At 50.3% G+C, this 269,320-nt stretch overlaps 10 protein-coding genes, 1 long non-coding RNA gene, 1 other non-coding gene and 2 pseudogenes across 21 annotated transcripts; 5 read left to right on the forward strand and 9 right to left on the reverse strand.

The window, feature by feature from the left end:
- The first annotated feature begins 4,390 nt into the window (after positions 1-4,390).
- Positions 4,391-6,492, forward strand: LOC119001381 (uncharacterized). The gene is made up of 2 exons (XR_005069555.1): positions 4,391-4,805; positions 6,383-6,492. It is a non-coding gene; the product is annotated as an uncharacterized LOC119001381 (long non-coding RNA).
- On the forward strand, positions 6,169-6,264 carry LOC119003380 (Z30 small nucleolar RNA). Its single transcript, XR_005069943.1, has one exon. It is a non-coding gene; the product is annotated as a Z30 small nucleolar RNA (small nucleolar RNA).
- A 758-nt stretch (positions 6,493-7,250) lies between the features above and the next one.
- Positions 7,251-11,650, reverse strand: PEX12 (peroxisomal biogenesis factor 12). The gene is made up of 3 exons (XM_037066804.1): positions 10,148-11,650; positions 9,308-9,861; positions 7,251-8,483 (listed from the first exon to the last, which is right to left on the reverse strand). Exons 1-3 carry the CDS (start codon positions 10,271-10,273, stop codon positions 8,084-8,086), a joined length of 1,080 nt encoding a protein of 359 aa, XP_036922699.1. The 5' UTR covers positions 10,274-11,650; the 3' UTR covers positions 7,251-8,083.
- Positions 11,651-15,837: 4,187 nt separating this feature from the next.
- On the forward strand, positions 15,838-116,772 carry AP2B1 (adaptor related protein complex 2 subunit beta 1). Of its 2 annotated transcripts, XM_037066817.1 has the most exons (22): positions 15,838-15,948; positions 21,222-21,284; positions 27,193-27,298; positions 34,132-34,267; positions 36,158-36,403; positions 47,418-47,608; positions 49,588-49,809; positions 50,343-50,463; positions 50,590-50,685; positions 58,417-58,532; positions 61,207-61,372; positions 63,422-63,520; positions 67,463-67,722; positions 73,561-73,753; positions 85,346-85,387; positions 86,203-86,349; positions 87,226-87,371; positions 91,091-91,220; positions 105,582-105,666; positions 106,497-106,583; positions 110,929-111,083; positions 116,319-116,772. In XM_037066817.1, exons 2-22 carry the CDS (start codon positions 21,248-21,250, stop codon positions 116,391-116,393), a joined length of 2,856 nt encoding a protein of 951 aa, XP_036922712.1. In that variant the 5' UTR covers positions 15,838-15,948; positions 21,222-21,247; the 3' UTR covers positions 116,394-116,772. The 2 variants fall into 2 exon arrangements, with proteins under 2 accessions (XP_036922712.1, XP_036922722.1); XM_037066827.1 differs by lacking the exon at positions 85,346-85,387.
- A 6,906-nt stretch (positions 116,773-123,678) lies between these two features.
- On the forward strand, positions 123,679-133,174 carry RASL10B (RAS like family 10 member B). The gene is made up of 4 exons (XM_037066847.1): positions 123,679-123,857; positions 126,706-127,067; positions 131,507-131,631; positions 132,100-133,174. Exons 2-4 carry the CDS (start codon positions 126,852-126,854, stop codon positions 132,368-132,370), a joined length of 612 nt encoding a protein of 203 aa, XP_036922742.1. The 5' UTR covers positions 123,679-123,857; positions 126,706-126,851; the 3' UTR covers positions 132,371-133,174.
- Positions 133,175-135,079: 1,905 nt separating this feature from the next.
- Positions 135,080-143,081, reverse strand: GAS2L2 (growth arrest specific 2 like 2). Its single transcript, XM_037066838.1, has 6 exons — positions 142,309-143,081; positions 140,616-140,857; positions 139,521-139,628; positions 138,376-138,472; positions 137,531-137,780; positions 135,080-136,968 (listed from the first exon to the last, which is right to left on the reverse strand). The coding sequence occupies exons 1-6, from the start codon at positions 142,724-142,726 to the stop codon at positions 135,429-135,431; spliced, it is 2,655 nt and encodes an 884-aa protein (XP_036922733.1). The 5' UTR covers positions 142,727-143,081; the 3' UTR covers positions 135,080-135,428.
- A 5,977-nt stretch (positions 143,082-149,058) lies between these two features.
- Positions 149,059-171,210, reverse strand: MMP28 (matrix metallopeptidase 28). The gene is made up of 8 exons (XM_037066858.1): positions 170,764-171,210; positions 161,016-161,092; positions 160,594-160,778; positions 155,537-155,761; positions 153,056-153,301; positions 151,101-151,250; positions 150,608-150,775; positions 149,059-149,748 (listed from the first exon to the last, which is right to left on the reverse strand). The coding sequence occupies exons 1-8, from the start codon at positions 170,872-170,874 to the stop codon at positions 149,354-149,356; spliced, it is 1,557 nt and encodes a 518-aa protein (XP_036922753.1). The 5' UTR covers positions 170,875-171,210; the 3' UTR covers positions 149,059-149,353.
- A 10,274-nt stretch (positions 171,211-181,484) lies between these two features.
- On the forward strand, positions 181,485-211,744 carry TAF15 (TATA-box binding protein associated factor 15). Of its 8 annotated transcripts, none has more exons than XM_037066875.1 (17): positions 181,485-181,595; positions 188,009-188,048; positions 189,539-189,590; positions 189,674-189,758; positions 189,842-189,947; positions 193,010-193,200; positions 194,661-194,781; positions 202,277-202,311; positions 202,921-202,953; positions 204,533-204,642; positions 206,135-206,264; positions 208,411-208,503; positions 209,024-209,105; positions 209,225-209,313; positions 209,436-209,780; positions 209,826-209,997; positions 211,411-211,744. In XM_037066875.1, exons 1-17 carry the CDS (start codon positions 181,589-181,591, stop codon positions 211,448-211,450), a joined length of 1,731 nt encoding a protein of 576 aa, XP_036922770.1. In that variant the 5' UTR covers positions 181,485-181,588; the 3' UTR covers positions 211,451-211,744. The 8 variants fall into 8 exon arrangements, with proteins under 8 accessions (XP_036922770.1, XP_036922782.1, XP_036922791.1 ...); XM_037066887.1 differs by having other exon boundaries at positions 209,436-209,759; XM_037066896.1 differs by having other exon boundaries at positions 209,436-209,759; positions 209,847-209,997.
- On the reverse strand, positions 188,715-188,805 carry LOC119003407 (uncharacterized; annotated as a pseudogene).
- LOC119002364 (calmodulin-like) lies at positions 207,211-208,105 on the reverse strand (annotated as a pseudogene).
- A 7,283-nt stretch (positions 211,745-219,027) lies between the features above and the next one.
- Positions 219,028-229,048, reverse strand: HEATR9 (HEAT repeat containing 9). The gene is made up of 15 exons (XM_037066913.1): positions 228,961-229,048; positions 227,550-227,599; positions 226,889-227,070; positions 226,497-226,623; positions 226,231-226,287; positions 225,975-226,031; positions 225,259-225,316; positions 224,791-224,921; positions 222,642-222,824; positions 222,213-222,305; positions 221,986-222,105; positions 220,962-221,035; positions 220,454-220,505; positions 219,932-220,018; positions 219,028-219,711 (listed from the first exon to the last, which is right to left on the reverse strand). The coding sequence occupies exons 1-15, from the start codon at positions 229,046-229,048 to the stop codon at positions 219,295-219,297; spliced, it is 1,776 nt and encodes a 591-aa protein (XP_036922808.1). The 3' UTR covers positions 219,028-219,294.
- Positions 229,049-230,394: 1,346 nt separating this feature from the next.
- On the reverse strand, positions 230,395-235,714 carry CCL5 (C-C motif chemokine ligand 5). Its single transcript, XM_037066916.1, has 3 exons — positions 235,486-235,714; positions 233,988-234,099; positions 230,395-230,882 (listed from the first exon to the last, which is right to left on the reverse strand). The coding sequence occupies exons 1-3, from the start codon at positions 235,559-235,561 to the stop codon at positions 230,795-230,797; spliced, it is 276 nt and encodes a 91-aa protein (XP_036922811.1). The 5' UTR covers positions 235,562-235,714; the 3' UTR covers positions 230,395-230,794.
- A 20,432-nt stretch (positions 235,715-256,146) lies between these two features.
- Positions 256,147-258,381, reverse strand: CCL16 (C-C motif chemokine ligand 16). 2 transcript variants are annotated; one of them, XM_037066921.1, is made up of 3 exons: positions 258,177-258,381; positions 256,879-256,999; positions 256,147-256,454 (listed from the first exon to the last, which is right to left on the reverse strand). In XM_037066921.1, the coding sequence occupies exons 1-3, from the start codon at positions 258,250-258,252 to the stop codon at positions 256,340-256,342; spliced, it is 312 nt and encodes a 103-aa protein (XP_036922816.1). In that variant the 5' UTR covers positions 258,253-258,381; the 3' UTR covers positions 256,147-256,339. The 2 variants fall into 2 exon arrangements, with proteins under 2 accessions (XP_036922816.1, XP_036922812.1); XM_037066917.1 differs by having other exon boundaries at positions 256,879-257,003; positions 258,181-258,380.
- Positions 258,382-261,162: 2,781 nt separating this feature from the next.
- LOC119001525 (C-C motif chemokine 15-like) lies at positions 261,163-265,099 on the reverse strand. The gene is made up of 4 exons (XM_037066931.1): positions 264,922-265,099; positions 262,353-262,403; positions 261,798-261,909; positions 261,163-261,408 (listed from the first exon to the last, which is right to left on the reverse strand). Exons 1-4 carry the CDS (start codon positions 265,001-265,003, stop codon positions 261,288-261,290), a joined length of 366 nt encoding a protein of 121 aa, XP_036922826.1. The 5' UTR covers positions 265,004-265,099; the 3' UTR covers positions 261,163-261,287.
- Between the last annotated feature and the right edge of the window lie 4,221 nt (positions 265,100-269,320).

Below are 269,320 nucleotides of genomic sequence, written 5' to 3' on the forward strand. Positions count from 1 at the left end.
CCACTTCTAAGGGACTGGTGTAATTTCTATATATCATACAGCACTTCCTGCCCTGGTTAATTTTCTTTCAAAGCCCTACATTTATCTTGAATTAGGCTGCTCAGTATATATCCATTATGAGCAATATCTATTCCATTACCTTCCACATTTCTTTTTCTATTCTATTTACTTTTATTCTCTTTTTTCTATTCTTCCTTTTTTTTTCTTTTTAGGTACAAGACCCAGCCTTGTACCTAGAAAAATGCTCATTGACGAAGCTGGCTGTCTCTGGATGAGAGGATTACCGACTGTTTTCATTTAATTTCCTCTCCTTAAAAAAAGCTTTTCTGTATGTTCTAAATGGTCTACAATGAACATAAATGGTTTTATAATTGAAAAATAAATAAATAAACAGATAAGTTGTCTTATCTGGAAAGTCTGGTTAAATTGGATAAAGCTTCTTGAAGTAGACCGAGTAATAATTAGTAGTTTAATTATATTAATCATTAAAATTATGGTTACTATTATTAATTAGTATTAGTAGTAATGGTAACCTATAAATATTACCTTATAAGGAAAGGGGGTCTTTGCAATGTGATTAAGTAAGAATCTTGGCTCCTTGGTGCGCACTAGACTCAAACCTCTAATCTCCATCTCACCCTCACTTCATTCAGAGAGAATATGGCCACCAAGGGCAAGGGAGCTGGCCCTGCCTCCCCGCACTGCCGGACGCTGGGCCAGTCTGCTAACTTTCATTCATCCTGTCACTGGAGCACCGAGTAGGGTGTGGAAGGCCTGGCTCTGGCACTTCCTAGGGTTGAGGCTTTGGGTAAACTAATCTAGCCTCAGATTCCTTCTGTGTCAGATGCTAATAGTGCTAATAGTGCCACACAGTCCTTGGAGAATAAAGTGAGGTGATGCACCTGGAGAGCTCAGTATGGTGCCTGGCGTATAACGTCAGCTTTTCACTCACTTGTCAGTTACCGGGCACTTACTGTTCCAAATACAGTGCTACACTCTGGGACCACACACACGGCAAAATGAAAACTTTATTTAGAATGGCAAAAAAAAAAGAGGGAATGAAGAAACAGCTCATGTGTTCATCAACATAAGAATGAGTAAGCAAGGGAGGTGGGGAGCACTGGGTGGGGGGCGGGCAGGGCTGGGAATATAAGACAGAAAACTGTACTTGAACAAAAATTTAAAAAAAAACCTGAATAAAATGTTGTGTATGGGGAAAAAAAAAGAATGAGTAAGCAAATAGTGGTGTTCCGTAAGGTTAAAAAAAAAAGCAGCAGCCATGGTGATAATCAGCAAAATGTTACTAGGGGCTCCCTTAGCTATTCGTAAACTTCACCCCAGATTTGCGGTTGGGAAGAGAAGCAACTCTCACAAACCTAATTTTACGTCATTTCTGGATGTCCACACGGAGGCCTGCAGCTTGCCTAATTCATGGCACCTGCCTTTTTTTAATTCAACTTTTTCAGTTTTCATTCAATATTATTTTGTATTAGTTTCGGGTGTACAGCATCGTGGTTAGACAATCCTATACTTTAAAAAGTGATCCCCACGGTATTTCAAGTACCCATGTGGCACCACCAGGTTATCACACTATTATTGGCTATACTTTCTATGCTGTTCTTTGTATGCCCATGACTAATCTGTAACCACCAATCTATACTTCTCAGTCCCAACCCCGTCTCCACCCAGTGGTACCTCTTCCCGATCCCCCTTCCCTCTGCCAGTCACTGTTCCCTGTATCTACAAGTCTGTTACGGTTTTGTTTGCTCGTTTATATTGTTCCTTAGATTCCACATGTAAGTGAAACCATGTGGTATTTTTCTTTCTCTGACCAACTCACTTCACTTAGCGTAATACCCCCCCGAGTCCTAGTGTGATACCCTCTAGGTCCACCCACACTGTCACAAAAGGTAAGATTTCATTCTTTTTATGGCCATTTATCATTCATATTTTTAAATCTTTTTTTCTTTAAAATACTTTATTTATTTTTAGGGAGACACCGATGTGTGGGAGAAACACCTCCCCGGTTGGTTGCCTCTTGCACACCCCCAACTGGGACCCAGACCTGGCCCGCAAACACCTGGCCCGCAACCCAGGCGATGTGCTCTGACCAGGAGGGAATCAAGCCAGCGACATCTTTGGTTTGCAGGCCAGCACTCAATCCACTGAGCCACGCCATCCAGGACTTCTTGTTCTTCTTAAAGACCCTTGAACATTTCTTGCAATGCTGTTTTGGTGATGATGAACTCCTTTAGCTTTTCTTGTCTGGGAAGCTCTTCATCTCTCCTTTCATTCCACATGACGGCTTTGCTGGGTAGATTACTCTTGGCTGTACTGGATATGCGGCTTTGATGATCTCAAACTGTCCTCATAACAAGTTGTAAACCATGTATTAGTTTTACTGTCTTATAAATAAACTGAGTTCAAGGGAGTAAAGATCAAGGTTACACACCTAATAAGTAGCAGAGCTTGGATTTGAACCCCTGTCTATCTGATTCCAAAAGCCGTTTACTATCATTCTGTCATGCATCCTTTGTGTTAGCCAGGAGAATGATACATGTCCTACTCACAATCTAGAGAGGGAAGACACATATTAACAACTCACTGTAATATAATGCATACATTCTATGTACTGGGCATTGTTCTCATTCAGTGCATCTAGCAGCTCTGTGAGGAAGGTGCTGTCACTATCCACTTTTTACATTTGCAGGGCTTGCACATATGTGTGACCACTGCACTCGAGTGCCACTCTGGAGAGTTAGAAATGTATGAACAGTGCACCCGGGTGTTTTGAGGAGTGACAATAACTATGCTTGCGAGAATAAGATTTTGTAAATGAGATAGTATCTGAACTGGAATCTGCAAGTAAGACCACACTGGGCAGAGAAAGGGACACGGAAATGCACAGGCAACAGCACAGGCAGAGGCCCAGTCTCTTCACTGTCTGACCTCCTGTCCTCAGAGACAGCGGATGTCCTCGTGGGTCTGGAACCTGAGACCCTCCATTCTCCTCCATTCTTCCTTTTTATTTTTTCATGTCCTTCTATCCATCTGCCACAGTCCTAATTTAGCCTCTTATTAGCTCTCACCTGGACCATTGTAATCCCTTGGGATAGCTTCCCTCTGCCTTCCTTCAAGCTATTTAGAAACACAGCTGCAAGTGGAAATTTTCTAAAGCGCATCTCTCATCTCCTATCATCCTGGGCACTGACCTCTTTAAATCTCTCACTTTCCCCAGAGTAGTCTGAACCACGCTGCCGGCAAGCACCATTCTTAACAGAGTGTTGACCTGCCTTTCAAATCTCCTACCATCCCCTTTAACACCATCACTGGCCCTCACACTTCGGTGTGACTCAGGATCACCCACAGGGCTAATATTAAAAACATGCGTGCCTGGGCTCCGGCCCCAGAACATCTGATTCAGTAAGTCTGTTTTTCTCCCCCCAGATATTTTGTGTGTGTGTGTGGTTTGTTTTTGATGCTGGTGTTGGTATCTCACCAGTTTTTGAGAAACACTGCACGTCTCAACTTTCCCTACGTCTGGTCAGCTCCCTGATGCTTTCTCATTTAAACCGGGAACGAAATCATCCCTTCTTCCTGGATCTCCACATTCTGAAACCCCACCCATCTTTCAAGGTCCAGATCAAGTGCCACCTCTTCCAGGAAGTCTTTCCTGCTCTCCCGCGCACTTCTTTGATATTTAGCTGCACTTTTCTTGCGGCACCTCTTGCTTATTTAGGAAGCGTCTGAGAGCCCGACCAGCCAGTAAGTTCCCCTTGAACCAAGACCACTCCAGCCCCTGGCCGTCACGCGGAAACCCGCACAACTGGCAATAAACAACGTTGGATCACTCAATCAAGAGTTCTTCCCGGAAACCCAGGGCACAAGGGCCTCAGACACCTTTTCCCAGCTGTGAAACAAGGCACGGGCAAAACCACTCGGGATTACGGTCATCCTGAGGTCCGAGTGCTCTCAGGCTGCAAGGCGACTACCCTAAACCCGAAGACCGAGCTAGCTACGCAAGCAGCTGCGGAAAAGGCCTTTCAGTCCACCCGCCAGCTCCACCCCTGACGTTCGTCCCGGCCTCCGATTGGCTGTTTCTTGCACCACCCCCGTCCCCACNTTCCCAGCTGTGAAACAAGGCACGGGCAAAACCACTCGGGATTACGGTCATCCTGAGGTCCGAGTGCTCTCAGGCTGCAAGGCGACTACCCTAAACCCGAAGACCGAGCTAGCTACGCAAGCAGCTGCGGAAAAGGCCTTTCAGTCCACCCGCCAGCTCCACCCCTGACATTCATCCCGGCCTCCGATTGGCTGTTTCTTGCACCACCCCCGTCCCCACGTGACTCACTGGCCGCCGCGGGATTGGTTGTCCGGCGAAGGCCGCACTGGGTGGTGGGAAGCCGACGGACCCCGAGGCCGATGGGGAGGCCCGGACAGCGGAGGGTCAGAAACCTGGGCGTCCGCTGCATCGTTCTTCGCAGGCCCGGACCAGTCTTTTAAAATTCTGGGTGGCAGGAGTTTTAGGAGTTCTGAAGGTTTAGGACTCCTGCCTGCGTCTCTGCTGTGAGCCCTGGTTCCGGCCTTACTCGTGTTTCCCCGCGAGGACGGCTTTTCTCGGTCATTTTTGAAGTTGATGGGGTTTGGACGATATTATTTTATTTTTAATGGTCCACTGTGTGTAAGCATTGGTCGTCCTGCGCAGGGCGCTGTGCAGAGCGCCATTAGTAAAAAGCTGTGGGGAGGAAGGAGGGTTTAGAGATGCTCGAGGTATGGGCCTTATCTACATGAATCTTTGGAGGTAAGTGGGCTTTATAAATTGTGCTGGTGCTTTTCTTTTGTAATTTAGGATTTCGTAGGGAGGGTCGTGCGCTGACTCAGTTAAACGCTCACTTGGCCTCCTTCCTATACGCCGTTCTGAGTATAATGGATGCAAAGGCCAGTAAGACGACACAGCCCCGGTTCTTCAGGGTCTCTGATGGGGCAGACGGGGAGGTGGGGGACCTGAGTAATGGGCGTGTGATGCGTGCTGTGGTGGGAAAAATGCTGTGGGGGTCAGAGGAGGGAATGACTGATAGAATTTGGAACCACTTAACAGAGAAGGTGACGTTTGAGTAAGGTTTCAAAACTGTAATTAGACGTTCTCTAATTTGAAAGGGATGGGGCAAGCATTCCAGATGGTGCGAAGTGTATTAAAGAAGAAAGTTGGGAAAGTGTGCTTGTGTAGACGATGATGAGATTAAGGTTCAGGCATAGCTCCTGTAAAACAGGCACTTTGTTATATTCCCCCCTCCCCACCGCCCCCATGGAGCTAAGCTGCTAAATGGCAAACGCAGACCCACAGTGGTCAGTTTCATGGAATATCAACCCACTGATATCTAGAGGGGGCTGAAGGAAGGATGTGGTGTTTCCAAAATTGTTATGTAGATACCGACAGTACCATGCTGACAGGCTGGAAAGGGTGACATGTGATCCTAGTACTTTTCCCTGTCAGCGATTGTGTATCACCAGGTGCCATTTAAAATAAATGAAATGCAACCAGCTTTTTCATTCAGAAATTAATTATTCAGGTTGTGAATTACCCAGGCTTTACATTGCTTCTTTTCGCGCATGCCTTGGAGAAAAATGAAATTATATTTAGCTGATTGTGGAAAAATATAAATCTGGTCATCAGATTTATATTTTCTAGCTCTGCTGTTAATTTGCTATGGATCTTTGGCAAATCATAGCTTCTCTGGGTTTTTCTTGGACTCTTGGACTCTTTAGAAGACTGGTATAAAAAAAATTAGCCTACCCTTTATCTTTGTATGCAGAATTAAAATGAACTGGAGTTTATAAAGGAATTTAGTAGAAAATCTTTTCTAAAGCTTTGCTTTAGAACTAGACTATAAATCCCTTCACAGGCATTCCTGGGATTTTTCTAATGCATGTTGCAAGTTTTTAAACTGTAAACGCTTACCCATTTTTGCCTCTATTTCAAAAACAAAAAAGCTCCCCCAAAACTTGCTCAGCAGAGTTAAACTGAAGGATGGTAGAAGATATTTATTGGAAGCCCATGGTTGCAACCTAAACTGACCTAAAAAAGAAGGCTTTGCTTTTTTTTATAGGTAAAACTTAAGTTTTTTTGAAGTGAAAATACTCTTAGATAACAGGAGGTGAAATGCAGTGATGCAATGATGAGTGAAGTATAGTCTGACCTGGTATTGCCGTCCTTCCATGTGGGCTTTGACCAGGGCGTGATCACCTAATCTTCTCTCTGAGCTGATTCTGATTTTCCCACTTCGGGTGCCCTAGCCTATTTGGATACTGATTTTGTTACATGCAGGAGTGTTTCTTTGATTCTTTTGATTTTTTCTGATACTTTCATGCTTTCTTTTCTTAGGTTGAAAAATTTGGCTTCGATACCTTCGTGGAGTACTGCGTTACTTCAGTCATGAATCTGGTTGAGTTCCCTTATTGACTTATTAAAAAGGTTTTTTACTTTTTTTAATTAACTATATGTTTACTTTGGTAAAACCTTGCGATTTATCAAGAACTTTTGCAAATATCCAATATACTCCTTATGATACATAAAAGCATTAATATTTTAAAATCCAGAGGGTGTTCCATTTTGGAATGTGGTTTATCACCTTTGTGCTGGGAGGGAATGTGTGTACTTTGAGTTGCTAAAATGCACTGAAGTATTGGAAACGTCTGTCTCAGCAGAGGCGCTTACAGGTGCGTTCACGCCTCCTCTTCTCTTCCTCTTCCAGTCATGGTGACTTTTCGTTCTGAACCCATGTTTTTTCACCCACCTGCCAATCCAGGCATGCATTTTCCTACACAGGGTTTTTTTAAAAAAAATCTTATTTATTTATTTATCTTTAGATGGTAAGGAGAGAGGGAGAGAAACATCAATGTATGGTTGCCTTTCATGCATCCCCTGCTGGGAGTTGGCCTGCAGGGAACTGGCCTGCAACCCAGGTATGTGCCCTGACTGGGAATCGAACCGCGATCCTCTGGTTTGCAGGCCTGTGCTCAATCTACTGAGCTACACCAGCCAGGGCCACAGGGAAGTTGTTTTTTGTAGTATTTCTAATACAAAATGTTTCAAACAAGGCTGCATTCTTACTGCTGGAGTAGAGGGTCCCCCCACTGTACTGGAATAGCAAAAACCAAAATGCCAATACAAAAATGCCCCCAAAGTTACGGTGGTCTGAATGAGAAATTTACTTGAAACACCTCGAGTAATCTTTTAAGTTTCCACATAATCATGACAACATGGGATGGCTCTTTGCCAAAATCATTTATTAAAATTTATTTAAGTGTTTCACAGAAACTTTAGTAATAGCCAGAATAATTCATGCCAGTGTAGCAGACTCTTAACAGCAAGCAGAAAGAGCTTATTAACAGATCCTTTCCACAGTTAGATCGGCATTTTACTCCATCTTTTCACTGCTCATTAGCGCTTTGCTTTCACACTGAAATCCTAAGGCTGCTCTGTACATACACTTGACCCCTGTTTTCCTTTACCTAGTTTCCCAGGAAAGACACGTATGGGTAATGAAGGAATCTTTAAAAGTTGCTAAACTACAGCAGATGTTACTTAACCAATGGTCACAGTATGTAGAAAACGACTGTTTTCCAGAAGTGTTTAATATAAAGAGCAAGCCCACTTTTCACATTGCAAACGGATACAACCAGCCTCTTCCTCGTAGGCAGATCGGCAGATCGACACTCTTTTTCTAAAGAAAAGGCCTGCTTCCCCCTCACCACCCACCTTCGGAGGTCTAACTTGGTTTTTTCCCCAGAGCCTCTGTGCCTCTTTATTCTTTAAGGAAAAGCTTCTGTACTGATTATCCGATTTTACCCTCTTCTACACTGTCCCCTGCCAGTCCCGACTCTCTGACTCTAACCAGCTTGGTCAGCTCTAAGTTGAGGCCTAGGCAGCAGGCTAGAAAGTTAACATCAATGGGTATATTCTTTGAAGGAAATCCATAGTTGTTTAAAACTCATGTAATTATGAACTGAGGCTAAGAAGTATCAGACAGTGCCGTGTACCGTGCTGAAGAATCCGGCCGCGTGGCCTTACAGTGCTAACCCTTCAGTTGTCGGGGGAGTACAGTTTAATCAGATGCTGCACTTCCGTTGGGTAACCTGTGACGGGGCAGGCTTGGTGACTCCTCACATAAATCAACACACAGCGGTAGCAGAACACATAGCCAGAGGTGGCGAGGACAGTGTCGTTCACCCGGGTTTTGCGACACAGTGGGCACACAGTCTTCAGTTTGGGTAGCAGGGGAGAATCAGGATTGTAGTCCAGGTGGACAGGCGGTGGGGGCGTAGGCAGGGCGGTCAGTGATTTGATGGTTTCTTGGTTTTCGGATGAGTACCACCACTCAAGGAACTGCAGGAAGAACACGCCCACGGAAAGGCCTGTAGACAGGGATAAGGCGGCGCCCCCCACAGCTTTTTTCAGGGCCCACTTTATCTTCTCAGTAACACTGTTGGAGTAGAACAAGGAGGCAAAAGGAGAAGCTTTATTTAGGTACAATCACAGAGTGACTGACACAAACGTAGTTCTTAACACTTTTCATCAGACTCACCAATTCAGTTTGGGGATTTAACAGCTGCTAGATTGGCTTGTTCCTTAAGGTTGTATTATAAATGATCCCCTCTTTCTGACGTACGGTATTTAAGAGTATAGAGGCTAGCTTCTGTTTTTAATGACTGGGTAGTTTTGGTGTATTTTAAGAAATTAGTAAGACATTGATTACATAGACCTTCGTGTGTGTGTGTGTGTGTGTGTGTGTGTGTGTGTATCCAGAAAAAGAAACAACTCACTTAACAAAAATTAACTTAGCACAGTATTGAGGAATATATATTTGAACTTGTAGAACATGGACACTAAGTAGAAGTAATAGCATTGTGGTTGGGAGCAGTCTTGAGAATTGTCTTGATCTGGCTTGAATCTCAGCTCTGCCACTTTCTGGCTGTGTGGACTGGGCAAGGTACTTAGCTTTGAGGGCTTAGTTTCCTCGACAGTTAAATGGGACTAAGGAGTTTATTTCCTTGAGTTGTGATGAGGATTGAGATGATGTACACAGAGCAAACACCTGGCTCAGGGCCCGGCCATAGCAGGCATACACAAAAATGTAGTAGTTGTGAGGAGGTGACTTACCAGGATAGGAATCCTTGTTTTATGAACACAGAATGTTTCTATGGTTTATGAAATAGCTCAACGTGGACTGAGGGAGGTGATTTCCTAAAACTATAAAGTAAGATTTTAGACTTTGTGAACTATTTGGGGGAAGCGTCGAGGCCTTACCTCCTGGCTGGTTGGAGTGTCCTGCTGGCCTCAGCTGGCTCGTGCTCCAGAGCTTGTATGTCCTGAATGGTGAGGCGACCTAGCCGGACTCCAGCCAGACTTAGCAACGGTGAGTGGTGCTGAGCTTTCCCCAGGATGTATCGCAGTTGCTGCACAAGAAACCAGCCTTCCCAGGCCATGTTAACAAATGGATAGGCTGCCAGGAAGGCTCTGTGAAGTCGTTTCCAGCGGGAAGAAGGGGGATGGATAGAATATTCATCCTCTTCTCTCAGGCTAGCAACCAGCTTCTCCAGCTTCACTTTCAGATATGGAAGGAGAACCAGGAACATGACTGACTTCCAAAGCTGCTTCTTTGGGAGGCCAGCGCTGGCCAGTCTCTGAAGCTTGTGTGTGTCCCCTGTTACAATCCGCTTTAAGCCATAGAAGTTTTCCGAAAACGAGGCACTGGTTTTGGACAAGTAATGCTGCTGGAGCAGAAGATCCAGCAGCGCAAAGATTTCATCGAACCACCTCCAGAAGAAGCCATAGCGGGCAGGATTGGATTCCGCGAGAACCTAAAGTAAATTAATAAACGAAATTCATCCCATTTCACAGCTACTATGCCTTATATTTACATTTGCTTTTTCTCCCTTTGAAGTCTACACTTTGAGATGCTTTTGGGGTCAGCCCTATGAAGTGCTGGGTGCTCATGACAGGGCTCTACACGAAACAGGGACTCAATAACCGTGCAACCATAGAATACAAGTGATAAGCTGATTGGTCACTTCAAAGGCTACCAAATAGATTATTGGTTTGGTTTTTAACCAGTCGTCCCTAAAACCATTTAAAGAAATACCTTACCTTGACCACGTGCTGAAGAGCGGGTCTCACTGCTGTCATTAAACTGTCCTGGGCTACCACCTCAAAGATGGATGGCTGGTCATCCTGCACGGAAGCAGTGGTGATGTGTGCCCCGTGCTCAGCCATAGTTTTCCGTGCGCACTGGGTTTCACTTTGGCCACAAGCTCTCTAGCAAGCATGAACTTTTTCGGGGGATCGAATGGGTGCCCAATCTTACAAGTAATCTTTGCCGGGTATCCAAAACTTAACTCCCAATGTTTACGGGAACTGGGGGGAAAGACCACGTCTGGAGGCAGAGGGGATGCAGTCTCAAGGTTAAGGATGAAGTTTAACGCAGACGTGGGTGGAAGTGGTATAGAGGGACTTGTGAAATGCTGCACCTCACAGGGCAGAGAGTGACTGTGGGGTACAGGTATAGGTCAAGGAGTGCTGGCCTCTCCAAATGCAGTCCAGGAGGCTGCGAATCAGGGACTTCCAATCCTGAGGGCTTGGAGGCGCCCGTGCGGACCCGGTACGCGGAGTGCCTGCGGCTGTTGGCTGGCAAGTACCCTGCCCGCGCCCGTCCTTGCACGCTGACCCCCGGCGAGGCGCGAAGGACCCACGACGCCACGTTTGAAGGGAGGTCTCAGCTTTATGACAGAAGCTGCACCCGGAAAGAGAAGCCGCCGGGGCTGGGAATCAGCAGCAGAGGAGAGGCGCTCTAGTTCCGAACGGGGCCCGGAAGCCGGAACTAGGAAACTCTATGACCCCACTAGTACTTCCGCTTCCGCCCCTGCTGAAATAAAGGCGGGCTCTCGGTGGTTCCTTTTGGGGGGTGGGGGTTTCACTCGTTTGCTTTTGTTAGTAACTTCTGCATCGCTATCTCGGTAGGAAACCAGAGTTCTGAGGCTGCAGAGGTCTTTTTGACAAGGTGTTCGGAGCGCAGACATCTGGCGCCAGAACTCGGTCCTATTAGCGATCGAGTTAGGGGCAGAGGGAGAAAGGACATGGGGTGGAAAGCTCTCAGTGTAGGCGCGGCAGGGTGGGGGTGGATTTAAATTATGTGATCCCGAGAAAGATCTGAAGTGACGTAGCTGGAGATAGACCTTAGCCGTATGCTGCCAATTATAAATAAAGATGGTTAGAATGAGAAAGCTTCCTGTGGTTCCTCAAAACTTGGGACGACTGCATTTCGTCCAAGCTGGTAGCTTCCCACCTTCTATCTTTGATTGCATTCATGCAGTACTCTAGGCACTTGCTACAGTAGATTTAAGCGGTTCCTGTCTTCGTACACCGGAACATTAGCTTTACGAATACAGTGCTAAGATGAGAGAATCCTGATGAATTCTACTTAGCGTGAAGTGGGGAGGCTTGAGGCAAAAGGCACTACTTTACATTGGGTACCAAAGTTAGTGTAATTTACCTTACGGTTTACAAAGTGCTTCTACATCATCTGCAACTTTGCTTTGTCTGAATTGTTGATACAGGTTTATTGAACTTGGATTCAGGTGCAGGTTCAACCGGAACTCCTGCCACACCCCTGGGTTAAATAGCTGGAAATAGAAGGTATTGTTCACTGCTCAGAGGCCCTTGCGGTCTGAAGACAGATCATTGGTTTGAATAATGAAAACCCTCAAAAACAGGGTTTGGGTTTAGTTATATGAATAGGAAACAAATATCTTGCAAGTTAACCTTACTTACAGTTCTAAAAGGTGATTTTTTTTTTTACTCTACCAAAAAGCCTGCTACAGCAAGTCCCATTGATAAAGATATTTTACCTTACAGAGTTTAAGGACTAGACATAAGGTTTCTGTCAAGTACCTGGTACATGTTAGGTGCTTGGTCAATGGTAGCTGTTCAATACAGGCTTTTTTTGAGTGGACAGCAAAAAGAAGCTCAGAAATAACATCAACTAAAATAAGTGGGAACAGGATCAATTGTGATTCTTTGGTTAGAAGCAGGAGAAACAGGCTAGTTTAGAGAAATTTGTTACAAGTATATGAAGTAGCTAACAAAATGAGGAAATCCAGCTCTGAAGGAACAGAAACTACACAATCCTATTGGATGTCTTGAGCAAGAATTAGCAAAGTCTCATTCAGGCAACATTGGAATGAATGAGCTTCAACAGATTGCTGTCATTGTATTCAAATTCCTATTGACGCACCTTGGCTCGGAGTTTCTCTTCACTGTCACCCAGACAGAAGAGGGCAAAACATCTCGATTAATAGTCCTTTAAGGATACGCCAAAAATAAACAAGCTATTATATAAGAAAAAGGAAAGGTGGTCAATCATTAATGAACACCTTACCACAAATCCCACTCTCAGGTTTATATTTTAATAGGTAAGACATGAAAAGTGATCGCTATTAAACTGTGACTTATATTAAACTATATTAAGAGCCATTAGGTTAATGTGGTATGAGTTTAGTGGAAGAGGTAACTACCAGCAATTCACACTAGCTTAAAAGGAAATCCTATATAACCAAAGGTAATAATATTTCTAACCTCATACAGGATGGGACAAAAGCAGGTTTATAGTTGTGAGTATACAAAACATTTTATTCAAGTATTATTAATTACTGTATTGGGTTGGCCAAAAACGTCCTTTGTTTTCCCCGCACAGTGGCTCTAGTGGCACTGAGTTGTCTTTAACTCCATTTGAAACACTTTTGTCAGATTGCACTGTGACAGCTGTGATATCAGCGTGCATTTAAGAAAAACTTACCAAAATTGGTGAATTTTTGTGCAGCCATTTATTTCAATATTGAAGATGGAAGACAATACACAACATTTTTTGGCATATTATGCTTTATTGTTTTAAGAAAGGTAAAAACACAACTGCAATGCAAAAAAGATTTGTGCGGTGTATGGAGAAGGTGCCGTGACTGATCCAACATGTCAAAAGTGGTTTGTGAAATGTCTTGGTACTACTGACATTTTGCCAAATAATTCTTTGCTGTGGGGCTGCCTTATGCATTGAAAGATGTTTAGCAGCACCCTGGGCCTCTACCCACTAGAAACCAATAGTGTGAGACGGCCAACATACTCAAAATATCCAAATCAATAAAGTTATTGGTGAAAATGAAAAATGTGCCTTGTATGGAAAAAACTAAGTGGCTTTTTTGCCAACCCAATACATAGTCTATACTATGTGCAGGTATAGTTTTAAGTGCTTTACATACACTAATTCTTTTCATCCTTGTAACAATATTGGCAGGGTCCAGCCTCGGCAGGTCTCAGGGTCCCCAAAGGATGGATGGCACAGGTGACGAATGAAGAGTCAGACACCCGATTGGATGCCAGAGAACAGCCAGCCTCTGAGGGTCTGACTGAACTCTCTGAGTTTGATTTAAGCTTTATTTTTATAAGGATTGTTACATATCATTAAAGAAACAGGTGCCTGGCATGATCAGTTAAGCAGAAAAATACAAAGGTAATTAGAGAAAATACAGGAAATTCCACAGATTCAGTCATGTTACACAAAGGTTATTTTGACCAGAAGAGCCATCAGTCAGACAATTAGAAATAGTTGTATGTACAGAGTTTTAAATGTCTCATCGATGAATGGATGTTAATTAAAGTTCTTAGAATTTGGCATGGGTCTCAAGGATACGCTAGACTGGACAGTGGTTGTAGGAAATTCATTATAAGGCCTTTGTAATGTCTAACTTATCTATCTTTCTGTCTAGAATGTTTCTTTATGTATTATGGACTCTGATTCCTTGGTAATTGTTTCTACGTGCTTAGTTTGTAATAGCTAACCAGCTTCTCCAGTTTCTTTGTCTGTCTAATTCTAATTTATATATATTCCTGTCCAAGGTAGAGGAGGGGCAGTTACTCTAACAACTTTTAGTCATTCAGGGGCTACTTCATTAGAGGGGACTTTGTACTCTGGCCAAGAAATCATTTTGTACAACTTCATTGAAATTCTGCGGAACATTGGGCCTGAAACACAGGTGTCTAAAAATCCCACCACCGATTAATCACAAAGACAGACATGCAGGGAGAGATAGACAGGAAGTCCAGCTACAGTTGCCTCTGCTGTGCGGATGCATCTCATCCGTCCTGACTGTCAAGGAGCGGGTGCTGGTTGGCTCCCGACAGTGTTATGATTGGATGTTACTATTTTTCTCATTTTATAAGTGAGAAAACTAAAGAAAAAGGCAGATGGGGAGGAACAGGTTTTGAACATAGTAAGCAATGAGGAGCTTTTGAGTAGGGAAAAGATATGAATCAACGTTCTTTAAGATTTTTCTGGTGGCATCTTTTTGACAAAATCCCCCTCCATCTGCTAGGAGTTGTACCTGGAACCAGGGTTTTCAACCCTGTTCCATAACCCCCATTCCCTTATGATTTGCATAGTTTGGATGGACTATAGAACTACCCATCAGTGTTAGCAATTTGTGGTGAAGTTTGGGGAACAGGTCACGGCCACAGGTAGAGATACTGGAGTCATACGGGTAGTAAAGGTAATTGAGCCCATGGTACTGCTAAGGGGATAGTATAAAGAAAATGTGCGAGTATAGAATAGAAAGAATCTTGCTTTTCTCTCCCTAAAATACCATGTTATATTATTTCTCTTTTCAGCCATACTTTTTTACAGTCATCTGTAACTCTTGATCTCATTTCCACACCTCAATTCATCCTTAAACTTCTGCATTGTGGCTTTTGCCTTCATTGTAGCTTTTGACAGCAATGCCATCAAAGACCACTGTGTTGTAAATCCTTGGACACTTTCCAGCTTCTCCTCCTTACTTCTATGGCTGTTGATATTATTGACTACTCACTTACACATTTATTAATTCAACAAGTTTTGCAAGGAGGGGGGGGACGCTAGACCTCAGAAGTAGAAGAGTGACCAGACAGATATATTTCCTACTTTTACGGAACTCTAAAAGCATCCTGAAACATTGTAATTCCTGCTTTTCCTTTTACCTCTCTGATTACTCCTTCTTGGTCCCTTTCGAATTTTGTTTTTCTCCACTTCTGCCCCAGGTGTGCTCTCTATCTCCACATTTTCAAAAAGACTATTTTAAAGCAGTTGTTTTAGGTTCACAGTAAACTTGAGGGGAAGGTATAGAGCTTTCCAGGTTGTAGTTAACAAAAGGAACTTAACTTTTGTGTAAGCACACCTATTACACGCTAGGTGCCTATCGTGCTTTATCGCACTTAGGCTCCACAAACAGAAGAGAGACACACGTACAGTCCCTCATTTGAGACTTCATTTCTCAATGAAATGAGGTTGAGGAGACCTAGGCAGCTTTATCCGTCACATTCAAGGCAGGGATTTGAACTCAGATCTGATGCCATCTCAGCCTTTTTTCCTCGCACCACTCTCTGTCTTACCGCCAGTGTAGACACGTGGGCTGGATCACCGTTTTCCACACTCCTGAAATTAGCTGAATTGTTTTTCTTTGAGTAAGGAACAGAATATTTCAGTTTTTTGAACTTCTGTGCGAGTAAACAAATCCAGAGAATACTAGCTTGTTTTGTATTTTTTCTTTAACTACATCCCTTGGGATAGACACTAAACAACATCTGAGACGCCAGTGGCGGCCCGTTCCCCACCAGGCGAAAGTCTCCGGTTCTCCTAGGCGACCGAGAGATCGCCGCCTCGGTTTCTCCGGCGCGCGGAGAAGACGTCATCACGCGCGAGGGTGGCCGACGTTAGCGTTTCCTGTCCACCATCTTTGTCCCTGGCAAAGTGGGTTTTGCGCAGTGGCTTAGACCTGGAATAGGAGTCGTGACGTGCAGGAAACCATTACAACACCACCCGGGCCGTGCTCTCTGGCTGCCGCCGCCACCCCCCGCCCTCGCCTCCGGTGAGTTCAAGCCGGCTAACTTTGGGGTGTGTCCCTCAGTGATGCTCCGGAGCTGGGGGGGGCACCCCAGGTTGGGATGGAGACGGGCGGATGAGAGGAAATCCCAGGAGCGTGACCGTTGAGGATGGAGTGAGCCGTCGGGTGTGACCGTTGAGCAAGAGGGCTGGAGAAAGGGACTCCCCAGCTGTGGCCACGGGAGGGAATCCTCGGGTGTGGCGGCTGGGAGCTGGGGAGCCTCGGCGGGTAGGTCTGTTCGAAGCTGCGTGGTTAGGACAGCCGAAGGCCAGGGGTGTGGCCAGCAGACGCTGGAGGCCGAGGGGAGAACCAACCTTTGCCGCTTGGGGTGGTTCACTGAGAGCCTGGGACGTCCAGCCAGCAGAAGGGGAAAGGGGTTCCCCCAGTAGTTTGCCCGGCTCCTTTAGTTTGAGGTTGAGAGTCACCTCTCCCTAACCCCCTAATGGAGGGACAAACCCCTACCATGCTGACCGTCTGGGGAAGAAACAGGAATTCCTGACACGTAAGGGCAGAAAACCTCCAGAACTGTCCCGCTGTGAGAGAGGGGGGAGTAAGTGGGGTCCAGCCTTAGCCTGGAGTGTTTTCATCTGGATCTAGCAAAAATGATCGGGTTTGACAAAGGCTGTTGATGAAGCCAGAGGCAAAGAAACTGGAACTTCCTGTTACCCCCGGATCCTTCGAATCCGAAGAATTTATTCACGCTCTTTTCCGAGTAGTCTTCTGTTTGGGGCTCTTACGGAACACACTTGGCTGTTTCATTATGAAGCAGTGTGAATAATGTGTTTTAAAAAAAGAAGTGGTTTTTTTACATGCCAGACAGTTACCACAATCAATGGGATTTTTTAAAATAAAGAAACTGCTGTAAGTTTAGAAAAGGCAGAATGACAGAAGAAGGTGGTCTCAGTGAGGAAACAGTTCGCATTATTGATAATCTTCCTGTTATACTTCTCTTGCTTAGCCTCAGGGAACACTTGCCAGGTGGTAATAGGAAGCACCAGACGGAGGGGGGATGCAGCCGCACGGGGAAAGTGCAGCGCATTCCCGTGATGACTAAGCCAGCGGTGAGCTGAGACTGTTGGCAGGTATCCGACCCTCCCCCTAGGCAAAAAGATAGTGCGTTCTGCAAGCAGCCTCACCAGAAGTTGGGTGGAAAAATTAATGTAAAACTACTAGATTTAAGAGACTCCAAGTCCAGTTCTTGTATCTTTTTTAAAAAAGAGATCCATATTTTAAAGTACATTTTAGGTTGAGGTTTGAACCAAGCTGAAGAAGGAATGAATAAGATAGAATATGTTCTTTCCTCCTTTCATTCTAGGTTTAAGTTTTCCAGAGTTTTCTGTTAGTTCAGTTAGAAGTTGGATGTGCAACTTGGAGCTTCTTTCTTACTGTATAATATTAGCAGATTGCCTTGTAGTCTGTCATATGTAAATGCAACCACAGGTGTGTCTGTTGTAATTAGGTGTCTTTTATAATTTTCTATGAGCTAAATGACACCTGAAGATGCTATTGTCTTTGCATTATTAATGAAATACCTGATTATCGCCTCTAACCCTTGAAATAAAAGATTGTTGGAATGACCTTTCTGCTTTATACTTTGGTTGATTCTTTGGCCATCTTATAAGTATAAGCATCAGACTGTGTAAAGCTCAACTTTAAGCGAAAAGATGGGATTTAGTGGCTTCATCAGCTCTCAATTTAGATGCCATTTCCCAGAGAGCCCTTTTAAATTAAGACCCTGTTAATTTTTTTCCTGGCCTTATTATCTTTAGGGGGACCGGAAGGAGGGAGGGAAGGAGAGAAGGGACTTTCAGGATCTATATTTGGTGGAAACTAGGTTATGTTGAGCCCAGCTGTACAATTCCGTACCTGCAGGCCTGTGAAAGGCAGTGACGCACACCCTGGGCTAGGATAAGCAGGCCTGATTGTGAGCGTTGTCTCTGGCAGCCTCCTTGCTTAACTGTGCCCCCAGGCCACGTGGCAGGTCCTCCGAACAGCCAGGACTTGTCCAGTCTGATGTGGTAGAAGGGTAGTATGAGCTCAAACTCTCAGGTGGCTTTGCCTTTTCCTGGGGCTCTCCTGAAGGGACAGTGTATTTTATTTCCCGCTAGGAGCTTGATTTTTGAGACTCTTGATGTTTTCCTGAGCTCTGTCTTGGCTGCTGCTTCTTTGGCTTCTAATGTAGACAACAGTGTTCACTGTCCCGTATTTTCCAGAATCTGGTCATGTCCATCTCTGGCATGTGATTAAGTGTATCTCATTTTAAAATATGCATACGAATGCAATTTTTTGAGATGACATTCACATAACATAAGGTTAACCATTCAAGAGTGAGCTGTTCAGTGGAGTTTTATGCATTCACTGTTGCACAACTGCCAGCTCTTATTTTTTTTATTTAGACTATTTTCATTTTTCTTGGCATTTGTTGGTTTAAGGCAGGAACTGACTTAATGCAATGTTTCCCTGCCAGTATAGGTGAGGGGCAGTTCATTACTGGTGTTAACCACAGTGCGAGCTAAGAGAAGATGTTTTTCCATTCTCTTTAAGAGCTGACATTCTAACGTAGAGTCTAAGATTACGTTGAGTTCACTCCTCTTCCCTGAAATTTTGTGCGCGGGTGCATTAATCTGTAGTTAAGAACACATAAGGCTCACAATGAATAGGACAGACGTCCAAGTCCTTGACCATGAAATTTGTTAGAAGTAATGAAGTGTGTGGGTCATTGGTAAAGGTAGGCTCTGAGACTAGGTTAATTGAGTATTTAACAGATTGTATGAAACTAATATGAAGTTAATGTGTGTGTATGAAAGCTTTAAGCAAACAATGACTTTTGTGCCATTTTTCAAAGAAACTGGGTGAAAAATTCCAAGCAGATTTTGTTTTTAAATCTTAAGTTTTGGTGATCGCATGGGACTTAAAACTGCATAGTAACATCCTAGATAGATTGTAACAGCCTTGAGCTGCGGCCCTGTGTCGGGCTCCAGGAGCCACCTCTGGGTGCTGGCTTTTCTCGTGTAGGTTCTCCAGGTCTCCTGTGTGAAAACCTCTCGTCTTCCGCTCGCCACTTCCCACTAGTTTACGTTGTGAATGGATTAAATAATTACACATTAAAAAATTTTTTTGCTAGAAAGGCATTATGAAAATATTGTGTAAGGCAAGGCTTACAGGTTAATTTTTTATTATAAAATGCAATCAAAACATTTCTGCATTGTGTAATAGTGCTTGTGAGTTCTGGCTCGCCTTTAACTAGGTGATTCAGTAAAGTCCTGGTGAACCTTAAGGTGCTGTTATATGAGGGTCGGGACTGGAAATAGTGAGGCAGCTGCTTGGAAAGATGGCCGGTGAGTCTCATTTCTCTAGAGTTGTCCAAGCAGCGTATTTCAGAGATGATTTGTGCCAAGCTTTTTTCATTGTTTCATGTTTTCTGGCTTTTTTTCCTCCTCCATAATTACATTGACCTGTTTAGTGCTTAGGTCTCTTCCTCGGGTCCATATTTACTATTGCTTGCCAAATGTGCTGTCACTCAAGTTTGCCAAATATATTATCATTTGTGTTGTTTTGACCTGACAGTCATGAGCAGGTACCAGGGCATCTGTCCTAAATCTGGTGATTAGTATTGGGTTAGTGGTGGCGATATGGAAGAAGATACTCAGTTTTAGGTACAGAGGAATATTGTTATTTTCTTAAACTTTTAAATTACTGTTATTATGCTGACTTTAGAGAGAAAGAAACATCGATTTGATGTTCCACTTACATGTGCATTCATTGGTGGATTCTTGTTTGTGGCCTGACGGGAATTAAACCTGCAATGTTAGTAAATCAGAACAACACTCTGAGTTACCTGGCCAGGGCCAGAAGGAATGTTATTAAAAGAAAATTTTAATGTATTTTAAACATAGGTGTGTTAGATGGAAGTCTTGCTGCAAGTTCCTGAAATCAGACAGCTTTTTCATATTATGTGGGAGACATGTGACCGATCCATGTTTTTGTTCATGGGTAAAGGCACGTGTCAGCTGGGTCAGTTCTGGAAGCTGGGACAGGGGTTCATGTTGAGGCTGGGATCTGTGTTCTTTTGAGCTTTTGTGCCAGTTCTGCTATCTCAGTCTGTGGGGTTTAACATTGTTCTTAGCTGTAAGCTGGATATTCTTTGGGCATACTTTGGGCTAAATGTTGAAAATAATGAAAATCATAGTCTAAAAAAATCCGTGGGTAAAGCTGTTGTAAAGCTGTTTGCCTTTCTAGACGTGTGTCGTCAGAGTAGTCTGTTGACTTAGACTTTATTTATTTATGAGCCCTGTATTGAAGTTGCCTGTGATGCGCAGCTGTCATCAGCACCACTAGACTGGCAGAGTAGACGGGTAGGGTTATTTTCTCCGTTGACCTCACACTGCTTCAGAATACATGTTTCAAAGCGACTTCATCTCACAGGCAGGGAAGGAAATCAGCCTTTCCTGACTGGAAGGTAAGGAGGATGTCTCTCAAGAAACTTGAGTGACTGAAGATGTGTTTACAAAAAGTCTAGTTTTTAGGTCTTGGAGCCTTTAGGAGATAATTATGACTAGAATCACAGATTCACCATAGGTTCGGATTATCACTCCATTCCGTTTGGCTTTTGCCCCAAATAGCCCCTTAACGCCAGAGCTATGTTCTTAATTATCTTTGCGTCCCTTGACTCACGAGTGATGGTGGTAAGGAAGAAGATACTGATTTTTTTTTTATTCTCACCCGAGGATATGTTTAATTATTTTATTTTTATTCTTAAAAAAATTTTATTTCTTTTTAGAGGGGGAAAGGGAGGGAGAAAGAAGGAGAGAAACATCAGTGTGTGAGAGAAATATCGATCAGTTGCCTCCTGCTTGCTCCCAGCTGGGGACCTGACCCACAACCCAGGTGTGTGCCCTGACTGGGAATCGAACTGGTGACCCTTCGAGTCACAGGCCAGTGGTCAATCCACGGAGCCACACCAGCCAGGGCTGTTTAATTATTTGAGAGAGAGAGAAGAGAGAAAGAGAGAGAAAGAAACATCCATGTGAAAGAAACGTCCGTTAGTTGCCTTCTGTAGGCGCCCTGAATGGGGATCGAACCTGCAGCCTTTTGGTGTACAGGACAGTGCTCCATCCAAGCCAGCCAGCCAGCCAGCCAGGGCAGAAGATACTCGTTTTTGAGTACAGAAATTCTAATATGTAAATGTTCTTAACATTAATGTGTAACTCGCGGGGCATAAATAACTTGGATGAAGGAATTCTTTTCTCTCGCTGTAGGTGCACATTAAAGAGCCAGCAGCACCATGACTGACTCCAAGTACTTCACAACCAACAAAAAGGGTAAGTCTGGGGACCCAGTCAGAGCTCCGAGGGGCTTCTGGAGTCAGGGTGAAGGGCTGTCCGAGTAGAGTGTTCTAGCCTCTGTGGACGCGCGCGCGCGCATTGTGTGCCGTCTGGCTGGGGTCTGGTGCTCCTACGGAAAAGTGCATTGGGGAGATCAAGGTGCAGGTTTTAAATTTGATTTGAAGGTCTGTCTTGGTAAGAGGAGAGGATCCCACATTGATCCATTGAAAATTGATAGATCTGAGCGCATTTATTCTCTTTCACCGTTTTTCTTGGAAATACACGTTTTATAACAAGAAGCACTATTATATAGAGATACGTATAAAGTAACAATGAAAGCTCTCTGCTTTCCTCTTCCTGCTCCTGAGGGTAACTCATGTGTATCCTCAGTCTTTTTCTATGCACATATATATACGTAGAATTTTTAAAAATGAATCTTTGCAGAAAATGAGGTCATAAAGAAAAGTACAAGGAACTCAGTAAGTTCGAGCGCTTCGTGCAGGTCTAGCTCCTCCCTTGGCTAAGCTTTGTCAAGGTGACACTCTTTGTACTTAAAACAGGAACCTCTGAAGTCAGTATTGTGATTTTTAGGTCATAGATTACTTGAATAGCTTTGAATTTATTAACTCACCATCTTTGTACTCAGAAATATAATACTGGATTTTATAGTGAGTGTTGTTGGCCTAGGAACTAAGGGTTCTTGGGAAAGTCCAACTTATCTTTTGTAAAACTCTCCCTAAACACAGCAGCGCTTTCCCGGTGCCGCCAACACCCCATCAGAGGCAGGCTGGCTCCACTGTCCTCAGGCCGCTGGGCCCTGCAGCGGGGCCGTGCGCGGTCCTGGGGGCCAGCGCGTCTCCTGGAGCGTTCTGGGCGGGACACCTTCCTCCTACTCTGTAACACTGGCCTTCTCAAACCTGCCTTTTCTCCTCCTGAAGCTAACATGAGCCCACTTCTCCGCCCCAGGGTGGGTCTTTCTGGTCCCTTCTGATGGGTACCGACCTTAACCTCCTGACTGTCTCCAGATTTCACTAAGGGTGGTCTTGAAGAACACTGTGGTGTCCTACTTTGATTTACTCATTTATCCAGTAAGTATTTACTGAGTGCCCACTCTGTGTGAATCATACTCTCTACCCTACTCGGTGGGGCTTCCTACTAAATGTCCTGACTTCCTCCAGGTCAGAGTGGTTGCAGAAGGATACCTGGTACCCAGATCTTGATTTGTGAGTGTTGTTTCCCATAACGGAATCAGGACTCCTTGGAGAAATGACTGATTCCAAGGCTGGGTCGAGAGAAAGTACGAGAGGAACACGAACATCTCACACCAGAAAGCAAAAGAAAGGAGGTGCTCAAAAATGACGGCGTGGGTCAGGGAGCAGAACGGTTGGAGGGGCTTCCACTGGCCGAATTAGAAATTGGTAATTTAAGAAGTGATCGTAGTGTTGGACTGTAGCCCACTGAGTGAATAGTCAACACATAAAAATGCTCATAAATCACAGTAGTAGTTGATTCAGGCAAGAGTCATCAGTAAATCCTAAAGTGATTGGCAGGTGAAAGTTTCTTGGATAATAGGATGTTTGTATAGTTTCAAAAGTATCCTTTCAAAAATCACTTACTAATCACAAAGGAAAAAAATAGTAACTTTACTGTGTCAAAACTTAGCAATTACCACCTTAACCAAGTGGGGGGGGTGCTCTGCCCACAGGGCTCCCTATTCCCCCCAATCCCTGGTCCACCACGGATGAGACTAAGTCTACCAAGACATGGTCTGCTTGGGAAGGAAGGGTGGCTGATCTCTCAGAGGAGAAGGGCCAGGAGCCTGTTTCTCAATGGGCTTTTATTGGGTTCGATTTTCATAGGAATACAGGGTATGCGTGTAAAGCTCATCAATCATTGTCAGGCAGTAAGGATCAGACAAGAGATAACATTCAAAGAACTCGGGGCTTCTTTCGACTCATGGTCAGTAGCTAAGGGGCCATAAAATTTCAGGGAAACAAACTCACGTCATGCTTGGACCCTTATCATTTAAATGGAGGGTATTCTTAGCAAAGCAGGTTTTCCAGGATTTTATGCATTCTTTCTCAGGCCTGACCACCCCAGGGAACCCTTTCCAGCTCTGCTGCACTGCACTGCCCTCTGTCATTGTTTTAGGCTTAAGTCAGGCAGGGGAAGTAAGGCAGCCAAGAGATTAGGAGACTTCTCAGACAGAATGAGGACTCAGGCTAGCTGAGGGGTGAGGATCTATCACCCCCTTTTTTACACCCCCCCCCCAAGTCCTTCCCTGAGGGCCCCTTTGTGACTGTGCTGTCTTCGGTCATCCCTCCCTCGAGGAATCTTACCCGTCATTGGCTAACTGGTCATCCACTCAGGGCCAAGCAGGGTGAAGTAAAAGGGGCAGAGGTGGTGCCCCTGCCAGGGAGATGAGCTTTGTCTCCTTAGTGGCTTCACTCAGCCTTAGCCATGAGGGGCTAGAGCTTCTGAAACCAGGCAGGGTGGTTCCCAGCAACCAAGTATTGGGTGTTAACATCACCAGTAACGGAACAGATTAGCATCCTTTCCCTGTCGATGTGGTGCGCTGAGTACAGCTGAGTAGAGCGTCCCATCATTTAGGAAGTGTGCCTGCCAGGACTCGTAATGTCCGTGTGGTCACGAGGGAACACCACGAGAAACCCTAAGTGAGAGTGTGCCGGAAAAAAAATCCGTCATGAGAGACAGAGGCCAAAGAACGGTTTCAGATTAGAGGGGACTAAACAGATGGACAGGACAGTAACTGCGACACGTGATCCTGAACTGGACCTTGGCCCGCGGGGGGCTGGGTGTGAAATTGCTGTAAAAGACATTTTCAAGACCTTTGAGTAAGGTCTCACAGTGATGTATCCTTGTTAAAGTCCTGATTCTGATTATTGTATTACGGTATGTAAGACAGTTCCTTGTTCTTGGAGATTACACACTGACACATTTAGAGCTAATGAGATACAATGTCTGCAGCTGACTGTTAAAATGATTCAGGAAAAAAACTTGAAAATGTAGAGAAAGTATGATAAAACAAATACAGCATAATGTTAACAATTGGGGAACCAACACTGCGGTGCTTTACCAAAAAAAAAAAGGCAGGAGGGTACGCTCTGGTGGCCTAGAGTGAGCAAGGGACACCAGGGTATTTTCTAGAAGGCTTTAGCATCTCTGGCCTGTCTGATTCAGTTACGTAAGGGTGAACAAGCTCTTCTGTTACAGTACACGAGGCTCCGTAATTGGCTAGTTACATCAGCTACCTACTGCTCAGTGGCTTTCCACCTTATCTACACGTTGGCATTACCGAGGGAAATTGGAAACAGTAGTGACGTCCAGGTTCCACGGCCCCAGATAACCTGACTTCATTGGTCTGCGATACAGCTGTTTGTGGGGCGGGGGTGGATGAGCGGAAGGCTCAAAAGCTCCCCAGATTTCTCTGATCTGTAGCCAAGATTGAGAATTGCTAGCTGGTAGCAATGCTTGGTAGGTCTGATTAAGGAGAGGAGGAGGGCAAAAGGTAAGATTGAGGAAAGCTGCACGTGTGGGTGCTTCACTCAGTGCCCCTCAGTTGGCTCCTCCCAGCTTCCCTCTTTGTCTTTATTGCTTGTCCCTCACAAAGGCCTCTAGCCCCTTGCTATACTGTTTCACCTTTTTTTTTCCGGATTTTCTCATTTCTGAAATGTGTGTATTTCTTCTGTTAATGTTTTTTGGGCTTTGATGACCAAGGTATCGTCTATGATGACACAAGAATTTACTTAAAAACTCACGTAACTCTTCAAACCTTCTCTTGTAATGGGTCCTGGTAACCTTTTTTTATTTAGGGATTCGTGCAACTTTAAGACAGATGAATCATGGCTGGGTATTTTAAAAATGGATACATGTGTTCCTTGTACTTCCTGCAGCGCCCACCAGAATTGCCACAGGAACGTGTTCTTTAAGTTTATGCTGTTGGGGCTGGAATAGTTTCAGTTACAGCCTGTTTTCCTTCTTCCTACTCCTGCTGCTCTTCGCAGGGCAGACTTTCTGACACCCTTCGGCTTGTCTGATCTTACTGTTCCCAGAAGTACGTGGCGGGAAGGACCCCTGCGAGCTGGGTCTGGAGCAGAGGGCTTGATGGAGAGCAGAGGGACTCTGAAGGGTCCAGCGGTGGTGGCTGTGCTCTTTCTGCAGCTGCTGGTTAAATAAAGAGCAGTTTTGGGGACGTGGATTTGTTTGCCTTGCTGGCAGTGGATATTAGTGCAACAGGCTTGTGTGTGTGTGTGTGTGTGTGTGTGTTCAGTAGCTGTTTCTTAGTTTCATCCTTCATATTTAGAGGTTTCAGCAGATCACAGAGTTTTCTGTCCCCGCTGTTTCCATACTGATGGGTGAGGTCTGCTGAAAGTGAACATCAGGGTGGACCCCGTGCAGATGGGGGGCAGTGGGGCAGGGGGCAGGAGGATTTGAGAGCGGGTAGATGGGAGTTGACTTCTTCATGGGCGTGCTGGTGTGTTTTCTGTTTTCTTTTAAAACCAGTAGAGGGTTGTGATGTTTTCTCATTTCAGCTTCAGCTTCCTGAAGGTAGGTGAACCTGGGTCCTAACGTAGCAGTGACCGCTTTGCCATGTCACAGTGCAGGGCCCCTGCAATCAGTTATGTGAGATTGTGTCTTTAGAAATGACTCTGGTTTGTGCCATTCGTGAAGCTTCAAGATTATTATTTCTGTTGTTAGATTGACTGACCAGGATGGGGTCTTAAAGCCCATTAACCCCCCCCTCACCCCCGTTAACTTCTTCAAGTACTAATTAGAGTGGCGCTGTGATTTTCCACTGTGGTTGTGCGTTAGAATCACGTGGCGGAGCTTCCGGTGAAGGTGAGAGTTCTCCTCAACAGTCTGACTTATTTGGTCTAGAGTAGAGCCCGAGCACTGTTCTTTTTATGTGCTCCCTGGGAAGTGGTGTGTGGCCAAGAGTGAGGACCCCTGCATTCGGGAGACACTGTCACTAAGTCACTCTGAGATCCCCTAAGAGTGGGTGACCTGACCAGTGTGGCTCGGTTGGTTGGGCGTTGTCCCACGAAGCGAGGGTTCAGTCCCATCCCCGTCTGAGCACGTGCCCAGGTTGCAGGTTCACCCCGTCCCCCACCCCGTCCCCGCCCCCGCCCCCCACCACAGGTGGGACGCTTATAAGAGGCAACCCATCATCTATGTTTCCCTCTCCCCCTCTTTCCCCCTCCCTCTCTCTCTAAAAGAATAAGTAATATTAAATGCTTGGTTTTTTAAAAGACTAATTTTTTAGAAGGGGGGAGGGAGAAAGAAAGGGAGAGATGCATTGATTGGTTGCCTGTCTCACACCCGCAACCAGGGACCTGGCCTGCAACCCAGGCATGTGCCTTGACTAGAATTGAACCAGCGACCTTTGGGCTCACGGGCTGCAAGTCAGCACTCAATCCACTGAGCCACACCAGCCAGGGCTAGTTGATTAATAATAATGATGAAAAGTGGGTGAATTAGACAATATCTAGAGTCTTTTTGGGTTTGAAAACACTGATTTGTGAACCTTTTCTTTGCCTACATTATTTTTGCCCCAGGACCTTGAAGTTCTGATGGGGGAGATCATTCCTCAGAGGTCCTTCTCTCCCCGTTGTAAGATGGGGTGATATTGACTTCTTCCTGCTCCTGTGCCTCCTATGAGCTGGACTGTATCTTCCTCTCTGGCCATAACCTGAAAGATGTTGCCCTTATGAGTGTCAGTTACTCCTCGAGGGGTTTGGATTGTACTTACCCTGTAACTTAAACGATCTTATTTTGGTCACTGTCCTGGCTCTAGTAAACGTTCATGGTGTTACTGCATAACACGGTATTCTGCTGTAGCTCTTTGGTCCTGGGGACCCATCCATTTTGTTTTCTTCTTTTACAGGAGAAATCTTTGAATTAAAGGCTGAACTCAACAATGAAAAGAAGGAAAAGAGGAAGGAGGCGGTGAAGAAAGTGATCGCTGCTATGACCGTGGGGAAGGACGTGAGGTGAGGGCAGTCACACCCCCGCTGACCGCTGACTGCAGACCCATGCCGTCTCGGACGGCTTTAACTGCTTTCCATTTAAAATTGTTAAAATTAGAGAACCGTAAGAGTGGGTTTGTCCTTGGAAACAGCATCAGAAAGTGTGGTTGCTTTATGTGAATTCTGTGACTTCGGTTTGTCTGCTTGTTTTTGTTTGTTTTGGAAGAGTGAAACCAGTTCGAGTTTTTGCGGACAGTGCGGGATCAGACCTCCGGAGAGCTGGCGCAGCTTCAGATCCGGGGCCGAGGCAGTTTTAGAAGGTGGTAAAGACACACCGAGGAGCGGAGGCTCGTGTTCTTTAACTGGCGCAAGCCGGTGCCCTCAGCTTTATAACTCCACATTCAGTTCCTGAGTTCAAGATCAAAATCAGTGCTAACAAAGTCCTTGTTTAAAAAAAAAAATTCTGTAATTTAGCAATACCATTCGGAAACAGGGATTGTCTGCAGGCCCCTAAGGACCCCCTAAATCCCTTCGGGGGCCTGTGAGGGGAACGCTGTTCCTGTGATAACACTGAGGCGCTACTGTTATTGCCTCTTTCATTACCTTGACTTTCTCACTGCGGGCATGGTGGCGTGAGTTCGGGCGGTGGAGCCACACTGTGAGACCAGTCGTCCTCACCCCACGTATGTGCGGGGGACGAACAGGGCGGTTTCGCTTAGGGCTGTTTGTCACGAAGCGTTCAAGTTTACTTTATTTTAAACATTTGATCCTTTTTAATATTCTGCATGATAGGAATTATGCCTAAGCACTTCTGCATAGCAAAGAGTGACGGTTGAGTTGGGGGGAGTAAAGCCCACGCATGAGTGTTGAATTGGGAACACCAGTTCCACGTGAAAGCATGATTGACAGACAAATTACCGTTAACCAGACTTCAGTGTTCGGGAGACAGTCTATCAAAGCCGAACAAAGTGAACCCGTTACTTTGAGGGGAGAAAAATGACATTAGATAAATTCAAGCTTTAAAGTAAAAATTAGAATGTTGGAAAACTTGTATCTCCTGTCACGAACTCGACAGCCTCCCAGCACCCGCAGCGTCCCCGGCGAGATGGCGGCGGAGGTGGCGAGGGCGGGCGTTTGCTCTGACTTAACGGCGTGCGCCGGCCTTGGGCGTCCGCAGGGCCCAGAGCGCCGTGTTTTCCGATGGCCGGTGCTCATGTCACCGAGTTGGGCTTGGGCAAAAGGCCCACTCAAAGTAAATGACAAACGAGAAGATTTTGATGCAGCCTGCGTGCTGTAGCCAACTCTTGAGAAACTACCATCTGCATACTGAGAAAGAAGGAGGATCCAGTTATATGAAGGAGCTACTAAAATACTTCTCCCTTTTCCAATTTATGGACGTGTGTGAAGCTGGATATTTTTTTCTTACACTTCAACCAAAATAATATTCTGCAATGGGTTGAATTCCAAAGAAGATGAGAATCCCGCTATCTTTGTTTAAACTACACATTAACATTGTAAAACAATGTCATATCTAAAAAAATGTTTACTTTAGAATGGTATTTGTTACTATGAAATGTATTGTTTTAAATGGGTTAATATTTCTAATATTTCTCGGTTTTAATTCCTGATGTGGTAGTGTATCAATAGTTACATAACCCACATGAACAAAAACGCTCTGGGGAGCTCAGTACTTTTTAAAGGGGTCGTGAGACCCACAGGGTGAGCACAGCTTCCCTAAGCCGGAGTGTGGAGACGGGGACAGAAGGAAGTGACTCGGTCTTCCCGTGCTGCAGGTGCTGCTGGGCCGGGGCAGGTTGTGGTGGTTCTGTTTGTTCGTGCGTGAGCACGGCTGGTGTTCACATGCTGTGACGTGACGTCTGTCTCAGAGGGCAGCAGACCTCTCGTAAGGGCAAGCTAGTGAATACTTCGGGCTAGCAGGCCAAGATGCAAAAAATTGAGGTTATTGTGTAGGTAATTACATAACGAGAGAAAAAAATTACCACAGATATTTTGTTGAGAAAATTCATATAATTAAGTATAGTTTTTTGTACTATATGTCTACTAAAAAGTTGGGGTTCTTTTGGGGGGTTACAATTTGTTGGATTTTGGGGTTCAGAGCGAGTGTTCTGTCGTCAAATCAGTTGTAAATGCTCACATGTGGAAAACTGGGTGCTGGGCTGTGTCTGGGCCACAGGCTGTGGTTTGCTGACCCAGGACCGGCCACCGAAGGGCAGTTGTCGCCAAGGACCAAGTACAGCTGGGTTGAGCACATCAGTGCAGACGAACTGTTACAGTCAGCCTTCCTTGGGGTGGCGGTGGGGTGTTTGTTTCTGTGTTCTACAGAAAACTTACAACTCTGTTTTGGTGTTTCCCTTTTGTATGCTTGGTAAATACTCTTTGTTAGTTTGTTAATTAATTGTTTATTTTGTGCCTAGCACTGTGCCAGATACCATAATTCAGACAAAAGGGTTGCAGTGTCTTTTAGCCTTAATAATAAAATACCGTTCGGTAAGTAGGCACTAGGACGTGTACATTAAAGGCAGTAAGAGTTCCACAGAAGAGCGAGCCATAGGAATAGGCGACGAATCCTTCCTGCAGGAGATGGGCTTTGTGCTGCCTGGAAAGAGAGCTGGAAACACACCAGTGGAGGCGGTTGGCCGTCGCGGGGTGTACTGTGGTCTCCACTGCGTGTGACCGCAGCCGAGCACTGTCCTCTAGAGATGGCAGTGCGCACCACACGTGCAATCTTAAATTTTCCGGTAGCCACCTTAAAATTAAAGTAAAAGATGGATGAAATTAATTTTAATAATATATTTTATTTTACCCAGTAAATTCAGAGTGGTAATATTTCAGCATAAGGTCAACATAAAAACTGTTAACGCAGTACTTTACAGTGTATTTTTCATTCCGAGTGTCTCACGTGTACATCACACCGCAGTGGGGACCGGCCCCACCGCACGCCGTCGGCGACTGGGGGCTCCCTGCGGGAAGGCTGAGGATTCCAGGTTTGTGCTTTCGCGCTCCGCAGTCTTTCCCGCTAGTGCTTTGACTGTTCTGGATCGAGATCTTCTTGATCTTGTGCAGGTATTTGGAATTAAATTATTTAGGATCTTGAATTTCCTGTGGTTAATGTTTCAGGCTTATTTACTTGTTTTACAGTTTTTTAAAAAATATATATTTTATTGATTACACCATTACAGTTGTTCTATTCCTCCCTTCATTCCCCCCCACTCCCCCTCTCCCACCATTCCCCCTCTTTAGTTTATGACCACGTGTCTCAAGTTCTTTAGATTCTATATTTCCCATACTATTATTGCCCTCCCCCCATCTATTTTCTACCTACCCTCTATGCTATTTTCTGTACCTTCTCCCCTCTTCTCTTCCTCCCACTCCCCTGTTGCTAACCCTCCATGTCTTCATTAACCCTCCATAATCTTCATTTCTATGGTTCCACTCCTGATCTAGCTGTCCTCTTGGTTTGCTTTTGTTTTAGGTGTGGTTGTTAATAACTGTGAGTTTGCTGTCCTTTCACTGTTCATATTTTTTATCTTCTTTTTCTTAAATAAGTCCCTTTAACATTTCATATAATAAGGGCTTGGTGATGATGAACTCCTTGAACTTGACCTTATCTGAGAAGCGCTTTATCTGTCCTTCCATTCTAAATGAAAGCTTTGCTGGATAGAGCAGTCTTGGCTGTAGGTCTTTGGATTTCATGACTTGGAATACTTCTTTCCAGCCCCTTCTTGCCTATAAGGTCTCTTTTGAGAAATCCGCTGACAGTCTGGTGGGAACTCCTTTGTAGGTGACTGTGCCCTTATCTCTTGCTGCTTCTAGGATTCTCTCCTTCATTTTCATCTTGGCTAATGTAATTATGATGTGCCTTGGTGTGTTCCCTCTTGGGTCCAACTTCTTTGGGACTCTCTGAGCTTCCCGGATTTCCTGGAAGTCTATTTCCTTTGCCAGACTGGGGAAGTTCTCCTTAATTATTTGTTCAAATATGTTTTCCACTCGTGGCTGTTTGGTACCCCTATAATCCGATGTTGGAATGTTTAAAGATGTCCTGGAGGTTCCTAAGCCTCTCCTCGTTTTTTTGAATTCTTGTTTCTTCCTTGTGTTCTGGTTGGATGTTTCGTTCTTCCTTCTGGTCCACTCCGTTGATTTGAGTCCCAGTTTCCTTTCCATCATTATTGGTTTCCTGTGCATTTCCCTTCATTTCAAATAGTTTAGCCTTCATATGTTCCTCTAATTTGTGACTAAAATCAACCAGTTCTGTGAGCATCCTGATCACCAGTGTTTTGAACTGTGCATCTGATAGGTTGGCTATTTCTTGGTTGCTTAGAGTTATCAGCTCTGGGGATTTGAGTTCTTGAACCATATTTTGGATTGTTGGTGCCTGTTACATATGAGGAGCGGAGCCCTAGGTGTTCACCAGGGCGGGGCAACTCAGTTGCTGGGTTGTGATGCTGTATGTGGGGGCGGGGTCAATGGAAAGCAGTGGCGGTCCCCTCTGTTGCTTCCTGCTGCCACTGGGGCCTGCATCGTCTGTCTCACTGTGCACGAATGTGTGACCGGGGTCAGGCTGCTGCCTTGCGCCCTCACTGGGGTCTGCCCATTGCTACCCCACATCTCAGATCTATCCACGGCTGCCTGAAGCCTGGGGTTGGGGGATNGATGCTGTATGTGGGGGCGGGGTCAATGGAAAGCAGTGGCGGTCCCCTCTGTTGCTTCCTGCTGCCACTGGGGCCTGCATCGTCTGTCTCACTGTGCACGAATGTGTGACCGGGGTCAGGCTGCTGCCTTGCGCCCTCACTGGGTCTGCCCATTGCTACCCCACATCTCAGATCTATCCACGGCTGCCTGAAGCCTGGGGTTGGGGGATCCTTCCTGCCCTACCCTGCTCCACTGCTGGCTCCGCCCGTCTTACCAGTCAAGTTGAACGGTTCGTTGTTGTCAGACTTGCGTATGGTTCAATTTTCTGTTCTTTGGCTGCGTCTTTGTTTACTAAACCTTTGTTGAATTCAAACTTGGTTGTGAGAGAAGGCACAGTGTTTCCACCTACACCCCCATCTTGGTGGAAATCCCTCTGTTTTACAGTTGTGTTTCACGTGAGCTGTTCCCCTAGGAAATGGGAAGAGCCCTCATTTTTGGAGAATGTTATTGGCATTTATAAATTATCTGCGTGTACACGAAGCTGTGTAGGGGACACACATGCAAATCAAACAAGCGGTTCCCCTTTCAGGACAGAGGTCACTGGTTTATTGGCAATAGGATGGGTTCTTTGGCTTTGCAGCCCATCTTCCTTTTGTAAGTAATTTCTGTTTTCGTATATTGTTTTTATATGTTGTATGGGAGCTATACCAAGTAACCAATTGTGTCTCTTAATTTTCTGTAGAAATAACACATTTGCTTCTTCTGTACTAGTAGTAAGATACTTGGAAGTATTTAATGTATAAAGTACTTTGAGAAAGCTTTAGGGGAAGGTTAATTGGTAATTTCCCATTAATTATAATTAACCTGTATTTTTTAAGTGCTATTTACACTTTATTTTTTATTTTTTTTAAGATTTTATTTATTTATCTTTATAGGGGAAGGGAAGGAGAGAGGGAGAGAAATATCAATGTATGGTTGCCTCTCATGAGTCCCCTGCTGGGAACTGGCCTGCAACCCAGGCATGTGCCCTGACTGGGAATCGAACCGCGATCGTGTGGTTCGCAGGCCTGTGCTCAATCCACTGGGCTACACCAGCCAGGGTGTGCTACTTACACTTTAAATCTGACAAGCTCAACTCTTTCAAGCTAATGGTGCTACTTTATGAGTGAAAACACAGTTTCTTTTTGTTGATCTCATAGGAGAATGGTAAATCGTGAAATGACTTGAACTTGGGAAGAGTATAATAAACTTTTTGTATTTGCATGCACTGAAATTTCACTTGAATGTGTAAATAAATTCCGCTAAAGAGGTTTTATGATGACCTAGAGAAATGAGTGAGTCCAGCCGTGGGACTAGAGATGCACAGAATGAGCCTGAATGGAGCGTTTCATTCTGCGGGCAGGCAAGGGAGCTGCTGAGAGTAGAGGGTCAGTTGCACGGACTCTGGAGCCAACTGCACAGGTTCCCACTGTTGAGGATGGTGGAGAAATAATGAGCATCAAAAAATGTAGCAGCTGCAGTGCTTTGAAGCCGTGGTGAATTGACATGAAGAATTGCTGTTAATTTTTTGAATGATAAAATAGCAATTTTTAAAATATTTTATTTATTTATTTATCTTTAGAGGGTAAGGAGAGAGGGAGAGAAACATCAATGTATGGTTGCCTCTCGTGCGTCCCCTGCCGGGAACCGGGAACTGGCCTGCAACCCAGGCATGTACCCTGACTGGGGGTCGAACCACAATCCTCTGGTTCGCAGGCCTGTGCTCAATCCACTGAGCTACACCAGCCAGGGCATAAAATAGCAACTTTAAAAAAATGCCTAAAATACTATGCATGAAATGATACGATGTCTAGGACTCGTCTCAAAATTCTGCAGAGCAGCTCTTGGGGTGGGGACAGGGGGGTTCTGAAGGAAGGCTGGGCTGGGTCGGTGTGTGTTTGCAGTGGACCGTGGATGCAGTGGGTTCGTTATATTGCTTTCTCTGCTTTTGTTTGAAAACTCTCATAGTAAAGTTTTTAAAAGTTTAGATTTAGCAACCGTCTTGGGATCACCACTGCGAATTCTTTAGGGATTCATTTCTGTCCTAATACCACTGTGGGGACATTTGTCCTGGCATCAAATCACTTTGTATATAAGGTTATTTTTTGTTTCCTCTAACAGGTGGCACGAGTGTCTGTTCACTTTTCCTTTCTCTCCTCTGTCCTCAGCTCCCTCTTTCCAGACGTAGTGAACTGCATGCAGACCGACAACCTGGAGCTGAAGAAGCTTGTGTATCTCTACCTGATGAACTACGCCAAGAGTCAGCCGGACATGGCCATCATGGCTGTCAACAGCTTCGTGAAGGTAGCCTCAGGGACCCCACACCAGTCCCTTGTACTTCCAGTGACCTTTTCAGAAGTGCCTCGATACAGTTGGTGTCTGCATGGCAGATACGCAGCCTCTGCCCCGAGAGAGGCCCCAGAGAGAAGTACTGGCAGTGACTGGGAGTTCTCGTGTTTCTGGCATTCCGTGCGACAGCGCGCGTCACCCAGCTCAGACCACATGGCGAGCCCTCTGTTAGCCGGCTCTGTGCGTCTCCCCAGTGGGAGAGGAAGGCCAGGTGAAACCTCACTGTTCCGTGAGCCGGCAGAGGCTCATAGACTTTCACGGCTGACACAGGGTGGGCATAGTATTGTAGTACCAGAAACCACCTGTTTTGTTTTTTTGTAGAAATTATGCTTGTAGGCCAAAAGCAGTGGAAACTGCTACAGGGGGTACTACTTCTATTTCGTAATACTTAATAGAGCTTACTTTTTGTTTTTAAATCTGTAGAAGGGAAGGGAAGGAGAGAGGGAGATAAATACCAATGTATGGTTGCCTCTCTTGAGTCGCCTGCTGGAACTGGCCTGCAACCCAGGCATGTGCCCTGACTGGGAATCGAACCGCGATCCTTTGGTTCGCAAGCCCATGCTCAATCCACTGAGCTACACCAGCCAAGGCTAGAGCTTACATTTGATTAATTTTTTTTATTATGGAAAATTTGAAACATATTTAAGTAGAAGGAATATTCAAAATACCCATCTTGCAGTTTCAGTAGTTACCGACTGTGATCAGTCTAGTTAATTTATACTCCCTGTACATACTTTCCTAACCCTTCTCCCTTCTCCCTTCTCCCTTCTCCCTTCTCCCTTCTCCCTTCTCCTTTCTCCTTTCTCCCTTCTCCCTTCTCCTTTCTCCTGGTGGGTAATTTTAAAGCAAATTCCAAATATAAGGATGGAAAATCATTTCATTCTTCTATTTGTCAGGATAAGATTTCAACCACATTGCCATTTTCACATCTTAAAAATTTGACCATTAAAAAAATTTCTTAATGTTATTGAATGTCCAGTCAGATTTTTGCTTGTTAGATTTGATGAACATAATAATGAGGATGTTCCTGTTAATGCTTTTTTACTAATTTTTTTCTACCTGGAATTTCATCTGCATTTTTTTAACAAGATAGCATTTCTAAAATTCGCTTCTATTAAACTGTTTTCAAAAAGTGACCATTATACTTTCTTTCTTCTTAGGGAATTTTGTTCTTTGCCTGTTCAGCTACATTGTACAGTATCAAAGAACATCTCATTTTTTCTCTCCACAGGTTGTGATAGACAGCCTGCCTCGTAGGCTGACTGCACACATATGGGTTTATAATAGTTAAAGAAATTTTTTAGAGTAGGGCAATTTGAGGAGTGTTCCTTGTTACTAAGTGTTTTATTTTTGTGCTACTCGGAAGAGCACCTTCTAGTAAAGGAGGTACTTGCTTACGTCGGGCCCACACCAGCTTCTGTGTTCTTTTTTGCTTTCTTTTCTGTAGGCCAAGCCCTTTTTTTCTTCCTGCTTGCTCTTGGGGCCTCTCTTTCCAGTTCCTCATTTTTCCTGTACCAGAATACAAGCCCGTAGGCCTTTTGTGTTTCTAGGGCAGGTGTGCTAATGGCCATGGGGTGGTAACACCAGCTCACTAGGCTTTTGCTCAGTCTGGGCTAGTCCATTTCATCACTGCCTATGTAGAGCAGTTGAATGAATTGCAACCTGGGCTCCCATGGCAGCTGAGGTCTGTACTCAGGAGCGGAACAGCATGGGAGGTTTGGGTTCTGACAGACTGTAACCGGAGGCCTGCGTTAATAAGCTCTCCTTCTGCATCTTATGCAAACTCAACTGTTTCCTTTCCGTCACCATGTCCACGTGCAGCTGTCAAGGGTTGTTTTTTTGTAGGACTGTGAGGACCCCAACCCTCTGATCCGGGCCTTGGCGGTCCGAACCATGGGGTGCATCCGGGTGGACAAGATCACGGAATACCTCTGTGAGCCGCTCCGCAAGTGCTTGAAGGACGAAGACCCCTACGTTCGGAAGACAGCGGCGGTCTGCGTGGCCAAGCTCCATGATATCAACGCCCAGATGGTGGAGGATCAGGGGTTTCTGGATTCTCTGCGGGATCTCATAGCAGATTCAAATCCGATGGTAATGCGCTTTTGCTTTTCTAAAGAGAGCAGTATTTAAAGTGGGTTTCTCTAAAAAGCATGTTTAAAACAATCCTTGCCTTTGGGACGTTGAACCGTAGGTTAACTGTGGGCAGCGTGACTTCTCCGTGTCCTGCTTATTGTCGGTCTCACATCGCAGGTGTTTCTCAGGTGAATCCAAGGGCTGAAACACGAGGGTGTAAAGTGACCTTCGCATCATGCGTACCCGTAGTGGCTTAGAAAGCCATCGCCAACGGTGCGCCACCAGAACGTTTAAAGCGTGCGGTCCCTGGCTGTGTCATCAGGGACACTGACCTCTTTCCCTTCGACTGCCAGAGTTTTTAAAAAATGACGGCAGCCAGCACAGCAGTAGCTGTCTAGTGTGAGTCAATAAAAATGACACCTATTTTTGTCAGGTCAGCAAAAGGCATCTTTAGTGTGCAGGAGAATTTTAGTAACTCATTTGCGTGTGCCACGAAAAGGAAGTGGGAAATGGCTGGCTTTGGGAATGGGTCCTCTCGTTTCCTTAAGGAGGTTTTTACCTTAAGTTTATGTCAGTCTTTTAAAGCTTATTTCTTCAGATAGGTGTTTGTGGTATTTTTTGGTGGTGTGGGAATTGAAACTGAATCAATTCTCTTTGTTGCCTAAGTAACGTAATGCATCTTCTCGGAGAATTCCAGGACAAGATGCTTTTTAGCGAACTTGATTCTGTGTTAAATGTTCGGCAACCAGAACGTAACTTAACACCTCACGGTTTTGGGACCATTTCTTTCTCTTGACACTTTAACCTTTGCCCATGTAAGGAAAGGTGAGCCGAGCCCCGAGTGGTGTGGTGGCGCTGCTGGTCCCTGGAGCTCACCGAATCGGCTCTGAATTGGCTCTGAGTGCTGCCACTTGGGGCAGGGGTGGGGCCCCGTTCTCTGCCCGTTTACCCAATGCAGTATTTTCTAGGAGGCGGGTAATGTTGTGAGTTAATCAATGGGTACCTAACCCTTGAATATTTTTTTTGGACTTTTTGAGATGGAGTTGGGATTTGCTGTGAAATAGCCCTTGTCTCTCGCTTGCAAATTCCCTGCTCCAATCTCTACTTTGACATTTCATTTGGTTCATACTATTGTTTAGATAGTCTTCGCTCCTGTTCATTATCCTTTGGGTTTAATATCAGGGTTCAAGGATAAAGCAAGCAATGTTTTTTAAGGTACTGTGGTGCAAACTACCATCAGGAATCTTCCTACCACCTCGTAGGCATAGAAGTGGCTGTGGATGCGTATGTGCTTAAACTGTGACCCCTAACAGATATCACCTCCCAGTATTAGAATTCTGAATCTGCCTGGACTGGTGGGCTCTGTAGGTTGGGTCTCATTCTGCAGAGCAAAAGAGTGAAAGGTCACTGGTTCGATTCTCAGCCAGGGCACATGTGTGGGTTGTGGGTTCGGGGAGCATTTGAGAGGCACCCAATCAGTGTTTCTCTCTCCTTTTCCCTAAATGAATAAAATCTTAAAAAAGAATTTTGATTCCACCCTGTCTTTTCTCCTTCAAGCAGTGCCCTGTGGCACTTTTTAAAAATTCCATGAAGAAATATCTAGTTTATAGAATGTTTAGCTGGTACCAAGTTGTGGTTTATTAACTGCTTTTGATTCATCCTGTTATTCTTAGCAACTGTTTTTGAAATTTTCTTTTTTTTGTTTATTTGTAAGTGGGAAGGATATTCATTTATTGGTTGAAAAATTATGAACTAGAAGATAACGATAGGCAAAAAAATGGTTAACTGTACAAGGGTTTAAAATTTTTAATTATGTTTTCATTGGTGAAACAATACTTGTCTATTGCTAAGTGGTAGGCCTAGACTGGTTTTACTTGGTTTAATTCATTGAAATTTTCTACTTGACAAGTGAGAAGATGAAAAGTAGGCTCCACACACCACGTTTTGGGCATCCTGATGAGCAGGTACCATGTTCCCCGTGGAAACCTGTTCCATGTCCAGCAGGGCTAAGGATGTGGCGTGGAGCAGAGGAAAAATGAGCGCCAACCCTAGGCAGCTCCAGTTTGGGAAGAAAAAGACTAGTCTTCAGAGCGCAGAACCTAGAAAAGTCGACGGTCAGGGGTAGGGCCTACCTGAGGGCCTACTAAAGGCATCTTGGTCTTTTTGTCTTTGTTTTTCCCCCGAGTAGCACTCAGAGATCTCGGTACAGATCAGGTGAGAGGGTGGAGTGAGTCTGGGACAAACCGAATTCGTCTGACTTACTCAGTTCTCATTGTAGAGGAGGAGCCGGCCTCACCCAGTCCATGTGCTGGAGTAGTAGGTGCATGTCGTTTATCTGTTTGTACTTTTCAGTATGGGGATTCTCAAGCCCACTCAGAGCTAGAGCAACAAAATAAATAAGATGAACCCATTTGCCATTGCCAGATTAAATTATTATTACATGCCTGCCTCGCCCAGCGAGGTGTGGAGGTCCCTGAGTGGGGTGATGGGAGATTAAGAAAAACACAACACAACACAGGTTAAGGAAAAGCAGGGGCTGGGGGGGCATTGTCCTTGGACGGAGAGACAATGACCCTGAACATGGGCTCTGCGTTTGTTTTGTAAGGTCAGTGACATAAAAAGCTCAAGGAAGTTTCTCAGACTTAGGGAGACGCTACGGGCACAGACTGTTCCGTTCCCAGGCTGTCTGAATGATAAACATGTCTTGTGCAAAAGTTGCAGTCACTTTCAGCTGAAGCTTGCTCTTATCTATTCCCTTCTCAACCCCTGTGGGTTCTGGTGCCGTCAGCTGCTGGCCTGCTCCGCTTTGCGGACGCAAGTGGTCAAGTGTGGCCCTGCTGGGGGGCCACTCAGCCTGAGCTCTCATGTCAGCCCTCAGCGTCCTCCGCACGTGCCAGTCTTGTTTTACCTGTTTTCTTCCCCCTTGTACCTGGATGTGAGTAATTTACACAGGTGGCATGTGAGTAAGTCTCTCTTTGAATTGAATATAAGGTTGTAGTAAACCATAATGTTCTTAATAACTCTTAACCTGCTGTTACTACAGCAGATCAGGAGGTGATTTGGGGAGAATTTCACAAGCATCTCTGAGAAACCTAAGGTTATGTGGTAGATTTTGGAGAAACTTGCAGATGTTCGTAGAGCAGACGCGAGCATTGGAAGTTAGGTTGTGGGACCTACTGCCCTCAACAGGAAATCTTCTGATTTTTGTCAGATTTCCCTGATAGTAGCAGAGCTTTTCTCTGACACGGTTCAGCGCACCACCAAGGAGGCACCCAGGCGGGATGGAGGGAGGCAGCCATGCTCCTGCGAGGGCCGTGCTGCGTGGGCGTTGGGGGGGGGGCACCGCCTCCAGTTTGGTGCTTGGAACACCTTGCTTGGTCTACTCTTGTTCTGGCCTTGTTCTCCATGCATTCACATCTTTTTTGGGTTCTTCATCCCTGTTTTAGTGAAGGACTGAAAGGCTTGGAATAAAAAGTAGCCAACCTGCATAAACACACCGGCCTCCTTTTGATCTTGACCTCATACTTTCAACAGTGTGTCTCTACCAAAAAGTAATTCAGTTACTGTCACTGTACTGCTGATTTTATTTTATCAGTTGGGTTAAGTGCTGCAGACAGGAGATGGACGAGTGCATGAGTGTTACGTGCCTTCCAGGGCCCAGAGGTAGAACGTAAGGTTTGTGGGGCAAACGTCCCTGAAGCTCCTAAGGCTCACGAAGGCCTGTGTCATCGGGAAAAGAGAAACTGCAGTGCATTCTGTGCTGGGCACAGTGATGATAGATGCCTTACCTGACATGGTGTATTTAGCTCTCAGTACTTGCCCTGTGAAGCAGGTGTTGGTCCATGTTGGAGATGAGGTAGTGCACACTCGGAGGCTAGAGAATCATCCCAGAGTTGTAAGTCAGTGGTGATGTAGCCAGGATTCTGACCGGATCTGCGTCCCCGCACCCATTGCTTGTCACTGCCTCGTGGACGGGGTATATACACAATACAGTTTAAATATGTACACGCTCACAGAAACGTTTAGAATTGTCTCTGTTTTCTCAGAATTTTGAATATGCAAAGGCCTTTACCTGAGGACTGTTTTAATATGAAATCTTAGAATCGTCTTAATTCTGACGATAGGAGTCCTGTGTTAACTGCTCCTGAGGGAATTTTATTCCGCTTTTTTCAGAAGTCGCTCCACACGGGGGCAGCACTGCGCCAGCAAACTCGAGTGTGCAAGAGAAGCTAATGCTTCCAGGGGTTCTGTCTTCCTAGTGTTCCCGTAGCTCCCTGCAGAAGGGCATCCTCGGTGTGAAAGCATCAGAACTTCTGCAGAAATGACTTTGAAATCTTAGGTAAAATGGTGATAAGATCTGAATGCTCTTGGGGTTATGCTGACCTCCAGGCCAGTTCCTGGGGGTAGTGTACCTTGCTACAAGTAGTGAAATTATATTTCCATGCTCTGTTTTGGGTGATTACACACACCTCGTTTTCCTGCAGTTGTTTACCATTTATACTTTAAGGCTGGTTTTCAGTGACATACTATTTAAAAGAGAAAAGATAAACTTTGAAGTAAAAATTCTCACTGTTTGAAGTCCTGGCTCCACCTCCTGGAGCCTCCTTCCCCTGTGCAGTGAGGGGCGCTCGCTTAGAGTCCTCGGAGGGCTCGCTGAACCACTGCTGCTGCATGAAAGACCCCCGCAAAGGGCCTGGTTCGAGGCTTGTGAGAGCAGCGCTGGCGGAGCCTAATGGCTGCGGTTGCCATGGCAGCCATAGCATTGATGTAAAGGTTCGCCCTCTGCACAAACTTAGAATAAAAATGTCTTCTGAAGGTGTTAGATCTCAACTTATTTCCAGATGCAGATTCTATTGGTCCATCATTTTGAAAAGTAAAACTGAATTTAGAGTGAGGGAACACTCTGGAGCTGTAGGAGAACTCCCATAATGTCAGAATTTAAAAGATTTTCTCCAAGTTTTTATCTGCAAGAAACACGTGCTTTTGAGTGGTGGCGGTTATACCGTAGTTTCTGCCTGAGCATTAGGATTTTCTGCTCATTATTTATGGGTTGTCATTTCTGCCTGAGAGGCACTGTGAGTTAACGTTTGGCGCCAGAACTGCCAGCACGGACTCTTTGGACAGCCCCGCACGTGTGCTGGGCCTGCTGTGTGTGGGTCCCATTCTCCCACGTCCCTGTGGCCAAGGGACCCTGCCCTTCTGTGTTCTAACCCTCCTCAGCCTGCTTCCATCTCTCTGAGAGCTGCCCGCAGGACGCTTCTCTTCCATTGCCCTGTTCTCTCTGCCAAAGCACAAACCACCGAACTAGTAAAAAACAGATCTTTTTGTTTGTTGAGGGCTCTTCTGCACAAGCAGCGTGCTCTTACAAGTAGCCTCAGCTTGCACCAGTGTAGCCTTTAGCAAAGGTACCAGTGAAACTGCTAGCCTCTTCTAATTAGAACTTACTGTGCAAAGCTGTTCTATGAAAAGTGGTTTTTTCCCCACAGGAAAGCATGCGCGTGCATTTGCACCTGTGCTAGCACACAGACAGCATGGGTCATGGCAGTAGTTCGCAACTGCGGGTGGTTGTGCTTCCCAGGGGATATTTGGCAACATCTGGTTGCCAACATCCCCTGTCCTGCTTGCGCAGGACAGCCCCTTGCAGCCAGGACTCATTTGTTCCAGAACGTCAGCAGTGCTGAGGCTGTGACAGTCTGGGTTCTGGAAATAGCATGTGGCCCTCGGGGCCCCAGTGGCTGCTGCTGGGAGTCCTCAGTGGGCTGCTCACTAGAAACGTGGCCTGGAGCAAATCGATTAAAATGAGCCTCAGCCCTGGCTGGGTGGCTGCTGCCTGACGCATTGCCCCCCATGTGCCGGAAGTCGTGTTCTCCCCCCCCCCANGCCGTGTCCCCCCCCCCCCCCCCCCGCCCCCGGTTAGGGCATGTGCAGGAGGCAGCCCGTCAGTGTTTCTCCCGTGGATGTTTCTGTGTGGCTCTCTCCCTCCCTGCCCACTCCTCTCTCTCTCAAATCAGTAAGCGTCCTCGAGTGAAGATTTTAAAAAATAATAATAAATAAAATGAGCTTCAGTTTTCCTATCTGCAAAATGGATTATGTTCAACGTGAAATATTAACGGTTTTTAATGCCTGGCACATCACTGTAGCTTTTCTTGAGAAATGGACCTAATGTGATGTGCTTTCTGATATTTGTAATTTTTGTTTAGGCATTAGGATACTCACTTCTTTCTGGTGGGTTTTGAAGAATGCACGGCGCCCCCACGCCGAAGGTCTGTGGAGGGTGCCAGAGCGGGCAGGGTTGGAGCGCATGTGAGCGAGCGAGGTGGTGGGTGTCCGGCGCTCGGTGAGTGTTGTACGAGACAGTGTGCCCTGGCTCCCCGGGCCTCGCAAGGCTATGTCGGGACTAAAAGGGGAGCTGCCGCTGATGCTGCAGGGTTGGGGGTGTGGCCGCTGCCCCGCTGGAGGCTGCTCTGGAAGAGGGTTCACGGCTGCCTCTTGGAGTTCCCACGGGTTCGTCTGAATGCTTGTCCGTCTCTATTTACAGAGGAAACAAACGGTTTTGTTTCTCTTTGTAATAAATTTTGTGGAAATCTCTTTCAGCGTATTCTCATTTTTAATTCATTGTCTGTTTTTATTTTATAGATTATTACCAACTTATTTTTTTAAAAAATAAGCTCATTTTGAAAGAGAATAATTTTAGGTTTATGGAAAAGTTGCAAAGACAGTACAGGAAATTCCCATATATCTTTCCCCCAGTTTCATTTAATGTTAACATCCTACATAACTATGGTACATTTGTTGAAACGAAACCTTAGCATTCTTACATTGCTGTTAACTGGGGTGTAGACTTTTTTGAATTTCATGCATTTCAACACAAATGTCCTTTTGCTATTCCAGGATATAATCCAGGATACCAAATTGCATTTAATTACTTCTTTTTATAAAGAGCTGTCTCACTCAGTATTAAAGCATCTTATCGGCAGAAAAGAGCTTTATAACTGTGAAATGTGCCCCCTGCCCCTGGAACTATATATATAGCACAGTGGTTAAAACTTGGGCTCTGGAACCAGGTGGATGCGGGTTTGCATCCTGGTTCTGCCATTTCTTGCCGTGTGGTCTCCCTGGCCTTCTCGGCTTCCTCGTCTGGAACACGGAGGTATGGATAGTGCTCTTGGCACAGGGCGTGCAGACCTTAGAGGGCCTAGGCTTTGCAGAGCACTTAACATGCATCTGGCGTAGCAGGAAAGGTGTGTGGACTGTGCTGCTGGGCCGTCGTGAGTTTAGGGGCTCAGTCTTCACATGGAGGTTTGTTTTTAAAAGATTTTTATTTCTTTTCTGTACCTTACGCAAAGCCAGCCATTGTTTATTATGTAATCTGAGGGCAGCTTACAGACGAATGCAGCTAAGCCTGTTTACATGTGTGTGTGCGTGGATGTGTCTGTAACATCTGCATCTGCAAAGCGGTAGGTCGGGGTGCGGTGGGATGGGGAGGGATGTGTTTAGGCGTGTTCCCCAAAGATGAATGGATGTGTTGTAGCCTAGATGTCAACTTTTTTCCTTTTGCTTTTTTAGATTCCAAATTTTCACAAGCCAGCTAACGTTCTGAGAAAACCCTATTTATAAATCTATTTTTTTAAAACAAAGCTTCCTTGAAAAACCCATCTTTCTTGGGAACTACAGTTTTTCTGAGATTATAGTTAAAAGGCCATTGTTCTCTTTGTGGTGCTGTTTCCTAAGAGAAATGCCTGTTTTCTAGAGGGAAAAATATTCCACATATTAGTTCAAATTCATGAAAAGTGTTTACGTGATGTTTCGAACGAGGACGGTACCTTTGCTTTGGTAGGGTTGGTAAATCGGGGGGTCACTGCGGGGTCGCATTTGTTTCTTTATGATACTGAATTATTGTTTGGAGAAGGCTCTCTGGGAGAATGAAATAAATCTTAAGTTATAAAGTTTATTTTTAAAAAATAGGCAATATGCATACCATGTACGTAGTATAAAATGAGAAAGCAACTGTGTGAGTGTTGACAGGTGAGTTACCCTAGATACCCAAACCACCTGTTGCCTGAGGCCAGCCTTTTCCTTCATCTACTTTAGGGTCAGCCTATCTGGCCCATGTTAGTGTCCACTAAACTGACCTGGCCTACTTACCAGGGGTCTCTGAGCGGTAGTCCCCGCGGGACCCACACCGGTGCGTGTCTGAAAACGGGGAGTGTGAGGGTCAGGCGGCATGAGGGGAAAGGTGGAATACACGGAGCTCTGGCGGGGGCCGGGGGCTGAGAAGGGCAGCGCAGTCTCGTCCTGGGGCGCCTCTCCTCTGGCCTGCGGTCACTGGCTTGGTGACCTGTGGCCTCTGCTCAGTGCAAGTCTTTCTGAACAATCTTATTATCTAATCTCGCCAGATCTTTTAATTAGACTGACTTTTCCCTATTTCCTTTTTTGTTTTAATGTGATAATAAGTAGAAATTGCCTATTTTAACACCGGCATGTATACTTCATTAGCTGCATTATACACTTGGTTTAATTTCTAATTGCCTATGACAATAACAAAAGAATTCTAATTATTCATTCTGTTCAGCATCCTTCTGTCTCTTTTCTCCCCAAGGTTTTTAGTTGCCCCAATTCTCACCGTTTTTCTACATTTCCTATTAACACATCTTATATTTAACTTTACTTTTAACCTTAAAAGGGTCTCACTGGCAGAAATGGTGAGGTGTAACAGGCTGCTAGTTTTGGGCCCTGGAAACCGGCACTGGGCGCCCGTTGGCAGCAGTGGACGAAAACGGCCACCTGGTCTTCCAGCAGCGTTTCGATTCTTTCTGCTGTCATTGGGTCTGTTGAGTGTGTTTTCCATGGGAAATAAACACCTCTCCCCTCTGTGTAAAGCACTGAGATGTTGGAGGGAATATTGTTTCACTCGCTGTGCCTTTTGCTCTGCACTGAACCCCATGCCTGACGGTGGAGGCTGCAAACAGAAATGAAGTGAGAAAAGAGCCTCGCACTTTCTGCCGGGCAGCAGGCGCACCAGGCAGCCCTCCCCAACTCGTTTTACCAGTGGTCAGAGGTGGTGTCCTTAACCATAGGTACCGCCTGAGGCTTTGATTTTCATCTTGGAATTTTTGTTTTAATCACTAAATTGTAGATGAAGATGATTCCATTCGTGGCATCATTGGCGTAATATCCCTGGCGTAATAAAGGATAATGGTCACAAGTGTATTATTTGATTAAATCATATTCTCTAGACTTTTATCTTCTAGGTAAAACCACACGCTGGCATAGTCCACAGACGACCCAGATAACATGCGTGTTAGTATCAGTAGCTAAATCACGCGCACCCCGTTTCTTCTGCAGGTGGAAGGACCGTAGTCAAACTTGTAGCAGGGACTTCAGGAAGAACTAACACCGACTTGACGTTTTTGAGAGTCTTTTCAGGGCGTATGATCCTGATGCTGCTGTCGCCTGTAACAGCTCGGGTTTCCTCACCGAGTGTTTGCAGGGAGCCTGGCCTGCCAGTTTCAGTGACAGCTGGGAGCCTCACCGCAAAACGGGGTTTTAGGTTTACTTGTGCTGGGCCGGCGTGCGGCTTGTCTTTATTTGGTGGGTGAATTTGCAAGTGTTAAAGTACTTTATAAAGTTCTTTATAAACATTCATTGGTTGTGGATTTGTTAGGTTAGAGATAATGTGTAATTTTGGTAGAGTGTTCACCTTTTTTCTTGCAACTAATATGAATTCCCAGATCTGTAAGATACTTTATTCGGTAGCAATTTTTTACTCATCATATTGCCTGAAAGGATACATTTGAGATACCATATTTCATTGAGAATAAAATGCCTTTGATTCTAAGATGCTTTATTTTTTAAAACTTTTTTAAGATTTAAAAAAATTTTATTGATTTTAGAGAGAAAGGGAGAGAGAGGCACACACACATCTCTTGATTGTTCCGCTTATTTATGCCTTCAGTGGTTGACTGCATGTGTGTGCCCGGGCTGGGGATCAGTCTTGTCACCTTGGTGTGGTTTCAGAATGAAGCTTCAGCCAACCGAGCTACCAGGCTGGGGTTAATATGCTTTATGTATTACCTGGAAAGAAAAATATTTTACATTAAAACAGTGTGCCATTGATTATAAAATGCATCCCAGCGTCAGAGATGTTAATGTCGAAAACGGCAACTGATGAATTACGGTAATTTTACCATCTTTATTCTGTGTGAGTTTCCCCCCCACCCAAGGACATTTTTTCACTGCTTTTAGAGAGAGAGGAAGGGAGAGAGAGAAACGTGGGCTGCCTCCCGTGGGCTCCCTCCCGTGGGCTCCCAGACCAGGGTCATGGGCGCCTGGACTGGGGATTGAACCTGCAACTAACTGAGCCAGGGCTGTTTTGCATGAGGTTTTATAGAAGGAATTTGTACATATGTCACCTGATTTTATCCTTAAACTGGAGCTAATCTGTGAGGTAGATTAAGTTATCCCTGGTTTTTAGATGAGGAACTGAATTCCACAGACTATGAGCTCTCCCAACATTATATCGTAGGGACCCAGTGTCTCAAGCTCAAATTTTCTTAAGAAAATCACATCAAGACTTGTGATGTGACTGACGGCATCATCCCCGCTCCCCCGCCCCGCCCCCAGTCCCTATGCATGTATACCCAGTCACCCATTCGGCTTGGATTTTTCATTGCCAAATGTATGTGTTTCATATTGAAACTTACTGCTTTTTTTTTAGCTGTTCATGTGTCTTGATTCTATTGATAGTTTTGAGCACTATTAAAATTGTTAATGTTGTAATAGTAAGTTATGTGGGACTTTCTGCTCTATATGAATTGTGTTAATGCTGGGCTGTCTGACCACCAGGAAGCTGTGTATGCCGTCATTGGTGGTTTACTACACAAGTGTGTTTTGAAAGCAGTTTGTGTGTTCCCAGTTGACTAGGTAGGATGCGCAGGAGTAGTCAGGAGTTGAGATCTGTGGTCCAGAGAAGAGCGTGTGTGCGCAGTTGCGCTGTCCTTGGTAAATGCGGTCGCGTCTGCTTCTTTCCCAGGTGGTGGCAAATGCTGTAGCAGCGTTATCTGAGATCAGCGAATCGCACCCAAACAGCAACTTACTCGATCTGAACCCGCAGAACATCAATAAGCTGCTGACAGCCCTGAATGAGTGCACTGAGTGGGGCCAGATTTTCATCCTGGACTGCCTGTCCAATTACAACCCGAAAGACGACCGGGAGGCTCAGAGGTGAGTGCGGTCCCCCGGATGGTCTCTGGGAGTCTGGTGGTTTAGCAAGTTCTGGTGTCCGTGTTAGAATGAAAGTCTGTCATGTTGAGGAAGGTCAGTGGTTTGTGGGATAGAGGCTGCTGTCCCCGTGGTATTTGCTTCCTGGCTTTAGAACCATTTTAGGCAGCGGGGTGACCATGCAAAAACAGCTCTTCCCTAAGAGATGCATTTCCTTTCCTTCCTTGTTTGAACAGCACAGTTGTGCCGAAACCTTCCTCATCACAGTCTCACCACCCCCCGCCCCCCCAGCAGCTCTCGGCCTTGTGACGGAGAAAGGTCTCTGAGTGCCTCTCACTGTAGTTTCACACTCTTCATTCTATTAGATACACAGTGATTGGCTTCATACTAATTATGACTCGAGCTCTACCCATAGTTCAGTGCTGGAGCCAGCAGAATATACGATGTCTTCCATTAGCGATAGCAGTCATGTCGGTCTGAGTTTGGAGGTTTTGGAAGGCACACCCGGGCAGTTCTCAGCCCTTTATCAGTGTCATGTTACAAATTTTCTTTGACTATCGGATATTGGCTATTAAATTTCATATACACGTACATGCATTTTAGTTTATAGAGTTGGAGTCGCCGCCAGTTTTATGGAGAAGTTCGTGTGTATGGGGGCTGTGCTGGGCCCAGTGCTTCTGCCGGAGTGTGGGCTCTGCAGTGAAGGGCCCCTTCTAGTGCGGCAGGTCAGGCTACAAGGACGTGAGTGCTCCTCGCTCGTCCGGGGCGCTGTTCCCTCTGGACTTAGCGAAAGTTCGCACTGACGGTGTCTCCAGCATTGAGAGTACAGATGTCTCCTGCAAGGAACTTTACGTGGAATTTATTTCCTGTTGGCCACTGACATCTTGGGAATTACTTACCAAGCCCGTGTTGTGTGCCAGGCACCATCTGGGCCCTAGGGATGTGGCGGTGGACAGACAGACTGCAGCCCTCATCGAATCCCCGTTCTGTGGGCTGCGGCAGAAGTACAGATCCCTAACACATGTGTTTAATACGTGGTTGTGTGGTATATGTCAGGTGGTAAGTGTGGACAAGAAGGGTAAAGTCAGGGAGAGACTGAAGATGTGCTTGACATTTAGGGGTGGGTTGTGTTTTATTAAAGGGTGGTCAGGGAAGGCCCCGAGAAGGTGGCTCTTGTGTCAAGTCCTGGAGGAGGGGGTTGGGGCATCAGCCCAGCAGACTCAGGAGGGATGGAGAGAAACTCAGCCTGCTTCTCTTGTGCCTTTAACTGAACACAGTCCGTAACCACTTCCATTGCCCCTGAGCGATCAAAGTTAGTTTAGTTACTGAAGGTCCCTCAGCAGATAATTAAATATTCACGGTTTCATGAGGCATTTTAGTGCAGGTGACAGGAGAAGCGAAAGAGTTTGGGAGAATGTTGCAGCCATGTTCCATTATTAAAAAGAACAAACAAAACCCCCCTCAGAGCTTCCCTTACCATCCTGAAGGCAGAGGGCTGGGCAGTTTCCCTGACATCCCGGCTGCTCCTGCATCTTAACAGTGAAGCCCCAGCAGGGTTGGTCGGTACTCTGGGTGTGCAGTAGTAACTCTCAGCGCTTAACTGGACTTCCTGTGGGTTGAGGAGAAATGGGCTGTGAGGCAAGGAGCCCTTGCAGGACGTGGGGAGACTGGACTATAAAACTGGAAGGTACATGGGGTGAGCCTCACGTGTTTGGGTACTGGCTGATTTCCTTCCAGTCCGAACATCCCTTATTGCTGGTGTCCCGAAGGCTCCGAGGCCCCTGCTCTGCCTGTGGTTGGCTGGGAGCGAGGCCCCTGCACTGCCGCGTCCCCACTTGTACCTCTGCTTGGAGCTGCGACCCTTCTAACGGATTCTCTAATTCGACTCCTGGGCCGTGGGACTCCGACCCATTGCCTTGCAGACACTGGACTGAGCGAAGGAGTAACACTCCAGGGCTGGGTTTTCCTTCCCTGTCCCGCAGCATCTGCGAGCGGGTGACGCCCCGGCTGTCGCACGCCAACTCGGCGGTGGTGCTCTCGGCAGTGAAAGTGCTGATGAAGTTCCTGGAGCTGCTGCCCAAGGACTCCGACTACTACAGCATGCTGCTGAAGAAGCTGGCGCCTCCGCTCGTCACCCTGCTGTCCGGGGAGCCGGAGGTGCAGTACGTCGCCCTGAGGAACATCAACCTGATCGTTCAGAAAAGGTTGGGGAAACGGGTTGCCGAGTGAAGTGTTTGTAGATTTACGCTTGATAATGCCAATATTAAAGGGGCCAGAGTTAGACTCTTTTTAATGCACGAAAAGGAGACTGTCCTGCAGCCAGACCCCTTGCCCCGTGTCAGGAGGCCCGCGGTAGATTTGGGAGTTGATTTGGGAGCAGTCCTGCACCGGATGCTGGCCGCCCCTCCTCCATGCAGTCTGTTTTCTGAGGGTCTCCTAGTGGCGGGCCAGCTGGTCCTGTTGAGCCTGGTTCAAGCTTCTGCGTGGGGCCAGGCTGCGGCTCTCGCAGCAGTTCTCGACTGTGCGTGCCCCACCGAGTTAAAGGACCAAGCTGGTCTGCCGCGTGGGACTGATTTGAGTAGAGGGGTGTCAGGAAGTTGGTGCGTGTGCTCCCTGTGCAGGCTGGCGTGGAGGAGAGCAAAGCAGCATAGATTAGATATTTAATAGAGGCTCAGAAGGAGATACCAGTCACTGCCTCACTTTCCTACCTTGTGTTTCTGTGTGTATCGCGGCACAGGCCTGAAATCTTAAAGCAGGAAATCAAAGTCTTCTTTGTGAAGTATAACGATCCCATCTATGTGAAACTGGAGAAGTTGGACATCATGATTCGCTTGGCATCCCAGGCCAACATTGCTCAGGTCAGACTCTGTAAACTCCAGTTTATAATGCTGTAGACCTTAAGGTCTGGCGTTCAGAAAAAGCCAGGCCATTAAATTGCTATTTGAGAATCCACAATGCTTGTTCACTCCCTGCATTTTTCACAGGTTCTGGCCGAACTGAAGGAATATGCCACGGAGGTGGATGTCGACTTCGTCCGCAAAGCAGTGCGGGCCATTGGGCGGTGCGCCATCAAGGTGGAGGCAAGTGTCCAGCGGCGGCTGGGGTCATGGTACAGGGGTCGGAGTGCTCTCTTCTCTCCTTTCTTTAAAATAATTTTCAGGCCTGGCTGGTGTAGCTCAGTGGATTGAGCACGGGCCTTCGAACCAAAGGATCACGGTTCGATTCCCAGTGAGGGCACATGCCTGGGTTGCAGGCCAGTTCCCAGCGGGGGACGCACAAGAGGCAACCATACATTGATATTTCTCTCCCTCTCTCCTTTCCTTCCTCTCTAAAGATAAATAAATAAAAAATCTTTAAAAATAAATAAAATAAAATAAGTTTCCAAGTTTATCACAGTAATAAAGCTCATAGTTAAAACATTCAAGAATTTTTAATGAAAGGCAGCTATCCCCGTTTCTTTTCTTCTCTGAGGGAATCGTTTAAATCACGTTTCTGGTTTTTGTTACTCTTGAGATAGTTCCATATCTCTCTAAAAGATAGGCTTATGCTATTACTCATTTTTTAAAATATTTTATTTATTTATTTTTAGAGACTGGAGAAGGGAAGGAAAAAGAGTGCGAGAGAAACATTAATGTGTGGTTGCCTCTCATGTGTCCTCTACTGGGGACCTGGCCCGCAACCCAGGCATGTGCCCTGACTGGGAATTGAACCAGCGACCCTTTGCTTCACAGGTCCGTGCTCAATCCACTGAGCTACACCAGCGAGGGCTGCTATTTATTATTTATTGATTTATCGATTGTAAATACGCTGACTTTGCACCATGAGATGAGCAGCTTAGTTTATATGCCCCACCTTTCCTGCTTAGTTCCTCTCCTGTTTTCTGCTGTAGCTAGGTCATGAGTCTTTTTGCCCCTGCGTTGTTCTCTGTGTAAATTGAGATAATAGACATGTATTTCTTGTTCTGTCAACTGCAGGCTTACAAAACTTACTGTACATATTATGACTAAATATGTAGGGCCCATTCAAAGCGAATGATTATATATTTTCTTATTGAGACCTGTTTTTCCTGGAATTTCTGCAATGGCCTTTCTTTTATTCTTGCATTGTATGTCTTCATTGCACCCCTGTCTTCTTCCATCTTTTCGAGCGTAATATCGAATGTGTGGGCCTCTTTTGTCCTGGACCCTCTCTCTTCCAGTCCTCTGTGCTCTGGCTTGCTCCTGCCTGACTGACTCTCTGCACAGCCGTCATTTCATCCAGCCTCTCTTCGTTGTTCTTTCTCGTTATTGCTACTTTTTCATAGCGTTCCTTTCTTTGTGGTTCTAGTAGCTTCTTGAATCTCTGAGGATATGAATTACAGGTTTTTTTATGTAGTTTCTGCAGTTTGAATTTAATTATTGGGAGAATTGTGGTGATAGTTACATGTCTGTTATACACAGTTTTGTATTGTTTTTTAAGATTCTATTTATTTTTAGAGAAGCAGGGAAGAGAGGGAGAGAAACATCAGTGTGTGAGAGCAACATTGATCGGTTGCTTCTCGGACGCATGCCAGCCTGGGACCAAACCCCCCATCCAGGCATGTGCCCCGACCAGGAATCAAACTGGTGACCTTTCGCTTTGCAGGATGATGCCCAGCCAAGAGCCACACTGGTCAGGACTCCATAGACACTTTTTAATTGAGGCGTGTGACACGCATGTAATTAGGTGCGGTCTGTTTATGTTTAGCAGAGGTGAGTTAGCAGGGCTTCTCTGCACACAGGCCGGGCTGTCAGCCCGCAGGTTTCTGCTTTAGGGCAGGAGGTTGGCCTTTACTTGGAAGTCTTGATGTGCTCTCTGGTTTTAGGGGCAGATCTGTTTCTAGCTTGGTTGTAGCTTTCTAATAGGGACTATGCGCCACGATTTACGTGGCCCTGCCTCATCAGTCACCAGTCCTCCATTTGTCCTCCTCCTTCAGAAACTTGTTGAAATTAATGACAGCCTCAGTCTCTGTTTCGGATTCAGAGCTCCATCTTTGTTCCTGCTGCTTGACTATACGTAGTGCTTCCACTTGGTGGCAGAGGGTTGGGCCCTGTGACTTCTCAAGGATACTAAAATAATTTGTGCAGTGTGACCAGTGCTTAGCACTTCCCGGGCACAGAAGGATGCAGAGAAGCACTTACGAAAGCCTGTCAGAGAAGCACTTACGAAAGCCCGGTTCCCGACTGGCCTTCCTGGTTTTCATTCGGGTCAGTGCTGCTCCAGGAAGGTGGCCCTGACACATCATTAGCAGACGAGTGGTCGCCGTCAGAAGTCGGTTAATCCTGGTTTCTAATCTGGGCTCTGCTGGCTCAGTCGCTTCAGACGTGCTCTTCCGTCGCTCCGTGTGAGAAATGGGGAAGCCTGTTTATTGGATCTTGGTACACTCCGTCTGTTTCAGTCACCACGCTTCATCTGCGTGCCTGTTCTCTTTTCTTTTTGTTATTGACGTATAGCCGACCACTTACTGTTAAGGCAGACAACTTTCAGAGAGATTTTGGTAGCGTGTGAGTCATGTTTGTTGAGCTTGTCCCTGCCATGGTAACCTCTCAACAGAGGTCCGCAGAGTCGTATAAAATTGTATCCCATTCCAAAGCTGGAAAGGGTGTTCTGTCCCCCGACTCGCTGGAAAGGGTTCTTGAAGCACCTACGTTCCAGAGACTGTTAGTGCCGTCTGTTGGGGCTAATTGGAGAGTCGTCCGTAGTCTGGAAAAGATGAGCTTCTGACGGCTTTCACGTCTTCCTCTGCCTCAGAGGGAGCCCCCACGGGAGGGGGTGGGGAGTGGGAGACTTAGGGTCAGCCTTCGAGTTCCCTGCCTTTCGGCTAGTGCTGCCTTACCTCGGTTTGCTTTGGATTGGCCGTAGAACTCTTCCTAGAACTTTTCCAGTCACGAGAGTTCTCAGTTGGAAAGAGTTGCTTAGCCCAAACAGTTCCGTGGGGGGAGATGTGACCGTGGCCTGTTGGAACCCCCGTCTGTGGGATGGGGCGGAACTAGCGAGGGCATTGTGGAGACTTCCTCTGTGGACTGGAAACCGAGCTGCTGCTTTCTCTCAGGACATCTCACCCTTTTTAAATGTGTGGCCGGTTCAGAGTTCTGGCAAATGACAAAAATTGATTTTAGTTTAGTTCTTAGCTAAGAGAACAAGGCCTATTGGGAAGTTCAAGGTGTCTTTAAGAGTTGGAGTTAAGGATCGCGAATCAGAGGATCGAGGTTCGATTCCCAGTCAGGGTATATGCCTGGGTTGCAGGCCAGTTCCCTACAGGGGACGCACTAGAGGCAGCCATACATTGATATTTCTCTCCCTCTCTCCTTCCTTTCCCCTCTAAAGATAAATAAATAAACAAAAAAATTTAAAAAAAGAATCCTTAGGTGAAAGTAATATATAATTTTGTTGTATTAAGTTGGTTAGGTTAAAAATTAAGCAGTAAGCTATAGTGTCAATAAATAGCACTGAAAAAGCAATCTCCTTGTAGTTTTCAGTAACTTTTGCCTATTTCTATTTTTTTAATAGATTTTACTTTTTCCCCTTCCTTTATTGAGGTATGATTGACAAATTAAAATTGTATACACTTAGCCCTGGCTGGTGTGGCTCAGGTCTGTGAACCACAGGGTTGCCAGTTCAATTCCTGGTTAGGGCACCTGCCTGGGTCCTGGGCCAGGTCCCCAGTAGGGGGCATTCGAGAGGCGACCACACATTGATAATTCTCTCCCTCTCTTCCTCTCTCCCTTCCCCCTCTCTAAAAATAATCGAAATCTTTTTGAAAAACTAATAAATAAAACAATAAAACTGTGTACACTTCTAGTATATACCTACTTTTTAAAATTTTTTAAAATTTTTATTTAATTCTTGTTTAAGTACAGTTTTCTGTCTTATATTCCCAGCCCTGCCCCCCCAGTCCTCCCCCCCTCCCTCCCATTTCCGCCCCCCACCTTAGTTATTGTCCATGTGTCCTTTATACTTGTTCATGTGAGTCCTTCCGCTTTTCCCCTATGATTCTCTCCCCTCTCCCCTCTGGACCCTGTCAGCCTGTTCTGTATTTGAGTGTCATTGGTCATATTTTGCTTGCTTGTTTGTTTTGTTGTTTAGATTCCTGTTAACGGTGACATCATACGGTATTTTATATACCTACTTGTTTAAGGAGGAGATAAACAGTCACTTCTCGGCCTTTTGGCTAAGATCAAGTGTCAGAGGAGATAAACAAGCCCTGGCCTTTTTAGTCCTCTAAATAAATCAAGTGGTGTGATTTGTTTGAGAGAGATTAAGGCAATAAATTAGTACCAGGAATTCTTCACTTCCTAGTTTTCTGTTCTGTGATGTTTAGTATTTCAAATTGTTATGGCTCAAGATAAGACACAGTCCTGACGAGTGTGGCTGTCGGTAGGACCGAGCCCTGCAAAGTGAAAGGTTGCCCGCTCAAGTCCCGGGCAGGGCACGTGCTTGGGTTCTTTCTTGGCAAGCAGTTGGTGTTTCTCTCTCACATCGACGTTTCTGTCCCTCTCTTTTCTCCTCCCTTTCCCTCTCTCTAAAAATAAATAAATCTTAAAAAAATAGGATACAAATTAGTGTCTCATTCCTTAATTTAAAAACAAAAATATATTTTTCTTCTTCAGAAAGCTGTATGTGTTTACTGTGTAAACTCATAAAATATGACACGTTCATTGAAAATAGAACACTCTGCTTTCTCCCGCGCCCACCCTGCCCTCTCTGAGATGACGTGAACACGACTTTCAATCTTTGTTTATTCGTCCTCTGTACACAGGTGTATTTTTTACAAAAGTGGGATCGTTGTGTGAATGCTGTTTACTTTTGTAATCTGCTTTTTTTTTCCACTTACCACACAGGGATATATTCCCATGTTACTGATAATGTTTTTCATCATTTTTAGTGGTTTATTGAGATAATGTTTCAATGTCTCATAGCCTTTTTTAGCCTTTTTTCCTCATTATAGGACCTTAAAGTTGTTTTTGCTCTTTTTCCAAATAATGTAAAATCCTTTATAATGAAAGATACTAACCCTTCATTTCATTAGCAGTTGTTTTCCTGGTTTGTTTTCCTTTTGATTTCATTTTACTTAATACGCTGCGGTAGCTCACACTTTCTAGGGTTCCGTCAGTCTTGCTCTCAATGGTATCTTTAGTAGCATGCCTCCAGAGTTGTGCGTTACCTCAAAGTTACATAAAATTTACCTTGATTTTCTACTCGTAGGGCAGTGATTTTGTTTTTACTTTGAAATATGATTTTAATCAATAATTAAAATAATTGGAAGTAATTTTTGTGAAATACGGGTGTGGAAATCAAACACCAGAAAAACCGTTTTGTCTTTACTCATAGGAAACGCTGTCTTTATCATACACTCAGCTTTGATTTGTGGGTGTTTCTTTGTTCCTGGACTTTTTGCGTGTGCGGTGATCGATGCTTGCTCTTGCTCCTTGGCTGTAGTACTTGATTGGTACCCTCTGTAAATCAAAAGTGATGGTTGTGATTGCACTTTAATCTTAGGGCGGCCTACACCTACACACTCTATAATGTATCACAGGTCACATATTTAATTATTTTACCTATTTTGGTGTTATGATAGCAGTACAGGAATTACTAGCTGAAAATGAACAAAACACATACAAATACATAAAAGATGGCAGGATTTATTTTATTTTATGGTGCAAAAGAATCATATATGACATCATATAAGTATCCTCAAGGTGGAATTTTATATTCATTAAATCGGTTGGAATGGTTTAAAATATATTTAAAAGATTGTATTGGAGAAAATTTGAGGCATACACTAAAGTAAAATTGACTGACAAACTCTCCTGAGTGTATTATCTGTCTCGAACAAATACCAGCGTGCTATAGCAGTTTGCTCTTCTCCTCCCTCGCCGTCCGGGGCCCTGGCCAGGTGGTTCGTTGGCTAGAGCGTTAGTCACCCGTGACCAGAGGGTGCGGTTTGATGCCCGTTTGAGGCACTTGCAGGAGGCAGCTGATCCAGGTTCTCTCTCCCTGCCTTTCTCCCTCCTCCCCTCGTCCTTTCTACTCTCTTTTTTATTTTTATTTTATATTTATTTTTTTTAAAGATTTTATTTATTTATTCATCTTTAGAGGGAAAGGAGAGAGGGTGAGAAACATCAATGTATGGTTGCCTTTGGTGCATCCCCTGCTGGGAATTGGCCTGCAGGGAACCTGCCTGCAACCCAGGCATGTGCCCTGACTGGGAATCGAACCGCGATCCTCTCGTTCACAGGCCTGTGCTCAATCCACTGAGCTACACCAGCCAGGGCTCCACTCTCTTTTTAAAAAAAATCAATAAATATATTATCAAGCAAGGGTTAAAAAATTTTAAGGGAATGGAGTGTGATTGTATTTTAATGGAAATCCCAGATAGAATCTTACTAGAGTAGTCCAGTGAGCATATCTAATAGATAAGGTCCTTTACAAACAATATTGTCACAGTACTGTTACCACACCACCAACAAATAGCAATTCTTAGTCTCATACCCCTTCCTTGTTCAGTTTTCCCTAATCGTCTAAGTCTCTTTGTAGTTGGCTCGTTCAGTTCAAAATCTAAACGAGGTCCACACGTTGCTTTTGGTTAATGACCTTAAGTCTTTTCTTAGTTAACTTGGTGCCGCTTTTTGAAGGGGCTGGGTCAGCATCTGGGTTTGGCGGGTTGTATTTTAGTATTCTTTATCTCAGTTCTCCATCCTCTTCATGTAATTAAATCTAGAGGCTTGGTGACAGTCATGTTTAGTGTTTTGGGCAAGAATACCTCCCAGGTGTCGCTGTGCACTTTCTTGCATCTTGTCAGTAGACACGGGCACTGGAGTGATGGACCCGTCCTAGTGCATTACAGTGTGTGACAGATCAGTCCTTGATTTTTATATTATTTCATTATTTTTTAATCCTCGGTCAAGGATATATGTATTGATTTTGGAGAGATAGGAAGGGAGAAAGAGAGAGAGAAACATCAGTGTGAGATAGAAACTTTTATCAGTTGTCTCCTGTGTGTGCCCCAAACCCACGACCTAGGGTATGTGCTCTCACCGGGAATCAAACCCTCATCCGTTTTGGTGGATGGGATGATGCTTCAACCAACCAGTCCCTTTGGCCTGGGCAGTCCTTGGTGTTTAGAATCTTTCTTCTAGAGCACTTCTCCTTTTAAAGGCTGCGAGTTATAATTTCCGTACATTAGTTTGTCACTTACATTCTTTCATATTCTTTTCAACAGTGAACAATTCCTAGATTAAATTCTATTTTATAGATGAACTATAGACTGTGGAAAATTGCAGTTTATCTAAGGTTATAGACTTCATTGTATAGCTCAAAAGAGAGCAATTTTTAGGAGTTTTTGAGTCAGAGGTAACTTTGAAACTGCAATGAGCTGTGGACTCTCCCTGGGAAATATGCTTGTATGAAATGTGCACGTGTGAAATTTGGCAGTTTCATTTCAAGAGTTTGAAGTTGCCTTCTGGTCTCCATTCATCCATGAACGGCAGGTAAAGACCTCCCGTCTTGCCTTATTCTTCCATTTTTATTCTCCTGCTCTACCAGGTGATTCTTTCATGTGAATGGACGCTCATTTGTCAGTATGTTTGGAGGGAGTGCAGTTGGGGGCATGTCCAGAACTCCGTCCATCTCCAGCAGATAGCCCGGCCTCTGGTGTCACCTGGTTAAATTAGGTGCCTGATCTTTCTGTCTAGTGTAGTTGGTGCACCTGTGTGTTTCAGATTTTTTATACCGAGGTTTTGTATGACTGGACAGGTCATCTGACTTCCCATTTATTATGTTCCTCTTTGCAGCAATCCGCAGAACGCTGTGTGAGCACATTGCTCGATCTCATCCAGACCAAAGTAAACTACGTGGTCCAAGAGGCGATTGTGGTCATCAGGGACATCTTCCGCAAGTACCCCAACAAGTACGTGCACATGCTCCGCCCCCTTCCTCGGTTCACTTAGGGGACGTCTGACTAGGGCACTCTGACAGTAGCTTGGTAAGAATTGTCCTTTGTAATGTAGCTAGTCATGATGGGATACTTCATTAAAAATCAGAACTGTACGAGGTTGTTAGCACAGGCATCAAAACCTGATTTCTCACCCGCTTTATTTACTTATTATCTATCTGTCCACCCTCATCTGAGGGTATATTCATTGATTTTAGAGAAAGACAAGGCGGGGAGAGAGAGAAACATCCATCAGTTGCCTCCTGTGCACACCCCACCTGGGGATCAGACCCACAGCCTTCTGATGTGTGGGGCGGTGCGCCAGCCCGCTGAGCCACGTGGGGCCAGGGTTGCTTTAGTACTTTCAGGAGAGTTGGAGCTCCGTCTGAGTGTGCGCTGTTGACTAGTGTGTGTTGAAGTTAACCAAAGTCTTTGCTAGCAAAGTTACTAGTAAAAGACCCATCTATTCAAGATCGTCCGGGCATAATCCCAGTTTACACCTGTTACCAGGCGTAGTTAATGACTGTGCCCCTTTTTACTCTCAGAAATGCCTGTTTGGGTGATAAATTTTCTGACCTTCCTGTGGTGAAAACTGGGAAGGTGGTAACTGCCCCTGTTCACTCTGCTCGTTACCCGGTGCTTTGTAGAAAACGACAGAACGGGTAACAGTGAATCATCAGTGCTGCACACAGGTTGTTTCTGGTGTGTCGTGGCTGCTCCCACATGTGTGTTCGATTTGGAAAGCAAGCAGTTAAGGAATCTGAAGTAGCCACAGAAGAGTAGCTTTGTAAGCATCCTGAATCTCATTTGGTCTTAAAGGCGTAGACATATTTTGTACTGAAACTTCTGGCTGGTTATTAATGACTGTTAAATGAAGTGACTTGCAGTAAGTTAGCTTAGTTGTGGACTCAAAATTAGAAGAAGTATTTGAGCAGAGCAGTGGTTTATTAAACATTACACACACACACACACACTTCAAGTTTTAGAAACAGTATTTTAGAAAAAAACCCATAAGCTGTATTTTGCTGTATATAATATGCACATTTTGCCCAGATTTTTTAGGGAAAAATAAAGATGCACATTATACACAGGTAGCACTAATTCTGTGTCTGTATAAACTTTTTTTAAAGATTCTATTTATTTACTTTTAGGGAGGGGGGCGGGAGAAAGAACGGTTAGAAACCTCAGTGTGAGAGAGATAGTCATCAGTTACCTGTCACACGTCCCAACCTGGCCCGCAACCCAGGCCTGCGCCCTGACTGGAGATCAAACTGGTGACCTTTCGGTTCGTAGGCCAGCGCTCAATTCAATGAGTCATACCAGTCAGGGCCTATGTAAATGTTCTTAATTCTTTTATTTACACTTAGCCGTTAAAAGTTTAACTGTAGAAAGCAATAATGATGTCCATATGCAAAACAGTACCCTGGAATATGATAATCACTTTTGTTTCTAGGTGTAAATAAATAAAGACATAAACAAAGAAATTAAAACAAAAGATTTTTTTCTCCTAAAAGTTTGGGCCAAAAAATGGGTGCACATTAGTACAGGGGAGCACCATATACATGGCAAGTACAGTACCCCCACCCCCCGCCCCATAGAAGAGAGGTGTGTTGGGTTTCTGAACATCTCAGATTGAGGGTGGGGATGTGTATCACAGTGTGATTGGTTGAGAAATGTGTCCCTTTCTGGTTGTTGTAAGGGGTTATAAATGCTTAGTTTTAAGAAAGAACTGTCGAAAACTCAGTTTAATCTGTGGAGCTAGGGCAAACAGTTAAGTGTATTACTTACTTGTCTTCCTCTAATGTTATTTTAATGTTTATAACTACATTACCCGAGGAGATGGGTTCAACAGGGTAAAGTGAGAGAGCTGTAGACCTGTCAAGTTAAAAATAAGTATTTGATTTTCTTGTTTCCTTAGAGAAACAAATCTTTAGTATGGGCAATGCCTTCAGAGGTAAAAACATAAAGGTCTCTATAAAAAGCAGCCCCAGCTGGTGTGGCTCAGCGGATTGACTGCGGTCTTGTGGACCAAAGGGTCACCAGTTGGATTCCCTGTCGGGGCACATGCCTGGGTTGCAGGCCAGGTCCCCAGTGGGTAGTGGGTGTGTGAGAGGCAACCACACGTTGATGTTTCTCTCCTTCTCTTTCTCCCTTCTTCCCCTCTCTCTAAAATAAATTTAGAAAACAAGATCCCTATGAAAAGCAGAGATTTGGATTAAGGGACAGAATTACTGTTTCTAGTCTGGATGCTGTTGTTGTCCAACTACATTTTCCTAAAAGGGAAGTGGGATTTGTTCTCCGCCGTGAAGGCAGAGGAGCATCGTAGACAGGCCATTCTCTGACCGTGTGCCAGGAAGATTGGTAGAAACATCAGGTAGTGCTGTTAGCTACACCACGGGTTAGCTTTCCCTTGTGAAGACTATTTGGTGAGCTTGTGTCAAGGTTTAAGTTAGTAAACATAACTGAAGGGGAATTTATGACGCTTAACCATCTTCTGGCTCAAAGCATTTATGTTCCCTGGACTAAAAAGCCTCTGTATTTTGGTGCTTAGGTTTAGGGTCCCTTGTCTCTGGTGTTACGTTTGACTTGTGTGATTAAGTACAGTTCTCGGTGCGGCCCTCACTGACGGGGCTCCATTCTGCCACGTCAGGTATGAAAGTATCATTGCTACTCTGTGCGAGAACTTGGACTCGTTGGATGAGCCTGACGCTCGAGCAGCTATGATCTGGATCGTGGGGGAGTACGCCGAACGGATCGACAATGCGGACGAGTTGCTGGAGAGCTTCCTGGAGGGTTTTCATGATGAAAGCACCCAGGTAAGTTTTCATCCGTATCCTGTGTCATAGAGCTTTGGGGGAAGATTTTAGGGAAAGCAAAGGATCGGCCATTTTCGTGTGTTTGATAGATATATATATATATATATATATATATATATATATATATATATATGAGGTCTGTCCAGAAAGTATCCAGCCATGTGATCAGGAAAAATTAGAGGCATTTATTGAAGAAGATACAAGAAACATTGTACATGGGACAGTGACACCTCAGTCCCCGTCAAAGTAGGCACCTTGGGACCTCACACAGTTCCCCAATTGCTGTCAGCTGCCCCGTCATGTTTTTTGAATTTCGTCAACGATCTGAAATCTCTTCCCTTTCAAAGGTGAGTTTAGTTTGGGGAAAAGCCAGAAGTCACAGGGCACCAAGTGTAAGCAGCAGGGGCCTGAGTCACCCGGGTGATTTGATGTTTCACCAGAAAACCCTGCAGGAGACGTGATGCATGAGGCGTGTTGTGGTGAAGCTGCCAGTCACCAGCTGCCCACAGCTGCAGCCTCTGAACCATCCAGATAGTTTCCACGGAGGACTGTTCAAGCTTAATGCAAACTTTGATGCAGATCCACTGCTCTCCTTGCTCAGTCATTTTGGATGCAACGGCCACATAGTACACGTGCTCACTCAACAGCATCTCCTGCCCCCACTGACCAGTGTAGGGAAGTTGTCATCGTTCACACACATGCACTTCAGTCCGCTCTCCTTGGCTGCCAGGTGACATCGATGTTGTGCAAACTGTTCTCATTATAGTAACAGTGGCTGAACTATTTCTGGACAGACCTCACATATTTCATTTTTCTCCCAAAAGGGACAAGCTTTTTTAGTTGTGCTGATTTCTGATGGAGTAAACCTACCAGTGGTTCTCAAACTTCAATAAGCTTCAGAAACACTTTAGAGCGTGTTAAAGCACAGGTTGCTGGGCCCCGCCCCTTGGTTTCTGGCTCAGTGGCTCTGAGGTGGGCCGGGCGTTTTGCTTCCTTATGAGGTTCGGGCGATGCGGCCGCCGGTCCTCTGGGACCACCCTGACGGCTACCAGCTCAGAGCGGCGGTTACCACCTTCTCGTTCTGGCATCCGGGATGATTAGCCATGCCCGTTAGTGACAGTTCATGGGTTATTGTAGGAAGTGGTTTCCCCTGGGAATGGGGTGAGGGCTGGCGTGTGCAGTTTGGCAAGATTCTCTGGATGATAGACTCATTCTCGTCTACATCTCTTCGCCACCAAAATTGACAGGCCTGACCTTAGGGCCATAGGCCTAGAGGAGCAGATACATTATTAAACTCTTTCCCTGCCATTTGTACTCACTGCAAACTGAAGTTCATGTGTGTAGTCCGCCGTAGTATGTTTAATAGGCTTTTACAGGGGACACACATAAGCCAGTGGCTTTGTGGCTCATCAGCTCACTCCGAGGTGGCTGTGATGTGGCATGATTCTTCTGTCTCGCTTCTGCCCCAGTGTGACCACTGACCCCCCCCGTTCCCCTCAAGTTGCACCCTGGGTGGGAGGAAGCAGCCATGGGCTTGGGCAGGAGCCAGTGTCATTGTCACCACATCGTTAGGGTGTACTGGATGAGTGACAGGTGATTATCTGGGCCAGAAACAGAGGAGCAATTTTTGATGCCAAAAATGCAGTCTGAGAATAGGGGGCTAGTGAGCTTTCAGTTGGTGGGTACTTTTGACCGCTCTTGTTGGTGTTGGCTCGGTTTTCATCTTGGTCTCGTCACCAAAATCAGAAAGGACCCATGGTGATTGGTAGGTGGGGAAATGCTGTTTTGGAAACGATGGTATGAATAATGAAATGCCTTTCACTTTGTTCTTTTTTTCAATTTTATTTATTTTTAGAGAGGTGGAGGGAGGGAAACATCAGTGTGTGGTTGCCTCTTGAGCACTCCCCACCAGGAACCTGGCCCGCAACCCAGGCATGTGCCCTGACTGGGAATCGAACCAGCGACCCTTTGGTTCACAGTCTGGGGTTCAATGCACCGAGCCACCCCAGCCAGGGCTGCCTTTCACTTTATTGAACCGTGTCTGCCTAGGTGCAGCTCACTCTGCTCACTGCCATAGTGAAGCTTTTCCTGAAGAAGCCGTCAGAAACACAGGAGCTGGTGCAGCAGGTGTTGAGTTTGGCGACACAGGTAAGAAACCCGCATGGGGTTTTAAATTGTAGGAAGTTAGGAGACTCTGAAGAAGGTTCATTTGGGGAGGTTTCGATCAGAAGGGTTCACCAGTCTTTAGATCCTGTTAAAATATTAAAACAGGTCTTCCTATACGTATTCCACTAAATTAGCTCGTGTGGCTTTTAAGTGAATTGACTGATTCCGGTTGTTATAACCCATGAAAATTGAACTTAGACTCTTCAGTGTTAGTAAAGGACATACTACAGGGGTGGGCAAAAGTAGGTTTGTAAGTAACACAAGTAAATGACACAATAATTAATAAATAATACAAGAATAAACTCTGGTTTGCATACTCACAGCTGTGAACCCTAAGAATTATTTGAATAGTGATGGCTGTGTATAGGGCATTCTGGGTAGCACTTTACCAGATGTTGACCTGATGTTAACTCAATCTCAGTGTTGCTGCTGTTCTATTTTATACAATAAACGAGGAAACGGAGACGGGCCCAGTTAGAATGGGGCGGAGCTGGGACTCGGGTCCAGACAGTCTGGTTCCAGAGGCCTTGCCCCGCCCCACTGGGCTGGCTGCTTCTCTAGTCCAGAGGTCGAGAGCGACTGCGAATGCCCGAGCCAAGCCCACCTGCCCAGCCTGAGGGTCCGTCGTGTGTGAGTGGGCGTAACCGATCTGAGGTCATTATGGACTATTATTTCATATTTGGCTATACGCAATTATTAAGCGGTTTCTCTGAGCTTGCCTCTTCTGTCCAATCAATGGGATCTGAGTAGTTAGCATAAAAGGAGTAGCACATTTATGTACGTCTCCTCCATTGGAAGTTGGAGTTCTCTCTCTCAAGTTTGTGAAATGAGAACCTTATATTTTTGACTGGAACGTAGCAGTTTAAGTTGAGGGCGGTGCGAGCTGCTGGATTAATTTGAATTGGGTGGTGGGTCCTCTTTCTGCCACGTCCCCTGGTTTAGGGCTCAGCTGAGCCAATTTCTCTTTCATGCAGCTGTTCTCCCATCTTCGCAGTAGGGTTATTAACCCTGTTCTTCACCTGTGCTGAGAATCCAGTGACGTCTGTGTGAGATCTTTGTGCTTCTAATTTTAGATAAAATGGTGGTATAGTTAGAAATACCACCATTTTAGTTAGGAGAAAAGAAAACCAACCCTTGGATTGTGGCTTCATTTCAGAGATTTGTCCTTTTTGCTTTGATGACTGTGGAGGAATTAGCAAAAAATACACACAGAAATATCCAGCCTTTAATAACTACCTTTTGTGCAGCACACAGAAAAGAACTCTTTACCTTAGTCTTCCTGTCTATGAACTGGAGACCGCCATCATCAGAAGTCACCCTTGTTGCTTGTTAAAAGTACCGATTCCTGGGCTCCACCTCTGACATTGAATCAGAATCTCTGTGATTTGCCGCTCGAATCCACATTTTCAGTGGCTTTTCTGGTGCGTTAAAATGCTAATGCACATTATGAATGAAAAATTACTCATTTAGAGCTTGCCTGGTAAGAATTATTTTTGGAAGCTCTCAGATTTTTAGAAACCCAGTTTCTTGAGATCCCGAGGCAGGCCTGTGGGGCCAGCAGTGCAGCAGATGCAAAGTCAGATTCTCTGAGTCACCAGACGTACAGCGGGACACTAGAATCTGCAAGGGTTCTATTTTCTTGTCACAGTCTTGACCATGTGACTGGCGGGCACTGAAGGCCCCTTACAGGAGGCCTGCCGAGTCAGCCCTCGGGACAGCGGGGGTCTTTGCCTGGTCTCGTCTGTCAGTCTTGGAAAATTGACAGTTTTTCACAGAACTGTGTTTTTCTGAACTCAGTGTCTGTTAAGATCTGTACTGAGTGTACCCTTGACTCAGTGGCTCTGTTTTCAGCAGTTTGCCTTGTTTCAGTGTTTTGGAATTGGGGCATGCAGAGTTTTTCATAGATGTATATAATTCTGTATTGTGTGTAATCCCCACAAAGTTTTTTTGACATTTGGTTAAATAGGTGCATGATGTGTGAGAGAATTTGAAGTAAAAAGAATTTTATTTTGATTAGTGTATGATTAAACCATAATAAAAGTTTGTATCAATACCTCTAACACTATTACTAACCTGTAAAGACAAACCAGCTTGTCCCAGCTAAATGATGTGCAGTGTTCATTTTAATTGTCTAATAGAAGACAGAGCTGGTCTGCAAAGTTTAAAAGACTTGCTTTGGGGACTGACACGGATGGATTAAAATCGAACTTTTAACTTACGCATCAACAAAGACTGGAGTGGGGATTGATTTCCTGACCTGATATTTTGAGGAGTTTGTATTCTGCTCTTTTCAAAATATGAACTCGTTTACATTTTATGGTGTTCGAACTTTGTTTCCAAATGAAAACCTAAGTGAGGAGGTTTCAGTCTGCCATTTAGAAACGCTTCCTCGGGGTCGATGTGCCTCCCCCACCCCCGTGAGACAGAACCGTCTGAGCTGGGTGCTACCACTGTTTTCCTTTGTTTAACCCTGGCTTTTCAAGTGCTGTGAACATTTCTGTGTGATATATAATGCATACACACACATACAAATGCATTTCTGTTAGAGTAACACGAGCTATGTGTTTGTACTTAATTAACTTGCTCTATCTCAACATACTGTTTGTGTTTGTTTAACTAGAAATGCATTCATGAGTGCAAATTACACAGTAATATGACTGAGAAAAACCACTCAGTCAGACCCACCCGGGGCATCACTGGCGCTGAGCTGAGTGGTGTGTGTCTTCAGTGGCTGAACCAGGAAGCAGTTCGTCTCTTGACTCGTGGGGAAGCCTGGTTTAAGGAAAATAGTTTTGTATGTGCGTTTTAGTACAGAAACGGAAACGGGGACTTATTGTAACTTTTAGTAACGTGATCACTGGAACAGCTGATGCAGAAATAAATGCCACCGTGTGGACTCACTCCAAGAGGTAGATGCTAGGATGATTATTGACACTTTGTGCTGATCCCACATAGACAGACAGACAGACAGAGGCAACAGTCCGAATGTCCATCAGTTGGGCACCAGTGAATGGTGATGGCTGCTACGTAGGCAGTGGAGACTGCAGCTGTGTGTGCCAGTATGGAAAGCAACTTGCAGGACAGTATACGTAATACGAAGCCGATTTTGCATAAAATAAGTGTGTATGGGTGGGAGTGTCTGGAAAGGTGCGTAACGCACTGTTGGCGTGGCCATCTGGGGGGTGGGAGTTACGATGGGGAAGGGCTGGGTGGTTGGGGGAGACGCACGATACATTTCTAAATTGTAGTGCAGCATTGATGCAGCAATTCTTAACGACAGGCATGTGAAAGTTATTTTAAAACTGCCACAGGAAAACAAGACCACTAAGTTCAAGTGTCGCCCTCTTTGAAAGGTCTTAGTTGCGTGCTCTCTTGAACCGTTTTCATGTTGTTAAGGTACTAGTGGTATCTCACGCTGTATCATGACCATTGACCCCCTGTGAGCTCGTTAAGGCCGGGCGCTGTTGGAGGTACTTATTTCCAGGGCCTAGCCCATGTTCTCTAGGGGATGCTTAACAAATATTTGAGTGAAGAAAGAAGACATGGGTGAAATACATATATAAGTTGTATTTCATGAATTATCCTGTTATTATTTTATAGCACTTAAAAAAACATTTTTATGTCCCAAAGCGATCTCATCAGTTAATTTTTACTGGATCAAGCTTTATTTTCCTTTTCTCAACTTCCCTCTGAATTTGAGTTTTAAGACTGTAACCCAGCATAATTTATGTCTGAATTCTTCGTACACGGAGATTATAGAGTTACGACTGTGTTGAAACTATACTGAGTCTAAGTTGAGTCTTGACAGCCAGCAGAAGTGCCTGAATCGCTACAGCGTTGCCTCGATAAGAAACCCAAAGCAGTTTGGGTTTCGGTATTGAGAGAAGTTTCATTTAAATCTTCGTGCTTTTGTCTTTTCATTAGGATTCTGATAATCCTGACCTTCGAGACAGGGGCTACATTTATTGGCGGCTTCTCTCTACGGACCCTGTCACAGCCAAAGAAGTGGTCTTGTCCGAGAAGCCGCTAATCTCGGAAGAGACGGACCTCATTGAGCCCACGCTGCTGGACGAGCTGATCTGCCACATCGGCTCTCTGGCCTCTGTGTACCACAAGCCCCCCAACGCCTTTGTGGAAGGAAGTCACGGGATCCATCGCAAACACTTGCCAATACACCACGGGAGGTAAGCAGCTGACCTAGATTTGAGTGAGAAGTGATTCTTTGCTTCGAGTTGGTCCTCCTCATGCTTTCATTCCTAGCAGGTTTGCAAAACCGCTAGCAAACCTGCCACCCTGCTCAGGGGGCTCCATCCCAGCACCAGCGGCCACACAGGGCCACAGCGAGTGGCCTCATCTGGGGGTTGATAATATTATGGTTTAGAAAATGTGGTGAGAATCTTCTAAACCACAAAGGTTTGAAAGTTGCCTAAGTCTCCAATAAGATGAGATTAGAAGTCTTGCCAGAATCGGAAACTCGGAAAAAAGCCTATGTGTACGTTTAGCTCTTTATCCTTCACTCTTACTTCGCTTAAGCTTATCGGTGGTTGCAGATATAGCTTCTTTTATGCAGTAAAGCTGTTACTGAAACAATATTTGCAGGGTTGTTTCATAAAAGCAGCCTAGATTCTATATAGACACAGTTTTTCAGTTACCTGGGCTTTTGAAATAAATGATTGCACTAAATTGTCTCAGTAAGAAATTTTATCATGAACGTGCTCCCAGGTGATATGGAACGCTTGCTTTTTAGCTCTGTTGCAATTTTAATTTGGGAGGAACAATACTCTAATAAGCTCTTATAATGGGTATCTTGTAATCGTTTCAGAGTCTCCTTCCTTCATTAACCACAAAAAAACCCTGAAATCTAAGTACAGTTTGGTTCTAGCATTTAGGGTAGTTGCACTTTGTTAATGAGGGTCTCATACCATTGTCTAATACGAGGTCTGTCCAGAAGGTATCCAGCTGTGTAATATGAAAAATAGAGGCTTTTATTGAAGAAAATACAAGACACATTGTACACAGGACAAGGACGCCTCAATCTTCAAAGTACGAACTGTGGGACCTCACACAGTTCTCCCAGTCGCCATCAGCTGACTGCCGTGTTGAATTTTTCTGAATACCACCAATGGTCTGAAATCTCTTCCCTTTCAAAGGTGATTTTAGTTTCAGGAAAAGCCAGAAGTCTCAGGGTGCCAAGCCTGGGCTGTAGGGGGGCTGAGTCACCTGGATGACTTGAAGTTTCACAAAGAAGTTTCTTCACGAGATGTGGTTTGTGAGCAGGCACGTTGTTGTGATGAAGCTGCCAGTCACCAGCTGCCAATCACCAGTTGCCCATAGCTGCAGCTTTCTGAATCGTCTGTGGAGGAGTGTTCAAGCTTAGTGCAAAATATGATGCAGATTCATTCCTCGGCTCACTCAGTCATTTTGAACGCAACAGCCACACAGTACACGTGCTCACTCAACAGCATGTGCCACCCCCACCGACGTCGTCATTGCTCACACATGCACATTCCAGTCCTCTCTCCTTGGCTGCCAGGTCACATTGATGTCGTGCATTCTCTTACATTAACGATGCTGGACTTTCTCTGGACAGACCTCGTCATGTGGTCTGTCCTCTTAAGTGGTCTAAGGGGAACCAGAAGGTACCGCTAACCGCTTTACAAGTCAGTGTAGTCAACATTCTGGGATCCATGTAAACAAACTATGGGTACAGATAAACAAGGAAAGGGCAGTGCCCAAGAAATGATGGTTAATCTTTCATTAGCCTTCAGTTGAGTTGACTCTTTGGTTTTAGGGCAGGTGCCATGGTTTTTACCCAAAGGAGCTAGCATGGTGTCGTAAGGACTGGGCCTTACAGTATTTGACATTCGTTAGGTGTGACCCCTGACTCCTAAGTGCATCTCGCAGTCTGTGCTCAAGTGTGGAGAGTAGGTATGGGTTTTCTGCTGAGATTTACTCTGCAACAGTATTTGTGCGCTGTTCAAATGAGCTGTCCCGATAACTTCCAACTCTCGGATGCAAGGGGGAGAGTGAAACAAACCAGGAAACGCAAACGGCCCTTTCCAGAACACGAGGGAGGAACCGTCACAGTTTCTTACCTGAGTCCTTTTTGGATAACCTCCTTTTGTCCACTTGTTTTTGTTTTGTGTTTTTAAAGGAAACACAAATGCGGAAATGAGTGAATTCTCTTTGAATAGGGAGGACGTACCGCTGCAGATGTGCCGCCTGCAGCAGCACTGATGTCACCTTGCGTTCTCCTGCAGTGGGAGGGTGACAAGTGAGAGGCCAAGGACGTGTGTGGCAGGCGCCCTGCAGCTGCGTTCTGTCTCCCCCAGGGTCTCCACTGCGCTGGGTCCTTTCAAATCACTCGGGGAGGGGAAGTGCGTGTCAGTTGGGTATTGATTTCTATACCTCTCTCTGCCCTGGGAGGGGGTGAGATGGTAAGTACTTGTCCAACTTGGAAAAGTCTCATCTTTTGAAAATACTGCTTTGAGGACAATCATGCAGTTCACAATGGGAAATGTTTCATGTTAATTTTCTTGTGCTTTCCATTTAGAAAGAATGCATATTAATGATTTACCATATTTTTAAACTTGTAGATTCTTGAGAATCGCGTATCCCTTTTCATCTAAGTCACTTTAGCTTCTCACACACTCTCCCCGTGTGCCCTGGCGAGGGAGGATGGGTTGGTGGTGTCCTCTGCCTTCCCCTGGGAGGTGCCGGCCAGTGGCTCTGTCGCTTCTCCTGACTGGCTGTGCTAAGACGATAGGATTTCACACGCCGAGAAACACCGTGCCTGGCGCTTTCGTGTATTTCTTGACTGGAGTGTGTGAGATTGCTTCCCCTTTAGACTTCATTCTGGCTGTATCTGGCTGTATCTAATTCATTTCCGGCTGTATCTGTGCCACCACCACCACTGCACCCTATTTAGGTGCATCCTATTTAGGTTCACCCTGTTTATTTCCATCCTGGCTTTTTTGACACTTTTCCTCCTAAGTTATCTTTCTTAGGTCGTTTTTCTCTCTCTTTAATGTTTGCCGTTCTCTGTTCATTCTCTCCTCTGAACATTAATCTTGGTTGGATCACAAGGCTCATTCTGATCCTTCTCTTCTGTGCTTCTCTGTGTGTGCCCCTGGGGGACTCGCCTCCCCGCACAGCAGTCTATTACAGGCTTCCCAGTTTCCACCGTGCTTTTTATTTGATCCTCCCGAAAACAGAACCCTTTGTTTTAGTGACGAGTAATTAGTGAAGCCGACACTCACTCTGTGTTCTTGTTCTAGGCCCCTGCTCTTAACACCAGCCCTGTGTTTCTCTGCTGAGGTCACCTGAGCGTGCGCGGGAATTGCTTCCCAAGTCCCCTCTAATTCTGCCTGCCAGGCCCTGGTCTTCAGCTGTCTGCTGGACTTCTGTTTGTTCGCTTCTTGTTTTTTACTTAAAAAATTGAGAATAGCATTATCTTTCTCATCATCCCTTCAGACCCTCTGGGATTGTAGAGGGTATCACGGGTCTTTTGCTTCTCAGCTTTTGTGTATTTTCTGAGTTTGGTCCTTTGTCTTTCTTAGTCCTCTGTTGTCAGGTATCGATAGAACCTACCTAGGTTTTCTTAAGAAATCTGTGTATACTAGTGGAATTTTTACAGTGCTTTTCCTCTTTTTTCAATTTTAATGCCATAAACTTAGAAAAAATGCTGGATAGGACGGTGGGACAAACTCACTCAACTGCAGCAGTTACCACTGTCTTGTCAATTACATTTTACTTATCACCCCCACAATTTGGGGGGAGGAGTTGGAATGTTTTAAATCCCCAACCTCGTATCATTTCACTGAGAAATACTTTTTTTTAATCCTCACCTGAGGACTTTTTTCATTGGGTTTAGAGAGAAGGAAGCATCTGTGTGAGAAGCATTGACTGGTTGCTCCATGTTCAGTAGCTGTCTGAACTGCTTTCCCATTGTCTCAGTGGCTCTTTTCTGTTCTTTTTAAAATTTAGCTAAGATTGATTTTACTTTTTTTCCTCTAGTCTTTGGAAGAATTTGTAATGAATCCAAGTCTGAATTTTTTGTGTGTGGTTCCCCCCCCATTTTTTAAATTACTATTTATAATAGTGCATGAATCTTTAGTGTGTAGCTCAGTGAACTTTCATGTTTACATGCACTTATATCCCCACTCCCCTGAGCAGACGAAGGCCGCTTCCAGCACTGGGAGGACTCCACGCCCGTTTGCTGTGGACGCCACCCTCCAGAGATACACGCTGCTTCGGTTCTGTCATCATAGGGGGTTTGCCTATTCTTGAGAATCATGGAAATGGAATACTTACTAGTTTTGCTTTTCTGTGCCTGGCTTCTTTGGTGCATCATAATTTATGAGGCTGATCTGTGGCGTGTTATCAGTTAGGTGTTCCTGTGTTCCTTCCTATCTGTTGATATATAGTATGTCCTTGCCCAAATACCTGCACTTTATTTATGTCTTTCGTTTGTGCGAGTTTGGGTTCTTTCCAGTTTGGGGCTCCTACGGATAAAGCTGCTGTAAATAATCTTGTGTGTCTTTTGGTAGATTTGTATCCTCATTTCTCTCGCGTGTGCACCGAGGAGTGGAATTGCTAGGTCACAGGGCAGATGTGTATTTAGTGACAGGGGACACTGCCGGTGTCCTCCAGTGGTTGCACCAGAGTGCACTCCTCCCAGCTGGGCGTCCGTCGTGAGGGTTCCAGGTGAGCCATGCTCGGCAACCACTGGGGTAGCCTCTTCTGTGACATGCCTGATACTGCCCGTAGTTTTTAATGAATTGTCTTTTCCTCTGTGGGAATTCTTTATATAATATGTAAATGATTCCTAGAAACTCATTGTACAGTTTGGATGTAAGTCATTTGTCAGATGAGTGTGTTAACAAACATTTTCTCCCATTTATGGAGAATCCCTTCTCCACTTTCTTTCTCTTAGTGGTGTCATTTGAAGAAGAGACATTCGTCATTTTAACGAGTCCAGTCCATCGGGTTTTTTTCTTGGATAGTTAGTACCTTTTATAGAAACTCGTCTACGAAACTCGTCTACTCGAGAGTCATCAAGATACTTGACTAGATTTTCCCGTGCACATTCATCTGATTTATCTCTAATTTTTACATATGTTGTGAGGTGTCAGGGTCCTGCCTCATTTCCCCACTCAGCTGTCCAGCTGACTCAGCTCCACTTACTGAAGAGATCGTTTTCCTCTCTCGGGGTTTTTTAGTGCCCCTGGGACGCGCCACTTCCTTTGATTTTTACGGTGTAGTGACAGGAGCTGTTCAGACTCTTAGCTGGTCTTCGTGTCCATTCTCACGGCTTCAGCCCGTTAGACACTCGGCTGCTAGGAGAGCGTCCCTTCCATGTAATTTTTAGTTCTTTGTTCCACCGAAACAAAATGGTTCCACACCCTCTGCCATAGAAACCCAGCCCTCCAGACCCGTTTCAAAGTCACATCTTCCTCATGTCCTCTCGCCAGACCTTACCACCCTCAGGCTCTGCTCCTGCCGAGAGTGTTTCACCACCCGACGTCAGGTGGTTCATTTCTGTGCCTTTGCACACATCGTCCCCTCCGTTTCGGAAGCTCCTTCCCTGGTAGTTCCTCTTCACTCTGCTCTTCTTCAAAATCCGGACGTTAGCTGTCCGCAGGAGCCCTCAGAGTCGGCCCCACCGGGTTCTGTTTGTGTGGCCTCCCCTCCGTCCTGTCGTTTGCAGACACGTGTGCGGTGGACATCCCTGTCAGGCAGTTGTGGGTGCTGATGCTTTGTCGTTAGAGTGTAAGCTGCTTGGGAACAATTAAAATGGGCCGGCCAGTGATATTATGTAGCATACACTTATTTTCATTTTGGTGACTGTATTTCGATAAAAACAAGACTAGCTAGTATCCCTTCATGTGCATCAGCAAATTACTATAAATTAAGAGGTTGTGTTTTTTCCTCTGATTTACATATCTGACATTCGCTTGTTGCCCTGTTGTTATGCCCCAGGTGAAACTGACCTATTGCCTTCTTTGTGTGTGTGACTACAGCACTGATGCTGGTGACAGCCCTGTTGGCACCACCACTGCCACCAACCTGGAGCAGCCTCAGGTTATTCCCTCTCAAGGTGACCTTCTGGGAGACCTTTTAAACCTTGACCTCGGCCCCCCAGTCAATGTGCCACAGGTATCCTCCATGCAGGTGGGAGCAGTGGACCTCTTGGGAGGAGGACTAGATAGCCTGGTAAGCACCTTTCTTCCTTCTTTCTCTCGGTGGGTTTTAATTCTCGATATGCTAAAGAACTTTAAATGATTCAGCTTTTTAGAACCAGATCCTTCCTTGATTCCTTGATACGCAGAGCTTCGTCCTTTAATAAGGGACAGAATGACTTACCTTCAGAAAATTGAGGGTCCTGTCCATCAGCGGTGTGGAGTGTGCCTGTGAGTGTGCAGGGTCATTGTGTCGTCCTGCCTCCCAGCAGAGGTGTTAACTAGCCACGCAGCGGCCTTGGTGTGTGGTACCCTCTCCAGAGCGCGGTGCTGCTCCCGCTCCTTAGCTCCGGACAGCCTCCGTAGCTGCCCTTTGACCTGCGTAGCATTTAGGTGACCTCCTAGAGATCATCCTCTCTTGAGGCTTTCGAACCTTTGCCTTTTTAATATTTTATTGGCTTATGGCCTAACTGTGAAAGCTGTTGAGGCGGCTATTTGTATTTACAACGCACCTTTATCACCTTTATCGGGAAGCACTGCTGAACTGGTTCCTCCCCACCAGCCCCCGCCCCCATCACACTTCCAATTTAATTAGCTTCCAGGATTCTCAGACTAAAAGGCTCCAAAGTCCAGAGTGTCTGAGTATGTGCCACCAGTGGGAACCAAAATTAGTTTTTGTTGCTGTACAAGATAAATGAGAAGTACTACAGATGACCTTCTTACTGCGTAGAGAAGGCAGAGAAATCACAGGTCTTGTCACATAGCTCCCTGCGGACTGTGCTTATCTGCAGTGGGATTGGATGGGCCTTTTCAGCTAGACACTTGCACATAGATGTTTGTCACCCCGAAGACTGGGAAGATGCCTGACAAGTGATATATTTCTTAAGATCAGAAATTGGAAGGCAGATGCCATGGAGACGAAAGTGTGTGTTCTCAGGTTAGATAAACAGAACAGCCTTCCTTTCTACGACACACGCAACACTTTCTCTCCCGCCGCGTGAGCAGCGTCCATCCTGCAGTGGTGATGGCCTCTGCAGGTACATCCACTAACGGAAAGTCGCTGCTCTCAGAGTCTGCGCTGACCAAGCTCCAGACACCAGCTTACGGCGGCACGAGTGCGTGCTCCTTGGTGTTTCTCGGGAATATACAAGTATTAGCTTTCCATACCCGTATCTTTGGTGTGTGCAGTTTGCTGATTATATCAGAACAGTGGCTTCCTCGTCCGGTCCTTCTGCGTTGCTGTGCAGCTTCCCCAGAGACTCAGGCTGACAGATGGGTGTTGGAATGCTCACGGCCACTTGCAGAAGTGGCTACGCACCGAAGCAACTTTTCTCTTCTGTTGGTGTATCAACCACGAGTCAAATGTTACACCCTTCTCAAGTCTGTGGTTACCGGTCCTACGTATTCGTTTCCCTGGTGGCTTATTGTACTGAAGAAGGACCAATCCAGATGGAAGGGCGGAGGGAGGAAGAGGCCCTATGTTTCGATGGCGCCCGGCCCAGGCTGCTGCAGTGTTTCTTGACCCACGTCAGCCCGGAAGGAAAGACACGTGTTGTTGTTTTGTTTGGCTTTGTATGAGCTCTTGCTGGCCCCTAAAACCAGTTAGTTCTCTTACTTTACGTAGCTATTCAGTCATATGTTAGGTTTCCCACAAGTACTGGGTTAGATAGAAAACTGCTAGAACTGCCCGCGGTTGTAGTAGCCAGAGGTAGCTTTTTTCTTTTTCTTTTCTGTAAAGGGTGTTCTTTCTGGAGGGGGAGGGGGAAGCTGGATTTCTAAATGTGTAGCCTTTGCTGTGTAGGCCCAGTAGTGTTCCTGTGTAACTCTCCATTTTCCATTTTTCTGACTTTAAAATGATACCCTTGGTGTTACAGCACCAGAAAGTATCTAACACAGTTTTCTTTAACCTACTCGGGTGTATGAATACACCCCCGAGATCAAGGTGGACAGGAGCACAAGCCCTTTGAAGCCAGGTCAGTCTTAAGAGAGCACCGTGAGGGAGAGGGGCGCCTCGGGTGGCTGTGCCTGTGCGGAAGGTGAGCTTCTCAGGAGGTGGGGCACCAGGCCACTTTCCAACAACAGTGGCCTGGCCTGTTTTTATTGTTCTTATGCAAATTACCTAATTTAAAGAGGGGAAAAATAGTACCATTTCTTGAGTGAATTCTTGCCTCCTATCAGTGCTTCTCAAACTGGAATGTGCTTCTACACGGCAAATTCTCATTTCGTTGGTCTGGGGCAAGGCCTTTGAGTCTGCATTTCTGACAGGTTCCTGGGCCTCAGTTTGCACAGTGAGTTCGTAGGGCACCTGTGACCACTGCGAACCTCCTCAGTTTGGTGTTTGCCCTGTTCCTGCTGGTTGATCCAGATGCCTTTTTCTCCTGCCTGCAGCAGTGAACACTCCCGGCCCCTCCAGTGCCTCAAATTAACTGAGGGAGGGCAAGAAACTCTTATTTCGTTAAAAGTCTTTCTTTTACTGTCTAGGAAGAATAGTGTTGCTACGAGTGGTAGAACTTGACCCAGACGCCCGTTTAAAATACGGCCAGGAGGAGAGTTATGTGGTCGCCTGGGAGAAGGGCCATCAATCAACAAGGCTGCCAGCCTGTGGCTGCGGCCTTAGCTCTGTTTCCTAACAGAACCTTGCCCGGAGAGGAGGTCGGTGTGCTGCTAGTGGAGCATGGCAGCTGCTGGCCTTTCATTTCAGGCTTCATGGTTCTCAACTCCACCTGCAAAATTAGCACCATTTAAAAAAATACTGCCTAGTGCCCTGGCTGGTGTAGCTCAGTGGATTGAGCACAGGCCTGCGAACCACACGATCGCGGTTCGATTCCCATATGCCTGGGTTGCAGGCCAGTTCCCAGCGGGGGACTCGTGAGAGGCAGCCATACATTGATGTTTCTCTCTCCTTCTCTCCTTCCCTTCCCCTCCCCTCTAAAGATAAATAAAAGTCTTTAAAAAATAAAAATACCACCTAGTGTTTGCGCCCAGTCCCGGGGCAATTAACCAGAAGCTTAGGAACACCTGACCGTTGTTGTTTTCAAAAAAGGCACCCAGGTTATTTTAATTTCACAGCTTAGGTTGAGGGCACTGAGCCATGTGAAATTTCAAATGGAGTTAGGTAGTGGTATTGAAAACCGATCTCTAAGCCAAGATAGTAACTTCCACAGGAGAATTATATTCCGATACACCTCTTTGGCACCTCCTGGAAAAATAGGCCTCTCCAACCTGACCTTTGTTCTGTCCCCAGGACGAGTTTCCACCCTGATCTGCTGTCGGGTGATACAGCCTGCCGGAAGTTGCACGTTGAGTCTGGCCAACTCAGATTCAGTCACTCCATTTCGGGATTCTTTTTAGCCCCTTCTCACTTTCCATGATTAGAAACTAAATTTTTTTATTGCCATCCCATTTTCCACCCCTCTGCCTTAAAGGTGGTTTTACTCTTCCCTTTCGTACCCCTGTCACCTCCTTTCAGATCATGTCGGCCCTCTTCCATCACTGCCCTTGTGAAACGTTGAGGTTTCGTGAGTCGTGAGTCTGGATTTGTCATTCAGGAAATGCAGTCGGTCCCCCCGCCCCTGTCCCCCTGTCCATGGTTTTTTCATTTCCCATGGTTGCAGCTTCCCGTGGTCAGCTGCAGTCCAAAAGTATTAACTGGGAAATTTCAGAAATAAACAGTACATAAGTTTCACATCACGCACCGTGATGAGCAGGGATGATACCTCATGCCACCCACCAAGATGTGAATGACTCCTTTGTCCTGTGCGTCCGCCCTACCCTGACCTGTCGTTAGTCACTGAATTGCCATCTCAATGACCAAAGAGATGATTGTATATTCTTATTGTTGTTCTGTCTTGTTGTTGTTGTTAATGTTTTACTGTGCCTGCTTTATAAATGAAACTTCATCATAGGGTGTATGCATAGAAAAAAAACATAGCGTATCCTACACAGGGTTCAGGACTGTCTGCGGTTTCAGGTGTCCACTGGGGATCCTGGAATGTATCTCCTGCAGGTGACAGGGGGCTGCAGTGTCCTCTCACTTGAAGTCTGTAGATAATTTCCCCCTTCTTTTAGTATAAACGTAACTGTTGCCGTGATGTGGACGAATTCAGGTGATGGAATTTATATCCATTCTGTATGTAGAACACGATGGTATGCTATTTAGATGTAGGTTTGCAAACGTATTACTTGGATTTGTTGTTGTTATTCTTTTTTTTAAAGCTGTGTATGTGTCTTCTGATGCCTCTGATACTGAGTTTAAGAAACTGCTCATTCTGGGTAGTGTGACTTTTTCCTGCTGCAAATCCTTCTAGTTTGTGGTGTGTGAGGTGACCTGATGCCTGCGTGTGTAACTCTTGCATGCATGTTATAAAGATAACTATGTGCTCATGACTCCGGCATCTGTGAGGATCACCAAAACAATCGTTGCATCTCAGCTACGTGTTACATCACGTGTAAAGGAAGCATTACCCAGAGCACCCTTCCTGCTGACGAAGGGCGGGACTGTGCTGTCCGTGTGCCCAGCTGCAGTGGAGTGCGGTAGAGGACAGACTGCCTTTTCCGGGCTCCGCTGTGTGTTTTCCAAAACCTCTTTCTCTGTTTCTTACAGGCTTTTACCTTTCAGATATTTTAAGTCATGCACCATTTTAGGAATAGTTTTTAGTTTTGTTTTTTTTTTAGTCCGTCCGAAATCCATTATATGTGCTAATTTTGCATTTTTATATTTCTCTGCTAGAACAGCCTTGCAGTGAGTTCAGAGCCTAAGTGGTGGTATTGTGGGAAACCTTCGTAATAAACTGGCCCACTTCTGCCTGGTCAATTCTTCAGGGTTACTTCTCTAACCACTATTTTTTTTTATTCTCACCCAAGGGCATGCTCGTTGGTTTTAGAGACAAAGGGAGAGAAACATTGATGTGAGAGAGAAACACTGAATCCACAACCCAGTCGTGTGCCCTGACTGGGAATCAAACCCATGATCTTTTGGTTAATGGGATGATGCTCGAACGAACTGAGACACACTGGCCAGGGCAGAACTTTTATAATTCTAATCCTCAAAGTAACCCTGAAGAGTAATTGGCACTGGGCCTCATTTTACAGAGAACTAAAGGCCACATAGCAAGTTAAGTCATGAGAGTTAGAATTTGAATTCAGGACTTCTTCAAAACTTCAGAGTCGATATGTGATTGCTCCAGTGTATTTGTTATTGTCATCTCCCGAAATAGAGTCCAGTCTCACTTGACTTCCGGTCCTTCTCAAACTGGGGTATCCAGCCTCTGGAGTACACAGTGTGGGGCAGGGTGCGTTTGAAGCTGCAGAATAAATTTGGCTCATTATCTTGCGATGCCAGACTCACTTGATGGTGAGTAGTGTAAACAGAGTAAATGCGGATGTATTAAGGCTTAGAATATGAAATTGCTTCGGTGTTTAATATGAAATACAAGGTTTGTTTGCTCTGGACCTCTGTGCCCTGCCTCCCAGCTGTCCTGGGTGTGTGAGTTTGGCGAGTGTGACAGTAGGAGGCACGGGGAGGTTTGAGGAGGACCGTGCAAGCGTGTTCATTCATAGAAGGAGGGACTGGGCAAGGTCACGTTATCTGTCTTGCAGCATCTTACCCTCTTCAAAGTAGAGCCACAAAAGCACATCTTCCTGCGTGTGGCGACGGGTTGGGTATAAAGCACTGGTGTCTTCAGGGCAAATAGATAATGTGCAGGGCATTCTTCTGCTGAAAACTGGCCGTTGGAACAACTCAGACAATACATTTCTTCCCTAGAAAGGGCTTTGGCCTGGGAGGGGGGTCCTTTCCCCCACTGGTTCTATTCGTACGTGTTGGCCAGGTCAGTGCAGACATGACGCTCTAGACCAGTTAATGCGACACTGCTGTCGGCCTTCTGTCCACTTTCTCCAGTAGAATGACTCATTTTGAAGTTGCCTACCTAGGAGGTAGTGTTGCCAGTAGTCCCGTTTACGTGGTTAGGAGAACAGTCATTTATTCAATAGACACTCAATGTCAGGCTCTATTCTGTGTGCTGGGAATGTAGTTGTGATGAGTCCTGACAAGCTTTTATTCCGAGTGTGGGTGGGAGACAGATGACAAACAGGTACACAGGGTGTGGCCAGCATACGTCGTTTACATGGAAGATAATGCAGTAGTTAATAAATGGTAACACGAGAGTGAGCTCTGCTCTGCGTACTGGCGACTGCAGCCCCCTCGCCCCACCTTGTATGGTCAGGCGGTGAGTGCTGCCTCGGAGGAGAGCGAGGGTGGTGCAGAGCTCCCCGTGGGTCTCCAGCATGTTCGGCGCTGAGTTCTGTCCGATTTAGGAGACTGGCAGAGACCATTCCAGGGGCTGTCACATTTTGTTCTGTTCCATCGCAGGAAGTCATCTGTTAAACATCCTACTTTTCTGCTCCTATAAGCCCTTTTCCTTAAAGTCGAGTAGTCTGATAGTTTTGTACGATATGAGTTGATGTATGCGATTCTACACGTCCGTCTCAGCCATCAGTTTAGTAGCTTTTGTAGGGTCACAGATTCTTCCCAGCAGTTTGATTATAATTTATAATGCCTTTTAGAGCAGCCTTTTGAAGATCAATTAAAATTTGCAGCCCAACAGCTGAAAATCATACTTCTGCCTAGGAAATGGTTTGTGCCTTCTGAAATCTAAAACTCTAATAATGCCCTACTTGGAAAAAACACAGACTGGTATTTTTGACAGCGGTAGGGTTTGGGTGTCAGTTTTGTTTGTGATGGAATCTCCGTACTATTTTTACATCGTTCTGGTCCGCCTCTGAAGCATTCCTCAGACTCTTTCCAATCCATTCAGTTCTGGAAAACATCAGATGACTCTAGACAGGAGCATAGAAATGTCCGAGGTTAAGATCGGCGCCTCTAATTAAGAGAAGGTCTTGAGATACCTGGAGAACGCCGCGGTTTTAGAAGGCACTTGGGACTGATCAGACATACCTCGAAGGTGCTAATCCAGACCAGTCATTGAGATCATTTCTGGGGTTTTCTTTTTGTGTCTGCTCAGTGGCCATCTCAGTTCATAAACTTGAATTGTAAACGTTCTTTTTCTTTTCTTGGAGTCAGGCAGAAGTCAGTCCTGAGTTCTGTCCGGGTAGTTCTGCTGCTTTGTAACACACTTGCTGTGGGACTGAGGGCCTCTCCTCTGGCCATCCAGCTGAGCCTGAGCTGCCTGAGCCTCAGCCCCGAACACAGGCGGCCTGGCTGCTCTGCAGAGCTCACACGATCACGCAGAAGTGCCCTGGCTCCCGCGTCATACCGAGGCACCTGGAAGTCACTGCCTTCCACCAGGTCACTGAAGTGGTGTTATTGCAAGGACACTTGCCGTGTGGCTCAGCATGAACGGGCCCCGTTCGGCACCTCCTCAGACACGGCGAAGTGGCCAGATGTGAGTGTCGTTCTCAGGGCCATGTAATGGCCCCCGCTGCCCTGGTGTAGACTGGGAGCTGAGGGAGCTTCGAGCAGAAACTTTGGGCTTGGTTGTCAGCTGCAGATCTTCAGGAAGATTCTCAGTTGTCAGCATTTGAAACATCTTTTCCTGAAATTGGCATTTCGCCTTCCATCATCTCCTTGTATCCCGATTTAGGCCTGGAGTTGATGTATTTCCTTCCTAGAGAATGTGGGAGTCTGAGCAGGGCAGCGAGGGCACTGGGAAGCAGTCAGCCTCGAAAGACCCTTAAATGCAGTATCTCGATGCCTGAGATGGGGAGTGAAGCCACGCCCCTCACACCCACCCCCGCACCCCTGTCTCCCACTGGCTCAGTGGGTAGCAGAGAGCACTGCGTGTTCGCAAACCCTAGTGGGACTGGTTTGTGCACTACCTCAGTGGGTGTTGCCAAACAGGTAAGTCTGGTCGGATTCCAGGTAGTGCCAGCAATCAGCTGAAATGGTTAGTAATAGCTGGTTCAGATTACATGAAACTTTCCTGGGTTTTGTTCAGCTTTCTAGTTTTTCTTTTCCTTTTTTTCCCCTTGATTAATATCTGCATCATTCTCCTTGTCACCGTAGATTAGGAGAAGCCACTCACTGGGTAATTGGCTCTCAGTCCTCGCTGACATCTCCCTGTTAGTCACTCATGCCATCACTGTGAGTGATGCCATCTTTGTCCTTTTTGCAGGGGGAGGATAATAACCTTCCTCAGACTCTTTTTCAGTCGGGAGGAACAGAGCTGAAAAAGCTTCTGTTCTGCCAGCTAGAAAACCCTGACATTGTGCTCTCTCTTGGCTCTCTGGACGCAGCGTGGTGAGGCAAACCTTTGTATTTCTGGCTAGATGTCTCTAATGGCCCTTGGATGATCCTGTCTTAGAAGACCAGAGCTCCTGATTCTGGCTGAGCTGTATCTGCCACACAGGACATAAATGAGTATCAGGGTTTCTTTTTAGTTTCTTCCTTGGTTTTAAATTAAATTGATGAGCGGCATGTACGGGGAGAGTACATTCAAATCTTTCCCAACTAGGCTAATGTTTATATAATACTCCCAGATAGTAAGAATGATGACTGAGAAAATAAGGGCTGAATTGGGCTTCATTTCTTTTGGCCTCAACACCACCAGTGAGGGCCTTTTCTCAGGATCTTTTATTGAATTTAACATTTTGAGGAAAACTGCTATTTCACTTCCAGCGTGTTTTGTCTTTCTTGCCAGTGAGTGCCAGCCAGGTCCCTAAGCATTCTGCCTCTTTCCAGTTTGGGTGGTGAGCCTAGCCAAAAAGGGGGGTAGTACTTGTGGGGATAAGGAAGGGGTGAGCCCATCCAAAAGTCCTGAAACCAGATCACAGTCTCAGGGCAAATAAGACATTCTGCGTCCTCCTCTTCCTTAGAAAGGGTTTGTCCTTCTCAAGTTCTAACTTCGTTTTTTAAAGATTTTATTTATTTACTTTTAGAGAGAAGGAGAGGAAGGGAAGAAAGAGAAGGAGAGAAACGTTGATGGGTGAGAGATGCATCGGTCGGCTGCCTCTCGCACACCCCAAGCCGGCAGCCTTTCAGCTCACAGGCTGGCACTCCTTCCACCGAGCCACACCAGCCAGGGCCTAACTTCGTTTTTATTTAAGAGTTAGCTCCAGAGTCGTTTCTGAACAGATGAATCTTAAGCTGAAATGGTAGTTCATTCTCTAAGGTACTGTTTTCAACCTTGTCTGTGCATGAGAAGGCCTGGGGGAGCTGTTCAGTGTTTCGGTGCCTGGCTGCAGCGGGGGCAGCACAGCCACTGTCCCTGGGGTAAGACCCGGCGCCACTGTTCCTTTAATTCCTAACCACCACCCCCGCCCCCCAAAAAAGCGCAGGTGCTTGGTCGCATTGTGTGTATAAAGTTGAAACCATAGTAACGAAACACAGTTGAAGGAGTTATTAGCACTCTTAGAAAGCTTGTGTTTTAATCTAAGAAATGCCCAGGTTTATATGAAGGAAAAACTAAAAACCAAAGACATCCCACAACCAGCCTGCCTTCGCAACCTTATTTGCTAGGACTTTTTCTCCCCACCCCGCCTCATAGCTCTGCTGCATTCTGGTTTAATTGAACTAATTCTTGATTGTGCTTTTATTTGTTTTGTGTTTTTTTTCTTTTTTTTAAAGATTCTATGTATTTATTTTTAAAGAGAGGGGAAGGGAGGAGAAGAGAGAAACATCAATAAGTGGTTGTTTCTCATGTGCTCCCAACTGGAGACCTGGCCTGCATCCCAGGCATGTGCCCTGACTGGGAATCGAACCAGTGGCCCTTTGAATCACAGGCCAGCACTCAATCCACTGAGCTACACCAGCCAGTGCTAGTTGCGGGAGGTTTTTTTTAAGCTTTTGTTCATGCTACTTGAGAAATAACCCCCTGTTTTTGCTTTTTATAATCCCACACTGCCACCTTTTTGAAGCTTCCTTTCATTATTTTGAGCCAGAAGGAAGGCTTGTGCCTTCACAACTCCCCTCTTTTGCTTTAGTATGTTCTCTACGGCCTTGCATTCATGTTTGACCTCTCCTGCCAGTGGGCAGAGCCTGGGTTGTATCGTGTGTGTGTTCCCCTCAGTGCATTTCCAGTAGCGCCCTGTGCCCTTGGAAGCACTGGGCCAGCGTTCGTTTGCACAGAAGGGACTCGTGCTTTGGGGATGTCATGCGGTAGGTACGTGCTGCTATTCTAGAGCCAGGGAGAAAGCAGGTGTGTAATTTTGTTCTTTGCTTTTATACTCTCTTCCACTTATTCAAGTTGTTCTTTGTGATGGCCCTCTTGTTTATTTATGCATGTGAGTTTCGGCCCATGGCTAACTGTTAGGGAGTCTCCAGGAACCAGACTCTGGGGAGGTTTGGCGGGCTCTGTAGCGCAGTGCAGAACGTGCTGATTAATGCCAGTTGGAAGCACCTGCCTGGGGTTATTTTCTGCCCTGGCAGAAACAGAAATTTGTCAGGTGTTAATATTTTTCGGCATAGGTTATTGTTAGGTTCTGGCCACCTTATTTTCTGTATCTGTTCACTGAGAAGATAAACCTTCTTTCCCAAACCCTGAAAAGCACACGGTTTTGCTTTTTAAAGCATGACAACAGCACAGAGACGTCCAGGTATCCACCACTAAGTGACAGACAGCAGAGGGGACATTGTTTGGTCAGCAGATACAGGCATTTGGTGATTTGAAGAGGAATTTTAGGTGCATGCTGAGAACTAAGGAGGAAGCAAAGGTGGAACTGTAGCAAAAAAAGGGTGTTTTTTTGCTTTTTAAACAGCACCATTAATTGTGTGTGTGTGTTTCCTACTTTGTCAGGCCAGCTAGTTTCAGCTCCAGGCCTCCTTGGATGCTTTTCTCCTGGGAGACTGACGTCAGGGTGAATTACGCATAAGAGCCCTAAGGGGGGCAAGGGCAAGACTAAGACCACGTGGGGTTACTTTCCTGTCACCTGGCTGACCTTAAATTAGGCTAATTCTCCAGTAGTTAGCATCCTTTAAAATGCTCTACCCCAAACAAATCACAGTGTTTCTCCTGGGTAGTACTGACTGCAAGACAGACAGATTTAAAGCATCACGTGCCTTCCCACACCTCCTCTCCCAGCTCCCCAGAGGTAAGACAACTTCCTGTCCCAGCTTTTTCTTTCTTAGGAAAGTTCTAAACTCTCAAAATCGCTCTCATTCTACCTGTAACTTTTGAAGCTTAAAATTGTAATTCAATACTGGTTTGGTTCCCTCTTTCTCAGTGGGACAGCAGGTTTTGTAGATCAAAGTACATTTTAGTTTTCTTTGCTTTTCATTTTTCTCCCTTAAATTTTCTTTTAGAGTAATAAAACATATGCAAAATACAACAGCTTAAAGGCAGAGATTCTTGGAATATGGAAATTCTTAAATTCTGTTTGGGTTGTGCCTGTGTGCCCCAGCGGAAAGATTGGATTGAAACAGCCCCAAGGTGTCCCCACTCCACCTTCACTCCAAGTTTCCTCTAAACTGCCACACACCGTCACTGCCACTACTTGGTGCCGCGGGGAGTGTTTCTTTGCAGTCTAGAACTTCTTTCGGCTGTGGGAGACGAGTTGCATAACATGAATTCCCAGCAACTTGGTAGAGCAATTTACAGATTCTGTATGGGCATCTAGTACTTAGTTAAATGAACTCTACCTCTCTCTCCTCTCTCTCCTTTCTCTCTTTCAGCTTGGCAGTGACCTTGGCGGGGGCATTGGAGGAAGTCCGGCAGTAAGTGCCATCCGTTTTTTTACCACGGGATGCGCTGCCCCTGTTTGATGCCCTTCCTGTGCGCACATTCTCAGACTAGCCACCGCCACTGTCTGTAGCGCAGCCCACCAGGACACGTCTAGAGCAGTGACGAAGAGTAGAGAGCAGCGTAGGGCCACTCAGGGTCTCTGGGGTCGTGCACCACGTGTGGTGTAGGGGCATCTCTAGGGACTGGCACTCTGGTGTGTACGACGAGCCTAGTTTTCCTGACGTGGAAGAGCTAGATGGAACCTCCCATCGTGACTGGAGAATGCTTTTGTTCTCTGGCGTCGCCTAAAAAACCTGACAGAGCCAATTGTTGGACTCAGAGTGAGACTTTCCGTGTAAGTTAGTTTGGGGGGGTGTCTGTTTTTCACCCCAGGAGAGTTTCCTATTAGGTATTTGTGCCAAACGGGGATGGGAGGGGCCGGGCCGAGTGGGGTGGAGCCGCTGTCTGGGGAGGCCCCTCCTTCGTGCTGTGGACGCACACTTCCCGTCTCAGGTGCTCGTAGGCCTTTTGCACAGAATCATGGAAGCTAAAATTGGAAACAAATTAAAAACCTTGGATCACTGTGTTCCTAATCCTACTGATTACTCTCTTGATAGAACTTGGATGTAGTGTTTAGGTATTTTAGTATCAATGATGATTAAAAGGACAAATCTACTAATTCAGTGCCTATAGTAGTGTAATTGTGGTGTGTTCTCATTGGTTCATCAGTACTTCTGAAACATGTACAACTATCCTGAGGACTGTTAATCTGTTCTCCCTGACTCCCCCACCCCCACTTTTCCCACAGGTGGGACAGTCCTTCATCCCCTCCTCGGTGCCCGCAGCCTTCGCTCCCTCCCCCACCCCCGCCGTGGTCAGCAGCGGCCTGAACGACCTGTTCGAACTCTCCACGGGGATGGGCATGGCGCCCGGCGGCCACGTGGCTCCAAAGGCTGTGAGTAGGGCAGCTCTTTCTCATTGCACAGGACCCAGATCGCTCGGCTTCTTGCGTGTGCGCCCATTTCACCGATCACAAACTCGAGGTCTGACCCTCGTTTCGGAGGGTTTCAGAGACAGACCAAGGCGTCCTCCAGCACAGCAATAGGAAGCACTGTGCCATCTTCATTAACCTTTTTGTAGTGAGACAGTTGGCAGTACTGAGTGTTTGAGTTTTGTTCTCCTGTTTAGAAGTGTCCGGCTTGTCAACACTGAAGTCAGTTGAGTGTGAATTTGATGTACAGTGCAGCAGCGAGAGAAAGCACAGTGTGGAGAAGGAGCGTTTTTATTTCCCTCTATTCCCCTTCTCCGTGGATGTCACGTGAGGATGCCGGGGTGCCTGCTCCGGTCGATGTAGCTTCCAGGTCTGTGTCTGGGTGCTGTGTTGGCCTCGGCCCTGTCTGCAGTCATGCTCACAGGGGGATTCAAGGGGACGACCTAACTGCAGTAGATTCACTGTGGCTCAGGGGCCGGGAAGTGGGTGACAGATGAGTTGTATAGACAACGCAGGTAGTGAGATTACTTAAGCAGCACCCGAGTGCTTATTTACTATTTCCTGGAAGCCGTAGCGAGAGTTAAAAGTGTACATAAGACATAGCCCTCGCCCTTGAGGAGGTTTTTGAGTGTAGTTTTGTCTTGGTAGAAAAGCCCTCAAAGATTACAGGCCTGCATTTTCATTAGTAAATTCAGTTTCTTCCCTTTTAAGCCTTTCACCAAAGCCGCTAACAAAATCACCACAATTGCCTTAAGGAACTGAAATTTTATCTGTATTCAAAAACAACTAGCATCGAGGCGCATCTTGCCTGGTTCCACCGGGCTGTACGCTGCGTTTCAGGTCTGGCTGCCTGCGGTCAAGGCTAAAGGCCTGGAGATCTCCGGAACGTTCACCCACCGTCAGGGCCACATCTACATGGAGATGAGCTTCACCAACAAAGCGCTGCAGCACATGACCGACTTCGCGATCCAGTTCAACAAGAACAGGTGAGAAACGGGTCCCCTGTCCTCTCGGCTGGATCCGAGAAGACGATGTGTACCCTGTGCCCAACCGGAGAGCGTCCCATCAGCACTCGGGGGAAGTCCTCCTGTCTGCAGGTGCTGGGCGCAGAGTTGACGCCGTCTCTCGCACGCCCCTTCCATTGTCAGCTACAGCCTGAGGGTCTCGTTCCGGTGGAATGAGGAGACCTCAACTTAATGCCTTCTTAAAGGATCCTGGGACCAGAATGTTTTTTTCTGAAACAGTTCATTTAAAACTTTTTGAAATTGCAGTCTATTTGCTCATTCAAGAAATAACTGCTCAGCATCTGTGTGCCAGGCATTTTGAGGCACCGAGACTGGAGTAGTAAAAACCACATGTGTGTCCGAAGCTCTCATTTTGGTGGGAAAAATGAATAGACTTTGGTTGATGACATAAGTGCAGAAGATGGCCGGTGCGCCTGGTCGGGTGAGCCAGCAGAGAGGGGCCGCCTCTGGCCACGGGTCCTCTGCTTTAGTGAGGGGACCGGAAGGAGTGAGGGGCTGGCGTCCGAGGTTCTGATACGTCACTGGCTTGCATTCATCGTGGCTCAGGAGGCCGACTCGTAGATTTGGATGGCAGGTTCTTTTCATGAATACTAGGTAATTCGAACTCGTTTTTAACGAAGTGGTGATTGGACCCTGCAGTAGATTTAATAAGGTTTGTCGGTAACAGCTTACATCCATGACTGTCTATATCGTCATCATTTGAAAATAACTGGATTTGAAAGTTTGGCATGTTCGAAATCCCTGCAGTGTCTAGCAAATCTGTGTTTTCCTCTGTCACCAGTTGTATTTCCAGCCACTTTGAAGGGAGCTGCCCTGGGACAGGCCAGGGTGGTCGGGGAGACGCTGCGTGGTTAAGGCGGGTAAGGCGGCCTGCGTGACCCGCCTGCACACTTCTGCGCGTCAGTCTTCGCTTTTTGTTGTGTTTTTGGCACTTGGAAATGTTTGTGTCTCCTGTTCCAATAGGAATAGTTTGTCCCGCTTTCAGTAGGGTGTCTGTTGATTTCCTGCTGTAGTTTGCGTCTTCCGTCTCCCCGTTACCTGCTGTGGCTGGTACCGTTTTTCTTAGGGTTTACCATTTTCTGGCCTCTTCCGTGTGCTTTCTCTTCTCCACGTGACTTGTCGTCTTCGACCTCCGGTGATGACAGATGAGGCCAAGTTGCTCCGTTTCTCTCACTTTTGTAAATTGTTTCGTTTCTACATTTTGTTCTTGTACCTTTCGTTTGTCTTGCATTTTTTGCCTATTTCCAGTCCTTTCGTGGTTCCTTCCCACTGTCCTTTTGGGGGTGTCTTCTACCAGGTGCTCAGAAAGGGTGTGAGGACCCGCACAGGGCCAGGTAGACAGCAACCCTTGAATCCTCTCAGGTCACAACTGCGACCTTTCTGTGTGAAAATCCTTGACTCAGACTCTTTTTACACCGGTCTCTTTTGTCATCGAATGTTCTTGTGGAAAAGTCAGCTGCCAGCCCGTTCTTCCCTCCACGTGAGTGATCTGGTCATCTTGCCCGGCTGCCCAGAGTCACTGCAGTGTTCCTGGTGCTGACGGGCCTCGGCAGCTCTCCCTGGGATGTGCTTGTTGGAGGGACCCAGCCCGTCTCCTGGGCTCTCCTTTCCCTAGGAAGGCGCTGCTCTGTGAGCTGTTGTCGCCTCCAAGCCCCCAGGGACTGTCCACCCTCTTTCCTCTCTTCACTGTGTGTCGTCCCGGCTCGGTCTCGGCCCTGCTCACAGCACCGCACGTGAGGGTGGGGCTCCTTCCGAGAGTGGGGGTCTGCTGGGACGGGATCCGTCTCTGGGCTGCCAGTCAGTGTCCCTGGAGACCCGGGCCTCCCGGCCGCACCGGCAGGGCCTCTCTCGCCATCCTGCTGCCCTCCCGGCGGGAGCCACACTTCAGTGTCCTGTAGAGCCTGCAGGTTTCCTCTGACTCGTCGTTTCGCAGAGGGAGAGTTGTCAGTTTGTAGGGAACTTTTTCCTCCCTTGTTTCCTTCGTGTCCCTTCTAAGAGGAGCAGTGGGAAGATCCAGGACTAAGCTGCTGCCGTGTCTCCATGCCAGCAGGGACTCCTCCCCGGGTTTGGCGGCCATGAGAGCAAGATAGCAGAGCAAATGGTGTTCACTTACAAATGTTGGGTCAGAATGAGCGATGTGTGTTTGTGGGGTCATTTCATGATTACACTTCAGTGCCCTGAAGCGTGGTTTTTCTAGGAAAAGGAGAATGTTCCTTCTGCCGTCTCTGATTCTCGGAAGAGACGCTGCCTAGATGAACTTGGCCTGCATCCGTGTACGTGTCACCCCGTAGGTCTGCTTCTCCCTCCTGCTCTGCCCCTGACATTTGTTCCTAAGTTTCTGTGGTGTAAGATAAGGCTGCATCTCCTCGGCAGGTGGAACAGTGTTGGCCAGGTTGATGGAGTCTCAGATGTGGTGTCAGCTTGCTGGCCTTGTGGGGGTGGCTTTAGCACAGGGACAGTGGCCTCTGCCCGCCCAGATGCCAGATACTTCAGTTCCTCCCTTTATGCCACTGGTGCCTTCTAAGCCGCTACCCCAGTGTTGGAGCTGAGAGGGAGTCAATCTGAGTAGGTGAGTCCCTGTGTGAGTTCTTTTAAGAGGAACTGCTTAGGGCTCCAGAAGTTTCTTCCACCATCTCAATCCCCACTGGTTTTTGAAGCCAGAAGTTGTAGGGGCTTATCTCCCTGGCATTGAACCCTGGGCTGGGGGCCTGGTGTGAGGCTGGGACTCCTCACTCCCGAGATACCCCTCCTGAGTTCTCGTCTACCACTCATGGGTGAGAGACCAGTCCATTCCATGTCTCCGCCCCTCCTACTGGTCTGGATGGATGTGGTTTCTTTAATTCTGTAGTGGTCAGATTCCATTCAACTAAATTTCTGGTGGTTCTGAGGGAGGGTTGTTCTGTATTTTAGTTATAATTTTTTTCTTAAAGATTTTATTTATTTTTAGAGAGGGGTAGGGAGGGAGAAAGAGAGGGAGAGAAGAAACATCGTGTGTGGTTGCCTCTCAGGTGACCCCCACTGGGAACCTGGTCCACAACTCAGGCCTGTGCCCTGACCCGGAATCAAACCGGCAACCCCCTGGTTTGCAGGCCTGCACTGGTCCACTGAGCCTCATCGGCCAAGGCTACTTGTAATTCTGATGTTGTAATTTTGATGGTTGTGCGAAGAGGCAAGCCATGTCTGCCTGCATCCTGACCAGAAGCCCTCACTATTCCTGTGTCATTGGACCGGCCTTGCTGAGGAGTCAGACTGGCAGGCACTGTACTCACTGTCTGTCTCGGGCTTAGCAAGTGACCGGACTTGGAACTGCAGCCCGTCCTAGTCATTTGGAATGTTTAAGCCAATCACTTTTTGCCGTACTTAGAGTATTAAGGTACTTATCATATCTGTCCCTCCTGGTGTGATGAACATAAACTTTTAGAATCAGAGCACTAGCAAAGTGATTCTGTGCTGGTTTCTCCTTCTTCAAATTGATTTAAGGGACAAGAGAAGTTACGTTGTAAGCAGTGTTATAGTTAGTTACAGGGGAACACCTTAGGTCCTTCTGTTGCTTCATTTCATATTAGCAAGAAAATGGTTTCCTTCAAGTGGGATAGAAGCCACTGAGGCCCAGCAGTGCTTCCACGCAGTGAAATCCTGCTCCTGATTAACTCGTAGAATTTTGTCGTCCTCTCTGGCAGCTTCGGCGTCATCCCCAGCACCCCTCTGGCCATCCACACGCCGCTGATGCCGAACCAGAGCATCGACGTCCCCCTGCCCCTCAACACCCTGGGCCCCGTCATGAAGATGGAGCCTCTGAACAACCTGCAGGTCAGTCTCTGCTGCACTCGGGCGAGTTGGGGTCCTGCTGGTTGTATGCTGTTCACGTGTAGAACATGTGAGATGGTCACGGGGTTGGATGTACAGTAATTCTGGGGGGAAGTGCTTTATGTATTCTTTCATTTAAAAGTCATGCATTGACATAGAAAGTTACTCGTTCTTGTACTCAAACATTTAGAAACTTTTTAAGTCTTTTTTACGAACTTTTTTCCCTAAAACTTACATAGAAATTTGCATGTCACTTATATAAAAATAGGCCTCAGCAGATACTCACGTGGAGCTAACCTTTGAATGCGTGACCACGTGTCTCTAGGTCATCCAGGTTGGAACACTCGCCGCTTGCGCACGTTCGTGGTCCACGCGGCAGAGTCTTCAAGGCGCTCAGAACTTGGTCAGGTCTCCCAGACCCTCTTAACCTTGAAAGCTCTGTATTGTTCAGAGTGAAGACAGGGCAGTGAGCTCCTGAAGGGGGCTGGTACAGACTTGAGCCCCGGAAGTCGGGTGGGCCGGTGGCTGCAGCAGCACGGCTTGCTTCAGATGGACAGAGCGTCCGCGTCACTCACAGCCTCTGAAGATACATTGTCTCTGGGCGCTTCCTTTGCAGTCCTTTGCGGTCCGCGAGGTGCGTCTGGGACGTGTGCTGCTGTGGAAAGGGAAGATGCTCGAACCCGGTGGGGGCGGGCGGGTCCGTGGCTCTGTTTGGTTGGTTGCTGCCGCGCTGTGTTGCCGACGGCCGAGGCAGGCTCGCTGTTCTTCCGACGTCGGCCGCGCCGGAGCTCCTGCGGGGCGGCTGGGGTGCTCAGTGCGTTCCGCTGCCTTGGGAGCTGATGGGCTCTCAGGCCCCCTCCATCAGAACTATGAACGCCATCCCTGCTAATTTTTGTTGCAAACCGAGTGGGGGTGCTTCTGTGTATTTACACGCACGTTCTATTTTAAGGCTGTATTTTCGATTTTTTAAATAAATTGTCTGAGCCTGTGGCGGCTGCCATCTTGCGTCGCTGTCTCTCAGAGGCCGGCTGAAAGACGCACTGTGAGGGACAGTCTGAAGACACAGCAAAGAGGGTTGGTGGTCCCACCCTCCCGAGAACGTGAGATGATAGGGGGTGCGAATGAGACCATGACTAAAGAAAAATACCAACCTTTCGCGTTCCGGTCAAGACAGGTGAGGCTCCATTGCGTACTCTTCTGGAAATGCCAGTGTGAGGCTCCAGTGCTGATGGGGAGACGTCCGCAGTCAAGTTGCCGGGAGTTAGAAACAGCGAGCGTTTCACGTTGGTTTGACAGCCCAGCTCCAGAGCGCCTTGCTGCCGTGGTGGGTGCTGGCCTCCTTTCAGCAGAGGGGAGCTGATCTGGCGTGCAGACGAGTGAGTCACAGTCTGGCGTGGCTCAGGCCAGAAGAACACAGCACGGGTTACCGTGCAGAGGGAACCGGCCGTCACTGGGATGGAGTGGAGTGTTGAGGGCCTCTTCCAGCACGGAGCCCGGAGGGAAGGAACTAACCCAGATCTGCCTCTGCGCCCTTTTCATTGCAGTGTAACCTCCCGTCGCCAGAGAGCCTCAGTCCCAGCGTTTGAGGGCAGTCAGCAGGAGCGCAAGATGCTTTACTTTGGGAATGGGGAAGGGAATTTGGGTCACAGAAACCAGGGCAGATTTTCTGCTCTTAAAAAAAGAAACAGCCCTGGCTACTGTGGCTCAGTGGATTGAGCACCAGCCTGTGAACCAAAGGGTTGCTGGTTCAATTCCCAATCAGGGCACATGGCTGGGTTGCAGGCCAGGTCCCCACTAGGGGGCATGCAAGAGGCAACCACACATTGACCTTTCTCTCCCTTTCTCCTCTTCCCCTCTCTCTAAAAATAAATAAACCTTTAAAAACAAAAAAGGAACAGTAAATAACTGAATGTCAGTTTACTTTCCTATTTGCATTTCTGTTTCATATTCCGTGAAGTGAACATCTTGAGTAGAAACCTTAGTAACGGACATTAAATCTTATCGTCCAAACTCCTCCCTCAAGTTTTTGTTTTTACAGTCCTGCCATTATAAAAAGCAAACTTAAACGTTTTCCATCAGAGTGGAATGTAATAAAGCGTGTCGGCTTCTGTAGGAGAAATTTCCCATCTGCGGTCAACTGTTGTTTCTCCACGCTGTGTTCATGGTGCCTTCCTTCCAGGGACGTCATAATTACGGCTGCTTTCTCTTTCATTGGCATTTCCCAGGTGTGACGATTAGCAAAAACTCGTGGAGAGAGACCTTTTCCCCTATGAGAAGCTCTGTCTCGTGTTGGCTGGTGGAAGCTGGAGCTGATGACTAGGTGGTGGGTCGCTAGGTTTCAGCTCCCGTCTGGCCGTTGTCCCCGTGTGAACAAAGAGTCAAATGTTAGGTGCAGGAAAAGCCTGGTTAAGATTCGCATTTAAACATTATATTTGCGTATAATGTTTAAATTTAAGAGCTCATGGAGGGAAAAGATCCAGGGTTGAGGAAACGAAATTCTGGATGCACTGTGTGTTTCGGCTAATTTCATACCAGTATACAGGGGCGAGTAGATGAAGCCCCTGCCGGGACTGTCGTGTGACGGCGCAGACACTTGGTGTTCAGGGCCCAGGAGGGCTGCCTCTCGGCTTGTCGTCCAGGCTGTTGGAAACACCACTGAAGGGTGAAAAGGCACTGCTCCCGTATCCGTGGCGTGAAAAAGAGGACTCTGTGAATGCAAGTCGTAAATATTATATGAAGTAAAGCTTGCCCCATTGGGAGCTTCTTTTGACTTTATTTATGTCATATAATTATATTTCCTCAAAAAGGAATTGATTCTGTTGAAATGAGGCAAAACCCTTTTTGAATTATGTCTAAATTTAGACTTTCCTCTGACTCCAATACTTGTGTTTTCCTTTGTTCATTTTGATTGTGCTGGTTGCTTAGACACTTTCCCCAAGTACTCATCAGCCTGTCAGGCGGCTGCCCCTTCGCGTCGGTGTCTGCACGAGACGGTGGGCTGACCACTGGCCTGCGGTCGTCCGGGCTTTGCACAGCCGCTCGGCCTCCTTCCCCCCGGGCTCTGTCATTTTCACCGTTCGGTTTCATTTGACAGCACGGTGGTTAGACATAATTTTTGAGGTGACCCCTGAAAAGTCTAGTGCCAGCTGGCAGCATGCACAGTCCCTGCGGTGTCACTGACTGCGTTCCCCGGGTGGCATGGCGCTGCGCACCCCTGTGGCGCTGTCCTGACTGCCCGCTGGTGCTGCTTGCCCCCTCGCCTTTTCCACCCAGGCTGTAAACTCTGAGGAGGACGTTTATAGCCCCGTGCTTTCAAGTTTTCATTTTATTAGGGCTATAAAACAGTTTAAAGAGTCAACTAGTTCTTTACTTAAGAAAAACCCAGACCCCACCTTTTCCTCCCCAACATGGTTCCCAGTATTTCCTTCCAGGGGCCGTCTCTCGCTCCTCTTTTAGTTGGTATGTTTTGTATTTATCTCTCTCTGAATACCGTGTTTGTGATGCACCTTCTGGGTGCAGTCATCTTAGGTATTCCCCTGCGCCCCTGGTCACCGCCATCATTGGCATGGGTATTTCCTACCCCCTCTCCTGACACAGCTGTCTGAGAATCTGCTTTGATCCGTGTTCACTGGTTACATTATTATGACTTTATATACTCTTAAGAGCTGAGCTACATGTAGTGAAGTATGATTATTTTCCTTTGTAAAACTCTTTGTGAGTAATCGAGTATTTACCAGTTAATACCTGTCTCTCTTTGCCTCATCTTCTGTGTTTTTAGCTATAATTAAGTCCAAATTCCGTTGGGGTCAGACCCTTTGAAATGCCTGTCAGTTGTCCTTTCTTGCCGTCTCCTCGGCGGCCCCTTGACCTGCTCCCACCTAGACCGATTTCCCTAACAGCTGACACAGCTGTTCATCCCGGGCTCCCCCTTGGTCACCTCTCTGGGGAGTCATCCCTGCACCTGTCGTCCATGTTCGGTCTCTAGCTGTGTTTTTTCCCCTTGTTTTACTCCCTCATCTTGATGAAAAACGTCCTCCAGTTGCTCCCTGAGAATAGGTGTGCAGATAATCAAGTTTTCGAGATTTCACACGTTCTAAAATGTCTTCTTTATTTTCATACTTCTGTCATGGTTTCCGTGTAATATTCTAGGTTAGCAATTATTTTTCTTCTAGTCTGAGCCATCTGTTCTGTGCTGTGCTCTCCCAAGTGAAAGCTTGTACAGCCGGCACGTCCTTCCTCGTCCAGGGCTGCGGGGACCTTGCGGGGTGTGCCTCGCTGTGCATCTCGTCACTCGTTGTGGCACGCACTCAGTGGGCCCCTTCACGGTGGGAGCTCGTGGCTTCCATTCCAGGAGCGCTTTTTTTTTTTTTTTTTAAGATTTTATTTATTTATCTTTAGAGGGGAAGGGAAGGAGAGAGGGAGAGAAACATCAATGTGTGGTTGTGCCTGGCACATCCCCTTCTGGGGATCCGGCCCACAACCCAGGCATGTGCCCTGACTGGGAATTGAACCAGCAACCCTTTGGTTCACAGGACTGCTCTCAATCCACTGAGCTTCACCAGCCAGGGCTCCAGGAGCTTTTTAACACTTCTTTGTCGGTCTCGCTTTGTTTCTCTCTTACATTGGAAGTCTTGTTACTTGGACGTTCACCCTCCTCAACCAATTTTTGGTCCCCCCTTTTTTTCCCTCTTCCTTTCCATCTTTCTCCTTTGCCCTGCTTTCTAAAAGCTTTTTATGGACAATTGTTAATATTACAGAAGTAAACAGAGTAATGCAGCGAGTCCCTGTGTACCCATCATCCTGTCAGTGATTATCAGTCTGTAGTCAGTATTGGTTCGTCTGTACCCCACTCCGTGTTATTTTGAAGCATATCTTGACATTTATTTCATGTGTAAATACATATCTTTAAAATATGTCTCTTTTAAAAAAACAAACCCACAAAAAATAACTATGGTACATTCAACAATTAACAAGAATATTTTAGCATCAAATATCCAATGTTCCAGTTTATTTCAGCATCTTAAACTTTGTGTTTGTTATTACCGTTTGTTTGAATTGGTCAAGTACACATACATGTTGAGATGGATTAATAGCTCGTAAGTCCCTTTACAGGCACGGTTCTTTCATTGTTGGTTTTCAGTAGCTTGGTTACTATGTACCTGAGGGTTTTGCTTGTATTTATCTGGCTTAGGGTTCATTGGGCTTCTTGGGTCTGTAAATTGACAGTTTCCCCAAAATTTGGAAGAGTTTTGCCATTACCTCTTTAAATGTTTTCCGGCCCACCCGTCTCTCCTCTCTCCTTCATGACTCCAGGCTCCCACGTGTTACGCCACTGGGTGTGGCCGTCAGGTCACTGAGGCTGCCCTTCCCTTTCTCCCTGCTCTGCAGGTGGATGGTCTCTCTCGGCCTGTCTCTGAGTGCACTGGTGCTTGTATGCCCTGCAGCCTTCTGTTCAGTCCAGCGTAACTTCCATTTCAGACGTGGCACTGTTCAGGTCTAGGATTTCTGTTTGGTTCCTTGCAAATATTCCCCGTCTGTTTGCTCGGGAGGACAACTGGAGAACCCTGCTGTGCAGCCCACTCCCCTCCTTTGGCTGACCCTGGGGCGGAAGGGTGTACTCGCCAGTGCTCGGGCGTTATCTCAAGCAGGCCCTGGAAACAGTGTTGTAGCTGTCTGTCGGGAAGGTCTGTGTGCTCTACCTGGACGCTCTTTTCAGCTCTGGATTTTTTTTTTTTAAGTTTTTATTTATTTATTTTTAGAGGGAGTTGTAAGAGAGGGAGAAATATCAGTGTGTGGTTGCCTCTTACCCACCCCCACCAGGGACCTGGCCTGCAACCCAGGCATGTGCCTTGACTGGGAATGGAACCAGTGACCCTTTGGTTCACGGGCCAGCACTCAGTCCACTGAGCCACGCCAGCCAGGGCTCACCTTTATTTTTTTCACCCCCCTCACCCGAGGACATTTTTACATTGCTTTTTAGAGACAGGAAGGGAGAGAGAAACATTGATTAGTTGCCTCCTGCACATGCCTGGACCAGGGTTTGCACACGTCCTGACCAGGAATCGAACCCACAACCCTTCAGTTACGGGACAGTGCTCCAGCCATTGGCCAGGGCAATCTGCCTGTCTGTGACCTTTGAGCTCTGCATAAGTGTTGTTTAATAAGAGGGTGAAAAGAAATAATGTCTCTTGGTTTTTTCCTTTGCACAGCTCTTCTAAAACAAAGCATTATCAGTTCCTTTTATTTAATCTTTGGATGATTAGGGCAGAAAGTGTTGACAGTGCCAGCTGCAAAGGACACACGGCCTGACAGTCCTGTGTGTTCATCTCTTGGATTTTTGTCAGCCAAAACGTTTTTCTTTGTTTTCCCTCCGGTGTATGGCCCTGTGACAGTTCTGTCCTTTGTCACTCCTGCAGTGTGGTCCCAGCCTGTGTGGAAGGCAGTTGCAGATGGCTCCCGGCCCTGTTATTTCATGTCTCATATGTATCCGTTCGCACTCAGAAAGCCCTCAGCTCTTGGACCAGAGAAACTGGTAGATGCTTCCAAGTGGAAGGCTTTTTCAGCAGCTTCCACCAAGGGAGGCAAACTGGCCTGGCCTTTGCTGACTTTCCTTGACTCTTAGGCAGGGCAAACACGTTCAGTAGGAAAGCTGCCTCTGGTCTTTTGAGTTCACAGGTGAGGACTGCACACTCTGATTGCTTTTATGGGGCCGTGTGCTGCTGGCAGAGACATTGCATCCTCGAAATGGTGGGTCACACAGGAACCGGAAGAGATCCATGGGTCAGACAGGTAGACCCGGGGCTAAAAATTACCCCTGCAGGGGCAGGGCCCGAAATACTTCGTTAGTGGTGGGTAGGCAGTGGGGTCTTGGTCCGGAAAGATGAAAACATTTTACCACCCCAAAAAAGAAGAGGGGAAATTACTTTCTGTGATGGCTACTTCAAACTTTATGTGTTTGTCGTGCCACATCAGGACTTTAAACATTCTCTGAACCTTGTCTGAGAAGTGGAGTATCCTGTGTGCGACGTGTTCCCATTCTTACTGGGCGGTGCTTTCTGAGAGCGATCCTTATCCTTTTTGTCAAGATAGCAAGATTCTACTGGGCAGTACCTTTTATCTTAATACAACCAGCGCCCCCCTTGTTTTTGGAGCCCGTCTACGACTGTGCCCGTGCGACAGCCCTGCCTGAATAGCCACACATAAGCAGTAGACAAGAGCCCTGTGTTCTCACGAGCAGGGTAGCGGATGGAGCGTAAGTCTGGCCTTGACGAGAAGAGACGGTTGTTCGTGAAGCCCACACCTCAGTTCTCACAACACCCAGCCTGGGAGCTGGTGCATCGGGAGGGGCCCGTGCGGGAGAAGCCAGTGCTGGGAGTTGAGCAGGCGACCGTGTGTGTCACACAGTAGTACTAAGGCAGCAGTAAAAGTGGTTTGTGGTCCTCATCTATGAAAGTTCCAGCCATCTTTGTATAATGGTGATAAGTTAAGAGTTGATGATGAAAAGTGGAATCAGTTTTGTGTTTCTGGTTTGACAAATGACTGGAAAATGGATTTATCCGTGTGACCTTTTTGCAGTCAGGGACTTTACAAGCCTGAATGTATGTGGTAGTTTGAGTTTGAGGAAACTCACTGGGCTTTCCACGGTCGATTGCAGCCCATCTGAGCCGCGCCCTCCCCGGCACGTCTGTCCGCTCTTGTGTCGTGCTGCAGCGTTCCGTCTGGTGGCGGGGGCGGGGTTGCTCTAAGAAGAGTTTTACATGGGGTTGTACATGGGCTTCATGTGATGCAGGTCCATGCATCTCGAAAGCGGGACTTGAGAAGAGCTTTGAGCCGTGAGCGAACAGACACGAGGAATGCAAACTCTCAGGGCGGCAGAGGAGGCTTCCAGTGTGTTTCAAACCCTGTTTCTGAGGCATCAGCTGCGTCTGAGCAGTGGTAGGAGACTCAGCATCTACATGAGTACTAATGATTTACACCCAAAAGTGCCCCATTTTGTATCCCCAAAACTCTGGTAGGAAGTTCATTTATATTAAACTAAAATGTTTTCAAATTCTACCTATAGATTCTCATTTTATACCTGAAGTTTTACAGGCAGGTTTCAGTCTGGGTCAGGCTTATGGGGCCGGAAAATCAGTCCGGTGGGCCTATAATGAAAATTACAGACCAGAAGAGCAGTCCGTGTAGTATGTGTGGCAGGTGGGTTCTCTGCGGACAGAAAGAGGTCACATGTACATTTGCTGTGAGTTCCTGATTTGTTTTGCCTAACACATAAAACTTTTAGAATGAGAAGCCTCCTGGAGCCAGAGCAGATGCAGTGTATCTTAGCGTTCCTTTCCCTCGACTCGGGTCCCCTGTGTGGCACACAGCTGCTTCGTTCTCGCTGTACCGCCGCTCTGCTGGACTCGTGCTTACATCACCAGTCTAGAAGAGCTTGTACGGATACTTTTCTGCTCAGAAAAACCCAAGTTCTAGCACAGGTCTGCAGAGCCCTGTGGGATCTGGCTGTGCCCTGCCCCATTGACTTTGTCAGCCGCCCTGCCCCTCACTCCGCCCAGGCTGCCCCCGCGTCCCCATCAGTCTTAGGGCTTAACCTAACGGTGGCAGGTGTTTTGGGCACAGACTAGAAGCACAGGCCTACAGGTAGATTAACTCCCGCAGCCAGCAGAGAGAGCCTCTTCTGCTGAGTCTGAGATGACACGTGTCACACAGTTGGAGTCAGTGCCGTTAAAAACCGTCACTCAGAGACGCTCCTCTGGGATCTGTTGGCTGGACGGTGCGGTGCCTGAAACGCACCCGAATCACCATTTCAGATAAGTGGAGACAGTCAGCGTCACTGCCCGGTCTTCGCTTAGACCAGCCCGCAAATAATTTTCCCAAAAAGCTAAACAGGGAGGAGGGATAAAAGCAAAAAATACTCTTCAGAGGCTTGGAAAGGTCACAAGTGACGTCATGGGAAAATAGATGATACATCCCCAAAGGGGGGCTGTGTGCGCTCGCCTTAGCTGTTCCGGTGGCAGGCCCTCCGCGACCCTGTGGCGAGAGGTGCGGGTGGGGCTGCGTTCGCCAGAGTGCACACTGAGTCTGTCGTGCACCTCTTTGCGGCGCCTCCGCGCGCCCGGGATGGGCTGGGATGTTAACGGGGCTGCTGGCCCCCAGCTGTGCCCCTGCAAAGAGCCTGCAGCTGCTGCCGCAGCGCCCTGCGCTGCGAGAGGAGCTAATTGCAGGTTACGGGCTGAGGCTGACAGCCTTCTCTGTCCCCAGCTCCACTGAGAGTGACTTTTAAAAATTATTATTATTATTATTAAACATTTATAGCCTCCTTTTGTGTTTTCCAAGTGCCTCAGAATCATTTCTATTTGTGGTTCCTAGTGATGTCCCCGAGAGGCAAGTCAATATTGTTACGGGCACACGTAGCCTGTGGCAGCACAGAGGGTTCGGTGACCCGCCCCTCGGTGCTGTCTGCGACCCGCCAGGGTGCCCTCGGAGCAGCGGCTCAGCTCGAGTTCTGTCCCTGAGCTCCCGGAGCCTGTTCCCCCACTGCTCACCTTTAACTCTGTGTACGGGTCTCACGGCTTTGGGGCTCTTTTGACTACAACTTAGAGTGACAATATATTTTACATAGTGTATGTAACACGTACATAAAATGGAAACACTGTCGGGAAACACAGCTTCCTCTTCGTGAGGTGCACTGTGACGTTTTCTGCTCCATTTTTCATGCCAGTTCCAGCCCCGCTGCCTGAACTGGAAGAGCCACCGTTGTCCGGTCTTGGTCATCCATGGCCACACACACTGCAGGGGCGCTTGCCGCTGACACGCACGGGGCGGGGTTTTCCAGAGTATCGGCTTTACTCAGCGGTACAGCGAGAAACACATCTTCACATCAAAACACACGGATGCGTTATGGCACCACGTGCCGCCTGCAAACTTTGTTTTAGGGTGGGCAACTGGCCCCTTCCTCCTGCCTTCATCCCAGACTTACGTCTGTGCTTTCCCCTTCTGTTGAGGGAAATAGACCGGAAACAACTTGGGAAGTGCTGTTCTTCCAGAAACTTCAGACCGAGTTGATATGTTCTCTGACCCTAAATGGTTGCGAGGGATTTTGAGCAGTAGTGTATCTCACAGTCGTCAGACTTGCTGAGCACCGTACTCCATGCCAGTCACCGAGACTGTGGAGTGAATGGGAGAGCTGGGGCCTGGGGATAGGCAGTAAACCAACAAGCCAGTGAAACCGGCTGTTGGATGAGGGCAGTGGGGGAGAATGAAGCAGAGGCCACAGGGAGGTCCCGAGTTTGGAGACTGAGCGAGGCCATGTATGAGTATCCTGCTTGTGAAGGTCTGCCTGAAAAGAGAACATTTGATAAAACCAAAGACCTAGAAGAGGCTGGGAGGGAGGGAGGGAGTCGTGCATATTACGGAAGGCGGGGGGTTCCAGATGAAGGAGCAACCGGCACAGAAAAGCCACGAGAGAGGAACCGGCCTGGTGCGGCCTGGTTTGCACAAGGAACGCAGCCGAGGGCTGGCTGTCGGAGTACGTGACACATGGCATCGGGTTACAGGCAATTGTTTGTTCCAGGGGAAGTGGGAAGTCACGGGAGGTTTGAGCAGAGAGGTATTTGAGCTGACCTACATTTCACGTTCACTTGGGCTGCTGTGTCGAGAGTGGGCTGCAGAAGCTGGGTATTGGGGGTGGGGAGACAAGTGCAGAAGCAGACAGGCCATTAGAAGGCTTTGCAGTATTGTGTTTACTGAGTTTGGAAGGACATTAGGTTGTTTAAGGATGAGGAGGAGCGATCAGAAACTGATGATTTTGGACATATTCACTTGCGGTATTACCCAAGGAAGGTTACTAAGTAAACAGTTGGTCTACTTCTGTGATCATTGATCTCCAATAGACAGGCTAGATACTGATGTTCAATCACTGGCAAAACAGTTCTCCAGCTCTGGATTATGTCTTCCGGTTCTGCACCTGTTGAGATGGTGAATTTCATAGAGCAGGCGCTCACTCCTACTTCTGAAGCAATCAGTGTCATGTTCTCACGGTTGGCTCACTTTTATTTAAAAGCATCTGCCATCTGGGTGGGAATTGAACTGGCTTCGTACCGTGTTTTCCCTGGTTCTTTTATGCCTCCCCAGCCCCAGGAGTAATTGCATGTCCTCGGAGAACCTAGTATTCTTTGGGCTTTGATCCAACACCTAGGTTATTCTTCCTTTGCGTATAGATGTTATTTTAGCTCAATGATGCGAACCTGAAGGAGCCCACCTATCATCCCCTCCCCCCGCCCCTGCCTCACTGAGTATCAGGTTATGTAATAAGAGGTGTTACTAATGGGATTATCGTGTGCACATGCGTGATGTAGAGGTAGAAAAAAGGATGAGAAACCCTATTTCATTCCATTTGCTCGATACCTTCCCTTAATTTCATGCAGCGAGTCCTCACTGAGCCACTAGCGTGCTGGTGGAAGACGAGAGCCTCTGCCCTCTGGGGGCCGCTGTGTGGAGGGTGATGGGGAGGCAGACGCAGACCTGCGTCTGATGCAGTAGTCGAAGTGCGTGCACCGGGCTCCGGGGGAAGGACCGGAGCTGTGGCACTCTCAGGCTTGAACTGGATCTTCAGGCTACTTAGGTATTTTCCATACAGCTAAAGCGTCAGGAGAAGACTACACTAAGTAGAACAACAGGTAAACGAAAGCAGAGTTGTGAGTTTCAGTGTTTGGGGCATGAGAAGTGGCTTTGATGTGGCTGAAGTTAAGGACAAGGCTGGAGAGGTAGGCAGCAGCCAGGTCCAAGAGGACAGTATGTTCTTGAAACGAATGCAGTCTAGTCAAGAGTGAAAGCTCTTGAGCTGCAAAATGGAGACTTTGAGAAGCTAATGAAAAAGAGGTGAAGTGCTTCCTCCCAGAGAGTGGCCTGTGTGCAGCTGGCCTGTCAGGAGACGGTATTTCACCGGAGGCTGAGCAGCAAACAGAATCATTAAGCTCGCCGTTTGCTAGGAGGCCTTTTTGTCTCTTTCTGATCTTGTGGCATAGTTAGTAGCACTACTTTTGAACATGTGTAAGATCGCAGGCAAGTCTAAATCTTATTCTTCATCATGAGAAAATTCGGAGTAAAAAAGGTTAAGCCGGAGATGGTGAAGGTAGAGGGAGCACCTATTTTGCACCAGGCATCCCTCTGAGAGCTTTGCAAAGATGAACCCATTGTCTCATAACGACCTGTGCGCTCAGTGCTGCTGTCTCCATTCCGCAGACGGGAAACTGAGCTGAGGACTCCTTGCCCAAAGGCACGCAGCCAAGTGAGGGGCAGAGTCAGAATTTGAAATCAGATTGTATGGTCTGGTCCCCAAGTCCATGTTCTGAACTGCTGTGTCCTGCTGCTCCGGGTGTCCCTGCTTCCTGGACTGCTCTGGAACAGAGTCCAGAGAGAGTTTTCCGAGCATCCCAGAAGCCCTGAAACTGTCTGCCAGAATGTTGCATGTGCATTTTCCAGAACAAGGGTCCTTGGCTTCACCCATGTACGAGAAGGGTCCCCGAGGTGAAAGGGTGGCCCGGAGGAGCTTTCTGAGTCAGTTCATTGGTAAAGAGCTCCAGGCGGAATGGGGAGTCCCTCAGAAGAACAAGAGATACAAGTTTATCCCTGGGGGACAAGGGTCATATTTTCTCTATTCTTTGTATCTTCAGTGGTTAGGACATAGTAAACATTAATGTTTGATGAAATATGACAGCTTCACATTCCAAGCGAGCACAGATAATCAACTTGCATTTCACGTAAGACCTTTATGTAACCGCACTGTCTCACCCACACCGCCCCGGCTTTCACTTCTGAACGCCCTCCACAGACCTGGCACTCCTCTGTCCTCCGGTGCCCTCGTGTGAAATGCGCTCTCCTCTCACTGCTGAGCACCGACCAGAAGGTGCCTCTTTCCCAGAAGCCCTGTCAGGTGTAATTCTTCTGAAGTGGTGGTCTAGCGCATCTAAAATGTCTAAAGCCCCCTTTCCTGAGGTTAGTTTCTCCGTTTACATTCATTACTATCCATCTTCCTGAGAACCCTGCACTCTCAGCATTATGGGCATTAGCTTATGTGATAGAGGTCAGGCACTCCCGGAGGTTGCTAATGGAAAAGTTAAGATCACAAGTTACCAGGAAAGCAGTCTGATGGACTCTTCCGTGAGGGAGAACAGAGAGACTGTCAAGTAGACACAACCAGATTGTGGGGGAGGAAACACAGGTGCTATTTAAGGCGGGGAAGGTGAGTTGGTAGTAAATGTAGAAGAACTAGGAGTTCATCGGAAAGAGGCTACGTGGAGAACCAAGTGTTTGATGGAGAGGTAGATAATGCTGTCGAAGTGTGGGCATTTGTCCCCCCCAAGAGGGTTCTCCAAACAAGATGGAAGAGGAGTAGGCACGGTTACTGTTTCTAGGACTTGCCCAGAGAAGCGTCCTCCTGCCGTGCCATGAGCATCGGTAGGAAAGTCACCAGTAGGTGACAAGAGCCCCTGGGAAGTGGCGGCTGAGCGGTTCTGCTCCCCTTTCCTGCAGTGCATGGGCCTTAGATGCTACTTCAGTGGTATCTGCCTGTCTCTGAGTACGTACGCCAACACTTACTCGGGGTTGCCCCTGAGTAAAAACCCATACTGGAGGGTTTTTAAAGCTGTGAACAGCACGCTCTGAATCGGGTGGGCTCACGGCCCGCTGAAGCCAGAGTGCGTGCTGAGAATGCTCCTCCTCGGCTTGCCCTGAGGCTTTTCCTTCTCGCAGTCATCAGATTTGCCAGCCAGTGTGACCCGCAGGCTGTTGCTGACCCTGGCACTTATGGAATATGGTTTCATAAAAGAAACAACTAAAAACCAGCATCTGAAAAAAGATAAGGGGCAGTTGACCAGCCATTGACCCTGAGAGGGGGAAAGTCAGGTTTCGGGTCCACTTGCATTTGCTCCTGGTGCTTCGGTGTGTTCGCAGCGTGGCCCTGGGTCCCTCCCAACCTCAGCTCCTCGTCAGGAAGCAGGGAGGCAGTGCTGTCTGCCTCGTTTGGAATGGTAAGAATGAGGATTAGAAATCGTGTCCTTAGCAGGGACTTAGTAAGGGGTAGCAGTAACTACTATTATAACCACAGAAACAAAGAATAACTGAGCAGAGTACTCTGGGTGCGGGCTCGGGTCTCGAACTCACTCCCGGGGCTCCTCCTGGAGCGAGGCGGCAGGTCTTTGCAGGCTCTGACGGCGGAACGCATGGGCTGGTGTGTGTCTGCCGGGGAGCCCTGGTCTGCAGAGCAGAGAGGACGGAGGGTGATCCATTTCCAGACACATGGCTGTTGTTTCTCTCACCCAGCTTCCTCCGGTGTTCTGATTGGCCCATGTTCTTTCCTGGCAGGTGGCTGTGAAAAACAATATCGATGTCTTCTACTTCAGCTGCCTCATCCCACTCAACGTGCTTTTTGTAGAAGACGGCAAAATGGGTAAGTCCGTCCTTCTGTCCTGCCAAACATACCTTTGCCCTTCCCCCGAAGGCCAGGCAGAACATAGCTAGAAGAATAAGTGATTTTGAGGTTTTAAAAATGGGTGGGTAAGGCTGTTCTCCTGAAGCTCTGATAGCTCCTGATTATTTATTCTCCTGAGTCACTGTGGTCTTGTCTTGCTCATGGTCTCTAAGCACAGTGCCAGTTTCCTGGGGAGCCCCCCACCCCCCAGCATGCAAGGCACAGGCACGCGTTGCTCTGTCGCACCTCACAGACGCCCTGTCTCCCGTGGGCTGCAGGTCTGCGGCCATCCTGTGCTGAGCGAGGCTCTCAGCACCACTTTCCACATTTGCTTTTGGTGTTTCTGTCACAGTTCGATGACTCTCACGGTCTCACATTTTTCATTATAATTAGAATAATTTGTAATAAGCCACTAGTATTCCCATGTGGTTGGTGTTGACATTTTTCTCTGCCTTACTTATGACACCCCCATCTAACCAAACTCACGCGTCCTGGTACACGCTAAATTGTGTAGGCATCTTAATTGGCTTGATCCTTACTGTGGCTCTTTGGGCGAGCAGCACAGACGTAATTGTATCTGGTAAAATGAAGGGTCACAAAGTTACAGACCTGCCTAGAGTTGCCAAGTTAGAGCTAAAACTAAACCCTCAGTGTAAACCCTTTCGCTGTGTCCGGTGCTGCTGCTGAGTGGCCCCCTGCCGCGGCAGAGGGCCCTCAGGGTGGCCGTGCTGCCCTTGTGAGAGCCGCACGCCGAAGGAGAGAGCGCGGCGGGTTGCGCACACGCTTCCTTCCCCCCATTTCCCCCACAGAGCGCCAGGTCTTCCTCGCAACGTGGAAGGACATTCCCAATGAAAATGAACTTCAGTTTCAGATTAAGGAATGTCACTTAAATGCTGGTGAGTAATGACTCTACATTTCATCTTTAACTCAGAATGTCAAATTGGATAATTGAAGTTTTTGTCTTTATTTACCTCTTCTCTTTACATCTATGGTAGATACATTATTTTGCAAATTTCTTTTTAAAAACTGGGGGTGTTTTGATGTGGGTACCAGATTACTTACAAGCCAACAGATGTCAGAAACAAACTTGAACGGCCCGTCTTCCCAGCTCAGTAGTAGCGCATGTGTTAGTCACGTTGCTTGAACACCCTAAGGAGCGTAAACTCATTGAAGCGGCATTTAAGGATGTGACTGTTCTTCCTTTTGTATCTGCCTTCAGTATCGGAGGAAAAGTGGCCGGGACGTCGTTATTTAAAACCTGGTGTTTGTTAGTAGAAAAGAGTGCGTCATCGTTGACTGAGGACCAGTGGGTAACCTTTTCTTTCTTGCCGTCTTGTCAGTGCTTAGCACGACACCTTTTTAGTCAGCACTAGAAGCCCCAGACCCTTCGGTGGCTGTCTCTGTCTCTGTCACTGACTAGAACATCGAGGAGGTAGCGGGAGGAGACGCGGCGGCAGCGGCAGCAGCCGTCCGGCCCTGGGCTGCGCTTCGAGGAAGCGTTTCTCGGGAGCGGAAGGAGCTGTACCCAGTTCAGAGTCTGCCTTCGTGCCAGTCTGTGTCTCTCTGTCTCTTCCCTCTGAGTTAGTCGCAGGTTTTAAGCTTGAGTGAAAGTGAGCAGCGGTGCCTGGCCCACCCTCCCTTCTCTCCACTTCTGCGTCACTGCCCCCTTCGTGTGTCAGCGGTGCCCCTGAGTGCTGCCCGTGCGCGGCCGTCGCCGTCCTGGCTGGAGCTCAGCGCGGAGCGGCAGGCGGTGCGGCAGGTGCAGAGGCGGAGACGGGGCGCTGCCCCCTCATTCTGACTTTCTCCTCCCCCGTCAGTTCTCTGGGGCCCCGAGATACGTTCACCCTCCGCTCAGGCCGATCTCTTCTTACGGGGCTTGTCCTGAGCCCTTGGAGAGGTGTTCCAGGAGAGAAGTCGTCCGTAATGTCTGTTGTAGTAACTGTAAAAATGCTCAAATTGAACTGTTTTTTGTGCTGTCCTCTGGGTAAACGACAGCGTTATCTGCCCCCTGTCTGTGGCGCGTGGTCGGTGAGCACACGCCTCATCTGAGGGGTGCAGAAGGTCGGGCGGCTTTTCTGCAGTGTAACGGTCAGGTCCCCCGGGGCTGCCAGCGTGGGTCCTGTTGGATGGAGCAGCCTCTGTCCCCAGCTTGGAGAAGGCCAGGCCCTTCACGACAGTTGCCCTCGTGGTAGTTGGTCCTATGGCAACATTTCATATATTAGGCTTCTGAGAACAGCTTGTTCTTTTTTTAAAAAATGGGTTCTGTGGTCCATTAAAGTCAAAAAGTACGGAGCATGATGTGCCTGTCCTCGAAGCTGCCATCGCACGTCAGCTCAGGGAAAGCCGAGGCGGCCGGCGGCCAGGAGGCCAGGAGGCCTGTCCAGGCCAGTGTGGACTGGGATCCAGAATTACAGAGCGCTTACTGTTAACATCTTCGGGAGCACGAGCGTTCCTTGAACACGGTCCGAGAAATGTTGGCCTGTAGAGACACGGGGAAAGGCCAGACTAATTGGAAAGAAGGTTTGGTTTCTGACATCTGCGTGAAAGAGACATGCTTTCCTTTTCTGTTTTTTTTTTTAAGAAGTGTGGATAATTGAGGTCTTCAGCACAGCCTGCCAGAGTAATAGAAAAGCTCCCCCTGCGTCCAGATGGAACCGCGAGCCCTGCTGCACCTTGACGTGCGTTTGTGACCTTGTCAGAGTGTCTGGCCGTTCTCCCAGTGGGGCTGTATCCTCCCAGGTGGCGTGAACAGTTTTTCAGGGAAGATTGTTTTGATCAGTTTGGCTGTGGCTTCATGCCATTTCTCCCCACCGCGGGTGCTCCAAGTACCAAGGCCTGGATTTTTCGATGGGACTCAGCTCTGTGGTTGCACAGTCCATGGGGCAGCGGAAGAACCTCTGCTCCGTGCTCCCCCGGAGCCGGAGCAAGGTTAGGCGTTTTCACAGCTAACCTTGCAAGACCGCTTCCTGCAGCTAACCCCTTTCCCCGCCTTTGCCCCAAGATGTGGGGTGCCCTGGCCTTTACATTTCCTTCCATTCTCGAAGGCTCTGTTAACACGAACATTCCCAGGTTCAGTGCCTCTGATTCAACACCCTGTGTCTAGCCGAGAGCTAAAAACACCCTCCCTTCCTGCTGATCTGCCCTAATCACGGCAGCACCAGCCCTTGAAGTGGCTTTCGGTGCCAGAGTAGATGTTTGCCAGGCGGCAGGAGCGCTCCGAGGGCAGTGGGAAGTTGCAGGCTTACAGGACTCAGCAACCCGGAACTGAGCTTTTGCTTCTGCTCCTCCGTTTCTTTCTGAAGAAGAAACTCTTCCCAAGCCTCACTGGTCAACCCGGTCTCACTAGAAAGGTGGGCGTGATGGCGGTACTCGCGGTGCCTGTCATCTCTGACAGTCAGGCCTGAGGGGCCTTTAGGAGGCTGGGCCTGGCCATAGATGTGTCCGGACGTGTCTGCGCCGGTGCAGCGAGGGCTTTTCAGTAAAGGCTCCCGCCGCGGGCCTTGCACTTTCTACAAGTGGGCAGGAGCCTGGACAGCAGGGCGTGGCTTTATGACCTGAAGCAGCCCCCATGTGTTGAAGACAGTCCTGTCGAACGGTACTGAGGAGCCTGGACTGGGGTGGTGAACACACAGCACAGTGTGTTGTTGATGTGTTGCAGAACCGTGCACCTGAAACCTATAAGATTGTATTAGCCAGCATCATCCTGAAAAATTCAATAAAAAGGCGGGGAAAGGTGTTAGCCAGACTCCAGCCGGCAACGTGGCCTGATAACCTAGTCTGGGCTGCAGGAGCCCTTCATCCTGAGAACCCAGGTGACGACCAGAGCTGCCCGACCCCTCAGGGGCGAGTGAACAGCACCCCGAGGCCCCCTTCCACGGCCCGGTGACGTGAGTGCCGGCCTGCGAGCCCCAGTGTCACACCACAGGATGTGCCTTTTGTCTCCCTGGGGAGAGCCGGTTTGAATTGTAGCTACGCTGCTAGTTTATTACCAGTGCAGACCTTTGGAATCAAAAGACGGAAAGTTAGGTGGCGACCTAGCGTAGCGCAGATGTTGAACGGGTGGACCTCAGTGCCACCTCCTCTGAGCTCTCGCTGGTGTGAACGTGGGAGAAAGATGTCAGGGCAGGAACTTCCTCCAGAATCCAAGGAGATGGTTTTTAGTGCCTGTGGCGCTGCGTCCACCTCGGCGTCTGCCACACCCTCGTCAGAGGCTCGCTCACAGGCACTGACAGCGGGGGCCCGCTGTGTCCCAGGCACCCCGGAAAGCCTCTCGGTGACATCCTCTGGGTCCCCGTGACGTGCGGGGAGAGGACACCCTCTTCCTAGAGAGCACAGCAGACTGCGGCTGGTGTTTCCGTGGGGAGGATTAGTTCCTGGGGTTGGCCTGAGCCGTGTGACTTCTCACTGGAAGTGAACATGGGGCCCTGTCCGCACGGCAGCAGTGCTCGTCCTCCCGGGTAAGGGTTCTCCTCCTGCTCCTCCTCCTGCTCCTCCTCCTCCTCCTCCTCCTCCTCGGTGCTTCAGCGTCTCATTAGCAGGAGGACCACCAGGAGAGAGAAGTGACCTCTGACTCTAGAATGTCACGTCTCTTTGGTGCTAGGGTCTCAAGGAAGGCCCTACACACAACCTGTCCTACCTGGATTGGTGACAGAAGGCCTCCGCTATAGCAGCAGCAGCCCCTGGGGTGACAGGGCCTCGTAGTGGCCGTCTTTGTGCTGTGTTGGCCTTTTGTGATTAATTTGAAGACATGGTGTTCCATACAGGCTTTAGTAATCACTTGCCTGCTTTAAAAATAAAAATCTTAAACATCCCAGGGAATAAGTTTGACTTGCGGGGTTTCTGCCGCTCTGCCGTCTCCCCACCCCGGCGGTAGTGCCAGGGAGCGGACTGTCAGCCTGCGTGTCCCTGCGGGCCCCCCCCACGTGCACCCACTCCGCCTCTGTCCTCTTCAGAGCGTCCTCTACTGTCCAGCACCCGGTTTGAGATCGCTGGCTCCTTCGGCTGCCACGCCCTCCTCAGGCATCATGGCGGTGCTTACGCCGGCTGTACACCCCCCTCTGCTTTCTGCTGTGGGGTGTGACAGGCGAGCGCTTTGGGAGCCTCTTCCTCGCCCTTTGCTGTGGGGAGAAGGGCTTCTTGAAGGATGTGCGTGGAACGGCAGTGTCAGAACTGCAGCCCACGTGGCCACTGGTATGGCGGAAAAGAGGAAGCATTTGTGTGATATTTCGAATCTGTTTCTAGACACTGTTTCCAGCAAGTTGCAGAACAACAACGTTTACACTATTGCCAAGAGGAATGTGGAGGGGCAGGACATGCTGTACCAGTCGCTGAAGCTCACCAATGGCATTTGGATCTTGGCTGAGCTGCGCATCCAGCCAGGAAACCCCAATTACACGGTGAGGCTTTCTCAGAGCGGGTGAGATGGGCTCGGGGAGGGAGGTGAGAGCCCTTGTGTTTTCTTGGCGGCCTGGGAGGACCTGGAGGATGTACCTCAGAAAATCTTTTTCTCAAGGCCCAAGTTCGGTGTCCAAGCAAGCAATCAGGGTAGAAGTCCTGGGTGGCCTCTTTGGAAGGCCTCTCTGCGGCTGCTGCCCCGTCCAGTGGGCACGGTGCCTCTGGCCACACGGAGTGCCTCAGACTCCCTCCGGGATGCACAGTCGCTCGCAGAACTTGGCGACTTTCTCGGTGTCGGTTAGTACTTTGCTCGCCTCTCTGTGCCTGTGGTGCCGTGACAGGCTGCTCACAGGCTGTTTCCACAGCTCACTTTAAGGAGGGCTTCTTTCCTGCCCTTGGCCTTCATGTCCTAAGGTAGCAGAGGCATGGACACCTGAGGCCTTCTGCAGCATCTTTCCTCCTGAATGCCTGTTGTGAAAGCGAAGACGAGAGACTCGGAGCGCACCTTCGGCAGCCCGCAGGGAGCTGTGGTTGGAGAGCGTCCTTCAGGGCTGCAATGGGCTGGAGTGTACCTTCGGCCGTATTTTTAAGATGGGAGCAAACGGCCTTGTTAAGCAGTAAGACGTGTGCCCAGCCGCGTGGTATCGGTTTGCTCGTGTCAGGTGTGAACTCCCAACAGGATGTGCCTTGCCATCGGCATTTTGTGAAGTGTAAGGGACAAACCACCTGGGCGGGGGGGATATTCTCTTGCTGTGTCTGGAGTTTTTGGAGGCTGGTTGGGAGGAGGAGACAGGAAAGCGACAGATACTGATTCAATACTGAGTAATTCTGAAGAAGCCGAATAGCCAGTAGATTAAGGAAGCTTTTTAGTCATTTAGCTGATCAAAGTGTGATCCCCTTCCATAATTGTAACAGCCAGGTCTGTTTTCATGAGCATACATCAGGGGAATCACACCACCCAGAGCTGAAATTCCCCAGTGTGCCCCCTCCCCTGAAGAACCTAGGTGAGTGTGTGTGAGCTGCTGGGTCCCGTCAAGCTGTATTTTTGTCCAAGCATCTGTGAGCTGGGGAGCCTCACGCTTCCCCCAGAAACTGAACAGCCCCCTCCACCCCACCACCACCTGTCCCTGTGTTTTTGTTTTGTTCTTGGCTGTCCTTTTTCTGTGTGCAGTCTTGGGTCTCAGGTTACAGCAGCGTGGTTACCCCTAGTCTGCAGGTGAGGGGACCAGGGCTGAGGACAGTCGGTGGCTTGTTCGGGGCCGTGTGATTTGTCGGGAGGTGGATCATGCTTAGGGTTCAGGTATTTCTTGACAACTCCTACTGTGTTCTTTTAATTCGTTATAAGGATAGTGGAAATTTTGAGAAGACTCTCTTGGCATCACAGTTCAAAACATAAGTTTGGGGATTTTGTTAAATTTTGTTAAAGTTTGTTAAATTTTTTTTAAAGCTATAGCTTCTTCATTTGCGATAATTAGACTTGCAGAGCGTTTTTTTAGTGATGCGTAGCATTCCCATGCATCTCACCCCATTTCCCCGTTGCTAGCATCTTACGTGTTTTCAAACAGGAAATTGGTCTTGTTAAAATGGTATTAACAAAACTATAGGCCTTAGTGGTTTCACCAGTCTTTGTATCACTCTGGTTGTTGAGTGCACAGTACTGCGCACAGTATTTGTTGTGTATGTGCACAGAACACTTTTCTACCCCTGTATGTTTGTAAAGTTTTTATTGTGCAGCAGTTGCAGATTCACGTGGAGAAGTGGGAACCATTCCCGTGGGATCCTGTCAGCCACCTCCCTTCCTCTCCTGACTTTGTATATAGTAAATTTGCTTATATTTCCTTGCCCCCTTTCCTGTTTTCTCTCCATCTGGTGACTGGTTCTTACTGCCCACAGAACCATCTAAATTTTCCGTTACAGTCGGACATGGACCTAACCCATTCCCCGAAATACTGCTCCAGACTTCAGCAGCATTCAGATCCATTTCCCTCCATCGCCCTGAACACCCGTCGTGGTGATCCGGCCTCAGCTGGGTGTGACGGAAGAAGGGGTCTGGGCCGGTGAGGGCACACGGGGACTGGTGGTCCCTCATCTCTTTAAGAGACAGTGGAAAATGACTTACCCCACCCCGTCCTTACTGTGTTTCTCTAAGAAGGTATGAAAAGCCCTGGCCAGGTGGCGCAGTTGGTTGGAGCATTGTCCCGTACACCAAAAGGCTGTGGGTTCGATTCCCGATCAGGCACACACCTAGGTTTTGGATTTGATACAACTGATCAATGTTTCTCTCTCTCTCGTCCATCATCTCTCTAAAATCAATAAACATATTCTTGGGTGAGGACTTAACATATACTCTAATACATAGGATAAGCATTCTATTACATACACATACGTTACTCACACACAGGTGTATATATAATAGAAGGTATGTTTATCCTGGAAGGATGAGGCCCCATCTCTCTGAGCAGCTGCATCTCGTCTGGAAAGGCGACTCGTGCTAGGTGAAGAAGTGTGCGTCCCAGACTGGAAACTGGAAGTGGGTGTGGGGGCCCTTGGCTTCCCCGGGCAGGAGGCAGCTCTTCCCTCAGGGGGTCTGGATGGGTGACGTTCCTGAGTGGTTGTTGTTGAAGATGTGTCACGGTTTGTCACCCTGGCCAGGTAGCTCAGTTGATGAGAGCGTTGTCCTGATAATGCGAAGGTTGTGTGAGTTTAGTCCTGATCAGGACACGTATGAGAATCAACCAATGAACGCATCAGTAAGCGGAACAGCAAATCAGTGTTCTCTCTCCCTTTCTCTCTCTCTCAAAATACATAAATTAATTAAAAATTTTAAAAAATGTGTCACAGTTCAAGTGTTAAAACCCTGGTAAGTTTTGTTTTTTCCTTAGATATTTGTAAGTCAGATTATTTCGCTCCTTTGTTCTTCATATGTATGTTTCTTTTTACTTCAGAGTTTAGGAAAATCTTTTTCTCAAGGCCCAAGCTTGGCTTTTGTTGACAGCATTTCCTTACTAGTCAGGAACCAAAAAATGCATCTCCACCTGGTAGGACTTCAAGTATTGTTACAAAAACGTGAAGAAATACTGGGCAGTATCTTGGGAGAGAGGACCTACCCCCTCTTTAGTCTGGGAGTCAGCGCAGTTAGTCTGTTCTTTCTTTTTTTAGCTGCCTCTCCTCCTCCTCCTCCTTCTCTAAACCCACATACTGTCCCAGGAGAATCTTCCACAACGTTGACCTTGGAGAGTCTGGGTTGGGGGTGGGGGAGTTGTCGGGGAGATGGTGCGGAACTGCCTCTGCAGGGAGTTCGGAAGTCAAGGGGATGCCTGTAAGCTGCAACTTGGACCAAAGCAGGGAGCTCTTTTCGGTCCGTATTTACAGTCTTAAATGAGTTGTTACTGTTTCTATTTATCGGAAGTGTCTTCCTGATGAATGATTTTAGAGAGAAATGCCTTAGAGACCGAATGTGAAAGCTGCGTACAGAGCTGTGAAGATTCTATAGATTCTTTATAGTCTATAAAGCTGTGAATAGAGCCTCTTGTGATGTTCTTCTCTTTGTCTTTTGCATTTTTTAATTGCACTTTTAAGAATTTTTTGTTCCCAAATTCTATCCAAGAACTCCTAAAAAAATGTGCCAGATAAGTTTCGGTCCTCATATTTCTCCTCTTCTTCATCCTGGTCGACCTGCAAGTAACGCAATTCATGGTTCTCTTTGCTGGTAGCAGCCGCCCCCACCAGTCACGCGGATGATTCTTCGGGTGTTTTTTGGTGAGATATTTCTAATACCTTTCGGGAAAAGGCACCTCAGGAGTTACCGTGACCTTGGCGCCTTCCCCTTTGGGCAGGTCTTTTCTGCCCCCGTAACTTGTTTCTGAGCCCACGGAGCCCAGTGGGCTCATCTCCTCTGCCTCTGGGACTTTCTGAGTAAACTTTTGCTTTGATTTTGAAGAAAAAGAAAAAAGTTACACTGATCTTGCTCTTGCTTCTTTCAATGGTCTCAACTCCTCCATCCGAGAGATTCGCAGCTTTTCCGTTCCCTTTGATTCTCACCTGAAGAAACTGCTCAAAATTGGCCGCACCTGCGGGCGCGTCCTGCCCAGGGCGGCTGCGCTCACACCGGGCCCACACCGCGCCCTGCGCCGCGGGCAGTGCAGGCGGGGCGTCGCCTGGGGTTCTGAGGGTGTGAGGTTTGTTTTTACTTTTTCAGTAAGTTCAGGGTTGACCAGGATCATCTTCACGTTTTTGCCAAACATACTCTCACCTTTTGTACTATGTTCATTCATCCTGAGTCTCTAAAAACAAAACGAAGAGGCAGAATGATCTGAAGCCTCGTGGTGACATAATTCTTTAAGACAACCGCGGATGGTCTACTGTAACAGGTACGAGCAGTGATGTCAGCAACGCAGAAACCAAATGCAAAGTGTTCTTCTGGTTCTGCGTTCAGTTTGCGTCCTTCCACCGTTGCCTTGTTAATGCTTTGCCTGATCTAATGCATTTGAGTTCAGAGCTGGGGTTAAGTTTGTGCTGGTTGACCGGTGAAGTAAAAATCTGTGGGCGACGTTGAACTCTTTTTAATACTTTAATTTTAATGTGATCGTTGTTACTGAACTAGAAGCGGTGGTGGTGGAGCGGCATCGGCATTCTCTGCTTCACCCTCGCAAAGAGACGGAACGTAACAGGCGAAGCTGTTGGCAGGAGCTGCCACCCAGTTTTTAAGGAAATGCCCCCGTGGCGGTCCTTGCTCTCCTCCACGACAGTGTGCGCCCCTCGCTGTAACGCAGAAAGAACTAGTGCCCGGGACCCGCCTGGCCCGCAGTTTGTTTTACCGGATTGTGTGTCCTCCTGTGTCGGCTCTGCGGCCACCACCCTTGTCAGACTGGGAACCGAGGGCGGGCCAGTGGAATGGCCCCCGGTGAGAGAAGGGTTTGGCCCTCGCTTTTTTGTCTGAGAGGGATCCCTCTGACTCCTGGCGAAGCCAGAGCCCGCGGTGTTTTCAGTAGGGAGCGCTTCCCAGCCTCGCAGACCCACGGAGTGTAGGTGGGGACACGGCGTGACTCGAGTTGGGCACAGTGAAGCCCAAGCCCGCGGTGTCTGCTGCGGGGTCTGATTGCCTCTCGGCTTGACTGCTCCGTGAGAGGCTCCTCCCACTGCGTGGGAAAGAGCTTTTCTTGAACTGAGGGTTGGGCCACCTTTCCAGTTCCTGCCGGTCTCCCTGATCACCTCTCTGCTCCCTTTCCCGCCCACAGCTGTCGCTGAAGTGCAGAGCCCCTGAGGTCTCGCAGTACATCTACCAGGTCTACGACAGCATTCTGAAAAACTGACGGCCCGGCGCCCTCCGGCCGCCCGCGACCGGCGCCAGCCAAGAACCCTTAACTGGAAGAAAGTGTGTCGTCGTCGTGTCGAGTCTGAACCCAGACACACCGGGCGCCGCCCTCCACGGTAGTGACTAGTGTAACCTGTGCTAAGTTAGGGCACGCCTGCTGGGTAGTGGTAGCTCCCCGTGAACGACTGTTGACCCTGCGCCGGTCGCTCCCCGCCTCTCGCCACCTGCCGCCGCCGCCTGTCCTGACCTGTGGGCTCCCCTGCCGCACTAGCGGCTGGCGCTTTGAGTGTAGTTTGATATTTGTAATTGAGAGCTCATTTCAAAAGCAGAAAAAGACAAAAAATATTAAAGTAAGGATAAGTGTCGCTGAAACATAATCTGCACTTTTATCATTCTGTATTTTTGTGCCTGTGGGAAACGGAGGACACAGTGTGGCCACCGCCCGTGAGTGTGGGAGCGGCAGGCCGTCGGGCAGGCCCAGAGAGGCATGGCCACCTGCCCGCCCTGTCAGAGTGTGTCTGCAGCGGCCTTGTCCCCAGCCATTTGGATTTTCACTCTTTTCTCTCTCTCCAAACTTTTTTCTTGTGATTGCCCTGCCCTGTGTTATCATCTCATCCGATCGCTCCTCAGTCAGGCATGGTGGTCTTCCTTGAATGCTGTTCTGGGCACAGGAATAGGACCTGCCCCTACCAAGGCTGAGAGAAATTAGAACTTACTGCGTTCCTTTCCCCGAATCTGACCTATTAATGACACTATGAAGAATTTTTTTTAAGATTTTATTTAATTTTTTAGAAGGGAGAGAGAAGGAGATGGAAACATCAGTGTGTGGTTGTCTTTTGTATGCCCCCACTGGGGATCTGGCCTGCAATACAGGCATGTGCCCTGACTAGGAATCGAACCAGCGACCCTGTGGTTCACAGGCTCAATCTACCAAGCCACACCAGCCAGGGCCTATGAAGGGTTCTGAGGAGAGCTGGGGAACAGGGACCAAAATGCCTTTCCCCAACCCCTCTGCCCTGTGTTTAGTTAATCGTCTTGTTCAATTCAAATCTAAAAAAAACTTTAAATAATAACTTATCCAACTCTGTTTTTCTAAAAAAAAAAGGAAATGGGTAAAAGGCAGAAGGGTGTTCCACCAGGGGCCCAGCAGGGACAAGGGGCTGGGTCCCCTGAACCCCCACCAGCCTTTTCCCTGCAGCGGCGTCTGTTCCTTTCCCCTCCATGCCTTTCCCTCGCCCCCCGCGGCTCCTGCACGGCTGTCCTCACACCCCACACTGACTTGGGCCCGGCGTTCGTGGCATCAGGTGGCGGCAGAGTGTCTTTTCAGTCCCTGGAAGGTACCTCCGGTGCCGGAATGAAGGAGCAGCTGATGTTTCCCCGGTGGCCCTGGCGCCGTGGTTCTCTAGGCCACCGGGGCGGGTGCAGAGGTGGGGTGGGCTCCGCGGCGTCCCAGACCCCTCTGTCACTGCCACTCTCTGGTCTGGTCTGCTGTCGCTCGTGTCCTGTAGGCTCCCAAGCAACTGAGACCGTCCCAGAAAGTGAGAAGTTCTTGTCGTTTCTCAGAAGACAGGGAGATGTGTAATCCCCTCGCTTAACAGGTTGGGTGTGATTGGTCAGCGAACGCCTGGTTCCCGGAGCAGCGACCTGTCGCACGGTGCTGGCCAGTCCATCTGTGGGCACTTGTCCTGTGGCCTGGCGCCCAGTGTGCTGGGCCCACGACCAAGGCTGCCTCTCGGCAGCCCCACTCCGGCTGTAGGCACCTCTGGGTCCAAAGGTCTCACCAGAGAGGGTCCTGGGGGAGCAAGCGCAGAAACGAGTGGGGGCTGCCCAGCCCTGCTGTGTCGGAGTGGCCCCCGTCTCGCCACTGCAGGGCACCGGGCAGGGCCTCCAGAGCAACTTCCTAAACCTGGAGACTCTCCGGGGGCAGGATTAGGGGGGTGAGGGAGAGGAACTACATCCCGGAACTATGTCGCCACACCACAGGGCCCAGGAGGACAGGAGGTGGTGCAGGACCCCGTGGGAGGCCGGGAGGGTGGGGGGCGGAAAAGCCTGTTGGGGAGGCTCCTGCTTGGGGACTCAGAGAGGCCGTTGGATGCGAGCGTGGCGGTTCGCACCACGAATGCAGCGTCTCACCTTAAAGCACACTCTGGTTGCAGAAGGGTGTGTGTCAGGTGCGCAGGCAGAACGCAGTTTTGTACCACGAGATGTCCCTCTGCCCTGAATGAAGCTTCTCTCAGCGCCCCCAGCCGTGATGGGTAACAACTACCTTTCTCAGCAGACCAGGCAGAGCTAATGCCGAACTCTGATTCTCGGGGAGGCCCCCTCTGCTCCCGGGTGGGGAGGCTGCCTAGCAGGTCTTTGTTGCGTCAGGGGGGCCCATGTGAAGGGCCAGGGAAGCACACGCACACCCGGAACTCTTGCTGGTCAGAGTCCCGAGTGCCAGTCCCGTGAGTCTGTGGTGGAGCTTGGGGCTCTGGAGAGAAACGGGGAGGGGAAGGTCAATGTCATGGAGAATGCGTTCCATTCCTTTGTTGTTGGGGTCTGTTCCAGGGGAGGGCCGGGGTTGGGGGAGCTTGACCTTGTGTCTTCCTCAATAAACTCTTCATTCATACAAAGCAAGGTTTGTGGTGCGTGTACTTTGTTCTCAGACCGACTCTGGGTTGAAACACGGGGGTGGGGCACCGATAACCACATTACCGAGACGTTTATTCTGGCACCCCAGCCCTCCCAGGGTGAGATTAGGGTCGGCCCGAGGAAGAATCCAGAGGCCTCTTGAACCGAGCAAGCCCGCACCACCATCCCCACCACAGGCCGTTGCCTTAGGCAGGGGGTTGGGGGGGTGAGGGGGGCCAGGCTGCCTTCCCTGGCAGGTGTTCCCCGGGGAGAAGGCTCCCCGTTTCCTGTTACCAGGATGTGCCACTGATCCCTCACTGTACGAAAGGGCCTCAGGCCAGACTCAGGCCTGCCAGTTCCCAAGTGAGCAGAAGTGACGCTACTTGCAGGCAGGCTTCCCAGGCAGTTCGGGCCGCCTGCCTGTGTGTGCCTGCTGCCTGTGGCCCAGGTGTTGTCAAGATACAGGCCCCACCCCAGCAATCCATGAGTGACAGCCTCTGAAATCTCCCGCAGGCCCGCCCCCCCCCCCCCAGAGGAGAGGGAAGAGGCTGGGGAATCCAGTGCCGAGATGCCCTTGGAGGGGTTTCTGCGCCCCTCCGCTGGTCGAGTTGGTGGAGGCAGACAGTCTTAGCATGTGGTACTCGGGACAGGAACTGCCCTGAGTGCCCAGGACCCAGACGTGACGAAGGAGCTGCCTTGGTGGCCAGGTGTTTTCTGGGTGGCCATCCTGCTGGGAGCAGTTAGCCCCAACCGTGCTGGGAATGACACTTGGGAAGGAGCAGTGTTTTGAGGTTCAGGGTCAAAGCTCTGAAGCAGGGTGGGCCTTACTGAGATCCAGTTGGCTCACCAGCTAAGTGTCAATGAAGCCAAGAGACTCCTTTGGAGCAGAGGTGCTCGGTGAAGGTTGACGTGTCGCCCGAGAGCCCTGGGAAAAGGCCGATGACTCTGTTTGCCAGGCTGGGGTGGGCTTGGGGGTCTGCACTCTGCAAGGCCCCGCTTCTGATGCTCGGTGAGGCTGAGGCTCTCCACCGCCAGTGGGATTGGTCTACTTCCACTTCCACAGCGATGCCCACAGTTTTGTGGGGTTGAAGGCGGTAAACGCACTTTTATGCTCAAGATACCTCACCATCTGTGAATTGAGCATTATCTTTTTTTTTTTAATCCTCACACGAAGATGTGATCACTGATTTTAGAGAGGAGGGGAAAGAGGAACATGTGATAGAAAACCATCAGTCGGTGGTTTCCCTTAGGGACTCCCACCAGGGATTGAACCCCCAACCTCTTCGGTGGTCTGGGCCGCCGCTGCAGCCGACCGGGACGCCGGGCCCCCGTGCAGGCATCGTCTTCATTTTCTGTGAAAGGTGCAGTAGAGCCGCAACTTCCGCACCCCTCGCCCTGCAGCTGCCCCTTCATTCCACTGAAGGTTCCCGTACAGGCCCTGCTCTGCGCTCAGCCAGCGGCCAACCCTGCTCAGCCCCCAAGGCAGCGGTGTGTCCACTCCCCAGAAGCGGGGCCCAGGGACTCCAGACTTCCACCTGAGACTGCGTGATCCTTCTCTGCCCCCAGGGAGGCTGCACTGTGGTCCTGAGGCCCAAACACAGCCGAGGACTCCCAGGTTGGAGCCTTCCTACTCCCACCTCATGCACGGATGCTTTTTCTGATGTTGCTGGGACCCAGATTTCTTTTCCCTGCCACCCCCAGCTCCAGGAGGCAAGAGCCTGTTTATTTTAATACCTGGTGTGGTGCTTGGGAGGGATGACACCTCCCCCGCGGTTACCCATTTCCATCTCCTGAACACTAACCCTGGAATCCCAGCCAGCCCCCATGCATGTTACCAGAAACACGGATGTTTCTTGAAAAGTTTCCAAACCTGCCATCTCAGTTTCTCAGTTAGCTTTTGCCCCGCCATCCAGGGTGCTGGCAGCAAGGGCAGAGCTCACTCAGAGAGGATCGTGAGATGCAGAGGGACTTCATTTCCAGAAGTGCCCTTTGGAGACAGGATTGCCCCAGTGCTCCGGCACTGAGGGGACTCCACTCCTCCCCTGGGCCCACCAGGGTGGTGTTGGAGGAAGGCGTTCAGACCCAGCCTCTGGCTCTGCCTCCCTTGCTTTCGTTCTGTCTCCACTTGACGGTCAAAGGCTCCAGGACACAGCCTCTGGGAGCCAGCGGGTCCTCAGCGGGACACAACAGGGGCAGGGCAGGCAGGCTTGGCTTTGTCTTACCTGTCCCACTGTGTCTGGGCCTCAGATGCCTCCGGTGGGCCCACGGGCCTCCCAGGAAACCTGAGCTTGTGCCTCAGCTGTCTGGTGTCCTCGGCTGAACCACAGCCACTGGAGGCATGATTAAGGTCAGACAGACCCAGGGACAACGCCTCTCGGGGTAATCCCAAGGACCGAGGGGGGAATGAGCAGGCCCCTGGCTGGCGCACGTTCTTCGCCGGAAGTGACTCTCAGCAAACCAGATGCCATAGTCAGGCAAATAGTATATTATGTTAATATGATGTGTTTTTAAGATTTAGAGGGGAGAGGAGGGAGAAAGAGGAAGAGAAACATCAGTGTGTGGTTGCCTCTTGGGTGGCCCCTCCTGGGGACATGGCCCGCAACCCAGGCATGTGCCCTGACTAGGAATCGAACCAGCGACCCTTTGGTTCGCAGGTCGGCACTCAGTCCACTGAGCCACACCAGCGGGGGCTGATGGTTTTTTTTTAATATGTAAGTAATGTTTCAAATGACCTACCACTGGAGGCCAGTAGGAGGTTCTGTAATGAACCCGTGGCTCTGTGCTCCCCTCATATAACTAAGAAGCTTTGGAGAAGCCTGCCCCACCCCCCCACCCCCGGGCATGAGTGTGAGCATTGTGTAGTCTCTCATTTGTACTCCACTTGGCCTGAAATAGAACCGGAATGGAGGGTCATGGCCCCCGGGGAGTAGCAGTAAAGCCTAGGGTCCTTGGGAGAGTGAGGATTAGAGACTTTCAGATACACTGGAGAGATAGATAGTGCCCTGGAGGGTGAGTCAGATGAGGAGGCACTGGGTGGCCACTGTGGTCCCGTGGGGCAGTGAATCTACACACACATACACACAGAAGTAGCACTCCAGGGGAAAGCTGTGTCCTCTGCCCTGCGTTTGCTTTTAGGTGCTGCCCTGAGCTTTCTCCTCATACCCACACCCTAACCTCTTGGGAGCCCACCCAGAACAACCGGAAACTTTCCCCAGGTGGTGTTCAAGCTCCTCTATGAATGGCCACGTGGCTCTAAAAGAGAAAACTAAAGGCCACCCATTGAAACTTCCAACACGCCAGGCACAGTATTCGGGGCTGTGCACACGGCAGCTTTTTTGGCAGTGGAGACCTCCCTGTTACAAACGAGGCAGTTGGAGTTGGGGGAGTCCCAGTTAGTCGCCTTGGGTCCGCAGGAAGTGGTAAGGTCACGATTTAAGTTCGGATCTGTCTGCTTCTGAACCCTGGCTCAGGGCCAGTGTGCTTTTCTGTCCCGGCAGGAGAGAACAGGAAGCAATTGGAAGTTGCCCACAGTGCAGAGCCCAAAGGGAGGAGAAAACTGGGGTCCATGTGGAAGCTGTGGCCCTCAAATAACAAAGTCACAGTGAGGGGTGCTGGACCCAGAGGCAAAGCACCTTCCCGAATGTCTTCCTCCCAGCCCTGCGGGCAGCTACAGCACTACAGCCGCGACCAGCTGCCGCCCTGTTCAAACCTCTGGATGCCTTTTCTGTCCCGCACAGGCTCCATCCAAACTCACCCCAAAGTCAAGGCCTCTGTGACCTGGCCCCAGCCAGCCCCTCAGCCTCCAGTCACTCACCATGGTCCTGCGCCCTGGGCCAGGTCAGCTCCTGGACTCACCCTCACCTGCGAGTCCCCCTCTCCCACAGTGCCCCACCTTGCCACGCCCTCTGCCCTCCCCCGGAACCTTGGCGGAGCACACAGCCCCTGTCCACGCCTCAGGCCACGCCTGGTCACCTCGTTGGACTGGGAGCACCTGTCCCACGTTCAGCGGTTGCCCAGCTAGGGACTCCCAGCCTTTGTGTCGCACATCGTGCACTTCAGGGAGTCACGTTACTTAGTCTCTCTCGGCCTCAGCTATCTCCTCTGTAAAACGGGGGGAAGAGACTGGACCTCACAGAATTGCAAGGATGAAATTGGAGGGGACAGGCAAAGCTGGGAGCACGCTGTCTGGCACATAGCAGATGCTCGTAAAATACTAGCTACTGATAATGGGTTGTGCTGGAACTATTGTTGTAGAAGAAATACGTGAGTGATTCTGCCCAGAGCCCCTGGTGTCTCCCAGGCCGGAGAGGAGAAGGTAGTGGTCGTGTTTAGGGCTGCGGAGGTCACCAGCTTTGCCATGAACTGCCCTGGCCCGGGGTGAAGCGAGAGGCACTAGGGCCTCTTCGGTCCCTGTCCCCCACCCCTCCAGGTTAGAGCTGCAAATATCTCAGGGAGGGTCAGGGGGTGAAGGTTGCATCTAGGGGTTAAAGAAGAATTCGTCTAGGGTCGCCGAAGGAAATGTGTCAGTCTCAGGGACCCAGCGGAACGCGAGCACCCGCCCCCCCCGCCCCCCCCCACCCCGCGCGCCCCGCCCCACCCCGCCCGTCCTGCTCCCCCCCGCACCCGGCTCCTTCCAGTGCTCGAGGGCGGCGCGCTCCGCAGGGAGAGCAGGGCTGGAGGTACCTACCCGCTTGGCGCCTGCACTGTCCCCACGCCCGCCTCGGAGCCCGCCCCCACTGCGCAGCCGGGGCGCCCCCTCCCCTCTCCCCCCGGGCCGGGGAGCCAGGGCGCAGCGCCGGAGCCCGGGGGGAGCGCCGGCCAGGGCTAGGGGCAGCTAGGACAGCCCCGGGTAAGCGGCGGGAGGAGGGCGACGCGGGTGGTGCCGGGCTGGGTCGGGCAGGGGGCGCCGTGGTGCTGGGGTAGGTGAGCGGGGAACGACCGGGGCGACTGGTGCCCGGGCGAGGACGGAGGAGGGGGCCGGTGGGTAGGCAGGGAAGCGGTGCGGAGCGACCACGTGAGAGCTGGAGCTGGGGGTTGGGGGTTCTTGCAAGGTGCTGGAGGCGGAGAGCAGGCTGGGCTCTGGCATCCCCCCCCCCAACTCCTACCAATCAGGTCATGGGGAGCCCAGCATCCTTCGAAGCCCCCACCCACCCATTCCTAAATGAACGTGGTGGGGACAAACAGCAGGCAGACGTGTGACTCGGCCCATCGGGACAAAAAAGGCCCGGTCCTCAGTCCGGGCCAGAGACTCAGGTGTCCAGGCGGAGGGGAAGGGACCGGCTTTGGCCCCTGTGTGCGTCCCCAGCCTCTTGCAGCGGACGCTGTCTGCAGACTCACTGCAGAGCGCAGGCCTTGGGGAGGGAGCGCTCAGGGGCTGGGCCCTGCTTCTCTGGGCAGCCCCCTTTCACCTCCGCCCTGCTGGGGATGACGGAGTAATAGACACTTAGACCCAGGACGGACGCCCGGGAAGAGGGAGGGGGCACCAGTCACCTCTGAGTCAGGGACAGGGCCACACTTGGGCCTGGTGAGTTCCAGGAGACTCCCGGCACAGGGGCCTCTCCTGCACCCTTCCCTGGCTCTTGCACCGAGCCCCGCATGTATTCCCTTGCTGTTCCCCCAAGGGGACTGCTTTCTGGGCAGGAAGTGTGGTGTCCACGAGAACATGCAGTTAGGGAACGTCCTGGATACCTCCAAGTTGCCACACCCAGAAAGAGGCGAAGGACTCTGGGTCCCTTGGCCTCTCTTCCCCCCCTAGGGTGTCCCCCTCCCCACCTGCTTGTGCCGGTTATGTAATTAGCCTGGCTGAGGCTCTCTGTCACGCTGACAGTGTCTGGGGAGGCTTGAGGGGCCTGAGGACCTGGAGGGTGGGATGGGGAGGAGGGACTGGTACTTCCCCCTTTTGGGAGCCTGCAAGCACCTGTTGCAGAAAGGCCACTGCACAGGCCAGGAAGGACATCGAGGTCCTCGTCTTAGCTGACAGCTCAGCTTGCTCTGTGGTGTTTACTTCCCCAAGTCTCTGGTTTTTGGTTCTTGCTTTTACCTTTAATGCAAAGGGGAAAGAATCACACACACACACACACACGCACGCACGAGTGTATGGGGCAACGGTGGGTAGGAGCCCATCTCGGGACAGCTAGCAGGCCCCAGCAGCCTCCGATGAAGGAAGTACCGTGTACACACACTCCTCATTGAACACCCGCTCTGAGCCAGGCCCCGGGCTTCACCTGCACAGCCTCACTCCAGCCTGGGAAGCTTCTTGCCCAAGTTCACACTGGAAGTGACTGGCCGGGCTGGGACTCCAACCTTGACGGGTCTCACTCCACACCCTGCCCTTTGTTTACTATTTCCGCACATCTGGCGGATCCGGCCCTCGGAACCAGGACGAGCCGAGGTGCTTTCAGCTAACTGAGCACCGCACACACATGGAAAGAACATGTGTCCACACAGGAAACACACACAGGCCTAGAAAACATGACCCTATCGAATTCCAGCAAACCCACCTGCCCGGGACCCACCTAGCAGGCACTGGGGTCACCCTTCCTGGGAACAGTCCCCAAACAGGGAGTCTCAGGCATACACACCAGCCTCCCTGGTCACCATCTCCCCCCAAAAAGGAGAAGGCACCTAGCTAAGAGATTTGCATAGATTATCTCAGAAGTTGGGGCTGCTGACCCCCCGTTGAATACATGTGCAGAGCAAGCCTCGGGTCAGGTGGTGATTCACCTGCTGGTGCACAGCTGGAGACGTCTCGGCGGGTCCGTAGCCAAGCTCGAAAGTCATTGAAATGGAGCAAGCAAGGAGCTAATGTAGCGATGGCAGGTCCAACCTTGTAGCGATGGCAAGTCCAACCTTGTAGCGGCCCTTTCCTGGCCGCCAGCGCACCTGCTGTGTGCCAGGCCCTCTGAACTTGGGGGCTGCCAGGGAGTCGGTCACAGCCTTGGCCTGTAGGCATTCACCAGCCAGAATCCCCAGACAGGACATGGGAAATCCTGTGGCATTGCAGAAAGGAGTGGCTGGCATTCCTGGTGGTGTGACTTTGGGTACCATCCTTACTCGTCTGAGCCTTCTCTCCGGATGGGAGTACCCAGCCCTCAGGCATCTTGTATTCCCTGAGGACAAGCTGTGGGCACACATGCTACCAGAGCAAGTGTGCAACCAGTGGTGTCCTCCACATCTACTGCAGGGGCTCTCCATGGGGGCATTGGGAAAGGGGGGCATCTGGGGTCGTCATGGTGACCGGAGGCTGCTGCTGCTGCTGGCCGCTGGGGATGTAGAACCTCCTGCAGTGTGTCAGCAGTCCTGCCCAACGATGGACTCGTCCTCTGAGACATGCCGGGAGGGCCTCTACTCAGACGCACTGGCCCAGCCTCCCCCGTGAGGAGGAGGAGACCAGACCTGGCCTGGGCTCCGTGGGGAAGCTAAGCTGTAGCGCTCTTTGCTCTTTGCTCCAAACCTGCCTCGGCGGGACCATAGTCAGGTCCTAATACAAGTCATGAAAGATGGATTTCCTGTGGTGGAGGGCAAGGTGTGTGGGGGGGGAGGGGGATGGAGAGGATTTTGGTAGATACGACAGGGGCTCTGGGCAGGGAAAGGCATTCCGAGTGGCAGGAACAGCTGCAGCGAAGGCCCTGTGGTGGAAAAGCACAGCAATGCCCCGGAAAAAGCTGGCCCACCCAGCCCACCTCTTGTCCCCACAGCCCAGGTGGAGCCTGCAGAGGGCCCAGGGCGGGCAGGGCAGCAATGATTGGAACTGACGGAGGCTGAGCCCCCAGCCCCTGGAATATGCAGCCCAGGGGAGCCCCACGCATCGGCGAGGACTTGGCGGCGGCACGGGGCGGGAGGCATGGTCTCCACCTACCGGGTGGCCGTGCTGGGGGCTCGAGGCGTGGGCAAGAGTGCCATCGTGCGCCAGTTCCTGTACAACGAGTTCAGCGAGGTCTGCGTGCCCACCACCGCCCGCCGCCTCTACCTGCCTGCTGTCGTCATGAACGGCCACGTGCACGACCTCCAGATCCTGGACTTCCCGCCCATCAGCGCCTTCCCGGTCAACACGCTGCAGGTAGGCGGGGCCCCGCAGGCAGGTGGGGAGGCAGTGGGGGAGGGGAGGGTGGGGAAAGGCTGAGCTCCAATCCTCTCCCGGCGCCCCCTGGCCCATGGCCAGGCCTCCACCCGGGGCTTGGAGAGCTCCGGGCTGCCCTGGGGGCCACTCTGCTTAGATCCGTCCCAGGAATCCATTCACGTGCCGGAGAATTTCACCAATATTTGATGAGGGTCATCATGTGTGCCAGTCCCTGTAGTGGACACTGGGGTAGAATGGTCTGCAGAAGGGACAGCAGAAGAGAAGGCCAGGACCTGGTGAAGATGTGTTTTCAGGGACAGATCTCTTGCCCAAGGGCCTTAAGTGATGCTCTGCCCCTGCGCTCAGGACTGGCCTTCTGTGCCCCCTTCCTGCAGGGGGTGGTTTCAGACGCCCCCAGGGCACTGGCCAACAGTGCTCCTTCCCTGGGCTACAAGGACCAGGTCCTCCTTGCCTCTCTCTGCCTCTGGCTGGAGAGGGAGGGGGTGGGTGTGTGGGGAGGCTGAGCTCTGAGACACATTTGCCCGCTGAAGGCAGCCCTGACCCGAGTGTGCAGAGGCTTTGCTCAGAAGGGTGGGCACAGCGGTGGAGACAGGAAGGCAGGGCTGTGGTTGGCTAGTTGTCATTGTGCAAACGCAGCGTAGTGGCTAGGGAGGGGCGTGGGCTCAGCCCTGCTCAGCAGCCCTGGGCCGGAGGGCCTCAGCCCAACCCCAGGGACACCTGTTTCTGCCGTCCCAGGTGCAGGGGAGCAGCACCAAACACAAACGCCTGACCCACACACGCTGCGGCCCCCGCCTTGGGAGCAGCAAGTCTGATGAGGTCAGGGTCTGGGTAGGCAGCCTGACGCTCGGATCGCACTGCCGTTCTGCACGTTGAGCTCCGCACAGTTTTCACTTTGTGTTGTGCCCTTAATTTTAACTTAATTTCAAGTTTGGCAGAGGTAAGACACGATGTAAAAGTGCAAACTTGGTGAAAAGGTGCAAGGAGAAATCTCAGGCCACCCCTGCCCTCTTCACCCTGCTTCTTGCCCCTCTCTCTGCCAGCCGTCCTCGTTCTGGTTTCCGACTCATTCTTCCAGTGTCTCTACACAAATAAGAGAGCGCAGTCCGCTTCCACTCCCTTTCGTACACTAAAGCAGAAGTCCTCTGCGCCTTGCGTTTTCACTTCACTGTCACCTCGAGGTCTCCCTGGGTCAGTACCTGGTGGGGGCAGGGCACCTTCCTTCCATGGCGATCCCCTGTTGCTGGACGAGGGGCTGTTTGCAGTCTTCAGCTATTTCAAGTAATCCTGTGATGGGGTGGCCTAGTGCATGGGCAAGAATGTTGTGGACGGGTCTCTGGAAGGGCACGGTCGACACCAAAGGGCAGATGCAGCTGGAGTTGGGAAGGTGTCAGAGTCCCCTCCCAGTCTAGGAAGTGCGGTGCACGCCAGCGCTGCTTCCCCAAAGCCTTGCCTGCAGTCTGTTGTCAAGCTTCAGGATTTTCGACAATCTGATGAATGAGATTTGATCGCCTCAGTGTGGTTTTTCTTTGCATCTCTGATTAGGAGTGAAGTGGAGCATCTTTTCCTATGCTTAATGGCCTTTGAATTTCTTTTTCTGACACCCATGAATGCCTTTTGCTCGTCCTTCTATTGGGTTGTTGGCCTTTTTCTTTCTGAGGGTGTTGGATTCCTCAGGATGTCCAAGATCTCACCCCTAGAGCACAGGTAAGGGACACTGAGCAGAGATCAAAATAAAACCCAAGAGTCCTGCTGGTCACCATCTGAAAATAGAATAAAAATACATTCTTCCCCAACTCCAGTTGAAAAGCAGCCCTGGGGAGCGCTCTTTCCTTGGTTTGAGCCTCTGTTGCTCCTTCCACAACCCCTCTCCTCCCATCAGAGAAGGCCACTGGAGTTAGAGCGTGCGTGCAGCGCCCCCCAGGGGTGAGCTGGAGTCGCGTGGTGTTGAACCTGCCTCATCCGAGGTCCTTTGGGGCTGCCCTTAGTCTCCATCGCTTCTTCCCTGTCTCCACACAGCCCCGAGGTGATCCTGTATTGGGTTGGCCAAAAAGCCCATTACATTTTTTTTGCCATACGTTGGCACTAGTAGGGCTTAGCTGTCTTTAATTTCATCTGAAACACTTTTGTTAGATTGTATTGTGACAGCTGTCCTTATCAGCGTCCATTGAAAAAAAACATCAAAATTGGTGGATTTTTGTGTAGCCATTTTACTATTGAAGATGGAAGAAAATATGCAACATTTTCAGCATATTTTGCTTTATTAGTTCAAGAAAAGTAAAAATGCAACCAAAATGCAAAAAATAAAAATAAAAAGATTTGTGCAGTGTATGGAGAAGGTGCTGTGACTGATCAAAAGTGGTAAAAAGTGGTTTGTGAAGTTTCTTGGTACTACTGACATTTAAGCCCAATGCTCTTTTGCTCCAAGCTTGTCTCATGTGCTGGAAGATGTTTAAGCAGCACCTCTGGCCTCTCTCACTAGAAGCCACTAGCTAGAGACAGCTGACATACTCAAAATATCCACGTCAGTAATGCTATTGGTGAAGATGAAAAGTGTGTCTTTTGTTGTACGTAAAAAAGTGTAACAGGCTGTTGGGCCAACCCAGAACACCCTGGAGCCCTGACAGAGTGAGCTGGAAGGGAAGTTGAGCTTTCTTGCCCCCTCCCTTCCACCAGGGTGAAGGGACACGCCAGCAATTCAGGAGCCATCCTCCTCTCCCTTTTGGGAGCCTCCAGAGACAAGTGGGAGGGAGGCAGCCTGGAGGCACCCCCAAGGGGGAGACATGCTGGGGAAGGGGTGAGCTGTCACCCCAGAAGGCTGGCAGCTGTTTCCTCTCCTGGCAGAAGAGGGTGGGAGCCACTGCGCCCATTTCCACACCCGTCCCACTTCCCGCTATCCTCCACTCGTGTGTGGGCTGGGGGAGGGGCCATGTACACGTGCAGGTCCTGCGCTCCTGAGCCCACTGTGACCTGCAGAATCGTTTTCCCTGGCCTGAGAAGCCAGTGAGTGGTTTCCTACAGTTCTAGATTCATCCTCAGTGTCTTCCCCCTGCACCAGAGTTAGAACTCAGCACAAAGAAAAGACGCCATATTGTCCCCCTGAGGAAATCTACTGCACCAGCTCCCAGGTGTTTGAGTTGGGAAGCTCTTTTCTGGAGTCAGACGTAACCTTGTCACCGCCACCAAAGTCTTTTCCTTCTCACTCCCTCTCTCTGGGTTGGAGAACCAGCTACAGTCCTCCTTCATGCCTGGTCTTGGCCCCAACTCACAGGCTGGCCCCGGAGACATGCCTGCCTCTCCTTCTTGTGTTTCCCTGGCCCCTCAAAAGCGAAGGCCCTGACTGCCCTTGTCCTTGAAGGCCCCCACCTTCCCCAGCTGCAGAGGCCACCTCCTTTCCACATACTGGCTGCCTTCAACTGCTCTTGCAATTGCCATCTGCTGGCAAGTTAATTAGCTAATTAATTCTTAAGGAACCTTCTCTTTAGTGCACTCAGCCTTTCCAGGGGTCTATTCATCTTGAGCTGCAACCCCGCCCTGAGAATCTGTCATAAGCGCACAGGAAGCTCTAGCTCCCTGGAGCTGGCCTCGGGCCCTGCTCTGCATCAGCCCCCATGATGCATCCAGCCTCAGTCTGTTCTGCTTGAGCCTTCTCTTTCTCAACGCTGTGGTGGAACGGACAGAGTGGGCACGTCGTTGGGTAGCAACCCAGAGGGCAGGAATTAACTGGCAGGAGTTACATTGATCCCAGCGTGGCCCGGCTTGGGTTCAGGACCATGGAGAGCTCACCCGGTTACAGGGGTAGTAAGGAGCTTGCTAAGCCCACACAGCGGAAGGCACTAAGTGAGGATGGGGAGGAGGCACGTGAAAATGAGGACAGCTTGCCTCTGGCCCTCTCAGGAGCTCCCAGCAGAGAGGGGAGCTGGGGGTGGCAACAGCCTAACCAAGATATGCTCACAGGAGATGAAGGGAGGAGTCCCCTGCTTGAAGGAAGGCTTCGTGGAGGAGGCGGCATTGAGCTGAGCCTTAGAAGCTAGAGACCACTTCAATAGGTTCAGTAGCTAGCTTGGGGCTGGGTTGTTAGAGACACTATAAATGTACTTGAACAAAGATGGATGGATGGGTTGGGGGGCAAAAAATGGCACAAGGCAGGCCTCAGCCCCATATATGCACAGGACCATGCAGTGGCCCTCGAGGTCAGACCGTGTGACCTGCCCTATCCTAGCACGAGGTGGGGAAGCCACAGCACTGAGCTCCACTCTGCACTGGCCCTGGTCTCCTGGGGAGGAGTGGGTGCAGAAGGCTTTGGGTGCAGTGGCCGGTGAAGGTGCTGTTGGTCTATGGCTGGAGGTGGCTGGGGCCCAGGGGAGCCCTCATGGCTGCTCTGACCTTGGCACCCATGGTGGTGGGGGGGGGTGTTGCAGGAGTGGGCCGATGCCTGCTGCAGGGGACTCCGGAGCGTCCACGCCTACATCCTGGTCTACGACATCTGCTGCTTTGACAGTTTTGAATACGTCAAGACCATCCGCCAGCAGATCCTAGAGACGAGGTGAGGGCCCAGGATACGGTCCACGACCACCTCAGTGGATGTCCCAGGGCTAGCCAGTTCCCCTGAAAAGGGTGCAGTGCAGGCAGGGGGTGCAGATGAAGTAGCCTCCAGTCCCCCCCCACACACACACACACACACGCACTCATGACATTTTGCTGTTAACTCATTTTGGGACCCTTACACGGGTGGCTAGTCTGGTACAGTGGTTGGATGAGGAGCTCTGGGAACAAGACTTCGGGCAGTGGCTGTGAGCCTTAGGCTCCCCATCTGTAGAATGGGGATGACAGCAGTGCCCACCTTTCCCATCAGCTGTGCAGATCGGAGAGTATAATGTGCCTCCACAGCTGCGCCCTGTCCCTGGAACAGACATATGGTAGTTCTGTTATTGACTAGGCACAGCCTGCCCTCATTGAAAGTCCAGTGGCTGCCACACGGGTGTAGTTCTGAGAGTCCCACCTTGTTCCCCAGGGTGATTGGCACCTCCGAGACGCCCATCATCATCGTGGGGAACAAGCGGGACCTCCAGCGCGGACGTGTGATCCCGCGCTGGAACGTGTCTCACCTGGTGCGCAAGACCTGGAAGTGTGGCTACGTGGAGTGCTCGGCCAAGTACAATTGGCACATCCTGCTGCTGTTCAGCGAGCTGCTCAAGAGTGTTGGCTGCGCCCGCTGCAAACACGTGCACGCCGCCCTGCGCTTCCAGGGCGCGCTGCGCCGCAACCGCTGCGCCATCATGTGAAGCGCGCATCCCGCCTGCCCCGAGGCTGCCTGCGGGCTATGGCCGCCACAGCCTGGGCCGCCTCCTGATGGCGCTGCGGAGCTTGAGCTGCGAGTGGCGGGAAGAGAACTCTCAAGTGCCGGGCCTGAAATGCCCCTGTAGCCACGCGTCTCCCCGTGGGAGGCAGAGGGCAGAGAGGGAGCCACCCCGTAACTGCCCAGCCCTCCCCTCTCTCGCATCTGTCTTCCTGGGACGGCCTCCTTTAGGGCTGTAGTTAGTGCAGTACCTAGACCGGCCCCTAGGGGCACCACAGCCTTTTGGAATTGGGGTGCGCGCTGGAAATGGAGGGTGGGGGTGGGGGTGGGGGTGGGGAGGTGTTGCCTTAGCTGGCCCCCACCCATGTTCTCCGAGAGCGTGTCTGTCATTTTCCCGTGTATTCCTTTCCTGTGTCCATCTGTCTGCCCAAGTGTCTCTTGGTCCTTCGAGGTCTTATCTACCCCTTGGTTCCTCGCCCCGCCCCCAGCTCCATTCACAGGGCTCGCATTTCATCCACCCCCTTGTTGCAGATCCTGGCGGCTTCGCTGTGAGGTCCGCCTTGTCACCCGTCGGCGCCACCGGCACAGGACAGAGAGATGCGGGTGGCCCCGACCGACAGCAATCGGGTCTGAGGGTTGAGGTCCCAGATCAGTCAAGGGGAGAAAACTGAGCTGTGCCCCCTCCAGGGAGACCTCCCCACCCAGCAGCCCCCAGAGACACAAAAACCTACCTTCCAGCCTTAACTCGATGGTCCGTCCCTGCCGGGTGCCCCTCACCCCTTCCCTGACCCCAAAGCCAGATCGCCCCCTGGGTTAAAACTTTTTTTCTTGACAGAGTGTGAAGACGGAACCCCCCAAAGGGTAGATTTAGTTCCATGATGCCAGGTTCCAGCTCTGGGTGGTGCGTTAGACTGGGGGACAGGCTGGTTCTGGGGGTGGGGTTTGGGGGGCCAGGTGGTGCGAATGAAGGCTCTGTCTCCCCGCCCCACCCCAGGCTGGTGCCCCAGACTCTGCCCACTTGAATATCAGATTTTCCTGATTAATCTGGGGAGGGGTAGAGCCAGAAAAGGAATTATGGGACCCCTTGCTGGAGGGAGAGGTGCCTGTGTTCCCACCTCTAGATGGAGGCCCTCAGGATCTGTGTGTCCTTGTCCCGACCCCGGTCGGCTCCTTGCCCTGGCTCACTCCACCCCATTTTCTCCGGCTGCCTGGCCGGGTTTCTACCTCTCCTCCCCAGAGCTGATTACTGTCAGTTTTGTACCAATTCAGAAATAACAAAAATAATGACGATACAAGGAGCAGCCTGAGGGATTCCTGGGGGAACTTGGAGGGCACAAAACGGTGCGTGTCCCCTGCTCCGTGGCCAGACTTCTCCAGGATGAGCCCTTTGCCCCAGTCTGGTGAGAGGGGGACAGAACCCCGGTGACAAGAGAGGCACCTAGAACCACCCAGTCTTGGCCTCGCCCAGCTGCACCGTGTCCACCAGGGACTCGGAGCCTGGAGTCGCGATAGAGAGGAGTCTGGGGGAGGGACTGTGGGGGTCGGTCACCCAGATCCAGTGTGAGAGGGAATCTGAATTCCCAGCTGCCGCCCCTCCGCCCACCTGGGCAGCTCAGCCTTGCCGTGACCACCATGGCCTTGGCCGGGCAGCCCAGTATCCCGGGGTCCTCGTCCCTGACGTGCTCCGTGGCTGGACAAGTGGCTGCCCTCTGAGCCTCCCTCTGAAGAAGAGGTGGAGGCTCCCCTTCCCCACACCTCGGAGTGGCTGGGAGGGTAAGGGAGAGGGCCTGCCCCCCATCCCCCGCGTCCTGCTGCCTGGTTCGCCAGGTGGGTAGGGTGTGGGATGGCAGCATCTCGCCATCACCGTGGCCCCCAGCTCTGAGGCACCCGAAGTCGGGGTGGCTGGGGGCCCAGGCCTCTGGCTGGGCCTGTAGGAGCCATTGGAACGCCCCGCCTGGCTGGCCCACCTCACCCCCTCCGCGTCACCCCAGGTCTTCGATTTGGATTTCCTTCACCCTCATTCCGAGTCTCTGTCCCCCCTGCCCCCTGCCCCCACCCAGGGTTCCCCACCACAGGGTCTGGACGTGTGCGTGACGCCCATTGCACGGCGACCGGAAGTCAGATTAAAAATCAGGGAGTGTTTGCCCTCATTTCCGTACCAAGGTGTCGGCTCCGCTTCTGACCGTGGGAGGGGCGGGGCTCTGCGGGGCGAGGAGAGCGAGGGTGGCGGGGTGGCCCCGAGCCCCGACACCCAGGTCACCCGGGAGAACTACGGGGACGAGTGTGGGACTCCTCCCCATCGCCCCGAGCCCTCCTCCCCCTGATCAAACCCCTCCAGAGGGGAGGCGTCCCGTCTCCTCCGGCCACCGTCTCAGGAAACCTGCTCGTAACTGGACTCGGTCCTGTGTCTGCCTCACCTGCTGCCGACCCACCGTGGCCTCTGTCCTCACTCCGAGGGGGTGCCCGTGTGGACACCGTCGCCCGTCCAGTGGACTCGGAGGTCCCCGTTCCCGAGCCCCGGAGCCGCGTCGGCGGCCTTGCCCCTGTCCGTGGTGCTGACGCCCCAGCCGCCTCCATGGGTCGGCCGTGCGGGGCCGGGTTGGACCGGCTGTTTCGCCCCAGCCCCCTCCCCTGGTCCCCTTCCCCTCGGGAATGTTCGAGGCCGCACGCCCCTCCCCCCATCACTGCCGTCCTAGAGAGAGGGACTCGAGCCGGATGGAGACTCAGCGACAGACCCACGAGTGTTTGATAACTTACAAGGGTTGTGGGACCAGATGGTGGGCCTGGCCAGAAGACCGGAGCTTGGGGGGCTGCCCTGGGGCGGGGGGCTGCCCTGGGGCGGGGGAGGGTGATCGCGTAGAGGGCAGCCGCTGCCCGCATCCTGGCCGTGTTGGAATGGGAGTGACGCGCCGCCCGTCCGGGCTGGTGGCGGCTGTGCTCGGCTCTCCAGGCCTGGCCCTGTGTCGAGGCCCGCGTGGGGCCTTCCCTCCGCTCCCGCAGCTGATACGCGGGCACCCTCCCCGCAGGCTCTAGGAGGAGAAGCCTTAGACCCAGGACCCCTCCTCAGGAGGGCGTGGGACTCGGTCAGGCTGCCCGGGCCCCAGGCCCGAAGGCTGGGCTCTGCTCTCCCTCCGAGCGGAGGGCTCGTTCTCCCTTCCCTCCTCCCGCTCCCCCGCCGAGGCTCCACCTGCCGAGGCTCCACCCGCCCGGGCTGCCTCCCCTCCCTTGCCACCCAGCGCTGGCGCTCTCTCCAGCCTGCCCCTAGGGGGCGCCCTGACGGGACCCAGGCAGAAGTAGGTCAGGGGCTTGGGGATTCGTGAAGGCTGCTTCTCAGGCCTGTGGTCTCTCCGGGGCCGGATTCTGGGCCTCAGCTTCAGCTTGTAAATAGATGGCACCCTCCGGGGCTTCCGGAGTGTTCTCTTGCCCTTGGGTCCACAACTTGGGTCCGGGGGCGAAGGCGTGGGGGCCTCCAGGCTGGCAGGCAGAGTCGGGCCTGAGAAGTCTGGCCCTCCTGGAGCTGGGACCTTCCTCGTCTTGGTGCCCCAGACGCTCACAGCTGCCCTTGTCCTTGGTGCACTCTCTCTGTCTCCCAGCTGCCCTCGTGGGCTTCCTGGGCCGGTGGTAACAGCCAGCTTAGGGGAGCTGGTACAGGCAGCCTTCCAGGCTCCCATGTCGACTTTATTGAGGGGTGGGGGGCCCTGAGCCAGTTCTTGGATGACTTTGTCATAAGGACCCCCAGGCTCAGGCCACCGCACACCCAGGCTGCGGACATAGACTCCACTGCGGGGGATGAGCCCAGACCCTGGGCCCTGGGGACCAGCGGTCCCCACCTCTAGCAGCTTCACATTTGCCAAAAGCTCCTCCTCAAGGCCGTGGTAGACAGCTCGCTCCTTGGTCCCATCCAAGGTCGGAGGAGTGCACCTCCTCTCCCGCTCCGGTGGGCCCCGGCCCCAGGACTCTCCAGCTTCTGCCGTCACCCAGGGATCTGGCTTCTGGGCCCCTTGCCTCCCTTCCACTGAGCAGTCCCTATGTCCGGACCCAGCCAAGACTCCAGTGACAGCTCTTTGGGCGACGAAGCTTCTCGCCAATTCTGTTGTGGGACCTCTGCTTGCAGTACCAGGGGAGCTTCCTCCTGAAGTGGGCGGTCGGGCATGAGGCGGCTGGACAGGGGTCTTGGTGGGCCCTTTACCAGGGGATGGAGAACGGATGGAAGCTGGCTCCCTGAGCTGGGAGGAGGCACCCTCAGCTTCACCCTGGGGTGGCTGCCTGGGGCCCATGGGCATGGTGAAACTGGAGTAATGAGGCAGGGTAGATGGTCCTCTTGCTGGCGTCCCTTTGGCCGTGGGCTCAGGAGCTCCAGGTCGTTGTGGGGTGGGGACCGTGGAATGGGTTCCCCAGCTGTCTGTCTCCTCATGAATCCAAGATGTAGGAGTCCTCCCCCTGGGGGGTTCAGAGGGGCATCTGCCCTCCCTCTTCCCCGAAGAGGGGCATTGTGGGTCTCGTCCCCTAGGGGTGGGTGAGGATTGGGGGCTGGGTAGACTGTCCCCAGCTGACAGGTGCTCCCAAGATGGCTTCTGCTGGCACCTGAAAGGGAGAATCGCCAGGCTGGCAGGGCCATCCAGTCCAGCACCGCCCCCCCCCACCCCCGCTCTGGGAGGGGAGGGCCTTTTCCCAGCCAGAACCCCCCGAGGCCCGACTTCATGAAGGACACAGATGCCCCCTCCGCCTGTGCCTGCCCAAGAGTCCCCTTTATGGCAGATACTGTTCAACGTTATCCTCCACCCCTCCCTGGGGGCAGATAGGAAGCAGCCTGGTCTGGACCCTGGGCTACTTCAGGTGCAGCAACCCCGGGTCACCAGTCCTGGGTGACAGGGAGTCTTCGTGTCTGCCCTACCACGAAATGGCAAGAAGGCCTTGTGTGGGCCTGTTCCCCGTGTGGGCGCAGCTTCCTCACCCACAGGGTGCATCTGAAGCAACTAGACGATCCCAAAGGTACTGGGTGCGTTTTCTGTTCTGAACACCTGAGGCCTGGCTGGGGCGGAGGCATTGCCAAGAGACCGGCTCCCTTTATCTCGGGGAGGGGGGTGGCCTCTGAGAATGTGGACCCCTAAGGAGAAAGAGGCCCTGCCCCGACCCTTCCCGGTACCTCAGGAATGGTGCTGTCTCTCGGGGGACCCTTGTCCCTGCTCCACATGCACTGTGGGGTCTGGGGGAGGAGGCAGGGGGCCTCAGCTTTCGGCTGGAAGAGGTGTACGTCCTCCAGTCCACGGGGGGCGGGGGGCTCTGGGAGCGGCTGACGGTCACCGTGGGCTGTGGCTGCGAGGGCTGGTCCTGCACCCTCACTTCATGCTGCACTGGCGACCCCGGAGCCTCCAGGGAGCTGCCTGGCTTGTGTGCTGCCAACACAGCCCCCAGAGGGGAAAGGAGGAGAGGGTTCAATTCCTGCTCCGCACCCAGCATCAGAGACAGGGGCCCCACGGTGGCAGTGACAGGGACAGCACCTGTGCCAGCATTTCCTCACCAGGGTTAGGGGATGAAATCTGGTGGGGGGTGGGGGTGGGGGGCAGCAACTTGTTTACAGCTGCATTTGTATGGCCAGTCCACACATTTTACTTACATTGCATGTTTACTTGGGCTAGGGGTGCTGATGGAGACTGTTGGAGGGCTAAAGACCCTTCAGGTCATGCTTGGTGCCACCCCTGTAGGCATCAGAGCCAGACCTAAGCCCCGCCTAGAGGCGCTCCGACCGAACTCTAATTCGCTGGGTGTTTGGCGCCATCCTGTGGCTATCCTCGGTGTTGCACCATGCCTGCTCGGCTTTTCTTCTGGGGCTGCGGCCGCGCCACACCTGTGCCTTCTCCACCGTAGGATCCACAGCACCTTCCTGTCTCCCTACGCCTCTCCACACCTCTTGCCCCTGGAGGCCCACCCTGCCTCCCGCTTTCGGCCTCCCGACCCAGAGCACAGGGAGGGGACTCTCCAGGCACTCACACAGGGATGTACACCGGCAGGGGTCGTGTTTGTCCAGGTAATGGCTGAGTGTGTCCCAGCCGCCCCCAACACGCACCATCACGTGGTTCCGGAGGACCTGCAGGGGGCAAGGGTGAGACTCGGGGCAAAGTGGGGAGTGTCCCCTCTTCCCGGGCAGCCTGTGGTCTTCCAGCTCACACACATGTCCAAGTACGTGTGCGCATGCAAACACTCCCCGGCACGCGTGTGTGGCCGGGAGTGTTTGTCTCCTCCGTGACGGGCATCGGATAACACTCGTCGTCCAGGGCGGGGGCAGGCCGTCAATCACAAGGTCGCCCACAACGGGACAAGGGCCCTCGCAGCCCTCCCTTCGCTGCAGGGTTACCCTGCACGTGCCCGTGTTAGGAATGGGGCCCTGGCTCTGCCTGACGTGTGTGTGTTAGAATGTGGAGGGCGGGGCCGGATCTCAGCCCCACTGCGCTCTGGTCACATCGCCTCTCCAGCGTTCCGTCCCCGCAGTAAGAGCAGGGCCACCGTTCCTCGCCCCAGCCCACCTCTCGGGGCTGTTGGCTCAGGGTCTGGGTGAGGGCTCTGCCCCCGCGTTGTGGCGGGCGCCCTCCAGGGCTCGGCCGTGTCCCTGCCTGGGTACGGAGCTGCTGGCCATGCCTCTGAGGACAGGCTGTCGCTGACGTGGAGCGCCGGGCGCAGGGGTGGGGGAGGCAGGGGGAGGCCCGTTTGACTCCTACTCCCGCTCACTCTGCAGAATGCACCAAGTCAGGCCTCAAAGGGGGGCCGTGAGGCCCGTGTGCCTGGGTCGAGGGCTGCATGCAGATTTGGGGTTCTCAAGCCCCCTGCTCGGACTGAGCCTGTAGCTGGGGTGAGGTGATGGAAATAAGGGGTACCCCTCATACCCCGCTTCTGCCTGGGGACCCCTGAGAGTCAGGCAGAGCTGCAGGCAGAAGTGGGGGGTCATTCCGGCTGCCCTCATGGGACCAGGGGGATAGGCCTGCCAACTGTGAGGAATCTTCTGGAATTTTTCCAGGGAGAGAACACAAGCCCCAAGGGGTGACTTCCTAGCTCTGCTCTCAGGCCTGGGCAGGGTCCCATGGAAGGAAATGTGAGTCTGCTGACCCTGGGGGCCCTTCCACCTCTGTCCCCACACTTACCCGGATGAAAATGAGGGTGTTGGAGTCCCCCACTCGGTATTTGCCCTCAGACACCTTGACCATGGAGAACTGAACTGGGCACGTGCAGTGGCTGATGAGGCTCTGAACCTGTGGGCAGGGCACATGGGCTCAGCTCTCCTTCTGTACCTGTGCCCCAGTTCCCCACCACCCATGCCAGATGGAGTCCAATGGGGGGTCTGCCTGCCCCCACAGCCACCCCAGGGCTTCTAGAGAGAAACATCAATCTGCTGCCTCCCCCACACAGCCTGGACCAGGGACCAAACCTGCCACCCAGGCATGTGCCCTGACCAGGAATCGAACCCGGGACCTTAAGAGCACAGGAAAATTCCAACCCACATCAGCCAGGGCCTGGTAGGGAAGAATATTAATGACCCGGCAACAAGACCTTGCTTGAGTGGCCACCTATGGCCCAGCGCCCTCGGGGTCAGCTGATGAAGGCGGTGGGGTGTGATGGTGAAGAAGGTGGGTTTTGGAATTGGAGGGGTCAGCGTCCCAGCCTCGGCTGTGACAGGCCCTGGGCAAGTTGAGACCCCTCCTCGCCCCCGGCTCCACGGTGGTGGGACGGTGGTGGGATGGGGTCCACCGCAGGGGGAGCTAAGTGCTCTGACCACGCCCCGACCGACGGGCCCCTCGGCCAGACGCTGTCCCGAGCACTCCACCTGTCGGTCAGAGGACTCTCTTACCACCCCCACAGGGGGACGGAGGCACAGGCAGGTTACATAATTAGCCCCGAGTCCCCCCGCGGCGAAGCGGAGGGACTCGGGCTCCACGCCAGGGGTCAGAGATGGTGCCAGCGGCTGGGTTCTTAACAACGCGGCCTGAGGGTCGTTAAGTGCGGGGGGGGGGGGGGGGGGCGGTGCAGAATACTGGATTGGTAATAAAAACGGTGTAGGCGATTTAGTTACTATTATAAGTGGTTGAAGTTGAGGCTCAGAGCGAGACAGGACTCGAAGCCACGCAGTGGATTAGTGTCGGGGTGCGGACTGGAGTTCAAGAACCCAGCGGCCGGCGCGGGGCAGGAGGGGGGGCGGGGCCTGGGAGACGGGGCCTGGGGGCGGGTCCCGAGCGGCTCACCATCTGGTCCAGGTTTCGGAAGTGGCAAGGCCGCCGCCTGGGGGGCGCTGGCGGTGGGGGGTCCGGTGGGGGCAGGGCCAGCTCCTGCCGCAGCTCCTCGTCGATCTCGTCCTCCAGATGCACCAGGGTGGGCGCCGCGACCCCGAAGCGCCAGGCCCGGCGGCCCAGCTCCAGCAAGCACAGTACCACGTTCTTCACGTTCTTGCGCCGCACCAGGTCCTCCGTCTCGAACATCAACACTTCTGGGGAGGGGCGAGGGGGCGCAGGGAGGGGTGGGCAGCCTGAGGCCGCTGGCCTTCCCAGAGCCCCGCGGGAGGGAGAGCCCTGGGGCTACTCCTGGACCTAGCCGCAGGAGGTCTGGCTCTGGTGCTGCCAAGGCCAGGAGCCCCTGTGCGGGGGAGGGGGTGGTCCGAGCAGAAAGGCTCGGGCACTGGGTGCAGGTGAGGTGGCCCGCGTAACCCAGAGGCGGCAGTGGGGGTGGGAGAGGTGACACAGCCACGCAAAGGCCCCTGGGGCCTGGCTGCGAGATGGGGTGAGAGAAGGAAAACTTCACCTTTTCCTCACTCGGTTGCCAGGACCGGCCCAGGAGCAAGAGGCAGTTTGTTCTGCCTCAGTACCCGCCAGGCATCTCCCACTCAGCCTGCAGCCCACGCACAACCGGGTGGGTGGGGCGCAGGCTCTGCAGCCAGGCTGCCAGGGGCCCCTGACACTCCCACCCACCAGCTGTGCGCCCTCGGCCTGTCCCTGAGCCTCGGTCTTCTCTTATGGGGACATAGTCTGTTTCTCTGGATGGTTGTGAGGATAGTTGCTAGTGTTTGCAGATAAAGCATGGCACGTAGTAACTGCTTGATAAAACACTGGCTTTGCCCACCCCTCCAGGCCTGCCCCTTGCTGCCTCCTACCAGCCAGTAGCCCCGCCTTGGCCGGCCTGCTGCCTCACACCCACGGCCTTTGACCTGGAGGATGTCACAGCATCTAGCTCCATCCCACTGCTGGGTCCAAGGCCAAGGAGACAAAAGGTCCCAACGTGTCACCTTCCTGAGTCTCATAAGCCCCAGCACCACGCCTGGCCCCGTCTAACACCCAAGCCTTTGTCCCCTGCTTTCTCGCCACTGCAGCCTGGCCTGCGCCCTCCCCCCACAGCCTCTCCCAGTCACCAAACACCTTCGCTGTTCCCCTGTGTAGAGTTCCCTTTCCCCAAACTTCTCTTTATGCCTCAAGGCACAGCTCACATCCCCTTCCTCTCTGCGGCCGCTCTCTACCCTCACATCCCATTCCACCAGGTCTCTGTGTTCTCCCCTGGCCTCCAGCACACACGCCTCTGCTCTGAGCTTTGGTCACACCCGGCTGCAATTGGCGTGTCTGCCCCCTCGCCTCTCCCTTCCTCCACCCTGAGCTCCTTGGACGCTGGGTGTCAGTGTCCTGTCCTCAGTGTCCAGCCTGGCGCCTCACACCAAGGAGAGGGGCACTTAGTACGTGTTTGTGGAATGAATGAATCATTCGGCAAACACGTTTATTTATTGAGGATTTACCATGAGATAGGAAAACTGAAGAATGAAAAGGGATGAGCTGGCCCAAGGCAACTCTGGAAGGAAGACCCTGGCTTTAGCCCTCAGGGCAGCCTGGGCCTCAGAGGGGAGGTGGACGCCCAGGGGAGGTAAGGGTCTGGGTGAGGGGGGTCCAGGGCGGGTACCTTGGATGCCCATCTCCTTGCGACACCACTGGATGAAGTTGGAGACGTTGTCCCGGGCCTGGAAGGTGCCTGGCTGGGCGGCCCTGTTGCAGGAGACTCCAGCCCGAGGCATGGGGGGCCTTTGGGCTCGGGCCGGTGCCTCGGCCAGGAAGGCCAGGGCGGCCTCGGTGACGGCGTTGGCGTGCCGGCACAGCACCAGGCCCGTCTCCAGCACCTGCAGGAAGTTGGCCGCATCGATGTCCAGCCCGTAGAGATCCCGCAGCCACTCCGCCAGGTCCTCCTTCATGGCTTCCAGGTACTGCTCACTGGACTTAAACGGCCGGATGCTGCACACTGGTGGCCCAGGGGCCCCGGGCCTCCTCTCTCGTCCCCCAGGCTGGGACGTGGCTTGGCCCTTGGCAGGGGAGGAGGTGGGCATCTCTTTCTCCTGCTGCTTCAGCTTCAGTCCTGCCACCCGCTGCGTCTTGGCTGGTCCTTCCTGACCCCTGGTCCCCCTCAGAAGGATCAGGCTCAGTCACTTGCCACTGGCTTCAGCTTCTTCCACCAGGCCGGCCGGGTCCCTGCCCAACCCCCCTCCCCGGCATTCCTCGGTCTCTGCCAGAACTTTCCCTACTGGGTGGCCCTCAGTGACCTCAGACCCTTCTCCACCTGCTGGGACGGTGAAGGCGAGGACACTCTTATCCCCTTCTGGGCTGGACAGGTTGCTCTGGCCACCTCCCACCCCCGACAGCCAGCCAGGGGGCAGCGGAGCCTCTCCACTCTGCCCTCCTCTCCTCTCCTCTCCTTGGAGACGGCGGCGGCTGCTACAAACACTCCCTGTCAGCCCTTCCTGGCAGGCAAGGGCGGCCCTGCAGAGCCCGCCCTGGAACCAGAGTTGAGCCTGGTGGGGCTCCCGGGGACTGGGGGGAGGGCAAGCAGGGCCAGGGGGTGCTGTGGCCCTCGGTGTTGAGTGAGCACGGTAGGGTGGGGATGAACTAGACACGGTGTTGGAGTCTAAAGACAGGAGTGCAGCCCTGGACCCTTGGCTGAACCCCTGTGACTTTCATACGCTACCTAGCCTCTCTGGGCCTGAGTTTTCTCAACTGTGAAGTGGGAGTAATGATTTCTACCTCTCTGGGGTGGTGTGGGTGTGAGGAATAAAGGTGTAATGTATGTGGTCCTGACTGGCGTGGCTCAGTGGGTTGGACGTTGTCCTACAAACGGAAAGGTCGCCGGTTTGATTCCTGGTCAGGGCACGTGCCTGAGTTGCGGACCAGGCCCCCGGTTGGAGACAAAAGGCAACCAATTGATGTTTCTCTCTCTTTCGTTCTCCCTCCCTACCCCCTCTCTAAAAATAAGTAAACAAATAAAAGATACAAAGTTTGTGGACAGTGTCAGGCCCTGAGGACACACACACGCCCAGGACTGGGCGACTCTCCCGGGACCCCTGTCTGTGCACCACGGGCCCCCCTTTCCCTGGAGAACCTGCCTGTCCCAGACTCTAACTGCACGAGTCCTCTGGGGTGGGCTGTCAATCACAGCACCGTAGCCCAGGGCCACAGCAGTGCATTCACTCAACAAATATGTCTTGAGTACCTACTGTGTGCCGGGCCCTAATACAGGCCTAACTATGGAGAGGAAATGAGGCCCCTGGCCTCATGGAGGCTGCTTACATCTTAGTGGCTGCGGGGTGATGGGTAACAGGCAAATCTGTGGTGAGTCAGACAGCAATACACGCCAGGGAGCAAACCAAAGGGCCCTGGAAGATGGGTGCATGTGCCGAACGTCCTGTAAGGTGGCCAGGAAAGGCCTCCCTGACGTGACGGCAATGAACAGGGGGGCAGGGGGGCGGGGGATGAAGGAACCAGGACCCACGGGTGTCTGCGGGAAGGGCACTGGGGCAGAGGGAACAGACAGTGCAAGAGCCCCGGGTGGGGGCCTGCTTGGCATGTTTCAGGAATAGCAAATATGAGGCAGAGAGGAAGTGGCTCTCAGATTATGCAGGGCTTTCCTTTCTCTTTTAGAAGGGAAGTTTCCTTCTTTTTTTAAAAAAAGTGATGGTTTGAGATCTTTAAATTATATACATATATTGATTTTAAAGAGAGAGAGACACCAGTGTGAGAGAGAAACATCCATGGGTTGCATCCGATATGCACCCCACCTGGGGATCGAACCTGCAGCCTAGACATGTGCTCTGGCTGGGGAAAAACCCCCAACCGTTTGGTGCACCGGGTGATGCTCCAAGCAACTGAGCCACACCGGCCAGGGCTCAGTGAGCTTCTCAGGCATCCAGACATGATTGCTGTGTTAACGAGGAGGGAACAAGGAAAGCGGAGGTGGGGGGGGGGGTCTTGGTTCCTCACTTTCACAACCCTCTCCGCAGGGTCGGCTGAGCGTCCTCACGAGCAGCAGCGGTTTCCCCTGAGCTAAAGCCAGGGCCCAGAAGTGGGAGGAGTGCGGAGCAGGGTTGAGGGAGGACGGGGATCGAACAGAAAGGGGAGGAGAGGAAAGAATGGTCTTGGTTACCGATGAACAATGCTCTGAGTGGTTTCTGTGGGCCAGAGGAAGGGGCGCACCCCCACCCCCGAACCTGACTCACAGAGGAAGAGAGGGAGGGTTGGAGGGGAACACGCTGAAGCGCAGACGCCTCTCATATGTATGGGCTGCAGCTGGGGTGCGAGCCCTGCCGAGCGGGGGCCAAAGGCACCCTCTGTTCCCTTTAAATGCCTCTTAACGAGGGAAGGTAGGGGACACCTGGATTTTGAGTGCTTTGGGAGGTTCTAGAAAGGGTCTGAGTGGAACCCTAGGGGCAGGTGGGTTCTAGCCCCGCCCCTTGTGATCCGACAGAGGCCCTAGAGACCAGACCAAGTTCTGAGGGTTCTGGCTGCTTCCTCTTACCCCGGGCTCTGGTCAGGAGGAGAGGGCAGCACGGCCTCGGGAAGGATGGATAAGCACGGTGAGCGGGCTGCGGGCGGGGTGGGCCCGGACGACCAGGCCCCCTGATGGCGGGGTGGACGCTCCAGCTCACCCCCAGAGTGGAAGTCAGCCTTCTTCCGTGATACCCCTCCACGTACAAACCCTCTCCTGGCTCATGCCTCAATATCTGCTCCCTTGTCCTGACCTCCTGCTGTTCAGGCCTTTGTCTTCTCCGGCCCGGACCACCATAACTACTCCTAAGTGGGTCTTCCTCTGCCGGAGGGAGCGCCCTAAAACACAGCTCTGAGTGTGTCCCTGCCTCGGAACGCTCGGTGGCTTCCCACTGCCCAAGGGCCGCGCGGCCTCTGGGGTTGCCTGAGCGCCTAAGACGGGCATGAAATAGACTCGGCGGTGGAGCCCAGACACACCAGTTCGGCTCCGGGCCCTTGGCTGAGTCCCCCTGTGGGCCTCAGAGGCTGCTGAAGTCCCAACCTTTCTTTCCCATTACCCGCCTCTTGAAAAGCGCCCAGCACCCCTCTCTGGCTGCGCACTAGGTGTGGCCTCTCACAGCCAGGAGGGTCCTTGATGTGTTTTCCTGAATAAAAGCAGAGGGGGCCCTGGTTCTCCAACCTGAGCAACACCAAGAACTGGCAGAGTGTTGGGAATAACTTTTCCAGAAGGGTGTCCCCAAGTCTCGGATGAAATTCAGAGGCCCCTCTGTGACCTACCTTGTCACTTAACCGAGGGGTGTGAAGATCAGGGACACGATGTGTGAAAGAGATTAGGCGGGGCGACTGCATGTGGCTGGTGCCTAACACCTGTGAGCCGGAACGCTAACTTCATCGTCATTCCCCTTTGTCCCCACTGTCTTTAGGTTGGGCAGGGTCCATGGCCATCTTTCTGGACCTTTTGGGGGTGAACTCCAGGGGATGTGCCTTCTCTGCCCTCCTCCCCCTTCTTATCATGAGGCTAGCTCCCCAGACGCCCAAGGGCCACTGTGTCTTCCGGGGCGGTGCACCCCTCCCAGGGAGGCCGTTTACTTCCCATGGGGGCCCAGGAACTTCCTGTCTGCAGGGGCTACCCCTCGGAGTCGGGGAGTTGTGCCGGTGAACAAAGACATCGGCTAGAGGGGGTCAGCAGTGGCTGAAACCTGCCTGGCAACTGGGCTCAAGCTGGAAGGAGAAGGAGACCCCTACTTGGCTTGCCCACAGGGGGACACTTTTTCTGATTATTCTGCCCACGGAAGGGGCCTTTTTCCAGCCCTAGGGAGGTGCTTGAGACCCACCTGTCCACCCACCCCGCCACAGGTGATGCTGGGCTTCCTTAAGGCCAGACCCACTGTGAAGAAGGAAATCCCATCTAGAAAACAAAATATAAACCGCCGAGTATTAAAATTCCAGCCAGTGCACCTAAGGTTTATTGACACGCTACACAGGGATCAGTGCCCACTGCAGCCGATCAGAGGGAAGGGGAGGGGCCTCCCCCTGTTCCAGGGTCGCCCCTCATCGCTGCCTCCTGTGGACCGCCTCCCGCAGGCCCAGCCTTTAGGCGCCTGACTTGGCGGGGAGGGAGTAGGGGGCGAGGGGAGTCGGGTTGTGGGTCACAGTCAGGGTACCCAGGGGCAGGCAGTCCGCCCTGACCTCTCCGCCCGCCCGCAGGCGTGAAGACCCCCTTGTGGAAGAAGGAACTGGAGGAGACCGGGGTCAGGGAGGAGGAGGCAGCGGAGGAGAGATCGGAGGAGGAAGTCGAGGGGAGGCCGTCGCAGGAGAGCGCTGCGGAGAGCGGGGCCGAGGGCCAGGAGGCGGAGGGCGGCGAAGGCCGCGAGCAGGGCTCGGTGTCCTACTGCCCGCTGCGCCAGGAGTCCAGTACCCAGCAGGTGGCGCTGCTGCGAAGCGCGGACCTCGGCTTCTGGGGCTGGCTCCTCCCCTTGGCGCTGCTGGGCGGCCTGAGCGCCCAGGCCGACAGGTGAGGGAGGGCGCGCCCCTCCACCCGGCTGGACCGGAGGGGACGGCGTGGCGCACTGAGCGTCGGGGGGTCCCTGTTCGCAGAAGGCGGAGCCTCCCGGAGGAGCTGTGCGTGCTGCAGACCAGGCGGCGGCCACCGCGCGGTGGGGGCTGTGAGCTCTGCGAGATCCTTTTTTGCAAGAAATGCGGGAACCTGCACAGCAACCCGGCCTACATAGCGCACTGCCTTCTGGAGCACTCGGATCTGGGTAAGGCGCGGGCGTAGGGTGGGGTGGCGGCGGCCGGGGACCCCGGAGTGCCCCGCTCAATGCCTTTGTGCCCTCCATTCTCGCCTGATCCGACTCCCTGAAACTTCCTCCTGTCCCCTGACGCCGAGCGCTCTCCAGCACACCCAAGCGCTGCCCCCTGTCAGAGCCGTTCTCCGGGAACACCCCCTGTTACACAAGCTGACCCACCTTCTATGTGGCCAGTGGTGGGACCCATGGTCACCTGGAGCTCCATTCCTCCCGTAGAGTTCCTGTAGGCTCCGGTCCCCTGGCAGCGTCCAGGGCCTACTGCCCACCTGACTCGTGTCCCCTGGCACAGCCTCCCATTCATCTCTTGGGTATTTCAGGTCCTTCTGGCGGCAGAAGCATGCCTGGAGAAAATCACCTCGGGGTTCTCTCACCCCTCTGAGAAACCTGCTCCTTCCGCTCAGATCATCCAATAAAGCTGTGAGCAAAGTGTCAGTGCCTCAAGGTGGGGGCGAGGCGGCTCCGGGGGATGGTGAACTTGACCCTCCTTGCTTTCCGCAAGGGTTCAAACCAGAGAGAACAGGGCACGCGGAGAGCCTCCTCCCTCCACCTCCCCCAAGACAAGGCAGTGCAAAGCACTTGCATCCAAGGGCAGCCAAAGGCCATAGTCCCCACTGCGCAGAAAAATAAAATAAAAAATGAAGGCACGGGGCCAGGAGTGCCCGTGGGGAGCTGAGGGCCAAACCTTGCCAAACCATTCTCCCCGTTCTCTCGTTGAGGTCACTGAGCGTGCAAATGAGGCACCGACAGGTGTGGCGGGGCCGGCTGGGGAGTGGGAGGTGGAGGACCAGAGAACCTGATGCTAAAACGCTGAGACTGGCTGAGGCTGAAGGCAGGCGGTGCGGGGAGCTGGTTCCTCCTCCAGGAATCCCAGCTATTCTTGGGCAGCCGGCAGGAGTCCCTGGAGTGCAGCGTGTGTGGCCCGGAGAATGGGGCGACTGTGCGCACAAGGCCTCCCCCACCCTGCCTGCAGAGCCCACAGCGCCAGCAGCAGTGCAGACCTCCTGAGAGGCCCCTGTCCTCTCCCTGCCACATGTGATTCTCCATCTGGCCTGAGCGCTGGGGGGCCGGGGGAGGCGGCGGGTGCAGGGCAAGGACAATTAGCTTTTTGAAGAGAGGCAGGCCCCCTCTCCCCATCAGAACCACCCCTCCCCCCTCAGACAGCCTGCGAGTCCTCGCTTGGTGGGAAGAACGTGGCCTCCGCCTCCCCGGCATCCATGCCCCCTGCTCTTACTGCAAACTATTCCAAGGAAGGCTGACTGGTGCCTCCAGGCCCACCAGCTGGAGACACCTGCAAAAAACCGGCTCCTGCAAAATTTATTCCAGGCTCCTGCAAAAAACCGGGGCGGCAGCGCAGCGGCGTCTCCCTCCTGCTCTGGGTCCCGACCCTCCTCAGGGCCTCATGGTGGGAAACCCTTGCACCCAACCCATCTAAGCTTCCTGGGGGTGGGGCCTCTGATTAAACACAATACGATTCTCCAAGAATTGAGCCAGAAGGTCCTGAAGGGCAGGCAACAGCCTTGCAGAGTAGCCCCAACCCCTCTGCCCACACTTGCGACCTCCCTGGTTGCCCAGTGCCGCCGCCTCACAGGCAAGAGCTGCGCCCTTCGCAGGAAAAAGCCAGACCCCCAAGGCCTGGGGAGGAAAGAGTCTTCGGGGGAGTGGCCGTGGAGTCTGGGACCCGTTGTGGCTTCTCCTGGGATGGATCCTGGGGTGGGCACAGCACCAAGACGATGCCACATTCTCCGGGGACAAACGCAGACAAACGTCTCTGCTGGGTCTTCAGCAGGGCAGCGCCAAGGCTTCCGAAGCAGCAGCTTCTGCCCTTGGGGCAGGGAGCCCATGTCGGCCACGAGAGCACCCACCGATCACCGACGAGAGGCGGGCGTGCCTTCAGAGCAGGGCGCTCCCCGAGTTGTCACGCCAGCACCCCATCCAGGGCAGCTCCGCCGCCCAGCGCCCGGAGGCGGTCACCCGTAGTTTGTTCTGGTTCAGGTGCCAGTAGCGGTCATCTCTGAAGAAGATGACGGAGCCATCTGGCTGGGGCAGGGCACCGCTGACCTCTTCGGGGACACCACCCCAGTCCTGCAGGCCTCGAGGGTAGTAGGGCTCCACCTGCAGCCCCCCTCGGGCCAGCACATAGTAGCGGGAGCCCTTGAAGAGGACCAGGCGGCCCAGAGGAGGGAAGAAGAGGGCTGCGTCGGGGTGACGGGGCAGGCCCCCCGTGCGGCACGGCTGTGGGGACCCCCACACTGGCTTGGAGCCCTGAAACCTCCAGCATCGACTCCCTGTGAGGTATTGGGAGAGCTGAGGTGAGCTGGCAGCTCTTAACCTTTGATCCTCATCCCCCCTCTGTCCCTCCCATTCCCCTGCTCCCTCTCGTGCTGGAGCCCAAGGCAGTTAGTATTGGCGGTAAAATGGATCATGCCAATATTTAGTTACTATGCTAATATTTAGTTACATGCGAATATTGGAGAGTAGGGGACAGACTATTGTGATCTGGACTCCCAGCAGGTGGCAGCAGAGGGCAGGCAGTGCTGAAGGAACATGTCTGCCCCCTCCCTGGGTAAGAACAGGACTCCAGGGAAGGCCACAGGCTTCCCTCGCTGCCATTACTACTAACAGTTCCAGGAGGGCAGGGAGTTTTGCTTTGTTCACTAATGTATCCCAACACCGCCACTGTGTCTCGGCATAGAAGGCATTCAGTGTTTGTTGAATGAATGAGTGGACACTATTTACTGAATTCACTGCACACTGCTCAGGCACTGTGCTCTTTTCATCCTTCCCCAACGAACCTGAGGGATTGTTTTCCCCATTCGAGGACGTCAGGCCCCGAGAGCTAAGTGACACGCCCGACCTTGCAGAGCCAGAATTCCAAGGAAGGTACAACTTTCTGCTGAGTCGCAGAGCTCAGGAATGGTCCTTGGCTTTCTTCTAGTCTTCCCTGAAACCCTTCCACCCTCTCTCTCTAGGACAACCTTGATACCCCCCTCCTCAGTCCACCATGAAAGGAACCTCATCTTCCAAGTCACAGGCTCAGATTGGAATTGAGACCCCCACCCACCCACTGCCCCGCCCTGCTTTTTGGCTTGGGCGGCACAACTTCCTCTCTGTTCTCAGCTTTCTCATCCACCCCAGGGCTGGTACCTTTGAAGAAGTAGAAGTCTCCACTCTCCAACGACACTGCAGCGGCCTCGATGTTGGGGGGCAGCCCGGCCCACCTTTCCTGCAGTGGGCGGGGCTCCGAGACATTGCCATCAGCTGCCACCTCCCAGAAGTGGCTCCCTTGAAAGATGTACAGTCGCTGTTGCTTGTCTGCCCAGAGAGACCAGAGGGAGTTGAGCAGTGACCCTCGGCCACCTGCCTTTCTTCCAGGAAAGGTACATTCCTAGAACGCAGCTTCCGAAACCGACCAGAGAGGGCGCCACATGCGCCACATGCAGCTGGGGCAGGAGGGAAATTGTGCAGGAGAAAGCAGGGGTTTTGCCTGGTGTGGGCTTGCTACCTTGCAGAAGCCTTGTGGCTTGGGGTTTCTGAATTTTATAATTCATACCCTCGCCCACCTTGGACTCCAGCTCTGCAGACCCTTGGAGATGTGGGGCAAGGAGGGAAGAAGGGAGGCGTGGGTGAAACCACTTACCTACAGTAATGGCATCGAAGGAAGAGTGACAATATTTAGGAACTTGGGTTTCCAGGTGCCTTCCCTGGGGTATGTGGGGGTTCCAGGCCTCAAAGTCGGTGAACAGCTTTCCTGGGAGCTGGGTGGTCACAGAGCCCCCCTGGGGCTTCCCTGCAGGGGTGAGGAGAGGAGGGAAAGAATGCCCGTGTCCAGGGGCGTGTATCCAGGGCTCAGGGAGACCCCTCCTTGGTTCCTCTCGTCCTTCTCTGATACGAGGGGCCGGGAGGAGAGTGGGGGTGGGGGTTGCCGACTGTCTTCATTTATGTTAACCATAGCACTAGATTCAGAAGCCTTCTCTCCTATCGAACAGCCTGGGAAAGAGGTGCCAACAGACAGAATTGGAGTGAGGACCAAGCAAGGGTTTGGGACAGAGAAGTGCAGCGAGTACTCTCCCCTGAGTCCCGGGCAAAGCAGGCGGCGTGAAGGCAGAGCTCACGGCCCAAGCTGTGTTGATTACAGCACTTAAAATGATCACATCACTACACTTACGACAGTGAGGCAGAGCACAATAAGCTTAGAATTTGGCACCGGCTCCTGAATCCTGGTCTGCAACTTCCTAGCCGCGTGACCTCAGACCTAACCATTCTCACCATCTGTGGACACAAAGACCCTTGCCTCATGGGTGTGCTGTATGTGAGGGGCCTGGCCCGTGGTAGACACTCACGAAATACCCATATTTTGCCGTGTATAATGTGCACTCTTTTGCCCAAAATTTTTAGGGAAAAATAAGGACGTGCATTATTCATGGGTAGTATTAATTCCGTATCGATAGGAATGTTTTGTTTTTTTAGATTTATTTATTCATTTTTAGAGAAGGAGAGAAATATCAATGTGTGGTTGCCTCTCACATGCCCGGTATTGGAGACCTGGCCTGCAACCCAGGCATGTGCCCTGACTGGGAATTGAACCAGCCACCCTTTGGTTCTCAGCCCGCACTCAATCCACTGAGCTACACCAGCCAGGGCGATATGTTTTTAATTCTCTTATTCTATGCATTAAAAGTGTAACTCTAGAGAGCAACGATATCTGTTTGCAAAATAATACCCTGGAATATTATAATCAGTTTTGTTTTTAAATATAAATAAATACTTGGATTAAAAAAAATAAAACAAAAGGTATTTTTTCCCTGAAAGGCTGGGCCCAAAACGAGGATGTGCATTATGCCCGGCAGCGCATTATACACGGCAACGTACGGTGCGGCGGCAGCTGTTACTGCCTTTGTGTAGGTTTCTTAGGCCAAGTTCAGACTCACGTTCGTACAACGAGCTTGTGAGGTTAGCAGGGCCTTAATTACCATCCATTTTCTCAGAAGGTAAAACTTTCTCAGAGGGAAATGCTTTGCCCAAAAGCAACTATTAATCAGCAATGGCACTCCGAAGGAGACAGCCCCGGGCGCTGAGGCCCGGCAGGTCCCTGGGCGGCAGAGCTGGCTAGTTCGTTATGGGGGAGATCGTTCTGAGTCCACCACCAGACAGAGGCCCAAGCTTGGGGGAAGGTTGGGGACTAGATAGAAAGCACAGCGGGAGCAGGAATGAGGGTCCCGAGGCCTCGGGTCGGGGAAGAGGTGGGACTGAGGGTTGGGTCCGGGTGGAGGAACCGCGGAGTGGGGTAGCGGGGCGGGGGTTGCAGGAATCACGAATGCAAAGGACCGTGCAGAGGCATTCTGCATGTGGGGGTTGATGGGGGCAAGCGTGGAGGCGAGGCGGGAGCTCGAGGCAACTCCAAGTTTCTCAGATTTCAGTGGAGCCTGCAAATTTGGAAGGACCCCTGACGGGACGGCCAGATTCCTGAGCCGAGGATGGGGGATCCAATCGGAGGAGCGGGTACCCAAGCACTGCAAGCAAGAGTCGGGGATGGGGGGCGGGGTGGGGGTTGGAGGCAGGGGCGGGACAACAGCAGGCACCGCCGGGGCTCACCGTACAGGCTCTGCACCGCCAGCACGTCGTCCCAGCTGAGCAGCGCGTCGCGGCCCAGCCTCTTGTAGTAGGGCGCCATGAGCGCGCGCGGCGCGGGCGAGTGGGCCAGGCCGAGCGTGTGGCCGATTTCGTGCGCCAGCACCACGAACAGGTTGCGCCCGCGGCGGCGGCTCAGGGACCAGTGCTCGTCTCGGTCGAAGTGAGCTTCGCCCCGGCGGGGCAGAAAGGCGTGCGCTAGGGCGCCCCCTGCAGGCGGCGCGGAGAGTCAGCGGGGCCACCACCCACGACGCCCCCAGGCTCCCATCGCCCATGGGGTGGGGGGGGCTGATTTCTGCTGCACAATTTCCCTCCTCATTAAGTCTGGCAGAGGCTGAAGTGTGGAGCAGCGAACACATGACTAGGTTGTGGGGTACAGCCGCGAAGAGGCAGCGTGGTGCATATACAGCATGGGGTCAAACTGCCTGGGTTCCAGTCCTGGTTTTACCATCTACTAGCTGTGCGACCTTGGGCAAGTGTCTTAGCCCCTCTGTGCCTCATCTTCCTGATCTGAAAGTAGCAGTGATGATACTGAAGTTCCTCCTCACAGGATTTTTTCCTGAGGATTAAAAAGGGATGTGTATCTGTGTGTGTTGCAAACACTTAGTTCCCAGCATATCATAAATACATAAGACGTGCTACAGAGGAATGAATTTCTCAAAGATCCAGGAGTGGGCATAGTGGTTACCCCAAAATGCTGCATGATGGGACCATCTGGGGTGTTGGCCATGTTTGTTTTCTCACCTGGGCGCTGGGCGTGCATGTGTGTGTGAACAGTTTCTTTCATGAAATGTGTACATAGTCTTGCCTTCCCTGGGCCACAGCCCCTCTGTGGCTCTCTACTGCCCCGCTGGGGGGTAGGAGTGAGCGGAGGGGGTTGGGCTGGCGCAGCGATGCTCCAGCCCGCAGGTGCCACTGATGGAGCTCGTAAGTCATGCAGTTTTCAGGGCCCACCCTCACAACCCACTCTGTGCAGGGCAGGGGCGGGGGCAGGGGCGGGGGCAGCAAGCTGCACTGTGGTGATGTTGGCCCAGAGGCCTGTTGAGGCTCCTGCCAGTGAGTGTTGCCTCCAAGGCGCCCAGGCCAACTGGGACGGACACAGGTCAGGAGGCTAACATTAAGGGACAGCCCCATAGCCCTGGCCGGGTGGCTCAGTTGGTCCTATGCACCAGCAGGTTGTGGGTTCGATCCCTGGTTGGGGCACAACCCTAGGATACCCAGCTGGGGCGTGTACAGGAGGCTGCTGATCAATGTTTCTGTCTCTCTTCCTCCCTCCCTCCCTCGCTGTCTCTACGAAATCCGTTTTTTAAAAAACATACCCTTGGGTGAGGAGAAAGAAAAGGTAAAGGAGAGCCTGTGGGGAGTGGAGAGCCGGCCCCGTGTGGGAGGAATAGGTGCCTCCCATTCTGAGCGTGCTCCGAACAGTTTGGAGAGATGTTATCCTCTCCATTTGACTCTCACGGGGACCTGGAGGGACAGACCGGCAGGTTTTTGACTGAATTCAAACAGGCAAAGCGCCGGCCCCACATCAGAGACCTGACTCCCAGTCTGGTGCTGTCTTAGCTACCAGCCTCCCCCTGGGGACGGATATAAGCATCTCACGTAGATGTCATGGGGTGAAACGAGTTACACGCAAGCCTGTGTGTGTCCTATGTGTGGATTCTCAAAGCCCAGGCTTCTGCCAGCCCTGCCTACCCTGGTCCTGGCCTGGAAGTGGCTCTGCTCCGAGTGGGCTTGATGGAAAGCAGGAGAACGCCGGGGAGTGGGGGCCCAAGTTCCCAGGCCACTCAAGGGCGTAAGTCCCCACCAAGAGAGGTCTGACCAGGTTTCCACACTCCTTAGTGGGGAGGAGTAGAGGGGGTGCATAGATAACCTGCAGTCGGTTACCGAAGGCCGTCGTTGGGCAGAACGGGAGGACGGCAGTTTAAATTTAAAAAGCCAGGAGCCTTCAGGTTGGAGGCAAACAGGGGAACCAGGTGGGCTATGGGCGTGTAAAGTGCCTCTGTGGCAGGTAGTGGATAGGATGCCTCTTGCTGAGACAGCGACAGGGACGGTGGGTTGGGGAAGGGCAGGAGTAGGGTAGCGATGGCCTTGGGATGTTTCTAGGACCTTGGTCTGGGGAACGTCCACTCCTGGAGGACAAGAGAGGCGTGGGCTTGTCTGGAGGCCGGGGACGGATGACGGGACCTGAGAAGATTCTCTAGAGTAGATGGTACTCGTCTGAGTTTGCAAAGCACTTTCTGTGCAGAACCTCATCTGATTCGGCAGCCATATGGCACCACGTGACGGGCAGGGGCCGCTGTTCCCACCTGACAGATGAGGAGACTCTGCAGGGGTGGGGCTTGGCCAGGGCTACAGGGAGAGCAAATGCCCCACCGCCCTCCACGCACCGCCTCTCCTGGTTGGGGTCCCCTCCTGCCACGTGGCAAGAGGCTCTGTCAGCACCTGGGCCATCGAAGGCGTTGCTCAGCCCGTCGTTGTGGTCCCCTTGGAAGAAGGTGAGGCGGATGTCAGCAGGGCCCGTGGCTGGGGCCTCCCAGAACTCCAGCGCCGAGACGTTGCTCCACACCTGGAAGGCGGCGCGCACGGCCCCTCGGACTGCCGGTTCCGGCAGGTGCTGCGGCCAGTTCACCAGGCGGTAGGACAGGTGCTGCTTGTACCACTTGTTGCCTGCCACCGAGAGGGGCCCCATCAGACCCCGGGGCTGGTCTCAGAGCACGTACCATAGGGAGGCAGCCCCCCCCCACGCAGGGAGGCCCCGATCTCATGGAGAAGATGCAGCCCTTGTCCCAGGAAGCCCCTCATGTAGCCAGAGAGACACTGCTCTCAGACAGATCGGGCTGCCCTGGTCCCAGACAGTCCCCAGTCCACTGGGTTGGCCTAAGGAGGTCCCTTAGGACCTTGGCCAAGCTGCATCAGCCTCCAATGTATGATGGGGGAGAAGCGGCCTCTGCCTAGGAAAGGCCCCAACCTGAAGGGCACTCCCGTCCACCTCTCCTTCCCCACAGCCTGGGCTCAGCCCGAAAATCCCTGTGCACCTCCGGCTACAGCAAGTCCCAGCCCCTGCCAACTGTGTCAGGGTGGAGGAGAGGCGGGGCCACCAGGGTCACAGCCCTGCCACCGCCCCCCTCCTGCTCCCCCCCTCACACCCTCCCTCTGCCTCCCTTTCTAGGGCCTGGGCCCGTGACCACAAGACCCATTTCTGCCAGGTCCTTCTCTGACCCCTCCCCCTCCCCCTCACTTCCTCAGGGACTTCTGAGAGCTCGGAGGTGAAAACAAGTAAGAACAAAGGGTGTGTTTGGTCGATGACCCAGAGAAATTTCTCCATCCCCTTAGTTAAATGTTTCTATTCCTTTGCCCAGAACTGCAACTGCTCCCTGAGGCCTGAGACTCAGGCCCGTTGCCTGGGCCCCAGGTCAGCTGGTCGGGGCCCAGCTCCGGCCCGCCGTGCTCCCAGGACCAGGGTGCTTAGAAGGCCCGTGTTCCGAGTTTTCCGAGGGCTGTTCCTGAGCCCTGCAGGTTCAGGGACTCAGACTGTGACCCCAAGAGGGAGACTCACAGCTTGGAGGAAGGACTTCTGGGCTCAGGATCACACAGAGTCATGCTTTCGAGGCCTCGGTTTCCCAAATGGACCACATCCCCAGGGCGTGGGTGACAAGTGGGCAGGGCAGGCCTGAATGTCCCAGACCAGGCCAGTGGGCATGGCCCCCGCCCGCTGGGCGCGGCCGCGGAAGGGTCGGGCCTCCTGCCCTTTGTCCCAGGGAAGCCCTTGCCCAGACCAAGCGAGGGGAGTGACATCCCGGAAGTTCAGCCACGTCCTTATTGCACCTCTCCACTATTCAGGGAATATGACACCAGGGAAGACATGTCCCCAGGGCCACAGACTGAGCAAGATGCCCCGCCCCCCCCACCAGCCATGCAACTCAGCCATAACTCACTGCGTTTTTCTCTATACCACGCAGATGGCAGGCATAATTGCTAAGACTCACAGCTTGTACATTTGCCTGAACAAAGCTCCTGTGGGTCAGAGTGGGGGGCCTGTGCAAGAGCTAACCTTCTCGGGGTGGGAGGGAGGGTCTTAGGGGACGGAGGAGCTGGGCACCCTTTCCCTCTTCCCGTCCCCCATGCGAGCGGGGGAGGGGAGTGTCCCTTCTCTCACCCCTGAGCCAAGCTCCATTCAAGGCAATGCTGCCTCCCGAGCCTGTTTGGCCTGGCAGCCACCCAACCCCTCCCAGCCAGTGACCAGCCCTCAGGGAGGGAAGAGCGAAGGGTTCTGAGGGAGGAGAGGCCTCCAGAGGCACCACCACCGACACTCCCAGTGCGCTGTGGGTCTCCCTGGGCACCCCTCAGCTGGTGCCCGGCCTCTCCACACCCTGCTGCGGGTGACCAACGCCAGACTCCCCCCCCCCCACACTTTTCTGCTTCCAGAAAACTGTGAGGCAGCTCCTGCAGCGTCTCTGCAGTGAGGGGTGCCCCTGGCCCCTAGGGCGGGAACAGGGAGGGGGGGCAACCCTCTAGTCCCAGGTAGCCTGTGAAGGTGGCAGCCCACAGGATAAAAATCCTCCGTGAATCTGTGTCTGTGCTGGGGCCTGTGCGGGAGGGCGGGGCAGGTGGGTATAAGGAGGACCACTAGGAACAGGAATTGAGAGAAAACGACAGATGTTCCTCGGGACAGGAGCAGGGCGGTATGCCTGCCAGGAAGACAGGAACCGCAGGGCCAGGAGCCTGAGCCCCGTCCCCTGTCTTCTCCCAGATTTGGGTCCCTGGAGCAGGCTGGCCCCAGCAGGCCCTATTCCAGTCTCCTGGCTGAGCAGGGCTGGTTTCCATGGCGATCCCCGGGCCCCTGCAGCACCCCACACCCTCAATCTGAAACCCAAAAGGGAAGAGGAAAGAAAAAAGATGGGGCGGGAGGAGAGCTAGATGCCTTGCGTGGGGAGGACCTGGGCTGGGGCTACCGTGGAAAGGACAGGGTGGGAATCTCAGTGCCTGTAACCGACCACCTCACGTGACAAATGATAGAACCCCCCTATCTCATGGTAGAAATGAAACAGCAACCGCAGCTGCCTGCATGGGCTGGGCGCTCAGTACACAGCCATTCCCCTTTTCCTTTTCCATCCCTGAACTTCTCACCCCAGCTCTGTGAGGGGCGGGGGGACTGAAAATCAGCCCTGTGGGCGCAGGCAGAGAGCAGCGGGCATTTGGAATGGGGTTGCCAGACTGAGCAAATAAGGCTATAGAATGGCTGGTTAAATTTGAATTTCAGACCAATGACTAGTAATTTTTTTAAAGTATAAGTATGTAAAAACAAACCAGTTATTTGGTGTTGACCTGAAGTTGACTTCAACTGGGAGTTCTGCGTTTTAGCTGGCAGCCCTAGCCTGGTGGGGTCTGGCTCCGTCAGCACAGCACTCGCCGCATAATGGTTAGTCTCGGACGTAGGGATCCACGTCGTTTTGTAAGGACCTGCCTGCATTCTGGGAGTTTCCACAACTGGACCCCCACTTAATCCTCCCAACGACGAGGAGGCCCTTCGGCCCTGGGAAGCCGCCCATCGGTCCGTCCTTCTGTCCGTGAGGATAAACCTGGCTGCTCTCTCACAGCGCTGCCCAATGCGGGAGCAGACAAGTTAACCTACTTACAACTGAGCTTGGCACGTCGTAGGTGCTCAGGGAGCGTTCGAGTTATTACATTTTCTCTCCTCAGGCACAGGAAGTGCTCAGCGCCTGCCAAGCCCACAACTTCCTTCTAGGAAATACTTTCCCACCCAGGAGGGAAAGAAGTGAGGCTGCCGTGGGTCAGATTGTGACCAGCAGGGAAATTCTCTCTCTAACCTGGCCCCCGGCCACCGCCGTCTGGACCAGGGGTCAGTGTCAGGCAGGCACATGGGGCCGGGCTGGTGGGGTGAAGCCACCTGCCTGGGAGGTGCCTCAGCCCAAACCTCCATCTAAAAGGGGTGCTTCAAAGTGGACAGTGACGGAGAAACCATCACACTGTCCCTTGGGGCATGAGAAGATGAGATGTTACCAGGAGGAGGCATCCCGTGTGCTCAGGTGATGCCCTAAATGCCCTGGAGGCATGGTCCCAGTTCTCCATGAACTCAAGCCTGGAGGTGTCGGTGATGCTGAGACGCATCTGGGACTGCCCCGGTTTCCTGTGCGTCCTCACAAGCCCCTCCCCACTGGTTCCCAGGGCTCGGCTCTCCCTCGCAGTGTGAGAGGGCCTGTGTCTCAGATGAGGAAACCGAGCAAAGAGACCAGCACCCAGCTGGACCCAGAGCCCCAGCTCCAGGGCCTCCTGTGCTCCCGCTTGGCCTCCTGCTCTGCTGCCCAGAGCACGGGCGGTCAATCCTGGGGACCCAGAGTGGCTGGGAGCACAGACACAGTAGCACTGGATTCGAGAACACCTGCAAGCAGCCCTTCTCCCGCAGTGGGGGGCGGGGGGCGGAGATGCCCACGCTCTCCTTTCGGGTTAGCTAAGAAACAAAAGCAACACGCCTTCTGTCCTGGATATCGTCCTGAGAGGCAGTTAACGCAAATTCAAAGAGGCAGCAGTCCGAAAAGGCTGGTGGTAACAGGAATTACAGACGAAAAGCTGACTAGAGAGCCCCATGTTGTTAGAGATCTTGGAAATTGTAAAAACTGACTAGAGAAAGTTAGAATTAGGAAACACAGTCAAGCTGTTAAAATCATGCACTGCAAAACTTGTTGACGAAGAACTGACCATTATAAAAGCTTTATAAATCTTAGATTGGTAACACTGGACGTTGGAAGATTGAATGTAGCCAGAAAAAGAGGAAGAGGAAGAGAAGGGAGGAAAGAAACAAAACTCAATCATCAGAGCAGGAAGCGTAGTGTGTAAAATGTATTATGATGAAACGTTCAGAACAGACAAATCCATCGAGACAAACAGTAGATTAACAGTTACTAGGAGCTGGGTGGGGGGGGGGGAGGATGGGGAGTGACCGCTAATGGGCCTGGGGTTTCTGTTTGCGGTGATGAAAATGTTCTGGAATTGGATTGTGGTAATGGTTGCACAATTCTGCAAACATACCACAAGCCCTGGATTGTACCCTTTCAATGGGTACATTGTATGGTATGCGAATTATATTTCAATAAAGCTGTAAAAAATGTGCAATGGACAAAATCAAACTGATCGATGAATCACATCTTTGTTGCATAAGTCTTGGGAAAAAGAACCGATTCTGATGAAAATGACTCTGGTAAAATATAAAGGAAAATGTTGACCAGGAGTCAAGTGGACTCGAAGGAGCTCGCCCTGGAAAACACGTGTGCAGTTAAAACTCATCAGCACAGGTGTCATTCTGGTTTAAATGTCTGTGTTCACAGACTTGCCCTCGAGTCCGAGAGGCGCTCTTTGCTCTCCTCCCCCGCCCCAGGGAGGCGGTTGCCGACCACGCCCAGTCCCAGGCTGAGCCGTGTTCGGGCCACGGGGGCTTCGGGACGGTGGGGAGTCCATCCTCGCTGCGTTTTCACAGTGCTCACCTTGCTTTGCAAAGCGTTTCCTACGCATTTTGGCCCGGCGTCCAGCAAACAGGGCACTGACCCTCTCGGCCCAGACTGCCTGACCGTCGGTGTCCGCAACCCCGCAGCGGGGCTGTGCCATCTGGCGCAGGGTGGCGGGGTCCAGCACACCGCTGACCGGCAGCTGGGACACCCACTGGAACTCCCTGTCAGGAGGAATTGAGCGAAAGGACCGCAAAGGGAGGGGGTGGGGGGGGTGGGCACAGATCTTCCCAGGAGACAGCAGGAGGCTGGGATCGGGTAGGGTGTGAGTGGGTGGGTGGGAAGGAACAGTGGAGCTTGGCCCCGGCACCCACCTGCGGGGGCTGCCGTCCCCCGGGGAGGGAGGAGGCACCCCAAGCTTACACCCCACCATCCCAAGTGATCCATACCCATCATCCTACCTGATGGCATTGCTGAGTCGCAAGGAGGGAGACTTAGAGGCCTGCTCGCTGAGGTAGCCGTACCTCTCCAGGAATGCCTGGGGGGGGGGGGGGGGAGGGGAACGTCAGCCCTTCCCGCCCTGCGGCTCCCTTTCCCGCCTTTGGTTTCCGAGTGTCCATGCTGCGTAGGTCATGCCTGGGCTCACCCCTCGTCCCAACGGCGTCTAAGAGCCAAGGCAGATGAACCTGGACTTAGCCCCAGGCTGCCAACGACTGACAAGCTGGATGGTCTTGGGCAAGTCACTCAATGTTTCTGAAACTTAGCTCCCTCATTTTAAAAACTGGCCAAGCAGCCCTGACCAGTTGGTTGTGTTTTGTCCTGCAAGGCGAAAGGGTGCAGGTTCGATTCCGGTCAGGGCACGTGTCTGGGTTGCAGGGTTTAGTCTCCCCATCCCAGCACCGCATGAGGGGCAACTGATCCAGGTTTTTCTCTCCTATCCATGTTTCTCTCCTCTCTCTTCCTCCCTCCCTTCCCCTCTCTCTAAAAATGAATAAATTTATTTTGAGAGAGGGGGGAAGGGAGGGAGGAAGAGAGAGAAGAGAAACATCAATGTTTGGTTGTCTCTCATGTGGCCCCCGCTAGGGACCTGGCCCGCAACCCAGGCATGTGCCCTGACTGGGAATCGAACTGGTGACCCTTTGGTTCGCAGCCCCTGCTCAATCCACTGAGCTACACCAGCCAGGGCCTAAATAAATAAAATCTTTTAAAAATGCGAAGTAACTAGCCACACACCGAGGTGGGGAAGGGGGTGCGGGGCTGCGGGAGCGGGAAGACGCCAACACTGGGTGGGGAAGAGCCCTGCCTGTTTCAGGAATGGAGCAGAGGCTCCAGCGCAGGGGGCGTGCGTGAGCAGCGGGGCACGTGATGCTGTCGGAGAGAGAGGTGCGCTGCTGCTGGGGTCAGAAATGTGAGTTTTATTTTCGTCTTTCTGACGGATGGGTTGTGGGGTGTAAAAGAAAGGGAGGAATCCTGGATGGCTCCTAGATGTCTGCCTGGGAAGATGGGGCCACGGACGGTATGCGGGGGGCCTGGGGGAGGGGCAGGTTGGGGCCGTGCGTTAGCGCCAACGCTGCTGAAGGCACGTGGTCCTGGAGCTCAGGGGACAAGCTGGAATCTCTCAGCTTTCGGGGGTGGCCGGCCTTTTGGCGTCTCTGGGCCACACGGCGGGGCGGGGGAGGGGGGGGAGAAGAGTTGTGTTGGGCCACACATTCAATACACTGTGACACCTAATCACACACACACACAAATCTCATCATGTTTTAAGTAAATTTACGGTTTTGTGTTAGGCCGAATTCACAGCCACTCTGGGCTGCATGCGGCCCCGAGGCGGCGGGTAGGACGCCCCTGACTGAGGATCTGGCTGTTTGATCCTCCCAGAAAATTAGTATAACAAGAACATTCCACCCCCAAACGCCTTTACTCACTGCCCACCCTCCTCTACCTGGAAGCGGCTTTCCCAGTGACCACGTTCTTGAAAGCCAGGGGAGACAGGCATGTGACTCACTGTCCTCACCTGTCACCAGATCTACCCTGAGGGGGAATCGATGTCCGTGGGTCCCTGCTTGCCCTTCTCACTGATAAAACTCTGTGAATGGGTTCGTTAGTGGCGCTTGGGCTGCTTAATTCTCACACAGACACACATTGCCTCTTCCGTCTTACCCCTCCTTGCTGGGTTACCTATACAGAAACGACCTTCCGTTCTCTTACTCACTTTTCTCTGCTGTACGTCTTGGCTCCCATCGCCCACACCCACAGCTGCTGCCTCAAGGAAGGGCACAGAAAGGGAGAGAAACTAGGCGCTGGGCCAGGGTCCCCAGCCCCTCTGCCTCTGCATGCATCCAGCCTTCTCCTGGATTTCCATCCACCGTCAGCGACCTCCCTGGCCCCTCCCCAAGGAAGCCACTTTCCACAGGAGGCCCTAATTCTGGACAACACAACACTCCCCACGTCTGCCTTCTTGTTTTTCTGTGCTAACTTATTAGACTTTCAGCACCATTGTTTTCCCCCCTTTGCTTGTGTGCACGGTTGGGGTGCAGAATGGGTTGAAGGGGTTCTGGTGACTTAATCTGGAAGTCTGTTTACTGCTTAAAATGGTGTGGCCTCATGGAATCACCACTGGGCTTGGAAGCCAGAATCTGTTCCTAACCCTGCCCCTGCTGGGTGGCCATGGACAGATTACTTAAACTTTCTGAGTCTCCATTTCCTCACCTGCAAGGTGGGAACAAGGGTAACTCCCAGGGGATGCTCAGAAGGATTAAATAAAGCAATGCACACCCAGTATAGTGCCTGGTGTGCAGTAAATGCTCAATAAACAGTTAAACTAGCTGATTTAACTTTCAGGGAAAATCCACAACAGACTTCTGGAATGCAGCTCATCTGTAAGATGGGAACAGCTTTGAAGAAGGTTCTCAATTCAGGTGCTCTATCCCAGGATTGTCTCACCCCAGTCAGGTGCCTGGCCCTCCCTTCCTTTCCCCTGGTGAGGATGGAGAGAGTGGCTTTTTAAGGGAAGCCAGGGAATTAAAGTCTCCATGGAAGCAGTTTTGCTGAGTGAATGATTTGGAAGAGACTGGGTCACAGGCCAACAGGCTGGCACTCCCTGCATCCCTCCCCCCAAGCCCACCCAGCCCTTATCAGGGAGTTGGCTGAGGTTCTGGAACTGAGAAGCCTGGGACAGAGTGGGAGGAGGGAGGGGAAATGGACTGGCGGCGTCTCCTGTTTCCTGGCTGGGCCTGTGCCTGGTACTTCGGCAGGGAAGGCGTGCTGGGGGCGCGACAGGGTGGCGGTTGTTTTCAGGGGTCCATCAGAGGGCGAGTCTTTCTCCCGACTCGTCTCTGGGACCCTGTGGGTTGCAAGGCGCAGCTGAACTCCCGGGAAGCAGGGAGCTTGTGTTCATGGCACCAGCCAAGAGACACCAAAAGAATGAGAAAAAGAAATGCTAAGAATTTGACATTTTGTATTTCTATAAAAGCACTGAAGTGTTATTATGGAGAGTAGCAGGACTTAAGAACACCCTTATACTTATTTTGTGTGCAATATGCCTATAATTGGAAAGACTTTAATTACAAGGAAGGATTCCCTTAACGCTGTGAGGGCCGAGTTCTCTAAAGGCCTGGGTGGACCTATGTCCCTGGTGAGGCGGAGGCGGGGTTGAGACGCCCCTGCTCCCGGAGCTGTCCCTAACCCTCTTCCGTGAGTCCATTCACTGTGCCTCAGTTGACCCCTGCAGAGGTGACAGAAACGCCACTGTGTGTGTCAGGCAGGGGACAAGTGTGGCAAAGGGATCCCGGGAAAGGAGGCTGGAGCTCTCATTCTCGTCCCAGCTGGACACTAACCGCCTTGGAGGAGGCGTTTCCCTCCCAGGCTGCAGTTTTCCTGGGGCCCTGTGTCCCCCCAGGGCCTGTCTGGGCTCCACCCTGGGGTCCCCCGCCCCCCCTTGTGGATGCAGTGCCCGGGCTGCTCCTCTCTGCTTTGCAGTTCAAACACCAGGTTTTCTCTCTTTCCTGTTCTCCACCCCTCCTCTCCGGGGGAGCCCAAGGCTATGCCCCTTCAGTAATTCACACCCTGCCTGGGCCCAGAAGCTGGTGCCAACCTGTCTCACCCACCTGGGTCGCAGCTGGGGCCACTTTCTTGGGAAGTTGCCTCTGAAAAGCCCAGGGGGTGGCTGGGGTGTTTGGGTCAAACCAAAATGGTTCTTCCTGGGACCCAGAAAGCTGGGTGGAATCAGGGTGCTAGGGGTTCTAGTCCTGCATCCGTCCTGACTTGTCGGGCGAGGGTGTGTAGGGCCCAACCCATCTGATGCCCCAGGGAAGGGGAAATTCTGGCCGTTTCTGAGCAGGGCAAGACTAGCAATAAGGTATAGCAAAACGGATCCAGGCCTGAGTCAGGGACTGGGTCTGAGTCAGGGACTCTGAGTCACTGGCCTGGCATGACGAGAACCCTGCCTGCACTGACCGTCTTGAGTCATATTCCAGGGATTGCTGCTAGCTGTGTGTCCCTAGGCAAGCCCTGTGCCTCTCTGGTCCTTAGTTTCCTCTTTTGTGAAATGCGGGGGTCAGATTAGAGGTAAGACATACTCCACTTCTGTCTATTCTTGTAGCCTTGCTCCTGCCCCTGATTACCTGTGAGAACAACGAAAAGGTTACTCAGCCTCTCTCCATGCCCCCAAGGTGTAAAATGGACATAAAAACACAGCTTCTGTTTCTTATAGGAGCGTCATGAAAATCCAGCAAGATGATGCTTTGGGGAAGCTTGATGATAACTGTCCCATGAAAAACACCCCTTCCCCCTCTACAGTCACAAAGCCTTACTGCTGGAAGTCTGGGAGGGGCCAGCTCCCAGTCTCAGGTCCGGGCGTGGCTGTGACACCCTCCCTGTCAAAGAGCTTCGGCAGCGAAAATGAAACCCGGAACTGAACAGGTGCAAAATGGCAAGCTGGACCAGAAACCGAGTCGCTTTCCCCAATTTATTCCATCTCATGTTGTACTCCATCAGAATTTTCGTCTTTTCAAAGGGACCGTCCACGACTGTGCTCATCCTTCATACGTCCTTTGCCGTTTTAGCGGAGACAAGATGCAAGGGCTGGCAGTCAGCTCTCTGCCTTTCATGTCCCGTAAGTAAAAACGTCTTCTGACAGTCGGGGACACAGTGAGCTCTTCCCTACTGGAGAGCTTTAACGGGGCTTGCAGCTTCCTTGAGCTTCTCAGCCACCTTGCAAGAATATAGACAGGAGAGGTGTTGTCACTCTCGTTTTAAAGACGAGGAAAGTAAGTCTCAGGGGAGGGCAGGGTCTTAGTGAGTGACGGACCCAGTGTGTGCGTCTGACTCCTGGGACATGGGACGTTTTGTTTCACATTTAAACAAGTGACTCAGGGGCTTTAAAACAGAAGGAGCAGAGCCGAGTGGTTCTCCCCACTGGGGACACAGCCCTGCAGGAAGGAAGAGGCAGAACGGGGGCCCCTTTCAGCTGGTTTTGTTCTAACTTCTCTGCAAGCAGGTCCAGGGGCAGGGCAGGGGGAAGAAGCTGCTGAGGCCGTGGACTGGGATCACAGCCTGGGATCACACCCCAGAGGCTGGGATCAGGGGGTACAGTAGAGGCTGGGATCACACCCCCCATCACAGCCCAAACCAGCCATCTGAGAAGCCACGGGTATCCGACAGGACCGAAACACACTCCTTCACAAAGCAAACCTCTGACTCCAGGGCGCTTGGCTTCTGCTGTCTGGCCCCTGGGGTCCACCGAAGGCCTCGGGGCAGTGGGACCAACTTGGCCACTTCCTATTATTCTGGGCGAAGTTTTGCCCTTCCCTCTGATTCCCTTTCTCTACTTTTTCTTTCCTTCGTCCCTAGTCTCATAGGCACAGAGGTCTGTCAGGGTGTTACCTAGATACCTCTTACTGTACCCTTGCTCCTTTCCTTTTCTGTCCTTAAGGATGTTGGAAAACATCAGCTGGCCAGGCTCCATCTATACCCTATCTTGTACATTTTCTTTCTTTCTTTCTTTTTAAAGACTTTGTTTATTTATTTTTAGACAGAGGGGAAGGGAGGGAGAAAGAGTGGAAGAGAAGCATCGATGTGTGGTTGCCTCTCATGCGCCCCCTACTGGGGACCTGGCCCACAACCCAGGCATGTGCCCTGACTGGGAATCCAAGCCGTGTGACCCTTTGCTTCGCAGGCCAGTGCTCAGTCCGCTGAGCCACAGCAGCCAGGACTCTTGTACTTCTTCTAATGTCAAATAACCATGCAGTAGGGACCCTTGGTTTTCACTAGGCTTGTGGGACTAAATTTAAGGCACAAACTGATGCCCTAACCACGGTTGGGGTGAGGAAGAATTATCCACCTCTCTCTCTCTCCCTTGCTCCTGTTTCCACTGTGCCGTTTGCACTAGGTTTCTTGGTTTTCATGCTGGCTTGGCAACTGCTTTCTTACCAACTCCTGGTCCTTTGGGACCTCTCAGCGCCTGTCCCGCAGTTCTATTCACCCTGTACCCATGAGTCACTGAGCTGAGTTCTCTCGAATGGCTTCCACACCCAGCCTTCTGAGTTTCTGACTCACAAAAAGTCTGGCGAATGGCTCTGGGGATGAGAAACAGACACTGCACTGGGGGGGGGGGTGGGTTACCTCACAGGAGCTCCAGTGTCTCCCTGGAGAAACAAACCCCCCAGCTCCCTGTAGCGCGGCACACGGGAGGGGCTGTGCAGGGACGCGTGGACCACCGAGTGGAAGGCAGGTCCTGGAAACATTTGCCTGGTGGCTCTAAGGAAGGTCTGAGCAAAACACCACTGATGGATCCCTTGGGATCGTCTGTGTCGCCCGAGAACAGGGGAGGGCCTGGCTGGGAATGGGCGCGGTGCCGAGTGATGTCATTCAATAACTCTCAACCTTGATCTCAGCAGTGGAGGCCCTTCCTACTCACTTGTGTTGTGAGCAGCCCTGGTTTTCCCAAGTGGGCGACAATGAACTTGTTCATAATGCAGCTTTGTAAGCAGTCAGTCCCCTCCCAGGCGAAGCCCACTCCAGCTCTCAACTTCATTGCTTCATTGCTGTGCCCAGAGGGGACACACACGGCCATGTGTTCCGGGCACAGGGATGCACACTGAGGAATGGGGACCCAGACACGCCTAGCCGGACAGACTCGGACACACAGGCAGATGAAATGTAAACACACACGCACACACAGGCATACAAACATGCCAAAGCCAAAGAATGTCAGCACTAGAGAGAATCTTAAAAGTTCTCAAGAAAATGAACCCCTTTGTTTTATGGTGGAGTAAACTGCAGCCTGGAAAAGGGAAGGAAATAACAAGCCCATGCCGCTTGTTTGTGTGATTTCTTTCCTTTTATGTCCTGAAATCTGACATTGTCCTAACAATCTGACAAATCTCACATTTGTCCATGAGCTCAGGGGGACTGCTCTGCCCCGCTAGGGTCTGGTGCCCACGCTGCGGTCAGGGACTTGTATCTACCCAGGAGCTGGCGTGATCTCAGGATTTACTCGTGTGGTTGGATTTCCCTAAATAGCCACACCAGATCCCATTCTGTGCTGCTCTTACGGTGTGACCTCGACATCCCTCCCACTGATTGTGGGATCCGTGTCCCTCCCTTTGTGACTGCTCCAGCAGAAGCGATGTCACCCAACTTCCTAGTGCTCTAGGTCCTAAGGAGGGTGTGAGTTCTTCTGCCTCTCCCCCCACCCCGCCCCTTTGTCTTGCTCCAGACACTCAGCTCGGAGACCCAGCCACCCTGTTTTCAGGCGGCCCAAACTGGGCAGACCCTGTGGATAGGCCCCCAGCTGACAGCCAGCACCAGCCACCAGGTGGGTGAGTAAACAGCCTTCGGATGGTTCCATCTCCAGACACTGCAGAGCCGAGACAGGCTGCCCTGAAGCGTCTGTTTGGAATTCTGACCCGCAGTATCTCTGAACATAGTAAACGGTTGGTTTACTTCACTAGGTTTCAGAGAAATGTGCAGTGTAGCCATAGTAACTACAACAGCATCTCAGGAGCCAGAGCCCTGTGCTGTCTGGTGTCCAATGCTGCAAATTGCTGCCTTACTACTCTCTAAAACAGCGGTAAAGACACAAGCAACAGCACTGAGAGCAGCTTCCGTCTATAGGCAGCTTTCTCTGTCCTGGGGGCGGTGTCGCCAGCCAGCATCATGCCATTGAAGCCATACTGGGATCTTCTGAAATAGGCATTTTTAGCACCCATTGTACAGAGAAGAAAATAGCTTCCTAGAGGTTAAACCTATGGTTTGCACACAGGTCTGTCTGACACCGGAGACGGTGCAATTGGCCACACGCAGAAACACATATAGACATACTGGCACCCGCCCCCAATTTACATATATACATATGCATGTATATGGAAGGGCACATGGAGACACTATACACCCATTACACATTTCCAGAGACTTTAATGTTTTAAAATATTTCTTGTTTTTAGAGTTAAAAATCTCCTCCTCGTCCAAATTATGCTAAAAAGACGGAAAGAGACTCAATCTGCTAGATACTGCATTTCCCAAGCCGCCCCCCCCCCCCAGATGACATCTTCTCCCTCTGGGGCTGCCACCGGCATGGGCGACACAGATACCGTCTCTATTCTCCTGCCACGGATCTCTTGGAACCTGGGCCTGGGGGAGGTGGGGTGGGACTCTTGACTAGGCTTGGCTTGGCAGACAGAAGCTTCCTCCTGGGACCATGAAGCTTCTGCACTTGATGTTTTACGATTCTAAACGCAGAGAAACAAAGTGATTCTAAACCATCCTTAAGCAGAGCCAGCCACCAGTGCTTGGAAGGGGACTTTGAGAAAGGACCTGCCCTTGGAAGCGGCGACATGCCCGAGGCATTCCAGGGCCATGACCCGAGGCATTCCAGGGCTGATGGGAGGAAGAGCGACTCAGCAAGGGCCCGCCTCAGTTTCCCAGATTCACCCTGCCTCTTTTCTAGGGAAGGGGGGTGGGAGGGCACTGAGAAGCTCTTCACTGGCAGTTTTAGAGCAGGAATGGTCATCTTTTTTTTTTTTTTTTAAGGAATTGCGTTCTTAGGTGAGCGAGAGTCTNGAAGGGGACTTTGAGAAAGGACCTGCCTCTGGAAGCGGCGACATGCCCGAGGCATTCCAGGGCTGATGGGAGGAAGAGCGACTCAGCAAGGGCCCACCTCAGTTTCCCAGATTCACCCTGCCTCTTTTCTAGGGAAGGGGGGTGGGAGGGCACTGAGAAGCTCTTCACTGGCAGTTTTAGAGCAGGAATGGTCATCTTTCTTTTTTTTTTTTAAAGGAATTGCGTTCTTAGGTGAGCGAGACTCTCAGGGAAGAGCGGTGACTCAGTAATTTAGAAAACACCAGTCTCTTCGCCTTCAGGTAGTGGAGACCTCAGTCCTATTCCTGAGAAGAGCCAAGGACACGGACAGGAATGCTTCTTTGGAGAAGAAAGAAGTGATACTGGTGTGTTATCACAATCACCCGAATCTAGGAAGTAGATGTCCCAAGTCCGTGCCCACTCCCACCTGGCAAGAGCTCTCCCTCACGGATCCTACAGCCACTGCGTTCAAAGGGGGAAAACGAGGTGGGAAGTCTTTAAGGCTCGTCGCCGCCTTCCCGCCCTGCTTCTTAGGCTCAGTGCAGAGCACTGTTTCAAGCTCCACAGAAGCAGCTCTCCGGAGTGTACACCATTTCACCATCGAAGAAACGAGCTCTGAGCTTGGGCGCTGACTTGCCCCGGCTGGTTAGGGGCAGCAGCCGCCCGGAAAAGCCAGTTCTGTCACCGGTGTCCCAGCCCAGTCAGCGGTCCCCCCCCCCCCCCACACCGCACCAGCCTAGGAGCCTCCGCAGTGTTTCGCCCTCGGGGAGGGCTGGAGGCATCCGGTGGATGGGCCGCCAAGCCTCCGCGGCTCGGGCGGTGAGGGGCAGTGGCTCTGTGCCAAACTGGGGTGCGGGGGCTCCCCCTTTCTGAGCTCTCATCTGTCTCTCCCTCCTTCCCCCGCCCGGGGAAATCCACGCAGACCCGCGCGCCCGTGCAGCCCCAGCCCGGACTCCAGGGAGAAGGCTGCTGCAGCAGGTTCTTTGTGTGCAAGAGCGAAGGGTGCGGAGGGCAGGGGGAGGGGGAACGCCGACTGTCAGCTCGGAGGGGACAGCTGCGGGCTGGACGCAAAGTTCTGGCGGGTCTCGGTCGGGCAGACCCGCTCCGCCCCACACACACCCCTTCCCTTACCTCTGCCTCTCTGCGCAGCTCCCGGCTTGCGCGCTCCACGAGCTGGGCGTCCAGGCCGCCCCACAGCAGCAGCGGCAGGGCGTGCAGCAGGAGGCCCACCCGCGCGGCCATCTCGTCACCGCCCCCGCGGCGGAGCGCGGGGGAGCGGGGAGCTGCGGCGCGCGGGGCAGCCCGTCAGCGGTCGGCAGCGCCCGGGGCTCCGCGGATGCTCCGGCTCTGCGCCGCCGCGCGCGCAGGGGAAAGGTCTCAGGCGTTCGCCAGTACCCGGCTCCGCGCGCTGGGCGGCTCCTCTGGGTCGCTTCGCCGGGAGCCAGTCGGAGTTTGTCCAGCTCGGGCAGTGTCTGCTGAGTGGGTCGCCCGCCTCGGGACCTAGAAGGCAAGGGAGGGAGGGAGGGAGGAGCGGGGCGGGACCCCTGCCTGCGGCCCCACCCACCCCCTCCGCGGTTGGAACACGCCGGTCCTGGAGCCTCTTCCGCTGGCCGCGCCCGGTGCCCGGTGCCGCCCAGCGGACTCGTTCTCTCGCTCGCCACCTGGAGTTGATTCAGATCTCTCTGGGGACAGCGGCGTGGGGTGGGGTGGGGTGGGGGGAAAGGGTCTTCTCCCGGCGGTTATAGTTACCTACGACCTCTATAAGAGGGCCCCTGGCCTACCTGAGGGTCAGTGATTGTTTCAGCCAGGCTGCAGGCGACGAGCACCTGGAGTGTGACAACCGATTTTGAGTTCCTGTCTGCCTTTTTTTTTTGCAAGCTGGGTGAATCCTGCCTCCACTCCTTGCTGTGTGGTCTTGGGCAAGACAACCACCCTCTCGGAACCGATTTTTCTCATCGCTAACTGGGGATAATAATACCAGTATCTTGTCACGTAGTGGGCGTTTAACGAGAGAGTAAGTAATGCCTGTAAGTCACTCAGCGCCGTGCCTGGCATCATGAAGAACGCGTTTAATAAGTGGCAGCCGGCAAGCCCCGTGACTTTCCGCAAAGGGTTTAGCTAATGTGTCAGCTTCCTCGTAAACAAAACGAGAGCAAGTGATATCTAGTTCCTGGAGTCGCATGAGGGTTAAAAGGGAAAATGAGTATCAAGTGCCCGGCTTTATGGATCCCACACAATCGTAGCAAAGGTGGAGTGAAACGCTTTACGTGAAAGCCTTAGAGTTACCTAAACTCACACTGAGAAAAAGTAACCTGATTTCATCATCTGCCTTAGTGACTGAAAGCAGGTGGCTGTCTCTCTCCTTAGTTTGCTAATCTGTAAAATGCACGTGGCACAGTGCCGCCTACCTCTGGAAACTGCGTGGATTAGATGATTGACGTACGTCAGTCATTTGTAATCTACAAAGTGCTAAACAAATGTAATGAAGTGTTCTTATCCTAAGGCTTAGGGCCTCGGAGGGTTTGTTAATACACAGAGTGCTTTTGTTATTTAGAAAAGGGTGTCACTCTGGTGAAGAAATGTTTAAAATTTTTATTTATTAATTGATTTTAGAGAGGAGGAGGGGAGAGAGAGAGAGAGAGAGAGAGAGAGAGAGAGAGAGAGAGAGAGAGAGAGAGAGAGAGGAGCACGGATTGGTTGGCTCTCCTCTGCCCTGACCAATCCGAGATCCAGGCACGTACCCTGGCTGGGAATCTAACCAGAGGCCTTGAGCTTTGCAGGACGCCGCCAACCAACTGGGCCACACTGGTCAGGGCTGGTGGAGGAGTATTTAAAAGGCGCCTCTTTGATTAGACAGCCATCTCAGAAATAGGAGTTCCCGTGGAGGAGTAATTGAATAGGCCGCACCCACCTCCCAGTCAACCAAAGAAAATGGGGCACTCATCAGGAAGAGCCAATTAGACGTTCCTCTGGCAGACCAATGAGAAGAAGGCGCCTTTCGACGGAGCGCGGTGGTGCCAGGACCCACTGGGTACAGAGTTGAGGGTGGATTTCTGTGTCCAGCGTCCCATCCAAGGGGTGCCCTTGGGCACGTCTCCTTGCCTGGAACGGAGCCCCAGAGACTCTGGACAAGGCCTAGGCCTTACTTTCAGAGATGCTCAGCTAAGGCCAGAGCAGACTGTGACAGCCACAGGCTCAGGGGAAGTCCTGTGGTCAGCCTGGAGGAGGGAGAGTCTGACGGCGAATCCAGTAGGGTTGCTAGATTTAGCACATCAAAATACAGGATGTCCAGTTGAACCTGAGTATCAGAGTAACGACGAGTGATTTTTTTAGAATAGGTATGTGTCGATACAATATTCGGGACATACTTAAATCAAAAAATTATTCATCTGAATACTTTTTTATCTGAAATTCAAGTTTAACTTGGTGTCCTTTATTTTATCTGGCCATCTGTGGGGGGGGATGTCAGAAGGTTGCAAGTAGGCATGATATATGGTGCTTTTGACCAATAGGTGGATTTTAAACTTTTATTTATTAATTAGAGAGAGGGAAAGGGATGGAGAAAGGGAGAGAAACATCAGTTGCCTGTCGCATGTGCCCCAACTTGGGAGAAGATACTGAACCGGCAACCTGGGCATGTGCGCTGACCAGGAATTGAACTAGCGATCTTTCACTCTGCGGGATGTCACCCAACTGAGTCAATACGGGTCAGGGCCAACGGGAGGATTGTGATAGCCCAGATACAACTCTGCTTGTAGTTCTGAGGGGTAGCAGTTGGTACACGCACTGTGGGCCAAGCTGGAGTTGAACCTAGATTTGCCCACTTTTTCTTCAGGAAGGATTTCAACATCCCTTCCGCTGGCACATCGCGGGGATTCTCTATTTCCACTGGTAGGAGAGTGGAAGGCACAGGTTCCCTGGGGGGCTGAGTGGCTGGGAGGAGACAGGCTCAGCCACTCAGAGAGCTGCCCCTGCCTTCCTCTACTTCCCTGGTCCCTGGACGGCGAAGAAACTAGCACGCTACTGTGTTTGAAAGCTGACTTCCCCTGTTTTCCTTGTGTGTCCTTGGCTGGATTACTCCATCCTTTCCTCTTCCCATTCCACCTCTGCCTGTGGTCCCTTGGCGATGCCACTGAGACTTGGAAGTGCCTGCGAGACTTTGTGCAGAACGTTTCCTTTGCCCACACACTCGCCATGGGCTTCAACCAGGCCTTTGCACAGAATATCTCCTTCCCAGGAAGACAGCATGTTTCCATGGTTAGGGCCTGGGTGGCAGAAGGTTCTGTTCCCTTCTGCCTCTGGAGGTTACTCATAATCCCAGAGCAACCCATTCTGTGATCTTCCATAATCCAGGGGTCTACGCATGTCCACAACTGACTTGCTGTTTGGTTTTATCACCCAGGACACACGCTGAGCCAAGAAACTTTCCATGGGATGGAGAAGGAAGGTGGCCTGCAGTGTAAGAGAGGGATCCAGGAGGAAAGGAGGATGGGGAAGGCGGGGTGGTTTACTGGAGGAAGCTCAGTCCACAGCCAGGGTATCAGAAGAGGGATGGAAGGAGGAAGGCTTTGGAGCGGGGATTCTCAAGGCACAGCCCAAAGATCGCCCACATCTGGGACAGTACTGTGGTGACAAATGGCTATGTCCATCCCAACCCATGGTTTCTTCCTCTGGTGGGAGAGGAGGTGGGGAGGGAGTGAGGAGTTGGAACAAAATAATAATGGTGAATACTTGTTGAGAAATGAACATGGGCCATGTATGTGTGGTGTGCTTGACCTGAATCATATCACTGAATCTTTGTGGCTACTGTTATAAGCATCCTTATCTGAAAGATGAGGAAACCGAAGCACAGAGAGATATCACTTGTCCAAAGTCACAGCTCTAGTAATGGAGTCAGGGTTCAAACCTGGAGCATAAGTCCAGATCTTAAACTCTATTATCTTGCCTCAAGTCAAATTTATAAAATGTGATTCTTGGATCGCCTGCATTGAATCACCTGGAGGCACATATTAAAAATTCAGCTTCCAGAGCCCTACTCCAGACCCACTTAATCACTAGATACCAGATACCAGTGCTCAAGAGGAAGATAGTAGCGGGTTTCTCCAGGATCTGGCTCTTTCCTTCCTTCTCTATCTCGGCAGTGCGGGGTCCTGACCCAGCGAGGCTGGCGGCCCTCTCCATCCCTCCTCTTCAAAGATGGCTGCATGCCTTGCCTCCCTCTCCCTGCTGGGCTTGGTTCAGACCCACAGTGCCTCTCAGCCTTCCCAGAGTGGACAGGACTGCTGTGGAATTCAAGCTGGGGCTTGGACAGGTTGCCTGCCCAGGCAGGCAGCTGCCTGGCCCATTCCTTCTTTTCCGACAGAAGACGACAGTTGGCCAGTGAGTGGTTTTCCTGACCAGGACCTCTTGAATCAGGCAGGATGTGTGGACCTGCACAAGGGCCCCCTGGGCCTCAGTTTCTCTCTTCACAACACAAGAAACAATCCGCTTTGTCTCTGCCCCTTCCTCCTTCCCAGGAAGTGTGCAGAGCACAAAGCAGATTTTATCAGAAGGAATTCTGGGCTTCAGAGAGAGGCACAGAACAGAATGATCAACCTCCAAAACCCACAATAATAGGAATGAGAAGATAAGGCCACGGGATTAGCTTGGGAGAGCTGAAAGGAGGTCCTCCCCAGAGTTCTGAGTTTAGCGCTGATCATTTGGATTCATTATTGACCATAATCTCTGCATTTTTAGCTGTGATTCCCGATTTTCTGGCAATCACTTCTGCCTTTGACACAGTAGTTTCCGCTCTCCGGCACCTGTGGATGTGATTTCATCAGCCTGGGTCACATTCACAAGTATACCTGCCCACCCACCTGCCTCCCTGTACCTACATACACATGCACATCTTTGTATGGGACTAGAAAATCAAGACATTTGCAGCAAGGCAGACCTGGGTTCGAATCTCGGCCTTTTTGCACTCTGTTGAAACTTACAAGTCAACGATCATGTTTTGCTGTGTATAATGCACCCCCACATTTGTGTGTATTCTACACAGGATTATTATGCCCACTATTATACCTGTGGTATGTAATTGTTATACCCACGTATAATGAGCACCCTTATTTTCCCCTCAAAAACTTGGGCAAAAAACTGCACATTAGACAGGGCAAAATAAGGGTAATGTTTCTGCCATCTTAAAATAGGACCCTGGTTTGCTCTGAGGAACAAGCTGGACAATTAATACATGTTAAATCCTATCAAATGCTGGGTATTGGGGGCACACCCACACGTATTCTTCACACAGGTTCACACCGAGTGTGCTCACACCCAGACAGCACATCCGAGGGCAGCCTCATGGGCATCTCCTCACCAGGCCGTAATCTTGGCACTCATCGGTCCCATCTCCCCTAACCCTTGTTAGGGTTTGCAGGGTGTCAGCCTCTTCTGGTTTGTTTTTCACTCACATCAGGACCCAGGGGACCGGCAAGGAGCACAATAAAATAAAAGCCCGGCCAATCTGGCGCTGTGCCCCACTTCCCTTCCCCATAAAGGCTATCTAACTGCCAGCCATCTGGCCTCGAAGGCCGGGCCAGGGCCTGCTTGGAATCTGCTGCTTTGCTCAAAAGACCTGCTAACAGGAAACTGTCTGCTTCCTTTCCACCCCAAACAGGAAGTGCCTGCCCCTGTCCTGAGGACAGGGCAGCCTGTTCATTTAACAAGGAGCCTTCCCCTGCCACAGTGGTATTCTTCGTGGGAGGCTTGCTCTCTAGGAAGGCTGGAGGAGCAGGGAGGGGCAGCTCCCTGGGGGTGGGGGCTGGTGTTGGCTACTACTGCTTGTGGCACTCGGCCCGGAGCGGGCACTGTTAACCTTTCACCAAACACTCTCCAAACACTTGGGGCACTAGAGAAGTCCTAGATAAGGTCTTTGAACTTGAGGAATTTACAGACAAGTGAGAGAGACAGGTCATACCATTCCACCCCCTTCACTGCCCTACCGATTTATTCATTAAATACAAGATTTTTCATTTTTCTTTTTTTAACGCCTTCTGTTTCAGGCACTGTGTGAAGCACTGAGGAGGGGTTCCGAGATGAACTACACAACCCAACTAGAGAACAGATCAGCTTCTGATCAGGTAGGCAAGCCTTGAATTACGTGGTACAATTGTGAATTCCATGGGCTTTCCCAAGCGAGGCGAAATCACTGAGGTCTGTGTTTTATTTACTCTGCTAGGACCCTCTGCTGGGTACCTCTCCCTGCTTCCTCTTGCGCCCCCTGCAGTCTATTCTCAGAACAGCACCCCGAGTAATCCTGGTAAAATAGGTCAGTTCCTGCAAGGTGTCTCTTTGCTGGATGGCTCCCTCTAATGGCTTTTGCTTCTCACTCTACGTCAATTCAGTCCTTGGAACATCCTACAAGGCCCTAACACCAGTGGTGGAAGGGTTGAGAAGCCAAACAGGGAAAGAAAGCAAGTCAGAAATGATCATTCCTGTTAGATAGCAAAATTTAACTGAGCAAATTTGAAGATCTAATTAACCATATTAAGCAATTCATGAGTCGCTACAAGGGTGCTTGGATGAACTGTACAAAAGAGAAGGCTCATATAGGAACAAAGAAGGTGGGACTAAGTTAGGGGTAGATTGTTTCAGGCAAAACACCTTCCCCTAGGGCAGCAATTTTCTACCTTTTTCATCTCCTGACAAACAACGCATTACTGAAATTCTGTGGCACATCAAAACATTAAGTATAATTTCACTCATTCACACTGGGTGGCTATTGTTGTTTTGGCTGGTGTCATTTTTTAAATTTGATAATCTAAGGGAAAAGAAGCCATGCCCCTAAAAACCGGATTTTGCCATATATAATGCACACTGCTTTGCCCAAAATCTTGAGGGAAAAATAAGGATGTGCATTATACATAGGTATAATAATGATGTGCCTTGGCATTTATAATGCACACAAGACCTTGGGTGGGTATTATACACAGCAAAATACGGTAGTCAGGTACTGCATGTTTTAAAAATTCTTTCATAGGTCACACTGGTTGAAAATTGCTGCCCTAGAAGAGGGGGCAGTGGCTTATCAGGCAGATTACCTCACTGGTGCGGGTCAGGAAATTCCAGGTTGATTGGTTCAGAATTCCACTCCTGGGAGAGGCTGCAGCTGCAGTTAGGTTTGTTGTCAAATTTTGGTTTGGCGCCTTGGTTTAGCAAAAGTGACTATTGGCCTGCCTTCCTCCCTTCCTTCTTTCCACAATAAATAGATGCCTCTACCAGCCGTAGGCTGGAGGAATGGAAGGAGGAGTGGGGTTTCTGGAGCCCAGGATCCAGAGTCAAGGATGGAAACTGGAGCTCTGGAGAAGACAGTGCTGCCTGGGACCCCACCCCACCCCTCTTCCAGGGAGGGATAGGGAGAAATAACCCTAGATCCTTTCTTCCTTCTGCCGTCTACTTTTGAAAGAGGACACCCATGGGCTGATTCTAGTTGGAAGGTGCGGCCTGAAGGAATCTCTGAGACTGAAATGCAGCCTGCAGGGGTCAGCTCCCCATGTGAGGCGTAGACGAGGGCCTAACAGGCCCAGTACCAGGACATTCCCACATACATTCTGCTAAAGCTGATGGGTAAAATGCACCTGTTGTCTTCCCTAAATATGCAGGCCAAGGCTGGGGTAGTGGAGGGAGCAGGACCTTGTGGCCTGAAGAATGACTGGGTAAAGTCTGTTGCAGACAATCATCCCAGGCAAAATCCTGGAAGGCAGGTGAGCACAGGACTCAGTCTTCGAGGCCCTTGGTGGTAGAGCAGGGACCCCAGGAAAGAAGCCCCGGGGCAGTGAGTTCCCTGTTTTGGGTTTGGGACACCAGGGACACTGTAAAAAGAACACTGGGCTTGGTGCAAGGGCCTGGGTTTCAGCTCTGCTTCTGTCCTGAATTGGCTGTGTAAACTTGGTGGAGAATTCACCTTCAGTGTTCTCATCCTCAAAATGTGAGTAACAGCAATACCTATATTTCACAGGGCATCCTGAAGATTAAGAGATAATGGACATAGAAAATTAAGTTTCACTTCATGGCTTAGATTAGTCAGAAGTTCTCCACTGTTTTAAATTTAATACCTAAACTCCTCCACAAGGCACTTAAGGCTTTTCAGGCTGAGGCTTCTGCCTACTGCTTTCACTTCATTCACCATCACTCCCCATCCCTGTGACTCCGCAGACCAGCCAGACGAATCCACTTGCAATTCCCAGAACTTTGTTCTCTCTCCGCCCTTTCTCTTTGGACTACGCTTTTCCCGATGTGCACCCCCCTGGTGAATTCCTGTTCTTTCTTCAAAGCTCAGTTTAGGAGGTATCTCCTGTAGGAAGCCTTCCTTAATACCCCGTCCACCCTTCAGGACGGCTGGATGCTCTTCCTCTCTGTTTTCAGAGCACCCTTAGCATCCTCCAATTCGAGCACGTTCAGTAACTGATGGGAATCACAGGTCTATACTGTCCCTGTTATGCAGTTGCAGTTCCTGAAGGGCAGGGGCTGTGGTGCTTACTATTTTTCTTTGTTCCAGGACCTGACACCTAGTAGACATCAGGAGAATACAGTTGAGTGAAGAATGCATACATGCATGAATGGAAAAATAAACGAACTCATGAGTGGTGGTATGAACTTAGGGAATTGATGATAAGCAACACTCTCTGTATTCCCGTGCTTTCAAACATCCAAATTCTGGCCCTGGCTGGTGTAACTCAGTGGATTGAGCGTGGGCCTGTGAATTAGAGAATCGCGGTTCAATTCCCAGTCAGGGCACATGCCTGGGTTGCAGGCCAGTTCCCTGCAGGGGATGCACAAGAGACAACCACACATTGATATTTCTCTCCCTCTCTCCTTCCCTTCCCCTCTAAAGATAAATAAATAAAATCTTTAAAAAAATCCCAATTCTGCCCTGGCTGGTGTGGCTCAGTGGACTGAGTGCCAGCCTGCGGGTCAGAATGTAGCCAGTTCGATTTCCAGTCAGGACACATGCCCGGGTTAAGGGCTGGGTCCCCTGTGGGGGCCATGTGAGAAAACCACACATTGATGTTTCTCTCCTTCTCCCTCCCTTCCCCTCTCTCTGAAAATAAGGAAATAAAATCTATTAAAAATCCCAATTCTAAAAAAATTAAAAAGAACAATCTAGAAGACCCCCCCCAACCCAATTCCCTCATGTTATTTATTGCACAAGGCCATCTCCTCCGATGGGTTGCCTTCCTCGGTATTCAAGCTGGACAGCTAAATTGTTTTCAGTCATGCGAGAATTTCTATTCCCTTAGCCTTGCTTGTTTGGACCTGTCTGGAGAGCTCTGTGACCCACTGCATCCAGAGCCAAAGGCACAATGACTGCAGGGATAATGGAGAGATGACCTCATACCTTTTTTTTTCTGACCTGAAGGCATTCATTCTGAGGTGCTGTTCCACCTCCGCCCAACCTGTTCTCCCTCTTCTTCCTGTTCCCTATTGCAGTGGATACCCCACGGTCTGTCCCCTTGTCTAAGTGGGGAACCCACAGCTCACCCCAGACTTCCTTCTCTGTGCCAGCTCCGCCCACTCAAATCAGTCACTGGGTCTTGCCCACTCCCTCTGGGATCTCTTCACTTACCTCCATCTCCCCGGATGCAACTCGAGCCCACTCTCACCAGAATGGTTGTACTGGCTAGCTAATTGGTCTTCCTGCTTTTAGGCACTTTTCATCTCTATACGTTTTTCGTAAGGCAGCCCCCAGATGAAAATCTGATCTTCTTTAAAAATGCTCCAGTGAGGGCTTCCCACTGCCTTCGAGGTAAGGCGCAGACTCTCCCATACTATACAAGGTCTCAGCTACTTTTGTGGCTTCATCTCCTACCGTTCTCCCCTCACTGGTAAACTCCAAACATACTGAATCACTTGTTTTGCAACTAGTCCGGAGCATTTTCCCCAGCTTGTTCAACTTCTGCTCGCCACCTGTCGTTTGCCTCAGATGTCCCCTGGCCCTCGGGTAAAGGGTCCTTGTGTGCTCTCTTGGAGGTCACAGTTTTGTCTCACACTCGAGTTCTAGTTCCCAGTCTAATGGTTAAACCCATAGAGAGTGGTATCTGGTTACTAGGATTCGAATTCCACGTCGGCCATCTACTGGCTGTGTGACCTAGAGCGAGCAAATTCTGCCTTCTCTTCTGAATACGGGGATTACGGTTCATCAACCTGCTGAGAACCGAATGAGATGATCGGGGGTGCCTGACAAGTAGGTATCTTATTAGCGCTGAAAACTAAAGCTCTGCGCCCCATCCCGCCGCAAACTGAGTCTGGTCTGTGTGTGAGTTCGTCTTAATGCACACGTTTGTTCCAGCATTCCCTTGTAGTCCACTTTTTACTTGACAAGCTAGGTATGACACGACAGACCGGGAGGCGGTCAGGCACCTGAGCTGGTCACGATTTTCCGTCCCCGAGTTCGTCGACTCCCGACACCCGCAGGCGGCTCAAGCTATCTGCAGGCCAAGCGGAGCGAGCTAGGACATACCATACCAAATTTTAGGGGAAGAAAGGCCATTTCTAACAAATAGTCCGTGTTTGTAAGTCTTCTTTCGCTGTCTAACCTCAAATCTATCAGACCAAATAAAGTAGGAAATAGGGCTGTAATTAGGGCAGAGCGAGCAGCTTCACCTTTCTCTCCCACCCTGATCCCGGCATTGGTACTTTCTCCTCTCAATTCCCTCTCAATAATGGTACCGTCCGCGGAGGGGAGGACAGACAGGGATTCCCAAGTCCTCAGGCTTAGGAGGCTGGTACTAGTACAGAACCACCCCTCCTGCCGTGACGCTATGGTGCCGCCCACCGTCCTCTGATTGGCTGCCGAGGCCCCGCAGTCAGGCTCTGCCCGCCGCTCCGCCCTCAGTACCTCTTCGGCCGCCGCGCCGCCTGTTTCTCGTATTCCTTGTTCTCGGCGGGCTGTGGGGGCTCCGCGCCGCGGCCGTTAGTCATGTCGGGTAGGTGATTTCTTTAGCGAGCAGCGGCAGCGGCGAGAAGGGGCCTTGCGTGGCTGGGTCATCTTCCCGCCCACCGGAGGGCCCCGAGGAAAAGCCTCCGGCCCTAAGGGAGGCTGGGGGTGGGGGGACGCGGCCGCCGCGGCCGCCGCCATGTTGGACTGGAGGGACGCACGCTCCCAACGCTCTCCGTCTGCAAATCTCGGCGGGAGCGCCTCTGGTCCCTGTCTTTTGGCTCTGCCCTTGGAACCTGGGGCGACGTGCTGTTCTCCGGGGAGGGTGTGGGAACCGGGGGGCGGAGGCCGTCTACGCCATCACAGGGGCGGGGGGAAGCCCGTGATTAAAGCCTCAGCTGGAGCATCGGTGCTTCTGGTGCTCCGCTCCGCCTCTCGTCTTCAGCGGAGCCTCGGGCCGTCGTCTCTCCACCTCGTACCTCAGTTTCCCCAACCGTGAAGTGGAGCTGGGCCTTCTGACTCACCCGTTCATCAGGTGGGGGCCCTGACGCCCTGGGAGCCCATTCAGAAGGACGTTGCCTTCCACGAAATATCTGCTTATCGTCAGTCATCCCTTCTGTCGTAATGAGCCGAATTCCAGTCGGGGGTGTTTGTATAAAATTGAGCTCGCTTTTCAGCCTTCTTTGTCGTCATTCTCCCCCGTTTAGTCGTGCTGTTATTATTTTTTTTAATCCGCAAGAGCTTGAAGTCGAGCCTTTTCTATGATGGGTCGGCTCCTGTAGGTACATGGGTCATTTACCTTAACACAGATCGAAGAAAGAGGCAGTCCTCCACGAAACACTGGAATTGGTAGAAGCCCCCACCCGCCCTGGAGTGGAAGAGAAAAAGGGGCCGCGGTCTCCTTAGCGCAGCCGGTTTGGAACCTGCTGACCCGGAATACAGAGTCTGGAGCCCGGGGTTTCTTTTCGTTTGGCAGCCCTAGCCGACCACACAAGGTCCTCTTGTCACAGGTTGCAAAGACCCAGTTATCCACTTGCTGAGAGTTAGATGCTACTTTTCAGGGGCAAGAGCAGAACATTTCTCTAAAGACATGTGGTTGGGATGAAAATGAGTGGTGACAGAGTCTTGTAGCAGTTTTTTTTTAAGGGGAGAACCCGTTGGTATTCCCCCGCCCCCCCATCCAGTCTTAGAGAAGGACGGAAATGTGACCAAAAGGAAGCAGGAGGCTAATAAGAAATCAGATTAGTGGGAATGGCTGGACAGGAGAGGGAGAAACATTCCTTAAATCAGCATGGGTGTTGGGTAGCCAGAATGTTTCTCTTTCTGGGAGGGGGCATCTCGTTTCTTCTTTCAATTACTCTGTAATCGTTGCTCAAACCAAATAATTTCTTACCCTAAAGTAGATGTTGGTACATCTTTTACCGGGTGCATAGTTTGGGGTGAAGGAAGTCTGGTAAAACTCCGCAGAAATACACAAGTACATATACCCTTACTTAGGAGGGTGTGTAGCTCATTCATGCTTAAAAAAAAAAAAGATAATTCAGTTGTGTGGAGAAAGTTACCGGCTTTCCAATGGATACAGTGCTTATTCAAAACTTGGTCTGTCTTGATTTTTAACATAATGTTGGTATAAAATGGTGGCCTAATTTTATAGGAGTAGGCAGCTGTTATGGAAGAGTAAATTTAACAGTAAACTCTCTGAACAACTAGTGACATTAAGTCCTTGAACCATCCCAAACTACATGTGTAAGTTTCATCAATCAAACTGACTCAACCACACAAGATGCCTGACAGAGCAGACTTATAAAACCTAATAAAATATAAGCACTTATGTAATCAATAAATCAAAATTATAAATATTGTTTACAAATGTGAAGTATCTGACACCTTTAAAGTTAAAATTATAAACAGTAAATTAGATAAAAATTACAAAGTCAAGATACCTGTCAGCTTTGGCAATATGGCAGACCAAGATAACTTGAAAATCCTCTTAACTATAAACACCTAAAAATCTAAGAACTTAACCAAAAAATAAAGTGGAACGATGCAGCTGTTAGGCACAGAGGAGGTTGCCCTGGGCAGGGAGGGTATGGGTCTCATCATTTAGAAACTGGATTTTATTGCCCAGGTAACTAAAACTAAGGACAGGAGCTGAAGCCTGAGACCATTACAGCCAGGTAATGGAAACTAAAACTTACGTAAGACTTGGATGTTTGAAGGATTGTACATTTGGTGAAAGAGTGATGTAGAAAAAACGTGTACCAGCATGAAATAACAAGGAAGCCTGGACCCTGAATGAAAAAAGTTCTGAGAATTTATAAACTGGAACCTGTGCTTCATACATTTTGGGTGTACCTTTAGGCTGGTAATGGGGTCCAAGAACCCTAAACCAAGAAATCAACATAAAAATTGGTTCTGGTAATAACCTTCAGGTTCCTGGTAGAAACACAAAAACTTTCCTGGAGGAAATTTCACACCCTAGGTCACAAGGAGTCTTATGGAAAAAAAAAAAAAACTTGGAAAACAGGAGTTTACAGTAAAAAATTGCAGAACTCCAGGAAACAACTCAGAGTAGGGTGACAAACAGGATTATAACCCCCTAATAGATAATCTGAAAGTGAATATTACATATTGAAAATCTAAAAGGAAGAATCAACCCTAAGACTAAGATGTTATGAAAAGCCACATATAGATTTGAAAAAGAACCAAGTACAAGTTCTAGAAATGGAAAAATAAGTTGAATTGTAGATAGATCTAGCAGAAGAAATAGTGAAGTAGGAGATAGATGTGATACAGTTTACCCAGAATTCAATTCAGAAGGATACAGAGATGAAAAGCGAAAGATTATGAAACATAGCAAGTAAATTGAGAAGTCCTGTCATACACCTAATACAAGTTTGAGGAGAAAATGGGAGAATTAATCAGTGGTTGATAATTTTATAAAGTTAGTGAATTTTTTAGAATCAAGAAGCAGTGGTTTCAGACATTTAAAAGTCAACTTAGAGCTATATACATTGATTTGAAATTAGATTGAAATACCGATAACAGACCTACTAGAGGAAATGGGAAACTGGTATGATAGAGTTAAAAGTTTTAAGGAACTTGAAAATAACGAAGTGATCATTGGAATTTAGAGGAAAAGTAACCATTGATCTTGAAATTTTTACCTAAAAAGATTAAGACTGCCACGTTCAGGTTTTCCTGAGAGAACTAATAAAATAAGTTAAATGTGGACTGGAGGAATAGAATACAAAACAAAGAAAACAGAATGTAGGGGAAGCAAACACAGGAAATAAAAAGCAAAATATTGAAGCTGAAAATTATAATACTTAGAGTTTCAAAAAACATGGAAGTGCCCTGGCCAGTGGCTGGGTTGGAGTATGGGTCTGTACGCCGAAAGGGTGTGGGTTCAATTCCCAGGCAGGGCATGGACTTAGGTTGCGGTTTAACCTGTCAGTGTCCTGCCTCCTTCGCTCTCCCCTCCCCCTCTCAAATCAATAAACATATCCTTGGGTGAGGATTAAAAAAAAGATGGAAGCAAAAGGACGGGGGGAAAATAGGTGAAGGCTGTGATTGGCATTATGTTACTAAGATTCTTAGTAGAGGTTGACAGTCATTTTGAACTTTGTCGAGAATGCATGTCAGAAATTGAACATAATTAAATTATGGATGGTGACTTACTGAGAACAGAAATTGAATATCACTTATGAAACAGTAAAAGGAAAAAGTTAAAATTCAAAAGAAGGCAGGAAAGTAGTTTAAAGGAAATAATAAAACCAACCCTGATAAGTAGAAAGTCAAGTATTGGTGGGTAGAAATCAATAAACAAGCAGCAATGGTAAACGTATAGAAACAATTTAAAGGCAAAAGATTTTCACCTTGGAGAAAAATCTAGGTATACGCTGTTCAGAAATGGTATGCCTAAAACAAGAAATGTTGCAAGTATAGAGATTAAAAAAGATTAACTGGGTAAACAACCAAAAGGAAGATTATGTTATCCGAATAAAGTGGGCATTTTATTTTATTTATTTATTTTTTAAGAATTTACTTATTTATCTTTAGAGGGGAAGGGAAGGAGAGGAGGAGAGAAATATCAATGTATGGTTGCCTCTTGAGGGTCCCTTGCTGGGAACTGGCCTGCAACCCAGGCATGTGCCTTGACTGGGAATTGAACCACAATCCTTTGGTTCCCAGGCCTGCGCTCAAGCCGCTGAGCCACACCAGCCAGGGGGAAGTGTGGGCATTTTAAATGATAGTTTTTATGTTACCAGTGTTAAAAGGCAATTTACCAGGGAGGTATAAATCTATGCTTCATGTGCCTAACATTTATTATGGCCTCAAAGTACAGAAAGCAAACAAAAACCCTACCACATTTCTAGTCAAATGCATTTTTATTAAACATGCATCTCTGTTTAATTACTAGATTGGGTAGGCCAAATATTAGTAAGAATATGAATGATAGAACTGACAAGCATCATTTAACAGAAAGTACACAGTACTTTTAAAGTTCATAGGGGATATTCATGCAAGTGAAATACTTATCAAGATGGAAAAGAAAAAAAAACAGCAAACCTAATATCAGGACTAATACAGAAAATACCATTTTTGGCTGCAATGAATGGAATATAGTTAGAAGACAAAAGCAAAGAATCAAAACTCTTAAGCACTTGTAAATAATTCATAGGTCCAGACATAAGACTCAAGTGTCGAGAACTCGATGAATAGTTTGAAATGCCCTAAATATTTACAAACTGATTTCCTCTGATGAATGAAAACATCTGTACTTCCTCAAGTATGTATACTAAAGGTCAACCTTATTGCTCAATATGCTGATTTCTGTGTTTCCAGTTTTAAAGTCAGATTGATAATTTGAGGGTTGAAGTGACAGTTACAGTAAAGGATTCTGTTAGCGTCGAACCAGGGTCCCATGACTTATGTGTTGTATACTTCTATAATTTTCCTTGAGCCGAAGTGATACATACTGAGGTCTTAGACGCCACTGTTGTCTCTGGGAGAACCCATATTAATGCCTTCAGATGTAGTTTAACCTAGTCATGCATTCCCATAGTTTCTTAGGTTTTATTCACATTATCCCTGCTCCCCACCCCCTCAAGAATCTTTCAGTTTCCGACTTGGTTGAAGCTAATTTTTTCCCTCACACATCTAATCTCTATGGTCCAGTTAGATTCTATATCCTTTTCCTATGTTTATTTGGTGAGCTATAAATAAATCCATAGTCATTTTGAATAGAGTAGAAAAGTCACTGATTTGATTTGAATTTTTGTTGTTTTCAGAACTGTCAAACAACAAACAGTTTGGTTTCAAATTGGATGAGGTTGGGCCTAATGGTCAGCAGTTTGAGACTCTTAGAATCTTTTTTTTTTTTAAGATTTTATTTATTTTTAGAGACAGGGGAAGGGAGGGAGAAAGAGAGGGAGAGAAACATTGATGTGAGAAAGAAACATCGGCTGGTTGCCTCTCCTGTGTGCCCTGACTAGGGATTGAACCCACAATGCAGGCGTGTGCCTGGCCCGGGAATCTGCCGGCAACTCTTCCCTCTGCAGAACGATGCCCAACCCACTGAGCCACATAGGTCTGACCTGAGTCATTTTTTTGCAGTTGAAAGCCTTTCACGTAATATTCTTTTAAAAATATATATTTTAATTACATTATACATTCAACATTATTTTGTATTCAGGTCCAGTGTACAGCATTGCGGTTAGACATTGTATATTATTCTTATTCATCACTAATAAACTTAGGTCATTCATTTGACTCTAGAAGCCTAAAGGATAGAGCCTACTCAGTTTTTGATGTAACATGTATTGAGAGAATTTTTTAATTTGACATATTACTCAATTCGTGCCTGCCTTGGTAAGGTTTCATTGCTAAAAAGGAAGCTTGAAATAGGTATTGGCTGAGTTGGTGTATCATTTGGCTTAGACCCTGAAAGCTTGGTAAAGTTTTAGTTAACCAGCAGCTGCTTTTACCAAGTCTTCCCAGGTGTTTTTGTTGCCACTGACAGCCGAGGCAGTGCAGTGCAAGGGAGCCGTGGCGTGTGGGGAGGGCGTGGAAGTCCGTGTAATCCTGAGATGGGTCCTGCCCGAGTGTCTCCCCTTCTCGGTCCTCGTTATTTTTAACATGTCTTTTTGTATGTAAAGATAATACAGCTTGAGCTTTAGGTTTTTTTGTTAAAAGGATGGCTTTTTCACTGATTAATTCATGTTTGGTTCTTGTGACTGTCAGGATACATTTGTGTAGTAGTTTCCAAAGACATAGTTTTATAAACAGCAGATGCTATTTGTATAGATTTCTTCTTGTACAGTATCTTAACCTAGTTTTTCTTTCTGTAGTTACTTTTTATGACATTTTCTTACCACATTTCATCTATAGGATCTAAAATCAGCCTTTCAGGGAAGCATAATTTTAAATCAGATTTAAAATTCTTTTTATGTGTTTTAGATTCTGGAAGTTACGGTCAGTCTGGGGGTGAGCAGCAAAGGTAAAGTATACATACATTTTAATAATACCATGAAAAGAGTAGAACTGAGAAAAAGGATGAATTGAGGCCGACCTTCCCACTTCAGATTTGGTATCTGAACGTCTTAAAGAGTTAAACTTTAGCTTGGCACACAGACAGAGTCAGCCTCTGTAAATAAGCGGTGTAAAACGTTCCTCCCTTTTTTTAAAAGACTTTGCATTAGTAAATATAGATACCCCCTAGAAATTAAAACAAATTTCACAGATATTATAGATTGTTTTCTTTGGAGAATTTTTGAAAAGAAATGATTATTAAAAGGATTTAAGCACTTGAACTGTAACAGGTTTTTAGAAAGAAAAAGCATTTTATTTTTTTATTGTATATAATATGCTAATACATTTTTGGGGAGCAGATTTTCTAGAAGCAATGTAATAGAAATGTTTAGAATTGTTAAAAGACTTCTTATCATGCTCACAATGAAAAGTCTGTTTTTTATGTGAATGTTTACATGCAGTAGGGTTCTCTTGCTTACCAGAACACAACCTTCAACTTGTGCTGTAAAGTTTTGTAGTTCAGTGTGAGATATTCAGAATAGCATCTCAAGATTCAGTTCATGAAAACTGATTTGACTTTTTTATTCTTATAGGATAGTGCTAATTTCATAGTAGGCAACTAGCAAGTGTTTATTCAGTGAAATAGATTTTGTAAAGTTAAATTCTGTTAGCGCTTGATAACTCTAGAAACAAACTATAAAAATGATCCCTGAAAGTATAGTCTTAGCATTTGAAAACTCTAAAGTGATAAAAAAGATTTTCTAACGAATGTTTTATTTTTCTTTGGCATATATTCAGAAAGTTTGTTTCTGACTTGTTCAGGCTAACATGCTGTAAGATTAAAGATACTTCCAATCCGAGGAAGTTACATTTATTCAATCAAACTATATGCCAGGCTGTGTTCTGAAGTACAAAGTAATTTCATTTTATGATAGTAATCTGAAGATAAACGTATCTCTAATCACTGAGGCACAAAAACTAAACTTTTAGTGCCACCCTGTGCCTTGTCTAGGAAGTTGAAGGCAGATTTGAGGCAAACGGTAGGAAGAAATTAATCTGTCAAAACATAGCTAAGTTGATTAAAGGCTAACTGAAACTTCTCGTTTTTCTGCGTCAGATAATTTGTTACCAGTCTTCCTGCCTTATTGTCTGTTCCCTCCTCCACCCCCAGGCAAAATTCTCTTGGGATTTTCTAGCTCTGGTGAAGTTTTGTTTATTTGTGGGAGATTTTTGAAGCAAAATATCTGGTATTTGGCGTCCAAATGGTCTGGGAGTGACTTCATTTGTCTTTAACAGTCTTTGGTCATCCCCTTTCAATTTAAACTCAAGACAGGCAGATTGGCAGTTTCTAGAAAGAAGCTTGTATTGGAATTGAAAATTAAAAATGAAGATAGGGTTCTTTAAGCTGTTAAAAAGGCTGGCGAATTTCTTTCAAGTAGCACTTGTTTTTTTTTACAGTTATTCTTCCTATGGAAATCAAGGCAATCAAGGTTATGGACAAGCACCACAAGTAGGTTAAAATATAAATTGTGTCCTTAAACAGTTACTGTTATCTTAAGTAGGTGATGCAACTTGTATTTACCTAAATTTCAGAGCTATTCTGGCTATGGGCAAAGTACTGATTCCTCATATGGACAGAACTATGGTGGCTACTCCAATTATGGACAAAACCAATCAGGTTGGACTGGTTTCTTAATTTTCTACTTTACAAATTCAAAACATCAGAACTCTTTCTAAGTGGTATATCCATCCAATCTTCAGGTTATTCACAGTCCTACGGTGGTTATGAGAATCAAAAGCAGAGCTCATATGGCCAGCAATCTTATAATAACCAGGGACAGCAAAACACGGAACCATCATCAGGAGGGTAAGGAACCAGTGCAAGTACTGAGATTGTGTTGGGCAGTGGAAATACTACTTGGTGTATGGAACAGGTTTCACCAGCAGACTCCTAACTTTAAACATTTTTTTCAGGAAAGTTTTGTGAATTTCAGTTTTGTGTTATGAAAAATGGAAATTATCAGCATTGTCATTTGATACATATGACGTTATTTGTAAAATTATTGTTTAGCTGTAAATTAGTGAACATGATGTAAATGTTGAAAAGAAAAATTTGAATCTCTCCTTTATACTTGAGATTAAATAAAATCTTAACCTATAAAAGGAGACTTTTCATTGCTTTTATTTCTATTTCTCTCATTTTTCAAAAAGATTTTACTTATTTTTAGAAAGGGGGGAAGGGAGGGAGAAAGAAAGGAACAGAAACACCAGTGTGTGAGAGAGACATTGGTAGGCTGCCTCTTCACACACCTCCAGCTGGGCCCTGGCCTGCAGTGCAGATGTGTGCCCTGACCATGATCACACTGGCGACTCTGGTTTGCAGGCTGGTGCTCAATTGCCTGAGCCATAGCAGCCAGGGCTCTGTTTTATTTTTTCACCATTTTAATATACTACCTTTTCAGGGACAAAAATATTAAAGAAAAATATACCAAAAGCTATCCCCATATTTCAGATATCCTAAATATATTTTATTTATTAATATAGATATGTGAATATTTATGAGCAAATTTACAGATTTTATAGTTTTTTAATCTTTAGATTTGGGGAGCTTGTTCTTGTTAACTAATTTTAATAATAGCAATTTACTATTTTTTATTGTGCTTTACATTTTGTGAAATGCTTTTGTGTATTCTAATTTAATTGAATACCACTTTGAGACAGTATCAGTAATTATTTATTTTATAGAAGAGAAGCTAAGATTACATAGCTTGTCAGGTTCTGCAGATAAAAAATGGAGGAATAACTAAGGCCACTAGTATTTTCTCTTTTGCAGCAAAGAAAATTATTCTAAGTGAAATTCAAATAAAAGCAACAGGGAAAGGTTTATGAGGTCAGTTATCTGATGTGTATGAGAGCCCTTTGAAAAGAAGAGTGAGTACAAATGTAGGGAATAATATCCAGGAAGCGTGTTACATTAGAAGGAAGAACTCTTCAAGCCCAGATGCTTAGTTTTGAATTTAAGAAGAACCGTTTTATAAGGATAACATTTTTGGAAGTGTGACATAGTAAATGTAGTCCAAAGAGAAATGTTAGATTCGATTTGACAACATTTTTACAGTGAAGTGCTAGGTTTCCGACTATCGATGTGGTGTGCTTTGGGTAGGAAGTTGGGAGTAAGGTGTGACTATTAAGTTATGAGACTTTTTACAAAAGTGAGCATTAGAGACCTGGCTGGTGTGGCTCAGTGGGTTGAGTGCTGGCCTGTGACCTGAAAGGTCGCTGGTTGGATTTCCAGTCAGGGCACCTGCCTGGGTTGTGGGCCAGGTCCCCAGTTGGGGGTGTGTGAGAGGCAACCCATCGATACATCTCTCAGACAGAGATATTTCTCTCCCTCTCTTTCTCCCTCGCTTCCTCTCTTTAAAAATGAATAAATAAAATCTTAAAAAAACTAAAAGTAAAAAGTGAACATTAGAACTCAAATCCAATTAAGTGTTCCTTTCAACATTCTCATTCTGAAAGCAGGTAATTAATTGTCATATTTCTCAGAACTTATACTTAGAATTATTTTTTCTTAATTGCCAGAGATAATAAGAAAGCAATCTTGCCCTGGCTGGTGTAGCTCAGTGGATTGAGTGCTGGCCTGCAAACTAAAGCGTCGCTGGTTGGATTCCTAGTCAGGACACGTGCCTGGGTTGTGGGCCAGGTCCTCAGTAGGGGACGCGCAAGAGGCAACCGCACATTTGATGTTTCTCTCCCTTTCTTTCACTTCCCCCCTCTCTAAAAATAAAATCTTTAAAAAAAAGAAGAAGAAAGTGATCTTATTATTTGGTAACTGGCTTCTTTTCAGATTAAAAAATGACATCACAAAGCAATTCCTTTCTTTGTACTCAGCAGACCAAACCCCCTGAACCCCTGAGTAAATACTGTTTTTTAAAATTTCTCATCATTGAAGATGCTTAAAAGGATGTACTGGAAGGTGAAGAAGAAGATGATGATGAATAAGTTGGTTTTAGTGCAGTTAGTTTTCTTGTCTATAAAGCATTTAACCCTCCTGTGCAGAACTATCTCCTTTTAAAGAAAAAAAACGGAAATGTAAGGCTATATGAGATGTGTTTTTAAATCATGCAGTGTCTCTTTCTTTTCTTTTTTTTTAAAAAATAGTTAACACACTACTGAATGTGTCTTTAGCTCTGTCCTGGTGGTGTTTTCAATAACCACAATCCAGTGTGCGGGCTGCACATTGGTGTGGGAATTGGCAGGAGGCTCCCGTTGGTGCAGAGCACAGATCAGTTATTCACAGGGTGGGGGTTTTCATCTTCAGTTGTCTCTGATGCAGTTTATAAGAAGCAGTTGTTATTCTCTTGACTGAATATCACTCTGTAATTGCAAAAATAGATGCAGCTATTTTGTTGACATTCTCAATGCTTCTAAGTAAATATTTTTTATTAAAAGTGTACTGTAGGTTCTAAAGATAATTATAAGAAAGTTTAGTCTAAAATATTATGAGATAACATTAGAGTTAAGTGATATAGAGCCTTTCAATGTAACTATTAAAAGGACATAGTACTTGGGGCATGTTTGTTAAAGAATCAACTATTTCACTGTACTTCATGGCACCTTTAATTTTTCAATCCGAGGAGATGTAAAAACCATTGTGATCTTTATTTTTATTTTTTTCTTCACTGATATATTTGCATATGGTTTTTTTTTCGATGTGGCACCTCTTCAAGGATAGTGAAGTTATGTTTGAAGGGCATTCTATTGTTGATAAGGAGATTTCATAGGTAAAAGAACTAAGTGATTCCCACCTGAAAATACTGGTGAATATGGTTGAGGTCTAGTTGGTCAGGTCTTTTATATCATTCTCAGTCAACATGCTACAGTGAAAGTGATCCTATAAAAATCTCTCAAATCTTGATTTCTGTTTAGCCAAGGTGGAAGAGCGCCTTCATATGACCAGTCAGACTATGGTCAACAAAACCCGTATGACCAGCAGTCAGGCTGTGACCAACATCAGGGTTACGATGATCAGCCAAATTATGATCAGCAACATGATTCGTATAGTCAAAACCAGCAGTCCTACCATTCACAAAGGGAAAATTACAGCCACCACACACAAGGTAAGCTATACTGACGGTCCCTACTTAGAATTAATTGTATATTGGATTTTGGATTAAAAGATCCAGATAGGATTTCAACTATAAAAATTTGGAGTGACCTTAAACATATGGTCATACAGTTATCAAAACTAGTTTATTAGATTTCTATTTCTGAACTGTTTGGAGATTTCCAAATGGTGACATGACTTTTGATGGCCAATAAATGAATTTCCTTTGTTGTGTCAGACAACGCTGATCTTCTGGCACATGTTTCTGCTACCAGTTCTTTTGGTGGTGGCGGTGCTGGTGGTGTATTTGATTTGGGGAAATTATAATTCTGTGTTAGCCTTCTCTAACCGCAGGAGGACCGGTCACTCCTTCCTCTTGTTTTCCTGGAGCACTGTGTGTGTACCACTGATAATCTAGGAATCTGCCCTTGCTAAGTAAGGGCAAAGGTCTTGTCTTACTCAGTTTTATCCTTTCATTGCTTGTGTAGGCTTGGTTCATAGTGAATGTTCAATAAGTAACTGAGTAACTGAATGTTCAATAAGTTGTTGAGTAACTGAATGAATGAGTAAGTGAATGAATAAAAGTGAAAAGTCATTCATTGAATATCTTTTCCAGTGACTATATCACTATCTCTCAGTTTGAAAATCTAGTCATTTTTTGTCCATGCTTAATTTGCAGTTAAATATTTTTGGGGTGAAGACAGTAATAACTTTGCAGCCCTGGCTGGTGTGGCTCAGTGGATTGAGTGCCAACCTGAGAACCAAAGGGTCACCAGTTTGATTCCCAGTCAGGGCACATGCCTGGGTTGTGGGCCAGGTCCCCCGGTAAGGGGTGTGTGAGAGACAACCACACATTGATGTTTCTTTCCCTCTCTTTCTCCCTCCTTTCCCCTGTGTCTAAAAAATGAGTAACATCTTTTAAAAAAATCTTTAAAAGTACTGACTTTTCAGATTTGGGTTATGCTCTTTAATTTGTTGGGGTTCTGTACCTGATGTACCTCAGCTCACACCGCTCTGCATCACCATCACCACTTCGCTGTCTGACTTCAGCAACGTGGAATTCAACAGATATGGTTTCCAAACACGTTGTTTTAAATACTGGTTGTTCAAGGAAATATTTATTTTATTATTATTTTATTTATTGACGATTAGAGGGAGAGAGAAACAGTGATTTGTTCTGCTTATTTGACACATTCATTAGTTGCTTCTTGCATGTGCCCTGACTGGGGCAAGAACTCACAATCTTGGCATATCGGGAAAACGCTGTAATCAACTGAGCTACCTGGCCAGAGCTTCCCAGAAAGATTTAATTCCGTTGGTTTTATGATGACTTGCATTTGAGTTCTGTGCACATTGCCATTTTCCAAAGGACGTGATGTGTGCCCTAAAGAATCATTAAGGTTGTTATGGGAAGTCTGTGTCGGAAATCACAGTGGTTATTGACTTGTGTATGTGTTACTTTCTTTTTCACAGATGACCGTCGTGATGTGAGTAGGTATGGAGAAGATAATAGAGGATATGGCGGGTCACAGGGAGGAGGTAGAGGGCGTGGGGGATATGACAAGGATGGAAGAGGTCCTATGACAGGGACAAGGTAAGTTATGGGTATAGATGTCTACATTTCTTGTCTCTGTCTGGTTTTTTTTGTTGTTGTTGCTTAGCTGGTTTACGTCCAGTATCTAATGTAGTTAAGAGGCTTTAAAGGGATCATATTGCAGAGAAGAGGGCAGAAATTCAAAATTTATCTTCAGTCTTCAGATGTTCTGTAAATTTCCTCAAAATAGGTTTACGTTAGCAGTTTATGTGATGTACATTAAACATCAGTGGAACAAAGTCCCCTACGATGTTTGTGGTTAAACCACTTACCTACATTTTTTCTGCCAGAGCTTTAGTATCTAAACTTCTTTAAAGGATAACTCTGGGAAATCCAGGTGTTTTGTTTGTAAAAAATAAAAGGTAAGTTCATTGTACGTGGAGGGCAGAAAGGTTTTTATCCCCTTGGGAAGGGAAGGTAGGAGGAGGCAGTGGGGTGGAGGGGTGGTTGGCAAAAAGAGGAAGGTTTAATGTCACCGAATTATTCTGTCCCTCTCTTTAAGTTAATAAAATAGTGACATAGTAAGTGCAAAATCACATACCATTGTGTAGTTTGTCTAGACTGAGCTGTGGAGAAGGAACGACTTCCATCTCCATTGCTACTGTTACCGGGTTTGGTGTTTACTATGGCATTCTTTATGGAAGCTGGATTTAAAATTACTTCCAAACCTATCTGTAAATTTAGCACTTTGGTCCTACAAACAAGAATGAAAAAGTAGTTGTCATTTATTGTCCTCAGATGAGGTTTGCTGGGGCAAATTTGTGTGCAAAATGCACAGGCTTCAAAGATCATTTGTATTCCTTGGGAATTGAAATTGTCAGTGACCTGTTACCTGACCCTTAATGTACATCAGCACCAGTTCAGTCTTGCTCTTCAGAGATTGAGTTGAGTGTCTGCCCCTGTGCTGACCTGAGAAACAGCCAGTTACGGACAACAGTTATTTCTTCAAGTGGGCGGGGGATTTGATCTCACCGACTCCCACTTTTCTGTGTTTGGTGTACATTGCTTTGATATTATGGCAAAACTAGAGTCTAAACATAATTGATAAATTTTGCAAGACTCGAACATTAAAAGCCTTTATGGATAGCCAAAGTAAGTGTGCTAAGGTGAAACAAATGTATAATGTGCCTCTTCAATGTCAAAGAGAGGTCTGCTCCCATGTGCATGTAAACGAACAGTGTGAAGTGACATGGCGTTTCCCTACGAGCCTCCTGCTGCCTCAAGCAGAATCCCAGACGAGGCAGCCAGCAGGCGCATTTAATTCTCCAGTTAGTGTGTGTTGGGGCGTCGGCCGCCTTGGAATGCTCTACATCTTAGAGTACATCGTAGGTTTAATCTTCTTGATAAGGAAGTTAGAATTATATCCTATAGATTACCTGTTAAACTATGACCATGCCAGAGTGGTAAAAGGAAACTCTTTAAGTATATATTTTCATCTTTGAGAGACGATTCATCTTAGTATCAGTGAGTTGAGAGGATTTTGAGTGATTCTCCTGATAAAGGAGCGAAGGTCCATACCACAACCAACCTGGAAGTGCCACGTTTTAACCTCTTTGGCAACATATTTCAGTGTAAGTTTAGGTCCACGTACCAAATCATGAACTAATGTTTTGATTTTCACATCTTTTTATGTAGCCTTAGAGCCTCTTTAAACAAAATCTTATGCAGGAGCCCACTATACATTAATTAGGTCAAAGTGCCAATCTCGGTCACATCAGGGGAGGGATGGAGGAGGGCCCTTGCCCTGTTGACTACCTGAGGCAGCGCCCCTCCACTAATAAATAGAAACCCGTATGGGTTACGATAATTACTCTGTATTGGGTTGGCAAACTTTTTATGTGAAAGGCCACATAGGGAACAATTTAGATTTCGCAAGTCGTACAGTTCCTATTGCAGCTCCTCAACTCTTCCTTGTACTGTAGCCTCCGAGCGGCCGTAGACAGCGTGCGCGTGACTGCACACAGTCGTGGCCAGTAAAACTGCGTTTATGGGTGCCTGAAATTTGAAGTTCATGTGCTTTTCATGTGTTACAATATCTTGCTCAAAGATGTGCTTTTTAAAGCTTATTTATAGGGGTAAGATATTTTGAAATTAAATACAAATGCCCAGTTTTAGGATCTTTGTCACATGTGGTTTTATGTTTAAGTACCGGAAGACCCAAACCTTTTTTTGTTAGTCTTCATTAACACTCACATTTGTGTTTCTATTCACCTTACTTAAAAATAGCAAGGTTGAACATATGATTCTTTTGGGTCCATGTGAATTCAGACAGTCTGGCATTAGTTGGTTTTATATTTGAAAAAGAAGGTGGCAAGATTAGGATGTGGTAAAGGATGGAACACTCTTAGACTCAGGTTGTGTGAGTGCTTGCCTGTAGGAAGAATACAGATGAAAAGGAAACTGTCAGTTTCCTGAAACTGGAAGAGAAATGTGAAGGTTATAGGGATTGTAGGCAACAATGCTTTTCTTTGAAAAAGCAGTTGCAGCAAAAAAAGTTAAATTTCTTTTATTTTTTAAAAGATTTTATTTATTTATCTTTAGAGGGGAAGGGAAGGAGAGAGGGAGAGAAATATCAATGTATGGTTGCCTCTCGGGGGTCCCTTGCCGGGAACTGGCCTGCAACCCAGGCATGTGCCCTGACTGGGAATCGAACTGCAATCGTCTGGTTCGCAGGCCCGCGCTCAATCCACTGAGCTATACCAGCCAGGGCCCTTTTTTTTTTTTTAAGATTCTTATTTGATTATTTTAGAGAGGGAGGGAGGGAGAAAAAGAGGGAGAGAAACATCAATGAGTGGTTGCCTCCCCAGTACTCCCTACTGGGGACTTGATCTAGCCCACAACCCAGGGATGTGTCTGACTGGGGATGGAACCGGCGACCCTTTGATTTACAGGCCAGTGCTCAATGCACTGAGCCACGCCAGTCAGGGCTGAATTTCTAAGTGTCATTTAAAATTGATCACTAATAACCTCTTAGTGCACTAGAAGTCTAAGACCATAATTCTGTTTTTAATATCAATGTTGTGAGGAATGCATTGCAAAATTGCCAGAACTTTGTAGATAATTGTTTTTCATTATTAGTATGTCATCAAGTTAAATAGCTGTTTCAGGCTTTAATATCTCAAAGTTACATTGAATTTCGAGTGTTTTTTTAAAAGATTTTATTTATTTTTACAGAAGGGGGAAGGGAGGGAGAGGGAGAGAAACATGAGTGTGTGGATGTCTCTTGTGCCCCCCGCACCGGGGACCTGGGCTGCAACCAGAGACCCTTTGGTTTGCTGGCTGGCACTCAATCCACTCAGCCACCCTAGCCAGGGCCCATTTTCTTAAAAGAGTTTTTGATGAGCTCCCTTAAAAAGGTACATATGTTCTGTTCTGGCGATTGTCCAGAACAGTGCTGCTCAGTAGAAATATAATGTGTGTTACAGATGTAAGCTGCAAGTGTTATTTTAAATTTTCTAGTTAAAATGGAAAAATCGGTGAAATTAATTTTAATAATATATTTTATTTAATCTATTGTATCCAAAATATTTATAAGGAATCGGTATAAAAAATAGCATACATTCTTTTTAAGAAAATTAATATTATTCTTAGCTTTTTTCCTCCTTAAGATTTTATTTAGTTATTTTTAGAGAGACGGGAAAGGAGGGGAAAAGGGAGGGAGAGAAATCTTTTTTTATTTTTTTTAATATTTATTTATTTATCTTTAGAGGGGAAGGGAAGGAGAGAGGAGGAGAAACATCAATGTATGGTTGTTTCTCGTGCATCCCCTGCTGGGAACTGGCCCCTGCCAGCAACTGGCCTGCAACCCAGGCATGTGCCCTGACTGGGAATCGAACCGCGATCGTCTGGTTCGCAGGCCCGTGCTCAATCCACTGAGCTACACCAGCCAGGGCTAGAGAGGGAGAGAAATCTTGATGCAAGAGAGAAACATTAGTTACCTCCCATGTGCCCCCAATCGGAGGATCTGGCCTACAACCCTGGCCTGTGTCCTGATCTGGGGTTGGACCAGCAACCTTTCAGTTCACAGGCTGGCACTCAGTCCACTGAGCCACACCAGCCAGGGCTCGTATGGTCTTTTTTTCATTCTAAGACTTTGAAATTTATGTTGTATTTTACATTTAGAGTACATCTTAATTTAGACTATCCACATTTCAATGGTCAACAGCCACACATGACTAGTGAATAATGTATTGGACACTGACGCTCTGGATTGGTAGGTTCTTGGCCTCCTGAAATGTTGGTAAATGCTGAATCCAGAAAACCTTTTTAACCACACATACATGACATGGGAAGAGATGAAACAAAAACCAGCTACATTGAGAATGGTATTCAAATCCACGGAATCATTTCTGTTTGGAATTAATGTTAGTGTTCTTTGTACCCCAAAATTGTATTTTGGATTTACTAGTATGAAAACTTAAGCACAGCACAGTTCTACTTTTTAAACTAATATTTTTCAACTTTCAGCCAAGTCCCTTTTTTTCTCTAGATTAAGAATTTCTGGGTAATAAAGATGATTGCATTGCTCTCTTACTTCTTCATAGTTTTAGTCCTTGAATAAATATATTTAAAATTTTTTGAAATTAATGGTTGGGAATAGAGATGCTGTCAAAGAACTTTTTTCTTCTTGATAAGCATCTGAAGTTAAACCCGTCTTCTGTAAATACATAGTGTAACAGTTACGGGCCCCTCAGCTCTATCCTAGTACCGACTCGTCACTGTGATTTTGAACTTTGGCAGCCATTTTTGCAGCTGCGTCAAGAATATTTTGTGGTTTTCTTATGTAGGGGGCACTTAGCTATAAATTTGAGTACGCTAGTGACTCAACTGTAGTAAATACCTCTACTACTTAAAATGTTCTTCAGGAATTCTGTATGCGTACAAGTTTGGTTTTTTTTCTGGGAGGAAAACATTTATTACTGTAACGTTTTGATTCATAGATGTTCACATATATTCATGTCTTTCTTTGCTCTTGAGGCCTTAACTTAGTATATGGAAAAGGGACCTGTAACTTGACTGCAGGTTTGCAAGAAAGATTCTTAATCATAGGCCTATCTTCTGTTAATTATTTAATAGTGAGTAATACTTGAGTGTTTTTTTACTGTATTTATTATAAGTTTCCTAATAAGGGATTATAATATAACTAGTAAATATAAAGTTTTCTAATAAAAAGAAAAATGATTGACACATTTGAACTTGGAAGAAGGCATCACATGGAATTTTAGATCATCTAGACCAGTGTTTCTCAAACTTTAATGTACATGTGAGTTTATTGGGGATCTTATTAAAATGCAGATTTTGATTCAGTAGGTGTGGAGTGAGGCCCAAGATCATGCGTTTCTGAGACATTTCCAGGCCCTGCTTATCCTGCTGTTCCACGGATGGCCCTTTGAGTAGCAGGGTTAGGGGCCCGTATTTTGTGAGGGAGGGGTCTGAAGCCCAGGGAGAAGTAACAACTCGTCCAGATTTTCAAGACTGATTAGTGATGGTTAAGACTGTGCCCTGATTCTCTCAGTTTGAAGAACAGTGCTTTTGCAAATGCACTAGGTGTTTTCATATTTATGGCTGTTGTGTAGAACTCTTCAGCTGCTGTGTTTTCAAAGGAAATGCTTAGTAAAGATGGCTTATGTTAAAATGTCACTATACGAAGGAATAGGGAACTATAAACATATTCAAATGTCATTGGTTTTATATCCCTTTTATTTTGCAGTGATATGTACTTTTTAAAAGTTGTGCAAAAATGATACTGCTGGCCAGAATAGAAATTGTAGGAAATTGCTCATGTATGAAATTACATGTTTTCTCTACCTTTTGGCCAGTTAAACAATATAGTACTCAGTTAAGATGACAGCAGAATAATTAAGAGGTATTTCTTTCAGTACTTAACTTGTAGAAATTTTCTTTAAAAAAATCTTCTTTATCCTGAGGACTTGAACTTCCTTATGTAGGAATGTGAACTAAATATTTTCACTGGTTCTTTTCTCAGCATTGTTTGGAATTCCAGTGATCATCTTTGATCATTAGATGTTCACAGCTGAGATATTTTGGTTTCTAATAATAAGATTTTTAGTGGTTTAATCTCAAGAACTCTTTTGGCTTCCCTTCCCTAAAGAGTTGATATACAGGTCATTTAGAAGTTTAGGGAGGGCTTAGAAGACTGGTCTTAAGAGACTCAATGGAAAACTGTATGTATATGAAGGACCTGAGTGTCTTATTGTCTGCATAGCCTTGACATAGCTTTATTCACTCGCCTTTTTAGGCTTCCTGAAAAATCAAACAGAATAAATAGCAAGTTAAGATGCATTAATACGTATCCATATCTATGCTGAATGCAAGGTAGAATTGTTTTATGTTAAGTTAGTAGAAAAGACTAATGATAAAGGAGAAATACTTTCTCACTTAGTCGGAGTGGCTTTTCTTGGGGCGGCTTAGAAAAGCCACCCAGAGGGCAGGGGTATCCCCAGTGAGGCGGTCTGAGCAGTAGAAAGACCTGAGTATATTGGACTAGTTTACTGGGTTATGGTAGTAGATTAGATCTCAGCATCTGAAAACTTCAGGTGCTTTTATTTCCATCTCAGCACTTGAATCTTAGAGGATTACTTTATTCAATCAAGAGAAACAAGTTTTCAGTGCATGGGTTTTTAAAGAGTTTCTTGATAAGAGAGATCTTAGATTTCTTATGTAAAACTGCACACAAGGACCATTAACTTTTATCTGCCAGTGGAAGTTTGCCAAATAAGTGATCTTGTGGGAAGCTGCAGTATTGGAGTGTATTGCATTCTGTCTCTGGCATGGTCTACTGACAGGTGTTAGAACATGGGACAATAGGAACCTCAGTAGCTCTGCTGGGGAGAGACCTAGTACATTATCATGGGGATGGGGTAGGAGAGCAGTTTTAAGTTAAGCTTTTTTTTTAGTACTCATTTTATCAGCTTTTAGAATGATATGCAGTTTTTAAGGCTTCTTTTATTCAGGTTTACTTTCACATTTGTACCTCATTTTTTCTCTACATCTCATTAAAACCCACTATTTGATGTCACAGTAGAACACAGTACTCGGTTTTTTACCTCTCCTATTCTATCTAAATCTTAGCCTTGCTTTATATCGTTCTTCTGTTTTTTTTTTTCTTTTCATATTTAAAAAAAATACCTCCTTGGAAAGAATGTCTTCTCTAGCATTCTTCATGCCGTGCCTCCAATTTTGATTTATGATTTGAGTAGTACCCCTTTTGCTTGGGGTTGGGAAGACTTTAAAGTAAGTGTATTAGGTGTGTTCTGTAATACACTTGCAAAGGCATCCATGTGGAGAGCTCGTTGGGAAAACACTTAGGTGAAAACAACATTTCGAAGTCTATGAAATGGAATTGACTGGAAAGTTAGAGGTGCTGCTGTTTTCCTAGGTGCTCTACTTGTGACAGTTAAGTGTAGACTGAGCCCAGGGCTCAGCACATTAGAGACTTAAGGAAGAAATCATTTCTTCAATTTTTCCTCTGCAGTGGTGGTGACCGCGGTGGCTTCAAAAATTTTGGTGGTAAGTGCTGAGTATCCCAAAATGTTTCAGTGGAAATGCTATATAAATCTAAAAGCCACCAGTATCTTGCAGATGCAGTCTAAGCCCTTTCTTACTTACTCTGTTGAGGCTGGTATGTGTTGTGTGCTTTAAAAAAAGATTTTATATATATATATATCAAAGAAAACATTAAAAAGCCTTAGTTGATCTCAGTCCAATGGATTTCTACACAGTGAATTTGCATGACAGAGTCTGTGGTGACCAATGAATAAGACCCACTGGGTTTTGACAGTTCGTTGTTTTAATAAAGGTAGCTGACGTGGTGTTTTTAAATTGTTAGGGTTTTCCGATAAGCCTTCACAACCAGAGCTTAACAGAAATGATGTAGCATAATGCCAAAGTGGCAGGTGTTGTTCGGGACACGTTTAAGGAAATACTGACATTCATCTTGATTTCTTAAACTTTTTGTAGAACTTAATTTATATATTTACTTTGTAAATCTTTGATGGTTGACTTTCGAGGATTTTGGAAGTATTGACTTTTCATGCCTTGGTTATTATTAATGTTATATGATTTCTAATGTGTTGTCTTAAATAGCTTTCTTTTTCTTTTTCTTTTTTTCCATCTTAGGTCACAGGGATTATGGCCCCAGACCAGATGCTGGTAAGATTTATGGTAGTTTGTAACTTTGCTATTAAGAGAATGCTAGTTTTCCACTTTTTTCAGGGAAAAAAGTGTGTGTTTGGAGGAGTTAGTTCAGGAGGAAGATGTAATTTGATAGTGCTGCCAGAACCGGGGGGCTTTACTTGGAAAGTCACACCAACGAGAAAAATGCATGGGGAGTTTGCTGGGCGAATTGCTGTCTGCATTTTCCCATGTCTGTGTTTTCTTTTGTGAAGAAATAATTGATTTTTTACTACTAATTAGTGTTATTTATTTAATCACTACAAATCAGATTTGAAAGAATTTGTATTATTGAGGAATTAGAAGTAGAAAAGCTGTAAGAAAGTACTACTTTGGATTGGTAGTCTCCATAGTGGGCCTAAGGAACCCGGATTCATATACATTAGAGAACTGTCTTACTCTAGGTGGAAGTCACTGGTTTCATGTGCCTTTTATTTTTATTTTATTTTTTATTTTTATATTTCATTTATTTTTTAGAGGGGAGAAAGAGGGACAGAAACATCAAGGTGTGGTCGCCACTTACACGCCCCCTATTGGGGGTGCCTGTTGTGACACAGTCATGTGTCCTGACTGGGAATTGAACCAGTGATCCTTCTGTTCCCAGGCCAGTGCTCAGTCCACTGAACCACACCAGTCAGGGCATGGCTTTTATTTTTAAATGAAACTCAAGGCTACATGGAGCTTTTTGAAAGTTATGATTTAGAGATTAATATATATTGAAATCAGAACATTTGTTTTTATTAAGATGCCAAAGTATATGGAAGGCAATTTCTGAATTATCCCTTGATGGACTGAATTTTTTACATCTTTTTACTTTGTTGTACTAATCCAAAAGTGTGCATGTAAGGTAAGGTGTGTGTCAAGGTGCCCCTACCCTCTGGTATTACAGCGCTGCTACAGTGAGCGAGGAGACCACCAGTTTTGCTTGGCTTGCTTAGAAGTCCGAAGTGTCAGACTGGGGGACTTGTCTACCAGAGAGTCTTAAAAGTGTTGATTACCCATAAAAAATTAAAGTTCTCCAAAGAAAGGAGTGCTAATTTATAACCCTCCATCTCTTCGTGAGTTTGAGTTCTCTATCTGATCTGAAAAGTGAGATGTACATGATCTCCCTTCTGCATTTACAGTGTGGCCTTGATCCACTTGATCTGAAGTTTAGTTGTAAGAATGGACCAAATAACTATTGTGACCATCTTGCATATGTACATAAGACTTTCCTTATATTGGTCCTTTTTTTGGTCATAGAAACAGTTGAATATTGGACAATAAATTATTGGGTTTTTTTTTAGTATTTTTTTATTTACTTATCTTTAGAGGGGAAGGGAAGGAGAGAAGGAGAGAAATATCAATGTGTGGTTGCCTCTCGTGAGTCCCCTGCTGGGAACTGGCCTGCAACCCAGGCATGTGCCCTGACCGGGAACCGAACTGCGATCGTGTGGTTCGCAGGCCCGTGCTCAATCCACTGAGCCACACCAGCCAGGGCAAATTATTGTTGATTATTAAGCAGGATGTAGTAAAATCAAGGAATTTGTAAAGTTAACCATAATTTTTTTTCCCTTAGATTCAGAATCTGATAATTCAGATAACAACACAATCTTTGTGCAAGGACTTGGGGAGGGTGTGTCTACAGACCAAGTGGGGGAGTTCTTTAAACAGATAGGAATTATCAAGGTGAGTGAAAAGTATGGCTTATGTTAAAAGTCTCATAATTGTTAACATACTCTGGTTAATAAGTATAGGGTAGATAATAAGCCTATATTCTAGTAAGGCTTCTCTCTAGGCATTTGCTAAATATATGATGATTTTATTCCTTGATTGTGTTTACCTTTCCACAACCTTTTACAGCTTTAGCTTTCAATTGTGGGGTTGTATAAATAGTCTCTGACTAGCTCCTACAATTGTGAGACCACATGAGATTGTGAGAATATTTTATAGATTCTAAAATATGATTATAGGCAAACTCAAGTTGTTACTAAAGTACTTTTTGTTTTGATATTCCATGTTTGTGGTATCTATTAGCCTAGTATATAATGCTTTATTTCATAACTTTATTGTTTACTTAAGTGTCTTGTGCACTATTTGTTTCATGCAGATATTGGGTTGGCCAAAAAGTTCATGTAGTTTTTCCGTACAATGGCTCTAGTAGTGCTTAGTTGTCTTTAACTTCATTTGAAATATTTTCGTTAGATTATATTATGACAGCTGTCATTATCAGTGTGCATTAAAAAAAACTTACTGAAAAAGGTGAATTTTTGTGCAGCCATTTTAATATTGAAGATGGAAGAAAATAAGCAATGTTTTTTGAGTATTATGATTTATTATTTCAAGAAAGGTAAAACGCAACTGAAACGCAAAGAAAAGATTTGCGCAGTGTATGCAGAAGGTACTGTGACTGATCAAATGTGTCAGAAGTGGTTTGCAAAGTTTCTTGATACTACTGACATTTTGGCAAAATAATTCTTTGCTGTGGGGCTGTCTTATGCATTGGAAGGTGTTTAGCAGCACCCGTGGCCTCTACCCACCAGAAAACAATAGCAGGAGATAGCCTACATACTCAAAATATTCAAGTCAATAAAATTTGGTGGAGATGAAAAATGTGTCTTTTATTGTACAGGAAAAATGTATGGGCATTTTGGCCGACGCAATATTTTTCACCTCTTCAACTAGAAAGCAGCATTCAGAGCAGTGTTAGTAGATCATAGTGTTTCATTTACCTGAAATGACAGTTGTCTTGTTTTAATGTCTGTGAAATTACTCATTTTTTCACTCTCGGGAAGTTAAATTAATTACACAATGAAATATGTAAAAAATTCCTAGTTGTGATTACGTAAACATTCTCCCTTGTCTTCCACTCCCGTCCCAGCCTGACCCAGTGTGCAGCGTTAGTGGTAATCTGTTGATTAGCACAGTGGGCGTTCTTCCTGGCCTCTTTTGGGTTAGAAGGTGTATATTTGTATAATTTGTATGTTTAATGGAATTATACACAGATACACAGTGTATCCTGTGTATCATTTTTACTTATGTGTCTGAAGGTGCATTCCTTTTTAATAAAAGGTACATAGTGTTTTGTAGCATGGATATGTGAATTTCTTTAGCACAATACATTGTATGGTTCTTGATCACTTTTTCTTAAAATGCTAACCCCAGCTTGTCTGTTCCTCAGACAAACAAGAAGACTGGAAAACCAATGATAAATCTGTACACAGACAAGGACACGGGGAAGCCGAAAGGAGAGGCGACAGTGTCATTTGATGACCCTCCTTCAGCTAAGGCTGCCATTGACTGGTTTGATGGTATGTTTCATTCATAGAATTTCAGCGTGCTTTTTGGATAAATGTTTTCTACTCTCGAAGTTAAAATAAGTTAAAATACATTTTGGCAGACAGTGGTCATTTTCATGTTTAATTTCATAGCGAATTTTATTAAGAATACAGGCCAGAGCTTTTACTCACCTTGAGAAATGAGATGCGCTCTCTTCTTGTTTTTGTCTACACTGTTTCCTTGTGTCATGACTTGTGCTTCAGGCCTCCCTGATCTGGGGTAGAGGGTTGGCCTGGCCAACCCTGTATTCTGTTAAAATTTAGATTAATTTTTCTTTCAAATACAGGGTTAATACACAGAAAAAATAGTAAGATTTTTTTTCACCCCTGAAAATGAGAAAGTTTGGGAAAATAGAAAAAAGGAGTTAAAACAATTATAGTCCCCTATTCAGAGATAACCACTGAAAATATTTTTATTAACTTCCGGTTTTTAAAACTTTTTTAAAAATAGTTTTATCATTACATTCCAAATGTAGTTTTGTCCTGTGTTCTTTTGGTGGGGGTAAAACTTTTTTATTGGAAAATAAATAATACAACTTGGAATGGACTTGAGGCAAATTGTGTCATAAGCAGATTTTTATTTAAGTGGCTAAGCAGAGTTTTAAAAGCTAGTAACAATGAAAGAAAATGTCTCTGGGACAGGACCAGCAGTGCGGAAAACCTCTGCAACAGTGCCTCGGTGACACTGCCCGGTGGGGCAGCTCTGAGCGCACACTGCACACTGTCCACATCCACACAGAGTCACAGCTCCACGCCTCCAACAGCCATGTGCGGCCAGTTCTAGAAGAAGCTCTTTTGAAAAAGGCATAACCCCTGCGTTCCCTCATTTGTTCAAGTCCATCTAAGTCTAGGTGTGCGGAAGGGCTTGCATGTATCCAGAGTAAGCCACGGGCAGCACGTTATTCGGTCAGTTTCTAAAGTAAGGTTTCAGGACAATGACAGTAAGATTAGGCAAGAAGACGTGGAGGAAGGAAGTCCTGATTGGAATACATGCGTGTTTTTGTGACAGTAGGGGAAACCTTTTACACATTAATTACAAAGAAAGAAAAGGCAAGTAAACAATTGTACAGGAAAGTTAATACATTCTGTACAGTGTTTTTACTTTGCTGTCATCATTTGTACAAACTCTTCGTAGTTTACTTGACCATCACCATCAATATCTGCTTCCTGGGTCATTTCATCAACCGCCTCATCTGTTGCCTTCTGTCCAAGGCTCGTGGTCACAAGGCGAAGCTCCACTGCCCTGATGGGGCCCTCGCCATCCTATCAGACGCATGGACTGCTTCTCTCATTGCTTCACTGTCTGCGTCCTTCATTTTTCTCGCCATCCTTGTCAGGAATTTCGAGAAGTCAGTTGTGCCATTACCATCAGCATTTATTCTGTTAATTGTGTTCTGTGACTCTCCTTCTTTGGGGTTCTGCCCGAGAGACCTCCTTACAGTTCCCAGTTCCTTCGTTGTTACAGTCCCCTCGCCGTCCTTGCTTCTGAATTCCACAGGCTGCCCTTCGGTCAGCTGGCCAGCCGTGCTGCGGGTGCTGCAGGTGTCCAGGAGGTGACCGTACAGCCACTTCCCTTGGACTTCGTGTTCTTTTCACTTAATGTTTTAATGCAGTCCTTTCCCCATGTTACTGTAAATTCGCCTGTGTTTTCCAAAACATAATTTTATATTTTTATTTCTTCCGAGATGAGATCGTGATACCTTCTGTGTCCTTACGTCTGTGTTCTTTTTTGTACTGATCCGTCGAGCCCCATCACCTTGCTGTTACCTTGGCTCTTTGGGAACACTAGTATGTTTGAATTTGCGTGAGGACATGTCAGTTATTCCTCTGAAATTAAAAATATTCAACACAGTTTACCATTTTTGTTGAGAAGTGGAGATAGGGAGTAGCATTTCTTTATATTTTTAAAATTCTCACCCCAGGGTATGCTCATTGATTTTAGAGGGGGAGGGAGGGAGAGAAACATCCATATGAGTGATGCCAGCCAGTTGCTGCTTGTATCCTCCCTGACCCGGAATCAAATCCATGACCTTTCGGTTTACGGGATGATGCTCCAACCAGTTAAACAACCCAGCCAGGGCTGGCGTAGCTTTTCTTGAAAATCATTTCCTTTTTTTAGGGAAAGAATTTCATGGCAACATCATTAAAGTGTCCTTTGCCACCAGAAGACCTGAATTTATGAGAGGAGGTGGAAGCGGAGGTGGACGACGAGGTAAGATGCTTGTTGCTTACTGGCCCGGATATTGTACAAAGGGTGAACTTGATGCTGCCTCTTTCTCTCCTTTGTTGTTTTTCCTTCTGCGTTATGGTGAGAGGGTATTAAGTAGATTAGGGAAGTAAGGTGTCATGGTACCTAAGAGAGTAGTGGGAGAAGGTTCTAAAAATCCTTTGGAAGACTGTAGAGCAGTTTGTTACCTTAGAATCAGGAGCCGATCATTATGATACCTAATTAGGTACCCAACCCGACCAGTTTATGAGTTAAACTAAGGAGGGTATTACAGAAAAGTTTTTCAGTGTGTTACTGGCGTTGTAAAGTGTGTCTGGGGTCTTTTCCACATTTCTTGCATTTACTCTGTAAAGCCCCAAGTCAGAGAATCACAGAGGCTACCATAAGGGACATGTTGTCCAGTTCATGGTAGGCTCATGCCCTTAGTTCTTCCAGCTGGTACTTTTTCTCTGCTTTGTTCATGTCTGCTGCTAATACTTGTTTCTTCTCTCCCCATATCCCCCAGGCCGTGGAGGATATAGAGGCCGTGGAGGCTTTCAGGGGAGAGGTGGAGACCCCAAAAGTGGGGACTGGGTTTGCCCTAATCCGTGAGTATCCCATTTACTTTGGTGGGAGCAGAAGTTAGGATTGAGGTTGGAAGGTGCAAGGCGGGTTCTGAAGTCACTGGAAGCTTTTGAGGAGCATCTTTGTTTTCCTTTTTTCTCAGGTCATGTGGAAATATGAACTTTGCTCGGAGGAATTCTTGCAATCAGTGCAATGAGCCTAGACCAGAGGATTCGCGTCCCTCGGGAGGAGGTGGGTTAGCTTTTGGGGTCAGCCTTTTAATAGCGTCTACATGGTATTTATTTTCGAACAAGCATTTAGGAAACTTTACTGTTAGTTTGCTGACCTCATTGGTTTGCATTTCTGTCTTGCAGATTTCAGGGGAAGAGGCTACGGTGGAGAGAGGGGCTACAGAGGTCGTGGGGGCAGAGGTGGAGACCGAGGTGGCTATGGTGGAGACAGAAGTGGGGGTGGCTACGGAGGAGACAGAAGTGGGGGTGGCTATGGTGGGGACAGAGGAGGTGGCTATGGAGGAGACCGGGGAGGTGGCTATGGAGGAGACCGAGGAGGTTATGGCGGGGACCGAGGAGGCTACGGCGGGGACCGAGGAGGTTATGGTGGGGACCGAGGAGGCTACGGTGGGGACCGAGGAGGCGGCTATGGTGGAGACCGAGGAGGCTATGGCGGGGACCGAGGAGGTTACGGTGGGGACCGAGGAGGCTACGGTGGGGACCGAGGAGGCGGCTATGGTGGAGACCGAGGAGGCTATGGTGGGGACCGAGGAGGCTATGGTGGGGACCGAGGAGGCGGCTATGGAGGAGACCGTGGTGGTGGCGGTGGCTATGGTGGAGACCGAAGTGGAGGCTACGGAGGAGACAGGAGTGGTGGCAGTTATGGAGGAGACCGAGGTGGCTATGGAGGCAAAATGGGAGGAAGGTGAGTGTCAAATACACCCTTTACCTCACTGCTGCTCGGTGTGCATGTCTGAGCCTTTTTGTCGCATTTCCTTGTTCAGTGTCTTGGAGCTTGAATTCCCCATTGGTAGTTCTGTCAGGATGGGGAGGGTCCATTATATCTTGTTCATTATATCTTGTTCATATATCTTTATATGAATGTGTGTATTGTTCATTCTCATAGCTAAAGGTACTTGAGATACAGGGGTAACTTGAAACTGTGTAAATCAGGGATTCTTAATCTAAGCGGTGGGGAGAACACACCTTTCATAGTGGTGTGCTTTTTCCAGTCACACGTGCTGTATACCCTGCGGTGGTTCTCTGGTGATTCTGGTAACACCTTTTCCAGATGAAAATCATTAATGGTAGCAATGGGAGTGTGTTGTGCATTGCACGTGAATGGTGTAGAGGCAGAAAAGAAATGAATAACCAGTGATAGAAGGAAATTTCAGTTATTATACTAAGTATTTGCATGCCAGAGTTAGTACCGGGTACTTAGAATTAGTGTAGCGTATGGTTACGAGCATGGAGTTTGGAGACAGATTGATGGGGTTCAGATCTTGGCTCCACAGCTTACCAGCTGTATGACCTTCAGCAAGTTACTTACCCCTTCGGAGCATCAGTGCTGCTGTGTGTACAGTGGGGCTGGTGATAATTCCTTCATGGAGTTGTATTAGAGAATGGCGTAAAAGTTGCTGGCCCACAGTAAGTACTGTGTAATTGTTAGCTAGTAATAATTATCATCATCTATTAAATACTTGTTAGCATACGGCAGATCCCGTGAAAGTGTCTGTATATACCAGGTGGGGCAAAAGTAGGTTTATGGTTGGGAGTATGCCAAACACAAGAGTTTATTATTGTGTATTACGGTTTATTAAGTATGGTATTATTTTCCATAACAACTGTGAACCTGCTTTTGCCACACCCTGTATCTTAGTTCTAGTCATCCTGTCAACCTCATGAAGTAGGTTTTTGCAGAGTTAAAAACATTGAGTAACTTTTCCAAGGTCACATGTTAAGTGGCAGGTCCAGAATTCTACATGAAAGTGTTTGTTTGCTTGACCCACTATGCCAGTGGTCTGTCCAGAGCGCTGGAATTGGCATAGTCTGTGACCTGAAATACCACAGGGGTTTGGAGTCCGTACTCTAGGAGGGAGCTTTTAAGAGATTTAGTTGGTGATAGTAAAACTGCTTTTGGGAACTTCATGGGTCTTAAAGCTCCTAAGACATGTATTATGCACCCTCTAGGAGTAGAGAAATAAATCAGGTATGGTGCCATCCTTGCAGAAATTGTCAGGCTGATGATACCAGTCACCAGCACCCTGAAGAAGTGCTTGATTACCCCTGTTTGGTAGAAAATTCGAATTTAGTCTGGCTCTTTATTTTTCATTCCTAGAAACGACTACAGAAATGATCAGCGCAACCGACCGTACTGATGACTGTTTTGAATGTTCCTTTGTCTCTGGCATGATCCGTAGTGAAATTGCCAGAGTTTTGCCTGCTGCTTCCCTCGTGGCCTCTTCTTGGGTAGTGAAATTAAGTGACAGCTGGAATTTTATTTGGGGGTGGGTGGGGCTGGGACAGTTTTTCTTTTAGTAATGTTTGTTGAAATTTTCCCCTTTAGTTTCCAACTTCCTCCTTCCCAACCCTTGAAGCTACGTGCGTTGTAAAATATTGCCAAAATGGAAAGTGTTTTGTAATACTGCAATAAAGGCTGCTCGTTTTGTGGATTTGTGTACATTTAGTGCATTGTTTTGTTACACTCAGGATTCAGTTATAGCAGATTCTAACCCTGAAGAATTAGGAAATGAATTCTACTTCATTAAAGTAAAATATTACTTCCAACATCATTTATTGAACTTCTACTCTGTTTAGAATAGCAGTTTTTAAAGAATGGTTGCACATCAGAATCACCTGAGAAAGTTGTCAGAATTACAGATTCCTGGGCCTCATCTCAGGTCTGTTGGCTCAGAACTTGGGGGGTGTCGGGATGTAGGACTAAGACTCTGTATGTCAAGCTCACCAGGTGGTTTTGATAGTCACTTCCAGTGTATAATGGAGGACCGTTCACGTAGGGCAGTGTTCTAGATGCTGGGCATGCGGGAGTCTAAGGGCTGGGGAAGGAGAGTGAGGATCCAGTGAGGGTGCGCGGTGTGGTGTTTGGTATTGAATAAAAACTGCTTCTTCCTCCCTTACCAGCAACCTAGGAGAGGTGCCCTACCAGATGCTGGGTGTTGCCCACCACGCAGATATAACATACAGTGTGATAAGTGGTCCAGTAAGAATGAACACAAGGTACTTTTGAGGGCCGATTTGAAAGGCACTTTCTTCAGTTGTGGGACTGGGAGGGCTTGGTGAGCGTTGAGGGAAGAGTAGGCATTGGCCAAATAATGAGGCTGGGGTTGAGGAAGTGGTGGTCTCAGTAGAAAACTAGTGACATGAACAAATTACTGTATTTTGCCTTGTATGATGAACACCCTTGGTTTTGGCCCAAACTTTAAGGAAAAAAAATCATTTTAATTTTTAAATTCAAGTACTTATTTATGTTTAGAAACAAAACCAATTATTGTATTCCAGGGTATTATTTTGCATATGGGTATCATTATTGCTTTCTAGAGTTACGCTTTTATTATTTTTATTTTTTAAAGATTTTATTTATTTTTTAGAGGGGAAAGAAGAGAGAGAGAAACGTTGATGTGTGAGAGATACAATGATCAGTTGCTTCTCATGCATCCCCAGCTGGAGACCTGGCCCTCAGCCTAGGCATGTGCCCTGACTGGGGATCGAACTGGCAGCCTTTCAGTTTGCAGGCTGGTGCTCAATCCACTGAGCCATCCATAGTAGCCAGGGCTAGAATTACACTTCTAATACAAAAACATAAATAAAATAATTAAAAACATTTATATAGTTAATGGAATTAGTATTACCCATGTATAACGCACATCCTTATTTTCCCTCAAAATTTGGGCAAAAAAGTGCACATTGTACATAGCAAAATAGGGTAATTAAGAGAGGAATAGGCTCTGTGCTTGAGAAGTGTATGTGTTGCATTGTGGTTGGTGGCAGGGGTTCAGAGATGGGCATCCAAAAAAAGATGGGAGAGCTAAAAAAGCTCTATGAGAAGGTCCTTGCATTTTATGTTCCCCTGTCTCCAAATAGGGAGTCATTAAGAGATTTTAAGCAGGGAGTGGCCTGACCTGAGTGGCATCCACTGAAAGACAATTACAGCTGCCTTGTGGAGAGGCTGGACAGGCGACAGCAGGGGTAGGCTGGTGAGAAGTACTGGTCTGAGTGCAGACATGGACCGGATGCGGGGGAGGTAGCTAGGTCTGAGAAGTAATGAGGGAAATCGGATAGGACTGGGCTGAATGGCAGAGGTAGTTGGGCAGGAGGTAGGTTTCGGGCCCGGGCAGTTGCGTAGATGTGCTGTTTATTGAAACGGGAAACACTGGGAAAGGAACAGGTTTGGGAGCAAGGTGGGAATTAACTGCTTTATGTATGCGGAGTTTGGGGTGCTTGTATTTACAAGTAGAGACATCCACTAGGCAGCTGGATGTGCACCCGTGCAGCTCAGAGAACAGTGATGTTCAACATTATGCTCCCCTGATTTTGTGACTTGTTTTTGCTAACTTCTCTCCGTGATCTTTACATGTTGTAAGTTCTGCAGGGCTTGTTCTGCTTTAAAGGGCTTCTCTTCTTTAAATTTATCCTCACTTTTATCCAGGGCAAACTCGTTGGGCTTACTGCTTTAAACACCACCTAACACAGTGATGACTACCGAACATGTCTTGAGTCCTGACCTCTCCCCTTAACTCTAGATTACTGTGTCCAGCTGCCTAGTGGATATACTGAACTGAACTTGAGTTTCTCTGGGCAGCTCCTCCAGGGCTGAACAGAACTTTTGATCTCCCTCTCCAGATGGGTTTCTCTCTTCCCAGTCTTTCTCATCTCAGTAGATGTCGTTACTCTCCACCTGGGTCAGATGGGATAAAAAGCTTAGCACTTACACTTGGTTTCTCTTTTATTCCTTCTGTACCTGTAGGTTCTTTTAATTCTACCTTCAAAATATATTCTGAAGTCATCTTGGTTACAATCCTAGTACAAGCCACAGTAATATCTTTTCTGGACAATTGGCAGTAGCTCATTATTAGTGCCCCTTGGTCTTGCCCCTTGTTCTTGCCTCTCTAAGATGTATTTTTTTTTTACACAGCAGCCAAATGATGTGAGGGGTAAATCAGACCAAAGGTCATGTCTCTAAAACCCTTCCAGTGCTTTTCCGTGCCTTTCCGTTGCACGGAGGCTATGAATTCCTTCCCCTGGCTTACAAAGCCCTACAGGATCTGGCCTGTTTGCCTCTCCAACTTCGTGACCCAGCATTTAGCTACACTTATTTTGCTTTGAGAACACTAGTCAAACTCTTATGCTACCAAATAAACTTCTGCTTCAGTATTTTGTGTATGCTTTGTCTAGGATTCTCGTTCCTCAGATATTCATGTGGCTCATTCCATTTTACTGCAGTTTCGGGTCATATTCTTTTCTCCCTTCCTCCCAGGTCTTCCCTGACCTTTTTATTTAAATACTGTCTGCCCTTAGTTACTCTTACATCACTTCTTACATTGTCGTCACAGTACTTCTCAGTATTTGAAGGGATCTTTTTTTGTGGTGGTTCATGTCTCTGTCCTTGATTAGAATTTGAGCTCCGGGAGAGCAGGGATGCTTGTCTGTCGCTCACTGTTCTACTCCAGTGCCTGGAACAGCATGAGGCACAGAGTAGGGACCCAGTGAACACTGACTCAGTGAGGGAATCTAGTACAGATACAGCTTTGAGACTCATTAATATATACAAGGGAACTCGGTTGATGAGGGTGGCTATGATTAAAATAGACTGTCTGTAGTAGTGGATCTTTAACTTAGGTCTATGCTAGAATTAACAAGTTTTTTTATTAGAAAAGGAGACCTGGGCTTCACTCCAAAATGATGAATTCTGGGAGTGAGGCTGGGACAAGTTTGAAAAGAGCCCTACTCAGTTTATTCTAACAGTTCTGAGTTGTAGAGAGAGAAGAGCTAAGGACAGAACCTTGAGAAATACTGATAAAGAGAGAGAAGAGGATCCTGAAACAGAGACAGTGACCAGTGACCCAAGGGAAAAGCGAATTTCAAGGAAGGAGAAGCTGTCGGTGTCAAGTGCTCAGCCAGGCTGAATCGTGTAGGATAGCATTCATTGTATGTAGCAATATGGAGGTTATAATTTATCTGCACAGGGTTTCTCCACCTTGGTACTGACATTTTGGGTTGGATACTGCTTTGTTGTAGAGGGCTGCCCTTTGCATTATGGGATGTTTAGTAGCAGCCCCCAGCGGTGTCAACCAAAAATGTCTCCTGAATGTCCCTCGGGGGGTCAAAATCGCCCCTACGGAGAATCACTCACTGCCTTAGCAAAAGCAGTTTCGGGGGAGAATTGAATTCTGAACCCAAAATGGAATGGGGTAAAGAATAGCAAACTGGGGAAATGGAAACAGTGTGGACAGTTATTTGAGAATTGACTGTGAGGGGTGTGGTAAGAAGAGAGGAGTCACCTAGACGAGAGTCATGGGTTTGTGGTTACTTTTGCTCTGACTCAAGGACATGCCTATTGGTTGTAGAGAGAGGGGAGGGAGGAGAGGAGGCAAGGAAACATCCATGTGAGAGAGAAGCCCGTTGCCTTTTGCATGAGCCCCGACCCCTAATAGAACCCACGACCAACTAACTGAGCCACCCCGCCAGGGCTGTGGGAGGTTATTTTGAAGATGGGTGAGAGTTGAGCATGTTTATACACAGCCAGAAAGAGGGATGATTGATGTTCAAATCCCTTGAAAGAATGGCATCTAGAACACTGAGTGAGACTTGCCTTAGAAGAGGAGGTGCCTCTTGTGATTGGAGGTGAGGATAGCTGCAGACGCTGGTAAAATACTGGGTTGGTCAAAAAGTCTGTTTAGTTTTTTCCATAAAATAGAAGTCACACTTTTCATTTTCACCAATAAGTATTCATTTGGATATTTTGAGTATGTCAGCTGTCCCCTGCTCTTGGCTTCTAGTGGGTAGAGGCCAGGGGTGCTGCTAAACATCTTCCAGTGCATAAGACAGCTCCACAGCAAAGAATGATGTGGCTGAAATGTCAGTAGCACCAAGAAACTTGGCAAACCACTTCTGACACATTCAGTCAGAGCACCTTCTCCATACACTGCACAAAATATGCCAAAAATGTTTATTTTCTTTCATCTTCAGTATAAAATGGCTGCACAAAAACTCACCAATTTTGATTTTTTTTAATGCATGCTGATATAAACAGCTGTCTCGATAGAGTCTAACAAAATTGTTTTGAATGAAGTTAAAGACAACTAAACTCTACTAGATCCATCAAATGGAAAGAATCAAAACTATTTGGCCAACCCCATAGTAGTGACACATGACTGACATTGGGAGCACTGTTACAAGCAATGTGTGTATGTGTGTCAACAAAATTCTCACAGCAGTGCTGTCTGGCAAGGTGGTACAGGGGATGTTTCACGAGAGGCAAGTGGTGTAAATGATTTTGAGCGCCACTGGAAAGGGGCTTTCCAGAGGGTACCCTGCCGAGCAGAGGCACCGAGAGGTTAAGTACCTTGTTGGTGATCACATCTCTAGCAAGCAGCAGACCCAGGATTCCTACTCAAGCACCTGGCTTTCGAGCCTGTGCTTACTACGTACAGGATGCTGATAGCAGAGGCGGCAGGAAGTTCAGGTAATTCCATCTGATGGCCTTTTTTTTTTCTTAACAGAGTATAATGGTCGATTGAGAGCTGGGGAAGTAACAGGTTAGAAAGTTTGAAGAGACTGTAGGAAATGTGAGGATAGCAGAGGAAGCTCAAAATAACCATTGTAGGAATTCAGAAAATTGCTGGATGATAATAAGGGGTTGGTTAAGGTAGGAGGCAAGTATTTGGAGGGTACCAGTCCGTGTGGATGTCTGATTTTTCTCCAGCTTAGATCAGCAACCCAGTTGTAGACTTCAGGGTTGGGTATGAGAATAGGAAGGACAGCAGATGGTGGATGGAGGCCAGGCCAGGCAGGAGGAAAAGAAAGGGGGCTAACGGGGGCAGTGTAGGGAAGTCAAGAGCTGTGTGTTGCCGACAAGATTCGAAGAACTGGTAGTGGGGATAAAAAGAACAGGATGCATAGAAGGTTTAGGTCAGAAGTGTATGTTCAAGATTTTGGAGATGGAGAAATTCCTGGGGGTGACAAGGGCTTGGTGTGGCCCTGGAGGTGGGTAGCTGAAGAGAATGGAAGGGAAAGAGGCCTTTTAGGTGTTACCAAGGACTAAGAAGCTGGGTGATGATGGCTGTCCAAAGGCATATAGTCAGGGTGACACAGGACCAAGGTTCGAGTGATGAGTGAGATGAAATAAGGAAGTGGACCAGAGAATGGTGTAGCTGGTTGGAGAGCCAGGACCCCCAGAGAAACAATGACTTTTATATGAAGGTTCAGGATGGTGCTGACACTGGAAGGAATATAGAAGGATGAGCAACCCCTGAGGTTCCAGCAAGATGCCAGTTCAAGAGAGCCCGATTTCAGCAGCAGCAGCAGCAGTAGCAGCAGCAGTGCAGAGGTGAGTGCGTGTTCTAGGAAGAGGCGGGGGGTGTCGATGCTATTTGTATCCACAGAACCCATTAGAAGACGAGAGAGAAGAGGTGGCATTTACATTCGGGTGGTGTCCAAGGATCATTCCCAGCAGATCTTGATGCTGAGAGGATGGGCATTTTGGGCCTCCAGGAGACTCTGGCCGCAGCTGGTGGTGAGCCAGTGGGGGAGCGCTCGGTGTGGTCTTAAATCTTCTGGTGAGACTCGGTGAAGTGAGGATTGAGGTGCTACTGAGCAGAGACCGGTTTCTGGCCAAGAACGTCTAATGACGTGCTCTGCAGAGACCCAGGACTATGGGGGGGGGTGGGCTGCGGAGCTGTGGGCAGGACATGGCAGGAGTTGAGAATGGTGTAGTTCACGTGGCCGTGCTTGTACCCACAGATGGTGAAGGCCCGGGGAAATTTGGGTTATATTGCTTCTGACGGGACAAGAGAGGACGATTATTTGTCCTGTCTTTGGTCTTTGGGCTATACCGTTGCTTATACTCCAGCATGGTGACACTATTCTGGTTTTTTGGTTTTGTTTTTTTGGTAACTCTCTGTGGGGCAAAACACAAATCTGGAAGTGACAGGGCAGGGAGGGGAGATAAATCTGAGTGAGAGACACAGTGCTGGGTTCAGAATAACTGGACTGTGCCCGAACCTGGTGTATGGGAGGGGAAGGGAACATCTAGTTAACTTTGATCTTTCTTTGCTCCATGGGAAAAGCTCGAGCCCCCGTTAGATCGCTCCAATAAGTTTGGGGAAGTGAAGGGGAGTGGCAGGGTGTTTTCAGCCTCTGGTTGTCTCAGGCGCATGTGACACCACTGAAGAGAGGGAAAGAGAACAAGTTCACATCTGCGAGCTGGCTGTGTAGTGCCAGGCACTGTCATGCTTATTTTTAATCCTTATGGGGCCTCTCTGAAGTAGCTGGCTTCATTTTGTCAGTGAGGAACAGTCGGAAAGGCAAGTACCTTATCCAAAGATCAAGTCAATGATGGACCCCAGATTTCAGACGATCTGGTTCCAAAGTGCGCTTTTGTGCTCAGTGGGGAGGACATAGCTTGTTGGGGTTGGCGCGGCAGGTCCTATGAGCAAAGGGAAACTGGAGCCATCGCTACACGGGAGAAACTAAGGCCGCTTTGGAGAATGAACAGCATCCGTCAAAGGGAGTGGCCGGGGGTGGGTAGACAGGTGTGGAGGGGAGACAGCAGAGAGGTTGGTGGTCTGACCAGAGCCCAGTGATCGATCTCCTGACCGCTGATAGAGAGGTGGTGGGCTGGGCACGTTACTATGAGGAAATTGTCCGAGAGCCAAGCTTGCCAGGATTTTCTCCTGTTTTCCCTTCAGCAGCCTGTCCTGGGCAGTGGCTCAGCTTTCTGGCTTTGTCCTTAAGTTCTGGGCATAGACGAGGGCTTGGTTTAGGGAGGTAGGCCGGCCATCCAAAACAGCTTTGGTTCTGCTCTCTCTCCCCCTTCATGAAAAGGACATGTGGCTGAGCGGAAGGAACACTCAGCTGAGAGCAAGGAGACCTGTGTTCCGGTGTAGCCTCTGAAGAAGGGACCGGTAGCGGAAGGCAGGGGGACAGCATTTATTCAGGGGACATAAGCAGAGATCGTTTCCTCAGGGGAGCCTGCGATGCACCCTCAGGAAGCGTGGGATAGACCCAAAGAACTGACCTCTCTGGAGGTTTTGGCAAGGATCTGGAGCTGCTTCCTGATCGCTGGTGTCCAGGGCCCTGCGGCCTGGGGCTTGCGTCGCAGTGGTTCAGAGAAACCGGGAGGGAAGGCAGAGGCGAGGTAGCAGGCAGACCCGTTCTGGGCGCTTGACTTTTTCTGTGGGTCGGCTGTGGCACTGGCCTTTGCAATAAGCAAGGGGTTCAGCTGTACAAGTCGGAAGTCTTGGATGTTTAACTCCTCTGGGCTGTCAAGTTTTTGCCTGAACCTTGTAGGCTCTGCCTTCTTGTCGTTCTTAGGTGCCTCATGTACACAGAGAACCTTGTTTTTCACCTTGTTTTGGATCCAGGGATCAGTTGAGGCCAAAACAACAAATGTTTCTTGTAGCTGCATTGAAATAAAGGACCCGTGGCTGGCTCACTTCAGGCTAAGGCTGGGAGTGGAGGGAGTGACCAGGGCTCCCCTGGCCACTAATGGCCTCAAGGAATGAGGTCAAGGGACAGCGGCTGAGGGCTTATTCCCCTCTCCTCCCTCCTGACACGAGGATGGATGGGACAGGCCTGGAGGAGGGGTTGAAAAGAGGGCGAGGAGGGCAGGAGTGCCTTACACTCTTCTTCACAGACTGGCTGTGCTCCTCGTCCAGCATGTCCAGGAGCAAATTGAGCACCTGTGGGCTGCGGACCCCCAGGACGCCCTGGCAACAGCAGAGGACAGCACCTAAGGAGCCAACCCCCAGAGGGGGCGTGTGCTCTTGCCCCTGCTTGCCCCCTTGAGGCGGCCCTGTGGCCTGGAGAGCTGAGATAGGCTCCCGGCCGAGGTGTCCCTTTCCTTGCCTTTGAGGGCCACTGCGTTGGCTGCCAGTGCACACTGCTCACCAGCAGGGGCTGAGACAGTTTCTGCGGCATCTAAGCAATGCCCCTCACACCCACCTCCTGTCCCCTGTCCCACTGACCTCCAATCCCAAAGAAAAGGTTACTCTGAGCTCCAGGTGGGGCTGGAATTGTGGAATAAACAAGCCAGCAAACAACCTCCCCAAACTTTACAGCCCTTTATTGCCCTCAGTAATTTTGCTCAGTTGCTTAGTGCCCCTGCCAGCAGCCCATCTGGGCAGAGAAGCAGAGCGTCTTACCAAAGAGATGACTGCCTCCCGGCGGGCGATGGCATTTGAGCTCGTCAGTTGCCTGTGTCAAAGGGAGTGAGTGCGTGGTCCAGTTAAGGGGCAGTGGGAGGAAGGCGGATTGTTTCTTATTATGGCCCAGAGTGAGTTGGCACAAGGCTGCTGAGTGATGCTCATTTCATTACTTTCTCCCTCTTGTTTCTTGGGTCAGGAGAGGGGCTGGGAGGGGAAAGGCAGGTGCTGGAATTGGCGAGGAGGTGCTTAATGACAGTCGCATCGGTCCAGAACTTGACCTTTCATGTCCTCATCTCAATCTGAGCTTTATGACAACCCTGCGTGGTAGGGGTAACCAGCCTCTTTTTATAGTTGGAGAAAAGTCCAGGGGTCATAGAGGGGCTTGGCCAGGGGCACAGGCGGACGAGAGCTGGGGACTGGCAGCAGGTTCTGAGCTCTCTGACCCTCTGCCCCCTTCCCACAGCCTAGGACTTGGCCCTGGCAGCTCCCAGCCCAAGCCACTCACGTCTCCACCAAGTTCAACATCATAGGCTTCATCTTGAGCTCTTCCACAGTTTGAGCTACAGCCTGCCTCATGACCTGAAGAGGAAAGCGGGGCAGGGGTGTGCCCTTCCGTGTTTCACACACCTCTGTGGAGTGTTCAGTGTCTGCTCCCCACATAGTGGGCCTTGCTTGTAGTTTGGGGCGGTGGGGAAGCAGACAAGTGAGTAGGCAATGACGGCGCTGTGAGAAGGGTTCCATCTGAACGAAGCATGGGGTGTGCACAGGAGGGTCTCCTCACTCAGTCTGCGCACCAGCAAGATTTCCTGGAGGAGTTAGGCAGAGGCCTGGGGGAGGGTGATTTTCCAGGCAGAGAGGGGACAGGTGCAAAAGCCTGGAGTCAAGCAAGAGAGCATAGAGTGTTTAGAAAACAGAAAATTGTTCAGTTTAGCTGGGTGACCAAACTGTGACTTTTGAAAGTGCGGCACACTGGGACCCCAGGACAGAGTCAGGATAGGGTGCCCTAAGCACAGTTGGTGTGTGGTTCTGAGGGGAAAGCAGGCGATACGAGGCTGGAGGCGTAAGCAGGCCTTGGCTGGTGAGGGGCAGGGTAAACCTGCCCTTCAGACCTCCCCATTCTGAGGGCACTGGGGGGCTACTGCAAGGGTTGGTGCCCAGGTGAGACACAGCCCGATTCACTGTTATCTGATTCAGATAAAAGTTCTGCGGCTAGTTTTGTGGTAAGCTAAAAGATATAAAGATATCTTTATATTATAAAGATAAAAGCAAGGGAACACAGGAGGGCGGACATGAGTCTGTCTTGCAGTGATTTGGTGTTTGGACTGGTCTTGAAGGGGCTGTCGCAGAAGGAGGGAGGAGTCACTAGTGGGGGTGACAAGTTTTTCACCTGCAGGGGAGGGAGGCATTTTGCTGAGGGAACTGCCTGAGCAAAGGCAAGGTGGCTTGAAAACATGGGCTGCGCTAGGGAAACGGGGAGGGTGACTATGATTCTCCGGCCGAGCGGGCTGGGGAGCCTGGGCTTCACTTACGAGGAAGGGTTCATGGTGCATCTTGCTCCTGAGCAGGTCAAAGACAAGTCCCTCCAGTCCCTGCTCCTGGATCTGCTCCAGCCCAATGGCTGTAAGCAGCTGGGTGGCTTCGAGGCGGTGCTGCGGGCAGCGGTGGGGAGCATGAGGGACAGACCGTCTTCCCGGCCATGCCCCAGCCCTGCCCTAGTGCTGCAGCAGCACGGGTGCCGGGCGGCCCGAGAGCTGACCTCCAGGACGCTAGAGTGGCACAGCTGACCCAGGACGGCCCTGATGACCTCGGCTGAGTGTACGTGCATCCTCTGGACCAGCATCCTAAGTGCCTGTCAGGGCAGGCAGGGTGAGTGGGCTCCAAGAAGCTTCTGGAGGGCTGAGTCTAGAACTTGTGGGGGATAGGTGGGGTCCTGCCTCTCGAGTGTGTGCATCCATAAGTGAGTTCCCACTCAAATCCAGTATACACAGACACACGGACATTTAAGTCCACTTGGCCCCACCCCCACCCATGGATACACATATTCCCCCCACACGACCCCACAGTACTCCCTGCTGAAGCTTCTTTTCCCCGGGGCAAGGATGACGGGGCCCAGGCCCTGTGGGAGTCAGCACTGGCCTCGGTTTCCCCGTGCTCCCCGGGGAGCCCAGCCGCCTGCCCCTCACACCTTCATACTCTGGGGCCGGGGCCCTCGGCGAATGCACTGCAGCAGGAGCTCTCGGGCTGTGTTGCTGCAGGGCCTCAGGAAGCCCAAGCACAGGGCTGCCTCCAGGGCTGCTTCGTTCGGTGACGGCTGTATCAGCGTCTGCAGCACAGACACGAGCGTCCCTTCATCCCCAACGCGAGTCCTCTGAGAGGAAGACAGAAGGTGACGGGGCGGGGACTGTGTCTTTAGCCAGGCTTTGGTCAGAGGGCAGTGCATTGCTGCTTCCAGACCATTCTCCCTCCTCCCTGAATGAGTCTCATGCTAGCAGCTTATTTTTGCTGTGAACTACTTGCTCCTAGGTCGCACCCTCTCATTTCTCCGTGACTTTATCTTCTGGATGGATCATTGTCACTCTCTCTAACACTTCTGCTGTCCAATTCCTGACATTAATAAAAACATACATGCCACCAATCCAGCTCCTCCCCTCCAAGAGCCCCGTCCTCCGCTCTGTGGGCCCCTGACTCCCACCGAGAGACTGCCGTTACTCATGGCCGAGCTTCTCCGTGATCTCTATTTCACCGGTCTCCCTCTCTGGCCATCACCTCCTACCCTTGCAACTTGCCTCTGATGCCCACGACTGCGGGACTCCACGCAGCCTGGGTCTTCCTCCTCTCTGAACAGTGGGGTGCCCCAGGCTCGGTTCCTGGTTCTTTGGTTAGTGCGCTCATCTAGCTGAATGACATTGCATGCTCGCTCTATGCCGACAACTCATTATTTTCCCTCTAGTTCAGACCTCTCTTGTAAACCTCAAGTTGTATATCCAGCAGACATCTTGAACATCACCTGCCCCCAGCTGCACTCGAGGTCTTTCCTCCCAAGCCGTTCTACCTGTAGCTTTCTCCACCCTTCCACTGGCTAGGCCAGAAACCTTGGCTTTGTCCTTGCTTCCACACTGCCTGTTAGAGCTCATACTTGACCTGTCAGTTTTGCTTTTAAAATATGTCCACTATCTCTCACCAGGATTGCCTCAGTCGCCCCTAATTTGGTCTTTCTGCTTTCGCCTTGTCACCCGCCTCCCATCTTTTCACAACACGGCAGTCAGAGTAAAGCTTTTGAAATGCTGGATCATGCCACTCCCTGCCTGGCTCCAGCGGGTCCCTATTCGGCTCAGGGCCAAAGCCCAAGTACTTCAGGTTGTCCAGAAGGCCACGTCGGATCCAGTGTCTGCTCCCTGTGACCTGCTTCATGCCCTGCTGCTTTCTCTAGTCCCCCTCCCCTGCAGCCACACTGGCCTCCCTGCCGGTCCTCAGTGGTGCCAGGCATGTTCCTGCCCAGGGCCCCTGCACTGACTGGTGCTTCTGTGGGCATGCCTCCTCTCACGTCTGCAAGGCTGACCTTGTCATCCTCTGTGCTCAGAGACACCTTCTGAATGAAGTCTTCCCTCCGTGTTTAAAATTGCAACCCATCCCCGCCCCCGCCTGGCGTTCCCATCGGCATACTTTTTCCATGGCGTCCGCTACCTCTAACTCACGATGTAGTGAAGTTGATTGGTTTCTAAGTGTCGGCCCCCACTGGAATGTAAGCGCAACAAAAGCAGGGATCTTTGTTTGACTCACTGATGCATCCTCCCAAGGGCCTGGGAGAGTGCCTGGCGTGTGGAAGCTGTTTAATATATATTTGTTGGGTAAATGGGTGAATGCTGAATTCCGTTTCACTTGGAACAGTGATGGGGTCAAAGTAAGAGGAGCCTAAAAGGCAGAAATCTCAGGGTACTGTCAGCAGACTCTCTTGGTCTCCGTCCCCTCCTGACAGAGGTTTCCCTTTACTAGGTTATTTTAGGGGTGACGCCGATGATGGGTGCTGTTCAAAGAGCACCGGCACTGAACCCGGCACTCCGCACGCATCATCGCACTCAGTCTCGGCAGTGACATAAGGGAATTGCCGTCTCCGGTTTAGACAGGGGCGGACAATGGCTCTGGGAGCTGGCTTTTCAGAAGCTGCGTGACTGCTGGGTGGTTATGCCAGGGCTCCTGGTCAGGAAGGTCCACAGGGCAACGCCGTCCCCTTCAAAATGAGGAGCGAGGGTCCCTTCTCCCTGACCGAACCCCTAGCCAGCACCATCAGTCACCTTGTCCTGCCTTGCCCCAGTTCCCAAGCTCCTCCCAATCACCTTGTCTTTGGGGACAGCTGCCCAGGAGTTGAGCGCTATTCGTAGTCCCCTCAGAGTATCCAGCCTTTGCTCCTCGTTCTGCCCCTTCAACTGCGTGATGAGAGCCTGGATCACGTCCTTCTCCAGGCAACCTAGTTGGGGAGGGTCCTCAGGCCAGGGCGGAACCTTCTCTCTGCCAGGCCCCACTTGACTCAGCTGTGCCCTCGAGGCAGGTTCCAAGCACCACGTTTTGAGGGGTTGCCCCTCCTCCCAGGACACCAGAGCGGTGGCTGGGCACAACCTCACTTCCAGTCTCCCTTTTCACTTCACCTGACAGTACCTAGGTGAGTTCACGGCCAAGGGCCAGGTCGGAGTGGGCGTGCACTCCACTTCCTCCCATCCTTATCCGGAGGGTGTGGTAGCTGCTTCTGTCTCACCTGCCCCGTCTCACCTGCCCCAGCTCCCCGCCCAGGGAGAGGGTGCACTCACCCAGCATGGCCAGGGTTCTATAGGCCTCACGTACCACTTTCTCTGGACCGGTTTGGGCCTGATTTAAGAGGGGGGTGGTGGAAACATGCTGTGAGGTGATGGAGTGTCAGAGCTTTGAGAATCTCAGTTTAGCTTCATTTTATAAACAAGGAGACGGAGGCCTACAGAGCGACTTGTCTTTGCTCAAATACAGGGTACAGCCAGGGTGGTGCAAGGGGAGGAAGGCGACTTGGGAGTCAGACTTTCGTTCAAATACCATCTGGGAGCTAGCAGCCACGTGGCCCTGGGCAAGTCGCTTGGCCTCTCGGGGCCTCCCTTTTCTCGTGAGCAAATGCGGGTACTACTGCCTATTCCTAGTGTGGTAAGATTTAGATAAGACTACGGAGGAGGACGCGTGCTCTCCGTTATAAACTGGCACACAAACAGGAGGCACCGACTTGGGGTGGAGAATGAACTCAGTCTCAGTTCTCGCCTAGCTTTTCAGTCGTCTCTTCTTAGACAAAAGGGATCTCCAGACTCTGCCTTCCCCATCCTCTTAGATCAAGCCACCCTTTAAGGAAGCCAAGGGCACACGAGGTGGTGTGCGCCCCAGACCGGCTGTTCTCCTCCCCGGGGCTGACCCTGGGGTCTCTTGCCAGACTTGTGTGTGCCCATGTGCCTGTGTGCCTCCTGCCCTGCTCCCTCCTCTCCTGAACCCCATGTGGCCCCCAACTCACCACCTGGAGTAGTGCCTCTATGACAAATTTGTCACCGACACCCAGGCACCCCAGAGCCTGCAGGAGCAAGGGTGGAGAAAAGGGAAGAGACCTTGGATACCGCCCAAGGGGTTACCGTTCTCTGCACACGGCTGGATTTGGTTTTGGGAACACGACCCCGCCCTTAGCCGCCCCTCCCACCTCAGGCACCTTTCTGCTCTCCAGCTCAGCCAGCTCCTACCTGCGGCCATGCTCCTCCACCCTCGCCACGTCTCACCTGTGCAGCGTAGAACTGCTCGTCCTCTCTGGGAGCTTTCAGGCTTTCCGTGAGCTCCTGCCCGTCCAAAGGACCAGTGAAAGGAAGAAAGGGGTCAGTATAGTTGCAGATCTTCCAACTGAAAGGAGCTCATCCCCTCCCATCCCTTTTCCTCCCCACCTCCACTTTGCAGGCCGGGGCCTAGGGCTGAAGGACAGAGCGAGCCCACGGTAAGGGCATCGCAGGGAGGGAGTCTCCCCTTCCTCCCTCCCACCACCGTCCCTGACCTTTAATCTTTGCCACTTGAGGGAGTCCCCAGTAGGGAGTAAAGACTTGCGTCCCTTCTGAGGTTTTACAGTCAGCTGGATCGAGGGGAGGTAGGCTTTTTGGGTGGCAGTGCCCTCTTTGAGGTACCTGTGGAAGAAACTGCACAGGCAGCTTTGGTCCCCTCGTTCCTTCCGTCCCGCCTTCACAAATTCTTCTCTGGCCCCGGTTCTGAGCCCAGCTCAGAGATGGGACCAGAGGAAGGCAGATGAGCCTCCACCTGCCTCAGGGTCCTCCCTGGGGTCGGTCGGCTGGCTGGCTCCCCTCCCGGCCCCCCTCCCGGCCCCCCCACACCCCTGCCTTCTCCTTCCTGGGTGGGGAGGCCGTGGAGAATATGGGGGGGGCTAGTGCACACCTAGGGCGGGCTCTCGTTTTCTGCAACATCCTCTGGGCCTCCCGTTCCCGTTGCTGATCACACATGGTTTGCCAGTACGTGTAGAGGTCGGGCTTCTCGGAGGAGCGGTGAGGTCCCGTCTCCGCCTGACTTGGGTACTGCCTCCAGCACTCTGGGCTTGGGGGGAACTCCTCCTTTGGCATCTGGGGCGGGGGGGGGGGGGTGGCGGGGCGGGCGGGGTGAGTGGCAGAGCGGTTCCCAATTAGTACACACCACACAAACGAACACAGGACGTTCAGTGCCATTTGGACTGCAGGTAACGAACGCAATATTTGGGACACATACATACTGAAAATGATACAGTTTTTGTCTGAAATTCAAATTTAACTGGGCACCCTGTGTTTTATGAGGGGGCCCTGTGTTATGAATAAAAAGGACTCATCCTTAAGCACGGCCCGCCTGTCAGCCCAGGCCTTACAGATACTCTCAAGGGCGCCACGCAAGGCTTGGCCTGTGACAGGAGGCTTCTGAGGCTCAGGCAGGGAACGACTCGCCCGAGAACTCGCGGCAGCCCCAAGGGTGAGCGCTGGGGTTCTGTGAACTGGCCTTAACAGGGCAGGACAGTCTGCTGTCCCTCCTACTTCAACAAAGCTCCCAGGGAGGCAGAAGTCGGGGGTCTTACCTGGAAGCAGGACAAGGGCAGGTAAACAGGTGCCAAGGCTTTTTTGAGTTCTGGGGTAAGAATGGGACAGCAGTTACGAGGGCGGGTTAAAGAACCACCTGCCCAGGCCTCCGTTGATTGGGCATTTAGTGAAAACCAGTGCCAGGCACAGGGCAGCCAACAGGCACCGTTCCTGTCCTTCAGGGCTCCTGGTCTTCTGGCATCTTGCCTGCTGCTCACAGTGTGGTGTGCGGAACGGCAGAGGACGGCCGTCGCGCAGGAGTTTCTCAGAAGCACAGACTCTCGGCCATCCCCCAGGCCTCCCAAGTCAGGTTCTCCATTCCAACAAGATCTCCAGGTTCGGGGTGCGGCAGAAGCAACGCCACTGGGTGTGGTTGGTAGGGTGCCTGAACGTCTCGCACGAGACGGACAGCAATTTGACGGTTTCAGTCATTTCATGACTGTTTCATGTGGTGTGCTTGAGCGTGGTATGGTTGGTTACAGAATTTCAAGCTTATGATTTTGTAAGAATAAAGAGTTGGTATAGATTACAAGCTCATTAAAAAAAGGGGGGGTACATTATTTGTGCCAGACCCTGTCCTTCTATGTTTGAGAAACACTGGTCTGCCTGGCAGAGTGGCCCTCCGCCCTAAGTGGCTGCAGCTTAGAACTTTTTGAGGGTACTTTTAGCATGCCTTGGCCCTACATCAGACTAACGGAATCAGAGCAGGTTCTCTGGGGAAGGGGCCGTTCACGGGGCTCCCCAGAGGATTCTAAGGTGTGGCTCCAGGTGAAACCCCCTGTCTCGGTCGGTGGTTCTCACTCTTGAGTGTGCGTTAGAATCCTCTGGGGAGCTTGTTAGAATGGGTGTGTGGGACCCGTCCCTAGAGTGTTGACCTAGGAGAGCTGGTGTCGGGTGTGAGAAGATGCTGATGCTGCTGGTGCAGGGACCACACTTTGAGAACCGCTGGACCAGCTGGTGAGACAGAACAGTCTGTCGGTGATTGCCGGAGGGACACAAAGGTGAAGACAGGTGGTACAGGTGAGGGGCCCTGCACCTGGCTGGGAGGACTGGGAGAGGTCTCCCAGAGATTATACAGCTGAGTCTTCAGGCCAGGTTTGAGGGGGAGGGGCCGGAGCATGGGGAACAACTGACACGAGATTTGGGGGTCTGAGAATCAGGTAGAGAGCCAGGTGCAGGCCTGGGAGCAGAGGCTGGAGAAACCTGAGGTGTCCCACCTTTGAGGACCCTGGAGACTTACCTTGAGGGCTGTGCGGAGCCACCGAAGTGGCTACCTTGACCTAGGAGGCCTACCCTGACCCCTCCCGTGGGTTTGCTGGACTCGCCCAGACCCCTGCCTGGGAGGGGAGCTGGGGAGCTTTCCTTCTCAGCCCCTCAGCCTGGATCCGGTCCTCTCCATTCCAGCCTCACCTTTGATCCTGTCTGGGTATTCCAGCCAGGGGTACTTGAGCATCGACCTGGAGATATCAGAGATATCGACTGACTTCTCGCAGGCCATTCTTCTGTTGTCCTGGTGGGATAGGTGGGAACTCAGGCAGGGTGGTGGTGGTGGTGGTGGTGGAATATAGGGCCTTTGTGGTGGGCGGGGGACGCAGCTCAGGGAGACCTGTCTTTGCCACACGAGAGGGACTAGTGAGGTGTCTGGGCTTCTGGAGATAGAAGTTTCCACGTGCCGAGCGGCCAGGTCTCCTAGGGGAATAGAACGCTCCAGTTCCATTCTTGAGCCCAGGCCCCGGCAACTACTGGTTTGTGGGTTGAGCTGGGTCAACTTTAGGCGTGGGTCACTTTACCTCTGGGAGGTTCAGTTTCCTCCTCTGAAGAGCAAGGAAGTCATGACTGTCTAGCTTCCTAGAGGGGCTGTGGTGAGGCACAAATTTAAAAAAAAAAAGCCAACACATTTGGTCAAGCGTCAGGCTCAGGTAAGCCCGTGTTGGGGGCAGGGGTTCTCAGGGTCAGTCGTCAGTGAAACGGCAGGGGTGCGAAAGCCTCTCTCATACACATACCTCCCTCCTTGGCAGCGAGAGACCCGGCTAACTCTGTGGTAAGCCGTTCGTATTTCCTACTTTTGCAAATGCTGTTCCCTCTGCCTGTCAGGACTTTCATTTTCTTTTTCACCTTCTAAACAGTTTTTCACATTTTTCAAACTCTATTTAAATATTATCTGCCCTGGCTGGTGTGGTTCAGTGAATTGAATGCCAGCCGACAAATCAAAGGGTTGCCATTTGGGTTCCAAGGCCAGGCACATGCCTGGGTTGCGGGCCAGGTCTCCAGTAGGGGGCGCTGGAGAGGCCCATGGATGCTTCTCTTCCTCTCTTTATGCCCCCCCTTTCTCTCTCTCTAAAAATAAGTAAATAAAATCTTAAAGAAATGTTATCTTTTGGGTCTCCCCTAGGCACCGTGCTTCACCCCATTCAGGGGTGTAATCCCCCTACCCCCAATGTGACCACAACATTTTGTATTGGTGCTTGTCTTTATTTATTTTTTAAAAGATTCTATTTATTTATTTTTAGAGAGGGGAAGGGAGGGAGAAAGAGAGGGCAAGAAACATCAACATATGGTTGCCTCTCCAGCACCCCCTACTGGGGACCTGGCCCACAACCCAGGCACGTGCCCTAGAGAATCAAACCTGACCCTTTGGTTCACAGGCTGGCGCCCAATCCACTGAGCCACACCAGCCAGGGCTCCCTTGATTTTCATTATTTATTTATTTGTTTATTTAGAGGTTTTTATTTTCCATGGCCCCCAAATCGAGGGTGGACACCAGACCTGTGCCCGCCCTGGACCCTTGAGTAGCATTCATGAGGAAGGCAGGGTCCCGAGGAGGAAATCAAACCAGGAGCCAGCTTTGTAATTGCCTCGAGAACTTTAATGGAAAGCTAATTTCTCCCTTTTGACAGTCAGCCTATCTTAGTGAGGGGCGGAGGTCAGAGCTCTGGCCACAGGACCTTTCCACAGAAGCCCAGTTTTTCACCCTTCTTCACCTCCAGAGGCGCACTGACTTCCTTCCTCATTGCAGAGCAGGTGAGGGGGGTGGGGTGGGCCTGAAGCTCATAGCCTAGAGAGTTCCGGAGGCTTTAGGCATGGGAGGCTTTTACAGCTGCTGCCGTGTGGTGGAGTCTGGGCCCTGCAGGGAGGGAGGGAGGGGTGGGAGCGGGGACTTGGGAGAAGCCTCCTAAGCTGGTGAGGACAAGAGCAAGAAGCAGGAAGAAGGCTGGGCAAGTTCGGCTTCCAGGCGCCCTCCATCCTAGCTCATCTCCAGAGTGTTGATGTAGTCCCGCACCCACCGCTTCTCCGGGTCGGCGCACACCTGGCGCTTCTTTCGGGTGACTAGGCTGTGGGAGTGGAGAAGACGAGAGTGAGACCTCGGAAGGAGACGGAGAGCAGCGTAAGGGGAGATGATGGTGGTACTGGGTGGGTTGGCTTGGGAGCTCCGAAGACTGCATCCGTGGCTTTTAAGGACACTCGCTCTTCAGCTGATTCAAAGGGCTCCGAGGCAGAGCAGGTTTGTGTGCGTTGTAACTGACACGCAAGCACATGCAGCCGGGAGAGCGAAGGGGCTGTGGGGCCTGAGGGGCCCGGCGGGCAGCTGGTCAACCCCGGTGGGCCCAGAGAGCGCTGCTGCCAATGAACACGTTGCTCTGGGGCTGGCCCTTCCCACTGGGCCTTCCTTGTTTTGGCCTCTCCTTTGGGATGTTTTCAGACGAAGTGAAGGCTGGCGAGAGTGAGGATTTGGGGTCCCTTTTCATGCTCTATCAAGGATAGTGCTCGCTGTCAAGGAAGCTGCTTCCCCTTTTCTGAGCCCGGCTCAGAGCCCTGCGGCCGTCTCTCTCTCTCCCACCCTGGCAGGCAGGGAAGAGAAAGGGAGCAGAAGGGGTGTCCTGGGCTCTCTGCCTCCTAGTGTGTGTTTGCTTGTTTGGGGCGGTGAGGGAACTTCAGACCCTGCACCTGCCCTGGTTGAGTCAACAGGAAATCCTGCTGACTCACCGTCTCCTCGGCCCCTTTGGCCTGTGGCCAGGAAGTCAGAGGCCAGGAAACCGACATCTGGGGTCAGGGCCATCGGTTTGACACTGGAGGACAGAGCCTCCTCGCCAGGCCTTCCTCCCCTGCGCCCATACCGGGCACCCTCTCCTCGCCTGGCTTCCCGCCTGCCTCTCTTCTTGCTCCATCTCGTGGGAGCCTCCACCTCCACCTGGTCCCTGGGAATTACTTAGACGTTGCTGCCCTTTTCTCGTCTTCATGCTTTCCCAAGTCTCTGGCCCTGAGTCTAGCACACAGTGGGTGCCTAATGGATATCTACTGAATGAGTAAGTGAAGGGGTTGCCTTCACGCATCAAGTTTCACTTGTCACTTCTCAATGTTTAACCATACATTTAGGGGAGGAGAAGGAAATATTTTAATTTTGTCTTTTATTTTAGTCTTCTCGCTTTGACCCAGAGGGGGAAAGATTCCTATTTTACTCCACTTGACAGATGAAGCAATGGAGAATTAGGAGATGGGCTCAAACCCATGCACCTCCCAGCTGGCGAAGCCGGGCCTCTAGCAGGCCGGGCCTGGTGCCCGCCAGGATGACACGCATTGCCGCTCTCGTGCTGGAGGAGCCCTTCCTCCCGTGGAAAAGGGCGTCGCAGCTCTAGTCCCAGCACCCTGTCCCCAGCTGCCGACCTCAGTCCCACCTGCTCACTCTCTCCCATTGCTCCTAGAGAGGGGAGCCAAGGAAACATTGATACAAGATGGAGACATCGATGGGTGGCCCCCTTCATGCACCCGGACGGGCCATCCTACCTGCCGGCCTCGGGATGGAACCCGCAGCCTAGGCATGCGCCTGACCAGAATCAAACCCACAGCCCTTCGGTTACCGGGCAGCGCTCCAGCCAGCTGAGCCACCCCGGCCAGGGCACTCTTTCCCGGGGAGACAGGGGGCACCTCACGTCTGCAGCGACCTGGGGATGGAAGCCCTAGTGTCGCCCTCGCCCCTTCCCTCCTCTTTGCTCCTGACTTCACCGCACCAGCCAGGGCTCGCCGACTGCCCCGCTGAAGGCTTCTCCCCGTCTCTCCCTCCTTTCCTTTCCAGTCCCGTGCCGCCTTCAGCACCACTCCCGCTGATGATGGCAACGGCCTCTTCACGGGACCCCTATTTTCTGGGCTTTCCGGTCCCCGCTCATCCCATACGTGGCAAGGCTAACACTTCAGCTCCCTGGAGCTGCCTCTCAGAGCCCCGGGGACAGACCCCTGCCTGGAACCCCCAATCCCTCAGGCTTTTCTATTCCCGACCCAAACGGCCCTTTTGCTGCAAACTCCCCGAAATCCCGTCTCCTGAGCCCTGAAGCCTTTGGTCGAGTCCTTCTGCGTGACCTCGTCTGTCCCATCCTCTGATCTAGCTGTGAGCCCCAAGGGCAGGGTGGGCCGGGCCCGCCTCTTGGCCTGTCCACCTGTCTGCCTGCCCGTAACGGGTGCTCAAAGACGGACTTTCTTCTTTTGAAAAATACTTGTTTTTAGAAATGAAACTCGTAGTGCTATCCTACCAGTTAGCACTATACCAGCACAAAATATTAGCACTGTGCTTTGCAGGTTCTTTAGGACCAAAGGCCGACTCTGAGTGCCCTTGACCCTGCCAGTGTCACAGGAGTTTGGGGTTAAAAACGTCTCCAGGATACAGGAAACACCATGGTTGGCCCCCTTTCATTCTGTTAGTCTCCATCATCTTAAATTTCTTAAGCGGCTATCACTAACGGCCTGGCTACAGAGACAGGCAGTGCCCCTCGCTTCCTGGGCACCACAGGGCAACGCAGCCCTCGCCGGGTCTCAGTTTCATCATCTGAAGTGAGGGGGGAGGGGGAACCATGTGTCCCATCAGGCCTGCTGCAATGACGTGTAGAGACATCTGACACACAGTAGGCCCTTCCTAGGTAGTAGGGAGTATTATATTTTTTTTCAAGTGATTTAGCTTGCGTATTTAAAGGAGAATCTCATTTCATTATTTCTTCACCCATATATATGTATGTATGTATTTTACATATGTGACTATAACTGGGACCCTGACTTCTGACCACTCCTCCCTCGTTCCCCTGGGGCTGCGAGTGGGTGTGTCTGATTGGCCGTGGGGTGTGGGGGACTGGGGGGGTTCAGCTAGAAAGTGATGACCGAGCTGACCTCCGTGCGGGGACTTTGCAGGTGACGTGCAAGTCCAGAGTCACATCTGTTGTAAAGACGGAGACCAGAGGGGAGAGGACCCTCCGAGGACATCTTGTCCAACCCTGCTCATGAGAGCTGGGGCGCCTGAAGCTGGAGAGGGTGGAGCTGTGGCTACTTGAGCAGCTAGAGGATGGGAGGGAGTGGATGCGGCCCCTGCCCATGCAGAGGGCTCCCCCGGGGACAGCTCTGGAACAAAAGAGGTCTCTTCCTCACCCCCCGGAGGGTTCTGTGGGACTGAGACTCACACGACTGCTGGCATGGAACACTTGCTGCTGGTGTAGAAATACTCCTGCAGGTGGGCCCGGGGCACCGGGCGGGAGATGTAGGCGAAGCAGCAGGGAGTGGTGTCGGAGGCGTCTGGGAGAAGGAAGGAAGGAAGGAAGGAAGGAAGGAATGAGACCCTGGTATTCGCTGCTGCTGCGCACTGGGTATTGTGCTGGCTACTCTATACGATTTATCTTAGGTAGACCATTATTCTCCTTGGGCTGAGAGGGAGGCCCCGAGAGGTCAAGTCACTTTGCCACCGACACACAGTGACAGAGTGGGGACTCCAGCAGAGGGCTGAGAGGATTTCCCCAGTCCCTCATCTGATCCTTGAGCCTGGCTTGTATCCTTGGGTCTACAACATCACCCCATGCCTTTGGCTCTCAGGACATGGCTGGGCCTCCTCCTGGCTCGTCTTGGGCCCTCTGCCCTGATTCTTACCCTCCTGGGATCCTTGATGGATCCAGAACTCGGTTTCTTTGAGATGTGAGGTGGGCTGGGAGGAGGCTTCCAAAGCTCAGAGTGAAGATGCGTCCTGGATGCTAGGGGCCTTGACTGAGGCAGAGCAAAATGTGCTCCAACAGAGGAGGAGCATTTCCCTTGGTCAGTTAATTCACGGGGACCCTGGGAAATGTCAGTTGCCGCTTCCCAGCGGAGCAGGAGGGTTTAAGAGCCAAACTGAACTGGGTTTGAACCCCAGACTCTCTCCTTCCTAGCTGTATGACCTTGGCAAGTTACTTAACCTCTCTGGGCTTCTGTTTCCCCATCTGTAAGTCAAGGACAGCTGCTCAAAGAGTAGTTGTAGCTCTGGCTGGTGTAGCTCAGTGGATTGAGCGCGGGCCTGCGAACCTCACGACCGAGGTTCGATTCCCAGTCAGGGCACATGCCTGGGTTTCAGGCCAGTTCCCAGCAGGGGACTCACGAGAGGCAACCATACATTGATATTTCTCTCCTTCCCTTCCCCTCTAAAGATAAATAAATAAAAAATATTTTTTAAAAAGGAGTAGATGTGACTATTAAATAAGATGGTCTGTATAAAGCAATCAGCAAAATACTTGACCCATAGTAGGTACAGTATTTCATTGGCTTTCATCATTCTTTCCCAAGCCCCATTTTTTCTCTCTACGAAATGGGGGGAATATCACTGTCCCAGGAGGTTTTTCTGTAAGTTTCTTAGAAACCCTCCTGGTGCTAGGCAGGAGCCAGCTGTTTGCAGGTCAGCTTGAGCTGCCCTGCCTTCTAATACCCCCGCACCAATCTGCACTGGTGGGCACTGCAAGCTTGGGATGCAGACCCTGAAGACACAGAAAAGCTAATCAGAGGGTCCCTGCCATGAAGTGGCTTAGAGGTCTATCGGGCACCACTGGGCACCCGGGAGAAGCAATAAGGAAGAATGTAAACCACAGGGTCCAGACAGTACAAATACTGTAGTTGAAAAGAGGGCAAGGTCTGACTCAGGGGGTCAGGACCGGGACTTACATGGCGAGGCAGATGCAGGAGCGCACAAGGCAGCAGCGGCGAAGAGGACAGCCAGGGCCGCGGTGGAGACCTTCATGGTACCTGAAGGCAGAGGCTGTGGGAGCTCCTGGGCTGTCTTAGGAACCTCTGCAGGGATGCTCTGCAGCTCAGACTGGCCCTTTATAGGGAGCGAGTCAGGCCACTAGAGGGGGTGTCCTCCAGAGGGAGTTTCCAAAATAGTAGCCGTGCAATGGCTGACATCATAAGTGAAATTGCATGAAAGGGAAAAGAAAACTGAAATAGCCCCCGGAACTGTGAAGCGCTCTCCCTCTCCCTTTCCCTCTCTCTCTCTGCCCCCCACCCGGACTCTGTTGCTCGCCCTTTCCCTCCCTCCTCCTCCTCACCACTCACATTCCCTCCCCGCTGGCCCACAAGGAGAGCTGGCACAAGCACTGGTGGGAAACCTCTTCCTCTGCTCCGTCCCCAGCATCGTCCTCCAGGCCAGGGTTCCCCCCCAGGGGCCAGGAAGCCGCTTCCCTAAGGTCAGGGGGAGGGGCAGTTAGGGCAGACTCAGTAACAGCTGGGTGTTTATTTGGTTGTTTTCAAAGTTCTTTCTGATGCAGTACAGGTCTGCATCTTCTCTCTGTCACCCACAGAAGGGTGTTATTTATGAGGTGTTCTACTGAGAAGGGGGTCCTCTTACACACAGTCTCCAAGGGAGGTGATCGGGGCAGTGGGTCTGAACTGGGCACTGGCGACCTTCCCACCAGAGTCAGGAGTGGGTGGTGGCCACAGGGTCACCCCCATTTACTTGTTGAGTGGTCCTTGGGCACCTTGCTTAACATCTTTGAGCTTACAGGCTTGTTGAGAAGGGGGAGAGAGGAAGAGAGAGATCGAGACTGTGATTATCAGCCACTTACTGAAGGTTTATTCTATGCCAGCCACTGTTCTAAGGGCTTTGCATGTGTCGACTCATTTACTGTTATTATGCCCATTTCCCCATTTTATTTTATTTTATTTTATATTATTTTAAAGATTTATTTATTTATCTTTAGAGCGGAAGGGAAGGAGAGAAGTATCAAAGTATCAATATATGGTTGCCTCTCGTGAGTCCCCTGCTGGGAACTGGCCTGCAACCCAGGCATGTGCCCTGACTGGGAATCGAACCGCCATCGTGTGGTTCACAGGCCCGCGCTCAATCCACTGAACATTCTATTTTATTTTTAAAAAAAGATTTCATTTACTTATTTTTAGAGAGAGGGGAAGGGAAGGAGAGAGAGAGGTAAAGAATCACCAATGTGTGGTTGCCTCTCGCACACTCCTCACTGGGGACATAACCTGCAACCTAGGCACATGCCCTGACTGGGAATTGAACCGGCGACCCTTTGGTTCACAGGCCTGCGCTCAATTTACTGAGCCACGCCAGCCAGGGTTATTTTATTTTATTTATTTCATTGTATTTGTTTCCATTTTCCCATTTTACAGTTGAGGACCAGTGAATGCTGGGATCCCAGCCCATTTCTAAGACACAAAAAGCTGCAAAGGGACTCCGGGGCCATGTTCCCATGTTCTCCGGCTGCAGACGAGGGAAGCGAGGCCCCGAGGGTGGCAGTGACCCAGCACGCACAGCGGATGCCTGAGGGGATCCGAGCCGGGAGTCCTGGCTGCCGCTCCGGCACTCCACACCAAGTGCAGCTCACCATTGAGAGGGTCTCGGCCGGGGGCACTGCTGAGCGGAACCCAGGTGGTGGTCGAAATTAGAGCCAGGGTTCCTACCCATTCCAAAGAGTTGGAGACAGTAAACCCGCACCAATTCCTGTTTGGGTAATTCAGAACCAGCGGCGGTTTGGCCTGGCCCAGTCTGAAGTTGACTTCTGAATTATCTGAGCAAGAAGTGTCTGTTGCCAGGGACAAAAAGCAAACAGATTTAAAAAAAAAAAAAAAAAAAAAACGTGGTGAAGAATGTAATCTTATACCAAGAACGTTTTCTTGCTTGCTACTGTCACACAGGTAGTGGTGGCTGAGGGCAACTGAGTCACCCAGGAAGGGAAGAAGCCCTCGAGTTCTTTCTCACGGTGACTCTGAGGCAGGGTGGGGACTAATCTCTTTTTGCAGAAGCGGAAACTGAGCCTCGGAAGTGGCCGAGAAGGCCCTCAAGGTCACACAGCTCGTGGGTGCTTCCCATGGCTGGGCAGGAGCTCCGGCGGGCGTCTACCCTTGCGACGCCCTCCTGGCTGCTGGGTGCTGCTGTTCTCAGTGCGTCTCGAGAACCCTCTCGTCCCTTCCTCCCTAACCCATCAGCGGCAGAAACACAACTTGGGAAGGCACAGCCGTCTCACTGAAAGAAATAAATTGCAAACACGTCAGAGACATTCATCCGTCCACAGAAGCATGTTCTGTCTGTTTTCATAGCGCCCTTCACATGGCCCCCTGAGTCGTGTGAACCCAGCTGTGGGGCCTGCTGGGTCAGGGCAAGGGCTTGGGTGTTTCTCCCACGTACAAGACACGTGGCCCCGGCCAGGGTACTGCATCTCCCGGGCCTCAGTTTCCTCCTCTATAAACCAGGGATAATAATGACAACCCCCCACAGCTGTTGAGACACTAAGTCCCCCCTAACTGTGCTTGTGAGCTCTGCGTGCAACGCCCGATGCACGCTCACTACTTAATAATATTAGCGGTTATTATCATGTTACTGTTGAGAGTAGGACAACGGCAGTCCCTTTACGGGTATGCCATCCTTTAGGCTCTTCAGCCATGTAGACGAAGACCCACTTAATCGGGATTAGTGACCTCTCATTCATTTTTAAGTGACCTTTACTGATTTTTAAGCAAATGGGTCAGTTGAGGCTTCGAGAGGTTCAGTGACTTGCTGAAGGCCCCATGGCCCAAAGAACTCAACCTTGAACCCAAGTCTGGGTTCGCGGCCTTCATACCACACTGCACTGTTTCTAGAGAACTCCTGAAAAGTTTTGCTAAGGCTTGTTCAGATTTTCCATGTGTGCCCATTCCTGTCTCCTGTCTTGGATCTTGGTTTCTCTCTGTTAGGAAGAAGGCGAAGTTGCTTTTTTCCTGGTTTCCAAATATGTGAGTGGGGACACTTGCTGAGGACGGAGGTAAGGGAGCCAACCCACAGATGGACCATGATTCTTATTATTGCCTTTAATAAAAGGATTTTATTTATTTATGTTTAGGGGAGGGAGGGAGAAAGAGAGAGAGAGAACATCCATGTGAGAGAGAGACACCAATCGGTTGCCTTCTGCACGCCCCTAACCATGGACCTGGCCCGAGACCCAGGCATTTGCCTTGACCTGGAATCCAACGGGTGATCTTTCCCTTTGCAGGGCGATGCCCAACCAACTGAGCCACACCAGTCAGGGTGCGATCCTTATCTTTAAGTCCCTGTGAACCTTTCTGTCGTGTGTGTGTGTGTGTGTGTGTGTGTGTGTGTGTGTGTAAGTGGTAGTAAGAGCGGGAGGGGGCAGGGTGGTGAGGTTGCTAAGCAGGAATAAGCGATGAGTACATACATCAGGCATTTTCCTCCCTTTTGGTGGTTCCAGTGGGTCATGGAGGTGGGAGCAGGCAGAGGAGGGAGGAGAACATCACTGTATTTCCCTTTCTGCCACTCACTTTCTCCTGTGCAGGGTTCTCTGGCTCTACTGCCCAGACTCTATGAGGAAAGCAGAGAGCCGGTGTAAGTTAGCCAGCGTGGTACCTGCGGTGGGCGTTCGGCAGGTGGAACTGTCGTTACGATTTGCTCTGCATGTTACCTTCCTGGGAACTAGGGCCTGCCCAACCCCCTGCACCAGTGGTGGCCGAGAGGGTCCCCGGAGGCAAGGACTGGGCCGGCTTGAGAGGCTGCAAGGTGACACAAAATGTGAGTCGGCTGCCTCTGCCCCTCCCATCCGGCCAGGGGGCCTGGTCTGCACCGCTCGTTCGCTTCTTTTCTTCCCCTTTTTAATTTTCAGTTTTTAATGGAAGTTGTGTATGAGACCACTCCATTCTTGCACCTTCTCCATGGTTTCTGCCTTGCATTTGCCCTTTTCCGTTCCTGCTGGGTGAGATGGGGCTTTACCCTCACGGATCTTTCTGTGGCCTTTGTCCAGCTTTCGTGGTGACCGCCCTGCTGGGGTGGGAGCCCCCGTGGCTGGTCTCCCACTAGCTTCCCCCCTCATACTCACTCAGGGCGGAAGGCACATTTCCTCCTGTGAACCTTGCCCATGCTGCCAGTTTGCTGCCATTTGTGACGTCCTCGCACGACCTGGACTTCTGAACGTCATTGTCCGCTCGGACAGGCACAGATGGGACCCTGTGCTTCTATCGAAGCTCTTTGGAAAGAGAAGAGGCAATCGTGGGTGAGTGCACGGAAATGCCTTTTACGGCTCTTGCTCAGGCCAGAAGGCACAAGAGGACTGGACTCGTTTCGGCCGCTGGTGCTTCTGTGCTGGCTACGGAAGGGAAGAGACCCACTTGCTTCTGGTTCTGAAGGTTTTCCTCATTGGTTTCTTATTCACGCCACTAAGTTTCTTTGTCTGGAAAGTGAGAGATCGCTTCCAGCTTGCTTTGGGGCCCCTTTAAGAATCTGATGGACACTGGGAGCACTTGCCATAGACACACCCGTGTAGTTTTGCATGCGAGGGGCTCATAGGCCCTGCAGGCTCACTGATGGGCTTCTGGAGTTCGGATGCCGGTTCTCACCCACCTCCTTACCTCCGGCACCCCTTTTCCTAGGTATTCAGCACTAAAGCTAGACACACGCCCCCTCCGGCTGAGGGCAGCCCCTCCCATCCCCTCCTGGCCCAGGCTCCCTCTTATCTCCTTTATTCATGTTTCTAAGCTAAGCCTCTGCCTGTTCAGCTGAATACTGTGGTGTTAGGAAACCAAAGCAAAAAAAAAAAAAGAAGGAAAGTGAAACCTCGTTCCAATTGGATTCCAAAGCTTTTCTCAGACTCGGAGTTTGCATGGGGGATCTGTGTGGATTTTTGGCTGCTTGTAAAAAAACCCCACAAACTGCCTAAAGCAGGGAGAGTCCCTCCATCCTGCAGGAATCCCCAGTCGGGGCCCCAGGAGAAAAACCTGAGGCAAGTTCATTTTTCTTCCTGTGAGCCTCAGTTTTCCCCCTTGTTTATAAGTGTAAGAATTTCCCGGGTGAGTCAGCGACCTGCTGTCTCACCCTTCCTCGTTCCTCAGGGACCCTGCCTGGGTAGGGGCTCTGTGAGTGTGGTCGGAGGGTCTGAAGGGAGGAGGCGGCCGTGCAGAGGTGCCCGCTGGGCCTCCCGGCAGGCTCTGGGGGCCAGCCCGGGTGCAGGCGGCATGCGAATCCCTGTCCAGGGCTCCGCCACATCCTGCCCTTGCCTCTGGGGCCTGCCCGGGCTTGCTCTTTCCGAGTTATTCGGTTCTGTGCACCCCCCCACCCCCGCTCCCCATCAGCTCGTGTGCATCTCACCAGGTCAGACACTAACCACACGGATAGTCCCCCTCCTTCCAACCACAGCCGGGCCGAGCATTGCTGTTTAGCACGGCGCCCCCCCCCCCCCCCCCCCCCGGTCTTCGCACCTTCACCACATGGGCCAGTGGCCATGCACATCCGCCTGTTTTCTGTTGCTGGAGGCCCCGGGTGGCCTGTGGGTTGATATGCTCACTAGGTTACTGCAGGGCCCCCACACGGTGCCTTGGGAGGTGGGCCAGGCCTGGGGGTGAGGCCCGGGGGCGGGGGCATCCATTCTTTTAAAATTGCTGGGTGACAGATGATTTCAGGTCCTACGCCTTCCTCCCGACACCTTGGAGTCTGACTTTTGGTTTTGTGTTCCTCTGCACCTACCCCCAGGGCACACCGACCCCCTCCCTGCCGCTGTCCCCGGCCCCTGGGAGAAAGTCTGGTGAAGAGGGACAGACCTGGGGGGTGACACCAGACCCATCGCTGACTCTGTGCCTCTGGACAAGGTATTGTTAGCTACTCTGCACCTTGGTTTCCTTTCTGGAAATGGGGCCGAGGATACTTGGCTCCTCGGACACCTCGTGGGGTTCAGTGAGGCCATCAATAAACCGCCCCTCCTGGCACGAGGAGATGCTGGGGAAATAGTTCCTTCTCCAGATGTCCAGGCGGCGGCGTGTCCGCCCTCTGCATCTCCCCCCGCCCAGTGGGGGTGTCATCCCCCGCTCAGTGTGAGGACAGACGGGGGCAGGCGAGGGGGAAGCTGAAAGTGATTTTCCATTATCTCTTAGGCACCACGTTGGACCCTGGGCCTTATTTCCCTTACTAGGAAGAAAGCGCATAGGAAGCGGCGATGACTCAGGCCTGCCCTGAGCTCTCCCGCCCTCTGTGCTGCAAGCTCCTGAGATGTGGCCCCCACGCCCTGACCTTCGCTGGGTTTCTCTGTCTCTGAGTCTGGTTGTGGAGTGAGACGCGGTCCCCTCTTTCTCCCTGCTGGCTGTCCCTGCAGGCCCGCACACGGACCCTTTTCCAAAGAGTCTCCCAGGCAGTCCTGGTCGGGGAGCTCAGTTGGTTAGAGTGTCGTCCTGACACCTCACCGCAAGGTTGTGGGCTCCATCCTCGGTCAGGCCACGTACAAAAAGCGACCAATGAGTGCGTAAATAAGTGGAACAACAAACTGATGTTTCTCTCTCTCTTTCCCTTCCTCTCTCTCTAAAATCTAGAAATAAAACTTAAAAAAAAAGGGTTTGCAGACAGGCTTACAGAGGAAGTAACAAGTTTTGGAATCCTACAGGATTCTCGTGGTTATGCTCTGGATTCTGAACTCTTTCTGAACTAGTCCCAGAAAGCCCCTTGGCTTCCTGCCCACTGCGTCTGTCCTCAGGGGTGAGCGTTCCCAGGCTCCTGCTTCTCCTGTGCTGTCCCCCGCCCCCCCACCTGTCCCCTGCAGCACTCAGGCCTGCAGAGCATTTAGGCTACAACAGCAGGAACATTAGCCCCCCACCGCACCCCCAGGCATTTGTATTTTTGAGGACTTCCTCCCTCCTCGAGGAAGTCATGTTAGGGAATTTCCTCAGAATGGGATTTGGAAATTCTGTGCCTTAGTCATTTCTCACCGGGGCAGCTGTGGGCCATGAAAGAGCGGTGGCCTGGAGACTGGGAGACCCAGGCTCCGCCTTGGCTCTGAACCTCCTTGTGGGGTTTTGGCGAACCTCTTGCCCTTCGTGGGCCTCAGTTTCCTCTTCTAGGAAATGGAGTTTCGACCTTATGTTTGAAGGCTTTCTCAGTTAAAATCTGCAAAACCGAAGGATGTCTGGTGCACTGAGGGAGGTTTGGGGCATAGGTGTCCTCTGCCCCTAAAATGGGCTTGTATCACTCCTCCCTCAGGTACGGCTGAGGGGTACCAAGGCCGGGGCTCACCTGAGCCCTGAGCCCCCAGGAAGCCCTTCAGGGGCGGTACTGCATTTGTCCATTTGCCGCCCCCCACCTGAGTCTCCCCTTCACTCCTCCCATTTTTCTCTACCCATCTTTCCACTGATCTACACATTCATCTCACCGTCTGTGCCACTGAGAATTCTCTGCTCATAGGCACAGGGGACAATTCTGGCCGAAGCAGGAAGGCAGTGTGCTGTGGGAGTGTGAGCCGCTCACAGAATGGGCTGAGCGCGGAGAGGCTGACCGGGAGGAGGGAAGGCTGAGAACCTGGGGGATGGACGAGCTGGGTGCTGGGCCAGCGGGTGCCCCCTGAGGGCATGCCCTGCGGGGAAGGGACCCCGAAGAGGGTGCTCGTTCAGGTGATGTTTGAAGGGGGAATGGAGGCTGTGCAACAACAACAAAAAAAGACAAGCAAAGAAACAAATTAAACCAATATGCCACTCCCCCACCCACCCACCCATCCAGCCGTCCTCTCAGCCAACCGAGCGACACGCCTTCATTGAGCACCTGCCGCGTCCCAGAGGCCATGCTAGGCCCTTCCATCTCCCCCAATGACGCGTCTCTGGAGCCAACACAAAGACGGGGAGCCAGGGAAAGGAATTCATAAAACCCACATATTGGAGGGTCCCAAACAACACTGCCAGGGACATGGTGACTTGTGCAGATGTAGGCAGGTAGGAGGTGGTTTTGTGGGCACCTCACACGGCCAGGAAACCGCGAATCGTGGGCGCAGAACAGGAGGTGGTCGGGGTTAGGCCCCAGAAACCCTAGGGCTGCCTTTAGTCTCTGTTCTCTAGCAGGGGGCACGGGTACCCCTCTTTTTCTTGTCTATCCAATGAGGAGAATGTGTGGGGGAACCCCTGCCTTATCTAACCTGGAGCACTGCTGCCGAGGTGGGACGGGTCGGTGGAGGCGAGGGCCCTTTCCAAGCACAGAGGGAGAGGACTGTTTCCACTGTCCTTACTTCTGTTTCCAGTGTGGCTGATGACAAGACCTGTGGCGCACGTGCCACTCCCAATTCTTTCACACCCTCCCTGCCCACTGGTTACCATGGAGACAAGCTGCTGAACTTTTCCGTTCCTTCGGCTGGAGGATGAATGTCCAGGGTACCCACTGCCACCCACCTCCGGCAAGGGGACGGTCAAGGCCCTGTGGGTCCCGGCTGGGCTGGGAAGAGTAGCTGGGTGAGTGTGTCTGTGTGGGCACAGGTCCTGGTTTCCCATGTAGGGGAATGAAGTGACAAGGGGGAGCCTTCAACCACGTGGGAGTCCCAGCTATTTTCAGGTCGCAGTAGGAAGGGGTTGGGGTCTCCAAGTTGTGGCCAGGTCAACACGGCTGACCGCAGCTGAGATCGGGGGCAAAGCTGATGCTGTCTCAAAGGACTAGCCCTGGATCTGCAGGGTTCCGGGCTGTGACCCTGGGGGAGGCGCATCAGCTCTCTGAGCCTGTTTTCTCATCTGTGAATTGGGTGTCTTGCCTGCAGGAAGTGGCCTGTCGCTGCGGTTGGCTCATCTTTGTCACTTGTCCTAGGGCGAACGTCTGGGCTGGGCATGGGCCTGCCTGCCTGCTGGTCTTTCCCAGCTCAGGGTCTCACCTTCGGATGAAAAGCCCTCCTTCGCTGCCTTTCATTGTCGGCGCCGCTTTGTAGGGGGCAGTTTGGCGAAACCCGTGAAATGCAAGTGCACTAGAAATTCTACTTCTGGAGATTTCTCCTATACCCACACTCACACATGTACAACGTCATATATACAAGACATCATCATGCGTAATAATGGAGACTGGAGACAGCCTACCTGTCCATCAGTAAGGGGCCCGTTAAATAATCCTGGCACTGCCATATAATGGGATGTCGGGCAGCCACTAGGGAGACTGAGGCAGCTCCCGACGTGCAGAGACGGGACGATCTCTGAGGTACGAGAGGTGAGGAGGGCCGAGGGTGCGCCATGCTGCATGGGTGTGAAGAAAGCGCAGACTCGTCTAGGCTTGGGCGTAGCTTCGTTCGGAGGCTGGTGAGAAACTGGCAACCGTCACTTTTCCTTCTCATCGGAGAGGCTAACGGGGGGAGACCTGGGTCCCGGGTAGGCGGGGACGCTCCTTTTCATTGTCCATCATTTTGAATCTTCAGAATCTCCTATCGTGTGCATGTTGGATCATGTGTGTGACCCACTGATAGAAAGTCACCTGGCAGGATGGGCCCCCGTGTCTGGGGGAAAATCTGCCTGGAGTTTCCGTCCCAGCCTCGGAGACTCTTTTATCCCCAGTGGGGTTCTCTGGGGTGGGGTGGCTACCCCAGTGGCTCATTCTTGCTCTAGCCCCTTCACCCCACCCCTCATCCCATTGGGGAAGCAGGCCTTTAGAATCACACTTCGGCCCTGGCTTGTGTGGTCCAGTGGATGGAGCGCCAGCCTGCAAACCGAAAGGTTGCCAGTTTGATTCCCACTCAAGGCACATGCTTGGGCTACAGGCCAGACCCTCAGATGAGGGTGTGCAAGAGGCAACCACACATTGATGTTTCTCTACCTCCCTTTCTCCCTCCCTTCCTCTCTCTCTAAAAATAAATAAATAAAATCTTTCCAAAAAGGTGTCACACCTTGACACCAAGCACCAAGTCTTTCATTCCCCCTTCCCCCTCTCCCCAGGGGCACAGAAGAAAAGTGACATTCGACCCCTGGGGAAGGAGGAGGACATCCTACCTCCTCTGACCGCTGGTGTTGGGTAGTGGAAAGAGCCCAGCTTTGGATGTGCATGAGGTTTGGGTCAAGTGTCCGTTTCTCCTGTTGAAGCTGTGGAAGCTCACGCAATGGCCATGCTCTCCCTGGAGAGTTTCCTCGTCTCTGAAGTGGGCTGACTGCCGCTGCACTGAGGCCACCAGGGAGGGGAGGTCATCGCCTGCGATGCCGGGCACATGCGCACATGGCCTCTGAAGCCAGTCCACTCTGCTGGGGCCCTTTACCGCGAGAGTGGGAAGATCAGCAGTGCCTGAGACCGGGCCCAGGTCAGCAGACACTGATGGCCCCCCACACCCGCCTCCAGCCTGTCCCTGGGCCTCAGCCAGGAGAGGTGAAAAAGGCACCCCTCCAGGGGTGCGTGTGGTGGCCTGGCAAAGCCCCAGGTTTGCAGCTGCCCCCTGCAGCTATGAGATCTGAAGACACTGGTGTCTGCCCCAAGGTGACAATTTGCAGGTCAGGACTCAGCACTGGTGTTCGTGGTGGCGCCCTCAGGGGAGAGGCTGACTTGGGAAGGAGCAGGTGTTCTGGAGGCAGCTCCGTGAGGCTGGGGCCTTGGGAGCAGCCCCCCCCCCGCCCCCCCGCACCAGGAGTTCTTATGTCCTGGCCCCCACAGATGGCCCCGCAGCTTCTTTGCCACGGGGGATTCTTCCCAAACCAGATGTGCCCCCTCCCCCACCCCCTGGCCAGCTGCAGAGCCCTAGCTGCTTCTCCCAGGGTGGGCAGTGGGCGGGTGCACAGACAGTAGGCAGACCTGGATGTGAGTTCTCGCCTGGCCGTTGTTTTGCCCACTGACTGTGCTGAGTGTGTGGCTTTGCCGAACCTCGACTTCCTTATTGGTCTCACAGGGTGAATCGTACCATTGCCGCTCACCGGGAGGATTCGAGGAAACGTGTGAGTCACAACAAAAGTGTCTCAGCAGAGCTGGCCAACTCGGAGCCGGCTGGTCTAAAATGAGGGTGAAAATCTTAGGGAGGGGACGATTTCTCTTTGGCTTGGGGGGGAAAGTGCTTCGTGAAAACGCTTGGCTATCAAAGCGAGCACACCCTGCCTCACCCCCACACCTACCTGCATCGCCCAGACAGGGCTAGACGGTGGGCAGAGAAAGGAAAGGGACCGGGACTGTTTACACCTGGGGGCAAGGTGGGAGGGGCTTCGAGGGGGAGGAGGGGGGCGCACAGCGCTCCCAGTTCTTGGGAAGGAAGTCGGGCAGGGGGAGATGGACTTCTTCTGTCATGGACTGGCCAGTGGCTCTTCGAGGCTAATATCCTATTTCCAGTTCTCCTCTGAATTATTCTGTGCTCCATTCAGAACCTGCCTAATGCCCCCATTTCCAGTAAACACCTGCTGACTCCGAAGGGTGGGCATCAGTGCTGGTTTGGGGGAAGAAGCAAGGCGGGCCCTGACCCACGTGGGGTGAAGCGGCGTGTGCAGGAGTGCAGGGTCAGGGGGCGCTGGGCGCGGGAGGGACAGGCGCCAGGCCACGGCACGAACCTTCGCTTCTCCCTGGGGGTGTGCGTGGGGTGGAAGTCTCGGCCGCTGCAGTTCCTGAGAGGTGGGCACGAATGGATGTTTTGGATTTTCTGGTGAGGCTCTGGACGGCCCCATGTCAGAGGATGCCCAGTGGGTGGTTTAAAAACGATGGAGGGGGTGCTGAGAGCCAGGGAGGGTGCTGAGAACCAGGGGGTGCTGAGAACCAGGTCCCCAAGAACTGGGTGGGGCAGAGGCAGCACGGGAGAGACCATGGGCCCCGACCACCCCCAGAGAACACGTCATGAATTCCCCCAGCCGTGGCATGGTGGCAGCCAGGGTGTCACAGGCGAGGCAAGATGAGGCATGTCTTGATGCAACATCCGCTGAAGCCAGCAGGCTGAGGATCATGTCCCTCACCCCCGGCCAGAGCCACAAGGCTGCTTCAGGGCCCCCCGCATCCTGAAGCCTTCTTGGGAGGTAAGAAACCGCCCCAGCGGGGAGTCTGAACTTCACAATGGCAGCGAAGGTCACCAGACGTTCCACTGCTTTAGTCCAGGGGTGGGTGTCCCAGTGTTCCCCCCCACTAGTCACCCCCACCACCGTGAGTGGGAAGCTTCCCAGTGAGCGATCAGTCACTGAACATAAAGAGAACAACTTTTTTTTGTTTACTTAAGTGGTAACTTGTGCACTTTTGACACCTACACACGATTCCTGGTGAAGAACCACCCCCGCCCCCTGTTGCATGTACACCCATCCACACCCATCCCGCGGTCTCGAAACCACCCTCGCCCCTTGCAGATGGGCTGTGCTCTACCCTGACCACACTCGGGCCCCGGCATCTCCCTCTTCAAAGCCTTTGTTGGTGCTGCCGAGGACCCGAGGGGACCGGGACAGCCAGGACCCCTTTAGGTCTGACAGCTGTCCCCTGCTGGCTTCCACCCTCTTAGGGAGGCTTCATTCCCCACCAGGGACCAGGCTGGAGATGATCGGAGAGCAGGATGGGAAGTGTTTTGTTAGAGGGAGAGGGAGAAGGGGGTGGGGAGAGAGAGAAGGAAAGAAAGAAAAAGGAAGGAAAATGGAAAACCTGGAACCCAAGCCTGACCAACAGTAAGGGGGGTGGGTGCTGGGGCCAGGCTGGTGGGGCCTCAGGTTGGATGGACTTCCTCCTCACTGCTCAGTGGGATTTGTCCTCCCCACTTCTGTTCAGGGGAGGCAGGTCGGACAGTCCCTCCCTCAAGGCTGGTTGGGAAGATGAGGTGAGATGACGTAAAGAACCGAACAGTGTCTGGTGCATCGTACACACTCAGTATGGAATAGCTGTGATTGTTCTCTCCCACTCTCCACTTTGGCTCCTTTTCCTCTCCTCCCTGCCCCCTCCCCCACCCCCCCAACGCCACGTTCTCCATCAGCGACATGGTGACTGACTACCATTCGGCATCTCTACTCTGAGGAAGTGGGAATGAGGGGCGGGTCCTGGGGGCTGGCCCCGCGCTGGGGGCAACCAGGCCAGAGCAGTGTGGGCTCTCCGCCTCCCCCGCCTTCTGCTGTGAGTCAGCCCCACCGCTCACTAGCTATCTGACCCTGAGCAAAAAAATGGCTTCACTTTTTTGGACCCTCTTTCTTGCTGGGGACAGGGGGGTGACGCTATATACTATATAACGTGGCCAGGGTAATGGCCTGTTCTGTCACAGGCCCAGCAGAATGCGTGGCATATGGCATGTGCAGCTACCTAAGCTAAAGTGACGAAGGCCCACCACCTGGGGTCATGACTTTCCTTTCTCTCACACCTTTCTTAGACTGGGGTCCCCCAGACGCACGCTGTGAGATAAGGATTTTAGTGAGGGCAGAGTATTGGGAGGTGATCCCTGGGAGTTCTGCAGGAAACGGAGAAACGAGACATAAAAGGGAAGGGAGCCACTGCAGGGCTCTCAGTGGGCAGCTCGCCATGGTCATGGGGCCTCCTGCTGGGGACCCCTGGGGGACCGTGCGGACAGTCTCAGAGTAGGCCACCACTGCCCACCCCCACCCACCTTGGTGGTCGGGGAGAGGCTGAGTGATTGGCTCACCCATGATTGCCAGTAGGATTCTGGAACTTGGCTGGAGAGGAAAAGGTCTCCACTCCCTCTCACCCTCTTCCCCACCCCGCTGGCAGTAACACAAGAAGGGAAGCCAGTGGGCGCCCTGCCAGCCCTGCGGCCGCCCTGCCAGCCCTGTGGCCTACAGCCGCAGGCGCTGCTCGAGCCCAGGAGTGGGGCGGCTAGAGGTCTCATTGTTATTCAATCTCAGCGTTGAATCAAGGGAGCTCAATCAGACCAGAGCCACAGGGAAGCCACGGGGAAAGCGGCTTGTTCCCTATCTGCTCTTGCGTCATCTCCAAGTGCAGCTGCATCTCTGTCCTTTTGGGGAAGGAAAGGGCCACCATTCACTGGGCTGCTGGTCAGGACTGTGACGCTCGGCCTCCTCTCTCATGGGGATCCTGCAACTTCTTCCACCTGGGTGTCTCAGGAGGGCTTAATGACTTTTGGTTGCAAGTGGCAGAAATCTAATTTAAATGAGCTTCATCAGAAAGAAAACTTAATGACTTCTATAACTGGAAAGTGTAGGAAGGTCCAGGTTTCAGGTCCGGTTTGATCCAGAGGCTCGAACAATGGCATCGGGGTTTCTTACACTGCCCTTCTCACCTCAGCTCCTTGTGGATTGTTGCCCAATTTTCTTCCCCTAAAAATGCCGGGGCTCCCTTTATTCAGAGGTGGAGAAGGGGACACACCTGTGGGTTGTTCAAGTCTTCTGTCATTGTAGCTCGTCCTCCCTACGAGTGCTCTTTAGTCACAATGCCCTCAACCTCACTGCTCTTTCCTCACCTCCATCCTGCTATTAAGTTCATCTAGTGAGCTTAAAAATTCCCTTTCTACTTTTACGCTATTTTGAAAGAGAAATTTTAGCTCTGACATCTCCACTTGCTTTAAAAAGATACTTCCTATTTCCCCATCTTTGCATTCATTCTGAACACACTTCCCTCTGCCTCACTCAGTCCAGCTATAATGGTGCTTTAAAACCGGTGTCTGACAATGCCACTGTCAGGTTCACCTTAGAGGTGCCATCCATGCACTCTTTCTTCTCTTGAGACTGGGTTGCGTTCCCTGGCTTTTCGTACGCGGAGTGATTTTGGGTTGTCTCCTGGACACCGTGAACATTCTCTTCTGGGGACTGTGGGCGTGACCACAATGCCGGGAGGGGTGGCGCTGTCTTTCTTTCAGCAGGTCACACACTGAGTGAAGTTCAAACCACAAACCCTGTGGCAGGTGGTGACTCTGATCTTTGTCCGGTTCTCTAGGTTTTGGCTGAGAGCAGCTCTCAGCTTCCCCCGAGGACCTATGGCTCAGGGGCTGGAGCTAGAAATGTGGGCTGAATTTATGTAATGAATCTGGGGTTCCCTTTGGCTGATTTTTTTTTCTTTCTGGAGTTCCATCTCCCCTCCCAGTAGCCTCTGTTTTCTCAGGCTCCTTCCCCTGGCTCATCTGGCCAGAAAGCCCGGCGTTTCAGCCGACCCACGGCCTCCTCCAGAGCAACGCAGCTGACCTCAGGTGAAGGTCCCCAAAACCAGTGACTCCCTGTCTCCCCTCCCTCTTGCTCCAGTTTTCAACACCCCTCCCAAACCCGCCTGTTTTTGTACCGTCTCTCGTGCTCTCAGGTATTTTTAAATTTTGTCCAGATGTACAGCGTTTATCCTTGACCCTGATGTTTATAACGTGGTTCCTTTTCCACCGGCTCCTTTTCCTCGTTTGTGACTGGCAATGGGAGAAGCAGAAACTGCCGTCTGGCCTGTCCCAGTGGGAAGCTGCCGGGTTCGAGCATTCTCTTCTCTCTGGGAGGGGGGCCCCTAAGGACTGGGTGTCTAGGGCACTTCACTTGTGCTCACTGGTGCGATTCCCCTCGTGACCGGCAACGGGCGCCTCCTGGGTCTCCATTTTACAGCAAAGAAAACTGAAGCCGAGAGGGCGACTACTTTGCGCAGCAGCGCTCAGACGTGTTCTAAATCCTCGTATCTTTAAAAATCCTGCCTGGAAACCTGTACGGCTTCTGGCTCTTGCCCTAAATTTTGCTTTTCTTCACAAAAGCAGCTTTTAGAAGAGTCGTCTGCGTAGAGTCTTAGTCCCCCCTTCGCGGCTCCCGTTCTGTCTCCTACCCGCCTGCTTGGGTGTCTTCCACCCCTGCTGCCCACCGAGGCTGCTCCTCGAAGTCCCCGATGGCCTTACGGGTCGAAGTCAGTGGCCACTTCTCTATTCTTCCTTTAGCTCTTGGCACACTCAGCACTTTTGGCTGCTCTCTCTTTCTTGAATTATTCTCTTCTCGTGCTGGTGGTGCGCCGATGGATAGCCGTGCAAAGGCCTCTAAGTGTTTACCCGGAAGGGAGAGTCGCAGGTCTCTCACTTCAAAGCGGAAGCCGGAAGTGATTCAGCTCGGTGCCCAGGGCCAAGGAAGCGGGCCTCCTATACCCAGCAGCCGAGTCGTGACTGCAAAGGAAAGGAGCTTTCTTTTTTCAGATTTTTAAAATCTATTTATTTTAGAGAGGGGGAGGGAGGGAGAAAGAGACCACCCTGTCTAGAGTGGGCACACAGGCATGTCGCTGGATCCTGAGAGCAGCTTGGGAGCCTTCTCGGGTCCCCAGGCAACAGTCTAGGGGGACCCAAAGCTCCCGCCTGGCTTCTGTGAGTCCCCAAGGACTGAACCTCACACCCCTCACTCTCAGATTCCTTGTTCTGGGGGTGCTGGTCCTGTCTCCCAGCTCTGGTCACCTCGATGGTGAGTGATCTCGTCACTGTCCCCAAGTCACTCACATTAAGTATTCCAGGAGCTGAATGATGGATGTACCTTTGAGGGCTCCGGTGGGGAGGGAGGTCCTGCCCTTCACTCACTGGCCTCTCGCCCATCCCCCAGCTCCTGTCTCACCCCTCCTCCGGCACCTGAAGGCCCAACAGTCCCTCCTGTTGGTTCGAGAGCACGGTCACCCCTGACCCTGAAGTCCTGACCCGGTCTGTAACCATGTTCCGGNTGAGTCCCCAAGGACTGAACCTCACACCCCTCACTCTCAGATTCCTTGTTCTGGGGGTGCTGGCCCTGTCTCCCAGCTCTGGTCACCTCGATGGTGAGTGATCTCGTCACTGTCCCCAAGTCACTCACATTAAGTATTCCAGGAGCTGAATGATGGATGTACCTTTGAGGGCTCCGGTGGGGAGGGAGATCCTGCCCTTCACTCACTGGCCTCTTGCCCATCCCCCAGCTCCTGTCTCACCCCTCCTCCGGCACCTGAAGGCCCAACAGTCCCTCCTGTTGGTTCGAGAGCACGGTCACCGCTGACCCTGAAGTCCCGACCCGGTCTGTAACCATGTTCCGGGGGCAGCTTCCTGGCTTGACCGGGGTGACTGATACCTTTTCTTAACAAAAGTCGTTTCCTCCAGAAGAGGGATTCTTTTTCTGGCTGCAAAGAGAAGAACAACATTTGCCGTCACAGTGAGAGGCGGGATTTCAGCCTGGATCTGTCCAACATCTGAGTTTGGAGCTGACGCTTTTAGACCATAGATAGCATCAGCTGTGCCCCCAGTACGACAGTGCAGGCTGCCGCCGGCTCTCCATGGCAGCTCACACGCGTGCACACACACACACGCACTCCTGTGCTTTCTTGCAGAGGAAATGCATGGTCCTCTGGCCTATCTCAGAAGGTTACTCTGAAGGTCGAATCACATTTCTTATAAGCCTGTCAGAGCTGGCCTCAGGACATCTGCTCGCCTGGTCCAAATCCTCACCGTGTGTTAGACAGCTGCGCAGAAAGGGGACAGACCTCCAGACGCCAGGTGGAATGCCCTTTGCACGCCCCGGAGCTGCTTTCTCACTCTCTTTCCTCCCTGCCCCTCCCCGTGGTTCCCCGGGGTGCCGTGGGCGGCCTTCACCCAGTCGGAGCGACCTCTTTCTCTGACAAAGGCACAGAAAGCCCACTGCTCCAGCCCTTATTTTCTAGCCTCCCCCAGGTGGTTCCCTGTGTTCCACAGGCTGAAGGTCATGGGTGCTGTTGGGTGGGGGGTGCTGTGGGTGAGGTCTTCTTCACTTTAGAGTCATCAGAACTGGTGGGTGCTGTTGGGTGGGGGGTGCTGTGGGTGAGGTCTTCTTCACTTTAGAGTCATCAGAACTGGGAGACACCTATGCGTCAGAAGGAGGAGGCCCCCCCCTCTCTCGTGCTCCCTGAAGCCAGGAATCTGTCTACCTTCAAAGGACAGGAAGAGCCCTCTTTAAAAATAGCCGAATGCACCTAAGAAAAGTACTTCCGGTTCTGAACCATCAGGATTTCCTGGCAAACCTTATAATGTCCTGCGATAGGGATGTGACTCAGTTAGTTTTTCAGACTGACGTTAACCCTGAACTCCTTGGATGGACCAAAGAAACAAACGAAACAAACAAACAACAAAAAAAGGAAACGATGGTGTTTTGTTCTATGTCCTTTAGGTCTTTGAACTCTACAGTTCCCTGACTTTGACCTTGGGGCTGGCTAAGGACTTTGGTACTTCCTGCTGCCTTGGGTGTGCCCATTGAACTTGTTCTGGCCCCCACATCAGCCCAAGCCCTGTCTGCCTTCCACGTTCACTTTGGCCTCCACAAGCGAAGGTCCAGACCTGACTATATTACATCAGTTAGCCATTCGGTCATTCCGGACACATGAGCTGTAACCCCTCAGTTTCAAGAGCAAGGAGGGTGGGACAAAAGACTTCTGGATCAAGGCACAGGAGTTAGTCCCAGGGGTGACTAACACACTGGGTCCTGGCCCCTGTGGAGGGGTAAGGGCAGGAAAAGCGCTGGTCAGAGCCTTGGGCCCTTCCCTGCCCAAACCCCTGCCTGGACGACATGGTGGCCGATGTCACTTTGCAAGTTAAAATGCTTTTGGCACGAGGAACAGAAACCACGCTCTGCCAACTCTGGCTAATGTAAACCAGAGGGGGGTTCCCAAGATTCCCACGGGTGGATGCACGGGTGAGCACAGCGTGCCAGGGAGTGTTACTCAGCTTCAGGAAGGAAGGAACTTCTGTCATGACATGCCACGGACAGACCTGGAACACACAGCCTGAATGAGATGCGTGCCCGTCTCATTTCCCCCCAGAAGGGCAAGCTCTGTGTGGTTCCACTCACACGAGGTCACTGGAGAAGTCACAGAGAAGGAAAGTGGGACGGTGGTTCCCGGGGTGGCATGCGCTTGTTCAGCGGGGACAGGGTCCCAGTTCTGGATGCTGGAAAAGCCCTGGAGACGGTGGTGGCGCTGGCGGCACAGCCGGGTGAACACACGTCATGCGGCTGAGTTGCACCCTTAACACTTTATGCACCGAGAAGGGGTGAGCATAGTTTACCAGGCACAAACCAAGACTGACCCAAACCAACAAAAAGTTATTCCAGAGGGGTTACATGCCACCATGGCCCTTCAGGAATTGGGGAAAATTGGGAAGAAGGCCAGAGCGTCTCTCATGGAACTGAAAGACTAGCTAAACCTCCACACCTGAGTGGGGACGGGCAATGGGGCAGCTCCAGGGACTCTCCAGGGCAAGAGCTCGTAGACCTCTTCCCTTGGAATGCTGCCCCGACAGCAACCTGACGTGCTTCCCCGGTCCAGATTCCACCTGCTGGAGAGGAGAGTCCGCCTGGGGGGAGCTGCGGGCAGGTGGCCATCAGGCAGATTAACTTCGGTGGGGGCGGGGGTGGCAGGCTCCTGTGTTGCCGCTGGTGACCACCAGGGGGAGCTACGGGCCCGTTCACTAGAATTCAAGTCCTCGAATGGCCAGTTTTCAGAACGATTACTTTTCCAAATTTATTTGTTTCTTTTAATTATATATCTTTAATTGCCTGATTTTTGTTTTGTCTGCACAACAGCATTTCGGGGGCATGTTGACTTTTGCCTGAGTCAGCGTCCTGCTGTTGAACGGAAGGCAGAACGCTAGCCAGAAGGGGTGTTGAGTATGTGTGTCTGGCCTTGGTGCCTTGTGGACTTTCCAAGCCCCACCCTTGACGGAGCAGATGCTGTGAAAAAGGTGCTATTCCCACGATGTCCACAAGGTGGCGACAAAAAAGAGCATTTCCCGCTGGCCTCAACTCANTATATCTTTAATTGCCTGATTTTTGTTTTGTCTGCACAACAGCATTTCGGGGGCATGTTGACTTTTGCCTGAGTCAGCATCCTGCTGTTGAACGGAAGGCAGAACGCTAGCCAGAAGGGGTGTTGAGTATGTGTGTCTGGCCTTGGTGCCTTGTGGACTTTCCAAGCCCCACCCTTGACAAAATTCTCAGGTGAATGCTGAGAAGCTTCTGAGAAGCTGACTTTTTTTTTCTTCCACCCTAAGCAGAAAGGAGGCAGGGAGTTAGCAATCAAGTGGACAATAAAGGAAATTTTCTTTACTGAATGATTGGGTTTTGGACCCAGATTTTTACCCCCAACCTGGCCTAATGCCCTCTCCCTGCCCTGAAAAAGCTTAGCGTAGGAGCTAGAGATTCTCACCGCTTCTTTTGTTCCTGCTGTCTCGGTGCCCATGTGACCTGGGGTCAGACCGGTTCCCCAGGGGGACTTAGCAAAGCCTTAGCAAAAGGGACAAAGATCATTTCCTGGCCAGCTAAGAAAAAGTTATGGGTTTTTTATTTCTTTTTCTTTTTCTCCCATCACCATCTATTTCCCCTGTGTACCCTCTTCTGCCTCACCCACCCCCAACACCTGTTTGGTTTTTTTTTTTAGGGTTTTTATAAGTGTTCATTGGAGCCACTCTGGTGACATATTCAGGGGAGGAAGATCTCAAATGCTCCCACAAGTGATGTGTTAAACTAAAAAAAAAATAACAGAAGGAAAAAGAGATCTAGAAATAAGATGAGGGTGGACAGGAAGCGTCAAGAGTTCTGTGGGGCTCTGCCCGAGTCAGAGGCCGAGGCAGTCTGGCTGGCCCGACAGTGCTGGGTGTGGTTATTTACAAGGGCCGTCGTCCTGATGTGAGGTGAGGAACTGAGAGCCAGGAGGCTGAAAAGCGTCTGTCTGTGGGATGAGAATGGAAGTCTGCTCACCTCCCTTCCCTTCGGCACTCCCTCCAGAGACTGAGAAACGATTTTAAATACTTTTATTTTTGGAATCGCTGGCTCATTTCTCTAAATACGTCTCTGTCGTTCAGACCACAGGGCCGCCCTCATTTCTCATGGGGTCCCACCTTTCTCTCCTGAGCCCGGGCTCCCACGGGGGCCTGGCTGTCACGAGGAGTGGAGCAGCTGGCCTAGGACTTTCTGCGACCGAAAGGGTTCAGCTGGACACGTTCCTGGGGGGCAGCAAAGGCAGGTTGGGGTCTTGGAGATAATCCCGGACCCATCCGTTGTTGGGGTTGGTGCAGACCTCTCGGTTCTTTCTGGTGACGAAGCTGCGGAGACAAAGGTAGACTGTCATGGGCCACAGAGTGGTGGGGGGCTGTCCACACTCCCCCGACTTCTAACTCACATGGGGCTCACCTAGGCCTCCCTGATCTTGCTTCTATCAGAGGGCCTGCCCGCCCTGCCTGCCCCCCACCCCCACCCCCGCCGGCCTCTAGACCTCGTCAACGCTTTCGCCGGCCCCTTTCCCTCCCAGCCTAGACCGCCGGGCTGGGCTGCGTTAGGCGCACCGTTTATTGGGCCACGCGGCTGTAAGCGGCAAAATCAAGAATTACACCCAGGCCAGTCCTGTGCGGTTCAACGCCCTTCACCACCACTCTCCTCCTTCCAGCATGGAGACTTCTTGGTTCTGGGCACTTCCGGCCCCCCGGCTCCCCTCCCCCCGTCCACAGAGATATCTGTAGGGAAGCTTACATGATTGCTGGCAGGTGACAGTTGAGGGCCTTTCTGTACCCCGCCACCCGTTTCCTTGGTAATACTTTGTCCTGATAGTTCATGCAGCAGGTGTGTGGAAGGTTCATCGACTCAACTATTTCTGCGTGAATCACCGAAAGCTGAGTGAGGGAGGCAGAGAGGGAGCCCATGACCTCCCTCTCCCACCCGCTGCGTCCCACCCCTTTGATGGCCACGCCATCGGTTAGCAGAGGCTGATCGCAGCTGGCCGCAAAGCTCGGGACCTCTCAAGGGCACCAGCTGGCTGATCCATGTTTTGGGTGGGCCATTTTCTCTTTCTTGTGGCCCGAACCCATGGCACGGGCCTGCTGGACCTCCCCAAAAGGCACTGTTGTCCCCTCCCACCCACCACGTGCACCTCTGCACACAGTGACATTCATGTCCTTGGTTCTTGAAGCAACGTTGACAAAGACCGGGGCATCCTGAGAATGTGTGAACGACCCTTGCTCCCCCAAATATTTACACGGGCAGAGGCGGACTTGGCTGCACGTCAGGGTTGGCCTTAGGCAGGAAGGAAGGACTGGGGCAGTGGTGGGCAGGCATGGGGAAAGACTGAGTGACTTGGTTCCTTCCCTGTCACCAGGTCCTCCAAAGTGATGGTAGCGGCGGGGCCAGGGAGCAGGCAAACAACCCTCGCCCTCCACAGCCCCCAAAGCATCCTGCAGCTCTAAAACCTGCTGGCCCCTGCTCTTTCCAACAGGCTCAATTTGGGTCTAGGCTGGGGGGTGGAGATGGGGGTCAGGAAACCCCAAATGGCGCACTCGGGCATCCCATTGGGACTCCTTTGGCTGTGTGATAGCCCCAGCCATCTGGCCTCACAGTACCAGGAACGGGCGTCTGGGTTCAAGCTCTGCACCCCTGAGCTCAGCCCCAGCAGCGCTTCAACCTGCCCCGCTGACACCCTGGGTCCTGCTCTGCCAGAGACCAGCCTGTCCCCATCCACCTGCCTTGCCTGCCCGTCTGTTTGTCACATGCATTTATCCTCGTCTCTTCCATTACCGCCTTGGTTCCTCTTCCTAAGGCTCCGTCCTTGGGACTTCTAACCTTGACCCAGCTTCCTGGAACTGCCTAACCCCAGAAGGATGGGGACCCCAGCCCAGCTCTACTTGCAAAGGGGAGAGTTTAAAGACGGCAGCTAAGCCTGCAGGAGGGGAGAGGTCCCCGGGAGGACAGAGGTCTGAAAGCTCTCAGCGTCACCCTGCTGCGAGCTGCCCTGTTCCCCTTTCTCATTGTTGCCCTATAGGGACAGGCAGACTCACTCGACCGGCTGGGAGAAACGGAAGTGATGGTGAGGACGAGGATGAGGAGGAAGAGGGCAGCCTTGGAAGCCTTCATCCCCACAGTGGGGCAGCTCAGACTCCAGGGAGGGCTGAGCGAAGATGTCCTTCTTTCTGCTGGCCGTTCCCTCTCGGACCTCTCAGCTCCCTGGACTCTGACCACTTCAGAGTCGGCGGAGGAAGAGAGAACACACTGGCCTCTCCCCGCGTTCGCTGAAAGGAAGGGCCTTGGGGGGCGGGGCCTGGGGCAAAGCTGAGCTTGGCATGATTTGAATTCATGCCAAGGAAAGCACAGAGAAAGGGAACAGGTGGCGAACTGTGCTGTGTGTCAGCCACCTTGCATGTCCCGTTTTACTCCTCACCTTGTGAAGTGGATTATCACTCCTGTTTTACAAGTGAGGCCATCGAGGCTTTGAGAAGGGCACTTCAGTAAGTTGCCCGGGGTCACGCGAGTAGGAGGCTGATGGGCAGCGCCGAAAGCCAGGTCCATGTGATTCCACCAGGTTACCTGCCCCCCTCCATGTGCCCCCTTCCCTGGGTGATCCGTCTTTGGGAGGATCAGGGAGAGCGCAGATTGAGGCGAGGGTAGGGTTTCGTGGTCTCAGAATGGGGTCCCTGCACCCGCAGTCCAAGGACACGTGTGTGAATTTGCTCTTTCGTGTCACAGATTATGCTACTCATTCTCCAAAGAGACCGTGTGCCTGGTCCTTGTGTTTTTGTTTTCTGCTGGGGTATTTGGCTCATTTGACAGTTTCCATTTATCTCTTTGGACCTTGGACTCTAAACCAGCTCTAGGTCTCAGTTGGTGGCGAGTGCCCTTCCTGTGGGTTTATCCAACCTGCCACCATGGCCACCATGGCCAGGAGAGGGCGCCCTAACACCATGAGCCTGGCAGTCTGTTCTGAGTCTGCTTGGTTTGCAGGGCTACGGCTCAATCCACTCAGGGACACTGGCCAGGACTCTTTATCACTTTCTGCGCAGCCCCCACTACCCGTTTCACAAGCCTGACCCATTTCTTTGCAGCAGACTCTGGCCAACCTTCTGCAGAGCAAGGTTGGATGCTGAGGGCCCCCCTCCCCCGGGCTGGGCTCATCAATGTCTCAGGGCCAGTGGGTAACTGCCGCAGAAAGAATGAGGGTGGGAGGATACCACTGACCTTTCATTCAGGTGGGGCAGCTCCCAGGAGGCTCGGCTCGGCTGAGAGCTGGGAGGAAGCTTTGGGGGGGGGGGGGAGGCCTCACTTCTTCTCTTTAAGATTCAGTGCCCTTGCCCACTACTTCTGGGTCACTCAGATCTACCCCAGCCCCTGGAGGTGGGCCGTTGCTGGGGTCAGCACTGAGGGAACAGCCCTTTTTGGTGAGGAAGCTATGGAAAGAGAGGGAGGATTACACACCCCCGGCTGGGCAGCTAGGAAGGAGAGCTGGTCCTCCCTCCCTCGCAACCCCCTGGCCTGGCCTGGGGGCAGCCTGGGGTCAGCCGCTTTCTGAGACAGACACTTAAGTCCCTCGGGGCCCCTGTTCTCACCTGGTCTCCCTGTCTCCACCCAGGAAGTACCCTTCTGCCTTCTCTTCCCCCCTCTCAATGCCTGCCCAGCCATGGGGCCAGCTTCCTCCCAGCAGACATCGGATTGGCCAGAAGGCCCTCACGTTGGCCCTCAGCTTCCGCTCCACATGTCAACACACCAGAGAGGCACCCTGGGGAGTCCCCATTCTGCATTCTGCCCGCCCCAAGCCCCAGTGTGGTGTGAGGGGGCCGCCTGCACACCTCCAGGCTAGGAGCATGGCCACTGGCTCATAATCACCTGTGATCTGTTGGCACAGGGCGGCATGGGAGGCGTGGGTGCAGCTGTGCCCCGTGGCCTGGGCAGGTCCCCCCGAGGGGAGAGCATGAGGGAGCTGAAACTGGGCTCTTGTGCAAGGCGACGCCCGAAGGCAGGAAGCCGGAGGGAAGGAGGAGGTGGCCCTGCAGAACAGGGAGACGTGGCCGTGGAGGGACCCATAGCTGTCCCCTCTCCATGCTGCACCTCTGGCCCCTCTTCTCCTACTCCCCCATCAGCAACCACCCTGCTTCCTGCCATCCACCCTCCCAGGAGGACAGGCTGATGGCTTCCACGCCAGAATGAGGGGCTGCAAAGCTCAGGTCACCTCAGTGAGCACAGGCCATCCGGGGGCTTGCTGGCCCAGACGCTCCACACAGGAGGGGTGTTCCGGAGAAATCCCACCAGGGGCTGGGACTCGTGCCCTTTGGGAGTGCAGACCCCGCCCCTCACAGAGCTCCGGGCCTGCAAAGAGGGAAGGACGCCCAGACTCAGATGCCTGTCCTGCTTGCTCGCTTTGAGCCCATCGCCCATTGCTTCCCTCCCAGGGTTCTCACTGGTCAGCGAGGCTGCGGGACTGGAGTTTTCCGGGAGCTTCCCGGGGCTCTGGGGGCACTGACAGGCTTGGAGGTACTGATACCTTCGCCAGTGGAGTCTTGAGTATAGGACCCCACTCAACCCTTTTCTCTGCTTAACATTTTGGGTCTCTGTGTAAGATTTTGCTTGAGGAAAAGGTTTCATGGATGAAAAGTGGTTTTTTTTAAAATCACTGAATTAGGCAATATTTCCATTATTTTCTGACTGCAGGAGTTATACAAGTGGGTGATAGCAAAGCCACGCTGAGCGGGAACTATGGACACGGAGGGAAGGGCATTTGAGACTAAGGACATTTCAGTGTGCTGCGCTTATGGGGTGGAGTGACTTGGGGTGTCCATGTCACATGACCAAGTCGGACAGGAACGTGAGTGCACATCGTGGTGGCCTCAGGGGTCCCCGAGGGCAGCCGGGTGCTTGGGTGGCTCGGGAAGAGCCTGGTTCTGTCACGCAGCCCCTCTCTGGGCTGCACCCTTGCTCTCTAAGGATGGAATCGGGGTCCCCTGTCCCAAGACAATTGTTACATTTCATTTTCCTCTTAAAGTTTAAGTGCAGTCAAATTGGGTACTTTTTATTGGTGCACAGTTTTTACAAAGAGAACAGAACAGTAATTGTTGCTTTTGACAAAAGAATTCAGGCCAAGAAACTCCCAGGAGGTGAGAGCGGAGGTGGGTGCATGGCATCTAGTACAGCTCCTCCTCACCCAACCGTTTTCCAAGTTCTGAGTTCAGCTTCTCCAAACAATGCTGAACTCTCCTACTGTGGGGGTCTGCACAGACCTGCTGCCCCCTCTTGGTGATGAAGCTAGGGAGAAAGATTGTGCAGTGAAGAGGGTTCTGCAAATAAGGCTGGGGAGCCCCATCCTCCCTGCCCCTGGGACTCCCCCACTCAGCCCATCTTGTTCCTCCCTTTCTCTGCTGCAGGGTCTCAGGGGGTCTCCTCCCATGGAGCCTGCCTCGGACACCCCCTCAGTGACTCAGGGGAGCTTCCCGGGGCAGCCTTGCTCCTGCTCTCCCCTCCCCTCCCTAGCCTCCCCCGTCACTGGGAGCATCTCATGTCTGATGCTGGGCAGGATCCTAACGAGGACACGAACCTCTGCCCACTTCAAAGCATCCAGAGGGTGAGACTTTTCCGACTGCCCTCCATCATCAGATCCCCAACCCCAAGACATGGCCCGTAGGCTTGGCACTTACATGACAGCAGGCTGGGAGCACCCACTGCTCGTTTCATAATAACTCTCCATGATTTTACATCGGATACTTCGTGGGGTGAAGGAAGAGCAGCAGTCAGTGGGACGGTGCACGCCTGTAGCAGGAGAAAGGTCCGTGTAAGGACGGAGCCTCTTTCTGAGGGAACTACATCCTTTCCCCCTTGTCCCCAGAGCACAGGGGAGGGTGGGACAGGGAAGGACTCAAGAAGGGGGATTTCCTCCTGTGCAGCACCTGCTGGCATCTCCTGCTCCCTCCCCAGGGCTGAGCTGTGCACCCAGCAGGGCCAGGGCCCCTTCTCCCAGAAGGGGAAGGTCCGATGCTGCAGGAGGCGTCAGAGAGGGCCTTCTCCCCAAGGTTGGCAGACTCCAGGACAGCCAGTGGGACAGAGGTCGTGTATGGGGAGGGACCCACAGTGCACCCTGGTCTCCCTTGGAGATGTCCCCTCCCCCTTTCCCCATGTCCTGCAAATGAGGACTGAAGCCACTGAGCAGATCTTTACCCAGCAGCTGCTTTTACATGCACGCCACAAACATTTACCTGCATGCTGTATCATGGGACGATGCGGCTCACGTATGGCCAACCCGAGTTCTATTGGGAGAAAGAGACAAGGAGGGAGGAGGAATCACTGGGAGGCAGCGCTGTGTCCGTATCTCTACCTGTGTCACCCCCAGCCCAGCCCCCGGGGTGGGGGCAGCATTGCTGCTGGACACTGGGCACCCGTCCGGGTTCTGGGCCTGCCTCCCGGCCCATTGTCTCATTGGTGCCCTGAGATTTTTGAGGGAACTTTGAAAATGTTTGAGACATGAAAACGTTCTATTGACTTCCTTTCTTTCCTATTGACTTTAAATACAGAAAGCAAACAGCAAATGTCACATGGATAAATCAGTCGCACAGCCACACCATGTGACATAGTCCATAACATGCTCCCCGTGCATTTCTGGAACCCACAGGGCTCTGGAGACCGAAAGATGTTTTTCATTAAGTGATTGGGTGGCACAATGTGCCCCAAAGGGAAGTGAGGCTATTTATAGTCTTTGACCCATTAGTATGAATATTCGTGTCTGTCAGCGGCTGAAATGTTGCTATTTGATTCTAGTGTGCTTCCCAGAGTCTGCCAGGACTGTTGAGAATGTCCAGTTATGTGTTATCATTTGAAAATATGTTTATTTTTTTGAATGTGCAGTAAAATACGCATAATATAAAGTGTACAATTTTGACCTTGCTTTTCTGTCTCAGACCCTTACTCAGGGCCCTGCAGGATGGCGACCCGAGAAGGACGTGCAGGTGGGCAGAAGTGGGTTCCTGGGGTTTGTGTGGAAACAGTGCAGTAATTAAGAAATAACAACACAAGAGTGAGCTCTGTGTTTCCTGTGCTGACTACTGTGAATACACTTTTATCAGTCCCTGTGGTTATCAGGGGAATGACTGGCAAAGAGACCTGGGGGGACTTTGAAGGGCTCAGTGATCAGATAAGACAAGGCGGAAATGCCATCAAAGGGGTAAGAACAGTCTCGATGCTTTCGGGCTCAGAGAAAGAACAGAAGCTGTGTACTTTAGACCAGACTGAGCAAATATTAACCTGATCAAACATTTTCCAATGTACACTTTAAAGCACTAAGGACGTTCATATATTGTGCAACTAAAACCAGAGACTATCCACGGGGCTTTATTCATCTCATAAAATTGCACCTCTGTACCGGCTAAACAGTAACTCCCCACTTCCCCGTCCCCCAGCTCCTCTGCTCACTGTTCACCCATGTTGCAGCATGTAATGAATTTCTGTCTTTTTCAGCTGAATAAGATTCTGTTGTGTGTACAATATGTTCCCCCACTTTGAATCCATTCATTTGTTGATGGATACGTGGGGTGCTTCCCCCCATGGTGTGTTAGGAATGATGCAGCTGTTAGCACGGGTGTACCTGTGTCTCCCAGGTACCTGCTTCCAGTTCTTTTAGGTGTGTGCCTGGAAGTGGAGTTGCCGGTGATATTGTATCACCTTTTAAAACCTGAAAGACTCTGCATTTGAAAGTGCACTGGCCCCTGTGTTCTGGGAAAGGGACTGGAGGCCTGCATTATGCTGGTCAGGCGAACACACTGAACTGTTGGCTCATTTCTTACGCAGTTACGTATGAGCCATGTTTAATGAGGCATGTGGGTAGCCTCCAGTGTGCTTGTAAGATGTGTGTGGGGCTGGCGAAATAAAGTCTTAAATGGATTGGTTTACTTTTCATAACAGCTTCCTGGCTAGATCATATCCCAACTCCACCACTTACTGGCTGTGAAATCTCAGCATGTTATCCAAGGCCTCTGTGCCCCAGTTTCTCGTGTGTAAAATGAGACTAATAATAATATGCAAAACCACCCTGGCTGGTGTAGCTCAGTGCATTGAGCATGGGCTTGCAAACCAAAGGGTTGCTGGTTGGATTCCCACTCAGTCCACATGTCTGGATTAGGGGCCAGGTCCCAAGTAGAGGGCACACAATGGGCTACTACACATGATGTTTCTCTCCCTCTCTTTCTCCTTCCCTTCCTCTCTCTAAAAATGAATAAATAAAATCTTACAAAAATACTGAAACCCATTGCAGTTGCTGGCAGTCTCTTCCACAGGGTTGTTAGGAGGATTCAGTGTATTAATATCTGTAAGACAATTGCAGTACTTTCTGCTTGTACAAGGCAGCATAGATTTCCACGTGTTAGTGAATCAGTGGATCAGTTGGGTGGACTCGGGTGAGTCACTAGCCCGGCTCGTCCCATCTCCTCTTCAGATTGGTAGTTTCGCACTGCATGGGATACACTAGTTCTAGAGGTGACTGTGCTTCTTTCCCAAGTTCACCATCTGCTACAGCTCTTTGGCTCAAGCTCATAAAGGTCCCATATCAGCTAAGAGGCGGTATGACATGATTCTGGCCATGAAGAGGGAAGAGAATTGTTTCCCGAGTCGCCTGTGCACACTTTCCCCAGGGACCAAAGGCCACAGGGAAAGGTCCAGCCCCTGCTGCTGCTGCCTTTAAGCAGGTGCCAAATTCATCTCCACAGCCCTCTGTCTCCTCCCTGGAATTCAGGTTACCACCAGATTGGTCACCAGGGCAAAGGCTCACTGACTCACCATCAGGTGCCAGTCCATGGGTCTGGGGTCCAAGGGCGGCAGCAAGGATGAGGAAGGGGAGGGCAGCTGCGAAGACCTTCATCTTGCAGGTGTGAGGGCAGCGCTGGCCTGAGTGTTCCTGGGCTCTCTGCTCCGGACTCCCTGGGACCCCAGCCCTGCCCTCTGTTTATGAGGGAAGGAAAATCAGGAAGTCACAGGGCAGAGTTCCACAGAATGCTCTTTGTCAATACTGCGGGCAACTTGATATTTTTATTGAGGGAAGAATTCTGGGAATGCAACAGGAAGTTGAGGGACATGATGACTTAGGTTTTTCACAGCTGTTGCAAGGGATATAGGCAAAAGTGTGAAAATTTCAGACAGAGCCTCAGCCAGGACAGGGGTCTGGGGACCCTGTGGCAGGAGCTCTCCCGTCCTCTGAGGGTCATGGACGTGCTACAGGAAGGAGGCAGGGGTACCAGAGAGCTCTCTGGGCAACTTCTTCCCCTTGTGAAGCAGCTGCCTTCTTCTCGCTCTGTTTGTAAATGTCATGTCTGCAAGCCCTAGATTGCGATGCCTACTTTTGCTCGAACGAATCCTTTTTGTGGAGGGAATACCCAGTCGGATTTTTGTTTATGGTAGACAAGAGTGGCCATATTTTATTTCACTGTATTTTTAAAAATTTCAATTGATTATATGTTTACTGATTTGAGAGAAAGGGAAACATTGATGTGAGAGACAAACTTCAATTGTTCAACCGATTGCCTACATATGTGTCCCGATCAGGGATTGAACTCGAAACCTTTTGATGTGTGGGTCGGCTCTCCAACCAACTGAGCCCTCGGCCAGGGCTGAGCTCATTTGGTTTTGCAACAGTGGACATGTATGTGTGCCCGTCTGACTCTGGTTTCCATTACAATATTATTGCTTTTACTAGTTTAGATGTTATATACAAATTAGCAAACGTTTCTGGTTTCGTCTCCCTGTGTTCCATGGCATTTCCATATTTTCTCTTAGTGTTTCTTCTGTTGGGTCATTTTCAAAGAGCTATAGCCTGTAGCAATGACTCAAACACTGGGCAGGGTCCGTGAACTTTATTGTTCCAATAACATCAGATTCACCTCTCCTAGCAAGTCGAAATCGCCAGTTTAAGGATTTACTTTACTTCCAAAATGTAGTTCTTGAAACATCAATATGAGTTGTATAAAACAGGCTACATATACAAACTCACTAACATTTACTTAGCAGCAGACGAGGCCACAAGTATGGTGAAGGCTTCACGCGGATGGACCACGACCTCTTCTTTCCTGCGTCCTCCCGCCCTGATTCCCAAAATGCCAATCTTAACTTTGACCTCCACGTTCAGATCTTTCCGACTCTTGCTCTCAATGTCATTTGGTTACTTTAAATAAGTATCATCTTTATGATGATTGTTAAACTTCAGTTCCTCCAGGAGAATTGTAATTCTGTTCCCCATTTTCCCAGTTTCTCAACTGAATTTTCTTGAGACTTTGGGATTTGGGAAAACAACTAATTTCCTAAGAAATGGGATATTAGAGGTTGGGAAGGAATTCCTCCATGGAAGTTCTAGGGACGTTTGGCAGAAACCGCGCTAGGGGGCGGGACTCGTGCCCTTTGGGAGTGCAGACCCCGCCCCTCACAGAGCTCCCGGCCTGCAAAGAGGGAAGGACGCCCAGACTCAGATGCCTGTCCTGCTTGCTCGCTTTGAGCCCATCGCCCATTGCTTCCCTCCCAGGGTTCTCACTGGTCAGCGAGGCTGCGGGACTGGAGTTTTCCGGGGAGCTTCCCGGGGCTCTGGGGGCACTGACAGGCTTGGAGGTACTGATACCTTCGCCAGTGGAGTCTTGAGTATAGGACCCCACTCAACCCTTTTCTCTGCTTAACATTTTGGGTCTCTGTGTAAGATTTTGCTTGAGGAAAAGGTTTCATGGATGAAAAGTGTGTTTTTTTTTTTTAAATCACTGAATTAGGCAATATTTCCATTATTTTCTGATTGCAGGAGTTATACAAGTGGGTGATAGCAAAGCCATGCTGAGCGGGAACTATGGACACTGTGGGAAGGGCGCTTGAGACCAAGGACGTTTCAGCGTGCTGCGCTTATGGGGTGGAGTGACTTGGGGTGTCCATGTCACACGACCAAGTTGGACAGGAACGTGAGTGCACATCGTGGTGGCCTCAGGGGTCCCCGAGGGCAGCCGGGTGCTTGGATGGAGGGGGGGGCCTGGTTCTGTCACGCAGCCCCTCTCCGGGCTGCACCCTTGCTCTCTAAGGATGGAATCGGGGTCCCCTGTTTCGGACCCACGCCCACTGCGCTCCCCTGAGTGGTAATCGCCTTTTCACAGAGGCAAGTCAAGCTGTCCAGGTTCCCACCGACTTCAGAGTAATTTTATTTCAACAGCCTTCTGTGTTTCCACCCTGTCTCTGAAAGAAAATGAGGTAACGTGGAAGGTGAGGAACAGTTTGGTCGTCTGTAAAAGCAGCTCATCCTAAGAAATAAGCTGGAAAAACGTGATTGGGGCGCCCCCTCGCCCCCGCCGCATTCCCCGAAGGCCATGCCTGGTCATTGCTGCAGTGGCCCTGGACACGGGTGGGCCCAGCTCAGGCCGCAGATGGACACTGTGGCCTTGGGGGCTCCAAGTACTGCTCCTCGGTATGTCTGGGGGTAATGCCCCCCAAATGGGGGCCTCTGTTTTGAGGGAGTGGAGAAGCAGGCTGGCCTCACTCCAAGGCCTTGGCGGGAAGGGGTCTGGTCCTTGGAACCGGTTCAAGAAAATGCCAGGTCTCTGGGTAGAGGCCGTCCCCGCCCTGTCCCCAGCAGCCTCACTCCTGCTTGTTTCCCTGCAGGAACAAGGGAGGGAGGAAGACAGGGAATGTGAGGACACTCGCATTCATGTGAGGAGGCTGTGGTCTCGGCCCCTAGGGCGACAGTGATGATGGGGACAATGAGGAGGAGGAGGAGCAGGCAGGGAATGGCAGCCATGGGGACCTCCATCTCCCCCGAGACAGCGCCTCTTCGGGAGGAGAGCTGGCCCAGTGGGGGCTCCTGAGGCTCCCGGGCTGACAGAATGCTGAGAGATGATGATCTAGGCAAAACAGTTTTTGAAATAAGAGAGCTGAGATTTCAAAGGAAAGTGGAAAGGGGTGCTGGCCTCAGCGCTTCCATATCCGGCACAGATGGTGAGGGTGGAGTGAAGGGAGCACCGAGAGCCAAGGTTCTGGGAGGGAAGCTGACTTCCATCCCCAGTGGGAATGTCTCCCCGTTGACCTAAACCCTCCATTAGGTGGAGACCATGGGCCCCAGACTGGGGCATGGGAGGCACCAGCTCCGACAGAGCGAGATGTCTCAAGGCTGGAATCAGCTGGTCCTGGGCCCGACTCCAGTTCCAGGTCTCAGAACAAGGCTGTGTCGGGGCTGGAGATTCAGACTCTGTTCCCGCAAAGATCAGAGGGCGTTTGGGGTGACAGGATGAGGTCTGGAGTCCCCCACATCAGCTCTAGGAAATCCTCACATGAACCCTTACGCAGAACTTCCAGCTCCCAGTCTCACCCCCACACCCTCACCACAGCCTGAGTGGGCACGTGCTCAGTAGGTCGTTTATTTGACAAACGTCCTCTAACAGCTGCTGGACACACTGGCTGCTGTCCCAAAGGCTTCAGGCCCAGTCGATCCTTGTATCAGCAGTTGAGGAAACTGAGGCACAGAGAGCATGAACGCCTTGCCCACGGCGTGGCAGTTGGGAAGTAGAACTGGGGTTCAAACCTGGGCAGCCTGGCCCCACGTCTGTGTTCTTAAGCACCGCCCACTTGGAGAAACAGGGGAGCCCCGACTATGCTGTCTGAAAACGCCCTGGCAGGCTGGGGTTCCCTGAGCTCAGGCGGGGGTCCCTCTGGGACCTTCTCCCAGTGTCCAGGCAGCTTGGCAGGAACCCAAAGTACCCATACGGCCAGACGAGGGACGGCCACCCGGCTTCATGACTGGCGGTGGACTGCAGCGCCCTGTCGGAAGCGGCTCTGAGCCCCCGTCCTCGTGGCCCAGAAGGAGCCCCGTGAGTGACGGGTGTTTCTGCGCAGGTGCAGCCTGCTTGCTATGTGTTTGCCATTTACTGAGGATGAGGCGGGGCTGGGAGGTGGGGAGCGGTGACTTGCCCGTATTCTCAGAGTGGCTCGGGGACAGGATAGAGCCATCTCTGCAGACTCGCAGCCGCGAGGCCTCGACCAAGCTCTTCTTTCTGGGGGCACTTGGCCCACTCTGCCTGCTGTTGTCTTCCTGCCTCAACCCCTCCAGGCAGGGGGGCGGGGCATCTGTGACCTATCCTTGCCCATTGGCGGAGACCCTCGTGTGTAGCACGTGGTTAATCAATGCGTGTTTTAGGAGGGTACTCGAGTGACCTGAGCTCGTCTT

Source organism: Sturnira hondurensis, unplaced genomic scaffold (assembly GCF_014824575.4).
Source record: "Sturnira hondurensis isolate 20B ecotype Veracruz unplaced genomic scaffold, ASM1482457v3 Scaffold0001221, whole genome shotgun sequence".
Classification (NCBI taxonomy): Eukaryota; Metazoa; Chordata; class Mammalia; order Chiroptera; family Phyllostomidae; genus Sturnira; species Sturnira hondurensis.

Coding starts and splice junctions, on each gene's coding strand:
- PEX12 (XM_037066804.1), bottom strand. CDS start 10,273: ATGGCTGAGCACGGGGCACACATCACCACTGCTTCCGTGCAGGATGAC. Junction 9,862..10,147: donor CTCTTCAGCACGTGGTCAAG/GTAAGGTATTTC, acceptor AATTTACTTTAG/GTTCTCGCGGAATCCAATCC. Junction 8,484..9,307: donor ACACTCCAACCAGCCAGGAG/GTAAGGCCTCGA, acceptor CTACTCCAACAG/TGTTACTGAGAAGATAAAGT.
- HEATR9 (XM_037066913.1), bottom strand. CDS start 229,048: ATGGCCTGCGAGAAGTCAGTCGATATCTCTGATATCTCCAGGTCGATG. Junction 222,825..224,790: donor CAGCTGTCCCCAAAGACAAG/GTGATTGGGAGG, acceptor TCTTCCTCTCAG/AGGACTCGCGTTGGGGATGA. Junction 221,036..221,985: donor TGCACCATGAACCCTTCCTC/GTAAGTGAAGCC, acceptor TTTCCTCTTCAG/GTCATGAGGCAGGCTGTAGC.
- TAF15 (XM_037066868.1), top strand. Junction 189,948..193,009: donor ACGGAACCATCATCAGGAGG/GTAAGGAACCAG, acceptor ATTTCTGTTTAG/CCAAGGTGGAAGAGCGCCTT. Junction 202,312..202,920: donor TGGCTTCAAAAATTTTGGTG/GTAAGTGCTGAG, acceptor TTTCCATCTTAG/GTCACAGGGATTATGGCCCC.
- MMP28 (XM_037066858.1), bottom strand. CDS start 170,874: ATGGCCGCGCGGGTGGGCCTCCTGCTGCACGCCCTGCCGCTGCTGCTG. Junction 155,762..160,593: donor GAAACGCTTTGCAAAGCAAG/GTGAGCACTGTG, acceptor TCTCGGTGGCAG/GCAACAAGTGGTACAAGCAG. Junction 153,302..155,536: donor CAACGCCTTCGATGGCCCAG/GTGCTGACAGAG, acceptor CGCCGCCTGCAG/GGGGCGCCCTAGCGCACGCC.
- CCL5 (XM_037066916.1), bottom strand. CDS start 235,561: ATGAAGGTCTCCACCGCGGCCCTGGCTGTCCTCTTCGCCGCTGCTGCC. Junction 234,100..235,485: donor TCCTGCATCTGCCTCGCCAT/GTAAGTCCCGGT, acceptor TCCTTCTCCCAG/ACGCCTCCGACACCACTCCC. Junction 230,883..233,987: donor TGTTCCATGCCAGCAGTCGT/GTGAGTCTCAGT, acceptor CCACTCCCACAG/CCTAGTCACCCGAAAGAAGC.
- RASL10B (XM_037066847.1), top strand. CDS start 126,852: ATGGTCTCCACCTACCGGGTGGCCGTGCTGGGGGCTCGAGGCGTGGGC. Junction 127,068..131,506: donor TCCCGGTCAACACGCTGCAG/GTAGGCGGGGCC, acceptor GGGGTGTTGCAG/GAGTGGGCCGATGCCTGCTG. Junction 131,632..132,099: donor CAGCAGATCCTAGAGACGAG/GTGAGGGCCCAG, acceptor CTTGTTCCCCAG/GGTGATTGGCACCTCCGAGA.
- GAS2L2 (XM_037066838.1), bottom strand. CDS start 142,726: ATGCCCACCTCCTCCCCTGCCAAGGGCCAAGCCACGTCCCAGCCTGGG. Junction 140,858..142,308: donor CAAGGAGATGGGCATCCAAG/GTACCCGCCCTG, acceptor GCCCCTCCCCAG/AAGTGTTGATGTTCGAGACG. Junction 138,473..139,520: donor ACACCCTCATTTTCATCCGG/GTAAGTGTGGGG, acceptor TGCCCCCTGCAG/GTCCTCCGGAACCACGTGAT.
- LOC119001525 (XM_037066931.1), bottom strand. CDS start 265,003: ATGAAGGTCTTCGCAGCTGCCCTCCCCTTCCTCATCCTTGCTGCCGCC. Junction 261,910..262,352: donor TCCCATGATACAGCATGCAG/GTAAATGTTTGT, acceptor CTCCTGCTACAG/GCGTGCACCGTCCCACTGAC. Junction 261,409..261,797: donor TGCTCCCAGCCTGCTGTCAT/GTAAGTGCCAAG, acceptor CTTTCTCCCTAG/CTTCATCACCAAGAGGGGGC.
- CCL16 (XM_037066921.1), bottom strand. CDS start 258,252: ATGAAGGCTTCCAAGGCTGCCCTCTTCCTCCTCATCCTCGTCCTCACC. Junction 257,000..258,176: donor CGTTTCTCCCAGCCGGTCGA/GTGAGTCTGCCT, acceptor TGATTCACGCAG/AAATAGTTGAGTCGATGAAC. Junction 256,455..256,878: donor TGTCACCTGCCAGCAATCAT/GTAAGCTTCCCT, acceptor TTGTCTCCGCAG/CTTCGTCACCAGAAAGAACC.
- AP2B1 (XM_037066817.1), top strand. CDS start 21,248: ATGACTGACTCCAAGTACTTCACAACCAACAAAAAGG. Junction 50,464..50,589: donor CCCAGGCCAACATTGCTCAG/GTCAGACTCTGT, acceptor CATTTTTCACAG/GTTCTGGCCGAACTGAAGGA. Junction 67,723..73,560: donor TTGCCAATACACCACGGGAG/GTAAGCAGCTGA, acceptor GTGTGACTACAG/CACTGATGCTGGTGACAGCC.